Source organism: Schistocerca gregaria, chromosome 7 (assembly GCF_023897955.1).
Source record: "Schistocerca gregaria isolate iqSchGreg1 chromosome 7, iqSchGreg1.2, whole genome shotgun sequence".
Classification (NCBI taxonomy): Eukaryota; Metazoa; Arthropoda; class Insecta; order Orthoptera; family Acrididae; genus Schistocerca; species Schistocerca gregaria.
In genome coordinates, this window is record NC_064926.1 from 440,373,274 (window position 1) to 440,661,631 (window position 288,358).

The 288,358-nt window shown below is 40.5% G+C and overlaps 1 protein-coding gene across 2 annotated transcripts; it reads right to left on the minus strand.

The window, feature by feature from the left end:
• Window positions 1-48,737: 48,737 nt before the first annotated feature.
• On the minus strand, window positions 48,738-176,774 carry LOC126281247 (stromal interaction molecule homolog). 2 transcript variants are annotated; one of them, XM_049980040.1, is made up of 14 exons: window positions 175,621-176,774; window positions 174,529-174,674; window positions 173,806-173,925; window positions 153,627-153,739; window positions 148,007-148,122; window positions 147,758-147,927; window positions 147,522-147,674; window positions 147,267-147,434; window positions 147,083-147,183; window positions 146,826-146,998; window positions 136,232-136,297; window positions 69,639-69,777; window positions 57,946-58,039; window positions 48,738-51,518 (listed from the first exon to the last, which is right to left on the minus strand). In XM_049980040.1, the coding sequence occupies exons 1-14, from the start codon at window positions 175,829-175,831 to the stop codon at window positions 51,171-51,173; spliced, it is 2,118 nt and encodes a 705-aa protein (XP_049835997.1). In that variant the 5' UTR covers window positions 175,832-176,774; the 3' UTR covers window positions 48,738-51,170. The 2 variants fall into 2 exon arrangements, with proteins under 2 accessions (XP_049835997.1, XP_049835998.1); XM_049980041.1 differs by lacking the exons at window positions 48,738-51,518; window positions 57,946-58,039; window positions 69,639-69,777 and adding an exon at window positions 106,589-107,528 and having other exon boundaries at window positions 175,621-176,060.
• Window positions 176,775-288,358: the final 111,584 nt, after the last annotated feature.

Sequence of the window (288,358 nt, forward strand, 5' to 3'; positions counted from 1 at the left end):
TCTCAGTCCGGCACGCAGTTTTAATCTCCCAGGAAGTTTCATATCAAGCCCACACTCCGCTGCAGAGCGAACATTACAATCTGGAAACGTTGCCGCGGCGTCGTGGTTGTGTGGTGGCGGGATTGGACTGCGAAGCGGGAGTTCCGTGTTCAGATCTGCCTTGTATCAAATTTTTCGGTCAGAGGGTTAGCTGCCCTCTGTAACAAACAACTGGGTGAATGGATCAACGAAGAACCTAAACGGGTGTCATCGGACGTCCGCCCCGAACAAATTCAACGAACAGTACAGAACAAAACGAGATAATAAACAGTTGGTAGAGTACTTTCCCGTGAACGGCTAAGGTTCCGAGTTCGAGTCTCGGTCCGGCACAATGTTTTAATCTCTCAGGAAGTTTCATATCAGCGCAAACTCCGCTGCAGAAAGAAAATTTCATTCCGTTATTAGCACAGTGCTTTTGTTGTATAGTTTCTCGACTTTCCCTGTGAACACGCGTGTCATTTAATTGATTGTCCGTATGACAAAACTTCAAGGAAGAGAATGCGATCCATACTAGTATTATAAATACGAAAGTAACAATGGTGAGAACAGCATGAGGCAACGGAATGTTTATTTTTCTCGTCTGAGTGCCGAACCGATTTTGATGAAATTTGGTATTTCGATAGCATGATCGCTGAGGAAGAAGATAGGCTACTTTAGAAAACTTCTTGACTTTTGAACTTTATCATATCTGTGAAAATGCTTTTATTTGTTAGTATGTTCTACATAATACGACGCAGCGTAATGAATGCAATGTTTACACAGTCCCCAATGGGTTTAGTCTCTACTTCCACAGTGATATTATTAAATGCGAAAGAAACAATCTGTTACGTTTGCACGACCAAAACGCCGAACCATATTCGATGAAATCTGGTATGCAGTTAGCTTGAACCCTGAGGAAGAACGCAAACTGCTTTAGAAAGCTAAAAAAATCGACCACTAAGAAGGAACCCCTTGAGTGCGAGGTAGGAAAGCGCCAATGATGTTTATAGAATTCGAAGCCTCACATATTGTCTACTATGCATCCACAATATTTGCTGCTATCAGCTACACGAGGCATGTAGTGGCACATATCGACACGAATGACGCCTGCCGCTTGGGTTCTGATGCCATCCTCGGCTCCTTTTTGCCGCGTGGGATTAGCCGAGCGGTCTTAGGCGCTGCAGTCATGGACTGTGCGGCTGGTCCCGGTGGATGTTCGAGTCCTCCCTCGGGCATGGATGTGTGTGTTTGTCCTTAGGATAATTTAGGTTAAGTAGCATGTAAGCTTAGGGACTGATGACCTTAGCAGTTAAGTCCCATAATATTTCATACGCATTTTAACATTTGTTTGGCTCCTTTTGGAGGCTGGCTGATTTGGTGAAGGCAACTGGCAACGCATGCGGGGTGCAGGCTAAGCTGTCTATTTATAGCATCGTACCCAGGATTGATCGCGGCCCTCTGGTTTGGAGCAGAGTGGAAGGTCTAAACTAGAGGCACTAGAGGCTTAGACGGCACTGCGACGGTATCGGATGCGAATTTCGAGACCTCCGCTATCGGGTGCAGTCCGCCTCCGTTGCGCAGCGGTAGCGTTACTGCCTACCGTGCAAGGGGGCCCGGGTTCGATCCCCTGCAGGGAACCGGGTGTTGTGTGTGCTTCATTATCATTGACACGCAAGTCGCTGAAGTGGCGTCAACTAAAAAGACTTGCAATACGGTGGCCGAACCCCCAAGGGGATATTACGGCCAATAAATGCCATACGATCATTTTATTTCATCGGGTGCAGAATTGTAGGGCTCCTCTTAATAGATCAGGCGTGCACTACACGCAGGAAGCGGCTACTAGGATAGCGGTGTACGTTAGAGGACCCTACCTTGGGAGTAAAGACGATTTGCCTGTTAAATCAGCCACAGAGAACTCAGAGAATCTTGGTCCTCGCAGACCAGAGGTAGAAAAGTTTAAGGTGATTTTAGAACGCTGCAGGAACATTCAAGGAAAGGTCCCAGAATAGTGTCACTTACTGAATGTTATAATGCACTGATAGTATTGGGAACAGAAAGCTAGTTGAATCCAGGCGTTAATGACAACGAAATCCTAAGTTCAGACTGGAATGTTTATCTAAGGATAGGTTAGTCGCCAATGGTAGCGGCGTGTTTGAACGGATTTCAAAAGTGAATTAACCTGGGTGAAACTGAGTATCAAAGAACGGTCAAAAATTGTGATCAGATGCTTCTACAGACCACCCGGGTCAGGATCTGTAGTTGTAGAGCGCCTCAGACAGAACTTGCCGAATATCATTAGTAATCTTCCTGATCATGCCGTTGTAATAGGGGGTGACTTCAACTTGCCAGGTATAGATTAGGAGTGTTATGGGGACAGTGTGGCAATGAACAGAATGTCTTGTCCTAAAATTACTTTGAGCAGATAGTTAGAGAAACAACTCGTGAGGGTAACGTCTTAGACCTCCTGGCAACAAAACGGACCTGAACTTATCGAATCAGTTAACGTAGAGGAACGTATCAGTATCATAAGGCTGCGACAGCATCTATGGCTCTGAGCACTACGCGACTTAACTTCTGAGGTCATCGGTCGCCTGGAACTTAGAACCAATTAAACCTAACTAACCTAAGGACATCACACACATCCATGCCCAAGGCAGGATTCGAACTTGCGACGGTAGCGGTCGCTCGGTTCCAGACTGTAGCGCCTAGAACCGCACGGCCACTCCGGCCGGCGACAGCATCTATGACAACGGGTGCTACAAGGAATGTTAAGAAAGGTAGAAAGATATATTTGCTCAGCAAGGGTGAAAGGTAGGAAGATATATTTGCTCAGCAAGGGTGACAGGATACGTATTTCAAAATATCTTAGCAGTCAGCATAAAATATTTGATGATGAGACAAAGATCTGGAGAACAAATGGAAACAATTCAAAGGCACTGTTCAACATGCCCTAGACAAGTATGTTCCGAGTAAGGTTTTAATGGGTGGGAAAGATTCACAATGGTTTAATAGCCGTGTTAGAAAGGCGCTTCGTAAAGAAAGAGCACTTCATCTCAGATTCAAGAGAGGTAAAACCCTAGCTGACAAACAAAAGCTGAACGAAGTGAAAATGAGCGTAAGGAGAGCAATGAGAGAAGCGTTCAATGATTTTGAAAGTAAGTCTTTGTCAACCGACCTGAGTAAAAACCCTAAGAGATTTTAGTCGTATGTAAAATCAGTAAGTGGGTCAAAATCATCTATTCATTCTCTCAGCGACCACACCCGCACCGAAACGGAAGATAACAGGGAGAAGGCCGAAATACTGAATTCGGTCTTCCGAAGTTGTTCCATCGCGGAAGATCGTAATACTATCCCTTCTTTCCATAGTCGTGCGAACATCAAAATGGCAGATAGTCAGATAACCAATCGCGGAATTGAAAAGCAGCTACAATCGCGTAGTAGTGGAAAGGCTTCAGGACCAGAAGAGATACTTATAAGATTCTATAAAGATTATGCGAAAGAACTTGCTACCCTTCTAGCAGCAATTCATCGTAGATCGCTTGAGCAACGAAAGGTACTTAACAACTGGAAAAAAGCGCAGAAAGGTCGTAGGACAGATCCACACAACCTATATCGTCGACGTCAATCTGTTGTAGAAATATGGAACATGTTTTACGCTCAAGAATTATGACGTTCTTGGAAAATGAACATCTCTTCTATAAAAATCAACATGGATTCCGCAAACAGAGATCCTCCGAAACTCAGCTCGCTCTGTTCCTACATGAGATCCACAGCACAGTGGACAACGACGCTCAGGTTGATATCGTGTTCCTTGACTTCAGTAAGGCATTTGACACCGTCCCCTATTGCCGTTTGATGAAAAAAAAATGCGAGCTTACGGAGTATCGGTGCAGACCTGTGATTGGATTCAATTACTTTCTTGCAGATAGAACTCAATACGTCGCTCTTAACGGAACTAAATCGACAGATGTAAAGGTAATATACGGAGCACCACGGGGAAGTGTAATAGGACCGTTGATGTTTACAGTATATACACTCCTGGAAATTGAAATAAGAACACCGTGAATTCATTGTCCCAGGAAGGGGAAACTTTATTGACACATTCCTGGGGTCAGATACATCACATGATCACACTGACAGAACCACAGGCACATAGACACAGGCAACAGAGCATGCACAATGTCGGCACTAGTGCAGTGTATATCCACCTTTCGCAGCAATGCAGGCTGCTATTCTCCCATGGAGACGATCGTAGAGATGCTGGATGTAGTCCTGTGGAACGGCTTGCCATGCCATTTCCACCTGGCGCCTCAGTTGGACCAGCGTTCGTGCTGGACGTGCAGACCGCGTGAGACGACGCTTCATCCAGTCCCAAACATGCTCAATGGGGGACAGATCCGGAGATCTTGCTGGCCAGGGTAGTTGACTTACACCTTCTAGAGCTCGTTGGGTGGCACGGGATACATGCGGACGTGCATTGTCCTGTTGGAACAGCAAGTTCCCTTGCCGGTCTAGGAATGGTAGAACGATGGGTTCGATGACGGTTTGGATGTACCGTGCACTATTCAGTGTGCCCTCGACGATCACCAGAGGTGTACGGCCACTGTAGGAGATCGCTCCCCACACCATGATGCCGGGTGTTGGCCCTGTGTGCCTTGGTCGTATGCAGTCCTGATTGTGGCGCTCACCTGCACGGCGCCAAACACGCATACGACCATCATTGGCACCAAGGCAGAAGCGACTTTCATCGCTGAAGATGACACGTCTCCATTCGTCCCTCCATTCACGCCTGTCGCGACACCACTGGAGGCGGGCTGCACGATGTTGGGGCGTGAGCGGAAGACGGCCTAACGGTGTGCGGGACCGTAGCCCAGCTTCATGGAGACGGTTGCGAATGGTTCTCGCCGATACCCCAGGAGCACCAGTGTGCCTAATTCCCTGGGAAGTGGCGGTGCGGTCCCCTACGGCACTGCGTAGGCTCCTACGGTCTTGGCGTGCATCCGTGCGTCGCTGCGGTCCGGTCCCAGGTCGACGGGCACGTGCACCTTCCGCCGACCACTGGCGACAACATCGATGTACTGTGGAGACGTCACGCCCCACGTGTTGAGCAATTCGGTGGTACGTCCACCCGGCCTCCCGCATGCACACTATACGCCCTCGCTCAAAGTCCGTCAACTGCACATACGGTTCACGTCCACGCTGTCGCGGCATACTACCAGTGTTAAAGACTGCGATGGCCACGGCAAACTGGCTGATACTGACGGCGGCGGTGCACAAATGCTGCGCAGCTAGCGCCATTCGACGGCCAACACCGCGGTTCCTGGTGTGTCCGCTGTGCCGTGCGTGTGATCATTGCTTGTACAGCCCTCTCGCAGTGTCCGGAGCAAGTATGGTGGGTCTGACACACCGGTGTCAATGTGTTCTTTTTTCCATTTCCAGGAGTGTATAAATGGTTCAAATGGATCTGAGCACTATGGGACTTAACATCGGAGGTCATCAGTCCCCTATAACTTAGAACTACTTAAACCTATCTAACCTAAGGGCATTACACACTTTCATGCCCGAGGCAAGGATCGAACCTGCGACCGTAACGGTCGAGCGGTTTCAGACTGAAGCGCCTAGAACCGCTCGGCCACTCCAGCCGGATAGTATATATAAATGAACTAGTAGAAAGCGTTGGATGCTCTTTAAGGCAATTCGCAGATGATGCAGTTGGTTATACCAAACTAACAACCCCGGAAAATACTAAGAATTTGCAGAACGACCTGCAGAGAATTGGTGAATGATGCAGACTCTGGCAGTTGACCCTGAACGTAAATAAATGTAAAATATTGCGCATACATAGGAAAAGAAACCACTACCATACAGCTATACTATTGATGGCAAACAGCTGGATACAGCGTCTGCCGCAAAATATCCATGCCTAACTATCAAGAGCGACCTTAAGTGAATTATCATGTAAAACAGGTAGTGGGAAAAGCAGACACCAGACTCCGATTCTCCGGAGAACTGTAAGAAAAGGTAACTCATCCACGAAAGAAGTGGCTTATAAGGCGCCTAATCGCCCGATTCTTGAATATTGGTCATTTATATGGGATCCCTATCAGGTAGGACTAATAGAGGAGATAGAGAGGATCCAATGAAGAGAGCCGCGTTTCGTCACGGGATCGTTTAGCTGGCGAGAGAGCATTACGGAGATGCTAAACAAACTCCACTGGCGCATGTTACAAGAAAGACGTGCATAACCGGAAGATTTACTATTGAAATTTCGGGACAGCACTTTTCAGGAGGAGTCAGACAACATATTACTTCCCCCCATACACATCTCACTTATTGACAATGAGGAGAACTTTCGAGAAATTAGAACCAATACAGAGGCTTACCGACAATCATTCTTCCACGCACTATTTACGAGTGAAATAGGGTTAGAGGGATCAGATAGTGGTGCCGAAAGTACCCTTCGCCACACAACATATGGTGGTTCAAATGGCTTTAAGCTCTATGGGATTTGACATCTGAGGCCATCAGTCGCCTAGACGCAGAACTACTTAAACCTAACTAACCTAAGAACATCACACACGTCCATGCCCGAGGCAGGATTCGAATCTGCGACCGTAGCAGCAGCGTGGTTCCGGACTGAAGCGCCTAGAACCGCTCAGCCACAACGGCCGGCCAACATTATGTGGCTTGCGGAGTATGATGTAGACGTAGAGGAGGCACGACTGGAAGTATCCAATCGTGAGAATAGCATGAGACTACGGAGTGTAGTTGAACTGCTTAAACGATGAGTAATTCACAACAGTGAAACAGTACTAGCAGTGCTGATACAAAACAGAGCAATAGCAGCGATAAACTAAGCAAATATTGCATTATATCTACAACAGTTGCCGAATTTGACATTTCGTCAGAAAGGAACTCAAGGAATTGAGTGAGAAAGAAGGGAGGACGGAAGTCTGGGTTTAACGTCCCGTCGACATCGAGGTCATTAGAGACGAAGCACAAGCTCAGCCTGTGTGAAGGATGAGGGAGGAAATCAGCGGTTCCGTTTCAAAAGGAAGCGTTCCAGCATTTGCGTGGAGCGATTTAGGGAAATCACAGAAAACCAAAATTTTGTTGGCCGAACGTGGGTTTGAACCGTCGTCCTCCGCATGCGAGTCCAGTGTGCGAAACACTGCGACTCCTCGCTCGGTGTGAGAAAGTAGTGGCAGATGAAATATTAGCGTTTCTGCAAGATGAGTCAGTGGAATATGTTGTGTCGTATACGCTCGGCTGTACGGACAATGTACTTGAGGAGTACGATGATTACGATGCATGCTTAATTAGTGATAGCGATACTGAAACAGGCGTCGAGACATGTAATTCATCATCCTTATCGGACACGGAGCCACAGATCCCGTCTCCAGTGAAACGTAATAAAGAACAATCGTTGACCAAGAAGCGATTACGAAACATAATTACGTACATGGAAGATCATCAGCAACATAGTAAAAAAAAAAAAAAATAGGAACAGCAACATGACCGTGTAGTATATAAGAGAAACTACTGGCATTCAAGGGAAGACAAGGTGCACTTTTTACATAAACTGGTGTTTGTGTGTTTCAAGGAAGCTCGATACAATTTACAGGATGTGTATGACAGTGACCTACTAAGTAATGTGCATCAAACTGTGCGCGCGACATAGGTTAAAGTGATTTCGAGGGAAGCAGTGGATAGTTGTATAACTTCGAACTGTGCTACAGAATTGGAAGTACTAAGATAACGAAATTTCAAACAAAGCTTGAACTTGACGATGCACAGCAAACTGCGGAATCGGGCAGAAAATTTGTAGATGAGATAAACAAACATGACAGCATTCATTACGGAATTTGTCTTCAACTTCGACCAATCAGGATTTGATGAGGAAAAGTGAATGAAAGGAACTCTGCAAATAAGAGATAGGAAGGAAGTTGTATCAAGATCGACTAACCTTCAATGCCTTAACTCGTTCGTATACAATTATGGCGACTGTTAATCTGGACGGTAACTTGGCTGGAAAGTTATTTATTGTGGTTCGAAAATACGGACGTGCTCTGCCCCCTACAATTCTTTCTCGTTGCGTTATCTTGCAAGGGCAGTAGGGAGTATTTACATCGCAGCAAGCAGGAGTGAGAAAATGGGCGTAAGAGAAGTACAACTGTGGTATGAGCACTCCTTTTGGCCAATAACTGGTCAAAGTGACTTGCTTTTTTATTGATTCCTGGTCTGCATGTAAAAATCGTACTCCTTTAGATCGAACTACCCCCCCCCCCCCCCTGAAAAGTGTGACATTGTAATTCATATCAGTTGGAACCTCTGTACAAATTCAGCTTCTAGATGTTTGTTTTCCGTACCTATGAAACATATTATCGTGCTATCTTCAGATGTGCCCTAAAGGGTAGCCAGATTCTCGATACGCTCCGCGACAGACTCGCATTCGATTGCATGCCACCATATTCCATCAATTCTCATGAACCTGTTACGCCAATATGATTCTACAAGTTTGTGCCTTCTTAAATAGTCCTAGCTGAACGTCCTGGACTGTTTGTAACTCGAAAGGAGTTCGCCTTCGATCTTGATGGTGCCTACTTTCGTGATCAGTGCGGTGCGCCATTTTTCATTTGATGTTCAGGTGCAAGTTAATGCTTTGTTTTGAACATTGACAATGCCAATTTTGTTAAGTGTAAAACGTATATACCATAGAAGGTTGATCTCTACACCTCTCGCACAGTCATTTCTGGCGCACTCCTGATGTAGATTGTGAGCTATTAGCAGCTAATATTTTTCCTGTCATACGAGGGTTGCCCAGAAAGTAATGCACCGATTTTTTTTTCTTAGCCGAAAACAATGCTACGAATGCGAAACGTTACGTACGTATTACTTGAAGTCTCCTTCCGTGAGCGCGCCAAGTTTCCGTCACTTCCGACAGGTAACGTAGCAGTAGGACAATTTCAAAATGACGTCTCTAGGTGATGTACGTTACAAGCAACGTGTCGTCATTGAATTTCTCACTGCAGAGAAAGAAACTGCGGAGAATATTCACAAACGCTTGTGCAAAGTCTGTGGAGCATCTTCTGTCGACAGAAGTGGAGTTAGTCGCTGGGCACGGGGGATGAGGTCATCAGAAGGCGGTTCGGTGGAGGTCGACGATCTGCAGCGGTCGGGAAGACCATCCACGGCTGTCGCACCTGACAGCCCTGACCTAACCCTCTCCGACTTCCATTTGTTTGGGTCATTAAGGGATGCCATTCGTGGAAGACATTTTGAGAACGATGAGGGGGTGATCCACACAGTGCACAAGGACAAGAATCGGTACCGACAGACCATACACGCCCTTGTTTCGCGCTAGAGGAAGGCCATAAAACGGGATGGAGATTAACAGGAAAAATAGAATGTAGATAAAACACCATTCTTTCGTTTGAGTAACTCTCATTATGTTCAAGAAAGAATTGGTGAAGAAAAAAATGCGGTTGATTACTTTCTGGGCAAGGCTCGTAATTGTTAACACACCACTTTGAAATGAGCCTCGCTGAAGACTGAACTTGCGACCTTGCACTCAGGGGTTTCCTTGTGAGATGGTGAAATAGGGAATGGCACATCTGTTTTTACTTCAGTAACCATATACAAACCATGTTAAACAATACCGGTATTAAAATTGTTGCATAATGTACATTTTGTGTGATGTATAGCTACTTCATTAGCACGAGGCATAGATTCCCGCTGTTGCGCACACTACTCTGCACACACCGCTCGGAAGAGACACTGTATGTGCCACACCGCATCGTGGATTGGGGCAATGGGGGTGGGGAGCAGAGACACTCATCACAAGCTATGCTTAAAAAAGGCAGTTTTGTGACTGGTTCCAGTTTTTAAGAAGACTATTTACATACACAACAAGAATGCATTTAATTCATTAGATAACTAATTGTCATTGATATTTTCTGTGATTTGTTAAAGATAGGTAAATTAGAACGTAATGACATTACAGACAATGATACAAAATGTTTCTTCTAACTTAAACATGTACTCCTGAAGCTATTGTACAATGCCCGAAAAGGGTAATTTGTAATAATTTTATCGGTTTTCTATCCTATTCATTTGAATGTAAAATCTACTGTCCGTTTATATCAATAGGACCATAACATCTCTTATCTTACTCTCATGATGCCTATGTGTGGCAGTAGAACTGTCACAGGGTCTTCCTCAAATAGCGATTATGTAAATCTACACAACTTGGATTCATGAGAACAACGCCGCTTTTTTTCGGGGATTCCCATTTAAGTTCCATGGACATCTATGAAACACTTTTCGCATGGGATGTACCAGCTAGAGATCAGAAATGAACTCTGTATACTCTCTTCAACTCAGCAACAGGTTCTATAACCTCCGAAATTGCGATCTCTATATGCATTGACACTCGACTCGCCAGTCTCTGCGTCTGTCCCTTTAAGTGTTGTCGGGTACAAATGGACTGTATCAGTGCAGTAAAGAGAGCGAGTACTCAAGTCACATGTATTATTGAGGACTCGTGGGATTGGCATCACATATGCAACTGCTGGGCAAAGCGATTATTATATACCAATACAATGACTGGACCTTTTGTAGTGAATGTTGTACTGTTTATACATTCATTTACACAGTACGATTGCTTCTGCAGGACTTCGGTGGCTTCCTTCATGGACGCTGCTTGTGTTTCCGGCATTTGTGTAACCCACATGAAACAATACAATAGCAAAAATTACACACCAAAACACACCAGTATGTTACAAAGTATACTAGTCTTTACACTGTATTACAGGCCAACGAGACTGAGAGCAATGATGCCCTTTGTGCCAATCTTTCTTTATGTGCTACATACGCCTGACACTGTCTGCATACATGGCAGCTTGTGTCCAACCAAGTGTGTCCAATATGGGCACCTCATCAGTGCCAAGTAAAACTCTCCACAGTTTTCTCTTAATTGAGATAGGTCTGCAGGATTCTGTAGTTTAAATAATACTTTCAAGTTTCTGTGACACTAGTGGTTCCAAATTATGGCAATAAACAAAACAGGGCTACTCGACATTGGATACCATGGTGTCAAACTGGACCACAGCTGACACCAGATGTAATGCCCGTGGCACTGGACACCGTGTTGGGTGATGGTGATAGGTCAATGTGGGCATGATTTTGATGAACCGCTACCCCTGGGAGCAGGTTAGCAGCAGCTAGATGTGAGATGACCTGTCTGAAGGTGCTAATGAAAAGTTATCAAAGTATACCTTTATTGCTCAAAGATACACAGTTGCCTTTATTCAGAGTCTGATTGTAGTGATGGCTGGGTGGAGATGGCACGTACCATTCCAGAATGCTCTGACACATGAGTTCAGTTATGTCACCAGAAAAGCTATTGGATGGCAGTGCCCACAGCTCTCCATCAGTCTTGACTCGGTTGGCGGCGCTTTGTCCCATGATAGTTATTCCCCTCATGTGTGACTCGTTGCTCGATCAGCGTCTGTAGATGAATAAATGAGCGCAACATCTACCTACATAGGCCCTACTTCCAGACTGAATGGCTGAGGACTGAGTAGACATCAGAAAGACACAGGTCCCTGCTCTGGGCTCGTTGACTGCAGGCTAGCATACTTCCACTACAACAGAAGTAATATTTATACAGGGCTGGCCAGTGTGCTTCGCCATTTTGAGGCGACCATGACATCACATGGCCTGCTTTTCGTGTCTGGTCAGCTGGTCTAGTCGCCCAACTGCAGCTTAAAGGTGTCTCAGCTTCGCATTTTACGAGCAATGGGAGACATATTAAAAGGTCGGGCTGAAGATGCCTACTGTCATCAAGATTATACTGAGAAGGGTGTAGTGAGGAGAATCTGTTTATGCTCAAGAACATTAGTGTCCAATCGCGGCCTGCAGGCCGCATGTGGTCCCAAGTAAATATTTGAAACTTACGCCACAGTATGCTATTCTCTCATTGGTCCATCCTGCGTCCTTTTATCTCTCAGTGGTTATTGTGTGTTAAGTATATTACGTACTGCCAAAAAATATTCGTCTTTCTTCCAATGTGACCCATATAAGTTAAAATGTTGGAAACCCTTATCAAGATTGCCAAGGAAATATTATTCACAGATATACAGTTATCATTCAGAACTACAAAATTGTCTTTCCAGGGCATTGGCAGGTCAGTTACGCCAGTGGTGTGTGGGCCCCATCAGGAGTTCAAATGGCTCAAATGGCTCTGAGCACTATGGGAATTAACTTCTGAGGTCATCAGTCCCCTAAAACTTAAAACTACTTAAACCTAACTAACCTAAGGACATCACACACATCCATGCCCGAGGCAGGGTTCGAACCTGCGACCGTAGCGCTCGCGCGGTTCTAGACTGTAGCGCCTAGAACGGCACAGCCACCCCGACTGACATCAGGAGTAGTAAGTACGCATCTGCCCATAGTACTGCTGCATAGGGGACGGCTGTTACGCCATGGCTGATCTCTGCTTGCAGATGTTATAGCTGGTGTGGCACACAGTGGATGGTAGAGGGCAGCAGGTCTGTGAGCTGATCTCCAAAGCGTTCTCATTGATGTCAAAGAAACAGGAGCCTTTCGCTCCAATCCAGCCTGCAGTACTCGTTCTCATGCAGAAATTTTTTGGAGCCTCCAGTTAGGAGACAGAGACAAACAGCATTGGCTTCAGCTACAGAATGAGGCGACCAGCAACAGTGGCTCCCTTCACGATGGTAGATGGTGAACAGCTTCTTGACCCTGCTAGTCAAGCCTTCAGTTGGTCAGTAGGTTGATGGCAGTCTCTGCATATCATTATTGATGATCCATAACTTGGAGCTGCAGCGTGATACAGCAGAATCTCTTCAGCAAGACTTATGGCTCCATAGATGATTGTACAAGATTGGGCATGCAGAAGGTCGACCGTCATACAAGCCCTCTCCACATGACAGCTACAATTGAGATCAGTGCTTAAGAATGACATAGTATTTATGATGCACTTCCATTGTTTTCTGCTGCGGTTAGGGTAGCAATTACATCGTGTGTACTATATTTCCCGTTTGGTCTGCTCTCTTAGTGGCTTCAGACTTAGGTAATTTGGTCTTCAAGACGCTATTTTCTGCTGCATCAATGGCTGAAAAGTTACTGTTGCGTTTCGTCTGACAGCATGTTTCTGTTACCATGATGACACTGTGTTTCGTTTGCAGACTTTGGTGCTCAGCCAGTCCTGCATCTCACAATCCCTTCTGCGTTCAACTCGACCTGCTCTGCATTTCTCCCTATCTGGCAGTCTGTTAGTCACTGACCCAGGTGTCTTGGCTTCTGGTATTGCCAGTGAAGAAATTCAACAAATTTTTAGATTCGCCTGCAATACTATTCTGTGGTGCAGTAGTATTTTGGAGGTGCAGCATACAGAATGGGTGTTCTTGCATCAGAGTGACGCCTTCCTACTCAAATCTGCATGATCAACACAATGAGGGCATCTTCCTCCTGTCTCTACAGTTTTGTCCTGCTGCACTGGCGCTTACGATACCCAGCTCTTAGGGTGTGTTACTGTTAACTCTGCCTTGCAGCCATATTCCTTGCAACATCAGCGATTCTGTCCAGCTGTCATTCCACCAAATTGTTGCGTACTGACCTGCTTTGCTCATCTCTTGAGTTATCAAGTGAAGACTTCAGAATTTTCGCTCAACTGCATAAAGCCTTTTATTCTGTGGCGCTTCAGAATATGTGTACCTGTATATAAACACTGTCCAATCACATTAATGTGACCACCTGTCAAATGCCTGAATAACCTCATTTTGCAGTAAGAGACGTGTAGGAAGAAGGTCGATGTGGTTCTGGAAGGTACGGACAGGGATGTGCAGTCATGCCAACTCCAGTGCCATGAATGCACTTGGTTTCTCGGTTGAGGATCCCTGACACTCACGGTCTGATCGAGTTGGTCCCACATATTCTCGATTGGGTTTAAATCTGGGGCTTGGTGGCCAGGGGCGTACAGTAAACTCATCCTGGTGCCGTTTGAACCTCACTGCAAGCTGTGTGAGTGGGTGCATTGTCCTGTTGGTAGACGCCATTGTGCCAAGCAAAAATAAACTGTATTTAGGAATGGACATGGGCCCCAAGGACAGATACATACTTGTGTTGATTCATCTTGCCTTCCAGAATGACGAAATCAGCCAGGGAATGCCACGAAAACATTGCCCAGACCATAATGCTCTCTCCTCTAGCCTGGACCCTTCCGACAACTGTTACAGAATGTTTTCTTTCTGATGTTTTACGCCAACTGAACAAAAAAACTGATTCATTTAAAAAGGCCACCTGTCGCTACTCAGTGAACGTCCAGTTGCAGTATTGGCGTGCAATTACCAGCCTTTGTCGCCGATGAAACAGCAGTCAGTACAGGAGTACAGGTGCATGAACCAGGCCCTGCTGTGGAGGCTCATATGGAGTAACATTCGCAGAATGGTCGTTGAGAAGACACTGTTGGAAGCCTCTTGGTTCGTCTGGGCGGTCAGTTGTTCAACAGTTGGCATCTATTCCAATGCACACATCTCCTCAACTGTCCTTACCCTGTCGTCTATGGCCTGTGGCGCACCACAGTTGCCTCAGAGCCGGTTTTGGATAGCGCCATTTTGCCATACATAGTATACTTAAATCACAGGTGCATGTGGACTGTTTACAAATTTAGCTGCTTCGGAAATGCTTCCATCTTTGGCCCAAAAGTCAATGACCATGCCTGTTTAGATGTCAGATAAATTGCCTCATTTCCACATTAAGACAACAACTACCTGTTTTCCACATTCCCCAAGACACTTTATATACCCTCCTTTGCTAGTGCTGCCACCTACTATCTGCACGTGATTATTACACTTTATTGTCAAACATAGGCAGTGGTCACTTAGTGGTACTGCGAGAGGGCTGTACAAGCAATGATCACACGCACGGCACAGCGGACACACCAGGAACCGCGGTGTTGGCCGTCGAATGGCGCTAGCTGCGCAGCATTTGTGCACCGCCGCCGTCAGTGTCAGCCAGTTTGCCGTGGCATACGGAGCTCCATCGCAGTCTTTAACACTGGTAGCATGCCGCGACAGCGTGGACGTGAACCGTATGTGCAGTTAGCGGACTTTGAGTGAGGGCGTATAGTGGGCATGCGGGAGGCCGGGTGGACGTACCGCCGAATTGCTCAACACGTGGGGCGTGAGGTCTCCACAGTACATCGATGTTTTCGCCAGTGGTCGGCGGAAGGTGCACGTGCCCGTCGACCTGGGACCGGACCGCAGCGACGCACGGATGAACGCCAAGACCGTAGGATCCTACGCAGTGCCGTAGGGGACCGCACCGCCACTTCCCAGCAAATTAGGGACACTGTTGCTCCTGGGGTATAGCCGAGGACCATTCGCAACCGTTTCCATGAAGCTGGGCTACGGTCCCGCACACCGTTAGGCCGTCTTCCGCTCACGCCCCAACATCGTGCAGCCCGCCTCCAGTGGTGTCGCGACAGGCGTGAATGGAGGGACGAATGGAGACGTGTCGTCTTCAGCGATGAGAGTCGCTTCTGCCTTGGTGCCAATGATGGTCGTATGCGTGTTTGGCGCCGTGCAGGTGAGCGCCACAATTAAGACTGCATACGACGAGGCACACAGGACCAACACCCGGGATGATGGTGTGGGGAGCGATCTCCTACACTGGCCGTACACCTCAGGTGATAGTCGAGGGGACACTGATAGTGCACTGTACATCCAAACCGTCATCGAACCCATCGTTCTACCATTCCTAGACCGGCAAGGGAACTTGCTGTTCCAGCAAGACAATGCACGTCTGTATGTATCCCGTGCCACCCAACGTGCTCTAGAATGTGTAAGTCAACTACCCTGGCCAGCAAGATCTCCGGATCTGTCCCCCATTGAGCATGTTTGGGACTGGATGAAGCGTCGTCTCACGCGGTCTGCACGTCCAGCACGAACGCTGGTCCAACTGAGGCGCCAGGTGGAAATGGCATGGCAAGCCGTTCCACAGGACTACATCCAGCATCTCTACGATGGGAGAATAGCAGCCTGCATTGCTGCGAAAGGTGGATATACACTGTACTAGTGCCGACATTGTGCATGCTCTGTTGCCTGTGTCTATGTGCCTGTGGTTCTGTCAGTGTGATCATGTGATGTATCTGACCCCAGGAATGTGTCAATAAAGTTTCCCCTTCCTGGGACAATGAATTCACGGTGTTATTATTTCAATTTCCAGGAGTTTATATGCATGTATCTGTGTATGCGCGTGTATACTGCTAGTATGTGTAAACACTCCTGGAAATTGAAATAAGAACACCGTGAATTCATTGTCCCAGGAAGGGGAAACTTTATTGACATATTCCTGGGGTCAGATACATCACATGATCACACTGACAGAACCACAGGCACATAGACACAGGTAACAGAGCATGCACAATTTCGGCACTACTACAGTGTAGATCCACCTTTCGCAGCAATGCACGCTGCTATTTTCCCATGGAGACGATCGTAGAGATGCTGGATGTAGTCCTGTGGAACGGCTTGCCATGCCATTTCCACCTGGCGCCTCAGTTGGACCAGCGTTCGTGCTGGACGTGAAGACCGCGTGAGACGACGCTTCATCCAGTCCCAAACATGCTCAATGGGGGACAGATCCGGAGATCTTGCTGGCCAGAGTAGTTGACTTACACCTTCTAGAGCTCGTTGGGTGGCACAGGATACATACGGACGTGCATTGTCCTGTTGGAACAGCAAGTTCCCCTGCCGGTCTAGGAATGGTAGAACGATGGGTTCGATGACGGTTTGGATGTACCGTGCACTATTCAGTGTCCCCTCGACGATCACCAGAGGTGTACGGCCAGTGTAGGAGATCGCTCCCCACACCATGATGACGGGTGTTGGCCCTGTGTGCCTCGGTCGTATGCAGTCCTGATTCTGGCGCTCACCTGCACGGCGCCAAACACGCATACGAGCATCATTGGCACCAAGGCAGAAGCGACTCTCATCGCTGAAGAGGACACGTCTCCATTCGTCCCTCCATTCACGCCTGTCGCGACACCACTGGAGGCGGGCTGCACGACGTTGGGGCGTGAGCGGAAGACGGCCTAACGGTGTGCGGGACCGTAGCCCAGCTTCATGGAGACGGTTGCGAACGGTCCTCGCCGATACCTCAGGAGCAACAGTGTCCCTAATTTGCTGGGAAGTGGCGGTGCGGTCCCCTACGGCACTGCGTAGGATCCTACGGTCTTGGCGTGCATCCGTGCGTCGCTGCGGTCCGGTCCCAGGTCGACGGGCACGTGCACCTTCCGCCGACCACTGGCGACAACATCGATGTACTGTGGAGACCTCACGCCCCACGTGTTGAGCAATTCGGCGGTACGTCCACCCGGCCTCCCGCATGCCCACTATACGCCCTCGCTCAAAGTCCGCTAACTGCACATACGGTTCACGTCCACGCTGTCGCGGCATGCTACCAGTGTTAAAGACTGCGATGGAGCTCCGTACGCCACGGCAAACTGGCTGACACTGACGGCGGCGGTGCACAAATGCTGGGCAGCTAGCGCCATTCGACGGCCAACACCGCGGTTCCTGGTGTGTCCGCTGTGCCGTGCGTGTGATCATCGCTTGTACAGCCCTCTCGCAGTGTCCGGAGCAAGTATGGTGGGTCTGACACACCGGTGTCAATGTGTTTTTTTTTTTCCATTTCCAGGAGTGTATGTACATGCAAGTAGTCCCTCTTAACAGTTTTCAGGCGTATTTTCCCTGTTATTTCAGCATATATTAGCAATTTCAATATTTTAATGTGTAGCTAGAGTCATCTGTAAACCAGATGCAGCCAACATCAAATCCTTCACTATCAATCATTGTGAGCAACTGATTAGCAAAGGCAACCCTTTGTTGCACAGCTTGTACGGGTATGGCCTGGTGCGTTTGAATTTTGAATGGAAACATGTGTGGGCTCTTTCTCAGTATTTTCTGTCTGCTGGAACGCTTCAAACCAGTCTTAATGCAATTCTACGGACGGATGACATTGGATTTCGCTGAATAATTCCAGAAACTGTGGTGAGATTTTCAGGCTTAACTGCGGTTTGCTTGCGGCCAACATGCCTCACTAGATCATCAGTTATGCTGCCTGTTCGTTGAAATTTTGCGAAGAGCGTACGAATGGTTTTCGCATCGGGTCCTTTTGGAACATTAAATCGTGCTTGAAAACTTCGCCTTGTTGCCGTAGGACTCTCTTTTAACCTGTGGTACTCTAGCACCAGAAAAACGCACTGTTCGCTACGCTAACCTCCTTTCACGTTTCAACAGTGGAACTGATCGCTCTGAGTTTCGGATCACTATTTATACTACGCATTACGTATGGCTATTACAGCGCCATCTGTTAGCAGCTTTTGTAACTATTATTTCAAACTGCTGTATAAACTTCTTACAGCTTTCACAACAAACATACCGTTTACTGCATTCCTCTATCGATCTTTGTTTTCGAGATATTTAATTTTGAAATCAGGGAGTCCTTTTCTGGACACCAGAGAAAATATGCCGGATGACTCTTATGAGAGACGCAGTATATGTAATATATATGTATTTGCACATGTGTGTGTGATTCAAAAGTCAAGTCACTTAGCACAAAATCTATAATGGTGATTCAGTAGTCTTGACCCATGGAACAAAGTTATGTTGAGGAATGTGACAGGAACGACCATTTGAAGCAAAAACTTCTAGTACATCTAGAGCTATGAAACGAATCCCTTCTACTGTAAGCTCTTTGCTTTCCAAATTTTGAGGGGAGATAGTACAGACTAAAATAAGAAAACATTTTCTGGTAAGCATGGACTCCGAAAATGGATACCTTAAGAGTTACGAGAACTTGTTCAGTATAAGAGACATGTTTCACAGTAGCGAAGACGAGCAAGTGCTCATAGGTCGTAGGATATGCACTTTAGAGTCGATGTTTACTGGTCATCATCTTATTTTGGTCCACGTTACCACTTCTCAAAATATGGAAAGCAATGTCAAAAGAGAAAGCCATTTACACTTCCACTCACCAAATTTTACAATCATTAAATAATAAAATAACATAACTTGGTATATTGTGCGACCTATCTAAGTAATTTGACTATGTGAATCACAGTTTTCTTCTATATTAATTGATGTTCTATAGGGTAGATGGTATAGCCAACCAATCGGTAGTATCATATCTAACAAAAAGAATGCAGAATGTTGTACTTAGTAATTCATCCAACATAGTCCAAGGATGTAATTCTGACTGGAGAGAAATCATGTATGGGATTCCCCAAGGCTCAGCCTTAGGTCCACTATTGTTCCTCGTGTATGTAAATGGTCTTACAGATAATACACAATAAGCAGATCTTTTTACAGATGACACAGTGATTATACTTAATCCAAGTAAACATACATAAACAGAAGAAATGGTAAACAATGTTCTTAAAAGTATCATTGACTGGTTTTCTGCGAATGATCTCACCCTCAGTTTTAAAAAGACACAACTGGCGAATTCTGCACACTAGAGCACTACTCCAATGATAAATGTAACATACAGTATGGAAATAATAAATAGGGTGGAAGACGGTCCGTATCAATGAGAATTTGAAATGGAAAAAGCACATTTTGGAACTCCTAAACAACTTAGTTTCAAATCTTGGAGAAATTCAAATCAGTACTTTGAAGTACAGTATTTGCATTCGATCATGTCACACAGAATAATGTTCTGGGATAAGTCATCTTTAAGAAAATAAATCTTCATTCCTCAAAAATGCGCTGTAAGAAAATATGTAGTGCTCACTCACGATCATCTTGTAGATATCTGTTTAAAGAGTTGGGCTTTCTGACTGACGCTTCAGTACGTTTACTCCCTCATAAATATTGTTGTAAATAATCCACTACAGACCAAAAGGAACAATTATGTACATGATTACAAAACCAGAAGGAAAAATAACATTCATTACTCCACACTACTAAAACTTTTTGTATCTTACCCAGTGATATAAAACGTCTAACACACAGCCAAAGTAAACTTCTAAAATAAACTGAAAAAGTTTCTCCTAGACAACTCCTTCTATTCGGTAGAAGAATGTCTGTTATTGTAATATGCGAAAGTTGGTGACTAGGTGTTACTAACCCATATCTGTAATTTTTTTTTTAAATCGCACCATTGTAAGTGTCAGGATATGGCCACATTTGCAAATTAATCTGCGAGGTGAATATAAAGTGACTCCTTCCACATAATTACGGTTCATCATGCAAAACGATCCGTGGAACGTGAAAATAACCAAATAAGAGCTTGCAGCGGGAGAGATATATTACACACTATCGAAGATGAACTGCTCATAGCTCTTCAAGCATGCACTTTACAGCCCATATTTACTAGAATTGTTTTGCTTTGAATGATCATTCTTGTCATATCCCTGAATATATTTGTATGTAACAATATGTATAAGACTTTTTGTGTATTTATTTTAATATTTATCTCTAGGCAGAGAGTGCCTAACAATGAGATTGACGTACACATACTTTCGACACGTTACCGAGTCTATGACGACAGTACAAGAAAACAAGACACGAGGATGAAATATATTCTACAAATAGTGACTAATTATTAAAATAAATTTACAGCAGTCATGAAAAAGTTACAGAAAAGAATGATAAACTACACAACTTGTTATAAGACAAACACAAGTTGCCATGACCAAAAGAACATGCAAATAGCGTGCTTTTCGGTCCAGCAGAGAACGAATCGTGAAATAGGAAGCAACCGTAGAGCCACCGCCCTCAGACTCATCACGCTAGCGGAGCTGTAGCGAGAAGGATGGCAGCTGGAGTAACCGACGTAATAGTGGCGACTTTATTCTTTACCCTGAAGACTGGTTTCGCACCCGCTCCGTTTCTGTCTGTTGTTGATCCTTGCAGCGTTGCACTGAATGATTTTGATATATGTTGTCATTATAGACCATAAGGGCTCCTAATGCTGGAGCAATTTGCTAGAATTTTACAGGTGCATCATACATCCCCAGAGAACTTCCTATTCACCTCCCCTGCCACATTACGTATAGCTTTGTAGTATCATCTGTAAGTGTTTAAACGATGTATCAGGCTCCATACGTCTAAAAATAACCTTTCAATCGGATACTATCACATTCTTTCTCTTTGTCGTGGACATTGTTTTGAATTTATGTGGGTGGTTTGATAACAGCACGAAAATCGGTTTTCTCCATTTTCAATAGGTCGCCACACTGGCCAATTAAGGCGGCTGTCAAGAATGAACTGTATGCTAAACAGTATTGTAATCTTTTATACAATACTTGGAATAATAAAGCTTATAAAACAAGACGGCACAATAAAAATGTCCCATTCTTCCAAGAACATTACCAGACTTATCAAGCAACCATCATATTCACACTTAAAGAGAGCCATCTTGCACCAAGCAAAATTTTCCGCAAGTCGATCTGTATTACCTTAGAACCATCGTCAGCTGTCAGTATAATAGTTGCGTTGAAGCTGCTTGTTAAGTTGGTTGGTTACGGAATGGGCAAAAGCAACAGTATATTATAAATTGCTTACAACATTATTAACATTTAACCAGCGTTCATGACAAAAAAAATATTCATTCCTTGCGATGGCACAATTGTCATGCAGTGCTAAAATTCCACATAAGCACCGCCGTTACCCATAAGTTTCTGTAAATAGGTAGGATATTTGCAATACACTTCTGGATACTCATCAAGAGTTTCTACTTGTGTGCGATTCACTCCCTCTTTTGCTCACCCGCAGAAGAAGAAGCAGCAGCAGTTCTTTTAGTCAGGATTCCTTGCCGGCCATTCGAGAAGGCAATGGCGCCCTAACCAACATCGTAGGAAATAAATTTCGAGCCACGTACGGCCAGGTCCTGCTAAGTGAGCTGGCGCGTAATTACCACATGTGAACACAGTATCATGAACACAGTCTTGAAGCATATCAAAGCACAATTCGGCATTCATTGTGTCCCAAATGAAATACTGACCCCCAACTTTCGTTGATGTCATGCAACATCACAGTGTAAATGTTTGGAAGATATTAGCTTTTTCAACAACCACCCTTGGATCCACTGTTGCCCAACAATAATGACTGTGTCCTTAACAATCCCACCGCTTTCATTTCTTGCCCACAATATTTTTGCTTTCCTTAAAATAAGAATTTATCTCTTATGCAATGCCATTTGTGCGCTTTTACGAGGTTTGTTCAAAAAATTCCGGAAAATTCGTAATTTCGCGGTAATGATGTGTTGGAGCGAAGTGCTGTTGGCATTCCTGCACACCCCTGTGTTTAACATGTGACTGCTGGAAGCTTCATTGTTGTATGTTTGTTAGATATTGTTCACTGCTGTATTGAGTAGAACGTGGTGTCGCACAGTTGGCGAATTTCTAGATGCCAGAGTTAGAGAAATATGCGTCTGCATTAGATTTTGTGTGAAACTCAAGAACACCTTTACAGACACACACCAAATCATGCAGAAAGACTACGGTGATGAGTGCTTAAGTTGTACCTCGGTTCACACGGTTTAAAAATGGCTGGACGGAAGTTAATGATGACCCTATTTCAGGCCACCCTTCGGCGTCTACCGACGATGCTGGTGTCAGGGACATCAACGAAATTGTGCGTGCCAATCGAAGACTGACTGTTCGAGAGATAGCAGAAGAATGCAAAACATTTCAGTTGGATCATTTCGTGATATCCTGACATAGCATATTGTAATGTATAGTGTCACCGCCAAATTCGCCCCACGGGTTATGAGTCAAGACCAGAAAGATCTTCAACTCGCAACCTGAAAGGCGCTTTTGGATCGCGCAAATGAGAACTAGACGTTCCTTAAGAGAATCATAATTGATGATAAGACATGGGTCTACGGTTATAATAACGAAACCAAGGTTCAATCTTCACAATGGGTCGGGAAGGTTCTCCAAGACCAAAACAAGCTCGTCAGGCCAAGTCAAATGTCAAAGCCATGCTGATAGTTTTCTCTGTCTTCGAAGGATTAGTTCATCACGGATTCGGCCACAGGGACAAACTGTTAATCGATGGTAATATCGAGACGTGTTGCGTCGCCTGTGAGAAAATATGAGAAGGAAAATGCCTGAAATGTGGCGAGACAATTCATGGCTCTTGCATCACGACAAGGCACCCGCACATTCATCCCTGTTGGTGCGTGACTATTGCAAAAAAAAAAAAAAAAAAAACCACTGTGCTGCCTCATCCTCCGTTCTCTCCAGACCTGGGCCCTGCAGACTTTTTTTTATTTCCAAAATTGAATATACCGTTGAAAGGAACAAGATTTGCAGCGGTAGACGAAATAAAAGAAAATTCGCAGATGCCGCTTCGCGCGATCCAGCAAGACGCGTACCAAGACTGCTTCCAGAAGCGGAGACGGTGTTGGGAGCGGTGTTTCAATTGAGGAGGGATGTGTTTCGAATGAGACCATGCACAATAGGTAAAAGGTAAGCGCAGAAAAGATTTCTGACAATGGTCTGCTTCAGGAACAAGCTCTTTGAGCCATCTTCTAGTGTCTCTTCTGATGCACTCACGGACTTCGAACGTGGTCAGGTGATTGGGTGCCACTTGTCATAGGTCTGTACGCGAGATTTTCACACTCCTAAACATCCCTAGGTCCACTGTTTCCAATGTGATAGTGAAGTGGGAACGTGAAGGGACGCGTACAGTACAGAGACCGCCGACAGTTGAAGAGGGTCATAACGTGTAATAGACAGACATCTATCCAGACCATCACACAGGAATAACAAAATGCATCATCAGAATCCACTGCAAGTACTATTACATTTCATGGTCGAGCGGCTGCTCATAAGCCACACATCACGCCGGTAAAAGCAAACGACGCCTCGCTTGGAAGAAGCGTAAACACTGGATGATTGAACAGTGGAAAAACGTTGTGTGGAATGGCGAATCACGGTACACAATGTGGTGATCCGGTGGCAGGGTGTGGGTATGGCTAATGCTCGGTGAACATCATCTGTCAGCGTGTGTAGCACCAACTGTAAAATTCGGAGGAGCTGGTGTTGTGGTGTGGTCGCGGTTTTCAGAGAGAGGGCTTGCACCCCTTGTCGTTTTCCATCGCACTATCACAGCACAAGTCGACACTGGTATTTTAAGCACCCTCTTGCTTCCCACTGTTAAAAGAGCAATTCGGGGATGGCGATCGCATCTTTCAACACGATCAAGCACCTGTTCATAATGCACGGCCTGTGGCGGAGTGGTTACAAGACAAAACATCCCTGTAATGGACTGGCTTGCACAGAGTCCTGACCTGAATCCTATAGAACACCTTTGGGATGTTTTGAAATGCCGACTTCGTGCCAGACCTCAACGACCGACATCGATACCTCTCCTCAGTGCAGCGCTCCGTGAAGATGGGCTGCCATTCCCCAAGAAACATTCCAGCAGCTGACTGAAAAGTGTGCCTGCAAGAGCGGAAGCTATCATCAAGGCTAAGGGTGGGCAAACACCATACTGAATTCCAGCATTACCGACGGAGGGCGCCACGATCTTTTAAGCCATTTTCAGCCAGGTGTCCCGATATTTTTTATCACATAGTGTAGTTTCGAGGGAGTTTTTACGACTTTGTTCCTGGTTTTCTGTTTGGGAGGCAGTCACTCTAGTCTGCTTTTTGCTTTGTCTAGTATCGATGCGAGCTGCTTTGGGGTTTCTACAATGATGAAAATCATCGGTGAGAACTTTCCAATTACTTGGCATGAAGTCTACGAGGTAACATACAGCTTATTCCAGAAGTGCATTCTATTATTCGGACACTTACATTGTGATGACTCATGTACAAAACGTGTAATGGCATCCTTCAGTGTGGTGAGATGAAGAGTCATAGTCTGCTCATTTTTCGAGAAATGGAAGCTGATTATAGGATCGAGGAATATTTTTTCAATCCGTCATATTGTAGGTTCCACTCCTACATTATAAATGCTTGCTAGAAGTCGTATACTGAGAACAGGTAATTTTAATACTCTTTTTGAGAAACGTATTATATGCTAGTTACATTGAGGCCCCATGTGGGCATTGTGGATCATCTGCACTGTTTCGAGAACAGTATATGCATTTCATTAGTTCCACCTAAGCCCTTTCGTTTATTAGCTTTCATAGCATAGTTACTTGCTACCATGCCACTATTTTCTTCACGCTGCTTGTAACATCACATGTCTCATTACATCAGTGCTTTCATATGGGACAAACAGTTAACTGAATTATGCATATGCTACCATTACAAACCATTAGCAATAAATACCCATTTCTCTGAGGCATTAAGATTACAGGTAGAAAAGGTAAGTCGTCAGATGCACTGGAAGACTACGCATAGTGTTCTGGTATATTAGTTAGATGTTCTGTGGAACACGTAATAGCGAGGGGAGCTCTATTAGCAATATTATGTGGAATTTTGTACTTAAATCATATACTGATCTACGTGGTTTAATGAAGTGTTTGAGTAAGGATTCTTTTCAAGACTAAATTCAGTGATGACAGACACAAAGATTTATCCTCATAGTACAGCTTTGGCTATAGCCTGAAGGCAAGCAAATTAGATAACTTTTGGATATGTTCTTGATGAGCGCCTACCTGTTATTAATGTTTGAATAACTATGGGGAGCGTTAAACATTTTTTTTTTTTTGGTCTGAAAGCAGGTTGATTTTATTCAGGATTCCAATACACCATGTTATTCTCCATTCTTTGGGCTACAAAATCCTATTTTATTACATAATAGCCGTTCAATGCGACGGCTTTACGCCACTTTACTGGGAGGGTCTCTATGTATTCATGGTACCACTCTACTGATCGACATCCAATTCAACGTCTTGCTTCGTCAATAACCTCCTCATCATCGATGTACTGCTTCCAATGGAATGAGCCCTTCATGCGGCCAAATAGATGGAAGGTGCAAAATATGGGCTGTAGGGTGGATTAGGAACAACGGTCCTCCGAATCGCTTACTACAAGTTCACTGAAATAACATAGCGAACCCCTATAGGTAGAACGCTAGGAAGAACACTACAAGACAACGTTCCAAACCGAATTTCCACGACCGCGAGCATGTAAAGTCCAAAACTTTTTGCTGAACTGCGTCTAGATCCGAAGGACATAATTGATATTCACTTTTCGATCACGGCTAGTGTCGTCAGTATTAAGATGATTAACGAAGAAGCATGTACGAAGGTGGCTACCGGCAAACTTCATTTTAGCCAGATAGGGTGGCCGAGTGGTTCTAGGCGCAACCATCTGGAACCGCGCGACCGCTACAGTCGCAGGTTCGAATCCTGCCTCTGGCATGGACGTGTGTGGTGTCCTTAGGTTAGTTAGGTTTAAGTAGTTCTAAGTTCTAGGGGACTGATGAGCTAAGAAGTTAAGTCCCATAGTGCTCACAGCCATTTGAAACTACAATTCAGGCACTTAGATGGTCATATCGGCACTGTTACCGTTGCGCATGCAGGCCTACGCATGGGTTTGCCTTTCACGGGCAAAGGTCCCGAGTTCGAGTCTCGGTCGGGCGCTCAGTTTTAATCTGCCAGGAAGTTTCATATCAGCGCACACTCCACTGCAGAGTGAAAATCTCATTCTGGAAACATCCCCCAGGCTGTGGATAAGCCATGTCTCCGCTATATCCTTTCTTTCAGGAGTGCTAGTTCTGCAAGGTTCGCAGGAGAGCTTCTGTAAAGTTTGGAAGGTAGGAGATGGATACTGGCAGAAGTAAAGCTGTGAGTACCGGACGAGAGTCGTGCTTCGGTAGCTCAGTTGGTCGAGCACTCGCCCGCGAAAGGCAAAGGTCCCGAGTTCGAGTCTCGGTCGGGCGCTCAGTTTTAATCTGCCAGGAAGTTTCATATCAGCGCACACTCCACTGCAGAGTGAAAATCTCGTTCTGGAAACTGATTGAGTTTAGGATGGTTTTAATACCTACATTGTCTGACGTCCTGAGCATTGAATAGTGTTCTGAGTGCTCTGCTGTGAATGTTGTAGGCAATGCAAGTATTAAATGTGACGGTAGTGAGCAATTTAGTGAATTTTTACTCCATTTGATATGAGTTGTCATCACTGTTGATGGCGGTCAGCAACAAATTCTACATGATCTAGTGAGAGATGTAATTTGCATGATACATACTTTCTTCAAGCACAAAGCATGTGGATACTCATACCACAACTGTTGCTTGGAATCGGCAACACTGCAGTTACCGACCATGCCACAATCTGCATGAGCCACCATCATTTGTGAATCGGACTATAGTGACAAACACATGTAGCTTAATGTGGTAATATACAGTATATACATTTGTCTAGATGTGCAGCACAAATAGCTTCCACACATATGTAGAAAAGTATTGTAAAAAAACACTGATGTTTCTCCTCCAGTGCAAGACAACACATAACCTTCCTGTCACAGCATTGTCTGTGAAGAAGACAACACGTGTCCATACCACAAACAAATTCAGTTATGTAAAAAATAAAAGTGTGCAAGGTAGGGTACCAATAACAGAGGCTAATGATGGAAGACTTTTTTTGCTGAAAATACCTTATTCTTATGTCGTTAAGGTTGGGAAATCCAAATACGATACTTAAAAAGCTTTATCACCCCACCATTTATTCACATTTTACAGTTAAATTTATGAAATTAAGCGATTTTTTAAAGAATTTGACAGCTTTTATATAGTTAAAATAATTTAAAAAAGAAGTGTAATGAATGTAGATGACGTTGGTAGCACTGCTGAAAAACATTTGCTGACTCAAAATGGTCGATTCTATTTTTGTGTTAACAGATGTATTTTCTTTACTGTCAACCTAACCTCACTTTCCCATTTCCTATACATGTGCTCACTACAAAGTCTAATTGTGGTTGTAAAAACTCTGCTGACAGTTCTTGTTACATTTGTGATGAATTAGTGATTAAAAAACACCAAAGAAACATTATAGACCTTGTGAAAAAAGGTTTGTCTATTGTACTTTGGACCTAAACTTGGTGATCAAGATAAATCTTGGGCATCACATAAGGTACGTTATGTGTGTGTCGAAGATCTGAGAAAATGGTCCAAAAAAGAGAAAAAAAAGCCTTTAGATTTGCTGCTCCTATGATAAGGAGGGAGCCAAGAAATCATGCCGATGATTGCTGCTTTTGCAGTGTTGATATTATTGCTCATAAGTCGAAAAGCAAGAAGGTAATAAGCTACTCTAACCTTCCGCCTGCCATCTGACCAGTAAGGTATGGTGTAGATTTGCGGGTTTCTATTCCAACAAAAATATTTTCTGATGTACAATCTTATTTAGATGAACCAGATGGTGATGGATTCTATTGTAATACAGAAAGTCTAGAGTCCAAATTGTTTACTCAGTCCGAGCTCAGGTATCTGGGCTTAATGAACAAAAAAGCTGAATTGCTTGGCTCTAGATTAAAAGAAAAGAACTTATTGGCAGTTGGAACCAGCATATACATGTATAGAAAGAGAGAACAGCAATTTTCCAAGTTTTTTCAACAAGAAGGTGATTTAGTGTACTGCTCAGACATTCCCGGTCTGATGAACGATTTTGGTATTGATTCATCCAAAACTACAGTAGTGATGGAAAAATGCTACCAAGGCCCCCGGAATACCAACATGATGGGGGACTACTGTTGGTAACTTCACCGAGAAGTTCATCACACGACTCATGGCAGAAAAAGTTACACAAGGAGAGTCAAAGAAAAAAAGAGAAAGAAAATACAAACCGATTCCAGCTGACAAGTGAAACCTCTATTAACACATATCAATGTTTTAAGTAGTTTAATGTAAGTACAAACCATGCTTATGTTGTAAAAAAGCATTTCATTAATAACCCCATTTACCATATACCATAGGATTTTTATACTACATGATAAAAAGCATATTGCTTGAAATCTATGAGTGATACAAAAAAAAAACTATGGCTAGATTTGGATTCAGCTCACAAAAATCTACAAAGATCAGCTATCAAAGTAAAAAAACGTTTTTAAAAAAAAAATTCCGTTGGCCTGTGTAATTTTTTTGTCTAATCAGTCACCCCGTAATGGAGAACATATTTATAAAAACGTAATTCTTGGATAAATGGAGAAGGAAAAAATAGCAAAGAATGTAAAGTTTATAGGGCAATTAGTGTCGTTTGCCACAGACCAAAGGCTGTGTGTAGGGTTGTAATAAAAAGTTTGAAATGAACAATTGAGGGAAACTAGAGAGAGGATTAGTTTTAAAATTAAGAAAAGGAAAAGAAAAATGAGGTATGATTAGATGTTTTGGGACAATAGAACATAGAATAATAGAAGTTAATAGGGATATTTAATCTGTTTTGTTGAGTGGCAAAAGACATTTGACAGAGTTGATTGGAGTACCTTCGAGAGGATCTTGAAAGATGTAGACTGGGAGAACAGAACAACAACAAAGTAAATGTTCACAAATAAGTGGTACGAATGAGGAAACAGAAGAGAGAGGCATTGGAAGATACGGTAGACAAGGACACTGTCACAACTTTTCAATATAGATGATTGTAAAGGAACAGATGAAGTATTAGAAAAAATAAGAGAGAAAATAGTTACGAGTGATTCAAGGCACATGTTCAAATACTTTTATATGAGCAAATTCTGCAGTGAATTAATTTAAAAATATTCTGTTTGAACAAAGACCCTCTAAAATCTTACAGTGAATTTGAATCTGGTTTCCTGAATAAATCCTTGAGGGTTGGGATACATGTGACAACTTTATGCACTCACAAAGGTTTGTACTCTCAGTTAGTACTTGCAGTATTGTTTACAATAAATATGAATTACGAGTACTTCCCGCAAGTGTTTGAGAGTCTTGTGAGGGCAGATGTTAGAAATGTTTGTGCACAGCAGGGTCAGGGTTTCTGTGAGAGATCACTTTCTGTGAGATTTTTCTGTTGTTGTTCTGGGCGTGAAGAAAAAGTTTGTAATGGAAGAGCGTGGGGCGGCAGCTGCATTTTTAATATCTTAAGTGCAAGGGACAAATCATTTTTATGTTGGATAAAGTAGATTAGGCAGTGGGAACCTCATTGTAGAGGTTGTGATGGAAAATCAACAATATCAAAATTTCATGAGAGTGACAGTGATGGACATTGAAGAAATTCTCTTCATAATTGGACCCAAAATTGCCAATCTAGACACAATTGTGAGTAAAGTCATTAGCGTTAAGGACAGACTGCTTATAACAGACATTCAAAAGCCGAGTAGGCTGGATACTGACAAATGACGCATTTACAGAATACATCTATTTCAACACATTGACTTGTACAGAACGCCTCTTGAATTCCTGACGGTCTGTTCTTTAACATACAACATAATAATATAATCAATGAATACCATGTAGGTACAGCAATATTATTCTAATTTGAAAAGGCAATTTTCTGAGTTCCAAAACAATTACTTTTGAACTTCTTTTAATTTATTGGCTTCTGGCATACAAACTTTTTAGCCATCATAATTTAAATGTATTGATATTTATATACATAGCACCATAACATTTGTTCTCCTTCATTCATGTGTGTCTTCTGGTTGAGATTGTTGCACTTATATTACGAAGACACAATTGACAGCTAACCACTTAGTTGTTAATTCATTTCTTTAATCAAGTTCAGTGGTCACAATTCTGTTTATTTTTATGTCTTCTTTAGCTATAAATCTGGATATGATGTCATAGGTCCTCCTGGTTGTCTCTCCAAGTACTGGGACCATGCAAAGCAGCTGGCAGTGACCAAAATCAAATGGCTCTGAGCACTATGCGACTTAACTTCTGAGGTCATCAGTCCCCTAGAACTTGGAACTACTTAAACCTAACTAACCTAAGGACATCACACACATCCATGCCCGAGGCAGGATTCGAACCTGCGACCATATCGGTCGCACGGTTCCAGACTGAAGTGCCTAGATCCACTTGGCCACACCAGCCGGCCGGCAGTGATCATGTCAATTACTTTCAAACATAATTTCATTTATTTTTCTATGTTAATTAATCTATGTTATAAAATTACTATGCCTGATTTGTTGCATTGTGGATATTTTGGTAAATGTCTTCTGTTGAGGTGTAAAAAACTTAGGCCATTTCAGCCAATTAACTTTGCTTCTTATCTCAATTCCTGTATAGTCCAGTGACTGTACATTCCATAACACTGGCCTTTCTTCATACAAACTAATGAAATATACAACTTCATCCTGAGCCCACTTCCTGACAGCTTTCTTCATTACTTTTTTCTGCCAATACATTGCTGACAATCACTCGCAGAATGTACCCATCATGACAGTATTTCAGTCCAAACAGTACTGGTATATGTTTACAGCACGAGTCTTTCCACTGTTGATGTGGTGCCATGGTTAATTTGCAAGTCACTTGATCCTATTTTCATATGGGATCATGTCTCTACAGTTAAATCTTTTATTTTTGTTTGTTAATTCTATATAATATGGCAATATGGTTTTATATGTTATTTGATGCGTAGCATAGTTTAAGTCTAGAACTTTCAAAATTGGTTAATTGCTAGTTTAAAGCCAATTCACATTGGCCGTCATGTCAAAACATTCTACAATGCATTTAAAATGGCTGCATCCACACTGTCCATCACATCAAGTAATGTCATGGAATCATATAGGTTCCTCTGGAGGAAATTTTTGACAGCTGACGTCATCCGTCTGTTGCCGATCATGTGACCTACAAGCTCATTTCTTCCCAATACACGGCCATGGGCAGACTCCATATTTCATTTCATCGTGGTTTGTGTGGTTGATAGCAATTATTTATTACTTGCTATAAATTGTTTCATTTTTAATTTATTTTCTTAAAATTTGTAATAACTGATGACAAACTAATTGAGGTAGTGACGCAACACTCTATGTTGTACAACATGAGTGTACTTTATTACTTGCCCTCTAATACATTAATAAAGTAGACTTTTATACATACCAGCAAATTCCAGATTCCTCTTCTTCAAACTCCCTGTATAACGTATGAAATTCTCATTCTGTACCACGTAATGGCTTTTTTCATACCCATGCACTTTCTTTGTGTTGTGTTGCACTCTTTCCTGACTTCTCTAATACACAAGCTATCCCTGCAAGCTGCAAACCATTTGAGTCCAATAAATGTCACTTTCATACAAATGTGGACTCCAACATCCATGGTTCCATGCATATAAGCTAGTGTTGTGTATGTGCACTTCCACGTAAAAACATTTGCAAATCATCTTCCAAACATCGCAGTTTCTGCGAAAAGGACAGTTGAGGACAGCAATGCAAGATGAGATCACGTGATGTGAATTAACTTGATCTGCCATGATGTGACGGACGGTGTGAATACACCTTGACGTGATGATGGCATGATGAGACAGTGCTATGACGGGACAGTGTATTGGCTTTTAGAAAGTAAAATGGGCAATTTCTTTGTTCAGAAACATGCCAAGGCCACGTATGCCCAGAGGCCCCATTTTTTTGCGAAACAAAGAATTTTACTCAAAATTCGAAACTATTTACTTTTAAGCAAAATTGCAAATAATTGATGAAATTTGTGAAATCACATAATTTGAAGTTAACTGGGAAAATTCAGTTTAAGTTATGGCCATGCAATTGAATCTACACAACTTTGATATCTTACGTAGTATCAAGTGTTACCGACTTCCGTTTCCTGTGCGAGAAAGTCAAGTTAGGTTTGCACATGCAACTAATGTGACACTACAGCTTGTGGCTTTCTGTAATGGCATCATGAGTTACTGTTAATATAGGACACCACAAATTCTACATAGTTGCACAGATTTCAATATGGCATCCATTGTAATCATGTGGGCAGGTATGAATGTTATAGTGAGAACAAGAGCACGGAGCACCCCAAAAGCACTACGCACGACAGCGTGCCAGCAGCACCGCCGACTCATCTCAATCCCACACCATGAAAGGATCTTGACACAATGGGAACAACACCAGGGGAAGAAGGCACAAGGAAAGGGGGAAAAAATATCAGAAAAAATGCCTCCAGTTTAATGGCAACCAAACCAACACCAATGCTAACTGAGGGACTCCAATTCCAGAAGGAATTTCAGGTTTAAATCTGGTAAGACAAACAACATTCATGAAGAAAGCTGAGGACAGACATAACCATGTGAGGATTGTCTGCTAACACCCAGAACAAAAAAAAGGTGGGAGTGCCTATTTAATACAAGGGGCCAAAAGGCAGTGGCAGTCCAGCAAAATATGGTCATCTTGAGGGGGGGGGGGTCCCCCGCAACTACAAAGGGGCTGCAGCTCATCACACGGCAAAAAAGCCATGGTTCAGCCTGGTATGGCTGATATGAGGATGGTAGATTTCCACTGGAAGAGGTGGAGGGAAGAGTGCCACATGCTGTGATGCTCTTGTCACATTAAGTTTATCAGACAGGGGATGACACATCCCCTCCAACAGACAGCCCACAACTTGGCAAATATGGTAGTTATGGCAGAGACCAAGGGGCAGTGGAAAAAACACTAGGTGATAGCCTCAAGGGCCCTACTGAGTGCGTACGAACAAAACTCAGATGAGGGAGGACAAATTAATAAAGAAGAGAGGTCAGTAAATGGCCATCAGTTCCGCAATAAACACCACACACTAGCAGGCAAGAGATGGTATTCCTTGCCAACAAAAGGCTTTAAGGCATACTTCACTCATCTGGCAGATTCAGAGACACTGGTGGTGCTGGGGGGGGGGGGGGGGGGGACGACGACGACCTCCTGTAAGGGCAGGTGCAATAAAGAATGGAACACAGCCAGAACAATGGAGGCCTTTGAACCCTAGAAGACATCCATCCAAACCCAGGGCCAAGGAAAAATCCCAGGAGCATTGTTCCAGAAAGAATGTGGGGGAACAGGATGAAGAGGGAAGATGGAAATCATGACAGAGAGAAGTGAGGCAGATCCCAAGCGGTAAACCCATCAGATGGTGTACAGCAGGTGGGCGACTTCCCAAAGCTGCAAAAAGAATACAATACGAGGGAAGAGCACGGAAAGAGTGGATAGCGAAGGCATAGGAAACCAGGATCTAGGACCGCTGAACCAAAAGAATGGGGGAAAGGAGTGATCTCAACATCAACCAGAAGCCTATCAACAGGGCTAGTGCAAAATGAACCATTGGCCAAACTTATACCACGATGTTGGACTGGATCCATAAAGAGCAGTGTGGAAGGGGCCGCTGAGCCATAAACTTGACAACCATAAACCAGATAGAACTAAACTAAGGCCTGATAAAGATACAGAAGAGTCAAACGATCTGCACCCTAACAGGCATGGGTGAGAAAGCGAAAGATAATGAGTTTATGGAAATGGTCAATCTTCCAGAAGGCAGATATTGGGCAAACAAGTAAGCATGTTGTCAGAAAGAAGACCCAAAAAACAAGTGGGGGACCACAGCCAGGCATTGGATGTTCAGGTAGAGCTCTGGACCAGGTTGGACTGTAGTATGGTGACAGAAATGCACCACTAGGATTTTTGGGGTGAGAACCGAAAACTGTGTGAGAGGGTCCATGCAGATGCGCACCTGATGGCACCCTGAAGCTGTCGCTCTGCAGAGGCTACTGAGTGGGAAATAGCACAGATGCAGCATTTGTCCACATACAGAGCAGAGATGACTAACTGTCCGATGGAGGCCACAAGTCCATTAATAGCGATGAGAAAAAGGACACTTTTGTGGACCACAATTCTCCCGTGTCAGTGGAGAGCTGAGAATGTTGCCAACACGTACTCGGAACGACAGTTAGGACAGGAATTGGTGAATAAAAATGGGGAGGGGGCTCCGAAGACCCCACTCATGGAGTGTAAGTAAGATGTGATGGTGCCATGTCATAAGCTTTACAAATGTCAATGAAAACTGCAACAAGATGGCAGCATTGAGAAAAGGAATGCTGATCCGATCAAAGCACGTTATTGATTGGGGACCATACTTCCTGATAGTCACACTGATAAGGAGACGAGATCCCAATATTCCAGGATGCAACTGAGCCACCATCGGTTAAAATAACTTGCAGAGGACATCAGTCAGAGTCATCAGCTGGTAACCACAATACTGTCCCTCCAGTGAGAATCATAAAAAGCACTTTTCACCAAAATAAGTTTAAACACCCAGAAGAGATACTGTCATTGTGGAGGATTGAAGTGTTGAAGCGACTGGTTATGGATGGAATTGGGGCCAGGGGCTTAATTGGGATAAGAGGAGAGGAGAGGGCCAGACAAAACTCCCATTCAGCACAAGATTCATTATATGACTCTGCCTGAAAAGGAGTAAACCCGTGGGTCCTGTGGCCAATTTGTGTCAGACTGGGAAACATCAGATGGAGCAGTTCTGGGAGGGGGCACCATCACTGGCAGATGCTGAAGGGGGGGGGGGGGGGGACACTTCTGCAGCCACGTATGGGGAGCCGTATCCAGAGGGAAAGGTGCGGGAGCTGCAATGATTGGTAGAGGAGAGGGGGGCATGACTGGGGCAAGGAAGTGGGAGGAGGGGGAAAGGTCGTAACAGAGGCAAAGTTAAGACACCATAGACAAGGATGAAGATGGTTGTATTTCTGATGAGCCTCAGTGTAGGGTGAATGATCGGGGGGACCTACTCCTGTATCTTCTTTTCCTCCTTATAAACTGAGTAATTCAACGAGCCTGGGACGTGATGGTCATGAGAATTAACACACACGAACAGTGGAACACAGTGGCTCCCCTCACGGAGTGGGTGTCCACAATCACTGCATAGAGCTTTCACTGTACAGTGTGAAGATATGTGCCTGAAATGTAAACACCAAACACACCTCATGGGTCACAGGGCGTACATCACAAAACCTTAACATCCTCCAGGAGAGTATCCCCTTAAATGCCAGAATAAAGCTACTGGTATCAATGCGATTGTCCTTACAGCCTTTCTGAACATGCAGGACAAAATAAATGCCCTGCCATTCCAGATTGGCCCAGAGTTCCCCATCAGTTTGCAGGATGAACTCCATATGAAAAATTACTCCCTGAAGCATATTCAAATACAGGTGAGGAGTGACGGACATCGAGATGTCACCAAGGTGGTCACAGCCACAAAGGTTAGCAGATTGGGTGGCAGCAATAGTTTTGATCAACTACAAACCCAATCACTTCTCACCCAGAGAGTCTACTATGCCAAACTTGTCTTCAATAGTTCCCTCAAAAATAACAGCTTGGTAGCGGTGAAAGTGCCCCGTCAGTCCTAGTGCAGACAAGTTAGCAAGGAAAGGATTTCACCACAAGCTGGCAAGCCCAGCCCTCCTCCCAGAATGTAGCCAGCGAATGTAATGCTGGTGATAAGAAGCACCATTAAAAGGTCCATTGTCAACTGAAGAAATGGCCAGCTTAAAGCTTAATGCATTTCATACACAAAGCGTCCACCCTGATACCATCCACTCCAATTGAGCTCTCCCTGTGGGTGCACACCCAGTTACAGCAAGCGTCATCTGACACAGCAGTCATTGTTGCAAATTTTGATGCTCCTGAATGACAAGTGACCACACCTAGTAATACACATGGATGTATCAGCTCTCGTATCATAAGTGTGAACACTGTGTTGTCAGGTGTCTCAACCATGAGAGTATGTGATGACCCCCACCACACGGATGGGCTACCATGTTGGCCATCTAGCATTGGACAACAGTGTTGAGGAAGACTTGGAGAGAGCAGTAAGGCCACATGGTGAAGATGCTAAGTAGGGTGTTCTTTCCCAATTGGCTCACACGGAGAGAAAAAGTCAAAAAGGGAAGGCGAAAAGGAAAAGCAAGAGGAACAAAAACCAGGAGGAATAACAGAAACCAGAAGGATAGCTGGGCTGATGTACACGAGGACACTGAAACAGCAGAAGGAGGGGGCAGAGAGGAAGGAGCAAGTGCAGGGAGGGAGGGACACAGGGAAGCAAATGCAGCTCTGGAAGGAAGAAAGGACCGAAGGACCGCAATAGCTCGAACCATTTACGAACTCTCAAAAGATCCGTGAGCCTCGTCGACGGGGAAGGGGGGGGGGGGGGGGGAGGACAGAGAAAGGACACGTGCCTAAAACATATTAATAACAGTTCTTTCCTTAAGAATAACAAGGAGAAGACACAAACAATGACAGGTTCCAATAGATAAGCTACTCTCACACTGTCAGTGAAGCAGTAAAATCGATAAAGAATAATTGGTTTTATCAAAAACACGGGCCAAGACCAATATTCCACTGGAAAAATTTGTTCATCAGGAGATGAGAGTGTGGATCAACAAATGTGTACCGTATTTGTGTAATATTACACATTTCTGGAGGGGAATAAATGTGAGTTTAACTTGTATTGGCACCTGCTTGATTGCAAATCTTTAAAGCAGCAATTTTCCTAGTATTATTGAAAATAGACATCATTTCATGTAATGAAATGTAGCTGGGAGGGAAGATAATTCCTTCAAACCTGCCTAGAATCCACCATCCTGCCTTGAAAACTATTCTTACTTTTATGGCAAGAATGAGACTGAGACCTTCTGAATCAGCAAAACTCAATTTTTCTGTGCTGCCAACTGTTATGTGTGAAGAATTTTAAAATATATAAATAGTGTGACCTACTTAACCTAACCTAACCTAACCAAATGGTCATGCACCAGGATTTTATGATGTTTAAAGAATGAAGTTTGTGATCATGTCCCGATGCTGGCAAACATCTATTTACACTGTGCAAGTTGATCACAATGACATGCACTCATCCTGCACTCATTATGATGGCCATCTGAAGCCTTGCAATGAAATCAATACCCATATTTTTTTCCATAATATCACTTACTACATTTACATGGAAATGGGAACTGATTTGAAAGCGTTTTCTGTACTCAGTACGTGAATTACTATTCTGATATTAATCATGGTAAAATATGAACATTAGTTGGCTGAAACAATTGAACACAAATGAAATCGTAGGAGCAATACATGCACCACAAATGACAAACACCCAAAGGAACATTTCAAATTGTTTTCAGTACCCCTTGGAACATTAGTAACTGTGTGGTTATGCTCTTTTTCTAGTTGAGTGATATTTAGCTTTAGGTAATATATGTTGGATTCCTCATTAATTTCAAAGACACGGAAACAAACAATTTAATTCCTTAAACGATTTTCAATAGTACTCAAATACTAGGTCTATTGACATTTTTAAGGGTGCTGGAGACTTGCCCTTAGCTGGAAGATGGGAAGGTTCAGTATCTTGAATCATCAAAGAGGAGGAAAGGTTAAAAGAAGTCTTGAAAAATGATGGCAATGGTCCAGTTCAGAAGTTGTTTGTTGGGAAAGTGAAAGTTGTTGCAAATGAAAATGCTACAATATTTCACAAGCAATTATGAGAGTAATACAGAAACTTGAAATTCCGTACCAAATGTAGTTTTTCTAACTTTAGATTCAGCTTGTTTGAGGGCAAGTGTATAAATACAATTAGGGTTTTAGTATCAGAAGGGTTCATAGTACACATGCAGTGCTGACCTCATAAATTATATTTGGTAGGCAGTGTGTGGACCATGGAACTTAGTGATCTGAACCACTGTGAAGTGCAGGCAAAATGCATCTTCCTACCCAGACGAGAAAGAATGCATACATTTAATTCTTCAATCAGGAATATGAAGCTGAACTCACAAAAGCTAAACTTTTTCCCACTCCTGTCATCACCAAGTGGAACTTGTGGTTTTTAGTGTCAAGTACCTTGGAAAATACCTGAATGATGTAGTGGAATTAACTGAAACTCTTGAAGATGAGAGTGTTGCTGTAAACTATTTAGAAGTCTTTGTCTCTAATGAAGTGCCTAACTCTTTTTCTTGTTGAGTTTTGCTCAAAATTCTGCAATTTGCTGCTGGCATTGGAGAGCCCAATATACCATTAATTCATGTTCCACAATTTAAGGTTAGTGATCTTTCAGAGAATTTTAAAGTGCTAGACGATGCCGTTTTTTAAAAGACAATCTCAGATTAGCTTCATAAACTGTATAAGCAAATGCAGGTACAATTAACATCTGTATTCCCATATATGGGCAAAGCAAGCCTGACAAAACTGAACCACTTAATGGAGTGCTGTCACAAGAAAGATTGTCCCTTCTACAAGTAAACTGTTTCATCCAAGAAACATAATGAAAGATGATTTAGACAATGTTGAAATCTCTCAGCTAATGAAGCAAATTCCTATTCTACAAGGACTTTGAACATCAGCACGTCTTGAACCATACACACTGTTCAGGGACTTAACTGCTAGCAGCTGTACAGAAGGTAAAGATGTTGATGCAATCGCTTTTCTTCTTTCTGTGAAATCAGAATATGGGCATTTTGTGGAAGCTGCAGTGAAGGCTTTGTGGATCTCAGAAATAATGATAGTGATAGGTCATTTTGAACATACTGTAAGATAATATCTGACAGAACAGCTCTGACTCTGAGCAATGTGGAAGTTGTCGTATCCCTGTCTTTCTCAGACTGATCTGTAGATTATGTGCTTAGGCTGGACCCTGCTTATCAAATTGAAACAATAAATGTTTTCCAAACATTCATGCTTTGACGTAATTATTTTCATCAAATGAATAATTTTCAAGCTTTTTGAATTATGTAAAAATAAGAGATGTTTCACTGTAAATATGCTATCAATGATTTTTGCTTGGCTTTTATTGCTTAAAAGTGGAAGTAAACTTTAGCAAAATTATTGACAAGATGATTTAAAAATAGTGAAAAATATACTTAAAAAGCTTCTTCAAAATTATAAAAACTGGCAAGAAGTTTCACCATCAACAGGTACACCTAATTATCACTCAAAACATGCAGTTTCATAGGTACTTTTATTTAATGTGTGCTTGAGTATGGCAAAATATATTTGTAAGATGTGATAATGAACAAACAGTGAAATACAACACAAATTTGGGACGCAAAATGGCTGCTCAGCTGTCAGCTCTCCAGACAATGCCAGTATAGTCTTTCTTGTCTGTGAGCTATGGTGAGCAGCTCTACAGAGATGGAGGTTGCTGTCTACACGAGAGGTCGAAATTCACAGAGCACAACTATCTGAGATCTTGCCCCACTCTTGAACATTGAGGATGAGCTGACTCTTGGTGTTGTTTACACTGCACTTATTACTTGCAAAAGCTCCCTGACAGTGAAAAACTCTCATGTGTATACCTGGATTATTGGTACCAACTACATTTACACACCAAGACGAAATAATCAAACAATTCACTGAAACCACTGCGAGAATAATGTTGATGTAGATGATGTCATGTAAATAGAGGAAATTAACTGAAATTTTAACACACAAGCTATCTGTTTTGGTGTGGGAGAAGTTAACATTAATGACACGCTGTGATATCTGAGGAAATTTATCTCATACTTCATCTGATTAATCAACTGATGAAAAAGATGATCATTATCCTCCCAAGTGGACAGAGAGGGATTAAGAACCACATTGCACAAATTTTCGTAACCACAGGGAACAAGTACTGCCAAATGGGCAGTATAATGGAGAAGCAGCACTGTGAAGATATGGTGTTATGCGAATGCAGCATGAAGCAATGAAGTTGGGAGGAGATTTTCAATGAGGACAAGGAAGGACAACACTAGACAGGTCACCAGTGCAGCTTAAAAATATCTTTCATTGTGTTTACCTGCAGACAGAATTGCTAGCATGTTTTCAAAAAAAAAAAAAGTTCAAATGGCTCTGAGCACTATGGGACTTAACATCTATGGTCATCAGTCCCCTAGAACTTAGAACTACTTAAACCAAACTAACCTAAGGACATCACACAACACCCAGCCATCACGAAGCAGAGAAAATCCCTGACCCCGCCGGGAATCGAACCCGGGAACTCGGGCGTGGAAGCAAGAACGCTACCACACGACCACGAGATGCGGGCATAGCATGTTTTCATCAAATCCTGTCTGATGGCAGAATTTTCTGGGATAAGACAGCTAAGATCAAAATAGTATTATTTTACAGAAGTGTGTAGTAGGACTCCTAAATAACCTGAGGATTCTTAGACTTATGTGGCAATACATTTACTCCCTAATTGTATTTATGGTCAATTACAAGTGTGGGCGTAGGATGAAATGTGCAATTTACTAGCACTACAGCACAAGCAAAAATTTTTGTCATGCAGGCTATTCATCCCTATCTAGGGTTCATAATGGAGTTTTATATTCTGGCGCAGAAGACTGTAACAGATTGCCAGAAGATATCATGGAGGATATTGAATATCCCTGATATTCAGAAACAAAGTCAATTAATAACTCCTTAACCAATTCTACAATTTATCTGGACTCAGGGATGTGAATTTCACAGAATTATAATATTTGTGTATTAAACATTTTTGACTTTGTCAATGCTTAAGCAGCTGATAGTGCTGTGTGTGAAAGTACACAAATGCTTTGTTTGAATTATTATAAAGAAGATGAGCAGTGGCCACTTTCAAAACAGCGTTTTTTCACCTTATACAAGCACACAAATAAATCTAAGAGGAATAATTGCTCTAACAGTCACTGCCATCATATCAGCACTTGACAGTAGTAGCCAGCAGTGATTGCTTTTGTCTGAGTATGCACCACTTGACTTCTCTCACATTAACCAAGGCTTTCTTTAACAATGGGATTTAGGGAACGTGTGAATGAAGGAATGAATGAATGAATGAATGAATGAATCGAGAAATTGGTTTTGGCTCCAATTTTACTCTGAAAATACTCCTTCATCGACTTAAAGTTGTTTTAGAATCCAGGCATAAAGTTGTTGATTTTCCAAATTATCAACACAACTGCTAATAGAATTGATTACCGAAGACAAGTGCTAACTATTATGACTTTATGGGGTGCAAAATAAACACGTACGCATGTGTAATTGGCCTACAGTTCTTTTGGTAAACTATATTGAGTTTTCAATACAAAGATTCCAATGTGTCAAACTGAAAGTTTATAATCTGTGTGTTTTACCATTTTTGACTTATAGCAATTAAACATGGGCTTTACATAAAGAAACTATTCAAATTTGAGGGGCTAGATAATGAGTAATTAAGGGATAGATTGCAGCAGTTACTTGGAGAGGGAGGAAAATAAAAAAAAAGGATCAAGAAACAGAACAGAGTAGATGATGTAATTATGACTGCAATAAAATTAAATGGAGCTGGGCAGTATAAGTATCCAGACGGAGAAATTGTAGGTGGACCAAGGAAGTTCTTTGCTACATTACAAGAGATAAGAAAAGATTGTGATGGCAATGTAATGGAAAGTGGATATATCATATTAGAACATCTACAGGAGCAAAATGTATGCATATTGTTGAAGACCGTAATGTGAGGAAATGTCTTGAAGAGAGCTTTATCCAGCAGTGGATATCAAGAATACTTTATTTTTTGAGGCAATGGCAACCACTGCACAACTGGTCAACAAGATGTGCTCTAATGTTACAGGAATACCAGTTAGAAATTTATTATATAGCAAGGAAGAATAACGTAAGGCCACATGCTGTCATGTTCACATAAGGATTTAGAAATATTAAATGTTGTAGAACCAATGTTCAAAGAAACACGGAAAATGTCATGAAGAGTTGAGGGGAAAATATGTTTGGGAACTTCATTACAAACATAGAATTTGAACAAGACATACTCAAAAATCTGTTAATTGAGATGTATGCCTCTCAAGTCACATAACAGATGTATTAATTTAAAGAGTATGTTTGAAGTACACAAATTCTGGACTGAAAAATATTTAGGCAAACTGTAAGAAATGGAACTTTGCTAAAATGGCCAGATGAGTGAAGAAGTTTCACATAACAACTGGTCACAGCCAGCAAGCAAAAGTCATTAAAAACACAAAAATTAGATCAAATAGTTTCAACAGATTTGTACAGATCATAATCAACTGTGAGAGCAAAAGGAAATTTTATTCTAATTATGGTCGTAATGGAAGTGCTATCAAAATTTCTCTCTTTGTACACACACACTAAAACAAATGGCAAGAGTATTTCAGCCCACGTTTTAATACAATCTTGAGGCTACCACATAAGGAGTTAAAATGGCACAAGGCAAACATAATTTTTTAAAGAATATGTCTCTTTTCTAACTTTCTTTCTTTAATGGTGTGCAGTAGAACATTTAAAAATGGCACAAGAAATGATTACAAAAAAAGTCAATGAACAGAAGGAAGCAAGACACATTAGTAAAGCCTACTGTATATACTGTGTTGTTGAATGACTCTGGTAAACTGACACAATCCACATGAATCCACTGATTAAAGACAACTGTGCTGTCAGGATTGTTTTCGTCAAAAACTTGTTCCAAGAAAGTTTCCAGTACTAACCTTCCCAGAAAACTTTTGCGCTGGTGGAGCACCTGTGCCTTTGATTCTCGACTACACAAAATTTTTGCAATCACTGTATTGCATTGTGGCATCTTCAAATGGACTAGCTGCTAGCATCAGCTTTACATTTTGGTGGATCATACACACACTCGTACAGAATGAATTTCCGATGAGCTAACTGTCACACACCATTTTGGAAGTAATTCACAAAACTATGAAAAGCCAATTTCAGATCCATTATGCTCACAATATTCAACGAACATCTCCTTCAAATTGCTGAGAAACAAGTATTTATGCTTTTAAACTTTGATTCCATTTATTCAAATTGAAATATATCCTTTCTTTCGAGGACTCATTCAACTGAGTTTTTCACATTCGAAAAATTGTGTAACTATTCTTGTCACCTCTTCAGGAAGTGCTTTGCCTTGCCTTCTCTTAGGAACAGCTAAAATTCCTTTTTTTGCCTTCTAGTTTGTACAACCATGTATTCAGTAACTTTGAGCTGTTCCACTGAATTCTTTATAGACCAACTAGTAGCACCAGTGTTAAGATTCATATTTTTTTCTGGGCAGTTCCCTGTCTGTAGTTTAAGCTCCATACCTTCGAAGAGTTTGTCATGGTCTTTACAGTTTGTGCACTGTTGCTTAGTACTTTGGTTCTATAGGCTTTGACGATCAATATTGTCAGCTGTGTCAATCTGCTCAGCAATGATTTCCTGCACCTGACTAATCTTATGTTTTGTGTAGATGTGCTGATCCCTTGCACTTTTTCCTTGAAACTAATGCTGACAAATTTGTGTTCACACTTCCAGAGACTTCCTGTGCAGAAGCAGGGTCATCAGAATCTATGGAACTGATCTTGTTCAACTGCTTCAGATCAAATTCCTTTCTGCAAGAAGTGCTTAACTCCTGGCCAGGCTTAACACTAACTCTCAGCAGAGCTGTCTTCTCTGCAGCACACTGTAGTTGATGGCACATCTTTTCATTTTGCACATTTTAGCAACTTTTTTTTTTTTAAATTCAAATTTGGTCAATGAAGAAGGTATGTCCACGATCCATCATCTAAGTTTAGTTCACTTCATCTTGATATCAGTTTTTGATCTTCTGCACCATACTCCTTGAAAACCTTGAAGCCTTTTTGGAAGTGTAGGTCTTCAGGTGGCAGTCAGGACAGTTACCTGATGACTACTAAAGCACATGGCAATAGCTCAACAAGATTCTCGTCCATCAATATTCAAATTCAAATCAAATGTAATATAATATAACTACTTCAAATGAATTCTGCAATATGTAAATAGAAATGTATTATGAATATGTAAGTTACTAAATATGAATCTAATGGAGGGAAACATTCCACGAGGAAAAATATATCTAAAAACAAAGATGATGTAACTTATCAAAAAAGCGTTGGTATGTTGATAGAGACACTAACAAACACAAAAGCACACACAAAGTTCAAGTTTTCACAACCCACTGTTGCTTCATCAGGCAAGAGGGAAAGAGAGGGAATGAGGAAAGGATGTGGGTTTTAAGGGAGAGGGTAAGGAGTCATTCCAATCCCAGGAGCGGAAAGACTTACCTTAGGGGGGAAAAAGGACAGGTATACATTCGCGCACACACACATATCCATTCGCACATATACAGACACAAGCAGACATATGTAAAGGCCTTTACATGAAACTTGTGTCTTGGTGAAAGAAAGTTGTAGTCCATTACGTGCCGCTCATACATTAAACTCGCAACTCTCTGCGGCTGTGCCTCATTATACGAAACTTTGAAATCATATTTTTGTGGTAGTAATACACTCTAATGTCATTTCAAAGTAATTAGGCAACAACTTTCAGGAACATTAGTTTGATTCGCTGCCACACGGAATCAAGTCAATGCATACATTACGCACGAGAGCAAATACGAGGGCTGTCCAGAAAGTAAATTCCGATCATTCGCGAAATGGAAACCACTGGGAAAATCCGGTAAAGCTTTGCATAGATATGTTGGACACTGTCTCTAGTATGCCCATCGATCATGTCGGGTCGCTATTTTCAGTTCTGAGTGAACAGTGAGCACGTAAAGATGTGTAGGGAATAGCGTCTCCCACCAAGTATGAGGGCCTGGTTAGAGATTTCACCTGTCTCATGCAGCCCACGTAACACTACTATCGAGCAGTTCCTTCTTCATGCCCTTTCTCGTCCGCACAGTGCAGGGGCAATGAAGACATTCCTGCAGCGTTTCCGATGAGAAGTGTTTGATCAGCCACAATACAATCCGTAATTGGCTCTCCCTGAGTCTCATCTCTACTCACAAGAACTGCTGGCTATGAAGACAAACATTATCAATCTCACACGAACTCTTACTTCATGATACTTGATAAAGTAGCGAAAGCTTGAATTTTGTGTGTGTTTATGCTTGTTAGTGTCTCTATCAACATACCAACGCTTTTGTTTGGTAAGTTACACCATTTTTGTTTTTAGATATAAGTTAGTAAATAAATAGACAAATAGCAAATAAATAAATAGCAATGTCTGACATACTTATCATACATACAATGACACAAAGAAAAACAGTTACGCAAGAAATTGATAAAACAATAATGATATTCATAACGAAAACAAGAGAACTCTGAATTCTCTCATGAAGATTTCTAATCAATGAAAGATGAAATTTTAAAATCCTGTAATATGAATAAACAGCATGACTTGTGAACAGCATCACACTGGCACATATGTAGCACAAGCCACCTGAAACAATGGCTACTCATTGCAAACATGTGAAATCTGAATTTCTCTTACAAACTCTCTCACTAATGAAGTTTCAAATTTTACCCATCAGTCTGAATTACATTTTGCATGAAATCCTTGCCAGTTGATAACAAATCAGGTATGGGATCACAATTCAGTTTTCTTATAGTGCAGAAATCTATGTCATCTCTAGGGTCCTGCAGCCGTTCTAGAAACTAAGAGCCCATTGTAAATAGACATTACTCCTGCACAAAAAAACTTGCCCTTTCTTATTGTGCCAATGAAAACATATATACTGAAGTGGCAAGTGAAAATTTGTCCCAAGGCTGGAAATCAAACCTGGGTCTCCTGTTTACTAGGCAATTGTACTAACCAGTAAGCCACCTTGACAGAGCAGTTCATACAACTGCACAGATTACCCTGGCACTCCTCCCTCCTCAATCCAAATTCTCATTGTCACTCCAGTCTATTGCAAATTTCCCCTTACACATGAACAGAACTCTAATGACAACATTTTCCCAGAAAGCTGGCTAGTTTCACTCTCATAACTGTTTTGGACAAGTTTTGTTTAACATTTCTCTGAATACATTACAGCACTGTCACTTCAGCATAGCCTACTATGATGCTCCCTATATACAGTTGCAAAATATCATGGCGTATAATGATGATGTCTGGTTTGTGGAGCACTCAACTGCGGCGGTTATCAGTGCCCGTACAAAGTCCCAATTGTAACACAGTCCATTTTCTTTGCACAATCCAATTTAACCACTCTCACAAATGATGTTGATGATGATGAAATTATGAGGACAACACAACCACCCAGTACCTGTTCGGAGAAAATCCCCAATGCGGCCAGGAGTCTAATCCATAATCTCATGATCCAGAGGCAGCAACGCTAGCCCCTAGACCACAAGCTGCGGAACTCATGGCATATAAAACTTTTAATGGTGAATGACTGCCCTTAAAGTCGAAAACAAATCTGTTGCGGCAAAATTTGGTGGTACTTTTGGCATGGGTTAACAGCTAGAATGCTAAGCATCCTTGTTTTTAAATTATAATGCTATATTCTACACCAAAAGTTTTCATAATGTACCAAATTTCACTCTTATTTGGCAACTAAAACTGATTTGGGGTCAAAACTGGCTCCTTTTGCAGCACAGCACATAACCACATGACAGTCCATTAACCAAGGGGCTATAACTCTTGAACCAAAGAATACTGAACCCAAAAATTCTGCACAGCTGTGTTTGGGGTCTGGGGATACTTTACTAAAAAAAATTCATGAAATTTGGAGGGGGTCAAGAAGAACCTTATGAGATTTTCGTGATATGCCAAGGAATGACCCCAAGATATCAATTTACATGTGTATCTCAGACAACACATATCTTCTTAATAACCATATGATATCTACATATAATTGTCATTAATGACACCCTTAAATTTTATATTCTGATTAATACATCATCTTTTTCATTAATTATTAAGAGCATTATGTTGTTGTCAGTGTACTTATGAATCAATAAATGTGTAACTATATTTTAGTTACAGTGACAATTTGACTGTTTTACTACTTATGAACTTCTTGATGACTTAATTATGGATACTTTTTTTAATTTTTTTCAAAAATGAGACTGAAAAATATGGAGGGGGAAAAAAGAAGTATATATAAAGCAACCACCAACTGAACATGAAAAGTATAGTTTCAATATAAATAGCTGTAGTCCAATAGTGGACAATGCAGGATGGATAACATGAGCATTTCTGATTTGCATGGTGGGAACTCTCCCAGCAAATATCCTTCATTCCCGTAACCCCTGGCTGCTGCCTTTACTAGTCCCTGTTCTCCACCTGCCTATCCCATTTCTTGCCCCCACTCCAATACTACACGCACCTTCGATCCTGCCAGTGCATTTATACGTCCTTTCCTCTTCTCTACTCCCCCTACCCCATACCTCTTCCCATCCATCGCACCGTCTCCCTAGGCTACACCTGGCAGTCCTATCCTGTCCCCACCATGTCAGCACTACCATCTCCCCACATCCCCACCTTTCTACCCCTTCCCCTTCCCACCCCTTGGAAGAAGTTGTCTGAAAGGTAAAATATTTTAACATTCTTTTTCATTGTGCCTGCCTGAATAGTCAGAAATAGTGCAGCATTATTGCTTAATAGTAACTGGATCACTACAACGATATAGTGAGTGATCTCTAGTGTTGCTGTTAGGGGGGAGCTTGGCTCCATAGTGTTTATGTGCAGTAGTGTTTTGTGTTGTTATAGTTGTAGCTGTGTCATATTAATTGTGTTTGCTAATTTAGCTTCATATACAATGGTTAGGCATAATTCGTGGCAGACAGTCAAATGACTTTATATAAGAACGCCAGCCAGTGAATTACTGGACGAGCTTCTGGGAACAAATGTCTGTCAGCGTTACAGAAGACCACAGTTTGAATTCTTCAAGCAGACTGCTACCATCATTCTATCCCACTGCTGAGTGGAGAATCAATGACAACCTGATGAGAGGTGGGGATCACAGACTGCTAATGAATTTTCATTACTATGATGAAATGTTCATACTCTGTGGTCAACAATGTTATCTTGGTCCAATGATACTCTGATCTAGTTTTCTGGAAGTATTCTGATTTTATTTTTGTAGATATGTTCCAATCAATTGTGATGACAATTTTTTAAACAAGTCACTTACAGACACAGATAAATCCAATTCTATGGGTCCATTCAAATTTCCAATGAGTCTGTAATATCAAATCATACTGCATTCTCTTCAAAAATGAGCATTCACATGAAAGAAATTAACATATACTTTCAATATAAGTACTGATATATACACACGTATGAACTTGGGTGATCATCTATAGGAACATAATATCTTTAAAACACAAATTCAGTTTTTATAAGAGGAACATATGAAAGCACACACACGCTGCTTCTTGGAACTTTCTGCAATCTAGTTGATACAAATTTATCTGAAATTCAGTTACAGAGTCACAAGGTGAGAACTACTACTCTTGCATATCTGAGTTATAAATTATTAATCCAAGTGAAGACTTCAGAATTGTTGTGACACCATATACCAAAAGTTTTGTATTTTATTTTGATGTACAGCAGCTGCATATAAAAATTATTCGTACAATTTTATTTTCAATAGACAGTCATAATGTAACCTACAAACAATTACAATATTTACAAATAAATTTGTACCACAACAAAAAATACTTGCAGTCAGTTTTTATAAAACTTCCTTTATTGATGAGTGGAAGGAAAAAAAAAAGGTCTCACCTATCACGACACATGGAAGACATACCACCTCAAAATCTAAAATACAAGTCACAAAATTTATTTAACACTTAGGGAATGGCAATAAGGAAAAATCTCCAACACAAAGAGATCAACTTCGTACTGGTCTTTACAACATTTGCTATGAAATTAATATGAAAGTACTATCAACTTAGTGACATGGTGCAAGAGATGCATACAGCAAGTATGAATTGTACACACACACACACACACACACACACACACACACACACACAGCGTTACATAAAACTAGAAAACACAAAGTGCAAGAATACATACATTACACTTAGGTGTCCATAGACATGCGCGCGCACGCACACACACACACACACACACACACACACACACACACACACACACACACACACACACAGAGACAGAGACAGAGAGAGAGAGAGAGAGAGAGAGAGAGAGAGAGAGAGAGAGAGAGAGGGGGGAAGGGGGAGACATGGAAGGGGGAATGGGGATGGATGTGAAGGAAAAGTCAATGGCAGACATATTAAAGATTATAAACATTCCTTGTAACAGATCCAGAATAAGAAATGCATTCCTATCTCAATAGTTAAATACCGGAAGCATTTGGTAAACATTTACCAGCACTAACTTCTAAGTAGTTCACAGGAAAGATTTCTTTCCTCCATGAAAGAGTGTTAACAATAAATACATAAATGAGAACTTGTTACACAAAGTGTAACTTACATTCATCTTACATAGTAAAAGTAAAATGGCATACCTGTGAATGAGTAACCGATCAGAAAACTCTGCCCAAAAAATTTGTTTTGTAAAAAAGTAAGTACAAAATGAAAATCTAATACTGTTTCAACAATTATCAGAATTTTTTGGCTTCTTCTGAATATGCTGCCATAGTTTTAAAAGTAAAATAAACTTTCATCAGTATTCATATGTGGCTCATCAAAAACTATTTTCAACAAGAGTTCACATGAATTTTCATTTCATTTACCATATTTACAGACCCCTGTGCTTCAGAGTGCATTCTAAAAAGAAAATAAATAAGAGGTACCTTAAACTGTGCATGAACTAAGAACAAAAATCAATATTTCACTGGCAATAAATATGTGCATATGAGTTCTGATGAATTATCTGATTTAAAATAAATGTCTAAATTAATAAAAATAGCAAACAATATTATTTAAATAAACATAGGTAGAAACACCTGCATTAATATTATTGCTCAGCCACGACCAAAATTATAAAGCCTATATTGCTTTTACTGGTATTTAGAAATATTTATGATAATTGGCTGCTGATATATCAGTGATAGCAAAATTTCAACCTAAGTACTAACTATCATTCCACCTGAGTGATTAAAATCACATAGTTACAACAAAAATGAAAAAGACAGATTAAGAAATGAAAATCTGCAGTTTAACATATCACATATACCTTGTAAGATTACTAAATTATTTGTGCAGCCAGGAGGGAATTTAGGTTTTGTCAGATAGGAAATTAAATAGAATATACCTGAAAAACCAGTTTCCAGTATAAGTGTTATAGGTTCAGCACCATAAATAATTAAAGCACGCATCTTTTACCTCTCATAAACAGCCGGAGCTCAAAAAGTTCAACGCTGGTACAACTGAGAGGATTATGTTCTCCTATATCCTCTAACTCAAGAAACATGGACACAGTTCCCAAATATGAACTGAGTCTGTCTTCCTTTTCATGTTTCTTTATAATTAACAACATAAAATTGTTTTCTTTTTTTTGTTAAATATTTTCAAGTCATTCTGCTCTTCGGCTTACGAGTAGAGAAAAAAAATGGTTTGCGCTTTCTCCGACGACTGTCATCCTCGGGTGTAGAATTTGAGTCTGTAGAGTAGGTTTCATCATCTAAGGATGGCGTCGGCTCTTTTGTATTTTCCCTTGTAGTGTTCTCCCTTGATGTTATCTGGTCTCTATTCACACTTTCTTGTGACGAAACGTCTTTATAACTGTCCTGAGGATTATATTCTCTATTGGATCCAAACTGATCTCTTGACTGCCTCTTTGTTGAAGTAATTATCTTTCTGTGTGCTCCTGATGAGTCAAGGCATGTTTCTGACTGTGAAATGGCACCAATTGAACCCTGCCAGAACATGAAACAGGTTTGTGGAAGAATAGTTATTAAAGGTCACACAAATATTTATTAACAGTAAACAATAAATGAAACATCTGTTGGACATACTGCAGAATGGCAAGATAGCAGAGATAACTTCAAGAATACAAAACAAGGGAAAAATTATAGAATAGAAAATGCACTCTAGACTGTTTCATTTTCGTCTTATCCATAAAATAATGTACCTATGTTCCACATCACAAGGTAAGCGGCTGTAGGAAATTAAAACTTTTACCCTAAAAATAGTTAACAAACTTTTAGCAAAATTAGGTTATGTCACTTCATATCAAACAGAGTGGCAGAGCACCACTATTGAACATCCTTTGCAAGCAATTAGATGCTCATGGATTACTGTCTGAACATCTCAAAACTATAATTTGTACATTTGTGCCTTTCAGAAATTTATCTTCTTCACACAATGCTGCTGTTCCTCTCTGGATTTTCGCTGTCTCTGCATATTCCTTTACATGACAGTTTATTACATAGCACTGTCCCCTGTCAATACAGCTCCTACTTTTCCCAAGGTTTTTTTTTTTTTTTTTTTTTTTTTTTTTTTTTTTTTTTTTTTTTTTTTTAATGAAGCTGCAAAATTACCGCAAGTTAATTGCACATTCTCACATCATTCTATTATGACCATGAATTCACAGTTCTTGTACAACAAATATATTTAATGTAATAATGTAAACAATCAATTTTTGGGAATATAATGTAATTGGATAGATTAAAAATCTATTCAGGAGAGTGTTCTGCTGACACTTGGTGAGTAGATTTTTTTATCTATCCAAAGATATGAGGCATGTTTTTTTAAAGAAGTACCGTTTTGAAATTTAAAAAAAAGAGGTGCTAAGATATCTCAATAATTTTATTTTTACATGAAATCCTGTACCTTAATCTATCCACTGACACCATTAGAGTCTGATTCTTCCTTGTTTATGTTGTGTACTGAGTGTTTAAGATTCCTCCGATAATCGCGAGTCCCGCCGAATGTGAAGTACGGGCTGTTATAAGATTTCTTAGTGCTAAAGGCCTAAAAGCGATTGATATTCATCGTGTGATATGTGCAGTTTATGGAGAAAACATTATGAGTGATGGAATGGAAAGAAAGTGGGTGAGAGCAATTAAAGAAGGCCACACAAATGTGCATGATGAGCAACGGAGTGGGCGTCCTTCGGTCATAAATGAAAGTTTGGTGCCGGAAGTGGACAATAAGGTGAGAGAAAACAGACGCTTTATGATTTCCTCCTTGCGGGATGACTTTCCTTATGTTTCTCGTAGTGTTTTGTATGGCATTGTGACCGAGCACTTGAATTACCGAAAATTGTGCGCATGTTGGGTACCAAAAATGTTGACAGATGTGCACAAAACCAAACGTTTAGACAGTGCATTGACTTTCCTTGAGCAGTATCACGACGACGGTGGTGATTTCTTATGCCAAATTGTTATGGGCGATGAAACATGGGTGGCCTATGTCACACCAGACTCAAAGCAACAGTCCATGGAATTGAGCAAGGGCATTGTTTTGCTGCAAGACGATGCCCGTCTGCATGTGGCGAATCAGACCAAAGATCTCATCAAATCTTTTTGATGGGAAACTCTAGAGCATCCTCCGTACAGTCCAGATCTTGCGGCCAGTGACTACCATCTGTTCTGTTTTTGAAGAAACACCTGAGCGGTCAGCGTCTTCAAGATGACAACGAAGTCAAAACAGTGGTGATGCAGAGGTTAACGAGTCAGGCGGCAGACTCCTATGAGGATGTTATTCACAAACTGGTACAATGTTATGACAAGTGCCTCAATATTGACGAAAATTATGTGGAAATGTAGATTAATGTACAGGCTTTCATGTAAAAATAAAATTATTAAGATATCTTAGCACGTCTTTTTTTTAATTCAAAATGGTACTTACTTTAAAAACACGCCTCGTATTTAATGACTAGATGAACTCCGTATACATGAACAATACCTGAGACTGACTACTGCAGCAGCCCCCGGCCCCTCCCACTCTGCACACAACATTTTCTTTAAAGGAGGGATAACATGTCAAGGGTGCCCATACCATAGTTTGTAGGCAGTAATTTACATCTAGGTGTATGGAGTATTTTTAATATCTGGGAAGACAAAGGGCAACTTCAAGTAGCCATAAAAAGTTCCATTTCTGGCCCTGTTAAGAACCTCTGTAATACTGACTTTTAATTCATTTTCTTGAAAGAAAAACACCTGACTACACTATATTTTCTCCTTTCTTTGAGAGAGGGGAGCAGCTGTGTGCCCCCCACCCCCCACCCCTTGCCACTGGGCACATGAGGTTGACTTTCGTCAGTCAAAACCCTTTCCTAGCCTTCCACAATAACCCTGTCCTGCTCACTGAATATCTGAGAGATGAATTTCAGTATCTAGTTACTGGGCATGTTAAGCCACATAGCAGCAAAGATCTGGTTACTTGTGTCACCATGTACACACTAGTAAGGATCTGATAGTTGTGTCATCATTTGGGTCATTTGAATCTCCCTATTTTGAAGCTTGTGCTTTAAAATCATGAAAATGGAAACTGTCTCTCCAACATATACTTGACTCTCATATATTCAGTCTTAATTATCACAACTGAGTCATTCCAGAAGTGCACCAGTTTTAAAAATTGTCCCAGCTTGGCCATTTCTGAATCACGTAACTTTTTTTGAGTAGGTTCAATAATGTCTTAGATGGATATGTATAAAGTTCCAGTTTGCTGCCTTCTTTGGTTCCATTTCCATAGCCTCCCAAATAGGAGTTATGCATTTGCACAACAGGCGTGCTAAAATGCCCATTTTGGATAAACAGCTTTTTGAGCTAGACAGTAATATATTACTCAGTAGATTTAAAAAAAAATATATATTTAATAGAAAAAAGATCCACTCATCAAGCAGCGACTGAATACATACATAAAAGATGGTTGTAATTGACAATCTTTCGGGGCCAGTGACTCCTTCAGGCACAAGCATTGAAGGGGAAGGAAGAGGAGTGAAGGAAAAGGACTGGAGAGGTCTAGGAAAATGGATAGATTTCGGGAAGGTCACCCAGAACTGTTGGTCGGGAGAGACTTACTGTACGCAATGAGAAGACAGATTGTTGAGGACTGCATCAGACGAGATTCGAAAACCTGAGAGCTTAAAGGTGGAAGTTGGGATAATATGCAGACAGAGATTACTACTTATACATCATGTCATCAGCTAATAAGAAGTTAAGTGCACCGTACATAACAGAGATAGGAGGAGGGCAAATACATCTTATGACAGCTGTACGACTTTGAAAATTGCACTATGTGACTCAGATGGGCCATTTTTAGCCAGCTATAAATTACAATTTTATGGACAGATTCAGCCAGGAATTGGTAATGACAGTCAGCCATGCTGTCATCTTGTGCTTTTTCTATGGTAGCCACTGCCCTCCTCTACAAAAATATATGCAGGAGCAAAATTGATGAAATCATTTTGGTTGCATACTTTTGGGAAACCAGTTCTCAACTGTATGTTTTCTGATATTTTTATCTTATTATATCTTGAAAGAATATTCTTTAAGCTTCAGAAGCTATATGGTTTAATTTTGGATTCAGGAATACTTTTCTGAGTCATCAAGCTTCTGATTGGTTTGACGCGGTATGCCACAAATTCCTCTCCTGTGCTAGCCTTTTCATCTTGGAGTAAGCATTTGCAACCTACATTCTCAATTATTTGCTCGATGTATTCCAGTCTCTGTACTCCTCTACAGTTTTTACCTCTACAGCTCCCTCTAGTACTGTGAAGTAATTCCCTGACGTCTTAACAGATTGCCTATCATCCTGCCCCTTCTTTTCGTCAGTCTTTTCCACATATTCCTTTCCTCATCAATTCTGCAGAGAACCTCCTCATTCCTTAACTTATCATTCCACCTAATTTTCAACATTTTTCAGTAGCACATCATCTCAGACGCTTTGATTCTATTCTGATCCAGTTTTCCCACAAGCCATGTTCACTGCCATACAATGCTGTTCTCCAACATATGTACATTCCCAGAAATTTCTTTGTCTAATTAAGGCCTTCATTTGATACTAGTAGAATTCCCTTGGCCAGGAGTGCCCTTTTTGCCAGTGCTGGACTGCTGGTAGAAGTTGACCTCGGGGAAGATCAGTTTAGATTTCCGAGAAATGTAGGAACATGTGAGGCAATACTGACCCTACAATTTACCTTAGAAGACATTTAAGGAAGGGCAAGGCTTTATTCATAGCACTTTTAGACCTAGAGAAGGCTTTTGATGACATTGACTGGAATACTCTCTTTCAAAATCTAAAGGTAGCAGGGGTAAAACACAGTGCGCAAAACGCTCTTTACAACTTGTGCAGAAACAAGATGGCAGTTGTAAGAGATGAGGGGCGTGAAACGATAGCAGTGGTTGAGAAGGGTGTGAGACACAGTTGTAGCCAGTCCCCGATGTTACTCAATTTGCATATTGAGTGAGCAGTAAAGGAAACCAAAGAAACATTTGGAGTAGGAATTAAAGTTCGGGGAGAAAGAGGAAAAAACTTTGAGATTTGCTGATGCTGTCAGACTACAAAGATCTTGGAACAGCTGTTGAATGGAATGGACAATGCCTTGAAAGGATGATATAAGATAAAAATCAACAAAAAAACAACAAGGATAATGGAATGTAGTTGAATAAATAAGGTGATGCTGAGGGAATTACATTAGGAAATAAGACATTTGAAGTAAAAGATGAATTTTGCTATTTGAGCAACACTTGTATTTTTGTTGATATAAAAGCAGTTTTCGCTGATTTTGCTTTCTGTAAACTCATTAAAAACACATTCTATCATGTATATGTGCATGAAAATTAATATCTTCACGTGATTTTTTTCATCCGTAAGCAGGCATGGGTCTACAATGAAACTACACTATATAGATTCTGAAGTTTAAGGAAGACTATCTAGATACAGCAAGATTAAAAAACATAGATTTGAAATATGGCCCCCTTCCCCTCCTCCCCACTGAATAGTACCCAACCACTGGTGCCCAAAACATTTTCCTCAATTCTGCAGGTACAGATATTTTGATAGAGAAGGACACAGACTGTTGTGCAACATTCACAAGAAGACAGAAGGGCTGTCATATTACCAATTCTTGGATGAATCCACCAATAACCCTATAATTTATAGCTGGTTAAAAATGACTCTTCAAGTCACACAATGTATTTTTGAAGACACAAAGCTGTCACCAAATGTATTTAATAATCTAACCAGCAATATATTTTCAGCAAAAAAAGTTTTTCTATATTTACACAACTTTTTGTGCTGAATACAAATATATGGCTAGGCTTTTACACTGAGTTCCTTTCAAAAAAGTAACAGTGGCACTTTAGCATGGGTGCAGACTTGGGATCCTTATTTATGAGAGGACACGAATGGAACCAAAGGAAATACTGAGCTGAAACTTTGTACATATCCATAAAAGACATTGTGGAACATTTACATGAAATTCCATTAGGTTCTATGATCTTTTTCTGTCTACAATCTGTAAACACACCCAGCCTATCCTCAGCAGCCCATAAGAATTAAGAACACGTGTGACATTTTAAACTCTTGTGTTAATTTCAGTAACTTGACTGAACTCTGTCCATCTTCAAATATAGATTTTTTGTTCCTTTTGGTGTACATCTTACATTTTATTATTATTTCAAACATTCTCCTGCCTTTCAATGAAAGAAAATCTCTTCAGCTAAGAATTTAATTGTGACTTTTAATTTGGGTGTGTTGTCAGCCCAACTCCAACTGCTATTATTTTAGTGGGTAGTAAAGTAGATACTCAACTTATTAACAGTATTTTCTCACACAGTAGCCAAAGAAATTATTTGGATCAACTCTGCATGCAAGCAGCACTTGCAAATACAGAAACAACAAAGGCATAACTTCTCAATCATTGCACAGTAAAGAATGTTTCATGAAGATTTTTGCCTTTCTCCTTATTAAGATCCCTATCACGATAAATGTTGGAGCAGGGCTGGTGGATACAGTCAGAAGGGGGGGGGGGGGGAGGGGAGGGAAGTCAAGGGAGTGGAGGGGAGAGGGAGGGGGAAAGTGTGTGTGTGTGTGTGTGTGTGTGTGTGTGTGAGAGAGAGAGAGAGAGAGAGAGAGAGAGAGAGAGAGAGAGAGGCAAGTGTCATCAGGGTACACAAGTGTGGAAAAATACTTGAACACCAAACTTACAGCAGTCACTTTGTTTATTACTTGTGTGTGCCATTTCAATGCTGACCCTTTTTCCCCCTTGTAAAGTGTAAAAAATAAAGTAGGAAGCACTTTATTTGTATTTGTGTATTGTTCTTTTCTCCCCTTAGTTTCCCCTCCATTCAAACAAGTGTTTAAAGGAAACAAAAATTTCATAAGAAAACATACCTCTCTGTCACCAATGAGCACATTAGTATCCTGGCTGTAAGATCGTATCATTGAGGACCTTGATTTACTTCGACTTGTATGTTCTTCCGGCCAACTGTCAAAATTAACAAATATATTTAAAATACATTTTACATAACTTTAAGTATTTGTCTCTTACCATCAACACACTAGTAAAAGATAACACTATTCTAATATAAGCACTGATGAAAATGGCACACTGGTTGAGCCAATTGACTCACATTCCAAAGGAAGTAAAGAAAATTACAGTTTATATCCTATTTATGATTGTGTTTCATGTCCTGTTACTATTGTGTTCCATCTCTCAATGGAACACAAGCTCAGACTGGGGAAGGAAACTGGTTGTATCTTTTCATAATGAAATCACATTGGCATTTGGCTTAAGTCACTGAGTGAAAAATGAAAACTTACTAGAGGGTGGAATATCAACTGCTCCTGAAAGTGGATCCATAATCCTATCACTGTTCGTAATCCCAATGGAGTGTGGTCAAAATTCTTATTCCATGTTTACATTTGCTGTAATTATACTAAACTGCTTAAAGTGAATAGTAATATGGTTCCTTAAAAAAGACTTGGCCAATTTTCTTCTATGTCTTTGTTCAACCCATGTTTGTCTTCCATATTGCATCATCTTGTTGTCAATAAGATGTTAAACTCTACTCTTCTTTCTTTCCTTTTTTCCATAAAAGTACAGACCATAAACTAGATACTGTGAAGAATTCCACATATCCCATTATTGCAGGGCACAGAAACAGTATCCATAAAGTAATGACCATGAGTGCAAGTTAGTTTAATATTAATGTGAAGTGCAATTTAACTTATTTTTTTGTTTGTTCCATGTCTGACATGCTTTAGGAATTTGGTCAGTGAGCTGTTTTTTAAATGTTCATCATTAACAGCTTTGATTATACACCTTTTATTACCACAAGGAGACTGTGGATCCTGCTCTAGATTTATTAATTAAAATAATCTTTGAACAAAGAGCTTTAGTAATTTAAAGCAGAGATCAAAAGAAACTCTTGTGCACACTCTTGATCATTAATGCGTGTGTGTGTTTTTGACAACGGCCTTATTGCTTATTGGCCGTAATCTTATTGTGTCACAGTCTTTATTGTTGTGTCTATCTGTGACTCAGTATCTCCACTGTATGGTAAGTAGAAACTATCTTTTTCATAACATTTTTGTAAAATTTGTAGGGGTAAGTGGAGATATAGTTATTTGCAGTAAATAAATTTACACTTTTTCATAAATTATTTGTAATATGTTTAAAACTTCACTACTGACTGTGATGAGTGATTATTTTATCAGAAGTACTAAAACTAAGTTTTTTAATACAATTGTAATTTGTAAGTGAAATTATTAAGATTTGATTGTAAATGAAGTCCCATGCTTCTTGACAGAGTGTAGGTGAACAACGCAGGAGACCTGCACCTGCCCGCAATGTCTTAATGGAGGTGGTATGCCGTTGCCTACCTCAGGCCCTAATGGGGATGAATGACTATATGTACAAAGAACAAACTGTGATAGAAATTCCAATTGTTAGTTCCAACAATCATAAATAGCTAACTGCTATTATTGTAACTGCCCAGGCCCTGCTATGCCAGTTCAGGGTCAGGCCATCTGTAGCTGTGAATATGGAGCAGCTATGATTCAGTTGCTTTAAACCTATAAGCTGCATGGTGATATAGTGACAGTTGGATGCTAATGATGATGGTGGTTAATGTGGTGATAAGAGAGTCATTAATATTTTGTAAGGTGTTGATTAGTGAACAAAATTATTATTTACATCATTCCTCATTATTTCAGTAATTTTCTTAGTTTTCTGTGTAGAAGCATTTACAAATTTTAATTGCAGGTGGTATTATACAATGGCTCAGGAAGAAAGATATTGGACATGACAATGTTCCAATGCTTTTAAAAAAATCATTTGTGAAAAAAAAGAGAGTAAGAAATGTGCCTGAATGGACATGTGTTATGTTTCCTAATATCACAAAGATATAAAAAATTGAATAGTTGTACAAAGCGTATTGGTGTACTGAAAAATATTCAAGAAAATAATGATTGTAGAAAATCTTCGCATGTTAACGAAACTAGTTTCACCTTCAGCTGTTCTGGAGACACTAAATACAGCTCTTCAGGAATTAGGAGGGTCCCCTGTACATAGTATAAAACTCCAGACTAAGCAATATTCCACCAAAAAATGAAAAACCACTGAGTTAGTACTTAAGAAAATTGTTTGCTAATGCATAGGAGTCCTCAGAAAAAGAATGTGTCATTGGAAAAGTCTGTAATAGGTAACCTGAAAGCTAGTTTTTGTTCAGGTAGTAGGAAAAAGAAAGTGATGCTACTAAGTTGTTTGCCTGAATCTTGGGAGTACTAGGAAGATAATGCATAAATTCAATGCTCCCCACTACACAGTACACCAGGCAAAAAGGCTTTTGAAGGAAAGAGGAGTATTAATAATATGAGAAGGAAAGTTGCTACTCACCATATAGCGGAGATGCAGAGTCGCAGATAGGCACAACAAAAAGACTCTCACAATTATAGCTCTTGGCCATTAAGGCCTTCGTCAACAACACACACACACACACACACACACACACACACACACACACACACAGAGAGAGAGAGAGAGAGAGAGAGAGAGAGAGAGAGAGAGAGACTGCAGTATTAGGCAACTGAAACCACACTGCACATACTGAGGTATATTACAAAGTCCTGATCAAAAACTGGGAAACACTTTGTCACAAGAAGTTGTGCAAACAGTGCATAATTATTTTTATGAGAATGAAAAAAAAAAAAAAAAAAATAAGCAGAGTACAGCCAGGGAAGAAAGACTACGTAACTGTGAATGGGCGAAGATAGTGATAGAACAATAATATCTAAAATACTTATTTTGTGTATTAAAAACAAAGATTCCAAGACTTACCAAGCGGGAAAGCACCGGTGGATAGGCACAATAAATAAAACACACAAACACACACACAGAATTTCGAGCTTTCGCAACCGGCAGCTGCTTCGTCAGGAAAGAGGGAAGGAAAAGGAAAGATAAAAGGATGTGGGTTTTAAGGGAGAGGGTAAGGAGTCATTCCAATCCCGGGAGTGGAAAGACTTACCTTAGGGGGAAAGAAGTATAGGTATATACTCGCGCGCGCGCACCCACCCGCCCCCCCCCCCCCCCATACACACACACAAGCAGACACACACAAGCAGACATATTTAAAGGCAAATCTTGCCTTGAAATATGCCTGCTTGTGTCCGTGTATGTATGGATGGGTGTGTGTGTGTGTGTGTGTGTGTGTGTGTGTGTGTGTGTGTGTGTGTGTGTGTGTGTGTGTGTGCGCGCGTGCGAGTATATACCTATCCTTTTTTCCCCCTAAGGTAAGTCTTTCCGCTCCCAGGATTGAAATGACTCCTTACCCTCTCCCTTAAAACCCACATCCTTTCATCTTTCCTTTTCCTTCCCTCTTTCCTGACGAAGCAGCCGCCGGTTATGAAAGCTCGAAATTCTGTGTGTGTGTTTTATTTATTGTGCCTATCTACCGGCACTTTCCCGCTTGGTAAGTCTTTGAATCTTTGTTTTTAATATATTTTTCCCATGTGGAAGTTTCTTTCTATTTTATTTACATACTTATTTTATGCAATTTTAAAGCAGCCTATAAAAGTTTCAAAGCTAAATTACCAACAATGAAGACTGGATTTTCTAAATTTGCAGAACTGTGCATAAAACACTGCATTTTAGCTGGTTATAGTGGAACACACACAGTATGTGTTTGCACTACACATCAAAACATCAAACTAATGATAGAAAACACTACACTTGGTATCTTGACCAATGGGGAATTGACCTCTTATAAATACTGGCAAAAATGCTGTGCAACCCAGTATAATTCCACTGCATTATGGGAAATAAGTGACTCAATAAAAAGAACAAAAAAGTGCATTTGATGATAATGTGGTTGAAAATATCACTTTTCAACAGTGGTTCTCAGTAGACAGATGCAACTTAGAAATCATGCAGAACACCTCATCAAAGTTCACTGAAATATTTTCTGAAAAATACCTACAGTAGTATTCCATGATTTTCTACCAAAGCACCAAATCTCTTTTCTACAGGGAATCAAGGAAAACTTGAACAAGGGCAAATGTGTTGTTATATCTGATTTCTCCAAGAATTACACTTTTGTGATATAAGATGAGGCCCAGGGTTATAATTGGTCAAGTGATCGTGCAACATTGCACCCCTTTGTAGAGTATTACAAAGGAGACAAGAAAACAGAGCAACTGAGTTGTCATAATTTTTAACTGTCTAGAGCATAATACTATAGCTACAGTTTTCAAAAAAAGCTAATTCAGTTTTTAAAAACAAAATTTCAGATATGCAGAAGATATACTACTGTTTGGATGGCAGTGCAGCCCAGTACAAGAATTAAAAGAATTTTGCGAACTTATGCTTCCACAAAGAAGATTTTGACATAGAAACAGAATGGCATTTTTTTTACCTCTGATAATGGAAAAGGACCTTGCGATGGTGTTGGTGGGACTGTTAAGAGATAAGCAACGAAAGCAAGTCTGCAGAGGTTACCTGACACGCAAATTTTACTCTGCAACAACTTGTTGATTGGGCAGTTAAAAACATTACACCTGTACATTTTCAGTTTTCAACCCAAGAAGAGCACACTGAAACAGAGACATTTTTGGAAAAGCTCTTTAGTCAATCTGTTTCCATAAAAGGACCACAGAAGTTGCATGCTTTTGTAATGATTGCATCACACAAATAAAAAATACTGGTAAAGACTTTTCCAGACACAACAGAATCTACTGTTGAAACAGTTACAAAACCTCCAGAAAGACCGTCTTTGAACGACATTCATCATTCATGGCCATGTTACTGTTGTCTATGACAAGAAATGGTGGTTAGCTTGTATATTAATAAAAGACAAAGATCTTGGTAAAGTTACTTTCCTTCACCCAGCTGGCCCATCACTGTCTTAGGCATATCCTACAAAACCAGATATCCTGTGGTTATCTACAAATAATATTCTTTGTAAGGTAAACCCAGTAAGACAAATAGGAAGACTTCATCATTTTCCTGAGGATGAAACTGCAAAAACATAAGAAACATTTAAGAAGTTCAATTTTAAAACACAGACTGTTTAAATCAGGTTTTGCTAGTGGCATTTGGAACGTGTCTATTAAAATTAAATTTGAATGTGTACAAAGGTATATTAAGAATGAAATTATTTATATTTCTGCTTAAATCTATAAATTTTATAAAAAAATAATTTTTTAGTGAAATGTGATTTTTGAAATTTTATATATGTGTGAACCCATGACAGTCCAACTTTCATACTTATTTCATACTTAGGGAATTAGTTAACAATAATTAGTTAAAAATAATGTGAAGTATTATACACAATTTTTTGAAAATTTTTGAAGATGCACTTTTACAGAAACAAAATTCATCTTGAACTCATATTGTGTTGTATATTATAGGCAAGTTCATGCAAATGCTGTAAAATGACACCTCTCTCATCATTTTAGCTTAATTAGGGGAGTTGCTACACCGATTTGAAATTATGGCAGTGTAATGTTTTTTGGTGATTTCTGACAATTATTTTCTAAATGGATCAACACATTTTAATAAAATTGGGTATTTTTCTTAATTTAAATGTCTGCTACCTTTCTACCAAGTTTCATTGAAGTCTGAGATGGCGAGTAAAATCACTGTGTTGATTCTACATGGAATTACCCCATGACAAAGGTACCTTTTAATTCTTAGGTCGTACACCTCTCATGTACCGCCTTTATACCATTACTCAAACTTTCGCTTATTTAATACTCAATGAAATCCTGCCTGCTCCATCATGTTACATAACTGTTTAGTACTAAGTGGGACAAATGGCCACAGCACAAAATACTAATGGACACCATATGAGGCAATGCAAAGTCCTTCAAAATAATTACAGTCAATACAAGGGGACGAAGAAGCTGATTCTTGCTTGTGGCACTCCCTGTTTAATATAGAAATCTTTTCCACTTACACTCTGTTCAATAAATGTATTTAATGGGACTGGTGATAATGGAGATGCAACAACAGCCACATTCGGTCTTAGGAGTCACTAGGATTTTGTTTTCCTCCATCCAGCTCTCCTCTTCTCTCTCTTCTTCATTTCTTGGGACAATGGAAATCTGGTATGATTGACAATCAGTACACAAATTTGCTGACATAAGAACATGGCTTAGGGGAGTTATGTGGAATGTAACCTCTAACATCAGTTAGGAAGAAAGAAGAGAATGATGAAGTCAAAACAATTCAACAAGATATGCAAGAAAGCTACAGAAAAGAGAAGGAAGATGAGAGAGAACTGGCTAGCTAACAGGGAGCATAAGCAGAAAAGGGATCATCATCTCAACATCAGACGGTAGATAATGCAAATCCTGAGAACAGGGAAGAGAATATAATTAACCAGTTTATTAGAACATGTTGAGGCAGAGTGCTACAACAAGAATTCAAGGCAACATTTTCAGTGCATCAAAAATCGGAAAGTGTATTTCAGAGCCCAAAGTTTTTCATTAGAGATAAGAATGGCAGCTTGATGAACAACAAGGTAAGAACTGTAGGAAGGAGGAGACAATACTTCTCAGGACTTTTGAATCACCCAGACCAAGATGAGATGCTACCTGCAGACATCATGGAGGAAATAAAAGTGAAGAAAAACAGGAAAGTGACTGAAGAAGATGTGAAGATTGCTATTAAAAGACTCAGAAACAACAAGATCCCATGAGAGAACAGAACAGCAGCAGAATTAATTCAAAAGGGAGGGGAGAGCTTGCACTTAGAGACACATAAACTGATCTAGCTCTTATGGAAGAGTGAAACACTGCCAAAAGAATGGAAATTGGCCACAATACGTCTAATATACATGGAGGAAAGCAATATGGAATGTGGTAACTACGGAGGCATCAGCTTGTCGAATGTAACCAACTATGTACTGTCTATCACTATCTTCAGAAAATTACAACCATTCATAGAGGACAACATGCAGGAATATCAAGCTGGCTTTCAATTAAACTGATTGACAATATCACATTCTTGCCATAAGACAATATATGAAAAACAATGTGAATATGATAAAGATATCTATAGCCTGTTAGTCAATTTTCAATGTGCATATGGAGGCATCTGCAGGAATAGCCTATACAATACACTTTGTGTCTCCAGAATTGCTGAGAACCTAGTGAGAATGGTGCAAACTTGTAAGGATGGGTCAAGGGTAGCATTGTGTTTCTGAGGTCACAATGAAACATTTGAGACTGAGATAGGTCTCAATACGAGGAAGGAAATGCAGTGGAAATGAAATGCATGTAATAGCTCAGGCTCAAAATCAGTATCAGCAAATATTAAGCCGAGAATATGTAACACTGTGATATGCCCAGCAGTCATGTACAATTAAGAAACATTGAGCATGAATGAACAAGAAAAGGAAAAAATATTTATATTTAAAAGAAGAGTAATGCGAATGATATGGGGACCAATCTTTGATAAAGGAGGAGGAATGAGATATCTACCTCTTGATACAACAGCACCCACTATGACAGAAGCTGAAGAGCAGGAGAATCAAGTGGGCAGGCCGTGGAGCCCATACACCAGACAACAGACAGATGAAGAAAGAACCTAAGGGGAAATCACACACTGAATGCCCTACAGGTCAGTCTAGGCAGTACTGGATGAATGATCTGGTGAATAACCTGACAGCCCTCAGACTTCAAGACCCCTGGAAGAAACGAGCACAAAACAGAAAGGAATGGAGGCAGTTTGTGGAAGCAGTGCGTTGTCTGCACTGGGTGTACACGCAGACAAGGAAAAAAAAATTCTCACATTTCCCAGTTAAAAATATACTTCCTCCGTCTTAAGTGACAGTTTTTTATTCCTTGGAACTGTAAAACTTATCAATCCTCTGAATGGTTATGGTTTTATACACTGGTGTAGAATTTCCCAGCACTTTAGAAAATGAAACTCATGGAAAAAAACAGGAAAGATGTCTGATGTGTAGCAACATATACACCTCATATTTTCGTATTATAAAATTATAAATTCGAATTTCACCAAACACCGCATATTACTTTGTGAAGCATTGAAATTAAGGTTGCAATGCGCGTTTGTAAGCCAGTCATAGCTCAAGGCACGTGATCTCGCCAGCCGATGACAGAGGATATTCAGAGCGTAGGACACACGATGTAAGTCAGCCAATAGCAACATCACCGTTAAGTAGTTACAACATACAAATAGGAAAAGGTGCTGGTTTAAATTAATATACATAGTGTTGCTACAAGAAAAGTAAAGCTGTCACATACAATATTGGTCTCGAAGATCAATAAGCTGCAAGAGAAGCTAAGCTTTCACATATAATGTTGATCTTTTTTGTGTGTCTTACACTTTAAGATACATCACACAAATGTGCCATTAAAATTTGTAACAGTGACATAAATGTCCGATCTTGTGGGTTCAAAATTATTCTAAAGGGTCGTCCTCAAAGTGTTGATTTTAAAATTAGAGTCAAATGCTATGCCAGTGAGTGCCATACAACAGGCGTCACTGCACTAACGCAGCTAAGATGACGCAGAAAGCCCTTATGTTCATATGTGTAAAACGTTAAAAGATCTTAAATTATGTCATAAAAGAAACAAGACATTAGAGAATACTCCAAGAGCATCGGAATTTTGTGAACCACACAAAACGCGTAATTCAGATTAAAGTGCACATTCATGTCCAAATTCGGATGTAAATTTTCTTGGTGTACCAGTATTGTATTATCTCATGTTTGGTTCTTTACTAAGGCATAAAGCCATACACGCTAGTAGATGAAAACATGCACTTGAAATGTAGTGAACAGTTGAAAGTAGGCAATGGTGTGAAATTAAACACTTTGTTTCAAATAAATTGACTGCCTCAATGGAAAAGATTAATAAAAGCCAAATTTCTTTAGCAAATCGACAAAAATAACTTCATTGTTCTGCAAGGCGATTAATGCCTGACTATCAAAATCATGGAAATTAAATAAAATCTGAAACTAATAACAAATTTTAGCCTTCTGTAATTACGTGAATGTGTTTTATACTTGGCTGATAACTCGTGAAGATTTCAAAACTGAAAAAGCTGTTAATACAAATAGTAGCCGAAACTGTTGTGGTTGATCGACCTGATTACGTGTATTTTGTAATTGTCTGCTAGACAAAACGAAATAGGCCTGCCTAATATTGCAGCAATTGTAACATACACGAAATAAACTAGGCTGTTTTGGCACAAATGGTGATCTTTATAACAAGACAGAATATAATTCATTAAGTACCAATATCAAATACCTATAAAGCCTACCACAAGCAAAAAGTTTTATGTTAGGAAATAGTTTCACATTTCATTCATATGCTCCAGTTTCTGAAGCGTGAGATCGAAAAGCAGTAGTATGAAATTTTTATAAAAATTTGGAATCATCATATTCTTCCACAATTTGTGTGAGGATTCTTCTCCTTCCTCATTCTAACAAACAATCTTGTCATCAGTAATTCTGTAACAATTCCTGACAGTGTCAAAACTTATTCTCCAGTAACTTCACTAACCCGGACACAGTCACTGGTTTAGTTATCTTGCATTTATTCTCCGGTTAGGCATTATTATGTGTTCGTACAACACATTTTCCGTGCTACTCCCGGAATAGAAATTAAGCAGCTGGTAGCTGGTGCCTGTACAACTGGCTCTTACTAGTGTAGCCGTCTGGTCAAAAATTTTCTCTCAAAATTTCATTTTCTTGGATACATTGAGAATATAATATGTAATCTTTCTTATCTGTTATTCCTGTTAGTCATTTATTTCCACTCTGGTAGTCTGAATCTATGGATTTTGCTAGTAATTGTAACAACGCTGATCATTCACAAATCTAGTCAACCACATAAACAGCGATTCACCCTTTTGGCTTTATTCCAGTCAGCTTGTATAGCCCTGTCCCCTTTTGTCTGCAGGAAAGTTTATTCCTAGATGCAATGGGGATTCCCCTGGCAGAGACATCACGTACACTGTGCACGCATAAAAAGATCAACTTATGATTCATTCAGAAATCAATTTAGAATTTGTTCAAAAACCAGCAGGGGTGCATTTCAAAATCATATGAGTAATCGATAGACCAACATGCGCACGATGCTAGGTGCTTTGTGAAACAAGGTCTTTTTCCTCAAGAGTATGAATCCCCTCCCCGAAATTGCCACCCCAGTTTGATCCCCAACCTTTAGATCCAAGCCTGTTGTGCATGCGTGAATCTGGCGGCTTAGGCGAGCAAGTAAAATTTTTCCAGGTAGCATCTGGCTGCTTGCTACTATTGCTTATACAGCTAACTGCCACACTTCTGTAGCCAGAAGCAGGACAAGGTATTACTCATACATGACTCAGCTGCCACAACTGGGCATGTGCATGAGCTCACTCACAACTGCTCGAACAAATCTAATGTAAACAGTTGCGATGTCATGCTCATCAGAGACAACTTGTTATGAAGCATTGCATAGTCTTCCTAAAGCCTTTGACACTTGTATGAGCAGTGTTTTGTTGTTGTATATGGTGTATTTCCTTTGCACCTTGATTCTCGTTTATTTTCCTCTTGTTCATGTTTTATTGCTGTGGTATTATTTTGCAGTAGTGAGATGTATTAATATCCTTTATTTGAGTACTGGTTTTTACTAGTCAAAATCACAAAAATTGAAAACAAGAACAATGAAAAATTCACGGAATTCTAAAAAAATTCCGGTTTTCTCCCGGATGAAAAAATTCCCAGGTTTTTCCCGAATCTACCTGGTTGTATACACCCTGTCTGCAGATCCTGTGACCGCTGGAAATGTATGTATGTAATATCAGTTAATAGAAACCTCTATTTATCCACTAGGGCCACTAAAGACAAGACAACATAATTAAGTCTTGTTGATAGAACTCAATTGTCTGGCTGGGTCTTGTCTTACCTATCCAATACCCCAGAGAAAGAAAATGCTAAAGCTTTACTCAAGATATAGAATTTTTTTAATTAGTCTCTCACATTATATATCAATACCATTATTAGCCTCCAATGACACTGGCACACAAGAAGAAAGAATATATGATTCTGAACATCACACAAGAGTCAGTAAGTGTTTATTACTTCATAAGGAAGAAATGTCTGGTCCCACCCAAATGCAATGTAACATTTCGTTAATGTTTAGACACTACTGAAGAAGACAAACACAGGCAACACCTCTCTACTGACTTCAATAATTCAACCTAAAGCTAGTTACCTCAAATAAAATTACCATCTTAAATTATAATTAGTAGATGACATGACTTACTAATGAATAGTAAGGTATTTAAAATCAAAGAGATGTCCAAACAAATGTCAACAAATCATACAGATAAAATTGCAAATTTTGTTTGCCTATTCTCATTTTTTGAAAATAAAAAATATTTAATATAGATTCCAAGAAGCAATTATGAATTTCAATAAATGAATATGAAGTAAAAGAAAATAAATTTATGAGAACTCATGAAAGTGCTGTGGATTATCGTTATCATTTTGTTTGAGAATATCATGAGAGAATTTGGTATTATAAAACAGATCAAATATTCAATACTGAAACTACATTTACTGCATCCTGCCTACCTGTCAGTGCCTATGGTAAAATGTACATTGCCAGCTAAACTCCTAGAATCAGCCTGGAAATCATCATCCTGTTCTTGTTTTCCTGCCTCACTGCCAGATGAGTCTCCTGTTTCCTTCCACTGCATATTGTCTGCGATACCTGGAAAAAAAAAAAAGCTGCAATCACAGTCTTTATTTTACAATCTAAAACAGTATAGTGATCAAGACCTGAAGCTAATATCAACTGTGAAGTCATTACATTGGTTATAGTACTATAGTAACCAGGATACTTTAATACTGTTCAGTGCATTTCAGTGCACTCCAGTTCGTTGTTATAAAAATTTAAGCTAATTCATTTGAGAAAACAAATTATATAGAAATAGAACATACTAGGACATACAAACTCAGGGACAATGCATAAAGAAACACTTTAACATACAACCTACTGAAAGCATGACTCAGAAAAGATGAAAAAAAACTATTGAAAATGAGCATGCAGTAAAATAAAGACAATACTATTCCAGTTATCAAGCTGTTAATACACATATTAGAACAAGGGATGCCCTTGCAAAACACCAATATATTTGAAGTAGTACAAATAATGTTTCTGGGATGTGAAAATTCTAAACTAATTTTGAACTGTCAATAAAAACTGTATAGCACTCTGAGCAAGGACATGTAATGGTGGGCACATTTGGTTTTCTGTGAAGTGCTCAGTACTCCAATAATAATAATAACAATAATAATAATAATAATAATAAAACCACATTTAGCACCTTAGTCAGTGAGAGCAATAACAAAAATATAATTGAGCCACTGCTGACAAAACAATGATCCCATTCTTTAAAATCTAATACTATAGTGTGTGTTTTAAAAATAAATTAAAACCTGACATAATCTTAATTTGCAACAACAATACAAAAATACACAGCCCATAAAGTGGAATAAAATAAATATTTGCAAAAATTTTAGCATCCAGAGAACAGTGCAAATGAAATCGAAACTCAGAAGATATGTAGTATGCAACCCTGGCAACAGCTGTTTAAGACTGAAGGGAGATAGCACAATATAGACCTAGAAGTGACCTACCAAACACAACCAGAAAAGTCAGTTTTCCATCCACTACAATCAAGGATATGCCACCAAATTATATGCAAACATAAAAGTAGGTGTCGGTATCCCTTGTCGCCATCAAACAACACAGTAACAGTCAGCTAGTGAGACTGGAGGAACAAAGATTCCAAGACTTACCAGGCGGGAAAGCGCCGGTAGATAGGCACAATAAAAACACACACAAACACACACAAAATTTCCAGCTTTCGCAACCGGCGGTTGTTTCGTCAGGAAAGGGGGAAGGATGTGGCAACCCACAGGTTATTTCCTCCATTCCGAGGTTAGTTTCATGCCTGTGATACAGACTGACAATGAGGACCTTTGCTTGCTGTCATGAAAGTAAGACTCAATCTGGATGCCATAACAATTCACTTTTCCCAGGCAGTGAATCATTACGGTGGGGACAATGGAGAAAAAGTTAATTGGATGCCATTTCCTTGTGATGCTGATTTACTGGTAGATACATGAAAAGTATGAACAGAAAGTTGTAAATATTGACACTGGCAATCAAACAGTAATAACTTAAGATAAACACCAATGAAACAAAACTGTTATTAGGTAAGAGTGGTAAACAATTCATTGAAAGTGTGGCACCTTAACACTACAACTGAATAGGCAAAACAGTTTTGTTGTTTATGGTGTGCTACTCACATGATATTCAACAAATGGGACTCATTAAGCTTATTTATTCATTGCACTGAATTTCAGTATTATGGAGCTTTTTAATGCTCAAATTGCTCAGTGTATGCCTCAAATTTTAGCGAAGTTAATGCAGAGGTTTCAAGAGCCCATATGGGTATATCAATTTTCTGATCATGTTGTGACAAGTTAGAGCTTAAAGATACAACTAAGCTCTGTTTTTGAGATAATGTGGCAAACAACAGTCACAGTGTATCACAATACACTTCTGGAAAGAATGGTCATCGACGGATTATAAACTTCCTCCCACAGCAAGAAAGGGAAAGTGGGTAACACAACAATTTATAGTGACAACACAGAGCACCCTCTCAAATAAAATCTGTGCTCAGTGCCATAGCACATAGCTTTTAAGGAAAAATATACTAGTATTGAGAATGGTTTCTTTAATATTCGGCTGAGTATGTATTGTGTTAATTACATTCCAGTCTCAGCAATAATTCCCCTCTATAGCCTCTCTATCTCAGAGGAGGTAGTGTCCCATGGTGAAGCCTCTACAGCATTTAGGAAGAAATGAGACGTTGACGCTCTGAGTCAGTACAAGAGGCATGCTGGTAAGGCATAATATTTAGCAATCCCACAAAAAAAAAAGGGACTCTGGATTACGACACAAAGTTTTAACTTAACACACGAAAATATCCTGAGTCTGAAGCATCCTCCTTTGAAGGAATTCTCCTTGTTTGTAACTGGGTATACTACTGCTGGTTATCCATAATAACTTAGGTGTCATGCGGTAAAGATAAGCCCTCCTGCATTAAATGAACCTACAACAGATAGGTCTAGTATTCTCTAGTTTAGAATTCTATTGGCATGAAGATTATGAATAATACCATAAACAAAGACAACAAAATTCAATGGATTACTGCTTATGAAACAGCTGAAATGGATAGAAACTGCTCATAGATCATTGACATTTGTATGGCCAGCAGATATGCTGTAGTATTTAATCAATGACACTACTGTTATTTATAATTAACTGTGGACCTAGTCTCCCTGCATCAGCTTTCACATAACCAACAATGGTAGCAGAAAACTATTGGGAACTTGTGTAATATGGCTGCGTGTCCAAAGACATAGTGTAGGTGCATTAAAATACAGACTGATAATATTAAATTAAAATGAAGTATTGATTGTTAAAATAAACTTCTTGGAAGGATTAGAGGTCACAGAAACGAAGTTATAATCAGGTGTAGGTCTGCTGGTAATGACTTGAGGATAACTGGAAGTGTTTGTTAAAAATGTCCTGAGAGTATGAGCAGAGCTCCTCCCACAAATTCGGATTTTCCTCACAAGTCTTGTAATGTTCTGTCCATGGCTTCAACTGATTTTTTACGTGACATTGTGCTTTTATCCCAGAACTTGCTTTAGAAGTTCACCCCATCCAGATGCTCTTGAGATTTTACATGCCTGGAATTGTTCTTTGGCTATATTCAATGGGTGGAATGGGCAGTCCATCCGCCTCCTGTAAGTGTGGCTGCAATGCCAGATGATGCCAGTGCAAGTAGCATGTATTTCTGTCAGAAACAGATTTGTTAGAAACTTTTTCCAGTGTTGCCTGGTGCATCCAAGTGAATAATTAGACCAATGTTGTTGTCGATCTGGTCCATATAAATTTTCTTTTGGTTGTTGTTGTTGTGAGCAATGTACTGAGGTACTTCACCCATGTTGTAGCTTTTTTAATTTTGAAGTTTAGCACACGGTACCATATTTTCATGATGCTTGCATCCCAAGTTGTACTAAGGTCGGGTTGTTTACTGGTAAACATTTATCTTCTAGGTGAATGATTGTTTCATTGAAGACATCATCGATGACAGATGTTCAGTTAAGGAAGAGCTTGTCAGACTTGGTACAGTACATCGCCACTCATACTCTCTTTGAACGAGTCCCAAAGATGTTTTGGAATTGATGGGTTCCATGTTGTTACAATTATGGCAAATAAGTCTATCATTTGTTCAACTGAGGTTGTCAGTGAGGCTTCTTGTAGTTTTAATTCAACAGTGGTTGTCGTTTTCCAGTACAGTGCTTCTCTGTCTATCTTCCAATGAGCTTGAGATCTGTCAACATTCTCCAGATGTACTGCTACATGTTACACAGTTTATGTTTGTGTATGGAAAACTGAAAATGTGTCATGCTGCTTTATTACTGTTGGTGTTTCTTTTTTAGTACATGAGGATCTCGTTGTTTCTGTTTTGCTGTTCGCTGTCTTTGGCTCTTTGAAATACTACCACGTCACTGCCTTTTTTCACATACCTACAGAAATATTTGATGGATTTCAATGAATTGCAGTATTCTACATTTATGTGTGCTTGAAACATTTTTGGAAAGTGGTGTTTTATATGGTACTACTCACTGATTATCAATTTCCAGTTTGTTGGTGCACGTATTCATATTTTTGCTGTGAAGCCATCATTTTTGGGTGATCATCATCTGTGTTTGGGATATCCATCAACTCCAGTTTGTGTGTCATCCAAGTGTGGTTTTGGGCATTTTGTTGTTGTTGTACATTTCCCTCACTCATATATGGCGAATTTGGGTTTAATGGCTCGCATGGTCCATGAATCACATTTTTCATTATTATGTCGTACATGCCGAATCTTCTTCTTGATTGGAAAATTCAGCTTGGACGATTTTGTTGATATCTGGGGGGGTGCATTCTGACGTGTAGTCATATGAGATTGTGTGAGTGAGGCCCCGTTTTTGTCATTTGACTGTGTACATCCAGCATCTAATGGTTCGAAAGATGTGGTATTTTGTTATGACTTCAATAAATCTCATTTGTTTTTGTCGGAAAACTCGGCCTATTATGTCATGTCAATGCATGGGGGCTAGGCTGTATCTTAGGTGGTCTTTGATTTATGGCCATGAATGATGAGCTGCATGTGAATGTTATGAAGAGGTCAGGTCATCTATATTTTTTTATGTACATTAGGCACCTTGAGTGCATTTGCACATGTGTCTCAGACTTCCTACGTATGATGAGAGTAAAACTACCATTGTTCTGAGGTTGTCAATATTTCCATCATTTATGACTGCACCTCTAAGGTGGATGTGTTCTTCCATGTGTAGTTTCTTCTGGTTCAGTCTTACGTAAACCATCCATTCTGCTTCTGTTTTTGCATATATATCTACCACAAATTGTTGGAATAACTGTCAAGTGTTGAGAATGTGACTGTTTGTTTCATTGTCTATTTGATATTCAGAGGTAACCACTGAACTTCTTGGAAGTGACTTTCTTGTTTGTTTCAATGCTTGTTCTCGGGTTAGATTGTTTCGCATCAAAATGATACTCGTTCTTTCCATTCAGAAATATTAATGGATATTGGAGGGCATCAAATGAATGGTATGTCTCTGGCATGTGTTGTTGTCCCCTCCTCTTCATCTTGTACAATTATGTCACAGCCAACATTTTCATGGTCCATAATCACGATTGCGACTTCATCAATCTGAGATGCATTAAATTAATATTCATGTTCTCCAGGTGGTGTTTTGTTGGCTCGAATAATAACTTTATAGTCATCAGACAACATACGGTCTAGTGCTGTTTTGGACATGTGAATTGGTTGATTGTATCTGTGTAAGATCCTCTGTACATCTTCAACTATTACTCATCTCAATCCACTGTTATCTGTGCATCATTAATCAATTTATGTTTTTTCATTTCCGATGAAATATACTCACAGAAATTTATAGTCTTCATTGGGTAGTGGTAGTAATGATCTCATAGTGTGATAGATTTGTCCTTGGATAAATAAAAAAAATCGATGTAATCTCTGTGAGTGTTGATTGAAGTGACACCCAAAGAAGTCATTCAAAAGCAGGCATTGTACACTTTTATATTTTGAAGAAAGTGTTGTTCTGATTCTGGAAGATCCCATCATATAATGCAAAAATTCCACTCCCGATGGTGGAATTGAATTTTTCCAAGAATTTTTCCAATCACGTAAAGGAATACTGATGTTTCTCTACTGAACTATTTTGCATTGAAAAATTGGCAGCTGTTATCCATTTTTACAATTACAATGTGTTTGTGTTTGTTTTCTTTCTTGTCGAGTCATAGTGGAATGTTTCATTTGTTATGTTGTACTGTTTACTTGTCCTCATATGCGTTCTTGTAGGGTGATATTTTCATGGATGGCTGGAGTTTGCAGTCTTTATTATAAGATTGTGTCACAATTCTTGATTCTTCAACTCATCCATTTCATTGTTCTTCAGTTTCTCTGCTTCTCACAGTACTCATTCTCGTTCGTTACGAACTTAAACATGCATCGCACTCTTCGTCTGTTTCAATTCTTTGTTGTTCTTTTTGTTTTCACCGTTTTGCTTCAGAACTGACAAGATCTTCTCCTCTTTTAAATTTGGGCATTGTCTAAAATATAAATCAAATCAACTTTTTATTAACAAATACACTAAGTACACTTTTCACTTTCTACAGTATTTTCTGTTAATGCTGTCACTGTATCACTTTGACTGCTCACACTTCACTGTTAGTTTCTATCCACTCACTGCACTACTTTTTCAGTTCCTCCTTTCATCACTGATAAAAACTCACATCTGTATACATGACGGGTTTTGCTTTATATACTCCTAGCAAGGGGTAGCCCCACCAATGGTGAATTCCAGAACATACCAAAAAGGCTTCGAATGGTCCACCATGTTCCAGGACATTTCACAACATTTGAGAGTGTTCTGGAACCTTCCTAAATATTCCCAACTATTCCCAAACATTCCAGATCATCACAGATCATTATGGAACTTGCTAAAACATTCTGGAATGTTGTGGAATGCTCTTGAATGTTTAAAAATTTCTAGAGGGCGAAACTTCTTAGCTCTCATATCTTCAAAAGCATGTCCTTAAGGTAAGAATGGGAACCTTCTCCATGAATGGAGAGTAGAGGTCTACCAAACCATATAACTCCCTTGATCATACCAGCACTCATTTACGAGTTTTAGCGGCACACACATTGTTTAGGTCTATTAATTTACGAACTTTCACTGATTTGTCCTGATACGCCTGTTTAACACACTGTCAGAGGCAAATGATTTAACTCTGTACTTTAATTTGTACAAAATGTCCAATTTGACTGCCAATGACATTTTGCTTATAAATATAGTTGCAATTTTAATCATCTTAAATTAACAATGTCCTTTGTGATGATGGCATTCTCAAAAGTAATCACAGCATCCAATTTGTTTTCATCATAAAATCTGTGATTGATAATGGAGGTTAGTCATAGATGTGACTCTTTGAGGCGACAAATAACTGTTAGTCAGCAGAAAAATTTAGTATCACTGAAGCAAATGTTTACAGGTGGAGTCGAATAAAAAACAATTTGTAGAATGCCAACTTTGCTTGCAAACATTTAGGGAACTAAGCGGGGAAAGATGGTAGTGGTAATAACATTTTTTGGTTCTTCATGTGACATTTTATATCAAGAAAATTTTTCGCAATTTCGGTTGGCTGGAATCAGTTAAAAATACATAAATTCTCAAGATGCCTGTTTCAAATAAAAAGAGGAAGAGTCCGAGCACAAACTCAGGCTGGCAAAAGGATGCTGACCATGTTCTTTACAGAGGAATCATCCAGTATTTGCTGCAGGCAATTTAGGGAAGCAATGAAAGCTAAATATGGATGTCCAGATGGGGATCTAAACTACTGCCTTCTTCTACACAAGTCCAGTGTCAAAATCAGGGTGCTGTCTGATAGTCAGGTGTGAACAGCACATTCTAGTATAATTTTCCTTATACCTAGTAACTAAAGGTATTTTTGCAATAGCTGTAATGTTTCTTCAACTTTTCCCAACTCTGAATTTCTCAGTTTAGAATATCTGCATATGAATAACTTACTAAATAAATATAACGCCATGAAGAGTACAAATAAAAGTAGTTTTTCTCATGTTTAATGTCATTCAAACTGAAACGAAAAAAAGTGGAATGCTCAGAAGGGGAGGAGAAAATAAAATGAAACTTGATGGACTGAGAGAGTAGGTGATGTTCTTTCAGTGATTACAATATTGAATCAAATTTACAAAGAACTTAGCTGTATGAGCACACTTATGAGAAGTAACACGGGATGATGTAAGACGTCTGTGACATATTATTGTGCTGCTACAATTCCCTCAATCACTACCAGCCTTGACCTGTAGTCGTACCCGACGACTCCCCACACCATGACACCGGAAGTAACATCACTGTGCCTCTCCAAAACATTAAAGAAGGAAACCTCTCAGCATATACCCAGTGCTTGGAGATGATGGTCATCCAGAGTGGTACAGAACTGAGATCGCTGCACACAGTATGCCCTTCATGAGCAGTTCATGCGTCCCTGTCACAGAACTATTCCAAAAGCAGCCATTTCTGTTTGCTAATGGCAGCCTACACATGGGGTGGCAATTCTCTAGTCCGACTGTTGCTAGTGTTTGACCAATGATGCAGGCACTGATATGATGGCAGTTACAATGACACTGGTGGACAATACTATGATCCTACGTCTACATCTATACTCCACAAGCCACCTTACGGTGGTCTATTTACAAGATATACATAGGAGCAAGAACTACATGATCCAGTCACATCAATGTGACAATTGTCTATGTTTAATGGAAAGGACTCAGATTAGATGTAGATTAAAACTGAAGAAACTGCAAAAAGGTGGGAATTTAAGGAGATGGGACCTGGATAAACCGACTAAACCAGCGATTGTACAGAGCTTCAGGTAGAGCGTAAGGGAACAAATGGTAGGAATGGGGGAAAGAAATACAGTAGAAGAAGAATGGGTTGCTTTGAGGGGTGAAGTAATGAAGGCAGCAGAGGATCAAGTAGGTAAAAAGAAGAGGGCTAGTAGAAATCCTTGGTTAACAGAAGAAATATTGAATTTAATCGATGAAAGGAGAAAACATAAAAATGCAGTAAATGAAGCAGGCAAAAAGGAATACCAATGTCTCAAAAATGAGATCGACAGGAGGTGCAAAATGGCTAAGCACGGATGGCTAGAGGATAAATGTAAGGATGTAGAGGCTTATCTCACTAGGGGTAAGATAGATACTGCCTACAGGAAAATTAAAGAGACCTTTGGAGAAAGGAGAACCACTTGTATGAATATCAAGAGCTCAGGTGGAAACCCAGTTCTAAGCAAAGAAGGGAAAGCAGAAAGGTGGAAGGAGTATATAGAGGGTCTATACAGGAGCGATGTTCTTGAGGACAATATTATGGAAATGGAAGAGGATGTACATGAAGATGAAGAGTTTGACATACAGCAGTAACCGGCGGCTTCAAATGCCGACCTCTGGCCTTCACAACAGACCATATACAGGGTTGTCGTACACATCAAAAAGGCAAAGCCAGGTATAGAGGATCTAAATAACCAGATTTCGTATGGGAATGTGTGTGCATTAGTTACATTACAGAGCTAGCATGTACAGCAGTATGAATCACAGGGAACTGGAAAGACATGTAAAGAGAAGTGACATCAGAAATTTATTACTAATATACAAGAGGTGCTCGAAAGAGCAGCCATCTGAAAGACCTGAGTCGAAACAAGGCTCCGGGAGTGGACAACATTCCATTTGAACTACTGATGGCTTGGGAGAGCCAGAGCTGACAAAACTCTACCATCTGGTGAGCAAGATGTACGAGACAGGCGAAATACCCTCAGACTTCAAGAAGAATATAATGATTCCAATGCCAAAGAAAGCAGGCGTTGACAGATGTGAAAATTACCGAACTATCAGTTTTGGAACACGTGAGGCAATACAGACCCTACGACTTGTCTTAGAAGCTAGATTAAGGAAAGGCAAACCTATGTTTCTAGCATTTGTAGACTTAGAGAAAGCTTCTGACAATGTTGACTGGAATGCTCTCTTTGAAATTCTGAAGGTGGCAGGGGTAAAATTTAGGGAGCAAAAGGCTGTTTACAAATTGTATAGAAACCAAATTGCAGTTATAAGAGTTAAGGGGCACGAAAGGGAAGCAGTGGTTGGGAACGGAGTGAGACAGGGTTGTAGCCTCTCCCCAATGTTATTCAATCTCTATATTGAACAAGCAGTAAAAAAAAACAAAAGAAAAATTCGGAGTAGGTATTAAAGTCCATAGAGAAGAAATAAAAATTTTGAGGTTCGCCGATAACATTGTAATTCTGTTAGAGACATCAAAGGACTTGGAAGAGCAATTGAACGGAATGAATAGTGTCTTGAAAGGAGGATATAAGATGAACATCAACAAAAGCAAAACGAGGATAATGGAATGTAGTCGCATTAAGTCGGGTGATGCTGAGGGAATTAGATTAGGAAATGAGACACTTAAAGTAGTAAAGGAGTTTTGCTATTTGGGGAGCAAAATAACTGATGATGGTCGAAGTAGAGAGGATATAAAATGTAGACTGGCAATGGGAAGGAAAGCGTTTTTGAAGAAGATAAATTTGTTAACATCGAGTATGATTTAAGTGTCAGGAAGTCGTTTCTGAAAGTATTTGTATGGAGTGTAGCCATGTATGGAAGTGAAACATGGACGATAAATAGTTTAGACAAGAAGAGAATAAAAGCTTTCGAATTGTGGTGCTACAGTAGAATGCTGAAGATTAGATGGGTAGATCACATAACTAATGAGGAGGTATTGAATAGAATTAGAGAGAAGGGAAGTTTGTGGCACAACTTGCCTAGAAGAAGGGATCGGTTGGTAGGACATGTTCTGCGACATCGAGAGATCACCAATTTAGTACTGGAGGGCAGTGTGGAGGGTAAAAACCGAAGAGGGAGACCAAGAGATGAATACACCAAGCAGATTCAGAAGGATGTAAGTTGTAGTAGGTACTGGGAGATGATGAAGCTTGCACAGGATAGAGTAGCAGGGAGAGCTGCATCAAACCAGTCTCAGGACTGAAGACCACAACAACAACACAACAATGTAAGTGTGCAATAACCGCTCACAGATGGCAGCATTAGCAAAACAGGGTACACAAAAAGATTGTTGCACAGAAAACAGTGCAGTCACTGTCATGAGGTGGAAATGGAGCAATTTATCTGACACCCAAAAGGACACGATCACTGGCCTTCGAGCCAAAGGTGGAAGCATTTCCGAAACAGCTAAGTTCATAGATGTGCAAATGTTGAGGAAATGACTGATGAGCCAAGGGGCTACTAACAGTAACTCTTGAGTGAACATTGCTGCATATGGACCTCTACACCAGATGCCTGGTCCATGCATCCATGCTGACTGCTGTACATCAGCAACAAATACATCTGGATGTCCACTGAGTGCTGACAGGTGTTGTTCTCAGATGATCGCACTTTATGCTACATTAAACAGATGGCTGTTGGTGAGTACAGCGTGAAATGCCTGAAAGCAAACAGCCCGCAACATTCGTCAAAAGGGTTCACGCGGAAGGAGGGAATGTTATGGCCTGGGGAATGTTTTTGTGACGGCCCATGGATGATATTACCATACTGGAAAGTACAATAATCACCATAAGATGCATTTATCCTTGGGGCTGAAGTCTACCCATACACAGAGTTTCTTTTTCCTTGGCAGAATGGGATCTACCTGCAGGTCAAAGCAATGTGTCACACAGATAGCAGTGTACGAGGGTGATTCGAAGAGCACCTGGGTGAGTTTACCATACAAACCTCACCAGGAAATGCCCTGGATTTAAACCCAATTGAGAATCTGTGGGCCCACCTCAATCAGGCTGTAAGTGCCATGGATCATCAACTGAGAAAGCTAGCACAGCTGGCCACAGCACTGAAGTCGGCATGGCTCCACATCCCTATCGGTACTTTCCACAACCTCACTGACACTCTTCCAGCATGTATCACAGCAGTCTGTGGTGCAAAAGGTAGTCGGGCAGACTTCTGACAAGTGGTCACAATAACGTGACTGGACAGCAAATATTGGTTGACTCTTCTGGAAACTTAATCCCTCAGAAATTTAACTGTAAACAACACCACAATGCAGATGTTTCTCTTGCAGCATCTACCAGTGGAGTTAGTTGGTCATTTTTGTGGTGCTTTTGTGCTAACTAAATGAACCCATAACAAAATGCACTGCTCTTCTTTGGATCTTCTCTATTTCCTACATCAATCTTACCTGGTATAGATCCCATACTGATAAGCAATATTCATGTATCGGTTAAATGAGGGTTTTGTAAGCTACCTCCTTGGTGATGGATTAAACTTCCTGAGAATTCTATCAATGAATCTCACTCTGGCACCTGCCATGCCACAGATTAATTTTATGTTGTCATTCCACTTTCAATCACTCTGTACACACACTCCTAGATATGCTGTTTCCATTAATTGTTCTGAAATCGTGCGATCCTCCCTGCTGGAGGTCACACATGGTCGACCAGAGCCTTGATGACGAATATGCCTGGCCTCACGTTTCCATGCTGTCCAATGGGCCACTGTCATATCTGAATTTCCGCCGCCCCCCTGCAAACTCTGCCTATTGAACTATTCGACCAGCCAGCCAAACTGACATCCCGAATGAGATCCCTTTCGACCTCTACCAGTTCCTGGCAATGCTGTCTCTCATGAGAACACAGCATCTGCATGTCATTCACAGAGATCACTCAACATCTGATGATGTTCACACCCCTTACATGCCAGGTAACAAAACTACATGAACAACACTGAAGCACTCTTGTGATAATTCTACTTGCCATAGAGAATTTCAATACTGATCATCCCATACCTGCCAATTGTGTCTACATTTGTGAAGTTATAAGACAGCTGCCCATGTCTTCTAGGTGTTTCATTTCTTTTTTCAGACAATATAGTTATGTGAGATTTTCTCTACCTATTGTGTGAACACGACAATGTACCCATTTGTTTAATCACTACAGATCAATGCAATCCATGTAACCAATAAAAATATATAACAAAGAACACAGTACACAATAACAGTGCTGTTTGGTTTCTGTGATTCTATGAAAGAAGTGGTTAATTTCAGAAATCTTTTAAGGCAGTGACTGTAACGTGTGTCCAAACCTGCAAGGTAGAATTTTCACAGAATTTGTATATGGCCACAGGGTAGTTAACACAAGATATGTTATAATTAATGCTGAATCATATTCAATGGAGATCATATGTTGACTTTCTTACACAAAGTATGGTCTGGAAAGCTCTGGCAGAATGTATATAAATTCTCTCTCTCTCTCTCTCTCTCACACACACACACACACACACACACACACACACACACAGAAAGAGAGGGGGGTTAGAGAGAGGGGGGGGAGAGAGAGAGGGGGGGGAGAGAGAGAGAGAGAGGGGGGGGAGAGAGAGAGAGAGAGGGGGGGGAGAGAGAGGGGGGGGGGGAGAGCATATTCATGCAAAAGCTATTGAAGTTTTGATTCTTTCCTGTGAGCCTGTTGATACACAAAGCTTGTACTACTCTGTGGGCTGTTACTTATAATCCAAAATTATGATGTTGTGATACAGTATTTACAACTGTGCAAAGCACAGTAAAACTCCATGAAACCCTTCAATAACTGTATTTGAGATACAAAATAACATAAATTAACGAAAAAATAAGTACTTTTATTATGGCTGCTGCAAAACAATGACTGATATTGAATTATAAGGGGGGTAAGCTAGTCGGAAAAAAAAGTAATGTATGTTGTAGTAAACTCCTTTTAAAACATCATTTACTTCTCAAATTTTATACCACACAAGTCTTAACTGCATCCTAAATAGAAACTGGATAACAGCCACAAGCTCAACTTATAAATTTATGATCACATTCCTCAACTTATGCATTCCATTTGCACTTACGATATTATCATCCTGGGTTTATTTCTACATCTTTCTTTTATTTCCATCTATTCTACTCTTTATCTTAGATTTATATTGAGCAGGTTCGAAAATAAGCAGCCTTTTCACTCACATCATCATAAAAACCACTGATTTTGAGACCACTATTTAGTTTTTAAACAATCTCTTCATTTGGCACTATATAAAATTAGCTTTTTCATTCCCTGTTAACAGAAAGAGAGGCATTTGCTGGACTGTGATGATATCTAAACATATATTCTATTTCTTCAGTTAAGCAAACAGATCAGAAATATTAAGTCCAGATGACAGACAAAATGAGCATGGGGCTGATTCAAATCATTTCAGCTCCATTAGTAGACACCTATTTTCTGTTCTCTCTCTTCCTCAGGTCTATCTGTTCAGTTACAAAGATTTCTATCCTGTGTATTTCTTTTCTGTATTTCACTGTTTTCCTCTGTGTTTGATCAAGCACCTACATCTTTTTGCAAAATTGCAAATAGTATTTTCAGTGTCACACAGTTTCTCAAATTGTTTCCACAGCTTGTACAATCACTGATAAATATTATAATTGACAACAAAAACAGGAACATGTCCAACATCATTTTAATGCTTCTAATGCCTTCATGGTTACCTATTTTCTTTAAGAATATGTCGGATTTTGAAATGGTGAATGTTATTTTAGATCTTCATTATCAGGCTCTCACCATTTTTAACTTTTGAAGACAAGTGAATTTGAATCTAACTTGATCACCATAGTTATTCTAGTCAATCGTCTTATCTCACATTTTTATGCTTTTTTTGATTGTGAAACCACATCCTTTCCATATACAATGATATGAAAAACTTGTAGCTGATTAATTTCCTTCTTTAAACACTGCAAAATAATTTGAACAATGTGGGGTACTGCAAATTCTATACAAAAGCAGAAAAATTATTTTGATACTATATCATGACAGTAGATGATATGGCCATTTTTCTCACACAGACAAAAATTTTGAACTTCCATGACCATTTAGTTCCGGGTAAGCTCAAACAGTTTTATTTCTACAAACAACAATGTGAAACTATTGTGAAGAGCACTGTCAGTGCGACAAAATAAGACACGTATAGAGAGAAAATATGTACACTGAATAATAACACAACTATTGCAGACAAACTGCTTAAATTTTTTTTTACATATGATTTCCATGTTAGTGAAGGAAGACTTCTGATGAGGACATATCTTTAAAATTGAAATAAAATATACAAACAGAAGGCTTTTTCTGGAACAGCTGGTGCTCTGCTGTAACTTTTGCATACCCTTTTATGTTGGTGTGACTAAAAACTAGCTGCCAAACAGAATGAACAGCTGCCTCCTGGTCTCAATCTCCATTACTGTCAATGCCACACCCCCCTCCACCTCTGCACCCATGGCCCTCTTTACTCATTTTACATCCCCACCCTCCTCTCTGTAGTCTCTTCCTTTCTGAATTTTGTCTACTCTTCCTAATCTGCTCCTCCTGAGTGCCAAATCCAACTCCCCATGTCTGCACCAGAGTGAGCTTATTACTGTCACACTGCTATCCCATTTTCTTATTGCCTCTACCTCCCAGCTGTCACCCACCCTTCCCTCCGATACTGCCACCTTTCTCCATTCACTCATTCAACCTAACACAAAGCTTAAATGCCAGTACAACATAGTCGGCCAGAAGTGAAGAGAGAGTGTTTTATCTGTGCTACTTACTTCTGAAGACAAATATTGTCTGAAAGCTTAGAACACTTTCCGTCATTTAAATGACTGTCGACTACCCAATACCTCAATCATACACGAAGTTGTTAAATTACATGTTCTGTTAATTGGTTCACACTGTAATGATAACGATAGGACATCAGTAAGTATCTCTATCGTATTGCCTTCCAAAACATGGAATGATGGCCACTCCACGCAACTCTTATCGTATGATATGCCGAAAGGGAAGTTTCAATTTATCTGACTTGCTTCAAAAAAATGGTTTTACTTAGATGAACCAAAGCTACATCAATCTCCATACTTATTTTCTTAGTAAGGCTTTAATTTTTTGCACAAGAAATGAAAAGCACTGTTTTGAGATTCGCGTGTAAAACATGTATATATGTTTTCGTTTTTGTCCATAGTTAGTGTGATACTTCAAAGGAAAGTACAGTGCCTTGCATATTGTTTGTGTTGAAAAATGTAAACACTAGCCAGTTTTCATTTGGTGCATTTTACAATTTGTTAGTCCTTCATAAGAAATGTAGCTGACATATCTAAATGGTTCCTAACGTTGGAAGTGAAGTTAACCTCCTTCCAATCTCGAGTAAATACGTGATATATTTTGGCATTTGGCCACAACAAGCTACAACGTCACACTCGATGCTGACTGCACGCTACACTATGTGGAGCTGTCTTTTGTTGCTGCCATATTGTCACAGTGGGAAAACGAGTGTCGCACCAATAAGCGTCACTTCATGCCACCTTTATTACAACTAATCATACTGCATATCATATTGCCGCAGTGTGGACTGCTCCTAGCAAATAGAAATTTGAGAGTCATTATTTTCATTTACACATGGCACAGCATTTTGCAATAAGAATCTGTCAGAGCAATATATGAGCAATCATCAATTTGAAGTGTGATTTGGACAAACCAGTGTGCCTTCTTTTGACTTGTGGACTAGGTACATGTCATGTAGCTTTTTTTATGTAAATTTATAACTTAAACTGATATCTGAACTACAAAGGATTTTAGTCATTTAGAAAACAATGCTTTGCTACAAATGAACATTTTATGAAGGCACCTGCAAAAACCAATGAGACCAGCAGGAGTCTCACAATAATATGCTATTTCAGTTACTAACTAAGCTATACATGAAAGTGACATACAACATAAATTCAAAAACAACACAACATTATTATTTAATAAAAGGAATTCCACCATAGGAAAGCCAATATGTATCCTAAAGGATTTTGCATAAAAATAAATTATTTGTTTTATAATTACATGATCTCTGTTACATTTCCGTCACCATATATTTTGTACTGCCTCTTCCACTAATTTCCTGGAAGAAACTGCAGCTTTGTATGAATTTTTGACTTGTCCTTCATTTATAAGTATTTTGACTAGTGTTTCTACATTCCTCATATTTTATTCCTTGCACATGTTGTAGTTAACTCTAATGCATTTTGTGTTTAGACAGCATATTTTTCTCTTTTAAAACTGCAAACTATTTTGTAGTTGTCATTTACATGTTACAAGATCACTTTTACCTCTGTAAAAACTGGTCTTGGACACCATCTTCCTATTTTCTCTGCTCTTTTCCTATCATCTCACCCACAAAAGTTTTCCTGCAGTTGATCTTACTGCACATATCTGGCAGTTTCCTTTCCTTTCCTTTCCACCTTTTAATATATGTAATGTATCAAATTTCTTTATTGTGATCTTTCTTAAACATAATCCTATATAGATCTACAAACCAAATTCATTTGTGTGGAGTTCTGTATGTTTTAATACTACTTCTAATATAAGGATAAAGAACACAAGCAAGTCTCAGTTTTTCTATGTATGTTTTACACATACCCTTACTCCCTTTCCTTGCAAAAATTAACAGCATGTTACTGCTGTTTCTTCCATTTACTTCTTTCTACTTGAGAAGTTGAGCCTTCTACAGGAAAGTACCACTTTCTATTCATTTGTGACCTAAATTCTTCCTTAGATGTATTATTCCTAAGGTATGAATTTCTTCACCAGTCCACATGTTCCTTGTGCATCCCACTGCTGTCTATCCAAAGTCTTCAATCTCATGACAAATTCTTTTCCTTTGCTCTCAACCGTTTCTTAATTCTTCAGTTAGCTTCATTTTCACTATCCCAAGCACTGGCACACTTATTTCCATTACTTACACATGTAATTTTTTTAGTGGTGTTTCCTGTCACTTGGTTATAAATCTTGTTCTTATTAAAAAGGACATTGGATTTTTTTGTGACATATAAATTTCTCTAAGGGGTTTACTAGGTCTCTGTCTAATATTGAAGATAAAAGCTGGAGCATCAAACACAGCAGCCATCCTTTCACAGCCAATAGCGTTTGTTACCAGGATCTAGGTATTATTTTCCCAACAATCCTAAATAAGTAATTTGGTAATAATCATTCTCACTGGTTCCAATATTGTTATTATGGTGGGTGTGACACCAATACTATGCAGACTGGCTCTGTGCCATGTAAAACAAATTTTGTAGTTAATGCATTGCTTTGCATTTTTATCACTAACTTCTTCCAATTCCTTTTGTCTGTAGTTTACTACAAAGGAGACACAGAACTATGTCACGAGAGATCAGGTTATAAACCATGCTTAATAACTGCAAATCCGTCAGACCTATGCATGGTTGACAACATGCAATTCATGCTAACAAGCAAATTAAAAGATTATGACAGTGTTTCACACATTTGTCAACAGAGAATCAAGAATGTAAAAATCCATACTGTGTACACATATACAGTGTCCTTTTGCAATTTCTTATCTGCACTGATGTTAGAATGAAAGGAAACTGAAAGACTTCAATAATTCATTCAATGTTTTTGTTTCAAACACATTCTTAAACTGGAACTTTCTTTTTCACATCACATGAGTTAGACTCACTTAAGATTTTTATCAATACAGAAAAGTAACTCACATAAAAGTCTTTATTTGACATGAACTCATGCAGTGCAATAGTCTAGTATTACTTACCCACATTATTTTCTCAATAATTTTTAAAAACCCACTGCAGATGGAATATAACACCTTCATTATAATCATACACAGATTTGTTTCTGAGGCTGTCGTGCAGCAGGTAGCCAAATATGAAATTACATACCCGCTCTAGCGTTCCTACAAAACTGTACTATTAATGCTGAACAACATATCTAAAATTTTAAAGAATGTGAATAATCACAAACATTGCATCAAATGAACAAATTAATAACTATGCCTTCAAGAAGAAAAAAACTTACGCAGAAAAAAAAGAGAGATGATTTGACTTCAAGCAGAGTGTACTATATCCATTTAAGAACAGTTTTTGTGGGTTCCAAACACTTCACATCTCATTTATTTTCAGTGAGAATAAGACTAGGATTACTATGTTTATAACAACTCAAAATTCTTCACTAATAATGTAAAAGAGTAGTTGTATAGCATTTTAGATGTTTTCAAATAAACAGGATTACAAAGAAAACTATGTGGCCAACCTACTGCCTCAAACTGTATGCCCAAGCTCCTCAAATACATGGGTATGAAAATTTGTAATGAATTCAAAGGGATCAAGTTAATGCAAATGAATTTACGCCCACTGAAAAGAAAGCTGTACAAGACACTGGCACCTGAGTGCTACCATTCAGTGGATGAATTCATACAGGATGACCTGGTAATTTAAAATTGGGTACAACTTGTTACGTGCGCCTTAAGTATTTATAGCTGTTCATAGAAATATTATTTTAGTTTTGTATTACTTCTTAGTGTAAAAATTATTGCAACTATAAAGTAAATTTCTGACAAGTTACCTGTACACTAGTTGAATGGATTGCAAATCTATGTCATGAGATGAATAAACCACAATTCACACTGTGATGGAACTAAACAATTCTGGCACTGGGGACAACAATCAGGACAGGTTTTTGACAAGTGAAATTACTTCCCTTTACTTTAAATTCTAGTTGCTGTGGCTTACACTTACACAATAAGTACTGCACTATGTTGCACCTACTGTACACTGCAGATTTTTCTATTTGTTCTGAAGTGTGTACAAACAAATACAAAAATTTTCCCCAGAAATTCAACAATGTTTTCTCTTCTTCCAAAAATTGTGCAAACCTTAATACATATTCAATAAATGAACTTTTTCTCTAATACAAATGATTTCTTCTAGTGAAATGCAAGGCAGTACATATTCAAACACATTCTCAAGCAAGTCACTGACACCAAATTGGAACAGTTTGTCAAGATAAAGAGAACACGAACTGAATGTGTATTTAATTTAAAATGTTCACTGGAAACCAATAAGTAAAAAGCCTCAATGAGGTCACAGCTATATGAAGAGCAAGTCTCACATGAAGTTGTTAATTCCCTTCAGTTTTCAGCTTAAGGTGCTATCTGAGAGGTAGCAGCTACTGAAATTTGAAACAGGTACTTAAGACTGGCATACTTGCCTTCAGTTGCTATGTATCACAGTGTAAATACTTTGCTTGTCAGCACTTAATCCCCTCCTTTGAAATGTCCTCCTCAATTGCTGTGAAAAGCCGACAAAAAGGGAAACCAAGCTGAGGCTGGAATTGCAACTCTGAGATAAAGGCACAACGATCATGTGGTTCATGCCTATTCAGACACCTAGATTTTATTGTTCCCACGTTATTTTACTTGCTTCATCACCAGAAGTGCACACATCATACAATATAATTCTGTACAAATATTACAGTTTTGCAGCATTACTGTAACTAGCATTGTATTATAGTGAGTGAAACATGTGTGCAATGAAGAATTCTCTCAAGCTCTCCTCAGTTAACTTCGGTGCAAATGTTCATTCAAATACATGTTAAAGACAGTGAAGATTGGCGAACTGTTGTTGAACACTCGTTTGCTTGTGTTCTCTTCCATTTTATCCAGTATAAAGAAATCTTGAAAAATAAAGAAACATATCCTCAGCATAACAAATGTTTATTTGAAACAGATTTTTTTGGAAGAGAGAGGGGGACTTTTCTTTTATCAGAGGGGAGGATGTGCAGGTAGGTGGAAGGGGCAAAAACTCAAACATTATATGAGGTGTGACACAAAGGAAAGGGGCCGGAGCAAGAGAAGAAGAAGAAGAAGAAGAAGAAGAAGAAGAAGAAGAAGACGAGTCTGCCTAATTTTCAAAGGTATGACAAGCCTGACACAGTAACACACAAACCATAAATGCAATGCAGGAAATATAAATCAGTTTGAAGTTACAGATATCACTGTCATGGAGAAGAAGAAGAAGAACCAATTTTGCACTCAGCACTAACAGTTCATTTAAATATAGATGTTATTACTTTATGTTTGCCTTAAATACAGCTTTCAAATAATTGCATGTTCACTGTTTGAATCAGATTTCTTCATTTCAGCATAAATCTGTTTTAGGCGAGTTCCTCCTCTCACTTCGACATCATTTTAACCCTCATGAACTTTTCCCTGTTTTTAACTAATTTCAAACCAGAATATTTTATCATTTAGGATGCCCCATTGTGTAATGAATGCAAATTTTCTTTATCACTTTTTCTCACATAGCAGGGTTCCATCTTCAAACCGATCTCTTTGTTGCCTCTTATGATTAAGTTCTTTCCTTCTATGATTGCAAACGCCTATAGCTAATTCTACAAAAATTCAGCACAACAACAATGGTTATTAACCCTGCAATGCATATACAGGACCTTTGAGTCCCTTGAAGGTTTTTCTTTTTAAATTTTCTCGTAATTCTTGATTTGATTTCAGACTCCTTTTGAGTATGTTTACCCTTTGGCTTCCCTCGTATCAAGTCTGAGCTGAATTATTTTTCATGTTCTTTTGCACAATTCAAAATATTTGTCGAAACACCAATGTATTTGCAGGGCTTGTTTTCTATTCTATATATACTTCCACATTTGTTTCGGATCAGTTTTTAAATCAATGACTAGGGCAGTGGCAGCATTAGCAGGAGGGGGGGAGGGGGGGGGGGGGGATGGACAACGACGACCACCAGAAATACTTTTATTTGTTAGAGATGTTGGCATACCTTTGAGATTTTTGTAATCATATGCTTTTTTACCACACAGTTTTACTGTTCTGCACTGCTACTGGCACCTACCATTGCTAGTTTACTTTGCCTGTTGCCACAAGACAGCTGGAAGATTACAGTTCTTCATATAGTAGTATTTCAGCAGAGTCTAAATGTGAAGCTCCACATCAACAGTTCAAAGATGCCAGCACATAAATTAGAAATTAGAGCCTCCTGCAACTTCTGCTATACCTGTACACAATATCATAAACAAGGCACCCAGTCCAACATGTGGATTGAAAGCATGTAAACCTAAGTATGCCTGGGGCTATTTCATCCCCAAGGAAATACGGGACAAAGTCATCAACTGCACAAGTATAGAGGGAAAAGACTGGCAGCCTCATGTAGTAAAACATGAACAAATGTTTCATTTGTTGGAATAGCAGGTTTTCTTGTTATTTTACTGTTTTCTGGTGCTGGTAAAGAATAGGAATGTCCCTGTGAGAGAATTATTCTTGGATGAATAGGCAAATCCTACATATAAGGCCACAATGTCAGTAAATAGATTTTATGACAGGCACACACATGAAGCCCAATCTGTATATGACAAACTTGCACCATGCATGGGAATTGTTTCTTGACAAGTGTACAAACAGAGTGATTTATAATGATTCACTCACTCACAGTTACTGCCATTCCGTGGAAGGTACAGCTTTATCCATTACAAGCCCTTTGACCTGGCAAATACGGCATAAAGATATAATGCTATATACGCACTGACAGAATTGTGTACAGGGGAATGAAGCCACATGAACCTATTAAAAAAAAAATCTTGGATTGAATGTGGTGAAAGGTCTTGCTGAAAGCTTAGAAGGTTCATCCAGAAATATTACTGTTGACAACTTACTCACTAGCATTCAACAGCAGAAGACATGCTTCAGAAGCAAATTACAGAGGCTGGGACAATCAAAACAAAATAAATCACAAATCCCCAATGAGATGAAGCAGTCTGCCTCACGAGCAATCCATTCCACATTATTTGGCTTTAGAGGTGAAATCACAATGATGAGCTATGTTCCCAAAAAGAAAAAAAGTTTGTAGTACTTATTAGTACACCACATCCTAACAAAATATCTATCAAACTAATGCAAGAAATAAATCAGATATAATAAAGTTCTATAGCTCTACAAACGGTGGAGAAGGTATGTCCCCACATTCCCATATCCAAGGGTGGACCAGAATATTCAATACACCCCTATTACATATGCAAGATACAAACAAGGAGATGTCACACACAATTTGGATGAATATGGGGACACAGCAATAAACAGTGAAGTTTTCTTTTCTGCCAAACATTTGGCATGTCATAGCAGAAGACATGACAGGTTTTTGTTACTAGGAGATTTAGTAGAGAAAATATAAGGTCACTAATGGAGCTTTGAATTCAGATCCCTGATCTCATTGCCGAACCAATTCGCTGTATCAGGAAAGAGAAAAAGGTGCAAATATTGTCCATATAACAAACATACATGATATGATATGGTATGGTATGTACGAAGCGTAAAAACAATATCTGTATAGAGAATACAGTGGCATTCTCTGTGCTTCTTGTTTGTCAAATGTAGTAAACTAAGGAGGATACAATATTTTGTACAGTCTCAGACTGTACAATAATTTTTTGTCAGAATACAGTTTATAATTCCTATTATTGTGAACAATGTTGTGTTGTTGTGGTCTTCAGGCCTGAGACTGGTTTGGTGCAGCTCTCCATGCTACTCTATCCTGTGCAAGCTTCTTCATCTCCCAGTACCTACTGCAACCTACATCCTTCTGAATTTGCTTAGTGTATTCATCTCTTGGTCTCCCTCTACAATTTTTACCCTCCACACTGCACTCCAATACTAAATTGGCGATCCCTTGATGCCTCAACACGTGTCCTACCAACCGATCCCTTCTTCTAGTCAAGTTGTGCCACAAACTTCTCTTCTCCCCAATCTCATTCAATACTCCTTCATTAGTTATGTGATCTACCCATCTAATCTTCAGCATTCTTCTGTCGCACCACATTTCAAAAGCTTCTATTCTCTTCTTGTCCAAACTATTTATCGTCCATGTTTCACTTCCATACATGGCTACACTCCATACAAATACTTTCAGAAATGACTTCCTGACACTTAAATCTATACTCGATGTTAACAAATTTCTCTTCTTCAGCGCTTTCCTTGCCTTTGCCATTGCCAGTCTACATTTTATATCCTCTCTGCTTCGACCATCATCAGTTATTTTGCTCCCCAAATAGCAAAACTCCTTCACTACTTTAAGTGTCTCATTTCCTAATCTAATACACTCAGCATCACCCGACTTCATTCGACTACATTCCATTATCCTCATTTTGCTTTTGTTGATGTTCATTTTATACCCTCCTTTCAAGACACTATCCATTCCATTTAACTGCTCTTCCAAGTCCTTTGCTGCCTCTGACAGAATTACAATATCATCGGCGAACCTCAAAGTTTTTATTTCTTCTCCATGGACTTTTATACCTACTCCGAATTTTTCTTTTGTTTCCTTCATGGCTTGCTCATTATACCGATTGAATAACATCGGGGAGAGACTACAACCCCGTCTCACTCCCTTCCCAACCACTGCTTCCCTGTCACGTCCCTCGACTCTTATAACTGCCATGAGGTTTCTGTACAAATTGTAAATAGCCTTTCGCTCCTTGTATTTTACCCCAGCCACCTTCAGAATTTGAAAGAGCGTATTCTGGTCAACATTGTCGAAAGCTTTCTCTAAGTCTACAAATGCTAGAAACGTAGGTTTGCCTTTTCTTAATCTAGCTTCTAAGATAAGTCGTAGGGTGAACAATAAGGTGGTTGTAATTTGAGGAACGGAAGTTAATAACTCTTATAACATTTACAATTATGACTTGTAAGTGCTTTAATATTACTAGGACCACTAGATTATTTTATTAAAACTTGAGAACATTTCAATATATTAATAAATTTGAAACAAATAAATTCAACTCCAAAAAATAAAGTAAGGACTGGGCCTCGCAAGCCCTGCATATACACTCATGTATGTTTTTAACACGATGCATCCTAGGGTTAACAAATATAAAGTCATGAGTTATCTGTGACTGTAACATCTAGTTTAGGGATATTTCATTAATAATATTCCATCAACAATCACAATATTTTTTATTTTCTAATTACAGTGCAATGCATTTTGGAGTCCATTCTGAAAGACTGTATAAGACATAATGGACACGACATATTCTACAGTTTTTTTATTAAACATTAACAGAATGATGTAGTTGTTAGGTTTAATGATGAAACTATCTCCAGCTGGATTAATGAGAGAAATACAAGAGAAACAAGACAAATGAATTATTATAACAAACAAGCTGTGCCTAAAAAGTTTCATGAATGATGTCAGAAAGAAAAGGAAATAAGAGTTATAAACAAAATACCTTTACTGGTCTTCAAAGTGATCACCATTAGCTTCAACATTTACTTTGGATGTAAAGCTGGTGGAACCTGTTGGTAGACACTTCTTGTGGAACTGCTCGAAGCATCTTGGCTACTTGTTGTTGGGTATCTGTTTCTTTACAGGAGATAAAATCTAGTGCTCCAATGTGACTGAGTGACAGCCAATGGCATGGTGTTCATTATTTTTCCCACATCCCTTGGGCAGAAATTCATGATGAACCAAGCCCCTGACATCAAAACATGTGATCAACATTGTCTTAACCTCGGATTTTGTCAGCCGCCTTTTTCTTGGGAGGCAGGGAAGATCAATGAACACCACAGCATTGGCTGATCCTTGGTCTCTGGATTGTACTGGTACCACCATGTTTCATTGCTTGCAATGGTGCAGATATCCGACAACACGTGACCATGGTGCTTCAACTGATTTCATAAAAAATGTCTGCTCACAGTTTCCACAACAGCTTTGCAAACAAAATGTGAAGTGTGTTGTAGTTAATGGTGGCCGCTTTCAAAGCAGTAAAGGTATTTTGTCTGTGACTCTTCAATGTTTCTTTTATTTTTGAGACCATTCACTGAACTTCGAGACACACCCTGTATTACTTGCATTTGACCACATAACTTTATCATCTGCACTGGTGAAAAACTTCCACATTTGCACTTACATTCTGAACAATTTAACATGTTTATGCCATTACTACATTACTCATATGATGCATATTTAATTGTTACAGTGATGCGATGGAGTGACATTGACAAAATGAAATAAAATAAAATAATAATAAATAAAAATTACTTGCAGGAGTGACAGTTAACACACAACAACATTTATAAAAGTATTGTAAACTGACAATTAAAACTAGTACAGTGTACTAGGTCCACAAGTTACACTTTTCCTATTTTACCCAGAAGCACACATTATGATCTATAGGAGAAGGAACATAGTTGTCACACGAGTAATAAAAGCTAAGATAAAGGTAATATATAGTTACAAGATATGCTGTTGAAGACGAAAAGCTAAATTACGCCAAATTATCTCTATGGTATCATCATTCCAAGAGCTTCTGAGTACCATGAAAGCTTCTGAGTGTTCTTATGGAGAAGTTGATGAACAGTATATGTATGAGACTGAGGTCTGGAAACGGGTATCCACTTTTCTTCCTTTGCAGCTTCTTTTTCAATCTACACTGTTTTCTGTACTCCTGATTGGCCAGTAATTATGCACTGCTGTCAGAGACGATGTCAGTGTCTGCACTGGTGGCACCAGCACTCCCATATTAGCTCAAATATTGGAAAAAATATCTCTGCCTCTTCTCTGCGTCAAGAGCTTGCTTCCATCCACTGTTAAGATTACATTTGGTGTCACAGTTGTAGGCCACAACAGCAGCGGTTTACAGTCAGTTGCTCTTGACAAATATGAAGGTAACTGTTGAAAACTCAAGATTTCGCAGCACTTTACTGTCCCCCACACCGCCTCCTTATCCCCACCACCCAGATTGCTTCTCCCATCTTGTGCTGCTGCTCTTATATACCACTGGTATAAATAGCATTTTATTCAGCTACAATTCTGTTCTTTGTGTTCTGGTCCATCATCATCTTACACTGAGCACTCAGCTCCATATTTTTAACAGCCATCATGAATCCTACTTTCTTTGAGATTTCCAAACCAATCTTCCTATTTTAACGTCTGATGTCTATGATAGTTGTGTATTCTGATCTTAATATCCTAGTACTAATACTAATTACAGTAATCTGCAAACTTCACACTCTTTCCCTTCTTTTCTCATTATATGTCTGACGTATTTTATATTTATCACCACTAGTGACTGATTTCAGCAAGCAAGATTCATTTTTCATGATGCTCTTCATCTTTTATTGCCCATGTCCAGGACTTTGAAAATAAATATACAATTTTTTGGGTAAAACTGTCAATTAAATGAAACATTCACACTGCACAAAAGAGATATTCAACTTGTGTTCCACAATTCTTCACAGGTGCTGTGCAAGACACTGCTCAAAAAGTTCTTCATATTAATGACTGCTTCACAGCCTGTGCTCTCTGGATCCTTCCTACCAGCACCAGCTTTTCTGAATAGTGCAAGTGGAAACTCTTCTTGCAGGATATCCTACATTCTTGTAACCCTCCTCGCCTCAACCTTTGTTATAACTGCGTAATAATTTGTTTATGATTTAATTTATTCATAATTTTTAGAGGTGTAATACAGATACTCATTCTACATGCACACAATATCCTGAGGAATGTGGCACATTTGAGAGGAGTGGGAGTCAAATCTCTTCATTGGACAATAGACGTTTATTTTCTTTGGGTTTCCTAAGACGATTAAAGCAAATAATGAGATAATTCCATTACCAAGAAGAAGCTAATTTTATACATAATTCTTGTCCAATTCAAGTTGATTTTCATTCTTTTTTATATACTGTATACATTTCAGAAATATGCTTGACAAGTACTCCACTACTGTGCAAAATGCTCAAAGGGCAAATAAATAATTAGACACCAGATCAGAATATAAAAATTAGTACTACAATCACCAATTGCACATTTTCTCTAAAAACACAGTATGTCCATTTTCGCAAGATTAGAAAAAAATTTACACTCCTTGCCCCACCCTTTTCATACACACACACAAAACCAGACGATTAATAAAATCTAACAAGAGAAGACGGCAAAAGGTGAAGAGGCAAAATAGTGATCTAGTGGAGAAAGAATAGCGAGATAGCATACAAAGTAACAAAGAAAAGTGAAGTATCAAAATTGCTGAAAACAGATATTGGCCAAATAGAAAAGGTTAGAAATTTAAAAGTCTTGGGATGATAGTCCCAGAAAATGGTTTGGAAAAAGCTGCTATAGCGGAAAGGATACATAAAATGGGAATAGCAATGGTATAATCTTTATTTAAGATACAAAACAAAGGCATTACTACACAGCAGCGAAGACAGAATGTTTACGTGCAAGGGAATGTGTATCATTAAACTATAACTCTGAAAACTTAGAAACATCTGAAAGGTGAATTGTTTGGGAAATATTGTGCCCAGGAAAAACTTTGAAGGTTGGAAGTTATGAAATAATGACAAATCTTATCGAAAAATAGGAAACATATCAGAAATAACAAGAAAAGAAGACTTTTTTTGACATCTGTATTGATTGGAAGACAGTAGATTAACTAAAAAGATCTTAAAATACGTGGGATAAAAAGCCAACAAGCTAGGAAAAAAAGTTGAAGAAACATACTGACAGAAGTGTTTAGTGAAAAGTATCAAACGGAAGGATTTCAAAGTAAGAGAGAGAAAAAAAGGAAAATGACAATATTATGAAAAGGATAGATTACTACCCATCATGTAGCAGAGCAACTGAGTCACAGATAGGTATGACAAAAAGACTGTCAAACAAAGCTTTTCGCCATAAAGACGTTCACTGCAATCAGACAGCGACACCCGCCCCCCTCCCCCCACACACAGTCTCCAGCTGCTGAGGCCAGAATGTGAGTAGCAGCACGATATGGGAGAAGCAATCTGGGTGGTGGGGATAAGGAGGCGACAGTATAGTGCTGTGTAAACCGCTGCTGCCGTGGCCTACAACTGTGACCCTGAGTGTAATCTTAACAGTGGATGGAAGCAAGCTCTTGATGCAGTGAAGAGGCAGAGATATACGTCCCAATGTTTAGGCTAATATGGGAGTGCTGGTGCCACCAGTGCAGACACTGACATCATCTGTGACAGCGGTGCATAATTACTGACCAATCAAAAACCATCTACAGGCTATATAAAGCCACCACTTCAGCCGTTTAGATAGTCAGTCGCACCTGACAAAGATGACTGAGGTAATTGACGAAAGCTCAAGATTTTACCCTGAATGGATGTGGCAAGAAGGCCGAGAATATAATTTATTGTATTATAACTTCAGAACTTGATTCCTACTATGAAAAATATCTTATGGGCATCACATTTATATAGCTACTTACAGAAAACAACAGGAAATAGCTGCTTCAATGGTATTAATTTCCTAATTAACATAAATCCAGCAATAAACATCCACATATCTTTTTGTTGTGGTCTTCAGTCTGAAGATTGGTACAATGCAGATCTCTACTCAAACCTGTGCAAGCCTCTTCATTTCCACACAACTTCTGCAAACCTACATCCACTTGAAACTGCTAACTGTAGGCAAGTAATTTGCCATCTCTGACAGAATTATAATGACATAAAGTAACTGTATTTCCTCTCCGTGTACTTTTTTCCTTTTTGAATTTCTCCTTAATTTCCTTTCCTGCTAACTCAATGTACAGGGCTTACATTGCAACCATATCTCACTTGCTCCTTAACCCTTTCAGACCTGGTGGACACAATTGTATACATAAAGTTTGTTCACTAATATTTCGCTGGCAAGAAATGTCAGGTGCATCAAAACTCATTGTGCACATTTGTATAGGTTTAGTTTAGCCGTGCTCCAGCAGCTGCTGCTCTCTTGTGAGTAGTCTGTGAACTACATAGTAAAATATACTCTCTGGTGTTGTCTTTCTGTGGTAAGTCATTACTCGTTGACTTTATTGCGGTAATAGTCACATTGTGGGTTTTGTTAATGAATGTTTTGTTTGGTTTCCTTCTTTTGGAAACGTTATACATTCTTTCAGTGGAATTTTCAGCAATTTCATTCAGTTCATATTTGTTTTATGTATCAGGTAAATTTAATGTACACATTTGTGTACAACAGGTCTTTAATGGTGCAAAATAGAAAACGTAACCTAAAATTTGTCTCAGATGTGTTTGTATGGTGATGGTAGTTATGTCTGGTATTTTTTCAGTAATTTCTGTACCAGCAGCAAGGAGAAGAGTAACTGACCAGTACACAGGATTTTATTTTAGATTTCTGGCTTTTTACTTACAAATATGGATAAGGAATTTCTTTCTGTGGAGAAAGATTGGGACTTGATTATGGACATAATTGAAAATGGTGATGTTCCTGACATTAGCTTGAGTGGAGATGAGGATGACAGTATACCACTTATTGAAAGGCAAGCTCCACAGATAGTGAAACATGTTGGAGCAGATAAAGTGGGCGTGAATGATGTGTGTAGAAACACCATATCTGAAGATAAAGATGACGGAGACGTGATGGATGCTGAAATGAACTTTTTATGCAATGAAAACAACCCAGAATTGAATAACCTGTGTGACAACATAATGGTGACACCTAAAGAATCCATAAAATGGAAACACAAGCCTCTAAGTACCATGGCAGCAACATACAAAGCTCCCAAATTTTGAAGAATCGGTCTTGTGTTCTCCAATACAATACTTCAAAAGATATATACCAGATGATTTGTTCACTAGCATGGCAGCACATACTAATATTTATGCATTACAACAAGGCAAATCCTCATTCAAGCAGACAACTCAAGAACTAGGGGTGCTATTTGGTTTGCATATACTGACTGGCGCTTTGAAATTTCCCAGGTTACGAATGTATTGGGATACAAGCCTGAAGGTAAATGTGTTTTGGGAAAACATGTCACGAGACAGATTTTTAGAATTACGAACAAATTTACACTTGGTGAACAACCTGGAGAAGCCACCTGAAAATAAAGATAAATTTTACAAAGGCAGGCCAGTTTACACAGCCATTCGAAAACACTGCAGTGAACTTCCTATAGAAGAGAATGTTTGTGTGGACGAAGGAATCATTCCTTTCACTGGGAAGTTTTCTGCAAAGCAGTATGTCAAAGGGAAACCAAGTCCATGGGGAATCAAAGTCTTCATGTTGTGTGGAAAGAGTGGAATAGTGCACGATTTCCTTTTGTATCAAGGTGCTACAACTGAACTAAATACCACTTGCTGCAAAAAATTTGGATTAGGTCCTGCTGTTGTTTTGGGATTTTCTGTTCCACTCTCAAAAGGTAAAGGTGAAACTATACTTTGACAACTTCTTTTCATCTTATCATATGTTTCAAGTTCTGAAATCTCAAGGCATCAATGCAGCAGGTACTGTCCATCAAAACAGGTTTATCATTAGTGCTGATGACATTACCGTGTGTAAGTGGTTAGACAATAGACCAGTTGTATTGTGTTCTAACTTTGTTGGTAAAGGCTCAGTGGATGAAGTCGAGTGTTGGGACAAAAAGCACCATAAATATGTGAAAGTAGAGAGACCTGAAACAGTGAGAAGATATTATCATGCAATGGGTGGTGTGGATCTATTTGATCAATTGATAAGCTACTACAGAGTTTTCATCAGATCTCGAAAATGGCCTTTGCGTATGATTTTTCACGCTGTTGACTTTGCCATTGTGCAAAGTTGGTTGGAATACAGACGAGATGCAGACAACCTATCTATCCCAAAGAAGAAGCAAATGGACCTCCTTTCCTTTCGTATCAGGGTAGCAGATGGATTGATACTGTGCCAAAAGAAAGTGACAGGAAAGAAGAGGGGGCGTCCATATGATGGACTGGTTTCAGACATGAGAGTCATACCAAGAAAAAGAGGAGAATTACGGCCAGCTACAGAGATACAGTATGATTCCATTGACCATTTGCCTTTGCATGATGTAGAAGCTCTAAGTTGCTGCAAATTTCCAAAATGTACAGGGTGTTCAAGAATTCAGTGCAGAAAATGTAAAGTACATTTGTGTCTCCAAAAGGACAGAAATTGTTTTTTGCTGTTTCATACTAAACCTAAAACGCAGGTGTTCACCATTGTTGTTTAAACAAGAATGTAATATGGAATTATTTTTATTGTTTCCTCTGTTTTAAAGTGAAATAAAGAGTGGCATAATTGATCCATACTGTTAACCTCCTTAATGTATGGTATGACATGAAGCTCGAGACCTGATGGACACATTTGTGTACATTAAATATCTAGAAAATTAGAGATCATACGAAATTTTTTCTTAGAAAAATGTTATCAGGAGACTCACCTGGATGCAAAAATGAGGCCAGACATATTTTTTTACAAGTAAATAAAAATATCAGGTCTGAAAGGGTTAATTACTGCCTCCCTTTCATCTCCTTTGACTATCACAGTTTGGTTGCTTTACAAACTGTATACAATATTTCACTACCTGTATTTTATCAATGATATTAGAATTCCAAGGAATGTTTGCCAAAATTGTCGAAACGTTTTTCGATATCAGTGGGTTTGTTACAGATGTCTATGCTTTATAATTTCATCAAACTGATCACACACACTCACTGTCAGCAAATACGAAGCAATAAACATTTGCAAACATATAATAAAATAAAGTTGTAAAGCATATACTAGCCACTTTAACCATAAAAATCATTCAAACACAATAATAATTATCTGCTCCATAAAGTATCAGGAAATACTTCAGCGCTCTTAGGAAAGACAGGATCCCAGAAAGGATGAAATATCTGTTAAAATTCTTAAAAATATCTGAGCATAATGAGTAAAGAAATACAATGGTATGGGTAACTACAATGGTACAACACAGTTGAGCGCATTTGTTGTCAGGGCTTGAAGTGCCTTCTAGACAGGATTATGCATCTAGCAGCATCCATATTATCATAACATTACTTTCTTAAAATAAAGTTCAATAGCCTCAGAGTACCATTCCCACTTAGACTTTATATTATTACATTTGTGCAGTTGGTTAATTGCAACAGTTAAGTAATATCGAGGCATAAGTCTGGGGAAAACTGCTACAGTTATATAAATGATTTGCCCCTTAGTTAAGTATCTGTGAATGAGGCAATTGTAACACTTGTGTGTATTATTAAATCCTACGGACTTGCCTAACACCCAACTGTTAAAAGACAAAAAATCATTCTAGTTGACACATCTATTTTTTATTGATTGAATGAAATCAATTTATGCCTCAAGCATTTTATTACTGTACCCATCCTACCACTAAATTTCAAACACTGCCATCACTGTTGCTTACTTCATGTGTCTGTGCAACCACCTTATGAGCCAACTATAACTTCTGTAAGTAACCAAAAATGAGCTCATGCTATCTTCAGTTGGTAAGTGATAATAAATATCTGAACGTTTTTGTAGTATTATGTTCTCTGAGCTGATATTTAGTTGCTTGCAGGAATCACTATTGGCTGCCAAAATAGTTTTCACATTTTGGGTTGTGAATAGAGATGTTATGCATGATATGTATATGACATTAACAGAAATAAAAAAGACTTTAAAATGATTTAATGGTTGAAATTAAGTGATAGGAAGAATACAACAAATCATAAATTGATTTAATTAAATCAATGGAAAATAACACTAGAGTGATCTCTCACTGGTCATATCTTTGTGTTTAGGCAGAGGTGTGAGAGGCAAGTCTAGAGACTGTAATAATATAAGAGTTATGCTCACTCCATTCGTATGCACATCCGGTCATTAATGGGCATATCTTCTGTATAACTGGAGTATTGTTATAAAACCTTCCTATCTATTGTCGGACCTACAGTCAACTTTGGTTCATTCTTTAACACAATGCAGGAGCACAATGAACCCACTTCCTGAACACTTTTCTTCAGCAGACAGGAAATAACTCTTAATGGAATGGTCTGTGGTATCTGCTGACATGAACTCTCCTCACACTATGGATAACAACAGGACCACCACTGAGGAGGGGGACTCAAGCAGAAATACTTTGATGACACTGACAACATGCCATTGAGAATATAAACATGTTACAATGCACATGGGGGAGTAACAAAGTACCGAATGTTATTCATCAGCACATTTTGATATGCACTTTCAAATGGGTTGCCTTTATTTTAGTTGCTGCTTTGCTTCTATTTCACAGTAAAGTTACTTTTTTTATTTTCTGGTAAGGGCTATTCTTTCATTCCCTGTTTCCCTCAAACCGAAGCCCACACATGTGTAGATATGTATGTGGTGTAAAACTTGTGAGCAGTTTATAACCAATAACTATAAATTTACTTTGAATCATTCAGTGAAGTACAGATTGTTTTTAACTGGAGAGTAGTTGTTCTAAAATAATCTTCTTAGCTTGGATGATAATATCCAAGACTTGTTTGACAATAATAATACAAATTATTATGTCTACATTGGCTTTGGTCTTCATGAGAAATGGAGAAAATCCCACTGCTCCCATTCAAGATGCATCTCTATTAATCCCCAGCAGCATACAGAATGTTTTGAATGGAAATGTGGTATTGCATTACACTAAATGGTTTTTCATATTTTGACCAACCCCGGTACAAACTAATAACCACATAGCAAATCATTGTGCAACAGGTAGTTCCAGAACAACTTATTGTCATAGAATGCAAGTTTTCACAGGTGGCACTTGTTTTATGGGCATAAGGATGTGGTCCAAGGCAAAAGTCTCTGCCTCATGTTTTGTCTTCCATTCCTACAGACATCATCAGAGGCAAATAGGGACTCTGAAAGTAGATTTAAAGTTCCACAAGCTCAGCAAGCTGAACTGTTTACATGTATCCACATAATAGTCAGACTGTATCATCATCAGGACGCTGCCAAAGACCGTGGAGTCACACCAATGTGTGTTATGGAGCTTGTAGGGGGGACTGCCACTGTTTGCTTTATTTAGCACTAGGAACCACAACTTAGCTCATTTCAGTCCTTTTATCCGTTAAAGTTGTTTTTGAGTTTTTGAATTTCTACTGACTCTGTGCTTCCTAGTATAACAATAATTGGACCTTAATAAAAACCATACTATCAGACAAATGAATTTGTTGCTTCCCTGGTCCCAATGCATGATCCACTACTGCTGATTCATCCTTCTTGCCCAGGTGACAATTGCCTTGTGTTCCTTAAGGCAGGTGTTAATGCTTCTTTTTGTAGTTACCTTGTACACTTGGTAGAGTCTGTATCTGCTTTCTCAGACATTAAAGCTTCTCACGATGTCTCTAGAATTGGAAGATTAAATTTTAGGCATGAATTATGCCTTGGACTATGACCTTATTGTTCATAAAACAGACATCAGCAATAAAGTTACTGTAACTCCATGGACATGCATCTCTTACTCTTCATAGTTAAATTTAATAAACATGAAATAGCCTTATCTTTTAAAGCTTCCTATTCCAGCAACTTCTTTTAAGAACACAATAATACTATAATCAGTTGAATTATCTAAAACTTCATTAGCAGCTATAGCTCACTATTAGTTAGTATCACTGTAAACTATTGTGAACTTAAAAAAAAAACAACAACAAAACCACACAGTAGTGAATATAAGAGCTGCTGTCATGACAGACATTGTGTGCTCGTATCATGAGCTTCGAGGATGCACTCGTTAGGTTTTGTAATTCTGCTAAAAAGTAAGTGTGTTGAGTGAGCAAGAAATTTTGGAAGCCCAAAATGAAAAATTCAGTGATTTTTGATTGTAAGGAAAAAATTTCTGAGTGGTAACAGCATTTTAAAATGTTTCATTGTTGATATTATTTATGCAGATACTGATGCTATAATTATGATTTAGTTCTGTTTCGTGTGTTTTAATCTCCTCTTTTATAGAGATAAATCTCATGACAAAGCCGCTTCCACCACAGGCTTTCAAGATTTGATTGAAGAATTTCAGACAATTTACAGGCAAAACAATCAAGAAAGAAACAAGTTGATATTGCCCTGCCCGCAGTGTACCCACTGAATGCCAGAATACTACAGACTTTAACATAAAAAAGGCCTTTACATGTTGTATTCTCAAGAATTCACTTCACACTTCTTTTAAGGCTCATTATGTTTTCTGCAATCACTTTTGAGAAATTTGTAGTTTATCAAAGAACTAAAGGAAAAATGAAAAATAAACCTGGAAGCTTGGCCCTTTTTTTTGCGAGTATTACTCTCTAAGGTATATCATATACAGATGTGTCACTAACATTTAAAATAATAGCATAAATGGCTGGTCCTCTGAGTAAGAAATTTTTCTGAGTGGCTGAACCTCGAAGCATTAACAAATTATTCGTCTCTCACAACTACAGTGGGGAAATTTGTGTAAATAGTAACCTGTTGTTGAAAACTCTATACAACACTATTATTTATCACACAATGTTTTTTGTAGAAGCATCTGACATTTCTACATCTGAGGTGCCAGTTCACTGACATCATCAAGATTTCGTAAGGTCAGACAAGCCATTTATTCGAATTAAATGTTGTTTTTATGATTTGGGTTTAACATCATCTCAATAGCATGTCATCAGAAATTAATGTACTGGCAACTGTTATTTAGAGCAAACATAAAATTTCATAAACATTGCCCCTGTTGTCCACAACAGTATTATAAATTTGTCTAACATTATGGTTAGGGTTTATTTAACTTAACTGGTGAGTGTCATTTGGATATATTATAACAATTCAGGTATTACAAAATAGTTAGTAAAGAATGGATTGAAATTTTTAATCATTAAAGTTCATTAAATCAAGGAATTCTCAGATTTTTAAGTTTGTTGTAGCATTTTTTTTTCCTTTTTGAACTGGCACTTAATTACTTATGCTTGGTTTTCGGGTCTGTGGAACTTCACAGGTGGAACTGCAGGTAAACAGTATGGAAGCTAACATCTGTCTGAATCACGTTGTTCTTAGGTGAAGGTTAATGTGCTACCACTATCAACTGTAACACTATAGCATTCAAACAAATCTTTTGAATAAAAATTGCTTAAACACTTTTTGATATATGTACACCTCAAAAACATTACTATTGTTTTAAATTCCCCAATTATATGGAAGTCCCCCAGCATTCATTCTTGGTAGAAGGAAGGAAGACTGGAATTTAACACCCTGTTGACAGTGAAACTATTAGGGACAGAGCACAACTTTGGATCACCAAAGGACTGAGAAGGAAACTGGCTGTGCCCTTTTCAAAGGAATCATCGTAGCATTTGCCTGGAGCAATTTAGCGAAATCACAGAAAACCTAAATCTGGATGGCCGAATGGGGATTTGAACTGTAACTCCCCGAAATACGAGTCCAGTGTGCTAATCAATGTTCCACATTAAAATTTTAAGCAAATCAAAAATACAAATTTGAAAGGCCAGTTCATAAAATGAAATTTGACAAATTTTAAATGCATACATTAAAAACCCTTTTAATCTGATTCCTTTGAGATTTGTCCAGAATATTGTGAAGAGGAAGGGTGTTACACTATCCATACACTGTTTCATCATAATGAATTCACAGGCTATCCAAAAAAAAGTACAAAATACAGTAGATACTTTTAGAGCATTTTATTTTTATATTTATATACAGAGCTTTGAGAACATATATGCAGATATGTTCACACATATTCATCATGAATATGTAATACATTTAGAGAATCTGGGAAAAGTTTGTATAAAGAGGCTTTGTTGAAGTCTCCTTCCTGCTTTCTCGGACACATCACTGGAGTGTCCTGAACATCATCCTGCACAAGTCTTGGAGGTCTCTTACACTTTGGGAATTCCAGCCCAAGACCAAGAATGTTTTCTGTAAATGACCGATCTTTACACTTGAGAGATTACAACAATGTTCATGAGCTGCTCAATGATGAATATTGCCATACAGGCACCACACTTGTTGTATTTACACATTGCTATTTGTTTTGATAGTCTAACTGAACTTTATCATACATTAGAAAATGTAGCACTGTGTCTGTGATGAAAACATCTGATGAGAAGTACCAACATAAGTAATATTTTTGTGGCCTGGTGCCAGGTTCTGTCATTATCCTGTTAATGGCTTGTGGTGATGTGCATTGACTGTCTCACCTCTGGTGTCTAGTGTTTTTCCATCAACAATCACAATGCACTCTTCCACAATATGTGAAGAGTGCCTAAGGCAACAGCCACTGACAGATTCTTCTTGCAGTCTGTTTGTACGTCTGTTTCAGTATTCAGCGTGTACACAACTTCCAGTAAGCTAATCTTTCTGTAAACATTTTGTGAAATCAATTCTACCAGTTTTCCACATTTCACTTGTTTAGAACACGAACACCTTGGAAGAATACATACTGTTGAAACTCAGCAGCAGATTTCCATTTGAATCCAGAAAGGTTGCAGCACAAACACTTGACTTGGTGGGGTATGAAAATGTTAAAGGTTATTCAAATTCTTACTGTAGAGCACAATGCTGTAGCTACTGATGTCTCCTGAATTGCATCTCTTCATGAAGATCCTAGGAAAAATTGAAGTGTTGCCAACAATGAAAAAGCCTCTTCATCTTTTTCAAACAATGGAAAGTCCAGGATGGAATACCAACAAAGTGGAAAGGCCACATTGCTACTCACCAATGGAGGTGATATTAAGTCACTTGCAGACACAGTGAATAAGAATGCTAAAATATTAAGCTTTCACATAAAGTCCTTCCTATTTCAGAAGAAGTATTTTGCCTGAAAGCTTAATAGTTCAGTAGTATTTTCCATTGAGCCTGCTGTGACTCAACACCTTTATGTTGTGAATTAGCAATCTATCCTTTCCATAATATTGTTATTCCTCTTCATACCTTTATTAGAATGCTAGTTTTATTTTATGGATGGTTTCATACATCTGTGACTAGTGTCCAGTGAAGTGGTAAGAATGCAGCAGAATATGTCATACATATTTCAAAAATATATAATCATACTAACATCCAAATAGAGCTTTGAGTCAACTAATCCGAGCTTTAAGTAGTGGTTTGAAACTAGCAATAGCTCAGAAGAGTTGTGCTTTGACAGCATTGCATGACACATACTGAGGTATAAATTGATAGCAAGTTGCTGGAAAAGAAATGTCACTGGCACCAGACATTCTACAAATGCCTACAACATCAGCCTCCCAATTTCAGATTCTCTTAACAGAACTAATTTATTGGATGTTCTGCCAACAGTCTCTGAAGAATAGTGTAAGAGAGACACATTTAGGGCCTGTAACTATTGTAGTTTTGGTGATTCATTCTTTATTCTCTCACTGGAAAATTTAACTACACGAAGATACAAAAACCTGAAAGAGCAAGGTTCATGGCAAAGACTTTACTGCTATTATAAAGTATTCCTCCAAAGACTACAATCTAGTGGACATACAACTGTTCGCTGATATGAACTTTAAACTTACACTGTAACCAAAGGGACTATGAGCTACAAATTACGGAAAAAGAGGAAACATCTCTTCTTGGTAAAGGCAATATAGACAGTATTTGGAACATCAGATAAGTGATATAATGGATGAAATCTGTTATATTAATATGAATCCTACATCCATATGGACATGTTTGTAACTCAAAAGGGCACTAAGTAATGTTATATAGAACAGAAAGAAATGAGATACAGAATACTGAACACTTTGATGTTATTGTAGTGCACGATCCATTTTCAGGAACTTCTGAGAGAAGAGAAGGTCCACTACAAGCAGCATAATATATATTCAATTTAAAGCTGCCAAATCATGAACTACTAGCTTCCAAAATATTTTTAACATCCCTCCTTCATGATTAAGTAATGGGACATGTAATATTTTAAAATTTGCACTTCCGTTCACCCTCCACTAGTTATCCTTCAGCAGTTCCAAGCAGATGCTTCTTTGTCACAAATATTGGCTTTCTTTTTGTATTGCTTTTAGATTGTACCATTTCTCTCTTACTACTTGAGTATTACAGCTTTGTTAGTATCCTCACCACAAACCAATATTAACATGACCCTCATCAATAAACCCATTCTTCTTTCAACTATCGTAATACCACGTCCATAAATATGGTGTACTCTTGCTGCAAGATCAAATGCATTTCTATTAGAGACCCCCCCCCCCCCCCCCTCTGAAAGAGTAACTCTCCATTGACAGATTTAAGAACTCTTAGGTAGATCTTTGATTTTTCAGAATGTTTATATTCTTTAGTTATTAATTTAATTTAATTATATACAAAAGTAGAAATAACTTAACTGAAGGCGTTACAACAGGAAATCCAACAAAAACTGTATTTTATTTTGTAAATGTCTTAAAGCAACGATTTTTTTATTTACTGTTATTATCTTACTTTATAAAATTCCACAAACAATGATTAACTTAGTTTTGGCAAAATTAAAAGGAACTGGCCCTTTGTTTGTACGAGTAATAAACAAAAGTTAGGGAAGACTACCACTAACTGGCAATTGGTGAAAAGAAAACCCACAAGACAATACCCCCCCCCCCCCCCCCCCCACACACACACACACACACACACACACACACACACACACACACACACACAGAGAGAGAGAGAGAGAGAGAGAGAGAGAGAGAGAGACCCCACTGTAATAAACGACTTACATGCTTCAACTGTATTGTTATGTTACTATACTGTATAGTATCCTTATTTCTGTTCTCAATAAATTTCATAATCGTTACAAGGACTAAACACTTTGAATCTGATCATTTCCTTTCTTTACTGAAATTATTTCCAGCCTAACTGCACAATGTCATTCACATTTTACTTTTTCAACGCAAAATATCGATTTTCCATTGTGATACACATTATTGCACATCAGTACACTGGTTTACTGTTTCAGTACAGTCTGGTACACATATACCCAAGGAAACGAAATTGTCAAGGCACTGAACAAAATGTGTAGGCCTATTAAATGATATCCAGGACTACACACATGGGCTAACAGTGCTGGAAATCTTAAGTAACACCGAACAACAATTTCACATCATGAAATTAACAAAATGCAACATAGCAACATGTGGTAACTACAACATGATACATTATTGCATGTATTACAAGAAACTTGTATTACCAGCACTGAAGATGCTTCACAAATGAAAGAAGTGAAACACATATGGCAATAACCAAACTGCCTTCAATTAGTTGCATAGACGGAACAAATCTCCACGAATTTTGAAGCAACTAAGGAACGCCGGAAAAACAGAAAAAAATGATGACATCTCATCTATTTAACAAGTTCTCATAGCTCTTATGGTATGCACTGTAGAGTCCAAGTTTGGTAGACTTGTTTTGGCATAAGGAACCTGTCCCCCACGTATTTTCTGAAACATCCTGTACATGTTATTTTATGTTCCACTGGATACCATTATGCCATTGGCAGGGCAAAACACTGCGGTCTGTCAGTACCAAAGGGCCCACCGGTGCCTGTGGATGGAATCTACATTTTTTTTACTTCAAGTTCCTGCTTGTCTGGGCTTCTCTGCAGAAATTATGGTTCAAGCTTTCATCACTAAATAGCGCAGCTGTAAAACATGTATATATGGTGTTTCAAAATTTTAATGCCTAAACTGACAGATATTATGAGTAGCCAGGTCATTGGGTGCAATTAAAAATAACACTGTTAAATGTGTTTCAGTCCTACACTGTTCTTATTAATGTTACAATAAATGTTTCAAATGAGCATCCTTAACCTCAGCAAAGAGCGGTAGGGGGTGGGGGGGTGGGGGACCAAACTATGAGGTCATCGGCCCCTTGTTCCTAATAAAACAACGTCACAAGTGTGAGAATAAGACAGACGAGACATATGCCACAAAACGGAAAGAAAGGGAAAGTCCAAGAATGAAGGAAAGGCAACGAACACTAAAAGGAACTAAAGAGGACTAGAAAACAACAGAGACACACTAGAAACAGAAGAGAGTAAAACAAGAAAGCAGATTACAGTGGCTGGATGACCACAAGAATAAAAAGAAAAAACAAGCCAGCCACTCGGCAACACATTAAAACGTCCACCCTAAAAACAAAATGGTGGAGAACGCAGAGGGATCAAGGACATGTGCTACAACTTAGATCCAATGATAAAACCCACTCTCACGAATAAAATGTAAAACTAAATCAGCCAATGAGGCATTTCAGATAAAATGAGCTGCAATGAGTCTGGTAACCCAAGACTTCGTCACTGGGCTGTCAAAGTGGGACAGTGCACCAGAATATGGGCCACTGTCAACCGGGTGCTGCACCAACACTGAGGCGGGTCTTCACGACGCAAGAGGTAATCGTAGGTCACCCAAGTGTGGCCAATGCATCACTGAAGAGTGGCCAATGCAGAGCTGGCAAAGGACAACTGATTCCCTGCGAGAGGCCCACATGGAAGACTTCCACACATTCAGAGTCTCCTCAATGACACACAGTTTTTTGTGCATACTGTTATGCCATTCTGTTGCCCAAAGCCAAAAAATCCTGCGGCATAATTCAGAATGCAGGTCAGGTTCAGAGATGCCCATCTCCAGAAGCGGTTTCCGCGTAGCCTGTTTGGACAGCCTGTCGGCAAGTTAATTGCCTGGGATGCCGACGTGACCTGGCATCCACACAAACACCTGTGAATGATGGGACTGGTCCAGGGCATAAAAGGACACCTGGATGGATGCTACTGACGGATGGCAAGGGTAACACTGGTCGATAGCTTGTAGGCTGCTCAAGCAATCAGTACACAGAAGAAACTTTTCCTCGGGGCATGAACGGATATACTGAAGTGCACGAGATATTGCCACCTGCTCTGCAGTGAAGACACTGCAGCCATCTGGCAAGGAATGCTGTTCAATATGGTCTCTGTGGACAAAGACGAAACCAACATTACCATCAGCCATCGAGCCGTCAGTGTAAACCACTTCAGAGTCCCGGAACACTTGAAGAATCGAGAGGCAGAGAGCTGCAGGATTGACAGAGTCCTTAGGACCACGTCAAAGGTCCAGGTAAAGCTTCGACCTACAGCTACACCACAGATGTGTACGGGAATAGATCTCAAGGAGAGGTGGTGAAGGGAAGGACTCCAGTTCAGACAAGACGCGGTTGTACGCAAACCGCAATTGTTAGCCGTGACCTGGGCCGCCTATGCAGGAGGTGAAGTGCCGTGGTTGGGAAAAGGAGATGGTAATTAGGATGTTCAGGAGAGCTATGAATGAAGGCAACCTAACTGGCGAGTAGTTGTGCACACCTAATCTTCAATGGAGTGACTCCAGCCTCCACCAGTACACTTGTCACCAGATTTGTCCCAAAAGCTCGTTGCTAGCTGAACGCTGCGATGGGTCAAGCAAACAATGCTGAGGGCCTGCCAAACCATAAATCACACTCCCATTGTCAAGGCGGGATTGAACAAGGGCTCTGTAGAGCTGCACTATCATAGAGAGATTTGCATCCCAGTTGGTGTTGTCAGGCAGAGGAGGGCATTGAGGTACCGCCAACACTTCTGTTTAAGCTGACGGAGATGAGAAAGCCAAGTCAAACAAGCATCGAAAACCAGACCTAAGAATCGATATGTCTCCACTACAGTGAGTGGATCGTCATTAAGGTACAGTGCTGGATCTGGATGAACGGTAAAACACCGACAGAAATGCACAACACACGTCTTCAAGGCGGAAAACTGGAAGCCATGGGCCCACCAGTACTGGAGCAGCAGTATGAAATGCAGAAATTCAAATGGCTCTAAGCACTATGGGACTTAACATCTGAGGTCATCAGTCCAAGGTTATCAGTCCCCTAGACTTAGAACTACTTAACCTAACCAACCTAAGGACATCACACACATCCATGCCCAAGGCAGGTTTTGAACCCGCGACCATAGCAGCAGTGCGGTTCCGGACTGAAGCACATAGAAATGCTCGGCCACAGCAACCGGACAAAATGCAGAAGTCCTCTGCATAAAGAGAAGGGAGATGGAGGACCCTACAGCTGCTGCTAGACTGTTAACGGTCATTAAAAATAGAGTCACACCCAATACAGAGCCATGCAGGACTCCATTCTCCTGGATATGGATGGAGCTATGGGAGGCTCCAACTGGGACACAGGAAGTACGGAGCGACAGGAAGTTTTGGATAAAAATTGCAAGGGGGTCACGGAGACTCCACTCATACAATGTGACAAGGACATGATGTCGCCAGATCCTGTCATATGTTTTACGTAAGTCAAAAAGGGCAGCAACCAGGTGTTGGCATCTGGAAAAGGCTGTTCGGATGGCAGACTCTAGGGACACAATATTATCAGTGGTAGAGCAACCCTGGAGGAAGCCGCCCTGACATGGAACCACGTCAGGTGACTCGCCAACACACCATACGTTCCAGCAGCTTACAAAGGACGTTGGTGAGGCTGATGGGCTGATAGCTATCCACATCAAGCAGGTTTTCACCAGGTTTGAGCAGGTTTTCACCAGGAAAGACACAATCACACCAGATTCGGTTGAAAATGACGAGGAAATGTCACTTGTAGTCAGATGAGAGACGTTTAACCAGCTGGCTGTGGATCCGATCAGGCCCAGGAGCTGTGTCGGTGCAATGTGCAAGGGGATTGAGGGGCTCCCACTCTGTAAATGGGGCATTACAGGACTCATTGTGGCATGTAGTGAATGAGAGGACTTTCCCTTCCAGCCGCCGTTTGAGATTGCAAAAGGTTGGGTGGTAATTCTCCGATGCAGAGGCTTGAGCAAAGTGCTCGGCAATCGCATTTGTGTCAGTATGTAACACATCATTTATGGTAACACCAGAAACACCTGTTGGGGTCTGGTACCCGAAAAGACGTTTGATCTTTGCCTGGACTTGGGAATGTGACTTATGGCATCCAATGGTCAAGGCGTAACTCTCCCAACACTCTGCTTCCATCATTTGATAAGTTGGTGAACGCGGGCACAGAGCTGTTTAAAGGCTATGAGGTGTTCCATTGAAGGACGCCGCTTATGCTGCTGTAGAGCTAGCCAACGGTCCTTAATTGCCTCAGCGACTTCTGGCGACCAACAAGGGACTGCTTTACGCCGGGGACACCTAAAGAGCAAGAGATCGTGTTTTCTGTTGCAGAAACAATTGTTGTAGTCACCTGCTCAACCATCACATTGATATTAACATGTGGGGGAGATTCAGTGATGAAAGCAGAGGTGAAAGTTTCCCAGTCTGCCTTGCTTAAAGCCCATCTGGGTGGGTGTCTGTTGGCCTCGTGCCAGGGCAGGCAGTGACAGGAAGATGGGGAAGTGGTCACTACTACACAGGTCATCATGTGCTCTCCAGTGGACGGATGGGAGAAGTCCTGGGCTGCAAATTGATAAATCAATGGCCAAGTAACTACCATGAGCCACACTGAAATGTGTGGCATCCCCAGAATTTAAGAGGCAGATGTCGAACTGAAACAGTAAAGTTTCGACATATCTGCCTCGGCCAGTAAGCAAGGTGCTTACACTAGCTTGTCACAAGCTATTAACGTCCATGACTGGGCAGAGGATGCTGTTTTGAACAAGACTGACCCAGATCTCATTTTGGAGAAGCCCTTCACCTCCCCAAACTTGTCCTCTAAATGCTGAACAAAAAACCGAGGCTTCATCGTCATGAAATATTCCCATCAGCTCTCGAACATACAAGGTACCAGTGCGAGTAAGATCCGCTGCCATCCTTAGCCTGACGTTCCTCCCATGGTGTGGCCAGGGAGGGGAACGACTTGAGGTCGTACTTCTGTGCATTGAATTAAGCTCTTGAATGCTTAGAGGCTGCTGGTGTTTCACTACCAGCAAGACATGATAGACTATGCTTCATTGTGTGTCATCTGCGCTGATGCCACCCACTCTGACCAGGGACCCTCGCCACAGGCACCACACCGCCACAGCAAACGCCACCTGGCAGGATGGGCACTCCCGGGAGTCCTGATGCCCCAGGGGGATGGGCATCTACCCCTTGGCATATGTTGGGAGTTAATGGCGCAGGCATCAGCAGAGCGAATCCTGTGTGGTCAGGGGAGCTTCAACCAACAGAGTACACGGCAGCCTCACCACAATGGACTGGCTGCTGTGCTAGATATCAGGTGCAAAGAAGTCCATGGCCACGGTCGACGCATAAAGCGACACTGCATAGTGCAAGGTGGTAAACGCACCCAGGAAGGTGACCTTGACCAAGAGATGGAGAATAAGTGGGACTGAAATGCAACGATGAAAAAATGGGCTAAAGATGCACGATGGACGCTATGCATCATGTCAGGCGCTCTTCCCCAATTAGCTTGTTCTTTAGGAACGGAGGTCAAACCCTACAGGAGACCATCACATGAAGGCCGAAAAGTGAGAGACTCCTCTTAGTCACCTCTTACAACAGGCAGGAATACCTAGAGCCTATTCAAACCACCGGACCCACTGGGGGTTGTGAATGGGGTTGCTGCAAGAATTCTAGCAACTAATTCCTTCTGTGTGTCCTCATTCCTCATGTTTTCATTCAGTGTCAGAGACTGAAGTCTAACGGGGAAGGAGACCGCAGATCTTGCAGGCCATATGCTGTGATATGTGTCACGTACTGACCACAACAGTTATTACAAACTGTCTGCAGGCTCCATGCGAATGTCAGGGTATCATAACATTGAGTATCTTAAATCTACTCTTGTATATTCATGTTTGAAGAAGGTACCTTTTTGTTTATCTCCTTTGCTACAGGCATCCTTATATATGTTCTTAGTGTGTACTCAGTATGCATTTCCGACACTTCTTTGTTTAAAAAAATATATTTGTTGTTATCTGTGTCAACATATCTGTCAGTCTGGACATTTTACTTTTATTAGTTTGCAGTGCGCTGATTCCACATAGACAGGGAATCATCAACAAAAAATTAATGTTTCTGTAGGAATTTCTTCCCGTTATATGTTTAGGTAGGGCACTAAATTTTGTTGGCAAGATTAATTTTTCCCTGCAAAACCTTTTATTTACCTGTGGAGCCATTGTTTTGAAGACTATTTTGTCGAGCATGTACATGCATAAGATTTGATCAGTTTCAAGATAAGAAATAAAAAAAATAAATTTATAATAATTGCTTTATGGTTTGTATATCAGTTTAAAGAGCATAACTTTTTTTGGTATATTTTTAGAAGAAAACACTTCAATCATGATACATACAAAAACATTTATATAACCTAACCCAAAATGTGAAATGTGAGTTACCAAATGCCTTTTAAGATTTTCACAAAATATAAGGGGCAGTCAAATGAAACTCAGTCACTAGAGCGAAGTAGCAGTAACGATTTTATTAACTCAATAATTTAATTATACACAGTACACATACTCCAAAGACAGTCACCAAAACTGTTGGTATATTTATTCCATTGCAACACTAGCCAGTCGATTCCATCCTTGAAGAAGCTAGTAGGTTGCTGTCGAATCCAGGCCTGGACTGTCACATACTTTGTCGTTTATTGCGAATCAATGTCTGTGAATAGCTCGTTTTAGAGATTTAAATGCATGAAAGTCACGCGGAGAAAGTTCGGGACTGTATGGTGGATGTTCTTGCATTTCCCACTGAAACTGCAACAATGTCGCATTCATCACATTGGCCACATGTGGATGGGCATTATCATGCAGGAGGATAACACCACTGGACAACACGCCTCAGCATTTTGACTTGATGGCTCATCTAAGGTTCTGTAAAGTGGTTTGATAATGCTGGGCATTGATGGTGGTTCTCCACTGCAGGAACTCAACAAGCAGTGGGCCCTTGTGGACAAAAAAGAACATGACCTTACCAGAACTGGTGTGCATGCCCTTGGATTCCTTTTGAGGTGGTGAAGCCATATGTATCCACTGCTTGCTCTGATGCTTGCTTTCCAGTTCAAAATGGTGACACCATGTTTTGTCACCTGTGACAATACGCAACAGAAAGCCATATTCCTCCTAATGATAATGCAAATGACTCAAACACAGCAACATTCAAGTATTGTGCTGTTCAGCAGTCAGTTGGTGGGTAACCCACTGCACACAGATTTTTCAAAAGTTCAAATGTTGATGCATTATGGTGTGCAACTTAACTCCTGATAAAAAGAGAAAGCTCAAACAAGCGAACTTTAATAGAAATGGTGTCCTAATATGAGACAGTTAATATTGATCAAAACAAGGATCGGTAAACCAAAACAAAAAAAATCCTCTTGTCGTTACTGTCTCTCCAACCTTTTCTGCAGTTCTTGAGCAATAAGAAGTGCAGTCAGGGCTTATAAATGCTCTTTTTCAAGTTAACATTCTTCGGGAGCCCAAGGAAAGCATTCCATGCACTGTGCTCATTTCTTTACAGTACTCTTCAGAGAAATGAACCACTGCAGAATATGCATCCAGTGTAGTCTTCTTCAGTTTACACACATGAAGCATTGTTCTCAAATTTCTATCAGACTACGAACGACTGGAAGATTGATTTCTGCATCTTTGTCCTTTTTCCTTTACGAGAACAGTACTTTCAGTTCTGTCTCACTTGATTCTACTACAGTTTTCATCTCTGAATTATTTCAAATGTTCTCTGTATGGAGACAATGTTAAGTAGTTAACAGATTCTGGAAAAGATGATTTTACTAGATCAGATGGGTCTTGCTATGAGACTATGATTTGGAGGGCTGGCCAGATACCAAATGGACACCCATTTACTCTGTTCTTTGCATCTTGAATGTCAAACTCTCGGTGTATCGTAAAGTCATTGTATATGACTGTTACCAGGAGACGGTCCCATTTTCCAGAAGCCATTTATAGGATTTTCCATCATAACTGCTCTTCAAGAAACCTAGTCTCATAGTAACGCTGCTCTGTTTGAAAGACAATTCATTAAAGCAAATTAAAGAGTAGTTCGTGAATACTGTTGCAACAGCTACTGAATTTTTCATATTAAAGCTTTACAAGTACATAAGACTCAAAACACTTTAAATTCAAATCAGAGATTCCTGACAACATCCAGCTCTGTAATGGTCTTATTGTCATCGCTCATATTCCTCACACACTGTGACAACTAAGTTCTGGCACATGAAATGTATTCACAAGTATGTATGTGGACAACCATCAGTTGCATAATGGAATGCTGACAATGAAAATCTGTGCCAGACCGGGACTCTTAAATGGATTTCCCACTTATTGTGAATGGTCATCTTACTATCATGCTACCTGAGTATGCTCTACGACCAGATTCAAACTTCTGTATCTTGTTACAAGTTGCACTTGTACATTTATTATACAAATTCCCATACAGGGGAGACATTATAATTTAAAGTCGCTTGCCCAGGACATGCGTGCTTGCAGGTCCAAAGGAACATTGCATTGTTATTCTGAGCAACACAAGCACTGCAACATTATATAAGTTCTCATATCTCCTAACATAGATGAGCACTTTCCTGTAGTCAGAATCTAGCTTGCTCACTTTTGCTACAATAAGGTGCCTTTTCTCTACACCCAAAACCATTTTAGGTGAATTAAAAACAACGTGAAATCACAACATAGTCATTGTCTCAAATTAAATTCTGACTGCAGTGAGACACAGAGTAATGCATTCGGTCATCTGATGTCTGTAATTTAATATCCACAGACCATTGACATTCTGTAGTCATATTTTCCTTGCAAATTATGGAGAAATGAATTACTTTTCCATTGGAAAATCATAATCCACACTTGCCCTGTCACCTGGAATGTTGTGCAGTTTTGCACCTTCATCTCTTTCGGATCATTATACATGTTAATAAATATTGTCCGACAGAATTCAAACATCTCACTTAGACCTATTACTTTGAATTTTTCTCAGGATATTTGTAACTTGATAATCTTTGTAAACATATTGGAAACAGCAGTGATAACAGTGAACTAGTAATAAAATATTACATAGAATGGTCTTTATCAACACTTTTATTCATAAGCCAATCAATGGAAACTCCAAGCAGGAATATCAACAATATAGCAAATGATAAGATTGCTACTTACTTTAAACAGGACGTGTTAAGTTGCAGACAGACACAATTAAGACACAGACACAATTAAGACACCTCCTCAAAGCTTTTGGCAACAGCCTTCATCAGCAAAAGAGAAACCAGACACACCATTTGTACGCACAAGCAAGCACACTCATGCACACACAATCATCAACTTTGGCAGCTCGGGCCAGAATGCCCAACTGAGCTACTGGAGTTGGTGGTTGTGCGTACATGAGGGTGCTTGCGTGTGTGTGTGTGTGTGTGTGTGTGTGTGTGTGTGTGTGTGTGTGTGTGTGTGTGTTGCAGATGAAGGACGTGGCCGAAAGCTTTGTGCAAGTGTCTTAATTGTACCTGTCTGTAACTTAACACTTCTTCTTTACAGTAAGTAGCAATTTATCTTTCCCTACATTATTGTTTTATTCGTAACTGGAGTCCAGTTTCAAAACAATATGGATAATCTTCTTTCCATACTCCAGTGATTATATGTGGAGACGACGGCATGGAATCGGCCACTGTTCCTGCACTGTGCCATCGTCTCCACAAGTCATCACTGATGGATGGTTCGAAGGTGGTCTACATTGAATCAAAACCTACGACGACGTTTGTTAAAGTGTTTTTGTGTTATCAAGACTGTCCTATATAATATTTTGTATTGTCTGTAATTTAACTTTGAGACCAACATTTATAACCTGATGTAAGAGAAATTCAGACCTCAGACGCAATCGAGCATTGAAATAAATTTGACGGTGACAAGTGAAAATTTGTGCTGGTACAGGACTTGAACCAAGATTTCCCACTTTACACAAGCGGACACCTTAACCACATATGCTATTCTAGCACACACACACTGTCCAAACTAAATTACTCACTTGTCACATACTACACATGTACCATCCACTGTGCATTACCTTCACTGCTTGCAATTTCATCCAATTCCAACATGAATTAGGAAGTAGTGTGTATCCGCACTGAAGCCACCATCATTCACTGAAGGTGCATATATATTATTTATATGTGTGGTGTGTGTTCTTTCAGGCATGTCTAAAACAGCAAAATTTATGAGCTCATTGTTAAACATTTATTATCTCTTGCTCAATTTTATCTTCATGATTTTTTTTCTGCTACATTTATTTTCCCATTCTGTCTACATCTACATCTATATTCTGCAGAATACTGTGAGGTGCATGCCAGGCAGTACATCCCATTGGGCCATTACCTGTTCCATTTACATATGGAGTACAGGAAGAATGACTGACTGAATGCATCTGTGCGTGCAGAAATTATTTTAATCTTATGCTCATGATTCCTATGTGAGTGACACATAGAGGGTTGCAGTATATTCCTAAAGTAATCATTTAGAGTTGGTTCCTGAAACTTTATTAAAAGACTTCCTTGGGAAGTTTATGTCTATCTCCAAGAGTCTTCTAGTTCAGTTCCTTCAGTAACTCTGTGACAATCTCCCGTGAGTAAACAAACCTGTAACCATTCGTGCTTCTCTATATATGTTTGATATCCCCTGTTACTGTTATCTGGTATGGGTCCCACACACTTGAGTAATATTCTGGAACCAGTTCCACAAGTGATTTGTAGGCAATCTCCTTCGTATCTTGATTGTAATTCCACAGTATTCAACAAGTCTGCAACCTGCTTTACCCATGACTGAACCTATGTGATCATTGCATTTCATATTCCTACAAAGTGTTCCACCCAGGTGTTTGTATGAGTTGGCTGATTCCAACAGTGACTCATTGATATTATAATCACAGGACACCACCCTTTTTTTCCTTTTTTGTGAAGCGAACAATTTTTTTACATTTCTCAATATTTAGAGCAAGTTTCCAATCTCTGCACAATGTTAAAATCTTATCAAGATCTGACTGAATATTTATCCAGCTTCTGCCATATGGTACTCCATTGCAGAAAACTGCATCATCTGCAAAAAGCATTATTTTACTATTAATGTTGCCTGTATGGTCATTAATATACAGCATGAACACTTCCCTGGGCCACACCTCGAGTTACTTCTGCATCTGAAAATGACTCCCCATCCAAGATAACATGTTATTCCCTACCAAAAAGTCCTCAATCCAGTCACAAATTGCACTTGATACCCCATATGATCGTCTACTACTTCTGTGATCAGTTTTATGCATGTAGACAAGACTTTGTTTGGGAATTTAATCTGGATCTGACTAGGGGAAAAAAATTGCTGTCGAGCTTGGTGCTTACATTAGAATGTGTAATTTGAGAAAAAGTATATCATTACAATTGTGCCCACGAACTGAATAATTATTTGATTAGTTATTTTTTCCCCCTTCCCCTCCTACATCTGATATACAAGCTTCATAAAAGATAATTTTCTTCTAGAAGTTTGATGGATTTAAAATCGCATACTCCTCAACAAGATGACAATCTCTCATTTCTATAAAATGAAGGCCCTTAATATAGCTAGGATGAATTTTGTTTAAATTTTTTCATACTTTTCCCCCTCATACTACAATAGTTCTACTAAAGAGTACAAATAATACTTCCAAAAACATTTTGGGGAAAAGTGATCAGTTTCACAATTGTACTTAGAAAAACAGTCAAGAATCACATAAATCACATTTATTGGTGACCAGTTTCAGTGCAAAGGTAGGCCCTCCAGTGTTTGTGCGCAGACACAGATCCATGGAGCAGAAACTAGAGAAGTCTCCAGATGCTGTCAACAGAGCAGTTGACAGTATCTGGAGACTACTGCGGTTCTGTAGCAGGTCCCCTTTAATCATTCAGCTTGACTTCTCAATGAAAATAAACAATTCTAATTATTCCATCTGGCTTGTACTGTCATTGCAGTGCATTTTATTTTTGATGTAATATTCCATATTGAGTGGAAGCATAGCAACAGCCAGTGGTGCACATAGTGAACTGCTTACTCAGTGGAGCATCGATCTGATACACTGACTCAATGATGGTGACGAGACACCATTATGAGGTCCTCTACAAGGTGTTTGGCCAAGGTCTATCTGCGGATGAACGGCAGGAGAGCTTGGGAGGGAGGCTAGCAGATTGTTGGATACCTAAACTGGGAAGACCGGTGGTGGTTGTTGGTTTGCTACCCAGCGGTGACAGAGTTACAGCTAATACTATCAGAACGGCCATCACTTACTACTTAACTGGCCAAACGATGAGCTGGCTTGACTGAAGTTAAATAATGCTTCCTCCTGCTGATTCCATGGTAACAGTAGCGTTTCTGTACCATGTAGAAACATCTAGAGTGATATGCCGTAGAGAAGGTGTGGCGTAATTGACAGTAGCTGGGCCAAGCTGCATCGATTATGTGACACTGTGCTGTGGGCTTGCTCTGGTGCTCATGATGTGCTAACACAGGAGTTGATCAAGCAGTTCAATGACATGCATCTATTGTCTGACTGTGGGCTCGTTAGAGTTCTGAGCTCCAACTTCTGCTCCAAGTTCTCCTAGAGTTTTATCCCGTTACAGTATAGTACCTCTCACTCGTACAATATGTTGTCATTATAACACAACACTGGCATTGAGAAGGTGGTGTAAATGTGGTCACAAACTGTGACACTGCTGTACACGGCGATAATGCTTGATGAGAACTTAGCCATTTTCTGTGGTAATAGTTTTGTTGACTGTGCATGCAATAATTGGAAGCCACAGTTTTATACACTCACCTTGGAAACTAAGAACTGTCGAAGCCTACAATCAAAACAAGTTGGGTGTATATTTCTCTGACCAGTGGCTGTTGGGCATTTGATCTCCAAACAACAGATTGTTGGAGTAAGTTGTCTTTCCATACAATTGTAATGGTTCAGGTCACCTCAAAGAACATTTAATTTTCCAGTATAGGGCAAGAATCTGAGGAGATCTAACGAAAAGCAGATATAATCATGTCAAATGGTGATTCTTATTTGAGAGTTTTGTGTAAGTTTTTCTTGAAAAGCTTTCTATATGTTTTCGAATGTGCTGAATCTAAATTTCCCACCAAAATTTTGGCCCAGAAGTGGGTCAAAAATGAAAAAAAAAACAGACACTGGAAACTGGTCTTTTTCAATTACAACTTAGAAACAACACAATTTTCAGCAAAGCTGATTACTTGTGAAAATAAAGAGCAAACAACCTCCCATATATTGTTTCAATGTTTTCTTTTTTCATCGGACCAACTGTATACTATGCAGTGCACATTGAAGTTAGCACAATTCCAGGAACCACCGTCAAAACCATATTCTTCATCTCTCAATATGCTATGATGTTCATGATTCATCACGCCTGCATTTGGTATCAATAATAATAATCATAATAATTATTATTTATACAATAACTTTAAAAAATTTCTAAGTAGTTTCATCCTCTTCACAAATCATGCACCACTACTGCCCCCATCCTTTATTTAATTAGCAATATGAGAATATATCTGGCTATGTTGCAGCTAAGAAAGATGACTAATTTCAATTCACACCAGACAGCAAGTAAATAAATGAAGTTGAAACCAATGTACAGTGTTTGTTACTATAACGTCTCATGAGATTTCACAATGGGAAATTATAATACCAATTACGTGAAATTGATGAGACACACAGAATTCAATTTCAGAAACTGGAAGGTAAAAGACAAAACTTTTATTGAGTCTTACAATACAAAGCAAAATGTAAAGATAAATGGACACACAAAGAATGAACAAAAGGGGCTATGCCCACGAAACATCTACATAAATGCAAATTTGGCACTATCAATGTCCACGGGGGGGAGTTTTTAAATGCAATAATAATAATAATAATAATAATTTCAACACTCCCACTGTTTAGCATCTTCAAATCCATTTCTGACTACGTTCAAACTTATTTGTAATATCGCAAACTTTTTCTTACGCTAGGGTTTGGTTAAAATGTCTGCATACTGTTTTTCACTTGGAACATATTGGATAATGATCACTGCCTTTCCACATTTCTCTCTTATGAAATGATATCCAATAGCAACGTGTGACTATACAAAGATTTCTGTTGCTCCAGTATACTGATTTCCGAAATGACTGAAGTGTGCACAGCCACCTTATGTATTTTACAGCGACGCAGGCTACCACATATTCCACTTCTGTGGTGCTTAAAGACACCATTCTGACAGTACACATTATTTTGTCCATTCACTAACAGACGAACAAAACAGAAGTAGATCATCGTGTTTATACATATCCTGCAAAATCCGTGTTGCTCTATGTGAACAGAATCTTTTTGTCTTTACTCTTTCTGTATAAGATACTGAAGTCTTTTTGTGTCCTGTAAGGAATTGAAAATTTGTATTGACAATGACTCCTTATAACTGTTCAAGTATTTGCTCGCTGCATTCTCTGTGAAAGTCAGATCTGGTTGACTAACAGTTACACGAAATGAAAGTGAACCAACTGCTTCCCTGAATGGAAATTTCACTATAAATGATGCATTTTCATCTACTAAGTACAATTTCACATTTGGATCCACCTGAACAAATACAGGATAACAAGAATTTTCCATTAAAATGCTTCAAGATTTCCATTACATAACCATTTGGTGCACAAACAAATTTTTTCCCCCTATTTCACTCAATTTCCATTTTGCAAAAGACGCTCACTTTGGAAATTGTTATTACAAACATTTTTGCCATTTCGTCTATAATGACTGGCGGATTCTTTGCTTTATCCAATCAAGAGCCCACTGTCTACATACAACGCCAAGAAAACCAGTTCATTTCCCAGTGAAAATACACTTAGCTACATCACTCTCTTTGAATTACAATTTCAAGAATTGACAAAATATTTGATCCCTACAATAAGAGGCCCGATTTAAATTGTACACTGACTTTTTAAACCTGCATACATATTTGTTCACGTTCAACATTACACATTGTGGTACCAAAATACAAATTTTCTCGTTAAGTTTTCCACATAAAAAGGCAGTGTTCACATCAAATTGCAACATTTCAAAATCTTCTTTGGCTAAAACCTCAAGCAAACTGCACAGTGAATCATATCTCACTACTGGCAAGAAGGTTTCATTGTAGTCCAGCCCAGGATATTTAGTATATCCATAAGTGACATGTTGAGCTTTGTAGCGGAGACAATTTTTAGTTTTCGGTGCTTGAATTTAAAACTCACTTTGAATCTGGTGTCCTTTGTGTGTCTTTTGGGAGTACCACCCAAGTTCCATTCACTTGATCCACTTTGAGTTCCCCTTCAATCACTTGTTTCCATTATTCACTGCCTTAAAACAAGATTGGCTCTTTAAAACCATCTGCAGGGTTCACATCATATCTTGCTGGGGGTTAAATCTAGCTCCTGTCACATAATCTTAGGGCTGCTGTTGGTCTTTGGGTGGTTGTTGATTATCTCTATATCATATTCTCCATCTTCACTTACAGATTATTCGGGATTGAAGTCCAAAATAGGGAACAAATGACTTTAATTAACACAATCTTGCTTCAAAATGGATTTATGGATGGTCAGGGTTTGCTCACTGAAACCCACATCAAAGGATTTGATGATTTTCTTCTGTTCCAGATCAAACAGCCTGCAACGGCAAGATTCTCAATGATATTCTACCACGATCATTTTCTTAACCATTGGTTCCAGCTTTTTGCAGAGCAATTTAGGAACATGGATGAATGCTGCTTCTCCGAAAGTTCTCCTATGTATGATTTTATTTTTTTGCCTGTCCACAATTTGTATGGTGTCGCTTTTCTTCCCTTTCTGGGTGAAATCTCATTCAGTTATAAAAATGGTGTTAACTGCTTGCGCCCAGAATTTTTGGAACATTTGCCGCAATGAGCATAGACCTCATGGACTCGATAATGGTTCTGTTTTTTCATTCTGCCTTTCCATTCTGCTGAGGAGGATATGGTGCTATTGTCTTGAATGCTATCCCATGTCCGATGAGCTAGCTTGTACTGTTCTTGCTCATCTATTCCGACTTTCGATCAATCCTAAGGATCTTCATAGTTTTGCACAGCATAGTTCAATACAAACTTCTCAAATGTCTTGAAACAATCAGTGAATGTTATAAAATACTTTGCATCACCAAGTGATTCGACCTGCATTGCTCCACATACATTGCTGTGCATGAAGTCGCAAATTTCCAATTTTGATTTTCTTGTTACATGACAAACAATGAGATTTTCCATATTGACACATGTGCAGCAATTAATTTTTCATTGATTTGCTTTCTTCTACGTGGTACATGAATTTTGCATTTTGAAGGAGCAACTATCCCATCCATCCTATTCTTATTGTTTGAAGGACATTCTTCACTTTTCTCCCATCCTCCAGTACACCATCACATAACACATGACCCCCTTTAATTCATCATGTATGACTATTTTACATCCTTAAACTGAAATTATTTTGGCAATCATATGTTCTAAGCAACCATCTCAGGATGAACTCGTAAACAATTGCCAGTGAAGGAGATCAACACACAGGACTGACCTTTCCCCCACAAGGAGGAGGAGGAGGAGACATTTACATCTCACAAACATCTCCACAACAGCAAGTATCAACTACCAACCACTCCAATAACAACATGGTACAACTGGAGGGCAGAATTCAGCAATCTATGAGCAACAAAGGAAGGTAAGCACATGGTTAATAGGTCCTGAGATGGTCCATCTCCTCAGCTTTGAAACTGCGCTAACTTCAACACCCACTAAACACCATACAGTAAAGTCACTTGACCTATTTTGTGGGAAATTTTGTCCTCTGTTTTCATAAATTGTTAACTTTGCCAAACATTGTGTTGTTTCAGAGTCATAAGTGAAAAATCCAAAAACTCACATTTCAAGATTTTTTCCTTATCTTACCTATTTCTGAGACAAAATTTTGGTGGGATTGAAAGTTTGGATTCAGCACCCTTTAAAACATATAGCAAGCTTGGCATTTTTAAGCATCATTTAAATGGATTAACATCTCAAACCATGCCCTGGTACATCACATCCCTCCTGACAACTGATCAAAAATAATTTCCTTCCAAATAAACCTTCAGACTACCATGAGGAAACACAAACTATGTGTACGGTCTACCAGAAGGAAGAAGCTGACAGGAAAAGTGAAGTGCAAAAAATTAAGCTATCAGTGTAGTGAATGTGAATTATAGTGGTTCAAAATATGTAACAGGAAGCAGAAAATTGTATCCTAAGACATCCCCCAAACAAATTTTTTATACATATGACAACATGTAAACTTACTTATTACTTATTTAATATGCTTGTGTAAATGAATTTAGCACATGTGGTCTTCATCAACATCAATGCACACAGTTTTCAACTAGAAGGTATGATTTGTTCACTTTAGTCAGATTAAAATTCCTCGATCACTGACACTTCATGTGCTGTACGTGGTTTCCTCCGATCAAAGTGTTCTGATGATGCCCGAACCATTTGCCATTGCCGGATTGCCATAACAATTAAGTCATTCCCAATTTCTTGTCTGGCTTAGTTTTTTTATGTGTTTGGATTCCGAATTCTGGGCTTTGTCCTATTATTTTGTATTTCATCACACACAATAACTGTCCCCCCTCCCCTCACTTCCCACATGATGCTAATGAAACATGAACCATGCAAGTTTCTTACACAGCTCTAATCAAATACTGCTCGATCCTTCCGCACAAGATGGATTCAGTGTCATTTACACAGTTGGTATAATCTCAGAGACTAGCTTACATTAGATAAGCTCTGCAGGACATTGTATGAGGCTGAATTTTTTAAAGCTGTCAATTATTGCAACAGGCACATCAGAGTCATAAATACAGGAGTATTATGCAGTGCAATAGCACAGCGTAGTGGTAAGCGTATAAACCTTACATGAAGAAAGTCGAAGGTTCGAATTTTGTTAAATGCAGCAAAATTTTTTATTCCTCTAAATCTAATCAATAGACTTAGATTATAATTTTATTCACTTTACTAGTTTAAATGTAGTTTTTTAAATTTCTATCACTTCTCTGCATCGTTTACATCATCATATTGACTATTTGCTCTTATATTTCTTTCCTCTTTTGTTTTTAAGTCAGCTTGTGTCACCTACAATCTGCAACCAAGTGCCAACCAGTGCTGCTCATCAGTTGGTGACTTGTCATCCCATGTAGCCTGCGTGAGGATAGTTTCAGGTAACCAATGACAGACAAAGTTTGCTTTTATCACTAAAACTGAAATTCTGATGTGTAAGATGGCTATGCAGATAAACATATTATGGAATTTTTCTGTTTCGAGTTTGCTTGTAGACATTAGTCTTAAATGTTGTGAACAAAGGTATTGCGACTTTAGTTCTAGTGCAGATAGTGGATCATCATTTTCTCAGATAGCCTGCGCATCGTGAGGTTGTGTTTAGGTTAGGCCATGATTTTACATGTATGGGTACAAAACCCGTCGTCTGCCACAGTTCAGTCACTGGTCACTTAAAATCAGCTGTTAACAGAGCATTTCCCATGTCAGCCATACCTCCTGGTAGCCGCTTCTAACACTGCCCTGTGTTACACTCTTAACAGTGTTTGTGAAGTAAACCACTGGGTTTGTGTGTTACCTATAAACGAGCAGTAGTAGCTGGCAGCAAATGTGGCAACAATGTAGTGGCAAGTGATAACTATCAAGGAAGTTTAACCAGACTATAATGTTAACATGACTACTATTATCAGAAACGTTCTAAAAGCTGCACAGTTTGAACTGTGGAGAATGTCAGTTTTTCAGAATAGGTTCAAGTTTTATGGGTGAAGACGTACTTATGTTCACAAGTAAATGGAACACCCAACACAACTGTGTTCTGCATATCAACAACAACAACAAAAACACAGCAGTAGCAGCAGTTCCACCAAAATGTAACAATATGTTAACACTTTTTGAAGTGATGCAATGTGACTGGTAACCCTCCCACTAAACTTAAGAAATGCAAAATAACATGAAAACAGAACCATTTGTAGCTACATATATGTTACAGCTTAAAGCATGAAACTGCATTTAGAAAAAAAACTGATTTGAAGAGCTCTGTATTATAAGCAGACTTCAATCCCAGAGGGGGTACACAGGATGCTTCCACAGAACAATAACAACTAATCAAAGCGGACTGTTACACCTGTGGTGTAACAAAAAACATATAATTAAACTTTGACAGACATACTATTGTTCACTCCAAGATTTAACTGAAACAGCAGACACATGAACACAACAAGAAATATCTCAGATGTTTTCAACCACCTTCCTTTATAATCTTGCAATCATATTAGTCGTCACTTTCAAGTATCATTCAACAAGGATTCTCATAAATGTCAAGAATATATTTCTTTTGAAAGTTCTTTGCATCGTATAATTGTTGGAGCATTTAACCACACTGTTTAACAATGATTTAGATGTCATCAAATTTTATGCATTCCCCTCAGCATCTCAAAAATAAGTGCCATCACCTGTCCCTGCGTGCATCTGATAATATGAACACAGTTCAAGAATCGTTTTCTTATTCAGCGCTAATTCAAAAGCTCGTATGAGAAATCAGTCATATCTTTACATGTTACGTCTAGCAGCAAAATAGGATACTCACAAAAGAACAGCATTTGCTGCTTTATACATTCTTCAGTAAACTGTAGATTGAATTCATAGGTGACTATAACCCCCCCCCCCCCCCAAAAAAAAAAAAAAAAAATCCCAATTTAACAAATTCTGTGAAACCACAGAAGGAAAGCTGGGAAGGGATGTCAAAAAATCTACAAAAGAACTATTTTACTTGCCAACTGTGAACAAAAGTAAATCAAAACAAGAGAAAGAAATATGAATGGCAAGGTTAGAAAAAGATGAATATTTTCCACAGTGTGAACTACCGTTGTTCACAAATAACAAAAACAGCATAAAAATGAATGTGAGCTGTTGGGGAATAATGCAGTCATACAATACTGTCACTGCTCAAAGCAAAACCAATACAACTGGCATGATTGACTAAATATAAAATTTTAACTTTTCAATCATTTGTCTGAGGAATAGAATGATAAGATACATGAAGAAACTGTAGTACACCATGCAAGTCAAGTCCAAAATGTATTTTGAGAAGTTACAAACTGCATCTCACCTTTCACTAGTATTCATTCAATATATAGGAAATCTTTGTAATAAAGTTTGCCATTCTCATGCCAAAAGAACAACCAGTAACATTAATTATATCTATTCAAAATAACAATTAGCTGAAACATGAATTCAAAACTTGATCTACATTGACAATAACTACAATCAAATTGCTATTTTATCAAAAATTTTTTGTTTATCAACAAAGTATTTATTGCAACTTAATTATTCTTCTAATCCTCTCTTTATACCGCACAAATTACAGTAGTGAACAGTGCAGTATCATTATCAGGTTACCTTCAATAAAATAGAAATTAATGTGTCACACCACTGTAATACATGCCATGACACTTTTGTTATGAGTTTGACCAAATTTTCAATAGATGTGTTTTGTATAACAGCCATTTAAACAGAATTATGACATGTATTGTAAGATATTGCCAACATAATTTTTACATGCCATGCATTATAAAGTACTGCCAAAACACTTGCTTTGATGAACTTTCAATATGGAATATACTGAAAATATTTTCCACTTCAACTTCAGTGCTAGACTTCAATCAGTAAGTATGAATCCATTTCAACTAAAAGTATAATTTTTCTAATACTTAACTATAACAGCCTGCATAGTGGCATTCTTACAAAGTTATGTGACAAATTTCAATACAGTATGATGTCATAATACATAAACTGAGAGTAGGAGTGGAAAAAAAAATTGTTGTCAATTTTAAAAGGGAACTTTATACTGAAAAACAGAAAAAAAACAAGTAGATAAGCTAGCTAATTCCATTCTAGAAGAATCTCTGTGGCATTGTTCATATCCACTCTTTCTCCTCCTCCACAATATTGTCATCCAACGATAACTTTATTTCAAACAAGTATTCTTTTATTAACCCAAAAATATGAAAATCACCTGAAGCAAAATCACATCTTTTGAAAGCAATCATCACCACTTTCTTTCATTTTGGGTTTCAGATCTCCCAGTAGTCGACATTATTTGCTGTTTGAACTGAAGGAGTGAATGGATCAGCAGTAGGGTATTCATATCCCAAAACACTCAACTAATCAGTAGAAATTTAGCTTTTGAACTTTTTTGCTGGAGGCAAATGTGGATGTTTCTGTGCCAAGCTCTGCCATTAATTCTGTGGTTCATAGTGGTCTTCAATAGTGACTGGATGTCATCACCATCACCTTCAAAATGCCTTACATGGAATGTGATTCTTCATGTTCTCATGGCATATTAATCGACCCATAAAATTATGGGAATTCACCATAAGCATACTTTGTCTGCTGCTAATATTTCAGCTGTGAACTGTCCAGAAAGCCTGGGGGCATGTCTGACAGACTGCCAGTAAAGGACTGGTTGGTAGGAGTGCTTTACCCTCAGTCTACTTGACTTGCTCTAAAGATGGTGAGAGATGTATGTATCCCTCAGCTGTCCCAGTTCCATGTCAACTCATTGAATGATGTACCTGTGTGTGCGGGTTTTCTCAATTATATATTGTGTAACTTCCTGGCAGATTAAAACTGTGTGCCCGACCGAGACCCGAACTCGGGACCCTTGCCTTTCGCGGGCAAGTGCTCCACCAACTGAGCCACCGAAGCACGACTCACGTCCGGCACTCACAGCTTTACTTCTGCCAGTATCCGTCTCCTACCTTCCAAACTTTATTGTGTGTGGATGTGAGAGAGTATCACAATGCAGCACTCAAACAATAAAAAGGCAAATCTCCATTATTTGGCGGGATACAATGAGTTCCTCAGCAATTGTGGAGAAAAGACTTAAGTGGATTGCGAGTTTCTTCACCAATCTTATGCTGCCTGGCAACCTTACAAAAGCCTTCAAAAGAACAAAAATCATATCTATAGTGGACTCTGCTCACACAGCAAATCAAGCTGTTAGCTACCATCCAATCGCCCTCTTCAGCTGCTGCTGCAAGCTTTTGGAGAGACTTGTTCCTAATAGAAACAGTCTAAAGATGTATGAAGTTATTCCCACTGAACAAGCAGAATACATATATAACAGGAGCTGTACAGACCCTGTACTTAGGATTACCAAAGACACAGAAGCTGGTTTCCATTGAGACAAAGTAAAACATCAATGGCTTTTGTCAATCTTAAAGCTGCTTATGACACAGTGTGGAAACAAGGACTCTTGTACAAATACTATGCGTCATATGCTGCCAAACCATAATTAGGCTCATAACGATGTTATCTGAGAGATATTCGCAAGTGGTCCTTGGCAACTGACTGAGCAGACAGAAGAAATCTAATAATGGCCTTCCCCAGGGTTCAGTGTTGACCAATTTATATACATCTAATCTGCCTGAAACAGAGTTGAGGAAATTCATTTATGTGGATGATATGGGCCCTCAACAGAGAATTCTTGAACATGGTGAAGAGAGATCTCTGCAGATGTAAGTGCAATGCATGTGACTACTTCAAAAACTGGAGATTAATAGCAAATCCAATGAAGATTGAAGTTAGCTGATTTCATCTTAACAACAGAATGGCCGATGTAAGGCTAAAAGTCACTACCCTTTTGTCGTCATCCACCACCAACGCTTCCCAAAATATTTAGGAGTAATTGTTGATAGGTCCTTGTCCTACAAGAAACACACAGGAAACATTGCAGCAAAGCTGAAATCACACAATACTGTCATACAGAGGCTGAAAGATACCTCATGGGAGCCACACTATAAGTAGTTTATTTCAATATGAGCAGGAAGCGGTCAGGAACGTAGAACAGCATTGCACATGAGACCTCATGGGACCTGGTTCAAGACTAGCTGCCATGGAATTACCACACTGTCTTTGGAAAACTATTAACAAGTTTCATACAGGCCATAGCATCTGTACAGAAAGCCTCCACTGTTGGAAAATTCATCTCTATGTAATTGTGGCAATCATCATCAGACCATCAAACATGTTGTAATAAACCTGTTCATTTTTTAAGCAGATAGCCTACTTCAATACATTTCATCATAGATATACTTCTACCTTTAAAGAAAGTTATCCACTTGTGAATTTTTCATTCACTAAAACAGCTAACACTACATTGCAGCTGCAGTCTGAATAATATCCACAAACTTAGTTCCTTCGAAGTACAGAAAATGAATCACTTCCCTCATTGCTTCCTTGGTGCATACCAAAAAAGGAGATCCATAATATGAGGGTTGGCTGAAAAGTAATGCCCTCACCTTCGTAACTCTTGAACAGTTGGCAGCATCGGTATGCAGCAGGTACTGGCTTGTCCCAAAGCCTATTCTCTACAGCTCCAGTTGGCGGGAAGCCTTAGTAGGAAGGCTTACACTGTTACAGCGTCAAGTATAGACAACTACGCAGATGGTCAGTCAATGCGATTTAAGCAACATGCAGTCATTGAATTCTTGACAGCAGAATGTGTCACACCAAAGGAGATGCATCAGAGAATCAAAGCAGTTTATGGTGATCGTATTGATGCGAGTACTGTGCGTCGTTGGGAGAGTACATTTAAAGATGTTTAAGTGTGAACATCTGAGCTGCATGACAAACAATGAGTTGGACATGCTGTGACAGCAACCACCGAGTTTCACAAGCAAAATGTTGACAGACTGATTCAGGGCTATTGTCGCATAACTCAGAGAGAAACTGCAACCACAACCGGAATTTCATAAGAATGTGTGGGTCACATTACTGCTTTGCTTGGCTATCAGAAGATCTGTGCACCACAGCAGAACTTCAGAGACTGAATCTCACCACCGTACAGCATCCTCCGTACAGTCCAGATTTAGAGCACCATCTAACTTCCATCTGTTCCCGATAATGAAAGTTGATCTGTGTGGACATCATTATGCTTCCAATGAAAACATTGAGACAACTGTGAGACTGTGGTTGCGGAAACAGTGTGTCGACTTCTGCCGTGACGGCTTCATAAAACTTGTTAATCGTTGGCAGAAATGTACCAAATTGGCTGGTTATTATGTGGAAAAGTGAATACTGGTAATTAAAGATCACATTCTAAGGATTATTTCTGTGTTTGATTTATTAAACTATTCGCATATAAACCCAATTAACAAAGGTGGAGGCATTACTTTTCATTCAACCATTGCAAAATGCACAGAAATCACTTAAGAATAGAGCTATTCCACTAACCCTACCTAGCTAACACACAAGAACAGCCAAGTTAAAGCATGCCAATACTGAGGAAGTGCTATCAACCTACTGATCAGAGACAGAGAAGCCTACCCCTACTGACTTATCGTAGCATGAGGGGGGCTACAAAAAGTAAGTTACATTTGGCGATCCACCCTATGACCACTGTGCAACAAAAGTGGCACTTTGTGAGAAGTGAGTACATGTTCTGGGATCCTGCAGACATCCAGCTGTGATAGTAACATATGCATCACTGTGTGTAAGTGAAATGGCACAGCAATTACAAATGTAATCCTAAGTTGAAGTATGGGGGACTGTACTGTTCTTGTGGACAATACATCTAAATTGCACAGGGATTCCCAATGAAATTCTGGCAGTATAAGCATGAAATGCAATGTCATGTCATGTCATGTCATGTCATCATCTCATGTCATGTCATGTCCAATTGTGAACTGGTGCCAGAAATATGAAGAAGCTGCACAGACATTGGTGATGCTGATCGGGAAGGAAGGCCACCGACATCTAACACAGATGACTATGTCCAGACAGTTGAGGAAATGATTCACAGCAACCACAGATATTCCAAAGATGACAGTCACACAAACGTTCTTAAAAGGCTCCTTTACCAAGAAGCAGATTTCTATCTTCAAGGAATTCAATATTTGGTAAACCATTCTACCCAAAAAGATTTTATTTATTCCAACCGATATTTACAGCGGCTTTATGACTACATTGAAGAATAGGGTCATGTAGCTGGGGCACTTTAAAATATAGTGAAACTTTAAGTAAAAGTTACTTGGCCTGCTAGAATAATGCTTATCTTACCTTGTGAAGTTCCTTCATGTAATAAAATTATATCCAATTAACAGGATATTCATAATGAGATTCGCCAGTTTTTAGGAATGTATTATCATAGTTCCCACGAGATGATATACACAATATGTGGGACAATATAGCAGCCATACTATTATTTCCCTGAAGAGTTTGTACTTCAAGGTGAAAACAAATATGAAAACACCTTTGTTTTGACAGTCTCATTACTACTATGTATTGTATTATACTGAGTGGACAAAAGTCATACAAACAACATGGGTGCAACATTCATCATCAGATGCTGAAGCCTTTGCATTGCAACTGTCTCTGTACAGTCCAGGTAGAAATGGGTTGCTGAATCACTGTATTCACACAAGTGGCAATCTGGAGGTTCTGTGGAGGTGATGTGCCACATATTTGTGTGATCTCTTGTGCAGAGGTTTATGTGTGGGTCATAATAGCTTTGCAATAATGAAGATGCACGAAAGACACCTGACTGTGGAAACTCAATTTTTGTGTTATCTCTGATATGTTATAACAGATGCACCTTGCATTAATTATTATCCCATACTCTAAGTTGGTTAATTAATAATGTTCTGATATGTTCACTACATGTACGTCTGTAACAGACTGCTTAGATATTGTGTATTAACTTGCACCAAACACAGTATCTAGCCCCAATATTTGGGAATTTTACATAGCCCACCTTCCTTCAAAATGTGACAACATTTCTCACGATTTTTGGCCACTTGGTTTACTTGTTGTGACCTTTGAAATTATTGAAACAAATTTTGAACAATATCAAAGTCTCCAAGCAACTTCTTCCTATTTGTAACTTGTGTGGCTATTATGTAACTTTTGAAATACGATGGTATAGTTGTCCAAGATCACACAATTATTATGTGCAAAAACAAATAGCTCATACAGCTGTTTAAGATACAGTGTTTTCATACTTACCAGCTAGAAATGGAATCTTTCAGTTTTTCATAATTGAGTACAATCACCACCACCACCACTACCACCACCACCACCACCACTACAGGTGAAACACACTTTTGTGTGTAGTAATGGTCACTATCAAAAGGCAGGTTAACACAATCAAATTAAGTGGCTTAGCTTATCAACTGAAGAATTTGTCAAACTGAAGCTTTTTTTTTGTCCGGCTTATAACAGCTCTATATGTATGCTTATGACAAACATTTAAATGACCAATAATGACGAACTGTCCAGTAATTCTCCTTTGTAAATGTACTTACCCGCAGATGGAGAGTACAAGGAACTAGAGTCATCATCCAAATCATCGTGGCTGCTACCCATGCGACCTGAAATTTAATAGAACTTGCAGATCAAGGAACAAACCTTTAGAAAAGTCATGTTAAAAATTCATTTACATTTTAATTAATGTTCATTTCACGAGACAATGCCTAATGTAGCAGAGAAGATAAAAGTATGCACTGAAACAACAGTCATAGTTTCCACAAATTGAATGTTGCTGAAATAGTTTCACTAGAAATTATTCATGATGAAAAATAAAGTAGAATTAAAATACAGAAGCTTTCCCTCTACTCCGCTGCTATCAGATAAAATTTTTGGATTGTCAGAATACAAATGCGAGCACCTTAATATGACACATAAGCTCCAATTGCTATCTTTACTAAGTGCATGACTTAAATAGTTGGATGGATCATTACTGCACATTTCTAATACGAAATATTTACTGCTTATAAAAAGTTATGGCTTTATGCTTAACAGATCTAGAGAAATAGATTGAGCTTTACTGGAGACATATAAGAAAGTGCCGATTTCATGGTAGGATAGAGCCCTGTGTAATGGACGAGTATTCTTACATGTAATATTTCTGTTTGATATTATTTATTTTAGCGTATTTTATTCTTTCATTTGAAGTATGGCTGGTTACCAATGGAAGACGCAGGTTAATATCTAGATTTTCAAAGGTTAATAAAATTACATCACCGACTACCAACAAAGAGGTATAGAGTAACAGTATTAACTGAACGCATTCATTGTGAGCAGTGAGGCAATGAAAAAAAATATTATAATGATTTGATTAATATTCTAGCCCAGCACTAGAGAAATGGATTGCGAAATGAAGTTGCCTGTCCGCACTGGGAATGGTAATGAAATCTGGAATAATTTGAGTGTGAAAGTTTTTATAGTACTTTGTGAGGCACATTGTATCGTGTATTTTATTAATCTTGGCTGGGTGCTTGACAACAAATGAACAAATAAAATACCATTCTTGAATAGTTATGAAGCAACTGTGGATGTGACAAGAAGCAGTATGGAGAGGAATACTACTCCTGCTGCTGCTGCTGCTGCTACTGCTACTGCTACTGCTACTGCTACTACTACTACTACTACTACTACTACTACTACTACTACTATTACTGCAAGTGCACAAAAGAGAAGACTAATAGTCATGTGTGTTTATGACAGAACACAGCCTGCAACTGTCTTTAGAGAAGCAGTTCCACCACAACACAAAATTCGCACTAAGTACGAGGGTAATCCCAAAAGTAAGGTCACATATTTTTTATAAGTACATAGACATGTTTATTTCTACAATGGTTTGCATCAGTTTACAGCTTTAACATTTAGCTATTTTTTGACATTATCACCATTTCTGTTGATGCATTTTTGTAGACGCTGTGGCAGTTTTTGTATGCTCATGTCATACCATCTCGCCGCCATGCTGTTGAGAAAGTCTTTCACATTGTCATTGGAGCTGAATCGCTTTATGGCCAAATGTTCTTTTAACCTGGGGAACAGGTGATAGTCACTGGGTGCCAAGTCAGGACTATAGGGTGGGTGGGTGGGTGGGTGATTATGCTCCCCTGAAACTGTTGCAGGAGAGCAACTGTTTGCTGAGCAATGTGGGGGCGAGCGTTGTCATGGAGAATGTGTACGTCCTTGCTCAACATTCCTCTTCTCCAGTTCTGAATTGCCCATTTAAGTTTTTTCAGAGTCTCACAGTACCTGTCAGTGTTAATTGTGGTCCCAGCGATTCACCTCCGATGACGAGGTGGAAGAAGAGGTTCATAACTTTCTGAATAACAATGCGGCGAGCTAGTATGATATGGACAGACAAAAACTACCACAGCGTCTACAAAAATGCATCGACAGAATTGGCGATACGACTAAAAATAGCTAAATGTTCAAGCTGTAAACTGATGCAAACCATTACAGAAATAAACCAGTCTCTGACCTTTTTAATAATAATAATAATAACAATAATAATAATAATAATAATAATAATAATAATAACAACAATAATAACAATAATAATAAAAAAAAGAGAGAGAGAGAGAGACCTCACTTTTGGGATTACCCTCGCATATTTCAAAATTCTCAATGCTGCTATGTAATCCAATGGAATGACACTGCATGAAGTGGATTATAAGGATGAATTCTAATAATTACAAACGAAGGTACATTGGTTTATCATTTGCAGTGTGAAGTAAAATGGAATCTGCACACAAACTAGTGGCTTCATGTTCTTAGTCTTAAAAACAGAAATGATATCCCAGATAAGAAACACAAAGCACTTATATGACATGTCAGCAATGTCTGTAGCTGAGGATGGAGTTAGTAATGCAGCGAAATGAGGAGAGAATGACCATGAACAAAATGTGTGAATTGTGACTGTTTCAATAATTATTTTAGGCAATTTCATTTTGACACACAAACACTTAAATCTTTTCAATGAAAGAACATTCACGACTTAAAATTATTAATTTTCTGTTCAAATATGATAATGGTACAACCTTGGTGAAATATAAACAATGGAAGAAGGAAAGGTAACAACTGGCTTGTTTAGCTATTACAGTTGACTTCACTGTGACAGCAATGAAGCTTGATTGGTGGTGAAAGGCTGCGTCTGGTGAAGTGGCCCAGGAGGTAAGGTGACGTGAGGTATGGAATAGAGGGCTGGGAAAGGGTGGGCAACAGCTGCAAGGGAGAGGAAGCAGGCGCATGGGATAGTAATGCGACGTCAGTGAGCTTGTTCTCGCTGCAGACAGAGATAGTTGTTGTCAAGCATCTGCTACAGTCCATATGGCTGTAACTGGTAGTAAAAGTGCAGAAAAAGTCCAGCTGTGACCACAAAAGTAATTTTCAGGGTGTTATTTGACAGTAGTGTATATGGCGCACATCATACCTCATCATCAGGCGTTTTTGAATGATTTTTGTTCCACGATGATTTGTGCTTTTCAGTCCACGTGTGCTATCAATTTACAGTGTTATAGTGTATTTTCACAGTACGTATATTGCTCATCCATCAATCCGATGGGAAACATGCTGAAGTTAGTGGGTGAGTGATGCATTCATTCTGCGAGTCCATCAGAAAGTGGGTTGTGGAACTTGGGGTTAAAAGGAACACAATGCAATTTCACATGAAAATGGACTTCGGCCTGCAAGCATTCCGCCAACGGCCATCAATGAACTAACAGAATATGACATCTTGCTGACAGGCAACATACAGGGACAATGGTGGTTGACATGTGGATTTTAAGGACAAGTAGCTGAAAGTGCTATTAAAGTTACACTGAAGTAATTGCACATGTAAAGGGACTTTCTGGACATCCTTTATGTAGCAACACAACAACCCTTTAAACAAATGTTTTGATATTTTATCTCAAGCGCATTTCAATAAAGTTTAATAATATTGAGTCTCTCTCTGTCTAACATTGAGATCCTGGAATATGCTACTCAACACTGGAACTGTCAGTGGAAAAAACTAACAAACAATTAGTTCAAACACACAGAGGGTGGCAATTTTAAGACTTGCTGTTCACAAAACTGAAATTCAACTGTCATTCTCCTTATCTTCTCTCTCTGATGTGAAAATGTTGCAGCTCATATTGCTAGATGTTACACTGCCCTAGTTAAATCTTTGATGCAAGTTAAAATGAACTCATTTCTAAAAATACCAAAGCTAGCACAGCTGTAGTGTTGGGACAGAACTTTCCAAATAACTTTGATATCAGTGAAAATAACACATTATGCAAGTAAAAACCTGCACAGGATTTTTACTCATTTTCTTACAGATTTCAACTTAGTAAAAAAATAAATAAAAAAATACAAAATTCCATCACATCAATCTTTTTGTTTTCTTATTTAGCATAATATTCCTAATTAACTAAAATTTTGTATTCTTTTTAATTTAAAAATGGTCTTAAAATTAAGACTTCTCACATTAATTCTATCAATTAAAGCTAAACTGGGAAATAAATGGAAAAAAAAAGTTTTGGTGACTGAGGAGAGTAGTGGTAGGGGGAGGTGCATAAAGTATCCAGAATGAGATTTTCACTCTGCAGCGGAGTGTGCGTTAATATGAAACTTCCTGGCAGATTAAAACTGTGTGCCCGACCGAGACTCGAACTCAGGACCTTTGCCTTTCGCAGGCAAGTGCTCTACCAACTGAGCTACCGAAGCACGACACACACCGGGCGTGAGTCGTGCTTCGGTAGCTCAGTTGGTAGAGCACTTGCCGGCGAAAGGCAAAGATCCCGAGTTCGAGTCTCGGTCGGGTACAAAGCTTTAATCTGCCAGGAAGTTTCGTGCATAAAGTAGTTTGTGTGTTAAGAGGAAGGCCACATGATCATGCGAAAATAGGTTATATTAGTTTATAGTAAAGAATATTGGTGAGATTGAGCATGGTTCACCATTTCATCTGAAGTACTATGAAGAAAGATAAACAATCTGCTGGTGGATTAGATCATGTTTCAACAAGCTAACATGTCCAGGCTCTCTCTGGACATCTCACAACACACAGTTTATATCCAGCATTCAAATGTTGCTGTACTTGTGTTATTACTTCTGGAATACACTTCTGTTATAGCTATGGTGAATACACAGCCAAAATTCAACAAAGAGACATTAGTGAATTTATGAAGAACGTGAAAGTATTTCAAAATGAAACACTCTGATCAAGACAAAGCACGGACTCTTCATAAAGTGTGCAGAAGGTACAAGGAAGATCTTTGTTTGTGGTTTCAGGGTACGAAAAATACATTTCGTTTTAGCATTCCTATGCTATGCTGTGAATAGTACTGAACACTACTTCTGTTCTGTTATCCGAAAGGCTTTGAAACAAAAAATAACATCTTAGCATAACCTCGACTCAGCTATTCGTCCAGTGTCTCATGGTTCTGAACCACCAGTTCGACGGCCACCTTCTACTTTGGATGACATCCTTGGTGAAGCAGGGCACTTACACACATTAGCTTCCCAGAATGGATCCTGTTCAGATTTTCTGTTGATGAGAAAGCTCAACTTTTTCTCAAAGTCAGCTCAACAATCTAGTAAGATACCTCGGTCTTTCAAAAGATCCAGCGTAATTGCTAGGATCAAGACTGAAAAACAAAAATCTGATTTTATCTGGGACCTCATTTTCATTGTACAGGCATCAAGAGAGAGAATTTACTCTTGTATTTCTCTAAAGAGGAAAATCTGGTTAGTTGTAATGCTGTTCATGTGCTCATGAAGTGTTTTGAAATACAATTTGATTCACCAGAATGGAACATTTTCAACAATTTTTTCAGAGTCTCAAAGCAGTCTTGCTGCATAATGGAATTATATTTGCATCTCTTCCTATAGGACACACTGTTTGTACGCAAGAGAACTATAATGACTTGGCTACTATTGTTTAGAAAATCAAATGTCAAGTGCATCATATGGATGGTTTGTGGAGATTTGTATATACTAAGCATGTTGTTGGGTCAGCAGGGAGGTCATACAAAATATCCTTGCTTTCTTTGTTTATGGGTTAGTAGAGCCAAAAACTGACTGGACACTATGAGAGAGTCTATTATCTGGTGAGAAAAATTTCATCAATATGACCTTGGTTCCACCAGAAATTAAATTGGGGTTTATTAAGCACGTTGTCAAATCACTGCCAACAAATGGGGACAGCTTCAGATGCCTGTTACAAGTTCCCAAAACTTGTCTGGAGCCAAGTTAACCCTCTTGCAGTCAGCCAATTTGGAGTGGTGTGTGCTAAAAATGTCATACGTACTTATAATGTTATGCTGCGTTTTATTTAAATTGCCATATATCACACAGTATTCACTTTAAAAATATAAAAAAAATTACCACTTATCCATAAAAGTATGTAGAATACTATGGCTTACATAGATTATCATAATGTTTCGAATGAATTTGATTGTGACAGTCCAAATAAAATATTTAAAAAAAATATATAAATTTGACTGATTCCATATATCAAACACTGTGCTTCAATTTAAGAAGGCTAACTACAGTCCATAGAATCTACACACATTTCTGAGTAAAATGACATGAGGGATATGAGATTTGTGTTAGAAAGATAATTATTTATTTGAAGAGAACTTTACAGACTTTCCATGTCTACAGTACGACTTATCATTTGTGTTCAGGAAAACATTCACCATGCAACCCCTTATTACATCTATTACAAACAGTTCTTGACCTCCTTTTCCTTCCCTCACTAGTATACACACAGCATCTTGACTCTCTCTTCTCTGGAAGTTTTTTCAAACCCGGAGAACCACGAGGATCATCAGTTGCATTTTTTCTTGCAGCCATTCATCTGACGAGGCTTCAATCATCATTACAGTATATACATATCTGGAAACAACTTTCCTTCCTTTATTATGCTCTTTGTATAATATGTAAGGGTTCAGCATTATTCTTGACATTATGTTAAAAGCTACCTTCTTCCACTAATGAAGAGTTCGCCTCTCATCCAAATACGCATACAGCATCATTTCGGATGTGTGTATTCCACCCATATACTGGTTGTACTGGTGTATTATTTCTGGCTGTTTTACTGTTTTATTTTTATTTTGGACTTCAATGTTAGCAGCACCAACTTCACTTGACAATAAGAGAATGGGGGTATGCTGTCACATTCTTCCATTTCTTATACGGTTTGGACAATGTAGCATGTTTATTTATAAACTGTTTAGATGAGTGATTTGTTTCAGTTAAAGTAAGATGCAGCAATGTTGTAGTAAAGAATAGATTGAAATATTCTATCACAGGAGATCCTGATGGCAGCATATGTTTTGGTCCTGGCAGCTCTTGAAATGGGTGTGGTAATGGCTGTAGCATTTAAGATCTTCCATTTCGTCTACACTTTCGTTCACAATATCGTCAAGTACATCACTGTCACTTTCTGAACTGTTGCTACTTTCACTAAAACACACTTTTTCACCAGTACATTCTAAAAGTTCACAAATTTCTTCATCGGTAAGTCCTCTGCTGTGGCCTGGTGCAGGTTACATTTTTCACAAAAAACTAATATCGTGGAGAAAAACACACAGAAACAATGATAAATAATAGTACTGCACAAAAACAAGGACGTAGAATGCATGTGAACATGTACTGCAAAACACAACATCAATAAACAAATGATGCAAAAGCGGAATAATCTAACGCTAATATTTCACCGAAACGATGCTCAATTGTCGATAGCTATCGACCTATACATAGCTCGAGGCAGAGAGCATGTGTAAACAGCACGCCAACACCATCTAGCGCCTGATTCTGTAAGCTAAACAAGACGAAGCAGAGTACCGACAAATCGGCACCCTGACAGTATTTAGTGGCAGTATGGGGTAACGATAGATCGTTACCTTTACATACAAAGGGTTAAAAGAGGAAGTTTACACGTCATCAACTTTTGCAGCTCATGTGTGACATGCACATTAAACAGCAATGCAAAATAAAAGTTATAAAAAATTTTCAGTGAAATACGTGGGTTTTCCATTTGAAATCCAAGGAGGTCGTAGGGTAGTGGGCTATTGTTAAGCATGATAATTCCTACCTAGGGCACAGCAATAACTTCCAAAAGCTAGTAATGGTAAAAGAAATGTTGCACAACTAACACTCTACATTCCATGGCCTGAGTTTTAAGGGAAATTTTGAAGAGGAAATAAATAGAATGTTGCGGGTCTCAGTCTAATGACATTCCCTCCCCCCCCCCCCCCCCCAAAAAAAAAAAAAAAAAATATGCATCTTCTGTCAGTGGAGCTGAATTCAGGAGTTAAAACAAATGTATGAATCTTCAGCTAGTCATTTCTGAAGAACTTTTTACACAGACTTTTCAACCATGCATTCGAATGTTGTGCCTTCAAAAATCAGGAAACACTATTGTTAATAGTAGTGCCCACTTAAAGCATTGGGTAGTTATTTTGATTCATAATTGTTCAACTGCCATTTCCATTTAACAGAGATTGGTTGGAGATGGGCTCAGACATGCAATGCTTGATACTTCCACAGATGTACTGAACAGCACTGACGTCTAGTGACCTGGTGACATTTTCCCATGCTTCAAGTGTTCACTGTAATGAGTTACTTAAGGTATCATGCTACTCTGTTTCTGCAACTTGCATAAAGCAATGGTGTATACCACGATGCTGAGATAGCTTTTGGCAACCTGTGGTGAAGTGGTCATGGCTGTTCACCACAACCAGCACTGGACACGCAAGTTATTTGCTGCATTACCACTCATGTATCTGGTGCTAGCATTTGCAACAGTTACTGATGAACTCTTATCAACAAGTTGTTGCTTATAATCAAGTTTTATTCCAAATCTATGTATTCAGGCCACACTCTTAATACAGTGACACATGAAAACTTCTAACCTCATTTCAGAAAATGAACCCAGTTCACAATTTTTCTGTGTTGAACAACAACTTAAGTGTTGATCTGAATTAGCATGACACACACTTGCTAATGCCAATACATTAGCCATTACATTATTATAACGCTTTCACCATAGATATTATTTGTACTTCACTACACAGTGTTATTATGGAAGCTTTTGTGTTGTAAAGATAGAGGAAAATAAGTGGACAAATTTCTCCAGGGCAACAAACATAGAAATAGAAATCCGCAAAGTGACTGCAAGAAAACCATATAATTTTCAGCTTGAATACAGAACACTACCCATCGCAGTGGCTCAGAATTCTATGAAAATAAGTCATACATTTAGATGTCGTGGCTTCAAAACTTAGTGTTACCACAATTATCCTGAAGACAAGTACTGCCGAGAATGCAACGTTTAACTGCTGATAATTCAGAGCCACCAGCATTGGTCATTAGGTGCCATATCTGATCTGAGCGAGAACAAACTGTTGTTGACTGTGTCATCATGCTGCAACAGGCCTAAGTACGCTGCAAACATACATTTTATGGATCAATGGCCGTGGATTTACGTAACTTTCTGAGGGGACAGAAATTTCAATAGCTCACAAGTTTTTAAAACCATTGTTTGAAACAAAAAACGATGATCGTACGGTGTTACTGAGCAGGAGACTTCATGTGAGGTTGTTTGGCCGCCTAGAGCAAGCCTCTATTTGATACCATTTAGCCAACTTGTGTGTCGCTGATGATGAGAACACAACACCCAACTCCCACGTGGATAAAAATCTGAGACCCAGCTGGGAACTGAACCATGGGCACCATGATCTAGAGGCAGCAACACTAACAACATGGTCATGAGCTGCAGCCATAGCCAATTACTCAATAACGAAAAAATTAGAAATGGAGGGTATGGCAAAGGTATACATTTGCACTGACTGTTTAAGCATACGTCTTATCAAAGTGAAGGTTGGCTTGAACCCGATTTATTGTGCATGTTCCTTTCGGAGGTGTTATGCCTTTAGTTTCCCCTAATATTTGAACTGACTTACCCACCCAGATACACGGATCAACAGTTCAACATGGACTCTGGTCCATTGTGCAGCTTGGTATTTTCCCTACTGGAAACACTGCCAGAGGTGAAAAAGATGATAAGTGACGTTTAAAAAACCTAATTCTGACCTGGGACCAAACATAGACTTTAAAGGTCCACATTGAGGCATGTAACCAGTGGTACAACATGATTCACTTCATGGGCAATAGACATAAACTTGCCGATTGACCTACAGGTGCTTACTATTTCTGTACATGCCTGTAAGCTGTCACAGCAATTTCAGCACATTTCCTCATTCGGTACTTATAATTTTCTGTTTTGTTTCCACTGACTCGTCAAGTATTTGGTAGTAATTGTTATTCAAGGCTAGAAAGCATTTTTGTAAGAGATATTCAATCATTGTTATCTGCTGTCAAACAGTGTATACTTAACTGTTCAGTGCAAACAGCCCCAATTCTGTTTTCTTATTCTGCTGAAACTTTTTTCCATTAAGAAAGAGTCACCTACAGTAATTATTAGCTGCAATTGTTATTCATGCCACTGGAATTTTTCTCAACCCAACAGATCAAAACAATTATTTTGAATTTCAGCAGAGTGGGGAGGTCAACGATGATTTCTTTAATATTTATTTCTTTTGATGCTCTATTTGCACAAAATTAAACCCACTAAAACAATTCTTTTCTAGTCTTAATAAGTTGTGATCTGCGAATTACAATTACCCTCAACTTTATCCACAACATTCTGCTAGTCCAAGTTGAGTTTTGTTCACTCTGAAATCTATACTATGTGGACATTAAAGTCCATATTGTTTCAAATCCATTTTTGTGTTAATCTAAGAACAACTGACTTATACAATTTGCTTTAAGTACTGTGAACTGTGATCCATTATAGTTTCTTCATGGGTACAAATGTAAAAGTTAAGCTATGACTTTGTATAACAAAATTTTCCAGAGCTCAAGTCTGTACATGGCAATCAGATCACACAATTAATGCAGGCACTGAGGTGAATTTTTTTTTTCACAAGTTCAAAGGATAACTGCAAACTCAAATGCTAACAGATAAGTTAGTAATAACTATACTGCACTGTGTAGCTGAGAAAGACAAGACATGGGGCATATACTTATGTAATTTTTGTTTGAGCTAAAACTCACCTCGTAGCCCACCACTGGATCCTCCTTTTCCATTTGCTGTTCCTCTATATAAAACATTTTCCAGGTACTGGAGACCACTATTATTGATAATATTAAAACCACATAGCAGCTCAATTTGCTTCCAACGGTGGACACGTTCTTTCAGCTCCTGTGTAACTTCATTTAAGGCAGTCCTGCACACAAGCGAGATAGAACAAATTTGCTAAGTGCCTTCTGTGAATAAATGTTTCATGATAAGACACACAAAGTTACTTCACCTTGCTTCCACAATGCTTCTATCAACATCATCTATAGATTTCCCATGAGTTGATACAAAAGCTCCCACCAAACTTGACCTTTTCTTTCTAAGCTTCTCACACTGCACAGAAAATTGAGACAGAAAATTATCATCAGTTCCTTCTTCACATTACAATAAACAATGGTTAAAATTTTTGAACTTACTGCTTCTCTTGCTTGCTGAAGTTGCTTCTCTGCTGAAAGCTTTTTCTTAATATAAGCCTTATTTTCTATTTCATGAGTAAGTTGTAACCACTGCTGTAATCCTACTGGAGGTGACCAACAACGATCTTCTAATTCACCTTCTGCTCTCTGAAGCTCTCTGCGCAACATCTGGACAGGTAAAATATTTCATTTTTGTGACATTTTCAACCGGACACAAGGCTTCAGAAATGTCAGAGAAAAATCCCAACTACTGACCTCAATTTCAGCTTTCAGTTGTGAAACCTCAAGATCAGAATAAGATGTCCGCATCTCAGGATTATCGCAACCTTGTTCTAGTAGTTGTTTTTCCAGATTCTGCTTCTCTGTCGTCACACAAGCCCGTTCAAACCTAGCTTGCTCAAGCTCTTTCTAAATAGTTAAGAGTTCAAAATTAAAACTTTGTTAATATGTCACCATACTCAAGACTTTAAAATTAGGGAATAAAAACATACCTGCAATTTATCCAATGCAAGTTCTGCCTTATGGAGACTCTCCATGTCTTTCATCATGCGTCTTAGATGTTTCTTAGAGTTTTTATTTTGGTGATAGGCATAATAACATCCAATTAGTGCTCCAAGTAAAAGAGTTATGAGGATGATGTCCTTTGTTCCATGGCTGTAATCTAGAAACAGATAGATATATTAAGTTATATGATTAGTACTACAAAGGGCTCTGTATTTACAGAACAAAAAAGTAAATACCTTTCGGTGGGCCAAACAGTACAACATCCATAGCTTTTAGTGCAATTTTCTGTTTGTGAATGGGATCTTTAATTCCCAGAACATTGCTTAAGTAATGCATGTTATTAGCTGCTAGTCTGCAAAACAGAAATTTGATGACTGTAATTTTGAGACTCAAATGGTAACAGTTTCAATACTATAGAAAGATTTCAACCCTACATGTGTTTCCTCTGCATTGTTGTGTCACTGATGTAAAGAATGAGCTTACTGAACAGTTGAGTGACATGCTTTAAAAATAAATTAAATGATGAATATATTCATACTGCTGTCCACTTTACTGAACATCAAATTTAATTAACAGAAAATAAGAAAAGTCTTACTCTCTGTGGCATATTTAGAAATGTTCTTCCAAATTCTAGTCAACAACACAATGTAGTGAATTGGAGCCACTTAAATTAAAGTGCTGTGTAAAAGAGTAAAATGAGGACAAAGCAAAACACTCTACACAAATTGCAAATATGATGAAACTGATTAATTTGTGACGCAATGTAACTGCATAAACAAGATTTTGTACAGACAAACTATGTAATGGTTTCTATAGCATCTGAATTGGTTTGAAATTAGTTGACTCATTAACAAAATTAGTGCCACTAAAACCAATAGTCATGCCGAATAAAGCGGAAGAACTGAGTAAGCAAAACAGAAATCTTTTTGTTCAAGCTATGTAACAAAAGATCAATAATAGCTGCATTATAAAAGTTATATATGCAAGAAAACATACCTTTTAAGATAAAAAACCTTGAATGCAGAAAACAAAGATCTATTATGAGATTATGACATTTGACAGGTATCAGGACTAAACTAACTGAATGGCTCTAAGGCACTGAGAAACAGCAATTTTAATTTTAAATGTGTGAAAACGCATCAGTAATTATTCTTCTGGTAAAAGTACATTTGACTCTTTACATCTGGTACACTGTAGATTTTCTGATGTGATTTCTACTATTATGTAGAACAATTTGCAGTGACTGATGTTTGCAAGCATCCAATTTAATTATTATATTGCTTCATTATGAGCACTTTATCAGTAGATAAAGCTGTTACTCTGATGCATATCAACGGTCCTGAATTCATAAGTTTCGAGTGTTGCCACTGACTGCACAACAAAAGCACACACAAGGTACAGTAACACTCCTAATGCCATTAGCAAATTCTTAAATTATCAAATTCGTGCAAAAGGCATTTTATTCGAACCAATAGGAGAGAGCGTTTACTGTTGCCATTTAAGGGGGGGGGGGGCAGCGGCAGAGGGAGGGGTGGGGGGGGCGGGCCCAACGGACCGACTTTAAGCAGGAGAGGCATCACAGGACATTTTAATTTCCACTGTCTACACTTTTACAAGAAAATTCATAATACTTTGTCAGCATAACCAGGAAGGATTCAGAATTCACACTCATAGAAGTGAAATTCTAAAACATAACGAAATAATTTTTTTTACATGTGAAATTTCATCATTTTTTCCCCACTTACTAATGGCAGTATTTGTTGCTATAGGTACACTTTTCTTCATAAGTAAGAGAGATTCTTCGATGAATTGTGCACAGCATACAAACCATACTTAAATGTGTATGAAACTCTAGAATTTTCTAAATCTATTAAAAACTGTGGTAAAAATTGAGGTAATTAACTATAAACAGCCACAAGTCATCAATACTTAATAATACTCAACTTTTTGAAGAAGTCCACGAGATTAAAGCTTCACATTAAATTTGGAATCAATAAACAAACTGAAGTCTTACCAAGTAAACTAAGCAGTTATAATGTGGACCACACACGTTATTAGGATTATTATGGAGGGTAATAAAACATTTTTGCAACAAGATGCAAATTGCAGAGTGAGTAGCCAACACCAAATATCCAGTGCTGGAGATAAAGATGGGGAGCACAAATGGGTAAAATTCAAGGCATTGCTCAGTACACCTTAGACAAGTATGATATGTGCAAGGTTCTGGGATGTGAAAGAGTCATCATGGATCTCACCATGTCAACAAAAATAGCGTCACAGATTTAAGAGAAGTCAACACGTAGTGGGGAAAAAAATTGGACAAATCGAAAATGAGCACAAGGAAGAGCAGGAAGAGAAATTTTCAATGTCAGAAAATAAAATATTGCCAAACAACCTGACTAAAAACACTATGAAGATTTAGTCTCATGTTAAAAAAAAAAACAACCAAGCTGTTCAAATCCATCTATTTCAGTCAATCACTGACCATAATGACCAGAGAAATGGATGATGATGACAGACAGTGGGCCGAAATATTGAATCTGGTCATCCAAAACAGTTCCAGCAGTTTAATATGCTCCCTTCTTTCAATCATTGCACGAACACCAAAGTGGCAAATATTGGGAGAAGTGATTACTGAACAGAAAAGCAATCACAACTTCATAGTAGTGGTAAGGTTCCTGGATCAGACGAGATACCCGTGTGATTCTACCTAGATTATGTGAAAGAGCAATTTATTGCAGGGTACGGACGTAACAAAGCGTACCTATGTATTGGGGAAAAGCGCAGGTCATACACATTTTCAGGAAGTGCAGAGGAGTACAGATGCTTATTTCACTGATGTCTATCAGTTTTAGAATTAAAGATGTTTTGTTGTTGTTGTTGTTGTGGTCTTCAGTCCAAAGACTGGTTTGATGCAGCTCTTCATGCTACTTTATCCTGTGCAAGTTTCTTCATCTCCCAGTACCTACTGCAATCTACATCCTTCTGAACCTGCTTAGTGTATTCATCTCTTGGTCTCCCTCTACAATTTTTACCCTCCACACTGCCCTCTAATAACAAATTGGTGATCCCTTGATGCCTCAGAACATGTCCTACCAACCAATCCCTTCTAGTCAAGTTGTGCCACAAACTTCTCTTCTCCCCAATCTTATTCAATACTCCTTCATTAGTTATGTGATCTACCCATCTAATCTTCAGCATTCTTCTGTAGCACCACATTTCGAAAGCTTCTATTCTCTTCTTGTCTAAACTATTTATCGTCCACGCTTCATACAAATACTTTCATAAACGACTTCCTGACACTTAAATCTATACTCGACGTTAACAAATTTCCCTTCTTGAGAAGTGCTTGCCACTGCCAGTCTACATTTTATATCCTCTCTACTTTGACTATCATCAGTTATCTTGCTCCACAAATAGGAAAACTCTACTACTACTTTAAGTCTCTCATTTCCTAATCTAATTCCCGCAACATCAACCGATTTAATTCAACTACATTCCATTATCCTCATTTTGCTTTTGTTGACGTTCATCTTATATCCTCCTTTCAAGACACTGTCCATTCCATTAAACAGCTCTTCTAGGCCCTTTGCTGTCTCTGACAGAATTACAATGTCATCGGCGAACCTCAATTTTTATTTCTTCTCCATGGATTTTAATTCCTACTCCAAATTTTTCTTTTGTTTCCTTTACTGCTTGCTCAATATACAGATTGAATAACATCGGGGATAGGCTACAACCCTGTCTCACTCCTTTCCCAACCACTGTTTACCTTTCATGTCCCTCGACTCTTCTAACTGCCATCTGCTTTCTGTACAAATTGTAAACAGCCTTTTGTTCCCTGTATTTGACTCTTGCCACCTTCAGAATTTGAAAGAGAGTATTCCAATCAACATTGTCAAAAGCTTTCTCTAAGTCTACAAATGCTAGAAACATAGGTTTGCCTTTCCTTAATCTTTCTTCTAAGATAAGTCGTAAGGTCAGTATTGCCTCACGTGTTCCAGTATTTCTACGGAATCCAAACTGATCTTCCCCGAGGTCGGCTTCTACCAATTTTTCCATTCGTCTATAAAGAATTCACTTTAGTATTTTGCAGCCCTGACTTATTAAACTAATAGTTCGGTAATTTTCACATCTGTCAACACATGCTTTCTTTGGGATTGGAATTATTATATTATTCTTGAAGTCTGAGGGTATTTCACCTGGCTCATCCATCTTGCTAAGATGTTTTATGCTCATGTACTATGATATATTTGTAGAACAAAAATCTCCTTTATAAAAATCAATCCACATAAACAAAAAGAGATCTTGCAAAACTCTGCTAGCTATGCTCCTCCATGTGATTTACAGCATTGCAGACATCGGCACTATTACAGGGAGAGTCAAAAAGGAGCATTGGAATGACATAGAAACTTAAAGAGAACTTATAGAATTGGAAGGTGTCATTTTGCAGCAAACAACCTCAAGTTTCACATAAAAGTGTCAAGTGTCATTTTGGTTTGATCTGACCACCATTTGTACTGCAGCAAACATACCACCAGTATCAATTTCTTCCCACACTCGTTGCAGTTTGACTATATTGTTTGCTACAGAAGGAACACATACACGGTCTTTAATAAACCCCAAATAAAGAAATCCATTGGCATTTAGTCTGGGGTGCCATGTGGCCAAGCAACTGGCCCTTCGTGGCCAGTCCACATAGAAAACCACCCCATTTCCGTAATTTTCATCAATCTGTTGTTGCAGAGTTCATTTCATGACATCAAAACACACAACAAGCACACTTTGAACCTGTGAAAGCAGCCATTTTAAATATGCACAATGCTGGCACTCCTGGTGGCGGAATCATGAACGGATTCACTATGCGAATCAAACCTGAAGCTGTGTGCTACAAAATGACCCATCTACTGATTCTGTAAGTTATCTCAATAAATTTCTGTATCATTCCAAAGCTGTACAGTCGCTTCCGACTCTTCCTGTATTTTCCCGCACTTACATATCAGAAAATGATCACAATGAGAAACTTGAAGGAACTATAGCCAATATGGAGGTTTAATGACTATTGTCATTTCCACGTACCATTTGCAAATCGAACAGAGATGGTGTGATCAAATAGTGGTCTATCTACAAGCTGGAGAGTGAGCAGCACTTGTGGTGGGAAAGTGGCCTTCCCCAGAAGACACTACAACTGCCATACAGGAACACTAAAAATCAGTCTCCTGTGTAACAGGATACTGCAGTGGGGTGGTGATTTACGGAAATTCTATTAGTTTCCATTTCTTGCAATAGTTACTAACTTTCTTTTCTTTCCAAATGGCATTAACATTTTGTGAAAAATGCACACAGCACTGCTGCTAATTTAAAAGACATGCTATGGGAGTTTTGGTATAAAATAATGAAACAGCCTTTATGTGCTCCTAATGCCAATTACTTTGAATCCATCATTACTTATGTTTGTTACTCATACCTCTGATATTGAAACTGCAGAGAGAAGTTTGTTAGATACACATACTGCATGGTCAACAGAATCTTGTTACTAAGTATTCCAGAAACTGACAGCTATCTACTTTTTATACCTATATGTTTACAAAATTAGAATTTTATAGAACAGGTAAGCTATCTGATGCGAATTTTTATATGACCACTTTCAACACAGGAAACAAATTTTTAAACTTTACTGAATCAAAGATCTAAAAAACGCGCACGCACGCACGCACGCACCCACGCACGCACGCACGCACGCACGCACGCACGCACAGAGACACACACACACACAGAGACAGAGAGAGAGATATTTAGCTTGAATAATGCATTTAAAATTTGCAGCTTTAATAAGTAAGTCTCATTTCAGCCTACCTTGGCAGAGTTGCTCCTGTAACTCTGTTCACAATAAATGTCGGAATGTACTGTGGTAACTCAACATTTGTTGCTAACCACTCAGCAGTTTGCTCTGCAGTCCAGTTATGAACCTAAAGGGAATGTTACCACTCACATTAGAGTTGCACAACTTGTGAGAAAATGAACTGGCATGACAAATGAAACTGCATTTTCTCAAGGTCAAAACACCATTCTTCCTACATTCAGTGTATTTTCATTGTTTCAAACTCAAAGCTCTTAGGTCAACTTGTATTTAAGAATGAGAACAACATTACAACACAAAACATTACAGGAATTCATAGCTGTTATTAGGATTTTAATAATTAAATGAATGATTGGATTCAGTACTTTAGTTTGAACTGGCACAAGGCATAAAATGATTAACACAATTTAAAATGACTCATTCTTGTATTTTGAAATTAAAAAAATAAAAGCACCATTAATAACCACCACGGATCATACAGTTTTTCACAGTAAACATGTTGAGAGTGTATGTTGTGTGACAACTAAATATATATAAAATTAACCTTCTTAGTGCCAGTATATACAAACATATATCAGAATCCTGTTATAAACATCAATATCATCAATTATCCACACATCTGAGTACACAGACAACAAAAAAACAAGAACAGAGTTTGTAACCGTATATGTTAATTTCTCTGTATTTTTTTGTATTAGACACGAATATAAATTCTACAGCTGTATTAATAGAAATAATGAAATTCTTAGGAAATAGCAGCAATGTTACAATTCTTTCTTACACTTAAATGCTAACCTTACATAAATGAAACTGAAAACAATCAAACTAGTACAATGGAATAATAGTGAATTTTGAAACCAAACAGTAACTGGTTGATGAAATCCATTTGGTAGTAGTAACGCCTAACATCTCATTTTGCTCTGAAAGTTATTACTGAAAAAACTGACAGAGAAACTATTCAAAAATCCCCAAAAATGGAACTACAGAAGCATGTTTTGGTGGGACATCACTTTAAGGTGTGTATATATATATTCCCAAGTGGAAGTTTCTTTCTATTGGCAGATCAGAGCAATCTGCCCAGGAATGAGAAGAAAAGCACTCTCAAATATGAGAGAAGTCAACTGCTTAGGCAACAACTTGTTTGTGCATGTTCTGTCAGTTCCAATACCAGTAGGATCTCCAAATCTTTATCCTGTCACCAACACTTTAGATGCAGGGATGGGATGAGGGGTTAGGGGGTTTGGGAGGGGAGGGGAGGGGAGGGGGGGGGACCAGGCATCTTGCTGAACATAATTAAAGTCTGAAATTTGCAACATCTTCTCAAAGGACAGTAATAGCAGTTATAATCAAGTTCATAATACTGTTATTAACTAAATGTAGCATCATCTCACAGAGATGTGTGTTGTCTTTCATCAACATCCACATTTTGTGGGGAGCAATTACCACATTTTAAGCCTCTTTTCACATTGCTGCTTTCAGAGGCAGTTACGTAAGACACTGATTGTTGTGAAAAAGAATGGCTTTTACATCACTAAATTTATGACTGCAAACTATGTAAGTATAATTTTCTTATAGTGTAAAATGCCATAATTCATTCCACCGTCTCTTAATAGAGATTTTATGATTCAGCTTCATCAGAAAAGATCAAGCATTATAAATTATTTGACTTTATGACAATTAAAAATTCTTGGGTGGATTGCAAATACTGAAATAGATTGAGCTACAGTGTTTTGACTGTGTTTACGACTCCATATGGCGTTCAACACATTAAGCAGGTTTTCTTTGGTTTTTCTTTAGCTGTGGATCCTTAAAACAGTATTCAACGTACCATTTTCCACATTTGTTTATCTAATATGAATCCTTAAAACAGTCTCATTCTGTATTTATTCTCTGATGACATTTGTACACAATTCATTCCAATATGCCTCAGTTATGTAACAACCAAATCTGCAAACAACCAGAAATGTTCAATGTCTCTCTCATCCTAATCTTCACCAATTTCTGGTGAACTGTTTTTATATGGAGACAACCTTGTAGATAGGGCAACCACAGTTATGAGTAAGTAATCATCTTGGATATTAATAAACTGTTTCATCTGTATTTAGTCATTTATTTTTAGATCACTACCGGTTTCATGCCACTAGAAGTCACATGTTGAGGTGAACATCTACATAACAATAAATCAAAAAGGAATAACAACTCTAAGGCATCAACTTATATCATACTTTTCTACATATATTTTATGTTTTTTTAGAACTTTTTAAAAACTTTTAAAAGCTTTTACATAAGAATGTTACACTATTTGCATTTGGGTACCTAAATCAATTGAGCTGAAAAGCTTGGAACTTTGTGCCCAATATTTGTTGTCTGTCCAAATAAAACACCACTAGAAGGTGGTAAGTCATAAAATAGAACAGTTGGATGCATGGATTCTAATCCAATATGGTGGATGGAGCATAAACAAATTATATTTTAGTGATCCACTGCTAAGCCGAAATTATTATGAATAACTATTAAGACCTAATATGCAGTGAGCTTGTGAAAAACCAAGAAGCAGTTGCAGCACAACAGAGAGAGATTCTAAGTAACCTGACCAAAATGTGTCATGTAAATAGCTTATGGACAGAAAAATAGAACATGAAAAAAACATAACTGCTCCAGTCTACAGGCAGTCACGGAACAGGGGACATCACTGTATGCTGTCTCTTGCTTATGGCATGAAAGTTAACATGCTAGCCTGTAGACAGCTTGCGCATGTGCTGGTGATCTTAAACCATGGGTGTTCATGACTTAAAACATGCATCTATTATGCTGAAGGAACAGATCTGCTGACAATGTCCCCAAAAAATTTTAAATTCTAAAATCATTGTTCTGTAAAACCATTTTTACAATTTTTTTTTTTTAGAAGGCTGGGTTTGAGAGTGGGGAGGGGGGTGGGTGGGAGGGACAGGAGAGGAGGGAATGTGAAGACCCTGGAGGAAAGAAAGGGACTAGGTAAAAGAACAGGTCAGTATTACATCAACTAACTTCCATAAGGCTATGGTGCCCCATTTGTTCATTTAGGGTTTGGTGTTGAAAACAACTAATAGATTGCAAATTTTGACCCCTTTTATGATATTTAAAGAATGAGCCTTGCTTTCCCTATGGAAAAGAAAAATCATTGACAGAATGCTTCTGACCACAAAAATGGGTACTCAAGGCACATGCAAGCATACCAAGTTAGGCAGGAAGGACATTCTTTAGGTTTTTAAATAACAGCAAAACCTTAGTTAAAATTGAAATTTCAGTTCACAATTAAAATTTCAATTCACAATTAAAATTTCAATTCACAATTAAAATTTCAATTCACAATTAAAATTTCAATTCACAATTAAAATTTCAATTCACAATTAAAATTTCAATTCACAATTAAAATTTCAATTCACAATTAAAATTTCAATTCACAATTAAAATTTCAATTCACAATTAAAATTTCAATTCACAATTAAAATTTCAATTCACAATTAAAATTTCAATTCACAATTAAAATTTCAATTCACAATTAAAATTTCAATTCACAATTAAAATTTCAATTCACAATTAAAATTGCAATTCACAATTAAAATTTCAATTCAGTAAGAAACTTCTTGAAAGTGGTTGAATCCCTTATATATATTATTCTGACAGATACTAACTATGCCTGAGCAGTATGTTTGTGAAGTTCAGACATTGTGGCAGATGTGAAATATGATGTCTGTATGCACAGAATGATCACATAAATGCAGGTGTATTTAACCCAATTGGTGTTTTCCAGGTTAGTAAGCAGGCAGCAACACAATTGGACCTGTAAGTACACTGAAGATTTTGTGTGGAACAGTTCATGTTAGGTGTAACCAATCAACAGATCAATTCATTGATCTTTCAAACTGTCCCCAACTTTATGGTGCCAACTTAACCATGACTGACTGAAATGAAGTAGCTGTTGGCATCAATAAGATAATTGACAGATGTCTTACAGATTACAATGGTTGTGGATTAGTCAAGGAACAACTTTAGAGTGGCAAGGCTGTTTTGGATAATCAACAAAAAACTCTTATGAACATAAAAGTGCTAATTGTCCAGTCAGACAACAGAAAAACAGCCATTGATTTAAGTGACGATCAGTATGTCGATAAAGAGCAATCCTCCTTTTCAGGTGAAAGAACTTAAGTCTAATGTATATCCTGCCAATAGATACCTGGCGAGCTTACACTCTTAATACAACCAATACACTCCCAAAACCTCCAAGATGAAACCAGAAATTCATAACAACATAGTATACTACAAAAGATATACTAATGACTCAGCTGTGCTTTACAAAGGGAGCAATGGAACATGAAGTGGACGGAAAGATTAACTTTTTAGATCTGACCATACACAAGAAAAATAATAGACATGCATTTTAGACACACAGAAAACTGATATGACATGGCTGTCATTATTAACATCCACTCCAAGCAGAATAATACAGCTTCCCTATGCCCAGCAGAAAAGAAGAAGGAATTATACAAATTACGGAAGGTCGCTGCAGCAAACTAATATGACCTGGACTTTGTTTACACAATATACAACAAAATTAAGGAGAATATAAAGAAGAGAAATAAATGGCATGCAAAGGTGGCATCTGATAAGGTCAAGTACACCACCTTGAAAGACACTGTATAACTTCAGATAGAATTGAGCACGTATTCCGAAGAACGGGAGTTCAAATTGTGTTCAGGACTGAAGATAACATAAAAACATAAGTGCGTCATAATGTGCCACATAGGAGTAATAAATACAGGGAAATCTGAGGACTTCTACCATGCTGTGATTGAGATAAAGGTATACTGGTCAGATTAACAGCTCTTATGACGTAAGATTAAACAAGAACGTCGATGCCAGCAATAAAATTGTTAGTTTTACACATGCAAAAGGAGGGGCATGATATTGATAGCACTGACCACCAACTAAAAATTTTATGTATCATCTATAAAAGTAGATGGTTAGACATTTTAGAAGAAATGCAAATAAGCACATAAACTTCTCAATTAGCAAAATGAGTTTGCAACTAATGCATATTTTACTATTTACAATGATTTACTTAGCTGGGGGTCCAACTGTGGGCTAGGGGTAGCATCTTTGATGAGTAATAAAAATGTCCTCAGTCCCAAGTTCGGACCCCACCACCACTTAAATTTTGAACAAAAATCATTAGCAGTGGCGGCCGACTCTGGCATAAATAGTCACCTCTTATTCAGCCAACGGCCTTCTCAAAGAGTGTGGAGGAGTGGACAGAGGTTCAGGGAACACTCTTTCCCTTGCGGTGGTGGGAAACAGCCCCTAAAGGGAGGAGAATTAGCATTGATCAATGGCATGAGGATGCAGAGGGCCATGGAAACCACAGCACTGGAGGCACAGGACATGTGGACTTTAATTGAAAAGTGTCATGATGATCTCTCCACTGGCAAAACATTCCGGACCAGTGCCCATTCAGTTCTCCATGAGGGAACTACCAGGGGGGGGGGGGGGGGGGGGTGACCATGAGAACAACACTGAATAACCTATGAATGGATAATGTTCTAAGTGTCGGAGTGTGGAATGTCAGAAGTCTGAACATGCTAAGAAAGCAAGAAAAAAAGGGAAATGCTAAGGCTCAATCTAGATATAGTGGGGGTTAGTGAAGTGAAATGGAAAGAAGAAAGATTTCTGCTCAGGTGAAACAGGGTAATACAACAGCAGCAGAAAATGGTACAATGGGAGTATGATTCATTACGAATAGGAAGGCACGACTGAGAGACCGTTACTGTAAACAGTTCAGTGACTGCGCAGTTTTTGCTGGAATCAGCTGCAGACCAACATCAACAACAATAGTTCAGGTGTACAAGCCGATGTTGGAAGCCGAAGATGAGGACATAAAGGAAGTATATGATGATATTGAACGGGTAATACAGTAAGTAAAGGGAGGTGAAATTCTTAATAGACACGAGGATTGGAATGCAGGTGGAGGGGAAGGAATAGAAGAGTTACAGGAGAATATGGGCTTGGTACTAGGAATAAGAGAGAAGAAAGACTGAGTTCTGCAATAAATTTCAGCTAGTAATAGAGAATACTCTGTTCAAGAATCACAAGAGGAGGCAGAATACTTGGAAAAGGTCAGGAGTTACAGGCAGATTTCAAGTCAAGCACATCACGGTCAGGAAGAGATTAAGAAATCAGACACTGGATTGTAAGATGTACCCACGAGCAGATACAGACTCAGATCACAATTTAGTAGTGACGAAGAGTAAGCTAAAGTTTAAGAGATTAGTCATGAATAATCAATACTCAAAGTAGGATACGGAAGTAGTAAAGAATGAAGAGGTACACTTTAAGTTAACTGAGGCTATAGAGACAGCAATAAGGAATAGCTCAATATGCAGTTCAGTTGAAGAGGAATGGGAATCTCTAAAAAGATGGAAAGTACATCTGTACAAGGAAGGTAACTGTGGAGAAATTATGGGTAACAGAAGATATACTACAGTTGATCAATGAAAAAAGGAGGTAAAAAATGTTCAAGGAAATTCAGGCAAACAGAAACGCAAGTCACTCAAGAGTGAAATAAATAGGAGCTGCAAGGAAGCTAAAGTGAAAAGGCTGCATGAAAAATGTGAAGACATTGAATACGAAATGATTGTCAGAAGGAATGACACAATTTATAGGAAACACAAAACAACATTAACTGAAATTAAAAGCAAAGGGCGGTAACATCAAGAGTGCAATGGGAATTTCACAGTTAAATGCACAGCTGAGTGTGGACAGATGGAAAGAATACGCTGAAGGTCTCTATGAGATGGTGGGCTTGCCTGACGACATGACAGAAGAAGAAACGAGGCAGTATAGAGGAGTATTAGAATCAGAATTTAAAGGAGCCCTGGAAGACTTAAAAATCAAATAAGGCAGAAGATATAGATAAAATTCCCTCAGAATTTCTAGACACATTTGGGGAAGTGGGAAAAAAATGATTATTCGTGTTGGTGTGTAGAACTTACAAGTCTGGCAATATACCACTCGACTTTTGGAAAAACCCATTCACACAACTCCGAAGATTGCAAGGACTGCCAAGTGTGAGACTTGCTGCAAAATCAGCTTAACAACTCATGCATCTGTTGCTGACAACAATATACAGAAGAATGGAAAAGAGAATAGAGGATGTGTTAGATAATCAGTTTGGCTTTAGAAAAGGGAAAGGCATCAGAGAGGCAATTCTGACATTGTGGTTGACAATGGAAGCAAGACTAAAGAAAAATACAGACACATTCATATGATTTTGCTGACCTAGGGGGGAAAAAAAAATAAAAAAAAAAAAAAAAAAAAAAATTCGACAATGTAAATTGGTGCAAGATGTTTGAAATTCTGAGAAAAATAGGGTAAGCTATAGAGAAAGAGTGGTAATATATAATATAAGCAAGAACTGAGAGGGAATAGTAAGAGTGGAAGATCAAGTACGAAGTGCTCAGATTAAAAAGGATTTAAGACAGGGATGTAGTCTTTCATCCCTACTGCTGTGTGTGTGTGTGTGTGTGTGTGTGTGTGTGTGTGTGTGTGTTTTGAGGTTTTCTGGCGCCAAACAGCGTGGTCATCAGCGCCCAAACGCATAGAAACAGGAACACATGCTGTGAAGGGACGAAGACGGACAGTGAACAAGGAGAACTGCTAAAAGAGACAGACCTTATGCAGTTCCAAATCCTCACATACAGGGGCAAAACAAGAGGAGAAGAAACACACTAAAAAAGGAATGGAAACACAATCTATACAGCGAAGCAGCGATGATGGAACAAAAGAAAGTCCAGGAGTGGATTAAAATTCAAGGTGAAAGGATATCAATGATACGACATTGCTATCCTTAAAGAAAGTGAAGATTTACATGATCTGCTGAATGAATGAACTGTCTAATGAATACAGAATGTGGAGTGAAAGTAAGTCCATAAAAGACAAAAATAATGGGACATAGCAGAAATGAGAAAGGTGAGGAACTAAACATCAAGCTTGGTGATCGTGAAATAGATGAAGTTAAGGAATTCTGCTACGTATGCAGAAAAATAGCCCACGACAGGCGGGGCAAGGAGGACATCGAAAGTAGACTAGCACTGGCAAAAAGGACATTCCTGGCTAAGACAAGTCCAATAGTATGAAATACGGACCTTAATTTGATGAAGAAATTTCTGAGAATGTATGTTTACAGCACAGAACTGTAAGTTGGTGAAACAAGGACTGTGGGAAAACCAGAACAGAAGAGAATTGAAGCATTTGAGATGTGGTACTGCAGGAGAATATTGAAAATTAGGTGGACTGGTAAGGTAAGGAATGAGGTGGCTCTCTGCAGGATCGGTAAGGAAAGTTAATATATGGAAAACACTGTCAAGCAGAAGTGGCAGGATGGTAGGGCATGAATTAAGACACAGGAAATAATTTCCATGGTACTACATTTCATCATAAGAATAAACCTGATTAAACAAACATGAATGTGATGATTGGTCAGAAACCATAACACACATACACTGGTGTTAGGCTCTTAGAAGTAGTGCCTAATTATGTAACAGATATCTTACTACTTAAATGAAATGAAGATATTCTACTTTATTAAAAGCCATCAATGTTTTTCTTAATCACGCATTCGCTATATAGTTTTTATTTCAAAAAATCATGTACAGTCACTGTCTCTGTACTGATGTGCCCTGTCACACTGTTAATATCCGGCATGAAAATGGCTGAGGCAGCTTCCTGCTCCGTAGTGAAAAGTGTGTGGAAAACTGTTCAAAAGTGCTGAGAAATATGTGGTTGTTCATGTTTTTCATAAATTTAGAGAAAAAAATCAACTTGAAGTTTTACGAGGGACTGTATTTAGTACAGCTGAAATACAAGTACATACTGCATGTATACTGAATTGTTAGTGTAGTAGACTGATGATCTGGTGTAGTTCATGGATTGATGGTTCAAGTTTTGCCTTGTTCATCTCTTCTTTTTTCCCTATTCAATGTGAAATACATATCTCTCGTAACTGTTCAATCCATCATCATTTTTTAATGAATAATGCACATCATGTTTCTAATTACATACTGCACACCAAATTCTTGTTTTCAGTTAAAATATAAATTCTTAATTTTGATATTTATGAAAGACTGCTAAAAAAGGTTGCCGAAATTAACAAAACATAATTTAATTTTTAAGACAAAAATTAAAAACCAAATACTCTTTATTTAGACTATGTCTATAGTTTTATACCACAGATGTCATCCTATACAAGTGATACATGTCATAGAAATACAAAAACAATTTTCACAGCATCGAGCATATGATAAAAATGTTGCATTTTTACATTTGCTACTGTACCATTACAATATCAAGCCAAGAGAACTTGTCCGGAGTCAAGTTAAAGGATTTGTCGCAAGAAATAAAAAGACTGTTAAGCTGCCAGATGTACTGGAACTAAAACACGCAGTGTTTTCATGTCACCGAATGCTGGCAGGATATAGAGCGACATGTCGTAAAAGAAGAGGAGAAAAGGCAGCGCCTGAGTGGCTTCGTCGATTCTACTGTCGATCGACTCATTATCAGTGCAGCAGATGACAGTCCCAAAATTGAAACGTGTTTCTCAGATGACTAACTGTAATTAATACCTTCAGTGGCTTCGGTATTGAATGGTGAAATCCCTGCAAATGCTTTTGCATAACACACAGCTTGCCCAGAAAAATATCCTGTATTTAAGTTAGGAATTTTCATCATTCTTGTTCATAATTACAATGCTATGTTAGCTGAGTAAGAGAGTGTTTTATGCTTTCGGTCTGGTCACCTCAGAAACATGCAGTAGTACTGGAGTTTTGCTAGATATTATTTTGTTCTCTCTAAAAAATTAAATGACATTCAAAGCTGTATTGTTTTCTGCTAGTCTCTTTTTTACATCTGAACTGCAACTGCTCACACCATTACAGGTTAATCAGACCAGCTAGCTGGCCGGTGCTGTCCAAGTTTAATGTACCAGGAAAGCTGTTGTTCCACATTATCGCGCAGCCTATGTGCTTGTAACAAGCATAAAATGTATCCTTATGATTATACTTGACTGTATTGTACCCAGCTTGACTTCCGGTTCATTAGAAACAAAATCCAATGGGTTTCAAGTAAACTGGGAAGAATACATGGTGCAATGTTTATCTTATGATGAACAGAGTATAGAGAGAGCCACAGAGGGGGAAAAATTTAGAAGAAGACAGAGATTGGAATAGATCAAGCAAATAATTGAGGATGTAGGTTGCAAGTGCTATTCCAAGATGGTGAAGTTGGGACAGGAGATGAATTTGTGGCGGGCATCAAACCAGTCAGTTGGTAGTAGTTGTTTCCTGAATACACACCATGGCTTATCATGGGTTGCTTTTTGAAAGAGTGCTGCACATCCTAAAATCTACCCGGCTAATATAAACACCTTGCGAGTGGAAGAAGAGTGCCAGTGACCTGCAACAAGAAACTACCCTGGACATCCATTCTATGCTGTCTCTCCTCAGCCTACGTGCAGTGGTGTAAACATCTAACAGCCTGAACTGCAGCACCACTGGAAAGTGAAAAATATCATGTAAGGATTGGTACTCTAGCTCATTTTTTGTTAGGCCTCCCTTTGTTCTAAATAGATTTTATTGTTTTTGTATTTACTTTCTTATTTGATGAGTAACTAACTGAAATAGTATAACTATAATATTTTATGGCTTTTACAACTGAGGATTGCCTTACAGAGGATGCATTTACGTAGCACAAAGAGTAGGGAAACAAGTGTGTGTGTGTATCTGATTTTATGTTTAGTTGACAAAACATGAACAGTTGTTCAGCAAATGCTGTACTAAGGTATGAACCACATGCATGTTAATAGAACCTTACTAGCAGATCTGGTGAAAATAATAGCACTTGCTCCAAATCTTAATTAAAGCTTTTCTGTTTTGCACTGTAGCAGCTGAAAGTGGCTTTTGAAGGCTGAAACTGGTTATGACTGTATCATAAAAAGCAACAGAGTCAAAAAAATTACCGTTTAAGAACACTGTTCTTATGAACTTAGCAGCATTGGGACTCTAGGCTCTGTTTAAGTTACATACAGTCGATTTACTAATTCGTCCAACATTTAACCACCATAGTGGGGATTTGTTTACAATACTGAAAAGTTGCTCACAAAGTCCTCTAACAGCATTACTGTGACCCAATTTGCTTAACATTTCCAGTAAGGGACAGTTAATTGAGTAACTTTCAAACGTAACATTCCCCCAGAAACTCTTCAGGTTTCCTAGGATGTTGAGAGCATTTATACCAATAGTTCAGCTGATTAGACGCAGGACATTGTAGTCCATAATTTAAGGGTGTACAATGTATGACCTAGCAAAGGAATCAATGATGTAATTGAGCTGCTGGAACTGGTTCTTAGGTTAAATTGCTTTAGATTTGGGGTGATGTCTTTTTACAAAAACAAGCTCTTGCAATGAGGTCCTCCTTGTGGTATTGTCTTGGCAACATTATTTATGAAAGATTGAGTCGGATGGTATGAGTCAGTTTCCAAAATACTCTTAACAAGATCATAGCTCTGTATAGGTATGTAGATGATGATCTCCTCCTTTTTGATGGGACACGTGAAGGATGTTATCAGTTTGCGGATGACTTGAATCACTCACATGGTGAGATTAAATTTACTACTCAGCACAATTTGCACGGCGGAGGGGGGCATTGCATTTCCTTATCTGGATCTTAATATTACCTTATGTGGTACTTAAACCAGATTTGATCTTTTCTGAAAGACAACTACCACACATACAGTGATCCGCATCTCCTCCAACCACCTTATCAAGTACAAGATGCCAGCCTGCAAGTTGCTTCTATACAGGCTTCATAGTGTCCCTTTGTTAAAAGAAGCCTTCCATAGGAAGTTCCAAATTAGACAGTACACAGCCTGCAATAATGGTTATGACAGTGAGTTTATCAATGGTATTAAATATGGTATCCTCAGAAAGATAACCCAATGGCTAGCACCCGTATCTATCCCAATAGTCAGAAGGCCACTGGTAGCAATGTATAATAAAATTCCATATTTTGGCAATATTTGAGAAAAGATTGGGAGACAATTACATTCCAAAAAATATTGAGTCAGCTTTCTTCATTCCTGGTAACACTGACACAAAGTATAGACCAAGAGAACACACCACTTGTTTAATATATAATGCAACTGGGGGATATTGTTTCATTTGCAATGACTGCCCCATGCAGTATGTCAGAGGAACTGGCAAGAGCCTCAGTACCATGTTTAAAGATCATCTCAGAGTTTCTCAATCAAAATCTACTTTGAGTACACATTTTCATGAACAGAGGCAGTCTGCCCCCCAGTAATTTAAAAAAAGTTACATTGCAAAAACAAGGGCCACACTTTAAACATCATGAAAGAGGTAGAAATCATGTGATATTTTAGTTGTTTTCCACACCAAACCCTAAATGGAGCACTGTAGCGTTTTGACAAATTTCGACTCCCTAAGTTAGTTGACATAACACTCTGTTCTTTCACTTAGTCTCCCTTTTCCCCTCCTGGGTCTTTCAATCTCCTAAACCCCCTCCATCAACAACCTCCTATGTTCCCTCATTATCTCAGGTTTCTTGTACATCTTCCTTTCAAGTTTATTTTTTTTTAAATTCTCAATTTTTAACAGCACATGAAGTATCAAAATTTACTACAGTCTTGTATTCTTTTAATTGTATGAAGTTTTTCAAAAACTACAAACAACAATTTCAGAATATTAATGTTTTTACAGCTTTTTCAGGGGCACGGTCTGCAATTCTGTTCCTTTGCTGTAATATATACATCCGGTGGTCCTCTAAGTCCTTAAATGCCCTTGGTTTGAGACTTTCCTCTAGAGAAGCATAACTTACAAATGAAAATAAATTTCAGCTGTTACTAATATAATACGTAATGTGATGTTTTTTCTTTATTTTCATTTACCATTCATTCATTTCCCCAAAAGACTACCAATCATTCAGTTGTGACTGTGCGTCATCAGCCCACCTGAGTCGTCTATAGCTTAGCTGCTTACTTCCACGCTATACGTAAGAGGGAACACATGGTCAAGTCCTCGTTCGGGAGCAGCGGTAAGTATGTTTTTCATGTTCTATTTATCCATCAGTTACCTGTTTACTTGATGCATTTTGTCCAGGTTACTTAAAATATGCCCCCGTTTTGCTGTAACCACTCCCCGGATTTTTCAAGCTCACTGGATATTATGTCTTTATAGTTTTTCATAACATTTTCACGTTAGCAGTGGATCACTACAGTATAATTTGTTTAAGTCCCATCCACCATATTGGATCGGAATCCATGCATCCAGCTGTTTTATTCAACGACATACCGCCTTTTAGTGGTGTTTCATTTTGACAGACAATGAATGTCTGGTGCAAAGTTTCAAGCTTTTTAGTTTTACTGATTTTGTTGTGCGAGTACAAATATTACACTATCTTGTGTAAGAGCATGTAAAAGTTTTTAAAAAGCACTAGAAAATTATAAACATTTTTAGAAAATTATATCAGTTGATGCCTTAGGGTTGTTATTCATTCTTGATTTATTGTTATGTAGATGATCACCTCAAGATGTGACTCTTAGTGCCATGAAACCGGTAGTGATCTAAAAATAAAAAAATAAAACTAAATTCATGACAACTATGAACCCAACTTCAAAGAAAAACCCAATAAAATTTGTAATCTGCAGTTGTGTGCATGGAAATAAAGACAGACTGCATCCAAAATATGAAAAGCTTCAAGGACCATGATGGAAGCACAATAATTTGAGGATACACTTCTATAATTAAGTAAGCAGACGATAAATCAGCTGAATTGGAGGAATTCAGTTTGGTGACAGAAAATGGAAAATATGAAAAAGAAAATCTATGGATAGAAAGAGATTTTGAAACACAAAAGGTCAGCTGAAAATATAAAAAAACATCCTATACCATCAAGAAATATTTGCCATTAGTTTTATTTGGATTGTAATATGTAGCAGTGAATAAAGAGAATTTTTGTTGTTGATAGTTTTGAAACGTAGCCATGGAGAAAAAAAGCTTTAAGTGGACCTGGGCATTGTAGTTTTCACCAGATTTTGAAATTTAATAACTCAAAAACTTCTATTGGAATGAAACTTTAAGCAAGCAATTAGTATCAGGTTACCTTCCATTCGGAAAGCGGATGCACTCAACGACTGATACGTGGCTTATAAATTATAGAGTGCAGCAATCAGATATACTTTTATAGATTTTACTACGCAAATCCAGGTTTTGGCTAGCCATTCACAATGCACTATTTTCTATTCTCAATGCGTGTGTCCCTGTTGTTCGGGTGTCAGTCACAGACAACAAATAAAATCTAAAAAAGGACGACTGATTTCTGCACTCCATAATTAATAAGTAATTAGTATATTGTGATCTCCAAGTGAAAAAAATTACAAACTGTGGAATTCATAGTGGAGTGAATATTTATCATCATTTTACATACTGAATTACATGTAAATTTTATTTTAGGTCACTGTACTTCCACACTATTCAAAATAAAGAGTCAGAGTAAATTCTTTTAATTATTAACTTGTTGAAACAGTGAAACGGAAATATTTACCAATTTGTTGTTTTGTGTATTTAAAAAAAAATTGTTTAGAAGTCAATTTTTTCTCTTAGTAATTTGAGAATGTATGACACGCTCCAGCTTAAAATATTTAACACATTGTTGAACATGTGGTTCAATGTGTAGGCAAGCACTATATTATTAGTCAAGCAAAATTTTGTTTTTGCAGCTTTAAGATGGGATGAGAGAATGATACAGAAGTATGCAAAAATGTTGGTTACTGAAAATTAAAGATTTGCATGTCTTTTCTTAATAACATGCCAAAACATTCCAGTTCCATTCTCTTGTGATTCCGAGAGTCCTTTCCATCTGCTTTAACTTACTTTCTTTTCTTTGTTACTCTGGTCTCCTTTGTCATACTTTCAGTGGTGTTTTCAGCTTCAGCAACACATTACCTCTCGACCTGTAGCAGCCCACTTTCATGTTGTCCCCAGTTTGGCATCTAGGCTGCTCACAGTTTTTAATCTGCCTGTCACTCAATCATTGAAACTTACTGTGGCATCCATAACACCAATCTGAAAAGCTGAAAGGCCAACAGAAACTTTTTGGAAAGCATTCCCAAACTTTCATTCGGAATATGTTTTCCATGTAAGCATTTTTCCAGGAGTTTAGAATCTGAAAGATACTGGCTTTAGTTCTACCATAACAGTTTCTGGTATGGGGTGTGAATGTGTATGTTTCTGTCCACTTGCTTCACACCTATTATACTTGCACCATTAAGTGTTTCCTTTTGGGCAGAGTCCATTCTTTGGATCCTCAATGGTGGATATTCTGTGGAAATAAATTGCCCAGATAGCTTTCCTCATGTCACTGATGTTCTCACAGTTTCTCCTGATGGATAGACCATAACATTGTGTAAGATTTTCTACTTCTGATGTACTGAATGTGTTGTCCACCTTTGCTATCAGAGTTTCTTCATGCCACATCCCTGCAGACTTTAAGACTTACCCTCTTTCTCTTCTGCACATGTTCTATATATCCCATTTTTTAATTTCAGATTCACCATACAGCTTAGCAGCCACAGCACTTTTGATGCTCTTATGGTCACCATCACCAAGGGTAGCAATTAATCTACAAAAAGCAGACTGCCCCTAGCTTTCCATACCACCACTGAAACCTTTCAGTTTTTGGCACATCTATGTTCATTTTCCATAGTTTTACAATCTTGACAATGTTCTGTGAGACATTCATAGTATAGTGCATTGCCTGTATCTACGGAGGTAACTGCGGCAACTCTATTCAGCGATTTACAGCCACTTTTGCCAGGATGTATCCTTGCAGCAACAATATCAGTAGACTGACAAATACCTACAATTACTTTCACTGGCCTCTGCATATATGATTCACTGACTTCTGTTAGGCCATTATGCAATAGTTAATACTACCTCTCAAATTTGATGACAGATGGCAATGGCAACTCCTTTATAATACAGAATATCTCGGCTGCCTTTCTTTACCTTTCCAATACAGTTCGCGGCATTACCAAGGCAAATATATGCTTCACTATATTTTGTGCATCTTACAGGTTGTGTCATTGTAAGTTCCATTACTTTACACATTTGACTTCCCAATACAATTTTGCCAGATTAGACCTCTTCTCTAACTTCTGTCCTTACTAAAACAAAGGGATTTTTCATTCCCACAGTATTTTTATATTTAGCAACAGACAAAAGCAATTCTGAAAGCCCGCACTTACTAATTAAAATGTAAGATGCTTCAAACTGCATTTTGAAGCACTGCTTTATGATTTTTTGGAGTAACCTCATTTCACTGCAGCATAACAGTTTATTTTTTATTTTTACGATAGCCAACTACACGTTTGTGTTGATTAATGTAAAATTTACAACTACAATTATACTTTACTGTTCTGGTTTTTTATGATGTAAAATGGTTGACACATGCAGTCACAACAATAAGTTTAAAACACATATGCACACGAAAAACACAAGTAAACTCGAGTGATTTACTTGTACCAAAAGGAAGACTGCTTGCAATAAATCCCTGCTCATAGTACACTCCAAATTTTCAAGGTGGTTGTTGTGGTCTTCAGTCCTGAGACTGGTTTGATGCAGCTCTCCATGCTACTCTATCCTGTGCAAGCTTCTTCATCTCCCAGTACCTACTGCAACCTACATCCTTCTGAATCTGCTTAGTGTATTCATCTCTTGGTCTCCCTCTACGATTTTTTCCCTCCACACTGCCCTCCAATATCAAATTGGTGATCCCTTGATGCCTCAGAACATGTCCTACCAACCGATCCCTTCTTCTGGTCAAGTTGTGCCACAAACTTCTCTCCTCTCCAATCCTATTCAATACTTCCTCATTAGTTATGTGATCTACCCATCTAATCTTCAGCATTCTTCTGTAGCACCACATTTCGAAAGCTTCTATTCTCTTCTCGTCCAAACTATTTATCGTCCATGTTTCACTTCCATACATGGCTACACTCCATACAAATACTTTCAGAAATGTCTTCCTGACAAATCTACACTCGATGTTAACAAATTTCTCTTCTTCAGAAACGCTTTCCTTGCCATTGCCAATCTACATTTTCTATCCTCTCTACTTCGACCATCATCAGTTATTTTACTCCCAAAATAGCAAAACTCCTTTACTACTTTAAGTGTCTCGTTTCCTAATCTAATTCCCTCAGCATCAGCCGACTTAATTCGACTACATTCCATTATCCTCATTTTGCTTTTGTTGATGTTCATCTTATATCTTCCTTTCAAGACACTGTCCATTCTATTCAACTGCTCTTCCAAGTCCTTTGCTGTCTCTGACAGAATAACAATGTCATCGGCAAACTTCAAAGTTTTTACTTCTTCTCCGTGGATTTTAATACCTACTCCGAATTTTTCTTTTGTTTTCTTTACTGCTTGCTCAATATACAGATTGAATAACATTTTCAAGGATATTATGCAAATAAGTTGCTATGTAAACGGCAGAGCCAAAATGAAATAATGAGAAATGTAGGCAAGGGATTGTGTTTGACAGCAGTGTGACAGCCATGTGTTCAAGTGCCGCATCTGCTTTAGGAAGGCAGGTAAACACGAAAATGATGAGGTACTATACATGAAATACATGTTTTTAGATTCAGGAAGAATCACAGAATTTTATTAAATAAAACATTTTCCCCTTTTTTACCCACATGATGTCCAGATCCCCTTAAGTAGAATGGCTAGTAGAATGATGAAGTAATAAAAATAGCTGGAGAAAGAAAACCAGTGGGAATGTTAAAGATCAAATTGTGCGCAACCAAAGGTAATTGAAAAAAAAAATATAGCAAGAAGACAGGGAGAAAATTTACTATGCTGGATGTCATTAAAAACAGGAGGAGTTATTAGCAGGTTAAGAAGGTGGCATGGGACAGCAGCAAATAGGTAGCGTGATCGATGCCAGTTGTAAGACACTTCTGGTACTACTATCCAATATTTTAAGGGTTATTAACTGCTTTTCACAAAACAAATGGCCTTGATCACACTATTTAAAACTATGCAATCATTTTCTTTTGTGTGTCAAGGCCACTGAGTTTTCAGATGGGTCATAACTTTCTTACTTGATAAATACTTAATTTGGTATGTGGAGATAGAATATTAGCTACATAAATTGCATTTGCAATAGAAAGACCATGGCATACAATGTGATTTTCATATCCACAAAATCAGTATAGGTAGGATTTTCTAAATAAATCCTTGCCTCATTGGAAGAATGTTAGAAAGTAAGAAGGCAGTTGCTCTGCACACAAGAAAGCTTAAAATGACTGTATAGTTCGTAAACATTTGAAAAGATATATGGTACATATCTGTGCCCAAGCACAATGTCCAACACACAGCATTAAGTACATAGTTTGAAAGCTACCCAAAATGTGAACTGTAACTGCAAAATAAACAACTTAACAGTTAACTACAAAAATATCTACAACAAAAGGTAATTCTGTGGCTGCTGAAATGAAAAGATCTCAAAACATGTAAAAGAGTGACCAAAACCTTAAAAGTTCAATCAGGAAATAATGGTTTGGCAAATGTATGTAATACTATAAACATGACCAATGAAAAATGTATTTCAATCGGAGGGGTTGTAAGTAGTGCTCAGGTAGCTCAGTTGGTCAGCACTTGTGCAAAAAAGGCAAAGGTCTCAAGTCCACGTCTCTGCCCGGCACATCTATCCGGAAGGTTCCATTCGACGCACACTCCACCGCAGAGTGAAAATTCATTCTAGAGAGAACATATTTGCTTGTTTACAAGTTACAACAAGCACTTTTCGGACAACTACATTACCAACTCAAGATAAGATGACAATAAAAAATAGGCGTAGCTACCAAGCTACTGAATTTGTTCTTCCTACTTGGTAAACACTGTATGAAATGACACTTAAAATATATTAGCAGCTCTAAGCATATAACAGACACCACACAGCAAGCTTTCCAAGTGTACACCTTCATGTCATTTGTAAGTGGATATTTTCCTTGAATTGCCAGTTGGTTTTTTTAAAACAAAAAACAAACAGGAGGCAGCCTTCTGAATGGTAACAGGTTCACCTGCCCACTTCATGAAATTGCATCTACCACAGAAACAATATAATAGAAGACACTTAGCCACAGCTAATTAAAATGAAACATTCACTATTTACTGATTAACCACTGAAGTAAACCTTCCTGTTTAAAATTGTACAAAAGTTCGGACCATGGATACTTATACTTTCTTCAGATTTAAATAATGGCTTATGCCTGTTAACACCATATATTTTCCAACATAACTGTTTTGTTACTATCTGAACTGTACAGTTTCTGATGTATGTTTTTGGCACTTTAAATCAACACATCATATTTTTAATTATATAACCAAATCTCTAAAAAGTAACTTCTACACACTTTAGCACTAAGCTCCACATATCTAGTATCCAATTTTTTTATGCTCACTGTTAATACAACATACAAAATATCTGGTTTCATCATCACTTTGATTTTACAGTACGGCCAAGATTTTTACTGGAGGGTTTGCAGAACAACACAATTTTGAAGGTATAGTTAACTGCTTCTATAGCTCAAAACCAAAGCTTAACTTGTATTATGATCTTAAAGAATTAATTTAAATCAAAATCTAACAATAGGGGCCCCATCTTGTCGGCAGGCACAAAATATCCTACTACGTAGGCAGGCAATTCCTCAATAATACTGAAAATCTACTGTTTCTGCTGCATGCTGAAAGGTTTCATTAGCAGACTAGCAACAAAGAATAAAACTTATATCTATTGTTCAAATATGACTAGAAACATGAATGTTTGGAATATGTAGTCTAGATATGAAGAAAAATGAAAACTATTGTGTGTAACAATTTTCTAGTGAGAAAACTTTGTATTGGGAAACTTCTGAAAACTAATGTAACACACACACTTTCAGTGAAATAAATGATACTGTTACCCATGCTCAGATCCAGCATCAATGAAAGGTAACAATTATGCTGAAAGCTTTGACACTTTAAAAATCAGCAAAATGTACTAATAAATGAGGGAACACACTTCAGAGCGAATCCAGGCTTCCCATAATTCCTTCACGGAGATATGCTTGTCATTATTGCGATGGAATGCTTGTTGCCTCCGTTCATGACCCTCTGCATAGTTCAATTCTTCTCTCAAAAACTGTAAAAAAAATTAAAGTTTTTCTTTCCATGAAATCTTATTGTGGCACAATTTAAATGAATATAGCTTTACATTACCACTCAAAAATTCTAGTGATCACATAGTATGCAACAATCATCAGGACTTACAACAGGCCCTACATAACTGATCACTCAAAAATTAATAATATGAGCACATTAAGCGGTTAAATGATGATTACGGGTTTATGAAATTCACTATTATACATGAAAGTATACAGAGTAATAAAATCTACAGTACCTTGCCACACTATTTCCAGAAAAAGAAGTGACTACGCGGCCTACATGGAAAATGAAGGGAAGAAGAAAAGAGCCTAATCATTGTAGAAATACTGTAGGCCTAACCACTGGCAACAACAAAGTCCAAACATTAGATCCCACGTTAGAAAATACAATTACTGTGCTAAAGGTAAAAACAGTTTGAGAAAAATGAGTTGTGCATATCAAAGTTAAAACATGGAACAAATGTCATCAACACTCTAGACTTAATTTATAAACAAACACACCAACACAATGTCAAGAGTGCTACAGGTGCACACATCTTTGAACATCTTATATGAACCTATACATTAAAGTAGAGGTATACCTCATCTGATTCAGAGAGATCTACATTCCCATTTGCATCATCATCCAACTGCCTATGCAAAGAACGTATGGCCTCTAGACCCACACGATCCTCTGAGGCCTGTGTCAGACAAGCAGCATCATCATCACTGCAGCTTTCACCAATAGCTGTGGTATAAAGACACTAGCATTAAATACTTCTTATTGACAACTCTGTTTCAATCTATATTAAGGTTATATTAACACCACACATACCGAATCTAGTTATGCTGGTAATGTTTGTTACCTCTGTCTGTGGGCAATAGATCATTAATCACGAATTACATGCATACACACAAAATTTACATTAGGCATGAATTTGAAAGCATGTTAGAACACTGGCAGTAAGGCAGGAAAGGTGACAAATTCTTTAACTATCGTTGAAGATCACAGACATCGCCTTCTGAACCATTCTGAGATATTTACCATACACTGTAAATAGCAAGCGTCCGAGACAGAAAATTCTATTAAATGAAAACAAAATTTAACAAGGTCGCCAATACAGCAATAATTCGGGTAAAAGCAAAACAAAACGCACATGATATGAACGTTAATGACATTACAACTTCCTCTTATGAAACACGCGAATATAATGTTGAGTTACTGTATAGCGTTAATTGCAATTGACTGAGAAAAGTAATGCTGAATCGTAAACACAAGGCCGCAAATCATAATACCAACTGACCGGATAGGTCGCAAACTAAAAAACAACGTTCAGTATAATATAAATATGCTGAACTATTAGCCTTGATGTATGTAATTTTCCACCGACAAAGCCTTATTAAAGTACGAAAGTCCTATTAGCCTACATGAAGTTGGCAAAGAACCACGTGCAACAGCAACGGAGAATAGGCACACTTTTAACATTTTTCACGAATTGTATCCACAGTCTCTTAAACAACTGTGTCAACTTGCAGTGGTATATAAAACTAAACACTCTTGATTCAAAATATTTCTCTTTGTAGTCATTAGTGCTAAAGTTAATAAGAGCAACACAGACAAACTGACAGACAAATTACTCTGCTTAATGTTTACATCGAAGTAGTTCACGTTCATTACCAAATTAGTATGTTACCTGCTTCTAGTCCAGCTGTGTAAGAGTCTGAATCACTGAAGACAGAATGGGAACTAGATCTGCTTAACAAGTTTCCAGAGGAATGCGAAGATTTGAAGGTTCTTTCCTGTCGTACATCTTCATGTGATTTACTTTCACTGTTTTCTCCATAACAGAAGGGCACAAGGAGGAGGCACAGAACTGACACAGTTTTGGAAACGGCTATGTGCATTGTATCAGTTGAAACACACTTTTATTGATTCAAATTAATGCAAAACCGAGTAGTACTTCACCTCGCACACTCATTCCTCTTGCACTAAAATCTCACAGCATACGCTACTGCACACGCACAGCAAAATACTTATTACAAACAAATACTGCTACACACAGCTACACACTTCAAGGTTGACGGTCTTCTTGCTCTTACCCGAGGTCAAGGAATAAAAGAGGCAAAGAGTCACATAGTGCTGGCAATTTCCGATGGCAGAAAATGCATAGATGTATTAACTTCTCTGGTGACGAAGGTTAGACTTCAGAACTGCACCAAGGAGCAAAAAAAAAAAAAAAAAAAAAACCAAAAAAGGACAAACTCATGTAGAATAAAACTAAGTGATTAATAGATTAAGTATTCATTAAAAGAATTATTTATAAGTTCCGTTATTATTCGATCCCCAATAAATTATTTTTACTAATTATGCTCCGCCAGTCACTAACTGAATTAGTGTGTTCCGTAATACTGTCATGAATAAAACTGATTAGGTGTGGGACATGAGCCAAAGTATTTGTGAACAGACAGAAGTAGCTGTTATAGACTGCATTAACTATAAATTGTCATTAAACTGCTACAAACTACTTGTTGTTAATGAGCTGAAGTTAACACAGTGTAGTCGTATTGCTAGAATCGTCGTTGACCGTGTCTTCGTGTAGCCAGCAGGTGTGTTAAATGACATTATTGTATATGCGAACTGTCTCTTTATTGCGTTCGCCTACAGAGTAGAATTCTCTATAAAGAAATAGCTAGCTCGTGACTTGACGATACACAACGATCGTACGAATAAAATGTTTCTGAACAAGAAACTGTTCTTGTCGCTAAGATAAGAACAACACACGAACACATATAAAAGTCATAACACTCTCTGACAGCTCGGAATAATTCACCTTCGATGACAGCGCCCCTGGCGGCTGACGCGGAAACCCGATTGACAGCTGCGCAATATCGATATTTATACATTAGTGCGCAACTCGACACTACACTTCATTGCGAGAGAAACTTAAACTCGGCCGCCACCACGACATCCACTGGCCCCGGGGGAAGGACAGTGCCGTCCAGTTGGTGCACCAGAAAGTGTACCCGCCGCCTAGAGCTCGTTGTAAAACGGCGGTCCGCGACAGGTAGTGGCTATCACAATTTGTCGTCATGTGCAGTGGATAGTCAAAGCAAAGGTGGATGCCAATGTTTCTGCAGACTTCTTATCCAGTGGAGCTGCTTCCAGCCAGCGTCTAAGGCGATCGATTGTGGTAAGAATATGTTGTCGTCTCTTGGAAGAAGGTAGCGGAACCATGAAGACGACGTGGTCGGGTACAAATCGCGCGTTAGTAATCTGAATGTTCGCAACTGGTGCACATACATGATGGCTGATCTTGTTCTGTTGGCGTTTGACACACATCTATGGCAGTATTTTCGCATTCTTTGCCACACCAAACGGTAGGATACTAGGCAAATTGTTGACCTGACGTCAGGATGACTTAAGTTGTACAGGCTGTCGAAGGTGGGCTCGTGTAACGCGTGCAGCAAGATACTGACTTGATTTTCCAATCGAGAGGTCACAGTATATTTTGGTGTCGGCACTAATCACATCGATTAAGCTCAATTCAAGCACTGTCGATGGATTGTTGAGGTAGTTTTGAAGCTCTTGGTCAGATTTCGTTTCTCAGCAAGCTGGACGAAATTCACTGCGCTTGAGTCGTTCGAAACGCCATAAATATAAGACAGGAAATTGTCCACCATGTAGTCAGTACCGAATATGTACTTGGTATCTATGCTGAATTGCGCTATGAAAACGAGTTATCAGGGCTGGTGAGGTAAGCGGTTATTGTCATTCTGCAGAAATGTGTATGTCACTGGCTAGTGTTCTGTAAAAATTGTGAATCCCCTTCCAATTGTGGGCAGAAGTATTTTATTGCCTTATATACTGCGAGGAGATCGTAAATGCTCCACTTCTATTGGGATGATGACAGCTTATGGGAGTAGAGGGCCACACATTCTCATGAAACTGTTGTAGGGTTGTGGGAATCTCAAGTTGATTCCGTATTTCTAGATTTCTGGAAAGCTTTTGGCACCGTTCCTCACAAGCGACTTCTAATCAAGCTGTGGGCCTATGGGGTATCGTCTCAGTTGTGCGGCTGGATTCGTGATTTCCTGTCAGGAAGGTCGCAGTTCGTAGTAATAGATGGCAAATCATCGAGTAAAACTGAAGTGATATCAGGTGTTCCCCAGGGAAGCGTCCTGGGACCTCTGCTGTTCCTGATCTATATAAATGACCTGGGTGACAATCTGAGCAGTTCTCTTAGGTTGATCGCAGATGATGCTGTAATTTACCGTCTAGTAAGATCATCTGAAGACCAGTATCAGTTGCAAAGCGATTTAGAAAAGATTGCTGTATGGTGTGGCAGGTGGCAGTTGACGCTAAATAACGAAAAGTGTGAGGTGATCCACATGAGTTCCAAAAGAAATCCGTTGGAATTCGATTACTCGATAAATAGTACAATTCTCAAGGCTGTCAATTCAACTAAGTACCTGGATGTTAAAATTACGAACAACTTCAGTTGGAAAGACCACATAGATAATATTGTGGGGAAGGCGAGCCAAAGGTTGCGTTTCATTGGCAGGACACTTAGAAGATGCAACAAGTCCACTAAAGAGACAGCTTACACTACACTCGTTCGTCCTCTGTTAGAATATTGCTGCGCGTTGTGCTTTCCTTACCAGGTGGGATTGACAGAGGACATCGAATGGGTGCAAAAAAGGGCAGCTCGTTTTGTATTATCACGTAATAGGGGAGAGAGTGTGGCAGATATGATACGCGAACTGGGATGGAAGTCATTACAGCAAAGACGTTTTTCGTCGCGGCGAGATCTTTTTACGAAATTTCAGTCACCAACTTTCTCTTCCGAATGCGAAAATATTTTGTTGAGCTCAACCTATATAGGTAGGAATGACCATCAAAATAAAATAAGAGAAATCAGAGCTCGAGCAGAAAGGTTTAGGTGTTCGTTTTTCCCGCGCGCTGTTAGGGAGTGGAATAGTAGAGAGATAGTATGATTGTGGTTCGATGAACCCTCTGCCAAGCACTTAAATGTGAATTGCAGAGTAGTCATGTAGATGTAGGTGTAGGGTGGCCCTGACATCTATTTGGTTTATGTCAACTACTAGTGTGGGAGTGCTTCTAATTATGGATGAGCGAGAAGTGCTGCATCTGCTATGCTATGCTTCGCTACTTCGAAGGCCAGATACATGGCTTTAGTCCACTGGATTGGCGAAGTCTCCTTGATTTTCGGACCAACACGTGCTATGGTAAGAGGTTCTTGTAATGCTACTGAGCGTGGCAGATGTCTGCAATATATGTTCAGCATTCCAATAAACCACTGTCAGTCCCGAGCAGTACTTGAGTTTCTGATGTGCAAAATGATTTCCACCTTTTCAGGCAGAGGGAGTGAGACCTTGGAAGAAATTCAGAACCTTAAAAAAATCTATCTGTGGCTGCCCAAAAACACACTTGGCTGTGTTCAGTGCCATGTCATATTTTTCCATGTCATATTTATTTAGCCATTCCAAGACATATATTAGGTGTTGCTCATGTTGTCCCATGATTGATGAGAAGATGAGAATGTCTTCATATTATGCTAAACTGAAGGGTAGTATTTTTAGCCCTAGATCATCAAACCAATGACATGCATGTGTGGCATTTCCAAACCTATATGTCATATACATACTCTTGAACAATCCAAACAAGGTAATGATTGTTGTTCTTGGAATATCTTCTTCCACTATGGGTATCTGTGTATATGGATTAGCACAATCTACTACACCGAAAATCGTCACACTAAGTAATGCATAGTTGTAATCCCACGGTAGAGGAAAAGAATATCGATTTTTCACTGACTGGCATTGAAGGTATGGTAATCCCCACACAGATGCCACACACTGTCTTTCCTTGGCACCAGATGAAAGGGGGAGGACCATGGATTACTGGAGGGCTGTATAATCCCCTCACTCTGCTTGGTCTTAAATTCTGCATTTGAGATCACTAACCAATCTGGTCCCCCATGAACCACGGACCTTGCCGTTGGTAGGGAGGCTTGTGTGCCTCAGCGATACAGATGGTCATACCGTAGGTGCAACCACAATGGACTGGTATCTGTTGAGAGGCCAGACAAACGTGTGGTCCCTGAAGAGGGGCAGCAGCCTTTTCAGTAGTTGCAGGGGCAACAGTCTGGATGATTGACTGATCTGGCCATGCAACACTAATCAAAACGGCCTTGCTGTGCTGGTACTGTGAACGGCTGAAAGCAAGGGGAAACTACAGCCGTAATTTTTCCCACGGGCATGCAGCTTTACTGTATGGTTAAATGATGATGGTGTCCTCTTGGGCAAAATATTCTGGAGGTAAAAAAGTCCCCATTCGGATCTCTGGGCGGGAACTACTCAAGAGGACGTCATTATCAAGAGAAAGAAAACTGGCATTCTACGGATCGGAACATGAAATGTCAGATCCCTTAATCGGGCAGGTAGATTGTTGTTGTTGTCTTCAGTCCTGAGACTGGTTTGATGCAGCTCTCCATGATACTCTATCCTGTGCAAGCTGCTTCATCTCCCAGTACCTACTACAACCTACATCCTTCTGAATCTGCTTAGTGTACTCATCTCTCGGTCTCCCTCTACGATTTTTACCCTCCACACTGCCCTCCAATGCTAAATTTGTGATGCCTTGATGCCTCAAAAAATGTCCTACCAACCGATCCCTTCTTCTAGTCAAGTTGTGCCACAAGCTCCTCTTCTCCCCAATCCTATTCAATACCTCCTCATTAGTTACGTGATCTATCCACCTTATCTTCAGTATTCTTCTGTAGCACCACATTTCGAAAGCTTCTATTCTCTTCTTGTCCAAACTAGTTATCGTCCATGTTTCACTTCCATACATGGCTACACTCCAAAGAAATATTTTCAGAAATGACTTCCTGACACTTAAATCTATATTCGATGTTAACAAATTTCTCTTCTTCAGAAACGCTTTCCTTGCCATTGCCAGTCTACATTTTATATCCTCTCTACTTCGACCATCATCAGTTATTTTACTTCCTAAATAGCAAAACTCCTTTACTACTTTAAGTGTCTCATTTCCTAATCTAATTCCCTCAGCATCACCCGATTTAATTTGACTGCATTCCATTATCCTCGTTTTGCTTTTGTTGATGTTCATCTTATATCCTCCTTTCAAGACACTGTCCATTCCGTTCAACTGCTCTTCCAAGTCCTTTGCCGTCTCTGACAGAATTACAATGTCATTGGCGAACCTCAAAGTTTTTACTTCGTCTCCATGAATTTTAATACCTACTCCAAATTTTTCTTTTGTTTCCTTTACTGCTTGCTCAATATACAGATTGAATAACATCGGGGAGAGGCTACAACCCTGTCTCACTCCTTTCCCAACCACTGCTTCCCTTTCATGCCCCTCGACTCTTATGACTGCCATCTGGTTTCTGTACAAATTGTAAATAGCCTTTCGCTCCCTGTATTTTACCCCAGCCACCTTTAGAATTTGAAAAAGAGTACTCCAGTCAACATTGTCAAAAGCTTTCTCTAAGTCTACAAATGCTAGAAACGTAGGTTTGCCTTTTCTTAATCTTTCTTCTAAGATAAGTCGTAAGGTCAGTATTGCCTCACGTGTTCCAACATTTCGACGGAATCCAAACTGATCCTCCCCGAGGTCTGCATCTACCAGTTTTTCCATTCGTCTGTAAAGAATTCGCGTTAGTATTTTGAAGCTGTGACTTATTAAACTGATAGTTCGGTAATTTTCTCATCTGTCAACACCTGCTTTCTTTGGGATTGGAATTATCAAATTCTTCTTGAAGTCTGACGGTATTTCGCCTGTCTCATACATCTTGCTCACCAGATGGTAGAGTTTTGTCATGACTGGCTCTCCCAAGGCCGCCAGTAGTTCTAATGTAATGTTGTCTACTCCGGGGGCCTTGTTTTGACTCAGGTCTTTCAGTGCTCTGTCAAACTCTTCACGCAGTATCGTATCTCCCATTTCGTCTTCATCTACATCCTCTTCCATTTCCATAATATTGTCCTCAAGTACATCACCCTTGTATAAACCTTCTATATACTCCTTCCACCTTCCTGCCTTCCCTTCTTTGCTTAGAACTGGGTTGCCATCTGAGCTCTTGATATTCATACACGTGGTTCTCTTCTCTCCAAAGGTCTCTTTAATTTTCCTGTAGGCAGTATCTATCTTACCCCTAGTGAGATAAGCTTCTACATCCTTACATTTGTCCTCTAGCCATCCCTGTTTAGCCATTTTGCACTTCCTGGCGATCTCATTTTTGAGACGTTTGTATTCCTTTTTGCCTGCTTCATTTACTGCATTTTTATATTTTCTCCTTTCATCAATTAAATTCAATATTTCTTCTGTTACCCAAGGATTTCTAGCAGCCCTCGTCTTTTTACCTACTTTATCCTCTGCTGCCTTCACTACTTCATCCCTCAGAGCTACCCATTCTTCTTCTACTCTATTTCTTTCCCCTATTCCTGTCAATTGTTCCCTTATGCTCTCCCTGAAACTCTGTACAACCTCTGGGTCTTTCAGTTTATCCAGGTCCCATCTCCTTAATTTCCCATATTTTTGCAGTTTCTTCAGTTTTAATCTACAGGTCATAACCAATAGATTGTGGTCAGAGTCCACATCTGCCCCTGGAAATGTCTTACAACTTAAAACCTGGTTCCTAAATCTCTGTCTTACCATTATATAATCTATCTGATACCTTTTAGTATCTCCAGGGTTCTTCCACGTATACAACCTTCTTTCATGATTCTTAAACCAAGTGTTAGATTAGAAAATTTAAAAAGGGAAATGGATAGGTTGAAGTTAGATATAGTGAGAATTGGTGAAGTTCGGTGGCAGGAGGAACAAGACTTTTGGTCAGGTGAATAAAGGGTTATAAATACAAAATCAAATAGGGGTAATGCTGGAGTAGGTTTAATAATGAATAAGAAAATAGGAGTACGGGTAAGCTACTACAAACAGCATAGTGAACGCATTATTGTGGCCAAGATAGACATGAAGCCCATGCCTACTACAGTAGTACAAGTTTATATGCCAACTAGCTCTGCAGATGATGAAGAAATTGATGAAATGTGTGATGAGATAAAAGAAATTATTCAAGTAGTGAAGGGAGACGAAAATTTAATAGACATTGGTGACTGGAATTCAAGAGTAGGAAAAGGGAGAGTAGGAAACATAGTGGGTGAATATGGATTGGGGGACAGAAATGAAAGAGGAAGCCGTCTGGTAGAATTTTGCATAGAGCATAACTTAATCATAGCTAACACTTGGTTCAAGTATCATAAAAGAAGGTTGTATACATGGAAGAATCCTGGAGATACTAGAAGGTATCAGACAGATTATATAATGGTAAGGCAGAGATTTAGGAACCAAGTTTTAAACTGTAAGACATTTCCAGGGGCAGATGTGGACTCTGACCACAATCTATTGGTTATTACCCGTAGATTAAAACTGAAGAAACTGCAGAGAGGTGAGAATTTAAGGAAATGGGACCCGGATAAAGTGAAAGAACCAGAGGTTGTACAGAGCTTCAGGGAGAGGATAAGGGAACAATTGACAGGAATGGGGGAAAGAAATACAGTAGAAGAAGAATGGGTAGCTCTCAGGGATAAAATAGTGGAGGCAGCAGAGGATCAAGTAGGTAAAAAGACGAGGGCTAGTAGAAATCCTTGGGTAACAGAAGAAATATTGAATTTAATTGATGAAAGGAGAAAATGTAAAAACGTAGTAATTGAAGCAAGCAAAAAGGAATACAAACGTCTCAAAAATGAGATCGACAGGAAGTGCAAAATGGCTAAGCAGGGATGGCTAGAAGACAAATGTAAGGATGTAGAGGCTTATCTCACTAGGGGTAAGATAGATACTGCTTACAGGAAAATTAAAGAGACCTTTGGAGAAAAGAGAGCCACTTGTATGAATATCAAGAGCTCAGATTGAAACCCAGTTCTAAGCAAAGAAGGGAAAGCAGAAAGGCGGAAGGAGTACATAGAGGGTCTATACAAGGGCGATGTAATTGAGGATAATATCATGGAAATGGAAGAGGATGTAGATGAAGATGAAATGGGAGATACGATACTGCGTGGAGAGTTTGACAGAGCACTGAAAGATCTGAGTCGAAACAAGGTCCCCGCAGTAGACAACATTCCATTGGAACTATTGATGGACTTGGGAGAGCCAGTCCTGACAAAACTCTACCATCTGGTGAGCAAGATGTATGAGACAGGCGAAATACCGTCAGACTTCAAGAAGAATTTGATAATTCCAATCCCAAAGAAAGCAGGTGTTGACAGATGAGAAAATTACCGAACTATCAGTTTAATAAGTCACAGCTTCAAAATACTAACGCGAATTCTTTACAGACGAATGGAAAAACTAATAGAAGCCGACCTCGGGGAAGATCAGTTTGGATTCCACAGAAATGTTGGAACACGTGAAGTAATACTGACTCTACGACTTATCTTAGAAAATAGATTAAGGAAAGGCAAACCTACATTTCTAGCATTTGCAGACTTAGAGAAAGCTTTTTCAAATTCTAAAGGTGGCAGGGGTAAAATATAGGGGCGAAAGGCTATTTACAATTTGTACAGAAACCAGATGGCAGTTATAAGAGTCGAGGGATATGAAAGGGAAGCAGTGGTTGGGAAGGGAGTGAGACAGGGTTGTAGCCTGTCCCCGATGTTATTCAATCTGTATATTGAGCAAGCCGTAAAGGAAACAAAAGAAAAATTTGGAGTAGGTATTAAAGTGCATGGAGAAGAAATAAAAATGTTGAGTTTCGCCGATGACATTGCAATTCTTCAGAGACGGCAAAGGACTTGGAAGAGCTGTTGAACGGAATGGACAGTGTCTTGAAATTAGGATATAAGATGAACATCAAAAAAAGCAAAACGAGGTTAATGGAATGTAGTCGAATTAAGTCGGGTGATGCTGAGGGAATTAGATTAGGAAATGAGACACTTAAAGTAGTAAAGGAGTTTTGCTATTTAGGAAGTAAAATAACTGATGATGGTCGAAGTAGAGAGGATATAAAATGTAGACTGGCAATGGCAAGGAAAGCGTTTCTGAAGAAGAGAAATTTGTTAACATCGAATATAGATTTAAGTGTCAGGAAGTCATTTCTGAAAATATTTCTTTGGAGTTAGCCATGTATGGAAGTGAAACATGGACGATAACTAGTTTGGACAAGAAGAGAATAGAAGCTTTCGAAATGTGGTGCTACAGAAGAATACTGAAGATAAGGTGGATAGATCACGTAACTAATGAGGAGGTATTGAATAGGATTGGGGAGAAGAGGAGCTTGTGGCACAACTTGACTAGAAGAAGGGATCGGTTGGTAGGACATGTTTTGAGGCATCAAGGCATCACAAATTTAGCATTGGATGGCAGCGTGGAGGGTATAAGTCGTAGAGGGAGACCAAGAGATGAATACACTAAGCAGATTCAGAAGGATGTAGTTTGCAGTAAGTATGGGGAGATGATGAAGCTTGCACAGGATAGAGTAGCATGGAGAGATGCATCAAACCAGTCTCAGGACTGAAGACAACAACAACAACAACAACAACAACAACAACAACCAATCTGGGGCCAGATGTCATGATTGACAGGTAACTAGAGGGTTGTCTATGGTCTTGATATGAGGCACAGTATCATGACATACGTCTTTCAGTGCTGCTGGGAGTCGCATCATATCCGTGTCGTATGTCGTGAGACCATGTGAGGAGCGCGCATTAATTACACCCCTGTATGATAGTCCAGTCCTGTTGGGCAACTTCCTAAGTTCTGGATTTACACTTTTGACAGAACTTTTCATTCTTGGATTGCTGTTTCGCTCATAGTGCGACAAAATCCAGACATATCTGCGAGGAACATTCCAGTGATGTTCCTGGTGTTATTTTCAGTGGTGAAGTTGAGATTACTGCATAAGCTGTTCACAGTGCCATAATGCAGTGCAAGGTCTTCTTTGACAAGACCTTGATCTTTCCGCAGGTGGCGTCAATGAGCAGTGAAACTGACTTAAAGATACAATTTTTCCGGTAATTTCCTACTCAAGGAGTTTTGTACAACTTGGATATTCTCCTCCAAAGACTACTTCCTTACAGAAAACCCTCTTTTTTAAATTATTTTTAACCTTTGAAATCTGGTCCAGTAGAAATACTGATTGCACATTTGTAAACATTTACTGGCCTTCAAAGGTAATGTTAGTAGGATGTGTGATGTGTGTACAAGTTTTCAGGACCTGTGGAAACCCATGTTTAAAGCTGGTGAACGCCCTAAAATGGAATGATGACGTATACAACTAGTTGGAGGAAAAGCAGATTTCAGACTGAGATTCACTGAACGAAATACAGCTACAAAGAAACTGCTTACAAAACATTCTAGCGATTCTGGAATATTACTCATCAATAATCGACTTTATCAGGTTTGATTAATTCGCAAATGGAGCAACGAGTGGAGAAATGAGCAATTTTTGAGTATTGCTCAACAATATTGGACTTTATCAGTTTGGATTCGTTCGCCAGTGGAACAACGTAGAGGGAAATGAACTACTCTTGAGTATATCTCATCAATATTGGACCGTATAAGGTTGGATTCATTTGCGAATGCAACAACGAAGGGGGAAATGACAGTGGTACTAGAAGCAGCCTTCGCCACAAGCCATAAGGTGACTTGCATAGTATAGAAATAGAATTACACTGAGGTGACGAATGTCATGTGATACCTCCTTATATCGTTGAGACGTGGAGCTCAGCTCCTTTCGAATTACCGCTTCCGCAGCGAGGCCAGCGGCGCCACAAGAAAAGAACATCTCAGAAGCGGACAAACAAAGGATAAACATCTTTGTTCTTTTCTGGTGGATGCGCTGGCCGCGCTGCGGAAGCTCGATTTCAGCGACGATGACTTATCTGCATTCCCAAAAGAATGAGCCAGAGGGCACGATCTGTAGTACGGAGTGACGCATGCAAGGCAGTAGGATGGAGCGGCTCTGGTCGGACGGAAGAGGCTGCGGGAGTTGTCACACGACTGCCAGAACGGATAGGAGGAGGCCCCAACGGTTTTCAGAACGAGGCGCCTACAGGTGTTTGCGTTCGGTTGAAGGGGATCATCGTCCACTCTGGTCGTTTTCCACTATTTGATGATCTTCTTTAACCTCTGGCATTCCGTGTAGTGGCTGTAATGTTGTAATCCTGGACACGAATTTTGATCATAGTTACAAAATTCTGACTGATGACTTATCTGGATTCCCAAAAGAATGAGCGTGGATAGTGTCGCCTTGGTGGCAGTTGTTTCATGTTTATTCAGTCAATCTGAAGACCCTCCCGAGGTTCCTGTCGAGTACTTCCTGGTATCATTGAGGTAATGGGTGTGTATCCTTAAACTCAGCCCTTGACCTGTGGAAGCTGCTGTCATCTCTAGAGTTGACCTAAGTTGTACAGCTGTTTGATTTAACCTTTGCGTCAGGCTGCCACCTCTTCTGGGTCTCCATATTGTCTCTCCTGCATTTTGGTTCGATACGACCGCATGGGGATTGCGAACCTTGGTTTCTGTGCACTGCCTTTTGAGCCCCTGGTAGTTCGGTGCTTTCATATTGACTGTGGTTTCACAAAGGCTCTGTGCTGTTTCGCACCGAACTTATATTCCCCTACTGCATGTCTTAATTAAAACTACTTTTGGACAAGTGGTACGGAACAGACCGTTAACACACGCTGCAGTGTGTTCTAGTTTTGCCTGTGTGAGTGTCACGCCTTGCAGAAGACGACGCTGCACTGATGGGGTGGAAGGACACTTGGGCGTTTGACAACCGATGCACGACGTCTCCGCAAACAGCTTACCGAATCGGGAGCCACGTAAACCAATTTACACGTATTTGCAAAATTATCTCTCAAAGGGTTGTTTTTTAAATGGTTAAACCTTATGAATTTTCCTGCATTTTTCATTTATAAAGATTTTATTGAGTGTGGTGGAATCATTGGGATTCTAATATTTAAAATAATGAAACATAATTCGAAGCTTGCCTTGAAAACACATTGTGGGTGTCCCTTAAATGGCTGTTTTTCTTAAATGGTTGATACCTTGTTTTAAAAAAAGAAAGAAATTACTGTTGCTTGCTAATCGCTAAACATTCTGGACTCATTGGGAGTTTTAAAGGATTTGAAAACACATTTTTAGGAGGTCTATTAAATTGTTTTTTCTCTTAAGTTGTTAAAACCTCCTTCACGAAAGCGGCAATTGTAAAGCTTTCTCAAACACTTGAGTCACCCCTGTAGTTACGCTTCGTGTTTTGTATTTAAATTCTTTAAACCCTGCTATCATATTTATTAAAACACTGGAAATGCTTTCTTATTAAAAAAAACGTTGGGTGTTGTTTGAATAAATTTTGTAAATAAAGGTGAAAGATGTTCTTATGAACCTCGCCTAGCCGCTTCACGTTCCCTTGACCTTGTTACTAAAATTGTTATTACGTTTTCATAGGTCATGTCAGCGGTATTAGATTTCATTTTCCCCAGCATATTGCAGAATCTCACCGTAGCATGGACTCAACAAGAAGTTGTAAGTCGCCTGCAGAAATATTAAGAAGTCATGGTGCATCTGTAGCCGTCCACAGTTGCTGAAGTCTTGCAGTTGCAGGATTTTATGCACGAACTGACATTTACGTCCCACAAATGTTCGATGGGATTCATGTCGGGCGATCTGGATGGCCAATCATTGGCTCGAATTGTCCACAATGTTCTTCAAATCAGTTTCGAACAATTGTGGCCCATGTGCCATCTCCATGACGTTATTGTGAAAATTTACGAAACTAGTACGACGATATAGAAACAATCGTAATAACGAAATTATTGATAAAAGCCATTATTGCAATGAAATACTGTAAAATAATATAGAAAAAGAACAATGAAAATTATTATTAATACGGAAACTATGCATTTCAAGGATAATCTGTGAACAAAGATAAAAATGAATTGACAGTTCTCTAACGAGGAAGAAAGAGACAAAACTAACTACTCTTCGTTTTGTTCTTGATTGTAAAAGGACGCCATGACGATTCGTGATGAGAATGATATATCCAGAATGAGATTTTCACTCTGCAGCGGAGTGTGATCTGATATGAAACTTCCTGGCGGATTCAAACTGTGTGCCGGACCGAGACTCGAACTCGGGACCTTTGCCTTTCACGGGCAAGTACTCCACCAAGTGAGCTACCCGTAAACGACTCACGACCCGTCCTCACAGCTTCATTTCCGCCAGTACCTTGTCTCCTACCTTCCAAACTTCACAGAAGCTCTTCTGCAAACCTTGCAGAACTAGCATTCCTGGAAGAACGGATATTGCGGAGACATGGCTTAGTCACAGCCTGGGGGATGTTTCCAGAATGATATTTTCACTCTGCAATGGAGTGTGCGCTGATATGAAACTTGCTGGCGGATTAAAACTGTGTGCCGGACCGGGACACTAACTCGGGACCTTTGCTTTTCGCGGTAGCTCAGTTGGTAGAGCACCAGACGCACGCAAACATCGCAGTACCCACATCCTGCGACACATCACTTTAGTGAGTACTAACCCTTATGCAGAGATGGCAGTAGACCTATTGTGTTGGGCATCATGCCTGTGTGGGAGTGGAGGGGCTCCACCTCTTGTTAGGTCCCGAGTTCGAGTCTCGGTCCGGCACACAGTTTTAATCAGCCAGGAAGTTTCAGAATGAAATATGTTTGTTACTAATGTTGTAAGAAAAAGCATTCTTATGATAATAATAATTAATCCTCTACATGTGTAAAGTTGTGATTTCCTTTCAATAGTGTAGGGAAAGGCATCCCATAGTTATTACTAAATAATTTGCAGTTTTCATATACTGAGCTGATTTTGTTTCAAAGACGCCATTACGGGCGAGAACATAATTTTAAGTTTTTTATTACGACACATGGCTTAAAAATGGGAACACACTAGCTGATAATTATCTGCTTAAGTGTTTCACTTCAAAGTGAATTAATATTTCATTGCAGAAACAGTGTTTGTGTTAACCTGGACCAGTCAGCACGGATCAGGCCCCACACGATTCACTACATAAAAAATAATTGCAATTCGGATGTAAATAGAAAATAGCTTTCAAAGAATTTTAATCAGTGCTATAACGAGATTTCATTGCGAATCTTACAGTAAGCCCAGTCTCTTCTCATTAACAGAACAATGAAGCTGGTCGGATTTTAATGTGCGCGACATTTAGCTTTGCTACATTTCATGTCTAATACGTTAAAGACAAACGTGCTAGACTGCTTAAACTCGCAGTTGAAAAGAAATTAACATTACTCGCACAACAATCAAAGCCTTTCACGTAACCGTCAAGTTTTTGGTGCACTGTAACTCAGCAGTTCAGCTTCGTGTTGCTGCGCGTCTGCGAACGACGAAAGGCACGTGAAACATAACATTCTAATACCGACAGGCCCTCAGAAAACTTAAGTGTCTGGGGCCAAGGCGCACAAGAAATGTACATGACTTTTTATTGAAAATCGCAAAGCTCCATTAAGGTGGCTTTAATTGTGTTGCACTTTCTAATTTGCAAAATTGAATATCAGAGAACGTAATCACATGTTAGTAGAATTGAGCATCCTGCATTTACAACTGGAATTACCATTGTTACTGAGAATAAGTCATCTTAATTATTTCTTGTGCTACACGAACATTGACAATAACATCGTTCAGTTCGGATAGTAGTACACCCAGTTCAGATGGTTCAAATGGCTCTGAGCACTTTAGGACTTAACATCTGAGGTCATCAGTCCCCTAGAACTTAGAACTTCTTAAACCTAACCAACCTAAGGACATCACACACATCCATGCCCGAAGCAGGATTCGAGCCTGCGACAGTAGCGGTCGCACGGTTCCAGACTGAAGCGCCTAGAACCGCTCGGCCACAGCGGCCGGCTAGTACACCCAGTGACAAGGCGCATAGTCATCCATAAAAATTCCATCGTTGAATAGATGCAAATAACCATTTCCAGTGAATGATCGGTTCAGTTGGACCAGAGGATCCGGTGAATTCCATGAAAACACAGCCTACACTATTATGGTTTCAGCACCAGTATGCACTGGGCCATACTGACAACCTGGATCCATGGCTTTCGGGAGTCTCCGGCACACTCGAACCCTGCCGTCAACTCTTACCAACTCAAATCAGTACTTATCTGACCAGGCCACAATCCAGCCGATATGGACACGTCTCCAGGAAAGGCGCCGTAGGGGATGTCGTAGCTAAGACACTGGCGTCGGTCGTCTGCTGCCATAGCCATTAACGCCTAATTTCGCCGTTATGACCTAACGAATACGTTAGTCGTAGTCCAACAAAGATTTCTGCAATTATTTTACGCAATGCTGCTTGTGTGTTAGCACAGACAACTCTACGCAAAAGCCACTACTCTCGGTCAAGTGAAGGCTGTCGGCCACTGTGTTATGTGTGGTGAGAGGTAATGCCTGAAATTTGCTATTCTCGGCACAGTCTTGGCACTTTGGATCGCGGCGTATCGAATTCCCTAACGATTTTGGAATCGGGATGTCCCATGCGTCTAGCTCCAACTACCATTCCGCGTTCAAAATTTGATAACTGCCGTCATGTGACCATAATCACATCGGAAACCTTTTCACAGATGACGGTTCAACCCATGCACTGTCCATTCACACCTAGTGTGCGCTGTACTACCGCCATCTGCATACGTGCATATTGGTATTCCATGACATTTGCTGCCTCATTGCAGATCGCCATCTCATAGTTACATGCACTGAAACACTGCAGTAACAGTCCACCTGCCAATGTTCCGTATGTCTTAATGTTGTTGATGTTGTGGTCTTCAGTCCTGAGACTGATTTGATGCAGCTCTCCATGCTACTCTATCCTGTGCCAGCTTCTTCATCTCCCAGTACCTACAGCAGCCCACATCCTTCTATATCTGTTTAATGTATCCATCTCTTGGTTTCCCTCTACGATTTTTACCCTCCACGCTGCCCTCCAGTACTAAATTAGTGATGACTTAATGCCTCAGAACATGTCCTACCAACCGATCCCTTCTTCTAGTCAAGTTGTGCAACAAACTTCTCTTCTACCCAATCCTATTCAATACCTCTACATTAGTTATATGATCTACCCATCTAATCTTCAGCATTCTTCTGTAGCACCACATTTCGAAAGCTTCTATTCTCTTCTTGTCCAAACTAGTTATCGTCCACGTTTCGCTTCCATACATGTCTACACTCCATACAAATACTTTCAGAAACGACTTACTGACACTTAAACCTATACTCGATGTTAACAAATTTCTCTTCTTTAGAAATGTTTTCCTTGCCATTGACAGTCTACATTTTATATCCTCTCTACTTCTGCCATCATCAGTTATTTTGCTTCCCAAAATACAAAACTCCTTTACTACTTTAAGTGTCTCATTTCCTAACCTAATTCCCTCAGCATCACCCGACTTAATTCGACTACATTCCACTATCCTCGTTTTGCTTTTGTTGATGTTCATTTTATATCCTTCTTTCAAGACACTGTCCATTCCGTTCAACTGCTCTTCCAAGTCCTTTGCTGCCTCTGACAGAATTACAATGTCATCGGCGAATCTCAATGTTTTTATTTCTTCTCCATGGACTTTAATGCCTACTCCAAATTTTTCTTTTGTTTCCTTTATTGCTTGCTCAATATACAGATTGAATAACATCGGGGAGAGGCTACAACCCTGTCTCACTGCCTTACCAACCACTGCTTCCCTTTCATGTCCCTCGACTCTTATAACTGCCATCTGGTTTCTGTACAAATTGTAAATAGCCTTTCGCTCCCTCACAAGAGAAATACTGAAGGTAAAATCTTCTGGGTTCAGTCAGCTGTTGGCACCACAAGATTGCGAAGAAGATCCCAGCAGAGATCAGGAGCAAGGATTTTAAATGCAGTGTGTTTCGGAAGGATATTATCTGCGTAAGAATCTAAGTATGGCACAAAAAAGATGTATTTTATGGAAATAAATCGACTGTAATGTGCTTTATCAATACGTCTGCAGATGGCACATATAATCCTTTTGTTTGTCATTAATTTCAAATGCCACATTCAAGCACGACCATTTTAATTAATAAATAAAATAAACAACTCCGCCACTGCCGGTCCCAAGCCCGGGGCCTCATCTCGCAAGTGATGAGGAAGGAGGAGGGGGAGGAGTAACACCTCGTTAAAAAAAACCTGGGTCCATCTGGCTCCGGATGGTAGCACCCTGTGAGGGCCCCTGCATAGGGTTACATGCGAAGCCCCAAAATCCAGACACGTCTGCGTGGCAGCCACCGGTACTCTGGTCAGCGTCTGTTGGCTCTGTGAGCTCGGCTGTGAGTTAATCTTCTGGAACTCAAAACTCCAGTCGAAATTATGTGAGGTCCTTCGTGATTTCACCACCAATTCTTCAACACAAACCAATAATCATGACAGAACAACGGGAAAGAATCCACTACCCTGGGCCCCAGTCAGTAAGACTGGGTAATAGACCTGATCATTGGATTCCAGGGGATCAGGCATGTCATGAAGAGAAGAATCGGAGCCTCTCAAAAACCCTCAAGATGAAGAAAGTATTTTACATGGGAACACTCAACACCAACACACTACTGAGGCCAGGTAAACTGAAACAATTAACAAACGCCATGGATAAATACAACATCAAAGTTATGGCAATACAGGAAACACGATTTGCAGATGAGAACCACTTTGATTCCGAAAATTACAGAATATATAAGGGGAAACCAGCCATAACCAACCCAGGAAGAAATCTCAAACTCTTCGGAACTGGTTTTGTAGTACATAAATCGATACTGGACTCCGTAATAGATTTCACATCAAAATCAGAAAAAAATGTCGACACTCACGATAAGATCTGGAAACAAAGCCTATACATTAATCAATGGACATGCTCCCACAAACAATTATAACAAGAAGAACCCAGAGATGATAGAGGAATTCTGGGAAGATCTGGAAGAAACTACCAGCAAAATCCCCAAGAATCACATAAAAGTTTTACTAGGAGACTTCAATGCCCAGTTAGGCAAGGAAAGAAAATTCCGAGATACGACAGGAAAACACACGGCCCACATGAGAACAAACAAAAATGGAGAGAACTTGATAAACTTCTGCAGAAATTTTGATCTGAAAATCATGTCAACGCAGTTCCAGAAACCACACAGAAAACTTGCAAGTTGGAAATCCCCCAACCATGCTCTAGGAGAATTTCAGATAGACCACGTAGCAATATCCACAAAAAGCACCAGAGAAATAATGAACGTAAGAACAAGGAAAGGAGTTTTCGAATCTGATCATCACCTTCTCCAAATTAAAGTAAAATTTATACCCAATAGACAAATCAAGAGAACCAACAGACCTTTCACAATAGATCCAGAGTACCTACAAATAAACAAGAAAGAAATAATAGAAGAAGTTACGAAAATCAATAGCAACAACTGGACAGAACTGTCAGAAAAAATAAAAGAACTGATAAAATTGGGGCAGCCACCGAGAAAAAGGAAACACCGATGGTGGAACATGACATGCGACAGGGCCATAGAAGAGAGAATACAAGCCTGGAAGAAATTTAACAGCCATAAAACACAAGAAAAATGGGAGGACTTCAACAGGATACAAAAAAACACTTCAAAAATAATACGAAGAGAAAAAAAGAGGTTACGAAAACAGCAGGTTGAAGGAGATAGAAGAAGACTTCACCGGAAACAACACACGAAATTTTTACAGAGTATTCCGAGAAAATATGACAGGATATCAGCCACCAAGCTTATGCTTCAAACGACAAGATGGAACACTGGAGACAAATCCGAAGAAAAACTGTGAAATATTAGCCAGATACTTTGAAACATTACTTAACTGTGATAAACCAAAACAGAGATTACAGTTTACAAAACTAGAACCCAACCGGGACTCCGAACCCCCAACATATGGAGAAATCGTGAAAATAATAAAATCATTGAAAAATAACAGAGCACCAGGTGAGGATGGACTGATTGCAGAAATCTGGAAATTAGACCATGAAAACATTACACCCAAAATTCATAGTATAATCAAAAACATCTGGGAAACAGAAAAGATACCAGAAGAATGGAAGTCAGCCCTAATACACCCCCTCCACAAGAAAGGAGACAAAACAGACCCTAATAACTACAGAGGAATTTCGTTACTGCCGGTGGCATACAAAATTCTATCAAAAGCCCTGTTAAATCGCCTAGAACCTCAGATAGATCCACAGATCGGAGAATACCAAGGAGGGTTCAGGAAGGGAAGATCATGCAGTGAGCAGATCTGGTGTCTGAGAACATTATTAACAACGAGAAAGTCCAGAAACACCACAGTAACATTTGTTGATTTCAAGAAGGCTTACGATTCCATAGACAGAGAAACACTTTTTAATACACTAGAAGAAATGAAGGTAGACAATAAGACCAGAAAACTAATTCAGGAAACATTAACAAATACAAAGTCAAAAGTGAAGTTCATGGGCGAGATCTCAGAATCTTTCGAAATCAAGACAGGAGTGAGACAGGGAGATGGCCTGTCACCCATTTTATTTAACGCTGTTTTAGAGAAAATAATCAGGACGTGGGACAAAGGAGTCAATGGGGTAAAAATGGGGAGAGAGAAAAATAGAACCGTCAACATAAAATGTCTGGCCTTTGCCGACGATATAGCCATCATTACAAATGACAGAAAAGAAGCCAGAGAAGCCCTAGAGATATTGCATGAAATCGCAGCCAGAACAGGACTACAAATATCATATGAAAAAACACAGTACGTGGACACAAAATCTGCAGACAGAAGCCCATTGATAACAAAGTACGGAAAAATAACACAAGTAGAAAGTTTCAAATACCTGGGAGAGATTATACAGAAAACAGGACTGAATTCAACAGCCAATGAAGAAAGGGCTACAAAACTACAAAAAGCATTCAGACTTACATGGAACCATTACAATAAAAGAAATATTTCCATCAATGCCAAATTAAGACATTACAAAACAGTAGTCTTACCTGAGGCCTTGTATGCCTCAGAAACAACAGTAATCAGAGGAAGAACTAAAATCAAGGAAATGGAAAAGCAAGAGAGGAAAATTCTGAGAAAGATCTATGGGCCAGTTCAGAGACAGGGGATCTGGATAAAGAGACCAAGAAAGGAATTGTACAAACAGGCAGAGACAATTACAGACAATATCAGAAAAAGAAGGGCAAAATTCTATGGGCACATTCATAGGATGAATGAAAATAGGCTGACCAAGAAGATTTTTAACATAGTGGTGACGAATAAGGTGAAAACTAACTGGGTAAAGAAAACCATGGAAGACCTTAAAAATCTTAACATCTCTACAGAAGAAATATCAAACAGAGGAAAATACAGAGAAAAAATCAACAAACAGAAATTCGATGAACCACCAAAAGAGGAGAAAGCAGGAAGGAAGTGGACAGAAGAGAGGAAGAAGAAGCACAGTGAATTTATGAGAGGTTTTTGGGAAGAGAAAAGAAAGCACTTTTGAAAGAGAAGCGTGTCTCTGATACGGATTTGATGGTCAGTTTTGACGTGAAATCTTTGTTCTCGAATGTACCCGTGACGGACACCATGAACATCTTAGAGGAACGCATGGCACCTGACATCAGCGAGCTAGTGCGCCACTGTTTGACGACCACCTATTTTAGGTGGAAAGGGGATTTTTACGAGCAGACGGACGGAGTTGCTATGGGTTCCCCTCTTTCGCCTGCTGCAGCAGACATTTTTATGCAAGCATTCGAAGAAACAGCACTCCTGTCCGCGCCATTACGCCCGGAATGCTGGCTACGATACGTGGATGACACCTTTGTTATCTGACCACACGGAGAAGAAGAGCTTCAGAACTTCCACGAACATCTTAACCAGCAGCACAGCAAAATTCATTTTACCATGGAGATTGAAAAGAACGGGGTATTGCCTTTTCTCGACGTAGAAGTTTACCGTAAGCCAGACGGGAAGCTTGGACACAGAGTTTACAGGAAGCCCACCAACACGGACAGGTACCTGCATGCATCCTCCCACCACCATCCTATGCAAAAGAATTCGGCCCTGCGAACTTTAACTAAGAGAGCCTACAGGATCAGCGATGAATACAACCTGCAAGCTGAACTGCAGAACCTCAGGACCATTTTTGGAGCTAATGGCTACGACATGAGGCTGATAGGCAAAACCATGGCGCCGAAGGAGGAGGGCAACAGGGAAATACAGAACGAAGCACAGAACACCGCCGTGCTACCGTATGTACAAGGGGTTACTGAACGTCTGGGCAAAATTCTCCGTCGGGCAGGTATTAAGCCGATTTTTCGTAGCAACAACAAAATAAAAGACATTCTGGGCTCGACAAAAGATACAATTGACAAGTTTCATGCCACCGGAGTTTATGAAATCGAGTGTGAATGTGGACTGGTGTATGTAGGTGAGACTGGACGTCCAATAAGCACGAGGCTAACTGAACATGAGAGATATATCCGCCTCAAACAATATAGCAAATCAGCGGTGTCAGAACATCATGAGCAGTGCAGGATGAACATCGAATTTCGAGAGGCCCGAGTACTGGCGAAACAGCCGTTTAGTTTGAGGAGGAAGATTAGAGAGGCTATAGAAATAGCCAAGCGACCCGATAATATGAACAGAGAAGACGGGTACAGACTTCCAGCGTCTTGGCTGCCTGCTGTGACAGCTTTGCGGAAGGACAGCTCGCGCAAAGCAACAGGCGTGCGGTAGGCCACAGCGGAGGATGGTACACAGAGCGCTGACGCGGCCTAGTCGATACTAGGCAGTTAGTAAACAACGCTACGCTGCAGTCGCCGCTAAGTCTCCTATTCGCCGATTTCCACCAATGGTAGGCAGTAAAGGAAACTCCAATGGAAAACGCCTATTTCCGCCAATAACAAGACGCAATGCAAACGCCAATAAAATGAACTCCTAGTACCCTTCCTCCTCATCCTCACATCCAATCACAACAGTCTTCCATAGTATATATGTACCCACACTTGCGCTCATTCAGCAGTTAGCAACACACCCTGAGGAAGGCGTCTTGCAACAGACGCCGAAACGTTGGAATTTTATAAATGACAATGCGGTCTCTAACCCAGAAGAATTTTATTGACAATTTTGGAATCTAGTTTGCGATTAGTGTAGGATATGCGAAGGTGTTGGATGTGGGTGAGAAGGAGTGGGACTGGCACACCTACTTCTTCACTTATGTACTGGAATTACAGAAGACACACGAATACAGAATTTTAAAATAAAAACAGACACCAAGCAGTCGTATAAATAGAATCACGCGGCTCTTTTTAACATAAGGGTTCTACCAGTGTCAAATACTGAATTGAAAACAGGAAAATGTTCCTAAAATTGTATATGTGGTATTCAGCTTTGTGTAGGCATGAAACGTGGACTATAGAGTTGTGTCCAGTGTTAAATGCAGCTGTGCCTACAGAAGGTGCCCTACGCCAGACAGTCTCTAGCGTGGCGCCACATTAGTATTATTTATTTATTTTATTTATTGTCAAATTATAGACCTGTTACCTGCTGTTTAAAACAGGTCGTGCATCTTACAATTTTCGTTGTTCATCTTTTTACAGTTTTCTTTTCTTTTGCTTTATCTACAACATTTACAAAGAATAATACTTTTCAAAATAACAATAATTTAAGGTTGAAATGTAAATAAAATTTTGTTGTTTTTTAAGAAGAATATAAAAAGAAGATAGGATAGATGAGAGATTTGTTAGTACCATCACCAAATGTGACTGACGGTGAATACCTCGGAATGGTTTCCTCGAGCCGTTGACCGCCAGTCACACACACACACACACACACACACAAATGGTTATTAGTAGAGAAATAATGTTGCTCATCCTATTTGTTACTCATCCTATGTATTAACTACTTTAGGTCCCCATCCATGTACAGCATTTGGTGTTTTCTTGGCTAGATTTACAGCAATTTGCTTATTTACTGTCACATCTCAGCTTCCTCCTCCTGTTCCTCCTCACTGTCACTATTTTCGCTGTCATTGTGGGTATCGCTATCCATCCTCTGGAGATTGCTGTTACGCTGCACATAGGCATGTCTATGAAGTCGTGTCCGCATATACTCTTCACGTGTTGTTTTTGAAATACTGTTTGTCAGTGCGTTTAATTGTGCCCATTGTTCTTCATCTCTTATTGCTGTGTATATATCTATGTCTGTATCTGTGTAGTCTAAGTATAGTGTATGTCTACTGTTCGCGTATTACCCACAGCAAAAGACAGTGTGTTCTGGGGAACCTTCTTCCCCGCATGTCATGTAGGTGTCTGCCTCAGACTCAAGCGGTTTAAGTGCGTGGGATAAGGTCTGTGTCCGGTTAAGAAATGTACCATACCGCGGCTGGGATCGATATGCCTCATTCTCAACCGCTCCCTTATGTTAGGGAGGAAGTCGTCCAGTCTACATCCCTTATCACTTACATCCCACTCACCTTGTCATGTATCCAAACGCCAACTTTTAAGGTGACGTATCGTCTCTATGGGCACACCGGTTATTGTGTGTGCCTTATCTAGTCTCCCCACCTTTAACCAGTACCTTGCAGCTCTGTATTTGATTGTGATATCTATGGGGCATATTCCGAGCACCACACACAGTGCATCCGCTGAGGTGGTACCTAAGGCTCCAGATAGCCTAAGTAGGACACTTCTCTGCCCTCGTCTGACAGATGATTGGTTGGTCACCACGTTCAGTCTATGTGCCCACGTGCTAGCTGCGAAGCTGAGTACTGATTCGAAGAGAGCACAGTGGTATGTACCTATAACTGGTAGAGGTAATCTGTACTGTTTTGAATTAAGCCTCACCAGTTTGTGTAGTATTTTTTCTGCTTTGTCTGTTGTTAGCCTTATGTGTTCGTGGAAATTCAATTTTTCATCTATGTGTACCCCAAGATAGCGTGTAATGTGTGTTCGTTTGATGTTTGTGTCCCCAATTTTAACCGAAGGATTCCTTTGGAGTAAAGTGTATGTTGTTTTGTTTTCGGCTATCCCGAGTTTGTTGTTGTGACACCACTGAGTAATTGTTTGTAGTATTCCACTGGCTTTCCCTTCTAACTGGGCTCTGTTGTTTGCAGTGACTACAACTAATAGGTCATCTGCGTAGGCGACAATTCCGTCTGTCCTGTCATCCCCGTCCAGAAGTTGTAGGAGAGGTTCGATTGTTATGTCACAGAAGATGGGGCCGCAGATCGACCCTTGAGGACAGCCTTTGGTAATTCTTTTAATTACTTTCCGGCTGTCCATCTGCCATTCGACTACTCGGTCTTTACAGTAGTCTAGAAAACTGCTGTACAGTGATTGCGGTACCTCCAGATGTCTTAGCCTCTGAAACAGTGCGGGCCACCAAAGATTATCAAATGCTTCGGCAATGTCAATCATTATTGCAATGACGTATTTCTGTTTTATGGTGTGAACTATGTGCAGGGCCTGGTTGATGGCATCATTGATCTGCCAGATCTGAAGCCGAACTGGTGTTGGCGCATACCCCTGAGAGCTCTGTGTGTTTGCATGAGCTTACACAGTAGCTTCTCCTGAATCTTTGCTAGGGTGTTTATGAGGCATATTGGCCTGTAAGTCTTTGGATCTGAAGGATCCCTGTCCGCTGATTTCTTAATAATGACTGCTTTGGAGGTTTTCCATACTCTAGGTACCCTGCCCAGCCGTAAGGCATCGTTCGGTAACGTTGTTAAGAATGGGGTGATCTGCGGTGCTAGTTTTTTCAGTGTTTACGAGTGGATACCATCTGGTCCAGGTGCATTTTGGTTTTTGAGCTCTGAGATTGCTAGCGCAACCTGTTCTTGAGCAAAAGGACAGGTGACAGTTGCAGTGTTGTATGGTGTGTGTGGGTTTTCTCTTAGTGTTGCATGATATTGTGTGTCTGTATCGATAATGTCGTCAGGGAGCAGTTTATACAGCAGAAACTCCGCTGTAATCCTCCATCCCCTCGTCATCGTGCCGTCATCCTGCCTTAGCGTTCCCAGAACTAGTGGGGTTTTTATCTTCTCTGTCAGTATTTTGTATGGTTCCCCCCATATATTTTGCTCTGTTTGTGTTATTACAAATAGCTCCCATTGTTTTCTACGCGTGTTGTATAGGGTCTGTCTACATAAGTCTTGTGCATGCCTATATGCTTCAAGTCTTATTCGTTTGTCCCTATCTGCTATCGCCTTTTGGTACAATTCTCGTTTGCGTCTTGCGTCTTGATTCTCGTGACTTCGTTGGTCCATGGTACTGGTGAGCAATTTGTGTTCTTTGCTGTCGGTATTGAAGTGTTTTGTGCATGTTGTATTACCTGTGTTGACTTGTTTGCTCTATAATCGATACTTTCATTGATGTTTTCTAGATCGTGTCGTTGGATAATTTTCGTTAATTTGTTCCAGTCTGCTTTGTGCAACAGCAAGTGTCTGGTGTGTGATTTGGTCATTGTGTTCTGAATGTGAGTTAGTGTGTGTGTTATGACATTATGATCACTACTGGTTATGTTGTCGTGTACAGTCCAGTTTGTTACGTACGCCATTGCTGCATTATTTGCTACCGTGAAGTCGACATTACTGCTCGTATCATAGAACCCTGCATATGTTGGTATAGGTCCATCCGTTTTCATTACATGTAATTGTGTTTCTTGTATTAGATCGGTGATTATGCGTCCTCTGTCATCTGTTATGACTGAGTTCCAGAGGGTCCATCTGGAATTAATGTCAGCACTTATCAGTAATTTTTTGCCTCTAGCATACATTACTGGGTCTCTGATGTAGTCTGCGTACGGCTGTATTTGATGGCTGTATTGAACATAGGTGGATGCAATAACCCATGTGACGTTCCCGTTAGTTATATCTATGGTAACCTAGTGTTGAATGCATAACTGTGTTACCTTAATTATGTTACAGGTTCTATTTAGAATTACTTTTGCAGCCTTACAGTCATTGCTGCCTGTTATTGTGGTAGCATGTTAACATGCCACATTAGTATGGTCAATTGCCACATAGCTAGGTGTTCATAACATCTTCATCCGCCAAATAGATTGAAGTTGAAGACTATTCCACCATTCAGGGATAAAAGGGGCCGCACGTCTTCGGTTGTCGTATAACGTCAATAGCTGCAGTTATTCGGCAGCATCTATCAATTAGTGATCATCAGACAGTCAACACTGAGTGTCGAAGTGTTTATCTTTAACTGAGCCTTATTCAAAATAATCTCTCCAACATCAGTCCGAACTGAACAACTAGTAGATTACTCAACCAGTGACACTGGAGTCGTTCGCGGTGGCATGCTTCAATAAAATCTTTTCGGTTTACTATCTGAGCCGAACAAAATACTCGAGCTTCTCACAGCTCTCTTCGCCATCGCCAGCAGAAGTTAGAATCACTGACTACAGGGCCTGGCAAGGTATTGTACTTACACACATAAAAATAGTTTTGCATCACCTCGGTTCAAAGAGTTGACTGTGGATATTGTTTCACAGACACAGTCCCTTTGACTGTCACTAAACCCTCCCAAAGATGTAAACAACCATGCACGAGCAGCGCCTATCAGACGGAGGGGGTCCGACAGCCGATCAGTTCCAGCACTCCACCAGGACGGAGGTACACGGTTCGTGTTGTCTGTAGTTCAACAATGCATAGACAGTCAATACTGCGGTCCGCTCGCGTCCGCATTGTTACTTTGTGCCAGGAAGGGCTCTCAACAAGGGAAGTGTCCAGGCGTCTCGGAGTGAACCAAATCGATGTTGTTCGGACATCGAGAACATACAGAGAGACAGGAACTGTCGTTGACAAGCCTCGCTCAGGCTGCCCAAGGGCTACTACTGTAGCGGATGATCGCTACCTACGGAGTTGGCTCGGAGGAACCCTAACAGCAACGCCACCATGTTGAATAAGCTTTTCGTGCAGCCAGAGGACGTCGTGTTTCGACTCAAACTGTGCGCAATAGGCTGCATGATGCGTAGCTTTACTCCCGATGTCCATGGCGAGGTCCATTCTTGCTACCACGACACCGTTCAGCGCAGTACAGATGGGCCCAACAACATGGACCCCTCAGTATTGGCATCCCGTTCTTTTCACCGATGAGTGTCGCATATACCTTCAACCAGACAATCGTCGGAGACGTTTTTGGAGGCAACCCGGCCAGGCTGAACGCCTTAGACACACTGCACTGCGAGTGCAGCAAGAAGGAGGTTCCCTGATGTTTGGGGTGGCATTATGTGGGGCCGACGTACGCCCCTGGTGGTCCTGGAAGGCTCTGTAACAGCTGTACGATACGTAAACGCCATCCTCCAACAGACAGTGCAACTATATCGGCAGCATATGGGCGAGGCATTCGTCTTCATGGACGAAAATTCGCACCCATTGTACAAATCTTGTGAATGACAGGATAACGACAGCCCTCGACTAGAGTGGCCAGCATGTTCTCCAGACATGAATCCTATCGAACATGCCTGTGATAGATTGAAAAGGGCTGTATATGGACGAGGTGGCCCACCAAATACTCTAAGGGATCTATGCCGAATCGCCGTTGAGGAGTGGGACAATCTGGACCAACAGTGCCTTGATGAACTTGTGGATAGAATACCACGACGAATACAGGCATGCATCAGTGCAAGAGGAGGTGCTACTGGGTATTAGAGGTACCGGCAGTTCGGAAATGATGTTTATGTTGTTCTCTATTCCAATTTTCTGTACAGATTCCGGAACTCTTGGCATCGAGATGATGCAAAACTTTTTTTGATGTGTGTATATAGATGCAAAGGCAGCGTTTAGAACCTTTCTGGGAGGCCGAAGTCGCACATGCACGGAAGGCATGTTGGGCAGTTCATAGCACCTCCGTTATAAAAGAAGCGGTCGAAATGAGTATAAACAGAAACTATTTTAACAGAGCAGGGGTACTCATTGGCACCACATTTGAAACTACTACTGCCGCCCCTCTGCAAGCGTTGACCCTCCGTCTTTGATTGTGCTCGATGTTCAAAGCTCGTCCCCAATCCATGCTTAGTGTGTATCCCTCTTTTAGTAGTCGACCAGTGACACTGGAGTCTTTCCCGGTGGTATGCTTCAATAAAAGTGAAGTCATTCAGCACACTGGAAATCTACGCAGACTTACTGGTGCTTAAACGTCAACAGTTTCCACCAACATGCACATAAGAAACTTCCTGGCAGATTAAAACAGTGTGCCGGATCGAGACTCGAACTTGGGACCTTTGCCTTTCGCAGGCAAGTGCTCTACCACCTGAGCTACCCAAGCACGTCTCAGGTCCCGTCCTCACAGCTTCAATTCTGCCAGTACCTCGTCTCTTACACACAATAAGGCGGTCCTGAACACATTAGTTCAAAGGGGGAAGATTATTTCTGACGACGGCCATCTAAAGACTCAATTTCAGCATCTGATGTGCATGTTCAGGGGAAATGGTTACAGGAAGCGAGAAACAGCAAAAACTTTCAGGTGACATCGACGAAAGACGCCTCGTGAATCGGCGTCTGTATTCCTCCCATACTGTGGTGCAACGACCAGCAAAACAGGGCACGTGCAATATATATAAACAATATAATCTGTGATAGTCAAAATGATATATATTCATAACTGTTGGACATATCACTGTTCCTTTATAAGCCTAATATTCTACCTCGAGTTTGGTGATCGTTATTGGTGTTCAGGGTACAATAGTGACTGCCTGACTTGTAGTTGGGTTCGCAGTTTCTTGTAGCTTAAATCCAAAGCCAATGCAACATGTATCAACACTGTTTGTGCGGACCAATGTAGCAAAGTCATTATCAATTCCCCTAAGTGGAATTAGTTTGTTACCCATTTGTAATTATTCACCCTTGCGTTTAACAATAATTTGATAATTTTGAATTTTAGTCTGTCGTAGTTCAGTCCATCCGTTGGCCTGTGTCATCTCTCCAGTTAACGGGCGAGAGCATTGTCCAGGTTTTTTCCGCTGCCCTGGTCGGCCACGGGTCTGCCGCCACTCTCTTAGCGACCGACCTTCCGACGTACCGGTGTTAGAAAAGGCCGAGTCCTTTCTTGTCGGTCTGCTGTAAAACAATAGTAACTTATTGTATGTACCTTACTTTCTTAAACACGTCTGGCTTTATTCTGATGATTGTTAACATTTAAATTCGGGGCTCACTTCGCACTGACCTGTTGGTATCAAATTAATCATTTGTTGAGCGTAGTGGCGCGTTTTGATCTTAAATATCCTGTAACATAAACTGCTATCAGTTAAAGACTTAGTGAGCGTGTTGGTGCATGTTTCTTAATTATACTTGTTAATTGGATGGTTATTAACAGAGTTTGGTAAGCACAAGACGCGCATTTTTCTAATTTTGCACACATTATTCAAATTGTTTGCAAAAGATAAATTGCTATTGACAGATGGTTCATTAAGTACCAGGTGCGCATTTTCTAAAATTGCAGAGTTCATTTAGATTGCCTTGAAAAAAAGATAAACTGTTATTGGCGGATAGTTTAGTAAGCGCTAGGCATCGTAGATAGAACCGGCTGTGGGCCTTTGGTGCAGAGCAGGGTGGAGGGTCTGAATCAGAGGCTCAGGCGGTTCTGTGACTGTGTAGGCTGCAGATTCCTTGACTAGCTCCATTGGGTGGTAGGTTTTCGGGTCCCGCTTAATAAGTCAGGAGTCCACTACACACAGAAGGCGGCTACACGGGTAGCTGTGGCTGCGTGGAAGGGACTGGTTTAGTTTCGAGGGTCTCAGGGAACCACAGATAGGGTGTCGTCTAAAAGGGGGCAGTAAAATACAAAAAGATAGTTATAGAAACGATCGGAATTGTATTTGTAAATTGTCGTAGGTGTGTTGGGAAAGAACCAGAGCTCCAAGCCCAAACAGAAAGCACCGAAGCTCAAATAGTTGCAGGTACAGAAAGCTGGCTTAAGCCGGAAATAAGTTCAGTAGAAATTCTTTCAACATATTTAACAGTGTTCAGAAAGGAAAGATTAAATACAGTTGGTGGTGGAGTATTTATTGCTGTCAGAGGTAGTTTGCCCTTTAGTGAAATTAAAGTAGATAGTTCCTGCGAAATAGTATGGGTAGAGGTTATACCTGACAATCGGACTAAACTGTTAATTGGAGCCGTCCGGAGTGGCCGAGCGGTTCTAGGCGCTACAGTCTGGAACCGCGTGACCGCTACGGTCGCAGGTTCGAATCCTGCCACGGATGTGTGTGATGTCCTTAGGTTAGTTACGTTTACGTTGTTATAAGTTATAGGGGACTGATGACCTCAGAAATTAAGTCCCATAGTGCTCAGAACCATTTGTTTTTGGTTAATTGGATCGTTTTACCGACTCCCAACTCAGAAGACACAGTTGCTGAACAGTTCAAAGAAAACTTGAGTCTCATTTCAAATAGTTACCCCACTCATACAATCATAGCCGATGGTGACTTCAATCTACCCTTGATATGCTGGAAAAATTATACGTTTAAAGCCGGCGGCAGGAATAAAACGACATGCAAAATTGTACTGAATGCTTTCTCAGAAAATTATTTTGAACAATTGGTTCATGAGCCCGCTCGATGCTTAAATGGTTGTGAAATCATACTTGACCTCTCAGCAACAAATAATCGTGAGCAAATAGTGAGTATCGTGACGAATACAGGGATTAGTGACCACAATGCAGTTGCTGCTAGGCTGAAGACCGAAACACTTAACAACCATCAAAAATAAGCGCAAAGTATAGCTATTTAAAAAAAGCTGATAAAAATGTTTTTAAGATACAGTCTTCACTCCTCCCGATTTGATCATGTAAGCGTAGAAAAGTTGTGGAAATTGAGAGATATATACCACATAAATTAACAAGAGATGGTACTGATCCCTCATGATACACAAAACCGGTCAGATCTCTGTTGCACACGCAGTGGAAAAAGCATGCCAAATTTAAAAGAACGCAAAACCCCAAGACTGGCAAAGTGTTGCAGAAGTTCGAAATATAGCGGGTACTTCAATGCGAGATGCTTTTAATAATTTCCACAACGAAATTCTGTCTCGAAATCTAACAGAAACCCCAAAGAGATTCTGATCATACATAAAGCACACCAGTGGCAAGACGATATCAGTACCTTCACTGCGCGATAATAGTGGTTCAAAATGGTTCAAATAGCTGTGAGCACTATGGGACTTAACATCTCAGGTCATCAGTACCCTAGAACTTAGAACTACTTAAACCTAACTAACCTAAGGACACGACACAAATCCATGCCCGAGGCAGGATTCGAACCTGCGACCGTAGCGGTCGTGCAGTTCCAGACTGAAGCGCCTAGAACCGCTCGGCCACTTCAGCCGGCGATAACAATGATGAAGTCACTGATGAGAGTGCCACTAAAGTAGAGTTATTAAACACGCTTTTCCGCAACTCCTCCACCAAAGAAGGCGAAGTAAATATTCCCGAATTCCAATCAAGAGCAACTGCCAAGATGAGAAACATAAAAGTAGATATCCTGGGTATAACAAAGCAGCTTAAAGCACGTAATAAAGCCAAGGCCTCCGGTCCAGATCGTATACCAATCAGGTTCCTCTCAGAGTATGCTGGTACAATAGCTCCATATTTAGCAATCATATACAATCGCTTGCTCACAGAAAGATTCGTACCTAAAGATTGGAAAATTGCTCAAGTCACACCATTACCCAAAAAGGGAAATAGGAGAAATCCGTTGATATACTGGCCCATATCACTAACGTCTATTTGCAGTAGGGTTTTGAAACATGTGCTGTATACGAACATTATGAAGTACTTCGAAGAAAACGATTTATTGACAAATAGTCAGCACGGATTCAGAAAATATCGTTCTTGCGAAACACAACTAATTCTTTATACTCATGAAGTAATGATTCCATATTTTTAGATTTCCATAAGGCCTTCGACACCGTTCCTCACAAGCGTCATCTAACCAAACTGCGTGCCTATGGAATATCGCCTAGTTGTGCGACTGGATTCGTGATTCCCCGTCAGGGTCACAGTTCGTAATAATAGACGGAAAATCGTCAGTAAAACATAAGTAATATCCCTCGCTCCCCAAGGAAGTGTTATACGCCCTATATTGTTCCTGATCTGTATTAATGACATAGGAGACAATCTGAGTAGCCGTCTTAAATTGTTTGCAGGTGATGCTGTCATTTATCGCTTTGTAAAGTCAGCGGATGACCGAAACGAATTGCAAAATGATTTAGATAAGATATCTGTATGGTGCGAAAAGTGGCAATTGACCCTGAATGAAGAAAAGTGTGAAGTTATTCACATGAGTACTAAAAGAAATCAGCTAAATTTCGATTACGCGATAAGTCACCCAACTCTGAAGGCTGTAAATTCAACTAAATACTTAGGGATTACAATTACAAATAACCTAAATTGGAACGATCACGTAGATAATGTTGTGGGCAGAGCAAACAAAAGACCGCGATTCATTGGCAGAACACTTAGAAAGGGCAACAGGTCTACTAAAGAGACTGTTTGCACCACGCTTGTCCGCCCTATTCTGGAGTATTACTGTGGGGCGTGGGATACGCATCAGGTGGGACTGATGGACGACATCGAAAAAGTACAAAGAAGAGCAGCCCGTTTTGTATTTTGTATTATCGCGAAATAGGGGAGATAATGCCACAGATATGAAACGCAAATTGGAGTGGGAATCGCTAAAACAAAGGCGTTTCTCGTTGCGGCGGGATCTTCTCATGAAATTTTAATCTCCAATTTTCTCTTTCGATTGCGAAAACATTCTGTTGGCACCCACCTACATAGGGAGAAATGATCATCACGATTAAATATGAGAAATCAGGGCTCGCACAGAAAAATTTAAGTGCTCGTTTCTCCCGCGCACCGTTCGATAGTGGAACGGCGGAGAGACAGCTTGAAGGTGGTTCATTGAACCCTTTTCCAGGCGCTTCATTGTGAATAACCGAGTAATAACGTAGATGTACATATTTTCTTCAATCTAAAATTTATTGAAATTCTTACGAACACCTGCTTTAGTGAGTGTTGTGACGTATTTTTCATAACTACAAATTATTTACTCTGCAATCAGCATTTCATTCGAGTGTTACAGGAAGAAATTTGCTTAATTGTGTCCATGAACTCACTGGTTAAACTTGTACAAATAAATAGTCATTACTCAAACTGTGAATGATGTTGCTGTTGCTGGACTAGTCCTCCCACTCCAGAGCCTCGTGTGTTGACCCTTGTGACCTGTTCCTATGACCGTCATTCCAAGGAGGTTGCTTGAAGAAGGCCACTGTCAGCCGACGCCGTACTCCGTCAGCAATATTGGCGGCAACAAGATCCGAGGGAACAAAAAATTCCTCGGCCTAGTCGCAGCCATCCTGTAAAGTGCTGCGGCAATACGCATTAATAAAGAGGACTAAGTGTTTGCAGACTGCTTCTCTGGCGACACCGCCCACGCCGGACGGGTCTCGGCGGATGAGTCAGAGAATGTCTCTCTCACAACGCCCTTGCTTCCTTTATGCAATCATGATTCCTACCCCATTATTTCAGAGATATGGACTTTGTCAATACGGACATAAAATCCGTAACTCCAAAGCAAATCCTGAAATTGTCATTTCCGTTACGCGTGTGTACGATGCAACTAGAAATAAGCGACAAAAGCCTACAGCCCACATGACTCCACACGTCGCGTGTTTTCACTCCTGTGGAACCAGTCAGCAACGCCGAGTGAGTGGCATGAGTAGTGGGCAAGCTTGCCGGCACCTAAAACAACGCTTCCCAGGAGCAGTAGCGTCCATGGAGAATACATTACGCCCAGCTGCAATCATGTGGAATTAACACAGTTTACCGGTTATAAGTCCGCACAAACGGCGGTTGTGGGGGCGGCAGGGGTTGCTACCGACAGTGGGAAAGCCCGTCGTAGGTCCACCGGACAGTCACCACCCACTCCAAGCTGTGAGGCGTCTAGTCGCCTGTCCTGGCGTCAACTGTCCCGCTTAGGTGTACGCAACATCAGCCTCGCTCTGTGTTTTGGAAGATGGGCACAGGGCTTCCCAAAAACCTGTGGAAGCTCTTATGGTCCCCACAAATTATCTACCTGGAATGAGCCAGGCTTAACGGTCGTGTAACAGCCTTGCAGGAAACCATGTTACCAGATGAGGGTTCTATTTGGGCGGCAAATTATACATTTTTCTGGAAAGGACTTTGCCAGTCCCAGACAACATGTTGGCTTTTCCACTCACAACGATCGGTCACTCACCACTGAAAGCCAGATCTGGATCTCAGAACACAAGAGGGTAAGTCAATTATTATCCGCGAAGTAGTTATAAAATTTTATTGTAATCAAATAGCAAACTTACAAGAACATCATTTTTCGAAATAGTCTCCTTGCGTTTGAACGCACTTGGTCCATCGTTGTACAAGCTTCCTGATGATAAAAGAAGGTTCTCGGTTGAGCTGCGAGCTGCGAGTCTAGGCACAAGGTTCCCTGAATGCACCACCGTTCCAAACATTAGCACCAGCTAGATGTTATTGTAATTGAGATGATCTCCGCTATTTTTTCTACACGCCCTCCTTCCATAGATAGTACGGATTGCGACACTAATCGTACACTTAATTTAGTGTCGTGCCTATGCCTAAAAAGATTCACCCTGTGGACCCTATAACAGTAGAAATATTTGGTGTCAGAGTTCTGAAAGAAGTTGGGACCTGGAACGCAAACAAACCCATTGCTGAAGACTGGCTGAAAATCATGATACTTCTTACCATTAAGGCCTGCGCTAAATTTGGCACTGTGAAAGCGAAATCCCTGAGGACTGCCCCACTTACGGAGATCGATGGAACAGTCATCACTGAGTGCAGTTGACAGTTGCAAGATGGGTGCAACAATATTCCAATCTCTACTCACATAGCATCAACGTCAGCACAAAAGCAGTATGAGGAATTTCTCAGAGAGCTGTCGTGTGGCTTAAGCGGAGGAAATGGCACACTGAACTTATCAAAGTGACACCGTTCCTCCGAGTGCTCTACAAACTTTTGTTGAAATGTTGGGCTGAGGATACTGTGGCGCAGGATATGTGGAATGTCACATGATCCATGATCTTCATACTCCGACAGATTCAGGAAAAAGGCCCGAGCAGAAGACCGCATTGGCATTGCTTATGTCGACGAAGATACGGTGTCCTCCAAAACTCCTGAAGATGATCAAGGCTTTTCACGATACGATATGAAAAGAGCTGTGATATTTGTAGGAGACACATCATCTTATTTTTGTGCTGAAAGGAGTTCGACAAGGCTGTGTACTTGGCCCTACCTTGTTTGGTGTTTCTTCTCGTTACTTCTCAAAGTTTCTTTCGGAGGAACATACCTGGGCATCCATCTACATTCCAGGGCTGACGGAAAAAATTAACATATCGTTACTCAGGTCCAAGCTCTGTCGTCAGGACCTATATGTAAGTACTGGCTGATGATGCTGCATTCATAGCATATACCCAAGACGACCATCAAAGGTTTGTGAACAGATCTGCTGCTTCTTCATATCTGTGAATGTAAAGAACACTGTGATTACGGCACAAGCATACACAGACATAAATTCTGCTACCTCGGTTCACTAGTGTCAAACGATTTTTTCCTAGACAACGAAGTAAACGCAAGAACTGGCAAAGCGGCGAACATTTTTGGGAAGCTCCGCACAAGAGTATAGGAGAATAAATACCTTACGGTGACCACAAAAATACTCGTCTATCCACCACGCCTACTGAGCACCCTCTTACTTGGTGCTGAAAACTGGATGCCATACGTCAAACGAGAACATAAGCTCAACATCTTTTAACTTCAGTGCTTACGAAGCATTCTAGGCATAACGTGGAGGGACCATGCGACAAATGAGATGGTCTTCAATGCTGTGAATCTATCGAGAATCAGGGCCACCCTCAAGGAACGTCGCCTGCGATGGCTAGGACACTTCTGTCGTATGGAGCCTTCCCATCTTCCGTGATGTACACTGCTTAGTTAGTTAGCATCTGCCATGGGACCTGCTTTTTGATTTAAAGGTTGCGTCGAGCGTGATTTCATTGCATTTAATATTAACTGCAACAAATGTGAGGAGCTCGCCAAAGACCGCAGCAGATGGAGCAAGTTCCACGATAGCGCTTGGCTCAACAATTTAGTTGCAAAACGAGCGTACAGACAAGCGCCTCCGACGAACCACTCTTTTGGTGTGTTACACAGGGTGATAATAATGAAAGTTAACTTTAAAACCTCTGTAGAAATAACACCACTGGTAAGAATGACGTCAAATTGCAACGGAATAGCCGGCCGGGGTGGCCAAGCGGTTCTAGGCACTACAGTCTGGAACCGCGCGACCGCTACGGTCGCAGCTTCGAATCCAGCCTCGGGCATGGATGTGTGTGATGTCCTTAGGTTAATTAGGTTTAAGTAGTTCTAAGTTCTAGGGGAGTGATGACCTTAGAAGCTAAGTCCCGTAGTGCTCAGAGCCATTTGAACCATTTGCAACGGAATATTATTGGAGAAGGGGGAAAACGTACGGCAAAATAAAAATAAGTAGTTACAAAACGTAGCAACAGATGGTGCTGTAAACATCATAATATAATGGTGGTCGACGACAAATGACAAATGAATCATACAACAACGCCTAAGGTGTACGTTTGACGCTAAACAAACTATACTACTCAGTGTGCATGGGTGTACAGGTGTGATACTGTTAGTTACGCAAGCCCACCTCCCCGGAAAGGTCACGTCAAATCGGATGGGAAAAATCGGTTTTAAGTTGTCCTGAGGCCAAAAATCGCATAAAAAGCATCAATCACATCGATGTTTAATTGTCCTGAGGCCAAGAACCGCATAAAAAGCATCACTCACATCGGTTTTTAATTGCACTGAGGCTAAAAACCTCATAAAAATCATCAATCAAATTCAAATCAGATTATTAATTTCCGTGTGACAGGCGCAAAACATGTTCAATATACTGTCCATCGTTTTCTGCAACAAGTTGAAATCGAGAAACAGCATGTCCACAACTGATCGAAGTGTTTCCAGGGTCACGTTCAGAATGTGTTGCGCAGTGCGTGCCTTCAATGCAGCTAAGTTTGCAATCGGAACACTGAACACAACATCTTTCAGTTAGCCCCACAGCCAGAAGTCACACAGGTTAAGATCACGTGATCGGGATGGCCAGGCTATAGGAAAATGGCGGTTGATAATTCTAGCATTTCCGAAATGGAGCTTCAGCAGCTGCTTAACTGGTTTTGCAATGTGTGGAGGTGCGCCATATTGTATTATAATGATGCCATTCACACATCCACGCTGTTGGATAGCTGGAATGACTGGTTGCGCAAAAGACACTCATAGCGCTTCCCAGTGACGGTACAGGTAACAGAACTGGAAGCACCTGTCACTTCGAAAAAATATGGCTCTATGATATATGATGCTGTAAATCCGCACCACACAGTGAACTTTTCAGGATGAAGTGGTACCGGTTGATTTGCGTGTGGATTTTACGTTGCCCATGTTCGACAATTCTGTGTATTGACATATCCTGTCCGATGGAAGTGGGCTTCGCTTGTCCATAAAATCCTCCACGGCCAATCATTATCCACTTCCTTGCGAGCAAGAAATTCTGAAGCAAAGGTCTCTCTTGCTGGCTGGTCAACAGGAAGCAACTCGTGCACATCGGTAATTTTGAATGAATAGGAAAGAAGGATGTTTCGTAGGGCTTTACGCGCTGTTCCCACGGGTATGCCCAATGTTCGGGCAGTTCTCCGTGCACTACACGTTTGCACGCCACAACTCGTCTCCTCTTGCACTGCTGTGGCCACTGCTACCACTGACGTCAAATCAATTCGTTTCCTCCCTCGACCATGCTGTACACCAAAGAAACCCGTCTATTAGAATTTTCGTATCATTTTCCCCAGGCCCACGGCAGTCATCGGACCAACGCTTTTTTTCAAACCCTTCTGTGCCCGGAACTTCTGCAGAGCGACGTCTGTACCTTTATCTACATCTACATCTACATCCATACTCCGCAAGCCACCTGACGGTGTGTGGCGGAGGGTACCTTGAGTACCTCTATCGGTTCTCCCTTCTATTCCAGTCTCGTATTGTTAGTGGAAAGAAGGATTGCCGGTATGCCTCTGTGTGGGCTCAAATCTCTCTGATTTTGTCCTCATGGTCTCTTAGCGAGATATACGTAGGAGGGAGCAATATACTGCTTGACCCCTAGGTGAAAGTATGTTCTCGAAACTTCAAGAAAAGCCAATACCGAGCTACTGAGCGTCTCTGTTGCAGAGTCTTCCACTGGAGTTTATCTATCATCTCCGTAACGCTTTCGTGATTACTAAATGATCCTATAACGAAGCGCGCTGCTCTCCGTTGGACCTTCTCTATCTCTCCTATCAACCCTATCTGGTACGGACCTCGCACTGCTGAGCAGTATTCAAGCAGTGGGCGAACAAGCGTACTGTAACCTACTCTCCTTGTTTTCGGATTCCATTTACTTAGGATTCTTCCAATGAATCTCAGTCTGGCATCTACTTTACCGACGATCAGCTTTATATGATCATTCCGTTTTAAATCACTCCTAATGCGTACTCCCAGATAATTTATGGAATTGACTGCTTCCAGTTGCTGACCTGCTATATTGTAGCTAAATGATAAGGGATCTTTATTTCTATGTATTCGCAGTGCATTACACTTGTCTACATTGAGATTCAATTGCCATTCCCTGCACCATGCGTCAATTCGCTGCAGATCCTCCTGCATTTCAGTACAATTTTCCATTGTTACAACCTCTCGATATACCACAGCATCATCCGCAAAAAGCCTCAGTGAACGTCCGATGTCATTCACAAGGTCATTTATGTATATTGTGAATAGCAATGGTCTACTCCCCTGCGGCACACCTGAAATCACTCTTACTTCAGAAGACTTCTCTCCATTGGGAATGTCATGCTGCCTTCTGTTATCTAGGAACTCTTCAATCCAATCATACAATTGGTCTGATAGTCCATATGCTCTTACTTTGTTCATTAAACGACTGTGGGGAACTGTATCGAACGCCTTGCGGAAGTCAAGAAACACGGCATCTACCTGGGAACCCGTGTCTATGGCCCTCTGAGTCTCGTGGACGAATAGCGCGAGCTGGGTTTCACACGATCGTCTTTTTCGAAACCCGTGCTGATTCCTACAGAGTACATTTCTAGTCTCCAGAAAAGTCATTATACTCGAACATAATACGTGTTCCAAAATTCTACAACTGATCGACGTTAGAGATGTAGGTCTATAGTTCTGCACATCTGTTCGACGTCCCTTGTAATACAGCTTTACAAGCAGAGCGCGGTCCTTCATTGATACAGTCATGGCGAACGTGGCAGACGCGGAAGGAGGAAAAACCGTGAACCCGGCGTGTTTATACCAATTTCAATGGGTCGTGCGCATGACAGGTGTTTCTTTTACGTATTCTATTGATCAATTTTCACACTATTTTTTTTCTTTTGCCATACGTTTTCCCCCATCTCCGATAATATTCCGTTGCAATTCGACGTCGTTCTGACCGGTGGTGTTATTTCTACAGCGTTTTAAAAGTTTAACTTTAATTAAAATCACCCTGTACACTTGTCTCACCTGTGGGCACCAAGCCGGCTCTCGCACTCAACTCTTTGTCACCAAAGAAAGTGCCTGCGTCATGCTGCTTGAATCTTCCGTTAGAATGTATAGGGCCCTGATATCTCAGGCGTTGCCTGGCGTTCGCCCAACAAATGATTTGTTAAAAAAATGTTACTTCTCATCGCTAAAAACTTCAGAGCCGCCACCCAACTTCAAACTCCGGGCAGTGCAGTAGCCGGGCGACAGGTGAAAGCGGTGGGGATGTGGAACAATCAAGTAATAAGGGGCCATCAGACCTCTAAGTCATTGATTATGAAGATTACTGGGTAATTTGTAGAGTGGCCTTTTCTGTGTACCTGGCTAGCGGCTTTTCGTGCTACGGTTCCTATCTTCCGAGAAAATCGATGTTGCTGTTCTATGCGCATCCCCTGTATTCGTAACGTGAAATGTGTTTTGGCTGAGGGAACATTGTGCTGGCAGTATGTGTTAAAATCCTGCCCGTATACCTAGCTTTGGTTTTCAATTTCATCATACATAATATCATCAAATAGCATAAATCAAGCAAAATTATTCAAGAACAGTCACATACAACATAGTGATTTCCTTAATAAATCAATCATTACAGCAAAATTCCTTCCAATGTATTTTTCGTTTGTTACAGAAAGGATCACAGAAAAGTCTTACTCGCTATCGCTTGTATCCGTTGTTGTGGTAGAACACAATATTCCGGATTGTAAGCAAAAAGACAAATTCGTAGAGCACCACGCATGTTTAATGTAAGCAATCTCCGTGCAGGTACACAGATTTTTCAGAAGCGATACCGAAAAACGCAGTTCACTTGGATTTGAAAAGACTGTTATTTCTTCGATCAACTTCGATCCGAACAACACGTGTTTGATCGTTCTCGTGAAAGCAAGTGCATAAAATTGATGCAGAATTAAAGAATGTACGAGTATTTGTATGTAATCTACACTCAAAGCTATTTCTATGTTCGTCTTTAACAAGTCGGACGATTTTGAATTTTTTCGCAAAAATTGTAACCTGTCTGTAAAAATAACCACCTTAAGGTTGGCAAAATTGAGTAAATTTGGGTAGAATAATTTTTACGGTGAAGGAGGATGCTTGTTTTTCATCTAAAAAGATTGGCTCGTAATGTGTCCGAACAATCTGTACTCCCTACGAATCAATAACGTAAAGGAGTTTTTCTTATCCCAAGTACGGAAGAATGACCAATTTTTCTTCGTGCGGCACTTTCGTGAACTTCTCTGATTTCTTGCAGTTCACAATTATATGTTTTAACTTATGAGTCAACTAGTCAACTCCTTTTTGAACACTCCGACCAAATTTTCCAGAGTGGTTTCAGCGTTTATAAGAAAACATGACGAATATCTTTCCTGACGCAGTTACAGTATATTGTGCTGTGAATGGATTACTGATCTAGGTCACATCGGTTTTAGCTCCTTATACCGCAAGGGATCTATTGTACGTTGATTTGTACTGGCAACCACCTTGGTTCAAATGGCTCTAAGAACTATGCAACTTAACATGTGAGGTCATCAGTCCCCTAGACTTAGAGCTACTTAAACCTAACTAACCTAAGGACATCTCACACATCCATGCCCGAGGCAGGATTCGAACTTGCGACCGTTGCAGCAGCGCGGTTCGGGACAGAAGCGCCTGCAACCACTCGGCCACAGCGACCGGCCAACCGGCTTGATAGGTATTAATTACATAATCGATATCAAAACTGGAGACGATTACTTTCATCTGTATGTGGAAATCTTTGGAGCAGTCCAAATATCTGGAATTTTAACAACGAACCACAAACGGAATACACATTTGTACCCGTAGATGGTATATTGTAATAACTGATTTATTAATGTACGAGGGCTATCCACAAAGTACATTACGTTTTGGAATTAAAAATAAGTAAAGTATTGCACTGTTTTATTAGATACAGATGAAAGCCACACTTAAATACTACTTTTCTACATAGTTGCCATTTAAATTAAGGCACTTATCGTAGCGATGGACGAGCTTGGAAATTCCTTCGTCGTAAAATTCGGCCGCCTGCGCCTTCAACCACGTGGTTACCTCTTCTTGAAGCTGTGTCATCAAAACGCTGCATAGCCAACCACTTCTTCATTGCTGGGAATAAGTGGAAGTCGCTCGGTGCCAGGTTGGGGCTGTACGGCGGATGAAGAAACAACTCCCACTTAAAAGATTCGAGAACTTCACGAGTGGCATTTGCCGTTTGGGCCCGGGCGTTGTCGTGAATCAGCAAGATCTTTGAGCCCAACTTTCCCCTGCGCTTGTTTTGTATTGCACTTCTGAAGTTGTGCAGAGTTTGGCAATACCTTTGAGAGTTTATTGTAGTGCCTCTTTTCAGGAAATCCACAAAAATCACACCTTTTCTGTCCCAAAAGAAGAGGTAACCACCTGGTTGAAGGCACAGGCGGCCGAATTTTACGACGAAGGAATTTCCAAGCTCGTCCATCGCTACGATAAGTGCCTTAATTTAAATGACAGTTATGTAGAAAAGTAGTATTTAAGTGTGGCTTTCATCTGTATATAATAAAAAATTCCAATACTTTATTTATTTTTAATTCCAAAATGTTATGTACTTTGTGGATAGACCTCGTAATTACTGCGGCAAAGTGGCTATCTTTGAATAATTTTGCATGACATTTAATGGCAGTGAAAAGAAAAATACGGCAAGGGTTCGATCCCATATCACCAGCTTGGTAGTCGCAAATGTTAATTCGTGCACAAAGCTCGCTCAATTGAAGCGTGGTTAACGTTACGGATGTAGGAGGTTTTCTCAGAATCTAGGAGTCGTTTCATGAAAAGCCACTATCCGGGTACACAGGACAGGTCACTCTACAACATTCCCAACACTCATCAATGATTAACAGGTCCGATGGACCCTTTGTAAGAGACACAGCATATACAACCCGGCATTATCACGAAGCGCCGCAGACAGATTCAGTTATGAATTCGTCAGTCTTTGTTATGTATCCGTTTTGGACTGACGTGGTTATCTTCGCGCCAAGCTAGGGCTGTTGAAGTTAAGTGATCCGTGATTTGAAAGACAGAAAGTTTAATTTTTTTAGCCGCAGTGTCTATAATATTCTTTATAGAATGTATGACATTTTGTTTTCAGTAGTCGATCCATTTCTTTAGCGAGCTGACCAAATTGAAAATTTTGTTTCCAGTAATAGAGGGTAGAACGCAGTTTTTTAATTAATTACTGAGTGGAAGCGGGACAGAGTTTTAGTATTCTTTGGGAAATTAGCCATTTCTTTTATTTATTTATTTGTTAAGAAGTGCTGACGGCTTCGGTGGCTGGGTTTTCTGAATGGATTGTATTTGATTTCCCTTCCATTTTTCAGCTTTAGCAGACCTTTGGGCTCACGGCTGTTTAGGCCTACTGGGGTCTCCATAGTATTGTCGTCATATTGAGTTCTCTGTTATTGCTCGAGGCTCCCTGACTGCATGCCGCGGTACCGGAGTATTCGAGGTGTCTAGTTGTTGGACTTAGTCTGTCTTTTTTATCTGGGTTGGGCCTTAGCCTTTGAGGATGTGGTAAATGACAATCAGTTTTTCTTAGGAAAGGTAAAGGCACCAGAGAGACAGATCTGACATTGCGGTTGATAATGGAAGCGGGAATAAAGAAAAATCAAGACATTTTCATAGAATTTGTCGACATTGAAAAAGCATTCGACAATGTACAACGGCGAAGATGTTATAAATTATAAAAAAAAAGCTATAGGGAAAGGTGGGTTATATACAGTACGTACAAGAACCAAGAAGGAACAATAAGGCTGGAAGACAATGAACGAAGTGCTCGTATTAAGAAGGGTGTAAGACAGGAATGTAGTCTTTTACCCCTACTGTTCAATCTAAACGTCGAAGAAGCAATGGTGTAATTAAAAGAAAGGCTGAAGACTGGAGTTTAAATTCAAGGTGAATTGATATTAATTATAAGATTCGCTGATGACATTTCTATCCCCAGAGAAATTGAAGAAGAATTACAGGATCTGTTGAATGGAATCAACAGTCTAATGAGCACAGAATATGGATTGAGAGTGAATCGAATAAATAGCGAGTAATGAGAAGTAGTAGTAAAAAAGAGAACAGCGAGAAACTTAACATCAGGGTTGGTGATCACGAAGTAGATGAAGTTAATTCTGGTCCCTTGGCAGCAAAATAACCCAAGACGGACGGAGCAAGGAGGACATAAAAAGCACACTAGCACTGGTAAAAAGGTCATTCCTGACTAAGAGGAGTCTACTGCTGTCGAATATAAACCTTGGTTTGACGAAGAAATTCCTAAGAATGTACGTTTGGATCACAGTACTGTATGGCAGTGAAACATGGACTGTGGGAAAACCTGAACAGAAGAGAATATAAGCATTTGAAATGTGCAGCTACAGAAGAACGTAGAAAATTAGATGCACTGATAAGGTAAGAAATGAGGAGGTTTTCCGCAGAATAGGTGAGGAAAGGAATATATGGAAAACACTGACAAGAATAAGGGACAGGATGGTAGATCATCAGTTAAAACATCATAGAATGGCTTCCACGGTACTATAGCGACCCATAGAGGATAAAAATCGTAGAGGAAGATAGAATTGGAATACATCCAGCAAATAATTGAGGACATAGGCTGCAAGCGCTACTCTGAAATGAAGGGGTTGGTACAGGAGAGGAATTCGTGGAGGGGTGCATCAAACCAGTGAGAAGAGTTTTGCTTTTTTTTAAAAAAAAAACGAAAAAATCTTTTCTCTTATATAATCCTAGGTGAATTGTAATTCCTACTGCAAATACCTTGTTCCTGACAACGAGATACTTTCAATATGACCTGGAGACATCGATTTTGTATTGTTTGGAGCAGTTTCATACTATATAGATGGATATATTGTTCCCCACGTTGAGCATTCGTGAAATACTGCCGGAGGAAGCGTGCCTTATTGAACCGCAGCTCTGCCCTGGTGGTCATATCTGTACTTGCGAGGAAGGGGTACAGCCTGTGTATTAGTATGATCATTTTTACCCGTTTATCCAGTATGTGTGTTTTGTTTATTACCTTTTTGTCAATTGTTATTTAGAGACACTTAACCTGGTCAGCCCAGCTGATGTCTCTGTTGTTGATTCGAAGTGTATCTCTGAGTTATGGTCGCTTTCGTGGGAACTTATCAGCCTTCGCCTTATCTTCTTTCATTGTTACGTGATTTTCAGTCGCCCATTGTTCCATGAGTGCCAATTGTCATTACATTCTGTGGGCCACCACATTACCTCCGCTGGGGCTACATCATCCGCGAATTGGGCAAGAAGAATCAGAGGTAGAACAGAAAGCTCGTTGACGAGCAGATTAAATGAAGCCAATGATGGCACAGACCCTTGTGTAATTCCCGCTTGTAGGAGTGTAGTGCTTGACTTTTAGCCATCCACTTTAACAAAAAGACTTCTATCTTTCTGGAAGTTGTCAGTTTCTGGTAACAATCATGCCGTATAGTTTAGTCGGTAGCAGATTTTTTCTCACTTCGTCAATCGCTTTTTGGATGTCCAAGAACGCTACCGCTCTGAATTCGCCCTTTGCATATTATATGCTACAATTTCCGATATCCGTAACGATTGTAGTTCTGCTGATAACTTTGTTTGAAATGAAAGATGGTTTAGGCGTATTACATCGTGTTCAGCGAGAGGTGGCCGTATTCTGGGAAGGGCGATTCTCTCGAATACTTTGGACGCTCTAGTGGTAACCAGATATACTTGTAGGATTTTGCCGTTTAGTATTCTTTGGAGCTTAGCACTGCCCGGAACAGCGGTACATCGTTATGAGTAGTGCTGTGCTTGAGCATGAGTGCAATTGTTCAAGCAGTCCACACGTTACAGCTCAAGGAACCTTAGACTTTGCTCGCACTTTCGATCACTGTACCACCTAGTAACTTCTTTTGGCAGTATCTTCGTGGCGTGTCATAATGTTATAAATATATTATGCACTTTAATCGCAAAACTAAGCAAATGATCCATTCTCTTCACAAAGGGGTAATAAGATCGACGTCGACAGCTACCAGAGGCATATCACTAATAGAGCCATGCTAACTAGACTCATCAATCATCTTGACTTCCAACTATATGAATATCAGACTGACTTTCAAGCTAGTAGATCTTGCACAGAGCAAACACAAAACCTCTAGCCCATCCTTACATACTGGCGTGGCAGTGGACACCCCTGTGTAGCCATCCTAGAGGACTTTCTGGAGGAACATGGTTTGGCAGTCAGAGAGACCCTGATCTCCACCTTACCATAATTGGGCGTAGAAGAGAAGACCAATAGACTACTCCAGGTCACTCTGAAGAACACCACCTCCAAAATCAATCTTAGAAGTGCGCTCTCTGAGAGTTTCACCATTCAAACGGAAATCATCTATAGACAAGGTGATGACCTCTCGTGCATACTCTTCTAACTGTGTACTGGAGAACATTATCAGTCAATGGACTTGCACACTACTATCGGGAACTGCAATGGATACAAGAAAGACAACGTCAGTGAATAGCTATTGCTAATCGCACGTGACAAGTGAGGTGGCGCGCCATCATGCTGAAACCATATTTCCTGACATTCAAACGTACAACTTCCAAGAACAGGTTCTATACATTTTGTAGGAAGATAAAGTATGCAGGACCGACTAGCTGTAGTGGAAGAAAGTATGGCCCAATAACATGACATCCCACAGGTTAATACCAAACCGACGCTGAAATCCCTGAACATGCGTGACACAAGGATTTTCATCTGTCCAGACATAGCTGTTTAGCGAATTCAGAACATAGTCCCTAGTGAACTCACATTCATCTATGAACAGAACTCGAGTGGAAACAGGGGTGTGTCGATTTAGCGGTGCAAGAACCTGCAGTAGTCTACGCGTTATGGAGAATGGGCTGGACCCATAACGTCTACGCTTTGTATGTGGTACGGAAACTGTTGCTCATGCAGAACGTCCCAGACGATACTGTGACCAACTCCTACTGCCCGCGCAGTTGTTCAAGTACTCGTTGACGGGTTCTGCTCAGCCCTATACAGTACATCTTCTTTTAATTCGGACCTGCGGCGTTGCTGTGGAGCAACTAGTCCTGCCTCATCACGGTGGAGTTACGTGTTTCTCTTAGCAGCTGCGTAATTTGGGCAAAAATTTCGTGCGTTTGGGTGGTACGTTACGGAAAACGTTCGTGATATAGCCGACTAGCAGCTCTTCCGTCACTTCGTGCTTCGCCATACACAAGGAGCATGTCTATGTATTCAGAAAACGTGTAAGGAACCATGTTTACTGAATCGCAGACGCATAGCCGTTGGATATGTCTCGCAGCAAGGCAGACATTAAGTGACATCAGGTGACCGTCTGACGCAGTATATGTCATCCTGTCTAATCATTGCATACCAGGACAGGCAACTTTTGCAACATTTCTCTTTCCATCAGGAGACGTGGGCGCGTTACACATCTGTAATGAAACCATTGTAGAACGGAAACTTTACGTTTCCGTACCTGGCTTCCTGTTCAGAAGTCCTAGAAGTTTGTGACGGGAATTTCCGAACACCCTGTGTAGCGTGCGCACTTGTGATCTACTCGTCATGTAGAATTCTTACATGCAGACTAAAACACTCTCTTTAAGAAAGAGTGGAGTAATGACTATTACTATTCCCGACAAGGGGTTGTGACTCTCATGGTCCGTAGCTGCGAAGATTGAGCGGCAAGGGAGCCGACAACTGTAGAGCTGGGGGCTCCTTTCTACGCGACCACTTCACGGTAGCGGAAGGACATTTGCACAACAAAAAGCTTGCGAAAAATTCATATATCATATAATTTGTAAGATGCAGCTAGCAAGTCAGCAAAAGATCGTTTTAAATAGTTATATTTGTACAATGCGGGGAGGGTGGTCAGAAACAGTTTCAAAAGCTTGTAAGGATGTAGTAGGGTAGAGTGTGATGAAAAATAATTGTTAAAAGAGTTAATCAGCACTGAATTTAGCCAATCAGGCCGTTGTGCATTCGAATTCATGAGGTCTACCGGATACAATTGGTGTCAGTTTTTCTCATAGCATACATGATAGCATCCGTGACTGCTCAGCCTTTGGCTCGATCCTTACTATCACCCCATGTCAAATTTCCGTATCGCTCTCTTGTTCGGTTTTAGGAAACCAAACGAGGAACACTTTTGGTATCAACGTCTCTGGTGGGCTGCTTGAATTTGCGTATGCTACAGCCTGATTGGCTAACTTCAGTGCTAATTAACTAAGAAACGGCGCAAAGTATCGAAATTTTTTCTTGACAGTTATTTCTCAGCACAACCTACCCTGAAACATCCTTACAAGCTTTTCAGACAGTTTCTGACCACGCTGTACAAATGTTCATAGACAATAGTTTTCCCTTGAGAAGCAAAATAGCAGTAGTCTGATAAATAAAGAATCAACCGAAAGCCAAAAAAGTCCGATTACTTGCTGCCAAAAGGGTTCTCATAACGCACGTAAGACACGAAACAGGTAGAAACGTTGTGTAGTGGGCATCATCACTTACTACAATAATGACAATGCAAAATTATAATGAATGTGTGTCACGCGGAAATTATGCGTCAGTCCCCTGACAATCTGTTCGGCAACATTACATAAAAATAAAATTTTTTTCCTCTTCTTCCATGTCTTTTCAAAAGCCTTGGGAAGTATTTGTAGCTACGTTATCTCTCTCCTTCATTCTCTCTATTGAACGACTGGAATCGCTAGCTGCTTCTGCAACCCTCTTAGACTCAATTTTCAATGAGACTTTTGCCTCCTCGGTTGCTTCTTCGAACAAAAATTTAATGGAATACCTAACAGTCATATGTGCCTCATTATAAAGAACTTCCTCTGCGCCTATGGTGCACGGAGACTGCTGTGCCTTGCTTGGTAGTAGACAGCAACGAGAACGCTCCGAGAGCACAGGTCGGTAGGCAGCCAGCAAACGAGGAGGCCTCCCGTTTAGAACGATGGACTGGACTCGCTCAGCCACCATGATGACAATGCGAGTCTGTGCAGGGGCCATCTTATTTTCGGGCATTTCTGCCCCTGTCTCTTTCTTAGCGTTTAGTCCGCCATACTGTGTTCACTTTATCCTGATTTTGCAACTTTTAAAATTAAATGGTCAGATGCTTTTCCCATCACAGTCGTCAGTTAACTGAGGCCTGTTTCACTTGCAATGGTTTCCACTGTGCAGCAAATCACCGACTTTTTGATAGCACACAGCGTTAAATGCGAATTTTAAAAGGACTACGGCAAGTGGCCAGAACACATGTATGACTCTCTGACCAGTGCCACCTCACGGCACAGTTGCTGTGTCTGCCTGTAGTGGTGTAAGTGAGGCAGGTTTGGCGGTCAGATTTCAAACAATGTGAAGAAAACTGGACTGCCGACCAGTTGTCGAACAACACACTGCACCACTGCTTGCGTTCTTCATTGTATGCACGGTTGTTCTGTGGGGAAATGGAGGATGAAATCGACACAGAGGAATTACGGAGTCCAGTCACATCAATGCGACCATGTGACCATCGCTTATGTTCGACGTCAACGTGCATTAATCTCTCACAGACGGTAGATAGCAGCACTAACAACGGAGCGGATATGAATAGTGCCGGCAAGACGCGGAGAAAACAGTACAGCCGTTGCCACTTAGTGAAACGGTGCGGTTTATCTGACATGTAAAAAGCGCATGTTTATTGGCCTTCGGATCAAGGGTGGAAACATTTCCGATATGGCTAAGTTTGTAAACCGTTCGCGTGCCGCTGTAGTTAAAGCATACAGTGCATGGCAAAATAGTGTTGACGGTACAAGCTGTGTAGGCTGTTGTTTGGCCATTAGAACTTGTGTGTACTTAATGCGACAGAACCAGACCACAAAAACTCCCTGAAACAATTAACGTTATCTTTATTTATCGCAGCCCCAGGAGATGTCGAAAAATACACTGCTTGTTCGGTCGTTCCGAACTAGCAATTAAAAATAACTTAACATGCAGGAACAAACATCAGAGTTACCTTGTAATAAGCCACGAACTCACTTCGTGCATTGATGTTACAAAACTATAAAAAAGCTGGTACGTGGTTCCCAATTCGTACCTCACTTACCCATCATATCTTAGATACCATAAAAGACGAAGCGGGATGGTATCATGGTTGGTAGTCACAATTTATAATTCAGACACTTTATTGATATTACTCCTTTTAAGGAATTTTACAAGTACAAATTGTGGACGAGCCACTAGATAAAGCTTTGCAAATACAGTTAGAAAACCAACGTACTCAGTGCTCAGATAGTCAGTCCCTTAAGAGAAAGTTTTAAAAAACTTAATGTGCCAGGCATTTATAGAAATCTTAAGCATAGCAATTATCAATTACTTCACATAGCCGCTTCATCAAACTCCTTAAAATCAGTTATTACATTAAGATGGCCACATTTAACGTTCTTCACTAAAATATCCTTATAAACTTACTATTTCAATCCGTTAAAGAAGCCCTTGTTAAAAGGTTAATTACAACTTAACGTTGCCAGCACTAACGCCCCTCGATTTATTTTCCCTTATTAAGAAAACAGAATTACTGGCAAACTTCAGAAATTCAAACTCCCATATAGGATTTCCCTCAAAATACATATAATGAAAACAATTACCAATAAAGGATGACTTAATGACACTTCAACACTAGTGCCAAGCTAAGATCCAATTACATAACATGATAGAACCACTTACATAAAAACCTTCTGCAGAAACACTGATCTTTAAAAATGAATGTTCACGTGCTCAGACGTGTTAATAAACTACTACTAGAAAGAGCTGGGCAAGAAACTCAGCAGATCCTATGCAATTTAAGGTTTAGCCAGTTGCCAGTCGCTAATATTTAAGGAAACAGGTTCGTATAAGAACAGGTTACATACAATATATATTTATATACCTACCAGCTTAACCCGCCTTGGCTGAAGGAAGATAAATACTAAACTTCGGAAGGCGGTATGTGAACAGCTCCTGGTAGTCCTGGCAGAGGCCAGGTTCTTAAACACTGCCAGGCCTAGATCTCGGATGACATTTCACTGACCGCCAAGGCGCTGGCGCAATCGAAGGTTTTTGCACGAATCACAAAGACTTTCCTATAACTCTGAAACATAGAAACACTCGGCAGAACCTTTCACTCGATGTATGGGTAAGCATGTAAAGGAACACGTTACACTACTGACAAATTCGCAACCTTGACCTTAAACATTTTACACATGGACAACTGTATTAATAGAGTGCAGGCTTTGAAAACGCCAACATAAAATCATTTGATTAGAAGAAACACAGAGCACTAGTAAAACTTCTGAGAAAACTTTCAAATAACGGCCACCATTTAACTAGGCCAACTGAACTCTTCCACACCATCTTAAAGTTTTATTATGAAAGTCTCACTGTAACAATAAAATTTAAATGCCTCTGAGTGCGTCGGTTAACAACACACAATTACGACCGCTTACTTCATATCACGTACACAATACGAAGGAGCGGGTTACACAGCTTCACCGCTTCACTTCAAATTTTGTTCCCAGCGAAGTCAGAGAACTTGTTTCTCCAAACTGCCCATGTCGCCAAAACGCCCGACTAATTCACACCACAACCTATAACGGTCATCACTCTCGTTCGGCAGCCGTTGAGACTCATCTCCCAGCGAATGTCACAAGATCTCGAGGGTTACCCTTCGAAGGCTCACAACCCCAATCCCTTCGCCCGTTAACCCGGAAGATAAGACACGCGAAAAGCAAAGAAAGCTTAGCTGAACCACAATCGATCTCAACGATACATGAACAAAATAACTCTGGTTCCAGCTCGCCACGGCTCAAAAGCATAATCAAGTAATAATTTTTCTTAAACATATACAAATAAAACACAGCGCCTCTGGTGCCTGGCGCGAAGTGTTTGACGGTGTGGTGTTGGTAATCATACGCATACAGCACACAACATCTCGATGATGCGAGGAGTTATTCCAAATAGCGGGCGACTTGATCTTGAGGTACGTGTTGGCGGGTCCTCTGATGTAATCTGCGCTGGTGGCTGTGAATGTGGTGATGAAGCGTTTGTTGGGTGAGGCCGCGGTCTTGGAAGTTCTGGTATTGTTGCTAGCTGGAAGACGTAAGCCGGTTTAACCCTGTAACAGAAACAGTGGTCGCCGTTCCGTTTGTTGAAATGCAGCTTGCGACTACACGGTAGGGTCCTGAGTATGGCGGCTGCTATGACGATTTGATGCCTGCAGTGTGTAACATGACGTGTGTACAGATTTTCAAGTCTTGTTGCACAAAGGCGATAGGTGTACCGTGTCTGTGAGCCTGGGGTGAGCGGATTCGGACCACGTGCTGCTCTCGCAGCTGGCTTACGAATTCGGTTTCATCATTGTTTTTTGTGATAGATCGTGTGTTTCCACAAATTTTCCTGAGAGCCTCATCATCTTGCCGTACACAGGTTCCACCGAGGGAACGTCTAGATCTGATTTGAAAGCGTTCCTGAGACCGAATAGGACCATGGGGAGGGCCTTGGTCCACTGAATGTCCGGCACAGTAGTGCTGCCTTAAGTGAGCGGTGCCATCTCTCGATTATCCCGTTACTGGCTGGGAGATAGCTCAATTTGTTATGAGCTGTGTGTCAATACATCGCTAATTGTCTGAAGAGGTCAGATTCAAATTTCAGTACTCTGTCTGTCGTGACTAATGTGTAACGGACAGCCAAAACGTGGCACCCAATATGACACGAAAACGAAAGCCAGAGTTTCTGCTGTAACTTTGTCCACTGGCGCAGCTTTCGACCAGCGGGTGTAGCGGTCTATCATTGGTAAGTAGTAACGTTGGCCGTCGGACGATGGTTATGGACCAACGACTTCGATGTGGACGTGATTGAAACGGGCCTTTGTGATCGGAAAGTTCCCTATTGGTGCTTGCATGTGGCGGTGTATCTTGCTGCGTTGGCATTTAAGACAACACCTCGCCCGTTCACGGTAGTCTTTCTGTAGTCCTGGTCACTCGTAACGATTCGTCACTAAGTGGGCCGTCGATCGATTACCAGGTTGACACAAATCGTGCAACATATTGAAGACGTGCCTTCGGAAGGCAACAGGTAGGAACGGCCGCAGTTTTGAAGTGGTCAATTTACAATACAGCTTGGCATCACTCCTTGGAATCTGAATAAGTTGGATATGCAACGCTGATGTTGGTGACACTCGCCGGATCGATTCTGCTTTGAGCCGGTCGTAGCAGTTAGTTTCTGGTGGCGAGGTGAATACACTTTGCACTTTCGTGGCTTACTGTTGATCTAATTGGCTTACTACCAGCGCAAACTCGATAGCATCTGCCAAAATTACAGAATAGAAAAAAAAATGCCTCCACCCGCGCCAACCACAGAACTGGATTGTATGTCGAGAAAGGTGGCGGTCTAACAGCCAGTCGTGACATGGTGGGATTGAAGTCAGTCATTTTGCAAATCTCTTTCGTAAGATCTCGTTAATGCAATGGTAGTACGCAGGTGAATCAAGTCGGGGTCAACACTTCGACGGTGCGAGCTGTGCAGTCTGTCGTTCATCAGTTGGTACCTGTTTATACTTACCACAGCCACAGGACACGAAGAAAAACACACGGCTCATTCGATCGTTCCGGGATTGCAATTCGTAATAACTTAACATGCACGGGCAAACATCAGAGTTATCTCGGAACTGTGAACGAACTCCTACATGCATAGAAGATGCAAAAATATGAAAAGCATAATCAAGGAAAAACAAAACTAAAACACATGTACATACCAGGTGATCAAAAATGCCAGTATAAATTTGAAAACTGAATAAATCACGGAATAATGTAGATAGAGAGGTACAAATTAACACACATGCTTAGGATGACATGGGGTTTTATTAGAACAAAAAAAAAAAAAAATTACAAACGTTCAAAAAATGTCCGACAGATGGCGCTTCATCTGATCAGAATAGCAATAATTAGCATAACAAAGTAAGACAAAGCAAAGATGATGTTCTTTACAGGAAATGCTCAATATGTCCACCATCATTCCTCAACAATAGCTGTAGTCGAGGAATAATGTTGTGAACAGCACTGTAAAGCATGTCCGGAGTTATGGTGAGGCATTGGCGTCGGATGTTGTCTTTCAGCATCCCTAGAGAAGTCGGTCGATCACGATACACTTGCGACTTCAAGTAACCCCAAAGCAAATAATCGCACGAACTGAGGTCTGGGGACCTGGGAGGCCAAGCATAACGAAAGTGGTGGCTGAGCACACGATCATCGCCAAACGACACGCGAAAGAGATCTTTCACGTCTGTAGCAATACTTTTTTTTGGTTCTAATAAAACCCCATGTAATTCCAAGCATGTGTGTCAAATTTTACCTCTCTATCTACATTATTCCGTGATTTATTAAGTGTTCAAATTTATACTGACTTTTTGACCACCCGGTATAAAACACAGTGCCTCTGGTATCTGGCACACGAAATGTTTGACGGCGCAGTGTTTGTAAAATGTGCACCCAGCACGCGTGACACATGACTACATAACTTCGCGGTGTTGCAACTGCACTGTCGGAAACCGGAGCAGGGGCAACTATGGTGCACCATGGGCCATCGATGACAGGGATGGACGACGGTTGCGGATTTGTGCGCGGACGAATAGACATGCAACTGTTGAGAAACTGACCACCCAGATGAATCAAGGGGCTACCAAAAATGACTTCTCAATGACCGTTCAGCTGCTGCATACGGGCTTCTGCAGAAGACCTCAGCCTGGCTGACGGTTGTTCGTCCTCGACGAAGGCTGGAACGTCTAAAGGCAAGCAGCCTGTAATCAGGAGGGAGCGTTGTGGTCTGAGGAATGTTTTCATGGCATTCCTTGGATGATCTCGTCATTCTGGAAGTCGCAATGGATCACCACAAGTATGCATCTATCCTTGGGGACCATGTCCACCTCTACAAGCAGTTTGTTTTTCCTCGGCACGATGGCATCTACGAGCAGGACAATATAAGATGCTACATAGCTCGCAGAGTACGTGTGTGTTTCGATGAGCACCAGGATGAGTTTACCTTACTCGCTGGCCACTAAACTCTCCCGGACTTATACCCAATCGAGAATCTGTGGAACATCTCGTTCGGGCTATTGGCGCCATGGATCCTCAGCCGACACCTTGCGCAGTAGTTGGCCATAGCACTGCACTCGGCCTGGCTCCAAATCCCCTTCGGTACCTTCCAGGGCCTCATCGACTCTCTCCCTGCGCGTCTCGCTCTGCAAAATGTGGTTATGTGGTTTTTGACAGATGCACAAATCAATGTGACTGTTCCTAAAGACTGGAAAGTGCACAGGTCACACCAATATTCAAGAAAGGAAATAGGAGTAGCCCAATGAATTACAGACCCATATCACTGACCTCAATTTGCGGTAGGTATTTGGAGTATACAGGGTGTTACAAGAAGGTACGGCCAAACTTTCAGGAAACATTCCTCACACACAAATAAAGAAAAGATGTTATGTGGACATGTGTCCGTAAGCGCTTAATTTCCATGCTAGAGCTCATTTTGGTTTCGTCCACCTACGCTCAATGGAGCACGTTATCAGGATTTCATACGGGATACTCTACCTGTGCTACTAGATCATGTTCCTTTACAAGTACGACACAACATGTGGTTCATGCACGATGGAGCTCCTGCACATTTCAGTCGAAGTGTTCGTACGCTTCTCAATAACAGATCCGGTGACCGATGGATTGGTAGAGGCGGACCAATTCCATGGCCTCCACGCTCTCCTGGCCTCAACCGACTTGACTTTCATTTATGGGGGCATTGGAAAGCTCTTGTCTACGCAACCCCGGTACCAAATGTAGAGACTCTTCGTGCTCGTATTGTGGACGGCTGTGATACAATACGCCATTCTCCAGGGCTGCATCAGCGGGTCAGGTATTCCATGCGACGGAGGGTGGATGCATGTATCCTCACTAACGGAGGACTTTTTGAACATTTCCTGTAACAAAGTGTTTGAAGTCACGCTGGTACGTTCTGTTGCTGTGTCTTTCCATTCCATGATTAATGTGATTTGAAGAGAAGTAATAAAATGAGCTCTAACATGGAAAGTAGGCCTAAGCTTTTCCGGACACATGTCCACATAACATATTTTCTTTCTTTGTGTGTGAGGAATGTTTCCTGAAAGTTTGGCAGTATCTTTTTGTAACACCTATATACTGTACTCGAACATTATGACTCACCTTGAAGAAAATGACTTATTGATGCATAGCCAACACGCATTCAGAAAATATCGTTCTTGTGCAACGCAGCTAGCTCTTTATTCCCATGAAGTAATGAGTGCTGTCGACAAGGGATCTCAGATCGATTCCATATTCCTACATTTCCAGAAGGCTTTTGATACCGTTCCTGCCGTGTGGGATTAGCCGAGCGGTCTAAGGCGGTGCACTCATGGACTGTGCGGCTGGTCCCGGCAGAGGTTCGAGTCCTCCCTCGGGCATGGGTGTGTGTATTTGTCCTTAGGATAATTTAGGTTAATTAGTGTGTAAGCTTAGGGACTGATGATCTTAGCAGTAAAGTCCCATAAGATTTCACACACACACATACCGTCCCTCACAAACGACTATTAATCAGATTGTGTGCATATGGAGTGTCGTCTCAATTGTGTGACTGGATTCGTGATATCCTCTCAGAGAGGTCACAGTTCGTAGTGATAGACGGTAAATCATCGTATAGAACAGAAGTGATGTCTGGCGTTCCGCAAGGTAGTGTCATAGGCCCTTTGCTGTTGCTGATTTACATAAATGATCTAGGTGATAATATGAACAGCCCCCTTAGATTGTTTTGCAGATGACTTCGTAATTTACCGTCTAATAAAATCATCAGACGATTAATTCCAATTACAAAATGGTCAAAAAATGGCTCTGAGCGCTATGGGACTTAACATCTATGGTCATCAGTCCCCTAGAACTTAGAACTCCTGAAACCTAATTAACCTAAGGACATCACACAACACCCAGCCATCACGAGGCAGAGAAAATCCCTGACCCCGCCTAGAATCGAACCCGGGAACCCGGGCGTGGGAAGCGAGAACGCTACGGCACGACCACGAGATGCGGGCACAAAATGATCTAGAGGGGATTTTTGTATGGTGCGAAAAGTGGCAATTGGCACTAAACAAAGAAAAGTGCGAGGTCAGCTACATGGGTAATAAAAGAAATCCGATAAATTTTGGGTATACGATAAATCGCACAAATCTAAGGGCTGTCAATTCGACAAAATACCTAGGAATTTCAATTCCGAGCAACTTAAATTGGAAATATCACATAGATAATATTGTGAGGAATGCGAAACAAAGACTGCGCCTTGTTGGCAGAACATTTAGAAGATGCGACAAACCCACTAAAAAGACCGCCTACATTACACTTGTCCGTCCTCTGCTGCAATATTGCTGCGCGGCGTGGGATCCTCACCAGGTAGGATTGGCGGAGGACATCGAAAAAGTTCAAAGAAGGGCAGCTCGTTTCGTATTATCGCGCAATGGGGATGAGAGTGTCATTGATATGATACGCGAGTTGGGGTGGCAGTCACTGAAACAATGGTGGTTTTCCTTGCGGCGAGATCTATTTAAGAAATTTCAATCACCAACTTTCTCTTCCGAATGCGAAAATATTTTGTTGACACCCGCCTACGTAGGGAGAAATGATCTTCATAATAAAATAAGAGAAATCAGAGCTCGAACGGAAAGATTTAGGTGTTCCTTTTTCCCACGTGTTATTCGAGAGTGGAATGGTAGAGAAGTAGAATTAAATAGTTTAAATGGCTCTAAGCACTATGGGACTTAACATCTGAGGTCCTCAGTTCCCTAGAGTTAGAACTACTTAAGCCTAACTAACCTGAGGACAACACACGCATCCATGCCCGAGGCAGGATTCGAACCTGCGACTGTAGCAGTCGCGCGGTTCCGGACTGAAGGGCCTAGAACGGTTCGGCCACCGCGGCCGGCGAACATGAAGTGGCCACTGATCCAATCAACCTATCCACATCAACACTAGTCTCTGCATTGGTTTCTTCTGCGTCAGTTTACAGTAGTTTTGTCATGCCGCAAACGTTCAATCTTCCCTTGAAAGTGATCATCCTTTCAGTACTGTAACAACTTTTTCGATATTATCTTGTACCTTGTTGTAGTGGCCAATATTTCAATAGCCTAAATACAGTTCATCATCTTGAAATTTTGCAGTTTTAGACATTTCTTCTATCGATAGCGTATTTATCGAAACTCGCAACGTACATCTGATTGAAATTTAAAAGCTTGTTCTTGTTGCTGGTTAGCTAATTCAGACGGGAGATTAGGAGCACGGAACGACTTTTTTTTTCATTAATCGGATGAGCCCAATAGAATCTGTGGCACTGTCGTCGACAAAGAAAGCACAAAGCGACTAAACGCTCGCGATTAATCTTCGTTGGAAACTCAGCTAGGGCGGGCGCAGCAGACAAATGGCTGCGCAGAGCAGAAGCCAACAGCTGCGCCGCAGCTGGCGCTATATTGCGACAGTGCGCGGTGCCAGAACTTTTACTTACATCACATCCCCTTGCTCATGCACGGAGATACATTTCAGCGTGATTTCAAGACTAAAATCTTTTTAGAATTTTCATCTATATTTCGTACGGGATCAGTTATGGCCTAAAACATAGCTAAAGTTAATTTCGAGGAGCGTTCGATAAGTAATGCAGCACTTTTTTTTTTCTCGGCCACTTTCGCTTGGAAAAATGTGAAATTTGTTGTGGGTCGTCGTGGAATATTCCCGCCTCAGCCCCTATAGCTTCATGAAGTTCCAACAGCTGGCGCCGCTATACTTGGCCTTCAAATTGGCGTCTGTAACGGGTATGCGTTTCAAGAAAAGATCTGTCATTGAGTTTCTTTTATCGGTAAACTAGAGCATCGCAGATGTTCGTAGGCGTTTGTAGAATGTCTGTGGAGACCTAAAAGTGAACAAAAGCGCGGTGCGTCGTCAAGCGATGCGTCTGTCATCACCGCAACAAGGTCGCGTAAACCTTGCGATCTTTCGCGTGTCGGCCCGCCGCACACTGCTGTGAATCCTGCAACGCTGAAATGTGCGGAAACTCTTTCGAGGCGATCGACGGATCAAAATCAAACACCTCGCTGCACAACTGGACATCCCTATTGATAGTGCTGACACACTCGTCCACCACCTGGAGTATTCAGAGGTGCCCAGATCGCTCGCTCTCTAAACTCTGGCATCTCTCTCTCCACATCAACCACTGCTGGCAGCTCACCTCCAACTGCCCAACGCTACGCGCTGTTCACATCCAACTGCCCAACACTACAATAGCAAATATTTCAACAGTGATAACCAGCCAGACTGCACACGGCGCAGTCAGCGATTTTCATGCACAGCACTACGTGGCATTACCAACATAAAAACCTAAACAGCCTCCTTACACATAAAGAGCAATAAACGACGTTAAGAGGTTGATCGTGCCAATGTGTTGTCGAATGTCGTCAAAGGCGAACCACAAAAGAAAACCACAGTGTGTGGGGTGGCGCCACAACGCTGCCCCTGCGAAGAAAAAGTTCGAAGCCGCACCCTCAGCCGGTAACGTCATGGCGACGGCTTTGTGGGGCTCCGAAGGGGTTATTCTGTTTGATGTCCTCCCTCATGGTGCAACGATCAACTCTAATACGTATCGTGTCTCAGGAAATTGAAGAAACGACTTCAGCATGTTTGTCGCCACAAAAATGCAAACGAATTTCTCGTTCCCCATGACAACGCAAGGCCTCACACAAGTCTGCGCATCCAAAAGGAGCTCACAAAACTTCATTGGACTGTTCTTCCTCGTCCACCCGCATCTCGCACCTTCCGACTTCCATCTGTTTGACCCAATAAAGGGTGTACTTCGCGTGTCGCAGTTAGTGGATGACGGGGAGGTTACTCTCGCAAAGATCCTGGGTGCCTGTTGTACACCGGAACGGGCAGCGGGTGATGAACTGGGTAGACTCTCTACCACCAAGCAGACATACTGTACATAGCTTGGCTCGTAGTACATGTCATGCAACTGTAGCGTAGCAAACTATTACGATTTGTCATCTTGCATTGAAAGCGTAACTTGCCTTGCCATGGAGCCGGGAGGAGTGCTGATTTCGTTTCTCACGCTGGCACAGCTGACGCTGGCTGCTGAGCCGAACGAGCCGTGTATTTACCTAATGCTACGTGCAATACGTCACACATACTTTCTATGAATCTGAAGAAGTACTATTAAATATTAATCGATCTTCTTCATACATAGTATACCAAATTCTTTGTGTAAGACGACCCTATTGTTAAAATTTTAAATCAGTAACTTCGATACTTTCGGAGATACAAATTTTTACCTAAAACACACAAAAACCAAACTGATATTGTGAAACTGAGTCAGGGGTTCTAACGTATTCATCTATAGTATCAATTGAAACTACAGCCAAGAGGATAGGTGCACATAATGTAATTTTCTGGAATTTTCTTTAGTTTCATTAACAGACTTCTCACCTTATTAAAAGTACTTTGAATAATTATTATTTCAAATGGCTCAAATGGTTCAAATGGCTCTGAGCACTAAAAAGTGCTTTGAATAATTATTATTTCAAATGGCTCAAATGGCTCTGAGCACTATGCGACTTAACTTCTGAGGTCATCAGTCGCCTAGGACTTAGAACTAATTAAACCTAACTAACCTAAGGACATCACACACATCCATGCCAGGGGCAGGATTCGAAACTGCGACCGTAGCGGTCGCTCGGTTCCAGACTGTAGCGCCTAGAACCGCACGGCCACTCAGACCGGCAATTATTATTTCATCGTGCTTTGGTTGTGTGGGTGTTTTGGAGAGACTGAGAGAGTGAATGAAAGACATATGTAAAGAGAGAATGTGATATTATGTTAAAACTATAGCTGTGAGAAGGTTGTTGTGACGTAGGGGAATTTGTGACTTATGTCCGAGTGAGTTTGATTTTGTAAAACACAGCCAGAACGGGCGTTGAGAGTTAAATTCATTAGTCATTTATTTTGTGGAAGGAATCGTATTTTGTTTTCATTAAATTGTATCTAGGTTCGAAATTACGAGATTTCTAGTCTTCATTACTTATGGTAATCTGATTGGCTGACACTACAAATGCCGTGTGTATAGAAGTACTCGATATAATCTGATAAGCTCCTTAGCACACTAGCCAATAGGAATTCAGCATTTTCCGTGGGTGTAGGGCTTTGTGTCTCAGACCTATGAGTCGAGAGAGTCGCTCGGGAGCCGACTTCTGGTAAACAGCTAAGTTAAACCTCGCTTATCAAATTTGTGCCTAAATGAAGATTTCGCGAGTTCTCGTGTCGTTGACGAAAATCTATTACAGTATTACGACGGTTGCCCACAAAGTAATGCACCGCATTTTTTCTTCACCAATTCTTAATTAACATGATGAGTATTACTTACACACACGAAACAATGTTGTTTTATAAGAAATGTTTAAAATGGTCTGAGCACTATGGGACTTAACTTCTAAGGTCATCAGTCCCCTAGAACTTAGAACTTCTTAAACCTAACTAACCTAAGGACGTCACGCACATCCATGCCCGAGGCAGAATTCGAACCTGCGACCGTAGCGGTCGCGCAGTTCCAGACTGTAGCGCCTAGAACCGCTGGGCCACCCCGACCGGCTGTTTAATAACACATCCTACTTTTCCACGTAATCTCGATGCCGTTTTATGGCCTTCCACCAGCGAGAAACAAGGGCGTGTACGGTCTGTTGGTACCAATCCTTGTCTTGGCGCAGAGCCAGTGCTTCCTCAAAATGTCTTCCACGAATGGCATCCTTTAATGACCCAAACAAGCGGACGTCCGAGGACTCTCTGCAACATGTCAGGTGTGACAGCCGTGGATTGTCTCCCTGTGGAGCTCCTCCGAACCGCCTTCTGATGACCTCGCCCTCCGTGCCCAGAGACTCACTGTACTTCTGTCGACAGCACATGCCCCATAGCCTTTGCACAAGCGTTTATGAATATTCCCCACAGTTTCTTTCTCTGCAGTGAGAAATTCAATGACGGCACGTTGCTTGCAACTTACATCACCTGCAGACCCCATTTTGAAACTGCCCTGGAGCTACGCTATCTGTCGAAAGCGACGGAAACTTGGCGTGCTCACTCAGGAGACTTCAAATAATACATACGAACGTTTCGCATTCGTAGCACTGTTTTAGGCTGACGAACAAAATGCGGTGCACTGCTTTCTGGGCAACTCTCGTAAGTATTTTGAGAAAGTTTGAATTTCGTGAGTGGTTTATTTTAGGAGATATTCGCCTGTGATCATTTCTAGTGGTACATAAACTCCGCATCGCGTGTTTCGTGCAGATTACCAGACATTATGGCGAGCACTTCTTTTCAGATAGCTTTCTGAACGACTGAATGTGTTAACTCGCAGTTAGTCGTGTACAACGACAGTTTAGGTCGTTCAAAATATCGGATTGGATGAAATACCATCTGGTTGCTTTCGGGTGTGAAGTTGTACCATTAACATTGCAAAATTGATGTCGTGATATTAAATATGTACTTGATAGCTATTTGCCGTGTTTTAAAGACAATAAACCAACTTAAAGGAAATTTTAGACATATTTTCAAACGAGTCATGCAAGAATCCCGAACGTTCGATGGTTTAACTAACTTTCAGTTACTGTCCATGGACTGGAGTTACGTGACCTTGAAACGTCCCCTTTGTAAAATTTATACACGACTGTGCTTAAACTGACACACAATAGTTTTTAGCGCAACGCAATCTGACTTTCAATAATCCCTACAAGAGAATGGCCCTGACTAACATTAACCTATATGTTTCACAAATCACTTACCTCACAAAAATCTTCGTTACTCGAACTACTGCAATACAGGGAGCGCCACTACTGCCAGCTAACTAAAAGATTCACTAACTACTGACAGGCACAGTTAGCAAATGTAAGATTTTAATAGAGAACAAACAATGTATTTACCTTTATAGTCATAGTATGTATATCAGTTCATGACACCAATTCTTACAAATTTCAAAACTCCGCCATCTCTCTCCCCACGTCCACCACTGCTGGCGGCTCACCTCCAACTGCGCAACGCTACGCGCTGTTAGCATCCAGCTGCCGCTGCTCAACACTACAATGGCAGACAACAATGCAAACTAAACACAGACTGCGCACGGCACAGCCAGTGATTTTTCATACAGAGCGCTATGTGGCGTTACCAATAAGAAAACCTAAACAGCCTACTTACATAGCCCCCATGCTACCCACAAAAAAATTTTTACAAATTGTTTTGGGCAGTGGCCAATAATGATTTTTATAAAATTTTTCATAATTACTATAACAAAGATTTCAAACGCACACACTTATTGATACAATGTTGGTCAAAAGCTAAAATTTTCTCACAGTCCATATAGACAGTCCTGATCATTCATCACAGTAAAATAGTAGTGTTTTTCTCAAAGACTGAGCAATAAAAGAAAATGCACATGGAAGTAGTGGATTTCCATGCAGTCTTGAAGAAGTAGTGTTGTCCTTCCAACGGAAAGACAGTGCTGACTCTTGACATGCAGACAGGTATTGGGCCACAACAGAGTCAGTCGACGTTGAAGACTATCGGTAGATAGGTCATCACAGAGCAGACCCACTGTAGTCCTGGTAGAGATTACTATTGGTCGGCCACCAGAAGTGCAGACCCATTGCAGTCCTTGTAGAAATAATGGTATTGGTGGGTCATCAAATTTGTAGACCCACTGTAGTCCTTGTAGAGATGGCCAGCAGCAATCTGTTTGACTGTGCAGGCACACAATCACCATTGAAGAGTCTTGCAGATAACATAACAAGTCCATAACCACCACTTGTGCACTCAGAAAAATTGTTTTTGAAATGTCCTTAGAACCAGCAATGCTGTTATCCAGTCCCTTACTGAGTTATTAACACACGTGCAAACACTATCAGTCCCTACTTCTCACATATTGTCCATATACTATGACCAACAGAAACGTGTGCAGTGAAATGTAATTTACAAGTTACTGAATTTGATGAACTGGTGTCAATTACAATTTTATAACATAAGAATGCAATAACAAAGGTACAAAATACATCTTTAAAGAACATAACAATACAGATAACATTTGCAGTAGTACAGGCTTTACAAAAGAATCGAAATAGCAAATACATCAGTGTTACAAAAATTACGACATAAGTACATACATAAAAGATCAGAATAACTTTTGAAACATCAACTTCACACATGAGCATTAAAACAAAACACAATAAATAATGTCTGAACATATTTACAAAGAAAATAACATAGTATTTGAAAAATACTACAACATAAACCTTATTAGCTAAACACATAAAGACAGGAAAAAGACAAATACACAAGGGTACATAAACACATAGAGGGATAATACGAAAGGAAAGGACAGAGTTTGTTTTACTGCAGTATTTCGCATAGAGATCTCCCTTAGTTCATCATTATTCCCAAAAAAGTCCTATCTAAACCTGCTTTCTGTATTCTGTTCACATCCTCTTTCAAAAATAGTTTTTCTCCACTGTACACTACTTGTTTGGCCAAACCATTTTCTTATAGCTTCTCAATGCTTTTCTTCCAATTCATCATAGTTAGTTTCTTATATAGTCTACCCCCTCTTAAGCTAACTTAAACCTACTGAGCTCAGATGCTAAACTAAAGGACGAGGCAATGCAGCAGCACAAAACAATTAACACAAAAAGTAATGACAAAAAAATGCAAGTAAGCAAAGGAAGCAGCAATAAATGTAATAACTTATACCTAAATATGACAAACCCACAAGCAGAAAAAATAGTATGCTAAAGACAACAATGCAGATAAGGGAAAGTTATAATCACATCTTAATGGCTATGTAATTAAAGTGGTGCACCACAAAAACTAGTGCTACAACAAATTACCAAGTACTTGAAAAGAAAAATTATATATACAGTTACTGTTATTAGTCGCTTCTTATTGCTCTTTCCATTCCAAGAGCTCCTTTTTCGAAGAAAGTCGATCATAAAATAATTATTTAATAGATCTGTTGACAGAAAGTGTTTACATTAGCAAATGCATTTAATTTTATTTTATAAAACCAATGCTGCAACACAGCTGGAAAACAGATATCAAATGAAATAAGCAACTATGTACAAAGCATAAAAATATCATTCAATAGTCATGCGACATTTCATAAGTTAGTAGAATTCTCTCAACTCTCGTAGAAAGACGTTTGTTATAGTCAGGTGTCAGATGTAAGTATCTTTCCAAGTAATGGGCGTATCGTATTTGCGATGCTTTCTACAAAGGAATGTCAATAGCGAGGATAATGCCCTTTTTTTTCACCTAATGGCTTTCTGTTGTCAGACGACTACCTCTCAGCCGGGCGCCCAAAACGCATTACGTCAAGGTCACTTACCAGAATGCACCTAATATGAAAAACGTATGTTTTTTTGGGGTGTCCGGATACTTTTGATCACATTTCTGTAGTCAATACTAAGCGATGATTGAGGAGGTGTAAAGATCGTCGCCGCTGGATAGTGGGTGACTGGAAACGAATGATTTGTGGTGATGAATGACGCTATACTCTGCTGCAGTCCGATGGAAGGGGTTGATTGGGTTTCACCAATGCCCGGATTACGTTACTTGTCATCAAGTGTAATGCCAACAGTGAAGTTCAGAGGAGATGTTACGGTATGGGGGTATTCTTCGTGGTTAGGATGTGGTTCTCTTATTGCACATACAAAAATACGCTAAACACGGAAGGATATGAACTCATTTTACAGAGCTGTGTAGTGCTTACAGTAGAGGTATAGTTCGGAGACTGTAACTGTATGAGCATGACAACGTACTCTGTATAAAGTACCATATGTGAGGTAATGGATTATGGACAGCAACATTCTTGAAATGGACTGGCTGCCCATAGTCCTGACCTGAACCCAATAGCACACCACCGGGATGAGCTGGAACGTCGACGTCGCTCCACACCCGTGTCCAACATCACCACCTTCTCTGGTTTCGGCTCTTGAGGAAGAATGGGCTGCCATTCCTCCACAGACATTCAGAAATCTCAATGAAAGTGTCTGGAATCCACGCTGTCATAAAGGCGAAGGTGTGAGCACCCCGTGTTAATACCCAGTAACTGGTTCAAATGGCTGTAAGCACTATAGGACTTAACATGCAGTGCGGAGTGGCCGCTCGGTTAGAGGCGTCATGTCACGGACTGCGCGGCCCCTTCCCGCCGGAGGTTCAAGTCCTCCCTCGGGCGTGGGTGTGTGTGTTGTTCTTAGCATAGATTAGCTTAAGTTAGTTTAAGTAGTGTGTAAGTCTAGGAACCGATGACCTCTGCAGTTTGGTCGCTTAAGAACTCACACACACTGGAACATTTTGTGTCCCTAGACTTAGAACTACTTAAACCTAACTAACCTAAGGACATCACACACATCCATGCCCGAGGCAGGATTTGAACCTGCGACCGTAGCAGCACCGCGGTACCGGACTGAAGAGCCTAGAACCTCTCGGCCACAACGGCCGGCTCCCAATAACAGGCTTTTGGATGCTGTTGACTAGATAATGTAGGTGTCTAATTCAGTCGATCGTTTTAGAAATGTTTGAAACGGATTATGATTTGCTAAGAAACAATTTTAAATCCTATTCAGCGACGTGAGTAAGAGATTTTAAATAGCATTCAAGGCTTTTATCTGAATTACCAGTGACTGGAGATTTTTCATTTGAAAGATCATCTTGCACCTGCGGTACCTGCTATCAGGTGCACCAGATAAGAAGCTGTGCGGATATGGAGCTTGAAGTGGGCTATGCATCGACGCGTGTGAGTAAAAACTGCACCCACACGGTGGCTTTTAACTTTTCGTCTTTCCTCGTCAAGATTACCATCACCATGATTCTCAGCCCTGCGACATGCACTGCGGGATAACGGTCTCTTAAAGGCTGTTACATGCATTCCTGCATTCAGTTTGCAACAACACAACCTAGTGCCTCACGTATTTTTGGCTACTTGATTTCTCGAATTAATAAACATTTTTTGTAAAAATACGCATTAAGTATTTATGAAAATATAACGTATGCTGATAAGATAAGTAAGAATTATTTATGTCAAATCATTGTAGTAAACACGCTGACTGTATCAGGGAAGTTTTTACTGTATAACGAAGCATATCTTTCGTGTAACAAAAACAATGTTGGTAAGTGTAGGTTCAGTCGTAGAGATGGAGGCAGAAAAGTTGTTACGAAGCATCTGTGTTGGCGTGCAAACAGCAGAAAGTTTTGCGTCGGAATTGTTGTAAGATGTGACCAGGAAAAATTATTAGTGGGCGAGCAAGTATATGGGCACAGTGTATGGTCACAAGAAATTTTTTTAAGTATTGGCGACCACTGTACGACCCAAATTTATTTAACCTGTTCGCTAATCAGGAAGGGCCTGTTGCCAATATGGGTCTCATAATAAGCACTACTTCACACCACAAGTAACGCATCGCAAAGTAAGATCCATCCAGTATTTTGTATCTGCGTAATAGGCATAGCAGCATCTTAATAACTCTTTCGGAACATTATAGTTTGTTTGCTCAAAGAACAAACTCGTTGAGAGAAAATTTCATTGACCCGAGACGTTGATCACTGTCAGGGTTCTTTCACCATAAATTTCGAGAAAGTCACAAGTGAAAGAAATAGCCGAGACAAATCTAATTAAATTTACAGTTCGTTTTCAGTCGAATGATTATCGTAATAAAAAGTAGTAGCAACTATAATGGTTCAGGTACTATCGCATTACTACAGTAGACAATCTGATTAAATTAAAAGTGATTTAATCGAAATTCATTTTCTGTGACAAAAATATGCTGGTTTACTTGTAGTCAAAGTGGTTTTAGAATTGTATATTCTATTTTGTAAATGATACTACGTATGTACGACTACACAACATTAGTGCTGAAAAATCGTTGTTTGAGTGTTTTGGAAAGTTATTACTGCATTTAATTGAAAAGCAATAAGTTGCACAGTAATAAGCAAGGAATAATTATCAGGTTTTATCACAATAAGCTTATTTTCAAACAGACAGCATTATCGTGACTTACGAAAGATAGTACTGTTTCCATAAAGTGTTGCTAGTCACTGCTTGTTGCTGGTCATCATTAACGAAGTTAACATAATAGAAATCCAAATTAACGTCTTTTGTGTTCATGTCATCTACATCTACATCTACATCCATACTCCGCAAGCCACCTGACGGTGTGTGTCGGAGGGTACCCTGAGTACCTCTATCGGTTCTCCCTTCTATTCCAGTCTCGTATTGTACGTGGAAAGAAGGATTGTCGGTATGCTTCTGTGTGGGCTCTAATCTCTCTGATTTTATCCTCATGGTCTCTTCGCGAGATATACGTAGGAGGGAGCAATATACTGCTTGACTCTTCGGTGAAGGTATGTTCTCGAAACTTTAACAAAAGCCCGTACCGAGCTACTGAGCGTCTCTCCTGCAGAGTCTTCCACTGGAGTTTATCTATCATCTCCGTAACGCTTTCGCAATTACTAAATGATCCTGTAACGAAGCGCGCTGCTCTCCGTTGGATCTTCTCTATCTCTTCTATCAACCCTACCTGGTGCGGATCCCACACTGCTGAGCAGTATTCAAGCATTGGGCGAACAAGCGTACTGTAACCTACTTCCTTTGTTGTCGGATTGCATTTCCTTAAGATTCTTCCAATGAATCTCAGTCTGGCATCTGCTTTACCGACGATCAACTTTATATGATCATTCCATTTTAAATCACTCCTAATGAGTACTCCCAGATAATTTATGGAATTAACTACTTCCAGTTGCTGACCTGCTATTTTGTAGCTAAATGATAAGGGACCTATCTTTCTATGTATTCGCATCACATTACACTTGTCTACATTGAGATTCAATTGCCATTCCGTGCACCATGCGTCAATTCGCTGCAGATCCTCCTGCATTTCAGTACAATTTTCCATTGTTGCAACCTCTCGATACACCACAGCATCATCTGCAAAAAGCCTCAGTGAACTTCCGATGTCATCCACCAGGTCATTTATGTATATTGTGAATAGCAACGGTCCTATGACACTCCCCTGGGGCACACCTGAAATCACTCTTACTTCGGAAGACTTCTCTCCATTGAGAATGACATGCTGCGTTCTGTTATCTAGGAACTCCTCAATCCAATCACACAATTGATCTGATAGTCCGTATGCTCTTACTTTGTTCATTAAACGACTGTGGGGAACTGTGTCAAACGCCTTGCGGAAGTCAAGAAACACGGCATCTACCTGTGAACCCGTGTCTAAGGCCCTCTGAGTCTCGTGGACGAATAGCGAGAGCTGGGTTTCACACGACCGTCTTTTTCGAAACCCATGCTGATTCCTACAGAGTAGATTTCTAGTCTCCAGAAAAGACATTATACTCGAACATAATACGTGTTCCAAAATTCTACAACTGATCGACGTTAGAGATATAGGTCTATAGTTCTGCACATCTGTTTGACGTCCCTTCTTGAAAACGGGGATGACCTGTGCCCTTTTCCAATCCTTTGGAACGCTTCGCTCTTCTAGAGACCTACGGTACACCGCTGCAAGAAGGGGGGCAAGTTCCTTCGCGTACTCTGTGTAAAATCGAACTGGTATTCCATCAGGACCAGCGGCCTTTCCTCTTTTGAGCGATTTTAATTGTTTCTCTATCCCTCTGTCGTCTATTTCGATATCTACCATTTTGTCAACTGTGCGACAATCTAGAGAAGGAACTACAGTGCAGTCTTCCTCTGTGAAACAGCTTTGGAAGAAGACATTTAGTAATTCGGCCTTTAGTCTGTCATCCTCTGTTTCAGTACCATTTTGGTCACAGAGTGTCTGGACATTTTGTTTTGATCCACCTACCGCTTTGACATAGGACCAAAATTTCTTAGGATTTTCTGCCAAGTCAGTACATAGAACTTTACTTTCGAATTCATTGAAAGCCTCTCGCATAGCCCTCCTCACACTGCATTTCGCTTCGCGTAATTTTTGTTTGTCTGCAAGGCTTTGGCTATGTTTATGTTTGCTGTGAAGTTCCCTTTGCTTCCGCAGCAGTTTTCTAACTCGGTTGTTGTACCACGGTGGCTCTTTCCCATCTCTTACGATCCTGCTTGGCACATACTCATCTAACGCATATTGTACCATGGTTTTGAACTTTGTCCACTGATCCTCAACACTGTCTGTACTTGAGACAAAACTTTTGTGTTGAGCCACCAAGTACTCTGAAATCTGCTTTTTGTCACTTTTGCTAAACAGAAAAATCTTCCTACCTTTTTTAATATTTCTATTTACGGCTGAAATCATCGATGCAGTAACCGCTTTATGATCGCTGATTCCCTGTTCTGCATTAACTGATTGAAATAGTTCGGGTCTGTTTGTCACCAGAAGGTCTAATATGTTATCGCCACGAGTCGGTTTTCTATTTAACTGCTCAAGGTAGTTTTCAGATAAAGCACTTAAAAATATTTCACTAGATTCTTTGTCCCTGCCACCCTTTATGAACGTCTGAGTCTCCCAGTCTATATCCGGCAAATTAAAATCTCCACCCAGAACTATAACATGGTGGGGAAATCTACTCGAAATATTTTCCAAATTATTCTTCAGGTGCTGAGCCACAACAGCTGCTGAGCCCGGGGGCCTATAGAGACATCCAATTACCATGTCTGAGCCTGCTTTAACCGTGACCTTCACCCAAATCATTTCACAATTCGAATCTCCGTCAATTTCCTTCGATACTATTGCACTTCTTATCGCTATAAACACGCCTCCCCCTTCACTGTCCAGCCTATCTCTGCGGTATACATTCCAATCCGAGTTTAGCATTTCATTACTGTTTACGTCTGGTTTCAGCCAACTTTCTGTTCCTAGTACTATATGGGCGTTGTGACCGTTTATTAATGAGAGCAGTTCTGGGACCTTTCTATAGACGCTCCTGCAGTTTACTATAAGCACATTAATATTGTTATTCCTTGTTGCATTTTGCCTACCGCCTTGCCGCGTCTCAGGAGGCGTCTTGTCGGGCCTAGGGAGGGAATTCTCTAACCTAAAAAAACCCCATGTGCACTCCACACGTACTCCGCTACCCTCGTAGCCGCTTCCGGCGTGTAGTGCACGCCTGACCTATTCAGGGGGACCCTACATTTCTCCACCCGATAGCGGAGGTCGAGAAATTTGCACCCCAGCTCTCCGCAGAATCGTCTGAGCCTCTGGTTTAAGCCTTCCACTCGGCTCCAAACCAGAGGACCGCGATCGGTTCTGGGAACGATACTACAAATAGTTAGCTCTGATTCCACCCCGCGAGCGAGGCTTTCCGCCTTCACCAACTCCGCCAGCCGCCTGTACGAACTGAGGATGACCTCTGAACCCAGACGGCAGGAGTCATTGGTGCCGACATGAGCAACAATTTGCAGTCGTGTGCACCCAGTGCTCTCTATCGCCGCCGGTAGGGCCTCCTCCACATCTCGGATGAGACCCCCCGGCAAGCAGACAGAGTGAACACTGGCCTTCTTCCCCGACCTTTCCGCTATTTCCCTAAGGGGCTCCATCACCCGCCTAACGTTGGAGCTCCCAATAACTAATAAACCCCTCCCCCCATGTGCCTGCTCGGACCTTGCTGAAGGAGCTGCCACATGTCCACTCACAGGCAGAGCGGGCGATGCCACACGGCCAGCCTCCACATTGACCCTCCGCCTCGTGCGCCGCGAACGCCGCTGAACCCGCCACTCCCCTTGGGGAGAGGGTGGCCCAACCGCGCCCGGTACCCGCGAAGATGTCTCGACAGCAGGGACAGTGGGTGAAGCATGTAACACCTGGGGTGTACCTTGCGACGCACCAGACTCCCCACTGCCGCTACACTCCGAGGCAGCAGCCTGAAGACGGCTGACCGCGGCCATCAACACGCTCAGCTGTTCGCGAATAGTGGCCAGCTCCTCCTGCGTCCGTACACAGCAGCCACACATCCTATCCATCCTAAGAAGTCAATTTACTATAGAGTGTGAATAAACTTTTAAATAGACTGCTAATTCACTAAAGGCGGTTGATTATTGACTAAAGTGTGATTGCTAACCACTCCTTGTAGAAAACAAGGAAAATAGCACTACCTGTCTCTGGACTGTATTCAAAACAAACACTAGCACTACTAGCACTATGGCTGACTAAAGGGACTCTCTGACTGTATTCAAAACAAACACGAAATCTATGGAACACTTAATAGCACTCGACTATTAAAGCTTCCTAAAAGCAAAAACACGCAGAAGAAGAAGTGACAAGTAAGAAAAATACAGTTAATACTTAAATTAAGGTAGCTCGCTGCACAGCAGACGTGAAGCAGACGGCGGTTAGGGCGACGTGTCTTTTACACGTAAGCTAGCACGTTTGCATTTTATCCAGTTGCTGTTTTGTCTTTTCACGAGATATGTGCTTGATTACACATTTATCAAAATTAATTTTTGCTCGTTTTTGGAGTTGGGCACAGCTTTATTCCGCAATCTAAATTCATTAAAACAATTACTGGTAGCTGGCCAGCTCGAACTCCCATTTTGCGCTCAAAGTCTTTTAATTCGCGTCAGAGCCGGCCTGTGTGGCCGGGCGGTTCTAGGCGCTTCAGTCTGGAACGCGCGACCGCTAGGGTCGCAGGTTCGAATCCTGCCTCGGGCTTGGATGTGTGTGATGTCCTTAGCTTAAATAGGTTTAAGTAGTTCTAACTTCTAGGGGACTGATGGCCTCAGATGTTAAGTCCCATAGTGCTCAGAGCCATTTGAACCATTCTCCGGCATTCAAAATTACAGCTGAGTGCAGTGAAAGTTTAATTTATCATTTATTACATTTATTTCGTTGTGGTGCACGGTTATAAACACTTGTGCGATAGCGATCAAGTTGTAGCTATATCCGTTTTATAGATAAGAATTTATCTTCGAATTCAGTGCCTTGTTTACACAAACGGCGGACGTCAGGTAAACGTGTCACAATAAAACATTACATACACCGTAGAGTGTGTAAGTTGTGCGCATCAGTGTTGCTCTTGTGTGAGTCTTCGACTATGTAGCCTTCTAAGTTTGTTCACATCTCTTGCAAATACGGCGGAAGACTCAATCTGTCCATCTGTCTTTCACTCACCAGGCTAAATGTCATGAGTACTTCCATTTCGCCGGCCAGAGTGGTCGAGCGGTTCTAGGCGGTTCAGTCTGGAACCGCGCGACCGCTACGGTCGCAGGTTCGAATCCTGCCTCGGGCATGGATGTGTGTGATGTCCTTAGGTTAGTTAGGTTTAAGTAGTTCTAAGTTCTTGGGGACTAATGACCTCAGAAGTTAAGTCCCATAGTGCCCAGAGCCATTTGAACCATTTGAACCCAAGTAGGTGTTTTAGCTGCTGTCGCGGCTAATCCGCACATCAATAGCAGACAAATTGCGTGAGAATCGAGAATCTCAAAAACGTCGGTGTTGAGAATGCTACATCAACACCTATTGCACCAGTACCATATTTCCATGCACCAGGAATTGCATGGCGACGACTCTGAACGTCGGGCACAGTTCTGCCACTGGGCACAAGAGAAATTACGGGACGATGACAGATTTTTTGCACGCGTTCTTTTTAGCGACGAAGCGTCAGTCACCAACAGCGTAACGTAAACCAGCATAATATGCACTACTGGGCAACGGAAAATCCACGATGGCTGCGACAAGTGGAACATCAGCGACCTTGGCGGATTAACGTATGTCTCCGGCATTATGTGAGGAAGGATAACTGGCCCCCATTTTATCGATGGCAATCTAAACGGTGCAATGTATGCTGATTTCCTACGTAATGTTCTACCGATTTTACTGCAAGATGTTTCACTGCATGACAGAATGGCGATGTACTTCCAACATGATGGATATCCGGCACATAGCTCGCGTGCGGTTTAAGCGGTATTGAATAGCATATTTCATGACAGGTGGATTGGTCGTCGAAGCACCATACCATGGCCCGCACGTTCATCGGGTATGTCGTCCCCGGATTTCTTTCTGTGGGGAAAATTGAAGGATATTTGCTATCGTGATCCACCGACGACGCCTGACATCTGAGAGAGCGTTTACAGGCGCCGGCTAGAGTGGCCGTGTGGTTCTAGGCGCTACAGTCTGGAACCGAGCGACCGCTACGGTCGCTGGTTCGAATCCTGCCTCCTGTGTGTGATGTTCTTAGGTTAGTTAGGTTTAATTAGTTCTAAGTTCTAGGCGACTGATGACCTCAGCAGTTAAGTCGCATAGTGCTCAGAGCCATTTGAACCATTTGACGCCTGACAACATGAGTAAGCGCATTGTCAATGCATGTGCGAACATTACGGAAGGGGAACCATTCGCTGTTGAGAGGAATGTCGTTACACGTATTGCCAAATGCATTGAGGCTGACGACGTCATTTTGAGCATTTATTGCATTAATGTGGTATTTACAGATAATCACGCTGTAACAGCATGCATTCTCAGAAATGATAAGTTCAAAAAGGTACATGCATCACATTGGAACAACTGAAATAAAATGTTCAAACGTACCTACGTTCTGAATCTTAATTTAAAAATCCTACATGTTACCAACTGTTGGTCGAAAATTGTGAGTCGTACGTTTGTGACTACTACAGCGCCATCTATCACAAAGCGAAGAAAGTGGTCCAACTAAAACATTCATGTTTCTTTACGTACTGTACTACACGAATATGTAATAAAAAATGGGGGTTCCTATTTTAAAAAACGCAGTTGATATACGTTTGACCTATGGCAGCGCCATCTAGCGGGCCAACCATAGCGCCATCTGGCCTCTTCAAGCTAGACAAGTTTCGTTCTTTGCAGTTTTCTCGTTTGACCCTTATTTCGTGAGATATTTGGTCCGGTCACGATCAAATGACCACCCTGTATTAGCACCACCAATAATTTGACAAATATACGAGAGATGATCAACAAAGATTCTGATTTTTTCCCTGTAGTTTCCGTGGTAGTTTCCTTTATGTACTATGAACAATTGAAAAGAGCAGGCCTTTATGTATAACGTCCATAGGTGACAACACAGTCGTATCGGTAGGTTGGCAGTAATGCTCTATTTTATAGACGCTCTTTGCATTTCGTATACCAAACAGCGGTACGGCGCAATATAATTCTGTGTTCTTTCTAAACGATAGAGCCACTGAAACTTACGAAAAGCCGCAGAAATCGTTCGGTGAAAGAGCATTACCTCGTAGAACATTGTTTAGGCTTCTGCTGTTACTGAGGACAACATCAACACACCTGCTGTGATTATCCGTTCGCATTGACTGATAATACTACGTAACCTCAGTAAAGTGGTGAGAATTTCATTTGGCAGTGTCTTTACGATTATGCCTGATCATCTCTACATGACTATGTTTGTACCCTGGTGATGAGGTATGGCTGCATCATCATAATCCTGAAGGAAAACGGACTAGCACATTGTGGAAACCGCCAGGTTCTCTAACACCAAAAAAAGGCGAAAGTTGTCCCATCTGAGGCGAAAGTCATAGTGATCATAGTTCTTGACTGTCGTGGAACGATTTACCAGAATGAAGTTTCCCGTCACACTGTTGTTACAGCAGCATGCTACACGTCAGTATTGGCTAAAATGAGGATGCACATCGAAAGGAAACAACGAGAGCTTCATCAGACTGTGTGGTGACTTCCTCATGACAATGCACCGGCCGCGCTGAGTTGTCGCGCGGTTTGAGACGCTGCGTCAAGGAGTCCGCGGCCCCTCCCGCCGGAGGTTCGAGCCCTCCCTCCGGCACGGGTGCGTGTGTTGTTCTTACCATAAGTTAATTTAAATAGTGTGTAAGTCTAGGGTCCGATGGCCTCAGCAGTTTGGTCCTTTAGGAATTCACACCCACCCACCCACCCACCCACCCACACAGACACACACACACACACACACGCACACACAGACACGCAACGCACGGCCCCGTGTCGCAAATTAAGTCATGCAGTTTTTGGCTCACTTGTCAGTTCAATATTACATGTGCACCGCATACGCCTTATAGCCCCGATCTCGTAGCTGTAATTATTTTTTATTTTCCATCACTAAATGCAAACCTTTGAGCCATTCTACTTGTGGGAGCGCTGAAGAAAAATGAGGCGACTCTCAAGGAACTGACAAAGAATGTCCTGCACCATGTGTTCGGGTAAAGGCAGTGTCACTTTAAAAAATGGATTCACGCAGAGGGGGAGTACTTTGAAAAAGATCGTGTTGAAAGTTTGCTTCAAAGATTCTGAAACAGAATTTGTTGAAAGTTTGCTTTAAATATTTTGTTTATTATTTTTGAGCTCTTTCTGGTTTGGTCGGTTGGTTGTAACTTTGCTATTGTTTACTGTTGGGTGACTTTGTCCATTTCCAACTGCGAGAGGAACCAAATACATCTGCCTGCGAGAATACAACATGAATGTGGCCCTGTTTTATAATATTTCTAACAAAATGTGCAAACTGATTAAATCTTGAACTTTACTATTAATCTCTTTAGTTAAATAAAGTGGCCCCTGTACGTTAATGATCTGTCTAAGAGTACTGTTTATGAAATGGTCCATGAACGTTGATAATTTTCGAATGAAACTGATCCTGAAATGATAATATCTTACCTCGTAATGTAACTGCACGGGGACGCGGTTATTGCTGTTCTCTGTGCGTGCGCCAGCTGCAATTTAGTAAATACAGTTGCTGTGAGTTTTAGTGCATTGCACCAGACGATAAGTAAACTGTTTTATACAAATCATCGAGTGAAATACTCCTTTAAATAAAAATGACTTGGATCGAGGATGTGGACAGTGCTCTTAGGTGAAATATTCCTTTAACAAATAGTTTTTAAGCTATCTGATATGTTATTACTTGCGCGCAATTCAATTACAACACTCATTAACTTTGACAAAGGGCAACATTGATACCAAACTCTCACGCTCACAAATGTTACATAAATCATTAATAAACATGAAAAATACCTTACAGTGAAAATTACTCAATATTTTACAGAAATTCTAAACTTCCCTGATATGGGTGCCTCATTCAACAATGATTCTAACTACTCGCGACTGCAGTGCCAATAAATAAAAATATTACCTTCAGTCCCCTTGATACACTTTTCACTCTAAATCACTAACCAAATTCTTCTCCTCTGTTTCACATAACACTCGTTAACACTGACAAAGGACAACATTGATACCAAACTCTTACTCTCACAAATGTTAGATAAATCATTAGTAAACAAGAAAAATACCTTACACTGAAAATTACTCAACCTTTAATGAAAATTCCAAACTTCCCTGATATGGATGTCTCATTCAGAAATGATTCTAACTACTAACGACTGCAGTGCCAATAAATAAAAATATTATCTTCATTCCTCTTCGTATTCTTTTCATTCTAAATCACCAGTCAAATCTTTCTCCTCTGTTTCACAGTTTTCAAACACAAATCATTTTAGTTAGAGACCGATGCACTTATCTTTTCGTCTACATGGTCACTAATCCTGCGTCTGCCTCACTACTACTCCAACGATAGAACTCCCGCACTCCTCGCTACCAAGCTGCGGTGACAAAAACGGTACAACGTCCAGAAACACAGCTACTCTAGTCACATACTGCGCGCGTATAATAAGCGATTCAAAATTGCCGACTAGCGTTTGAGGCATCCATAATATGTACTGATTCCAGAAATGCAAATAACAAATTTCCAGTAGACCGGTTTCAGAGTGAACATGGAAATGAAGTAATAAACTTCTGTGAAAGACAATCAGTCTCAGTTTGTGTTGCTCAGCCCTCGTAGTTGTTCAAAAGTTCCCACTAGAGTACCGAAAAAGAAAAAGTCGTCTAAACAAAGCAAAACAGGCCGATCATGTGCCGCTCATTAAACAAAAGGGGGTAAAAAAAAAACAGCGGACAATGATGCTTAATGTGACACTGACAATGTAGAACAAAGAACGTACGAGTATACCACGGGGAAATTATATGTTGGTCCGTTGACAACTTGTCCATCAGTATAACCCAAGAACAAAAATGTCTTCTCCTTCTGCCACATACTGAAACCTTGGGAAGTTCTTGTATCTATGCCCCCCCCTCCCCCCCATCATTCTTTATTCTCTTTATTGTGCGTTTGGAAAATCTGCACTCCTAAAATCTATTAAAATGCTGAGGCTTGTTGTTGTTGTTGTCTTCAGTCCTGAGACTGGTTTGATGCAGCTCTCCATGCTACTCTATCTAGTGCAAGCTGCTTCATCTCCCAGTACCTACTGCAACCTACATCCTTCTGAATCTGCTTAGTGTATTCATCTCTTGGTCTCCCTCTACAATTTTTTCCCTTCACGCTGCCCTCCAATACGAAACTGGTGATTCCTTGATGCCTCAGAACATGTCCTACCAACCAATCCCTTCTTCCAGTCAAGTTGTGCCACAAATTACTCTTCTACCCAATTCTATTCAATACCTCCTCATTAGTTATGTGATCTACCCATCTAATCTTCAGCATTCTTCTGTAGTACCACATTTCGAAAGCTTCTATTCTCTTCTTGTCCAAACTATTTATCGTCCACGTTTCACTTCCATACATGGCTACACTCCATACAATTACTTTCGGAAACGACTTCCTGACACGTGAATCTATACTCAATGTTAACAAATTTCTCTTCTTCGGAAACGCTTTCCTTGCCATTTCCAGTCTACATTTTATATGTTGTGGCTTAAAAGTGTTATATTCTGATGAATTTCAGAATTACAACTGCACATTTTAAAAAATAACAGCTGAAAGACTTTAGGACTGTATTTAAAATTGTGACACGCTCATTTTTCTCATGACGTCATTGGACGCGGTACTTTTTTTTTTAATTCACTTGATTTCTACTGATTGTCTCTCATCTGCTGTTATAAAAAACGAGAATATCTATATGCTATCATAATATGTATTAACATATAGCGTTTCAGATGTTCTTGCTAATGGTCTGATATATAAGCCGAAACCGGTCGTGTGAAATATTAATACGGCGCATTAAAATTCTGTGTTCTTCCTAATCCTAGAGCCTCTGAAACTTACTAAAAGCTGCAGCAAACGTACGACGAAGAAGCACAGCGACAATTTCCCGACAGAAATTGATATGTGTACCAAATTTGGTTGAAATTGGTCCAGTGGTTTAGGAGGAGGCGTGGAACATACATACACGCATACACTGTTCAAAAGAATTAGGAGAAAACGTTTATCACCGTCTGGTACGTCGAATCTATTTTGATGTAGGTAGTACGTGTGGTCTTATTCCATGGCATGAGATGTTCGCTTTCAGTGTGGGCAACAAGAAAAATCATTCGATGTCTATTGGCTGTGTTATGCATTACAGCGTTGTATTCAATCACGCACATGGAATGCAACATCGTAATGTAGTGAAAGTTACAAGGGGTCGTTTGATTAAAAAACGATGGACTTTCGCTAGAATTGCTGAGATGTCAGTGGCTTTTCATGTGTTATCCATAGATTGTCGACACGCTACAGGGAGACAGTTCTGCACAGAAGACGAGTTTGACAAGGTTGCCGACTCCTTACAACCCCACGCTAAGACCGATATCTGGGCACCTCCGCATTGCGGCGTCGTACGAATACCACCAGAGCAGTACAAGACGATCCCAGAACGACCACTGGAGCCGCTGCGTCCCATCAGATTGTAATGAACGGGTTATGAGAAAGGACATTGCTACCCAGACATGAAACTTCCTGCTAGATTAAAACTGTTCCGAACCGAGACTCGATCTCGGGACCTTTGCCTTACGCGGGCAAGTTCGCAGGAGAGCTTCTGTGAAGTTTGGAAGGTAGGAGACGAGGTACTGGCGGAATTAAAGCTGTGAGGACGGAGAGTGAATCGTGCTTGGGTAGCTCAGATGGTGGCGCCGGCATGGTAGCGCAGTGTGTTCAACCAGAGCTGGTTGGCCTCTGTAATAAAAAGAAACAGAGTGAAGGGATCAACAACGACGTCAAGTGACGTCCGCAAAGACCAAACACAACGATCAACAACGGAAAAAAAGATGATAGAGCACTTGCCCGCGACAGGCAAAGGTCCCGAGTTCGAGTTTCGGTCCGGCACACAGTTTTAAACTGCCAGGAAGTTTCATATCAGCGCACACTCATCTATAGAGTGATAATTTCATTCTACTGCCCAGACATGTCGTTCGAGCTCCCCGCTTGACGCGACATCTTACAGCTCGCTTTCAGTATTGCCGTTCTCTTGTCAACTGGCAACTTCGCTACTGGCGAAACGTGTTATTCACAGATGAGTCCAGATATCCTCTGATCCAAGTGATGGCCGTATTCGTATGCGGAGACCAGTGGTGAGCAGTATTTGCAAAACGTTCTCCAAGGTTCTGTGATATCGTGGGGCTGCTTCAGTGTCGACAGCCATACTGAGCTTGCAGTTGCTGGTCGTCTTATCGCCAGGCAGTACATCGAACAGTTCCTGTTGGACTATGTGGAGGCTGCTGCAAACGATTGTAACGCAGTGACTTCGTGAAGCATATAAGGCACGTGGCGGGCCATATCGTCTGTCCAGACCAGTCGTTACCACAAGGGAAGAGAGGTTAGTAAAATTAATACTTAAATTATGATCACAGATTCGAACTACCACGAAAATTCCGAGTAAACTCATACCAAACAGAGATCGGTTGGTCAATTAATTAACAAGTCGTCAACCTTAATTACACTACAGGCCATTAAAATTGCTACACCAAGAAGAAATGCGGATGATAAACGGGTATTCATTGGACAAATAAATCATACTAGAACTGACATGTGATTACATTTTCACGCAATTTGGGTGCATAGATCCTGAGAAATCAGTACCCAGAACATCCACCTCTGGCCGTAATAACGACCTTGATACGCCTGGGCATTGAGTAAAACAGAGCTTGGATGGCGTGTACAAGTACAGCTGCCCATGCACCTTCAACACGATACCACAGTTCATCAAGAGTAGTGACTGGCGTATTGTGACGAGCCAGTTGCTCGGCCACCACTGACCAGACGTTTTCAATTGGTGAGAGATCTGGAGAATGTGCTGGCCAGGGCAGCAGTCGAACATTTTGTTTATACAGAAAGGCTCGTACAGGACCTGCAACATACGGTCGTGCATTATCCTGCTGAAATGTAGGGCTTCGCAGGGATCGAATGAAGGGTAGAGCCACGGGTCGTAACACATCTGAAATGTAACGTCCACTGTTCAAAGTGCCGTCAATGCGAACAAGAGGTGACCGAGACGTGCAACCAATGGCACCCCATACCATCACGCCGGGTGATACGCCAGTATGGCGATGACGAATACAGGCTTCCAATTTGCGTTCACCGCGATGTCGCCAAACACGGATGCGACCATCAGGAAGCTGTAAACAGAACCTGGATTCATCCGAAAAAATGACGTTTTGCCATATGTGCACCCAGGTTCGTCGCTGAGTACACCATCGCAGGCACTCTTGTCTGTGATGCAGCGTCCTGTTCGTGCAGATGGTTGTTGTCTTGCAAACGTTCCCATCTGTTGACTCAGGGATCGAGACGTGGCTGCACGATCCGTTAGAGCCATGCGGATAAGATGCCTGTCATCTCGACTGCTAGTGATGCGAGGCCGTTGGGATCCAGCACGGCGTTCCGTATTACCCTCCTGAACCCATCGATTCCATATTCTGATAACAGTCATTGGATCTCGACCAACACGAGCAACAATGTCGCGATACGATAAACCACAATCGCGATAGGCTACAATCCGACCTTTATCAAAGTCGGAAACGTGATGGTACGCATTTCTCCTCCTTACACGAGGCATCACAACAACGTTTCACCAGGTAACGCCGGTCAACTACTGTTTGTGTATGAGAAATAGGTTGGAAACTTTCCTCATGTCTGCACGTTGTAGGTGTCGCCACCGGCGCCAACCTTGTGCGAATGCTCTGAAAAGCTAATCATTTGCAGATCACAGCATCTTCCTCCTGTCGGTTAAATTTCGCGTCTGTGGCACGTCATCTTCGTGGTGTACCAATTTTAATGGCCAGTAGTGTAATAAATTGAGGAATAGCGGTTGGAGGGGGCAGAATAATTTTTTTTTATTTATTACAGGAAATGCTCAAGATGGCAAAGTCTAGTTTGGTTCCCTGGGCGTTATTTCGAATCGTCATTGAAGCCACTTCTATTGGTTGGCCACAACGACCTTTCGGTGTACCGCGGAGGTGGCACTGTAGTTCGTAGACAGAGTCTTGAAATATTCCGGAGGGCAGCTCTCCACCCCACTCCGTTGCAGTTACTAAAGGCGTCAACATTAGGAGGTTCATCATACAGCAACTACCGCCATTTTATAGCAAGTGCTGTTTTTCCGTTACTTTGGAAGCAGCTTGCGTTAACCGTTCGCGAGCTGCTCGTGATGTTCAGTATCACGAAGGACGCTGCAACTAGAGTGGTTGCGTCTGTGCTGTCGTTTTATTACCACCGCAAGATACAGGCGCCGCAAACAAACACGCAGCGTTGTAGGCTCTGTTGTTCGAGCCCTGTTTTTGCAACCGCATTCTTGTCCTATGGATAGCTTCTTTGCTATAGTGGTCCGCATTGATTCATTCTGCGCTCTCTCTAGGGACTGATCTTTATGCTGAAGACAGTATTGTTTATGTGAACTTTTGTTCTTTTGACTTGTCCTACAACAAGTCCACTGCTCATCAGTTGCTGCTATTGTGAGTGGTACGTTAGGTAACTTGTGAAGGGTTACTTCTAATTCCTGTGTCCGTTTTTGAACTGATTCTTTGTTAGAGGATACTGACTTTTATTGGTATGTAGCTTCCCTGCTGTCCATTTCATCAATTCTTTGCTAAGCGACGCAATACTGGGTGGTTATAATTAAACTTTCCCTAGTTAACACATTATAACATGGAAACTAATTACAGTACGAGTACCAAACCTGGTAGTACTAATGTCTGGAGTATGGGGTGCCACCGTCCAGTTCCAACTATGGCCACCAGGTGCCGCGATCAGTCATCGTGATTCGTAATCTCACACACCTGACCAGTCGCAGTGCACTTGTTGACTCGTCAACATGAGCTTGGACAAAAGGAGCAGGGCATTATTGGTGAAACTCTATTATCAAAACAACAGTAATGCTGCAGCTGCACTTCGAGAATATTGCCGGCCGAAAGGATCACGGGAGGGTCTTCTTTCTCCACCTGCTACGCGGAGTATGATGAAGAAGTTCGAATCAACTGGAGAAATGGGCTTCGCTTCGGGAAGAGGTGTAAGACGGTTGCACAGCAAGTGGTTGATGAAATCGCTGTTGCTATCGCAGACAACGCTGCGCGCAAGCCCGATCGTCGGGCAATGCGCGTGCTGTGTCACAACAGTTAAACATCTCGTGGTCCACTGTACGGAAGGTGCATCGAACTATTCTCGAATGGTATCCATACAAGATCCGTATCGTACAGTAGTTTGCATCACAGGACGCACAACGACGTGTTGACTTCGGTCTCCACTTTTTGATGTTGAGAAGGGTTGGCTCTGGACCATTCTATGGACAGAGGAAACACTTTTCCTCTTACTGGTTTGTTTGAATTGTCGAATGTGGAGATCTTGACCTCCAGTCACTGTGGATGAAGTTAATCTGTATGGTGATCATGTCACGGTATGGTGTGGCTTCACGGCTACGTTCATCATTGGCCCATTAATTTTTGAACAAAATGGCGCTCAAGGACCAAACACGTGCAGTGTGATTGGCCAGCGTTACTGCGATATGCTTCGCCAGCATGTCATACCCGCACTACAGGAGAGAGACGCATTGAACTCATCAGTATTCATGTAAGACGGGACCCCACAACACATCGCTCGTTAAGTTCAAGTGCTTCTCCGAAACACATTTGGTAACGATCGAATTATCAGCCGATCGTTCCAAAATTCTTGGACAGCACGAGCACCTGATCCACTTCGCTGTGATTTCTGGTTGTGGGGCTACCTGAAGGACAGGGTTTGCCAGAGGAACATTCACACATGTGCTGACCTGAAGTGCAGCATATCAAGATAGGTAGCCGGCATACTTACGGACATGCTTCTTTTTTCTGTGCAGAATGCAATCTTGCGCTTTCAGACTCTTCTGAACATTTATGGGCGCCACACTGAGCCCCTTTTGTAGCAGTCATAGTATCTGTATGTAATGGTATGATTAATCGTAACAGCACATTAAAAGTGTTTCAGCTGAATTAATTCCGCTTTATTTTTCTTCCCCATATCTCTATATTTTGACGTCGAAGGAGTACATAGAAGGTCTATACAAGGGCAATGTACTTGAGGACAATATTATGGAAATGGAAGAAGATGTAGATGAAGAAGGAATGGGAGATACGATACTGCGTGAAGAGTTTGACAGTGCACTGAGAGACCTGAGTCGAAACAAGGCCCCGGGAGTAGACAACATTCCATAAGAACTACTGACGGCCTTGGGAGAGCCAGTCCTAACAAAAATCTACCATCTGGTGAGCAAGATGTATGAGACAGGCGAAATACCCTCAGACTTCAAGAAGAATATAATCATACCAATCCCAAAGAAAGCAGGTGCTAACAGATGTGAAAATTACCGAACTATCAGTTTAATAAGTCACGGATGCAAAATACTAACGAGAATTCTTTACAGACGAATGGAAAAAACTGGTAGAAGCCGACTTCGGGGAAGATCAGTTTGGATTCCGTAGGAATATTGGAACACATTAGGCAATACTGACCCTACGACTTATCTTAGAAGCTAGATTAAGGAAAGACAAACCTACGTTTCTAGCACTTGTAGACTTAGAGAAAGCTTTTGACAATGTTGACTGGAATACTCTCTTTCAAATTCTGAAGGCGGGAGGCGTAAAATACAGGGAGCGAAAGACTATTTACAATTTGTATAGAAAGCAGATGGCTGTTGTAAGAGTCGAGGGGCATGAAAGGGAAGCAGTGGTTGGAAAGGGAGTGAGACAGGGCTGTAGCCTATCCCCGATGTTATTCAATCTGTATATTGAGCAAGCAGTGAAGGAAACATAAGAAAAATTCGGAGTAGGTATTAAAATACATGGAGAAGAAATAAAAACTTTGAGGTGCAAAAAATGGCTCTGAGCACTATGGGACTTAACATACCAGGTCATCAGTCCCCTACAACTTAGAACTACTTAAACCTAACTAACCTAAGGACATCACACACATCCATGCCCGATGGAGGATTCGAATCTGCGACAGTAGCGGTCGCGCGGTTCCAGAGTGCAGCGCCCAGAACCGCTCGGCCACCAGCGGCCGGCTTTGTGGTTCGCCGATGACATTGTAATTCTGTCAGAGACAGCAAAAGACTTGGAAGTGCAGTTGAACGGAATGGACGAGCTCATGAAAGGAGGGTATAAGATGAACATCAACAAAAGCAAAACAAGGATAATGGAATGTAGTCAAATTAAGTCGGGTGATGCTGAGGGAATTAGATTAGGAGATAAGACACTTAAAGTAGTAAAGGAGTTTTGCCATTTGGGGAGCAAAATAACTGATGATGGTCGAAGTAGAGAGGATATAAAATGTAGACTGGCAATGGCAAGGAAAGCGTTTCTGAAGAAGAGAAATTTGTTAACATCGAGTATAGACTTAAGTGTCAGGAAGTCGTTTCTGAAAGTATTTGTATGGAGCGTAGTCACGTATGGAAGTGAAACATGGACGGTAAGTAGGTTGGACAAGAAGAGAATAGAAGCTTTCGAAATGTGATGCTACAGAAGAATGCTGAAGATTAGATGGGTAGATCATATAACTAATGAGGTGGTATTGAATAGGATTGGGGAGAAGAGAGGTTTGTGGCACAACTTGACTAGAAGAAGGGATCGGTTGGAAGGACATGTTCTGAGGCATCAAGGGATCACCAATTTAGTATTGGAGGGGAGCGTGGAGGGTAAAAATAGGGAGACCAAGGGATGAATACACTAAGCAGATTCAGAAGGATGTAGGTTGTAGTAGGTACTGGGAGATGAAGTAGCTTGCACAGGATAGGGTATCTTGGAGAGCTGCATCAAACCAGTCTCAGGACTGAAGATCACAACAACAACAACATCTTTGACATTAATGCTAACAACTTTGGTCCTCGTGCGGTGATTGGTTTCTGTGTTATAACGTGTTAAACAGCGACATTTTAATTATAACCATTGGGTAACTGCTGTAAAAAACGAAGTCCGACGCCTGAGACAGATGATCAGCAGTTGAGTGATCTGTTAGGGAACGATAATAGTTGCTCTCAAGACGAAAGGCTCTTAAGACGAAAGATGACACAAACCCCAGCTATAGCTACAGCTATTCACTCAATCAACCAAAACACATGCTATGCTATGGTGGCCCTGAGTTCCTTCTAAGCGGCGGTCGTCAGCAGGAATGTCTTGCGAAGCCTGGACAATGAAGTAATGTAATGGAATTCGGTAACATACCTCGTTCTCAATTATTGTGCAGTGGAGTATGGCAGACGCCCAGAATAATGTTCCCCTAATTCTTTTGTGCAGTGTATCTACGGACATCCATTTTTGAAATATATATGGAGTTCGCTGACGTCAATCTGTTGCATAATTATGGAACATGTTTTGTGCCCCCGTATTATTACATTTTTGGAGAACGAAAATCTCCTGTTTGAAAACCAAAATAGATTGCGCAAACAGAAATCTTGCAAACTCAGCTCGCTCTATTGCTCCATTAGATACATCGCGCTGTAGACAACGGCGCTCAATTTGGTGACACGTTTCTTGACCATGGAAGGCATCAGACACGGTCCGGCACCGCCATTTAGTGAAAAAATTACGAGCTTACCGAGTATCGGGCTAGATTCCTTCAGACTTCCTTTTAGACAGAGTTTAGCAAGTCGCTCCTAATAGAATAAAATCGACAGATGTAAAGGTAATATCAAGAATACCTCAAGGAATGCGATACGACAGTTACTATTTACAATGTATATAAGTGACCTAGTAGAAAGTGTCGGAATCTCTTTATGACTATTCGCAGATGATGCAGTTTGCAAAATGACGTGCAGGGGATTAATGAATGGTGCAGGGACTGCCATTGATCCTGAACGTAAATAAATGCAAGATGTTGGGCGTACGTAGGAGGAGACATCCACTGCTGTACAATTACACTGTCGGTTATAAGGATTCGGAAACAATAAAAACTGTCAAATGTCTAGGAGTAACCATACGAATAGAACTTAAAAGGAATGACCTTATACAAAAAATGTTAGGAAAAGCATATGTCAGACAGAAATTTACAGGAAGAATCTCAGAAAAATGTAATTCATCCACAAACGTGGTAGCTTACAAAACATTTGTCACACCAATTCTTGAGTATTGCTCGTCAGGCTAGGATTCTTACCAAGTTGTATTAGTAGAAGAGATAGACAAGATCCAACGAAGAACGCGTCACATCGTCAGGTAGCTTGCGGATTCTAGACACACACACACACACACACACACACACACACACACACACACACACACTCACATATTTATACCCTCACACGCACGCACGTACGAACATTTACATAACGTATTTTACACAGAATTTAATGTGCACTGACTGTCGATCGTAGGATTGCTTCCTGATCTACTGCTCTAAAGACAGAATGTAGAATTTCGATCTTTATTTTATCATCTTCCGTTTCAGTGCAATCAACGCATATTTGAACAAACAACTTTACTGCATTGACTGAATTTGAGAAGCAAAACCTTTTAACCACTCAGCGCATATGATCTTGCTTTTGAAATCGCCTAACACTTCTTGCGTAGCTGTTTGTAAGCATCAGTCCTGCTCCACAACGCATTTCAGACCTTTCAGTTTAACTGTAAAATATTACACGCAAAGTGCTTTCGTGTTGCTTCCGAGAAAACTCACTTCTACTGACTTAAAATATTTACACTGCCGCCGAAAATGTAATGCGCTTAAAACGCTGAGGTTTTTGGTGCTCGCTGCCTCTTTGTCGTCTGTCAGATTCACTCGCAAATCTCTTGATCTCAAAGGAATCAGTGGCCCTGAGATTTCCTTTATCCCGAAGCCCAGAATCGAGAGCTTCTCTCGTCATAAGCAGCTGAAGAATACGAAAACTTCCACGGAATAAGGAAAAGATGAAAACTTTCTTCTTTCTCTGTGTGGGGAACTGGGGAACGAGGACGAGAAAGGCGGGGAGGTGGGCTAAAGGCAATTTGATGTGTTTCGCTCGTTCGGCGGGGTTCTGGAATACTCCGCTGCCAGTATGGGAGGAATTTCAACTATTGGCAGCGAATGTAAAGGGCTGTGGTTTTCTGCCCTCCAGGAATAGTTAGCATTCCTCTACATAATTAGCATGTACAGATGCATACTGTATTTCGGTCGAGAGGTATGTGTGCTCGACATTTTCAACATATATGAACTATGTAAAGAAGTTATAGTATTTGCAAAGCCTCTAGCGTCGCGTATTTTATGATGTTCAAGTACTTTCATAACAGTATAGCTCTCTCAATTACAGTTACCTTAAATGTGAGTTCTGAGTGTACAGTATTACCCAATGGCGCTGAGCAAGAGGGAGTGTTCGAACAACTCGCCAAATGTGATTTCGATTCCTGTGTCGGTACGATGAAAATACCAAGTGCACAGCACTTTTATCCCGTTTATCACACAAGAAACGTAATTAAATTAGCTAATGATTGTTTTAAACGACGAAAAATGACAGCATTGAAATATGTGAGCCAGTAGTTCTAGTTTTCTGGCTACTCGAACGTTTACTAATTTGTCAGAATTACACTTCTGTAAAATCACGGAGCTACAATTTTCTGATTTATTTCTGGGGATCAAATGCTTGTACTTCTAGTCTGAACAGCCTTTCAGGTTTCCCAAACAACGATGCCAATGCGATTATTTATTTTTCTTCTACAGTACATGATACGGACGTAAGTAATGTGTGCTGCTTATGTCATAATGCATGTCGGATTCCGATGTAAACAAAATCATGTAGTACTGCCATAGTTTTTATGTAAAAACGTCGCTTTTGGACATGAGAATAATGGGACTTTGCCCGAAGATGATTGGTAGGAGACTCACCGAAATATCGCGATGTTGTTGTTGTTGTTGTGGTCTTCAGTCCTGAGACTGGTTTGATGCAGCTCTCCATGCTACTCTATCCTGTGCAAGCTTCTTCATCTCCCAGTACCTACTGCAACCTACATCCTTCTGAATGTGCTTAGTGTACTCATCTCTCGGTCTCCCTCTACGATTTTTACCCTCCACACTGCCCTCCAATGCTAAATTTGTGATCCCTTGATGCCTCAAAACATGTCCTACCAACCGATCCCTTCTTCTAGTCAAGTTGTGCCACAAACTTCTCTTCTCCCCAATCCTATTCAATACCTCCTCATTAGTTACGTGATCTATCCACCTTATCTTCAGTATTCTTCTGTAGCACCACATTTCGAAAGCTTCTATTCTCTTCTTGTCCAAACTAGTTATCGTCCATGTTTCACTTCCATACATGGCTACACTCCAAACAAATATTTTCAGAAATGACTTCCTGACACTTAAATCTATATTCGATGTTAACAAATTTCTCTTCTTCAGAAACGCTTTCCTTGCCATTGCCAGTCTACATTTTATATCCTCTCTACTTCGACCATCATCAGTTATTTTACTTCCTAAATAACAAAACTCCTTTACTACTTTAAGTGTCTCATTTCCTAATCTAATTCCCTCAGCATCACCCGATTTAATTGGACTACATTCCAGAAGAAAATGCTATTAGGCAGGAAAAACAAGAGCGTTCCATCGTGAAAACAGTTGCTTTCATAAGGTCTCAGATGAAAAGTATAACACCGCAGATGCGCCACCGCAGCACTAAACAATAACCTTCTCCCTCGTCGATGTATGGCTACACCATACTATGCTAGTAGCTACAGTTTGTCAGCCGTTTTCTAAACGTGTTCAAGATGTGGAGGTAGTGCATGTTTTGACGGTATTGTGATTCATCACTGAACGAACTGAGTTTACTGTGCCATACGATTCAACTCTTAGCGTAATCCATCTATAATACTAAAAATCTATCCCGGAACACGGTACCAATTGCAGCGTAGGTTGCTGCATGTGGCAACAAAAAATAGATTTTAACGATATTGCGTAATTACTGGCAGAATTTAAAAATTTAAAATGCTGTCATAATCTACTTATTAAGAGGTATTATCTCAAGTGAAAAGCTTAACACAGTAAGACAAGTTTTGAAGTTAGAAATTGCGTGTTTGCCTTAAGGTAGCGTAATGAACGGTGCGCAAAACACAGATTTCATTCATCCAGTATTTGAGAATGAGCGCATATAGCGACTTACAACAAAATGATAAAAGAAGAAAGTGTATCATTTACTACATTTTCGCCGTTCATGCAGTGAAACTACGGCATACGACATGACGTTTTAATTTATTGTTTCTTTACTACAAAATCTGTTCGAAACACACTTTGCAGACGGTATCAAAATATATCACTGAATATACCTGCAAAATTATGTCATTTTACGACTCATAGTTCAGGGGATGTGATATTATAAACGTTGAGATGAGTGAAAAAGAAGCCTTTGTTGAGAATGGAGCATAAATTACGGTACTCAGTTTATATCCATCCATTGTTCCATAACGAGAGCACTTAGCAACTTCCAACGAACTTTAAGCATAATATCAAGCGTTTGCTAAACTTAAACGAAAGTCATACTTTTTCAATGACAGTCGATTTTAAACTAGAGAGGATTTGATGCTGTGAATGAAAGCAGGTATTTCTCAGCTTCGTAGCAAACACTACGAATGGAACTGCATGCAGTGGACATTCGGATCAGGGTGCCGCATAACAGCCAATTGCTCATAGCGGCATATAAAGGTGCACGTCTTCAGTGCGAATAGCAACACAGGCAGTAGCTCTCTGCAGGCGTGAAGTGAGGTCCGATAAGTACATTATGATCCAAATTGTTAAGGTAAATAACCTCCTAACAAAAGCATATCATACTCTGTGGAAGACCTGTAATGTCATCTCTGTTGAGTAATTGTAGTAACGTCTTTGTTTTGTTTATGTAAAATGTTTCCGATGTTTAAAAGTGTACAAGAAGTTGTGTGTGAGGTTTAGTGTGTGTGAGATTCTGCACAAATTAACCATAAGGGAACTGTAAGTACAAATTGCTCTAGATTTCGCCACTAACTTCACAAAAAAAGATCGACAACCAACTAAAAATCGCATGTTTGTTTATATACTGCAGTAAACTCAACGAAATGAAGCAGACTCACACATCAACCATATCACATAGAAATGGCATAGCACGCACAAAAAAAAAAAAGCACTTGAAATTGGGACTCATTTCCCGAAACGCGTCGTGCGAAAAATAAAATAAAGAAAATCGTCACTGGTAGCAGATGAGTTATTGATAAACAAATCTAGAGTGGTTATTGTTATTCTTTAAATCGTTGCTTTGAAAGCTCTTTAAGTTTCATACGAAGTCCATGTAGTCTGAATTGTGCAACACTGTTAAGAGAATGATGTTCATTTCAGTTAACAATACACGTAGTTAGAGTCGAATGTCTCACCATAATGATTATGTGGTTAGTTTCGTAAGACAGTGACGACGACTAAATTCAAACAGCAGATTTATTAGGAGAAGATGAGCTGTCTTATTTTCAGGATAAATGTAGTTTCTGCATGTACAGCTGCCGATGACATAGAAAACATTTACAGCTTGCTGAAAATAGTAAAAGAAAATGAGCTGCGTCGCTGTTTAACATTCGCGGCTGGCTGCGTCCTGGTGTAACTGAAAAAATTTAAAATTCGGACCATATGTGCTTGTATTGCCTTCTCATTTTGCTTCTCTTGATTAATGAAACCAGTTTTTAGCAAGTATGTGGGGCCACGCCCAGCTTTGGGTGAATTTAGAGAATTTCGCAGCAATGGCTGCCAACAATTAACGTGCATCTGCTACGACTGAAAATGGCAATAACTCGGATGAAAGGGGCTTTTCACACATATGAACATTAAATAAAATGTTATTTTATATTAAACAACAATAATTGTATTGTGGTATAACTAACGGAAGTTATTATATCACAGACCTTTCCATCCACGTAATAAAATGTTAGCGTTCAAGGCGACAGTACAGTGAGATGCCGATAGTTGTCGTGCAGCATCCGGCAGACCCGATGGAGCACTCCCGCTGAGCCCCATCTCTAGCAGCTCAGTACCACAAGCGCCCTCTGCTGCCTATATGGGTGGCTGGCGGCAGTGAGTCAGCCCACTTGCGCTCACAAAGGAAACTCCCCATCGCACCCCCCTCAGATTCAGTGGCAAGAGAGTCCAGTGGACAGCCTGTTAAAAACTGAACATGGATCAAGCATGAAAACAGGAAGAAGGTGTACCGGACTGTGGAAAATAAAAAGCAAAATGGAAACAGTGAAGGTTCCAAAAATTACAAGTGCAATGTAGAGCAGCTGAGATTAGAAATGGCGTCGTGGTTAAGTGGTTAGGTCTTGGACTGCGAAGAGGAGAAGCTGTGTTCAAACTTTCCTCATGCCAATTTTTCTTTTTCCTCTATTGGCTTTATTCAAATATGTGTCTGTGTCGTGGTGTAATTTCCGTTTGCAACAGCGAGGTGTAATGTAGGGACCTATAATAACAGTTGATCCTGTACAGCTAATATGTAGCAGCCAAAAGGGAGTGACTTTCGACTTGGAACCGTAAACTTTTGATGACAAGGCGACGAGTCGACCGAATCTCCCACCGGAAAACACGTCTGGTGTGTCATACATGACATTAGTGACAATACATGTGTCATATGACAGGAATCTCTTATTTACCCACCTAATTTGTATGACTAATAAGTGATGAGGTCTGGCTCCTTGCCTGATAAAGGTTTTTATATGAATGTGGACGTGATCACTCCCAAGGAAATGATGAAAACATAGTAGTTTGTCACTTAAGCTGAAACAAATGAATGCAACAGTTTCACAATAACACAGTTTCACTGTGATCTGCAAAAATATATGGTTTTAACATTTTTGAAGTTGTGTCCAGTTTTGAAAGTCTTGACTCTTGAATTCCTTTGTTGTAACGTAGTTCACACCCCTCTATTAGTTGTTTTTATTTTTGTGAGACGTCTATGTGGTACATCGCCTGCTCTCACTGTTCATCACATTTACTTGCGACGGTAAAGTATTCTTACCACATGACTCATATTCTTTAGCCAGTGCCAAGACTAAAGAAAGAGAACAAACATTTCAGTGGCCGAACGGACAACTCATAATGTTGTACAGAAAAAAATGACATGAGAGAGTTCTGAACATGGCTCGCTCACTTGGCAGTCTTAAATCATAACCACTTACCCCACGATGTCCCTGCTGATTTAGCCTGTTTTTTATTGCACTTGCTGTTCTTGGTCCATTCACTGTTTCTATTTTCCTTTTCTTTTCATAGTTCAGCATATATTCTTCCTGTTTTCATGTTTAATCTGTGTTCAGTTTTCGACCAGCTATCCACTGCGGCCGGGCGGAGTGGCCGAGCGGTTGTAGGCGCTACAGTCTGGAACCGCGCGACCGCTATGGTCGCAGGTTCAAATCCTGCCTCGGGCATGGATGTGTGTGATGTCCTTAGGTTAGTTAGGTTTAAGTAGTTGTAAGTTCTAGGGGACTGATGATCTCAGATGTTAAGTCCGATAGTGCTCAGAGCCATTTTTATCCACTATGCCATCTTACCACTACTTACTGGGGCGTTTCCTTTGTCAGTGTCACTTCGCCATGTGATGCAACGTACACGTCGCCTAGTTGCGGCAGCGACACCAATGTTCATGTTAGCAGTACAGAGAGCTCTTCTTTGCGAATGTTGATGACCTGGACTCTGTTTCCTGCTACATCATCTGCACTAAGTCTTCGTACGTTTGGAGAAATAGAAGTTAAGTAAACCTTTGCCCTGCCGTCTATCTGCGCGGTCTAACGCGCTGCTTCCCGAGCGGGAAGGCGTGCCAGTCCCCGGCGCGAGTCCGCTCGGCGGTCCGGTCTGTCGGCCAGTCTGTGGATGGTTCTTTAGGGGGCTTTGCATCTGCCTCGGCGAATGCGGGCTGGTTCCCTTTATTCTGCCTCGGTTACACTATGTTGGCGACTACTGCGCAAACACTGTCTCCACATACACGTACACCATAATTACTCTACCACGCAAATATTTGGGGTTACACTCGTCTGATATGAGACGTTCCCAGGGGGAGGGGTGGGGGGGTGGGGGGGGGGGTCGACTGGGGGCCGAAACGCACCATAGCTCTGGGTTCGGTGTGGGCCGGCGGTGGAGTGGCCAGTTGTGGGGTTGTGAACTACTGAAGGCTACTGCGAGACGAAGCCTCTCCATTGTTTCTCGGTGCCCGGTCTAATACACAGTAATAAGAAAATCTTTCGTTGTTCGCTAATCATTTCTCCTCATGTCCAGCTTCCCTATGACGACAGTTGCTGCATCACCCCTAGTCAGCCTTTCCCTAGCGTTGTGTACAAAGTCGTAAACAACACTTAATCCTACAGAAAATGCCTGGTACTGTTTGTAACAGCAGGTGAAACGGAGCAGTCAGCATCCTCGCAGTTTGGTAGCTCTTTGGGATCCAATGATGAATGAGTGGCTTCAGCTGGACAAGGCATACCTGAAGGAAATTGTACACTCCTGGAAATTGAAATAAGAACACCGTGAATTCATTGTCCCAGGAAGGGGAAACTTTATTGACACATTCCTGGGGTCAGATACATCACATGATCACACTGACAGAACCACAGTCACATAGACACAGGCAACAGAGCATGCACAATGTCGGCACTAGTACAGTGTGTATCCACCTTTCGCAGCAATGCAGGCTGCTATTCTCCCATGGAGACGATCGTAGAGATGCTGGATGTAGTCCTGTGGAACGGTTTGCCATGCCATTTCCACCTGGCACCTCAGTTGGACCAGCGTTCGTGCTGGACGTGCAGACCGCGTGAGACGACGCTTCATCCGGTCCCAAACATGCTCAATGGGGGACAGATCCGGAGATCTTGCTGGCCAGGGTAGTTGACTTACACCTTCTAGAGCACGTTGGGTGGCACGGGATACATGCGGACGTGCATTGTCCTGTTGGAACAGCAAGTTCCCTTGCCGGTCTAGGAATGGTAGAACGATGGGTTCGATGACGGTTTGGATGTACCGTGCACTATTGAGTGTCCGCTCGACGATCACCAGAGGTGTACGGCCAGTGTAGGAGATCGCTCCCCACACCATGATGCCGGGTGTTGGCCCTGTGTGCCTCGGTCGTATGCAGTCCTGATTGTGGCGCTCACCTGCACGGCGCCAAACACGCATACGACCATCATTGGCACCAAAGCAGAAGTGATTCTCATCGCTGAAGACGACACGTCTCCATTCGTCCCTCCATTCACGCCTGTCGCGACACCACTGGAGGCGGGCTGCACGATGTTGGGGCGTGAGCGGAAGACGGCCTAACGGTGTGCGGGACCGTAGCCCAGCTTCATGGAGACGGTTGCGAATGGTCCTCGCCGATGCCCCAGGAGCAACAGTGTCGCTAATTTGCTGGGAAGTGGCGGTGCGGTCCCCTACGGCACTGTGTAGGAGCCTACGTTCTTGGCGTGCATCCGTGCGTCGCTGCGGTCTGGTCCCAGGTCGACGGGCACGTGCACCTTCCGCCGACCACTGGCGACAACATCGATGTACTGTTGAGACCTCACGCCCCACGTGTTGAGCAATTCGGCGGTACGTCCACCCGGCCTCCCGCATGCCCACTATACGCCCTCGTTCAATGTTCGCCATTCGACGGCCAACACCGCGGTTCCTGGTGTGTCCGCTGTGCCGTGCGTGTGATCATTGCTTGTACAGCCCTCTCGCAGTGTCCGGAGCAAGTATGGTGGGACTGACACACCGGTGTCAATGTGTTCTTTTTTCCATTTCCAGGAGTGTAGACGGGCTCCCTATCTGACACCATTATCGAGGTTAGAGGCGGTATTTGGGATTATAAGTCCGACATCTGCTGAGGGTCATCCTCCAGTGTGCTTATGTGGTCAGACTCTTTACTTTGGGGATGTGGATTTATTTTTTCGCATTCCAGTTTCATCATGTAGTGGGAAATTATTAACCAAGAAAATGTAAATGCCGACGACTGCTAAACTGGTGAGATCACATTGTTTAACCTCGAGTGAAGAGAGCTGTCTCCAAGAAGTGACGTATTTTGGTGTTTTGGCGTTTCCTTACGATTATATATACCACCATATCAGCAGTGTCTCAGGTAGCGTCGGCGTGGAAATCAAATACTGGCTATCTGAAAGCCGAGAGAAAGAAATTAGTAGCATCTGAATTTGACACTACAGAACAGAAAAGGCGAAGAAATTAAAATTCTTCTCTAGTTCACAGTGGCACAGCCACAGGCGACACTAGGCAGAAAAGGTGACATAGCTATGCAGCAGAAAGAAGCAATCACTACTTTAAGTTGCGACAATACACAGGGTGATGTTGCTCACGATCGTGGAAGATTCTAAGTTTTGACACATTTGCGCTGTTGTTTCTCGTTGCAACATGGCGACTACAGCACGAGAGAAATCACTTTGTGTGTTGGAATTTGCGCGCATTCAGTCAGTTGTTCAAGTGTAACGTACATTCCGCCGTCGGTTCAGCAAGAAGCCGCTTCCGCACAAACGGATTCTTGGAAGTCGGTTACATGTGCGAAAGGAAGAGCATTGGTCCGCCACGTGCATCTGATGAAAATGTCGAGCATATCCGAGACGCGTTCACACGAAGCCCTCGTAAGTCCACAAGACGATCAGGCCAGGAACTTCAGCTTCCTCAAAATAACGGTGTGGCGCTTTCCGGAACGAAGCCTGCATATGAAGCCTTAGGAGTTGCAGTTAATGTAGCAATTGGGTTCCAATGACCAGAACAGAAGGTAAGAATTTTGCATTTCACTTCTCAAGGATATGGCAGAGAACACTTTTTTCGAACAACTCATCTTTTCGGACGAATCGACTTTTCATATATGGGGTAAAGAAAACCGATACAGTGTGAGAATTTGGCTGTCACAAAATCCTGACGTCGTCGTCGAACATGAAAAAGACTCACCGAAACTGAATGTGTTTTGGCCGGCTCTACTCACAAAGTTTTTTGACCTATCTTTTTTTTTTTGCAAAAAACAGTGACAGGAATGTCATATGTGACATGCTGCAAAATTGGTTGTTTCCTCAATTTCATGAAGATTCCGATGATTTCATTTTTATGCATGACAGCGCCCCGCCTCACTTTCACCTTGAGGAGCGGCGTTATCTTAATAATACCATCTCACAACGTTGGCTTGGAAGAGATGGACAACAAGATATTGTTCATTGTTTTTAGCCTCACAGGTCACCAGATCTCACACTTTGCGATTTTTTCTGTGGGGGTACATAGAACACATAGTCTCTATCTCTCCTATGGCAGCTACTCTTCAAAATCTGAGAAGTCGAATTGTAGAAGCTGTCAATTTTATAAATATGGACCTAATGATTCGTGTGTGGATTGAAATGGACTACCTTTTCGATGTTTCTCAAGCAACGCATGGTGCTCATGTTGAGTATATGGTATGTGCGAACGTAAAACTTGGGACCTTACTATATTCAGTGACATGTGCAATGTGTTTCGATCTATCACCGTTTGTCTGTAATAAGCAACTGAAATGTGTTCTTTCTTTTTGATTCACCCTGTTCATGCTTAGATATGCAAATGATTAAGCGTTTCATTGCAACGGCACAAAGTAGATAAGAGAAGTGTCACCCATATTCTATATGTAAAAAAAAAAAAAAAAAAAAAAAAAAAAAAAAAAAAAACGTTACGCATCTAGTTTCTATATTTGCGTCATCTACGTGACTACTCTATAAATCACACTCAAGTTTCACAAACTGCGACATAGTCGCGTATACAAACAGTGATCCAATATTGTCAAATGTTTTTTATTCCAGTCTTTGATCACAATATCAATTCTTTAGACGATGACCGGTTTCAGTCCGTAACGACCATCCTCAGATCTTTTTTACACCATGCCCTAAAGTGATAAAGCCATAATGGCATCGTCAAAACATATACATATAATCAACAAAGCAGATCTGTATGACGATGCTGTCAGGTTATATTTATATGTTTTGACGATGCCATTATGGCCTTAACACTTTAGGGCATGGTGTAAAAAAGACCTGAGGATGGTCATTACGGCTGAAACCGGTCATCGTCTAAGGAATTGGTATTGTGATCAAAGACTGGAATAAAAAACATTTCACACTTAGGTGCCTGGAAGAGGGTTCATTGAACCACACTATTTCTCTGCTGTTCCACTCTGTAACAGCAAGCGAAAAATGGAACCTTTTTCTTTATGTGTGAGGTCTGATTTCTCTTATTTTATTACAATGATCATTTCTCCCTATGTATGTGAATGACAACAAAATATTTTTAGATTCAGAGAATGTTGGAGATGCAAATTTCTGAAAAGATCTATATTTAAAAATATCTCATTGAGAAATTTGATTACATACATAAATGGGACACATTCAATCTTTGGTTATAATTATCGCATACAATATATACATTTTTGGAGATGGTATGACATTATACTTCTGTGAGGAAGATACTGACATCTGCTAAACTAAGCTTCAGAAGATGACAGGCTAATCTGTCGAAGCCAAAAATTCAAAATAAAAATAGCTGTGCATCTGACGAGTGAGTCTTATTCTGAAATATATACCACAGTGCAGCTGCTGAGAAAATGACAGCTATGAATAAAATCATAAATCGCGTTATGCGTTGTGTAAGGAAACGAAAGCGAGACGACCATGGCCTATCGAGACTGTGGTCTGTTGTTCCACAATATTACTGTTTCCATTGGCTGAGATAACACGACAGTCATGCGAATCTGGAATCGATGGACTCTGGAGATCTACGCTGAGCGTCATTGGATATCAGTGTCTCACGCGAATGACGTCCGAGAGGATCTTCAGGATTGCACAGCATCGTCACGTACCTAGAGACAGAAAACTGGCTTGTTCGTAGCATCCACAAGAACGGTACAGAGCTGCAGGCACTTTCAGCACGACGACAGTTGTTGCAAGTTTCCTTGACGCAGCAGCAGAGCGAGAGGCGTACCAAGTGTGGTGTGGCTATCACGCTAAACGTATCCACATGTCGTGGGTTCGAAGGAAGTAACTTGTGGGATTGCACTCGTCATCTTCATATAAGCCCAGCACGTGGTGTGATGGTGCGATGTGTCGCTGGGTACACAGTGCGATTACGTCTGTTTCATATACCCAGTAATTCGAACAGGAGCTTTTATACAGCGTCCTCATAAAACAACTTCGCATTTCCAATAAATCATGCCCAAATTGAAGGTAAACTAACCTAGTTTTTCTTACAAATGTTCAGTATGCGCACCCACAGTCATACGGTACACATTCGACTTAAAATCCAATTTTCCCCACCCTCTGGTTAACAAGTGCGGAGTAATCGAAGCAATAGCTTCTTCAATTCTCTCTGAACTCTGGCAAATCATTAGGTAGTGGCGGGGCATAGACTCGAACTTTTACAAAAACGCAAACGAAAAAAATCGCATGGCATTAGGTTAGATGAAGGTGGAGGCCAGCGGAAAAGAGCTCTGTCATATTGACCTTTAAGACCAATCGAACAGTCAAGGACTCCGATTCCTCATCGATAACGCGGGGCTACATCTTCGGCGGTCGCTAAGCAACCTTCTTCCTTGGGTTTCGCAATGACTCAACACCGAGCTGCTTTGGCTCCGGAGCAATTCCGTCTTGCCGTTAGCCTGAACAGCCACAAGTGGGCGCTCTGTGGCACTGTAAACCGACAAGTATTTCTCTTGTGAGCGAGTCTTCGGTTGCTAAGTTCACTTGTCTGAGAACCACGATGCTCGAGTTCCAACACGGCCTTGGTTCGCCTTTGCTGTTTGGTACTCGAGTATACGGAGAGAGTGGAGCAGCGGACGTATGTGGGTCTGCCGGGTGAGCATCTTTCTTGATCCTGTGGCGTACTTGTGCTCAGTGGTTAAGCCTGTCCACTTCCAAGGGAGGTATGCTGGTAATGGCGTTATTGGGTTCTTTTGCCGACGTGCAGCGACAGCACTTGCTTTTTGGCGTGTATGTGTTCAACAAGTGTCTACTACATGTATATAGTTGTAAGTAGGCTGTTTAAGTTTTTTTATTGGTAACGCCGCCGCCACGTAGCGCTCTGTATGAAAATCACTGGCTGTGCCGTGTGCAGTCTGTGGCTGGTTGGCATTGTTGTAAAACTCGCCATTGTAGTGTTGGGCAGCGGCAACTGGATGCTAACAGCGCGTAGCGTTGCGCAGTTGGAGGTGAGCCGCCAGCAGTGGTGGACGTGGGGAGAGAGATGGCGGAGTTTTGTAATTTGTAAGACTGGATGTCATGACCTATCATATATATTTTGACTATTAAGGTAAATACACTGTTTATTCTCTATTAAAATCTTTCATTTGCTAACTATACCTATCAGTAGTTAGTGCCTTCCGTAGTTAGAATCTTTTATTTAGCTGGCAGTAGTGGTGCTCGCTGTATTTCAGTAGTTCGAGTAACGAAGATTTTTTGTGAGGTAAGTGATTTGTGAAAGGTATAGGTTAATGTTAGTCAGGGCCATTCTTTTGTAGGGATTATTGAAAGTCAGATTGCGTTGCGCTAAAAATATTGTGTGTCAGTTTAAGCACAGAGTCGTGTATAATTTTTCACAGGGGACGTTTCACAGTGCATGCGAAAGCTCAAGTTTCCTAGCGTGTTTTTTGTATTTTTTATTTTTAAGCTCGCTGTACTGGTCTGTGTTGGCCATACTTAAGTGTGTGGACGAGTGGAAGTGGTTTTGTTAAGCATGAGTGAGTTGAGTCTTTCGAGCTCTAATTCATTGGTACCATTTTAATCTTTTTTTGTTTGTTTAAATATTCATTAAATTGAAAATCGAATTTTGAGTGTAAATTTTATTTGGTCAGTAATACCATTTTTAAATTTTTGGTATAATGTGGCCACTCGTTTGAAGTTTACCATCACTGAAAATATATTCTTGAATGTGAATTGTGAGCTTTGTTTTAAGTTTAGTACTTTTGAGCAAAGTTATTCATGCGATTGCTGGGACCCATTTCATTAATCGTACTTGTAAGCTGTATTATACCCACTTGTTCCTATACTCATTGGTTATGACGGCCCACTGGCTGATTTGGGCCGATTCTTAAACTTACTTGAATGTTGCTTCTCATCGATATGTCTGATGAAATTTTTTTCTTTGTTTAAGTATTGTTTGTCTGATACAGGTTGAACTAGGAGGAGCGAAGACTACAACTAATTAAATTTCATCTTTATGTACCTCCTGTAATTACGTTACTGATATCTCAGCGTTTTTAAATCGTTACTCATGTACTTGAATACCGTTTTAATAGAGAAGAGCTTTTTTGCTAAATTATTATTATTCACTAGCTAGCGTTCTCAATCTACCATTTTTTAAAAATTCTTTGAGCTCTCAGAGTCATTCATTCTGATGCCATAAGAAAGCGTTTTGTAATAAAGAAACAAGATGAAATATCTGAAACTTTGGGGTAATTGACTGTAACTAATGTTTTCAAATAAAGATCTTGTCTGGGGCAAATGTCGTGTTTCACTTCGCAGTAGCTTATCGCTCGCACCTCCACGCTAGCTGCCTCATTACAGTTCTAACCCCTAGATACGAACGTTATGGGTATTTACCTTTCCAGTTAGATGAAATGTTATCTTATCACTGAACAAAACCATGTCAAGAAATTCATCTTCCCACTGAAGCACTTCACTTGCAACATTATAACATACACCATAATCATCTGGCTTTAAAGGGTGCACCAACTGTAAACAGTATGTTTTCTTAAGACTTTCATACTGTTGTGTTTGACAACTCAAGTTGAAGACTTGCTTCCAGAACAGAGTTCTTAGGAGTAGGCCTACTAAGGTAAGATGCTCTGACATGGTCAACATCCTCTTCAGCCAACAGGTCGTCCCGTTCACTTACCTCTGCACATAGATCCAGTCGTTCCAATCTGACTGTACCATCAGCATATGTATTTGCCACACGGGGGTTCAGAAACTTCAAACGAAATGCACGTTGAACTGATATTACAGATTAACTGTCAGCAAACGCAGAAGGCAAAATGCTTTGCGCAGAGGAGTCGCCATTTTTCTTATATGGCATATGTGGTCTGCAAGCAGGAAAACAACAAAGAAGTACTTGTGCATGCGCTTATCTATAACTATTCGAGTTACTCTTTAATTGTGAACTCCAGTCAGAGCTATGCTACACATACAGTTGATGCTGTTAAAATTTACATCTGGGACATTATTTTATAGACACCCCGTATATCTGACGTGCTGAGGCTGGTGGCTGTGCCCTATCGTCGAGGTATCTGTGAATTTCTTTTTCAACAATTTGACAGAAAGGCGCATGCTGCCCATTCTGCTAGGACCAACCTTGTTGTAGAGGGTGTTCGACTACTGGCTGGCCAGCTGAAAATGGATTGCACCAATCTCCAATCTCTACGGCTGTTAACTCTGGCGCATGGCTGAAACAGCATGGGATAACGTACCCGTAATTGTCGTCCATGTTCAACTCGATGCCGATCCGCGCTAGAGCCATAGTTTCCGTCAAAGGTGGTAGCTTTCTGTTCTAAATTTTGGTCCCCTTGTACTTCCAAATCATCTATCTATCTAATCATGTATTCTTACTAACACGGGGCAGTGAAACAGGCGATTTGGCAGCTCTGGAAATATCATGTTATGTTGTTGTTTTTGTGGTCTTCAGTCCTGAGACTGGTTTGATGCAGATCTCCATGCTACCCTATCCTGTGCAAGCTTCTTCATCTCCCAGTACTTACTGCAACCTACATCCTTCTGAATCTGCTTAGTGTATTCATCTCTTGGTCTCCCTCTACGATTTTTTTTACCCTCCACGCTGCCCTCCAATGCTAAATTTGTGATCCCTTGATGTCTCATAACATGTCCTACCAACCGGCCCCTTCTTGTCAAGTTGTGCCACAAACTCCTCTTCTCACCAATTCTATTCAATACCTCCTCATTACTTATGTGATCTACCCATCTAATATTCAGCATTCTTCTGTAGCACCACATTTCGAAAGCTTCTATTCTCTTCTTGTCCAAACTATTTATCGTCCATGTTTCACTTCCATACGTGGATACACTCCATACAAATACTTTCAGAAACGACTTCCTGGCACTTAAATCTATACTCGATGTTAACAAATTTCTCTTCTTCGGAAACGCTTTCCTTGCCATTGCCAGTCTACATTTTATATCCTCTCTACTTCGACCATCATTAGTTATTTTGCTCCCCAAATAGCAAAAATCCTTTACTACTTTAAGTGTCTCATCTCCTCATCTACTTCCCTCTGCATCATCCGAATTAATTCGAATACATTCCATTATCCTCGTTTTGCTTTTGTTGATGTTCATCTTACATCCTCCTTTCAAGACACTGTCCATTCCGTTCAATTGCTCTTCTAGGCCCTTTACTGTCTCTGACATACTTACAATGTAATCGGCGAACCTCAAAGTTTTTATTTCTTCTCCCTGGATTTTAATAACTACTCCAAATTTTTCTTTTGTTTCCTTTACTGCTTGCTCAATATACAGATTGAATAACATCGGGGGGACGCTACAATCCTGTCTCACTCCCTTCCTAACCACTGCTTCCCTTTCACTCCCCTCGACTCTTATAACAGCCATCTGGTTTCCGTACAAATTGTAAATAGCCTTTCGCTCCCTGTGTTTTACCCCTGCCACCCTTAGAATTTGAAAGAAGTATCACAGTCAACATTGTCAAAAGCTTTCTCTAAGTCTACAAATGCTAGAAACGTAGGTTTGCCTTTCCTTAATCTTTCTTCTAAGGTGAGTCGTAAGGTCAGTATTGCCTCACGTGTTCCAATATTTCTACGGAATCCAAACTGATCCTCCCCGAGGTCGGCTTCTACCAGTTTTTCCATTCCTCTGTAAAAAATTCGTGTTAGTATTTTGCATGTTATGTTAGGAATCTGAAATAGAGTTTAGCGCTGTCTATACAACACATCTTTGCCATTGACGTCGACATTGATTTTCAGTCGAGATGGCGTCCTGGACAAGTGAGCAACGCGCTATTGCCGTGAAGACGTCTTACAAAAACGATGTCAGCAACATGGCTGAGCAGCGTGTTTTCGTGCTCATGACAATGTCGCATGTCATGCCTCAGTACCGTCGGCACATGGTATCAAAATGAGGGTACAGATGTTAGAGGAAATGTGTGGTGAGGGTTGAAGCACAGGTGGAAGTGCAAATGCGTGTGCACGCCAGAGAATGTTGAAAGAGGGGAAGAAGCCTTCCGCCGATATCTCAGGCGTTCTGCTCACAAGCACGTGCTGCAAGCATGGATGGCGAATGTTTCACAAAGGATTGCAATACGATACATACAAAATTCAGATAGTGCAGAAACTGAATGCGGACGACCTCCCAAAAGAAACTACCATTTTGGCAAGGATTCTTGAAACTTACGAACGTCAGCCCAGGCATATGCGACAATCGCATGGTGAGTGACAAGGCCAATTTTTGTGTGTCACCCTTTGCTAACAAGCAAAATTTTAGATACGGGTCACGTGAAAATCCTAAAATGCTTCATGAAACACCACTTCACAGTCAGTAAGTGGTAATGTGTGGTGCGGTGCAACAGCATTCGGAATCACAGGGCCTTGATTTTAGAAAGACGATCGCTGCAGAGCTGTTGCTGTGAAAACAGAACGTTATGTTCACATGTTGAAACATTTGCTAGTGCGACAGCTTGCTGATCTTCCTGTAAGTGGAAACACTTTCCTACAACGAGATGGGGCCACATGCCACAACTCGCATCATTCCATTAACGCTCTACAGAAGATCTTTCCAGGCCAACGCACCTTCGAGAATGGGGACATTCCCTGACCTCCAAATTCCCCTGATCTTTCAGCATCTTATTTCTTCCTTTGGGATAATTTGAAATCTCCTATCTTCCGATGTGATCCACTACACATCATCCAGGACCCGATGGATCAAATTCTGGAGGAAGTTAATCGAAATCCAATGCCATTCCTGCAAGAAATGATGTCAAAGACTTGAAATGCGTGTGAAGGAAATTGGCAGCCATCTATGTGATGTCATTTTTGAGTAGTGGGCATTTTAAATTGGAAGCATTGTAATATAAATGTATTTCTTTTAGATCGCTGTGAACAAATTTGTATCGTTTGTGAGGATTTGAAAACCGCCTGTTTCACTGCCACAGAGTTACAACATTATACAGGCTGTAAAGGACAACCGTCTACAATGTACCAGTGTTGTGTTGGAGACGTCAAGTCAAACATTTTGATGCAGAACACTTTCCGAGAAACAACCTTCAATTGCCTTACGAAAGCCACCTAATGTAAGAATGCAGAATCTCTGAGCTCTGAAATTGAATACAAAGTTCTCGAGATTCCAGCGTTGTCAAGTGATTAAAATTACACGAGGTTCCGTCCAAGCATTCCTTGGCCATTGTCAAATGTTATGACTGCCCGTGGGCCGTTGGTACGCCCTTACATACACTAGCTGTCGGCTGTGACGTCAATGGTGCTCGCGGCGTTGCCGAATATGGGCATTCGTTGACTCTGCATTCTATGTGTCCACTTTATCTTCGCGATCGCTAAATCTCACGATGCGCTGAGCTGCAGGCCTCCGTCTATGTTTGTGGTCTTATCGGTGATTTTTATTTTAATGACTACTTTAATTACACAGTCCCAGAAGCCGTTAGTGCGAGCTACGGCAGAGGTTAGCCCAAATTTTACCCGGTATCCATTTTCTAAGGCATGCCCAGCCAAAGCAGACGTCTCGGAAGAGCGTAGGCTGTAAACCCCCCCATTCCCCTTCCTGCGTTGTTCCACGGTGCTTACTGTTTGTCCGACGTAAGACTGGTCACAGTCGCAAGGTATCCTGCAAATCCCATGTGTTCGGAGACCAGCTGCGTCTTTGATTGGCCTCAGTAACTGATGGAGTTTTGTAGGAGGCCTGAACATCATGTTATGTCTTTTCAAAAGGCGGCTTATCTTTCCCGTCACGCAGCTACAGAATGGCTGGAAAGCAAGTTTCTTTTTCTGCTCCTCGTTGAAATAACTTGTTATTTTACGAACGTTGTAGCCATTGTTCCTGAAGACCTGCTCGTGGGCCAGGTTGTCAGCGTCTGATATTATTCTTGCGCGATGCACCAATATTGTAACACAGTGCCCTTCTCTGCCGGGTGATGATGGCTGATGATGTGCAAGTACAGATCGGTGTGGGTAGGTTTTCTATAGACGCTGTGGCTAAAGCATCCATTCCCATATCTGCATATACATAGATACTCCGCATGCCACCGTACTGTGCATGCCGGAGGGTACCATGTACCACTATTACTCATTCCCACCTTCCCCCTCGCCCGCTATTCCACTCGCAAACAGAGCAAGGGAAAAACGACTGTTTATACGCCTCCGTGTGAGCTCTAAGTTCTCGTATCTTCGCTATCCTTACGCGCAATGTCTGTTGGCGGCAGTAGAATCGTTTGGCAGTCAGCTTCAAATACCGGTTCTCCAAATTTTCTCAATAGTGTTCCTCGAAAAGAACGTCGCCTTCCCTCCATGGATTTCCGAAGCATCTCCGTAGTACTTACGTGCTGCTCTAGCCTACCGGTAACAAATCTAGCAGCCCACCTATGAATTGCTTCGATGCCTTTTTCAATCCGATCTGGTACAGATCCCAAACACTCGAGAAGTACTCAAGAATAGGTCACACCAGCATCTTATTTGTGCTATGCTTTACATATGAGCCACACTTTCCTAAAATTCTCCCAATAAACCGATGTCGACCCTTCGCCTTCCCTACTACAGTTCTCACATGTTCGTTCCATTTCATATCGCTTTGCAACGTTACGCCCAGATATTTAAACAATTTGACTGTGTCAAGCAGGAGAGGACTAATATTGTATCCGAACATTACAGGTTTGTTCCCCCTACCCATCCGCATTAACCTACATTTAGCCACATTCAGAGCCAGCTGCCATTCATCATACCAACTAGAAATTTTGTCTAAGTCGTCTTTTACCCTCATACAGTCACTTAACTTCGACACCTTACCGTACACCAGCGCATCATCAGCAAGAAACCGCAGACTGCTGCCCACCCTGTCAATCCATTTCGTTTGCGGCGGACGACGATGACGACGAAGGGAATTCATTGTCTTCTTCTACCTCCACGGTGAACTTAATGTTTCTGTTAATTTCGTTGAGTGTTCCAGGATCTCATCAAGCCAGTATTGCGATCAGACGGACGACAATGGGTAAGCCGTTTGCTCCAGCCGTTGGAAACCTCTCCATGGAGAACGTTGGGAATATTTACGTAGACACGGCGCCATTTAAGGCTTATTTGTTTCTTTCACTACGTTGACGACACATCACCGACGGGAGAAGCTTGACATCACCGTCTTAAACGTGCACTTACAAATCGTAAAACTGACGTTTGTGTAAATTTTACCTCATAATTCTGTGAATATTAACAGCGTAAATTTAACAATTACCATGCGTAAAATGTGCTTGTAAGGTTTAAAATTAGATGGAATTGTAAACGTAATTAGGTTTTGCATAACTTCTTCAAAAGTCATTTCCTTCATTACTCTCACAGGAAAGATTAACTTAGTAATGGTAACGAAAGCCAGCGGCAAATGAGGGCAAGACGATATTAAAAACCTCTCGCGGCGCGCTTGAGCATTTGGCCAGGTGGCTTCTGTGGGTCAGTTTGAGTTTGTTTCCCGACTTGATACTTATAAGTGCCCCCTATCAAGTTTTTCATCTCGACTTTCCCTGCACTACTGTGGTACACTGGGAAACAGTTACAGTTGACACCTTATATATAAGTATAGTTTCGTTATTTAGTTTCCGTGTTGCAAATTTAATAGCCAGAAGTCGTATACTTTTATTCCTGTTTTCACTTCGTTGATAAGGAATTAGCATCCCACGGGAAGCACTTTCGAATGGTGCAACATCGTCAATTATATTCTAGAAGCGAATATTTTGAGCTTCAACAGTTTCCGCTTGTTTTTCTTGAAGTGAAAATATATCACGCGCAGACGGTCAGTGAAAAATGAGTTTATAATATTGGTAGAATGAACTCGGCTTCCATTCATCACTGAATAATACACAATGACACGCAAATAAATGCGAGTGAAACATCTGCGAAAGACGCGAAATTTAATTGCGTCTGGGTATAGCAGCGTAACATTATTCATTTTCGAATGTTCTGCCTGATAAACGGTCTTTCATTAAGGGCTGTCTTTTACACAAAATTTCGTATAATCGACGTTTTCTTGTATGACTACCGACCTTATAGACAGGTGCGCTTCTTAAATATATACAATATATCTTGTTATCGCTGCTTTTTTTATCTTTGTGTTTTTGTAGACATCTAGGCGTAATGGAATCCTTAATTAGTCCGGAACCGCGGGACTGCTACGGCCGTAGGTTCGAATCCTGCCTCGGGCATGGATATGGGTGATGTTCTTAGGTTAGTTACGTTTAAGTAGTTCTAAGTTCTACGGTACTGATGACCTAAGATGTTAAGTCCCGTTGTGCTCAGAGCCATTTGAACCAGCCAATCCTTAATTTCTTAGAAAATCTAAACCACTAGTTTAGTTGAAAGTAAATTTTTCTATACGAATTTGATTGTACGTCTGTTTCACATTTCTTTTTATTTTTCCTTTGATGAGTATCAAATTGAGAGGTAAAACATATCTTCTTTTAGTTCTCGTTGTTCAGTTCTGTAGATTCAGTTTGATTCCTAAGTCGTAGGTATTATTATTTAACTCACGCTCAGATCAGTTAACTACCCGTTTATTCAAAAACGAAATCTTTAAGAAATAATGTCTCATTTCATCTATCTGCGTTATTTTCATTCAAGATTGGAGATGTAAGGTTGGAGATATAAGATCATAGAAAATGATTCTCATAGTGACTGAATAATCTCCATGAGAGTTTTAAGGTTTAACATATCCATCATTATCATCCATGGACCAATTTACGGTTCGTATTGTATTTATTTCTCTCTGCAACTTCTAGCCCCGGAATTCCTTCAAGTTTGTGATACAGTCTTTGGTGAAGGATGGATGTTAATGTTGGCGAAGTTTTCAGAGGGATGCACATATTAACTTTTACAGCATGGAATGTCCAAATTTAATGAACGAATGAGTAGCAACTAAAAAGATTCTTCAAAACCAGTCTTAGTAATAAACAGGAACACGGAGAGAAATGAAAGAAATCAAATCCTCATAACACTAAGTTATTCAGTAAAATAGTGGAGAAGATAAGAGAGACAAACTGCGGAGTTACTGTATCACTAAATGAAGTATGCGCCGTCATATAAGAAATTGTATCAATTCCATTGTTGAACTGATAGCAGTTTTATTACAATATTAGACACATACGTACAACACGAAGTAGGAAGTAGGAAGAAACTTTGAAATATAGCAACGAACAATGACCCGTAAATACCTACCTAAAGTCAGTAGCACAGATTTCTTCCTTATAAGTGGGCAATCTTAACGAAAACATTGTCAGAACCAGTGAAATATTAATAGATATTTATGGAAAAAACAATATTAACGAAAATAAGCAGAACTGAAGAAAATTTACAGTCATTAATTAAATATAGCAAAAAAGGACATTTATCCAGTCACTGCAATGGTCTTGAAGAACGCTCTCATTTAGTACGTGATGGCTAAGGAAAAGTTACAGGTAAGGAAAGCAGACACACAACTACACAGAGAATAAGTTAAAGGACTTAACAGTAGTCTTGTAGTTCGACAATCCGGTATTAGCAGGACGGAGAAATGAAAACTGTAAAGCAAAAGGAGAGAGGAGATGGCGATCTTGGGTGAAGCACCGCTACTGCATGAAGTAGCATGTTGGGGAGTGTCTTATCCACTGCTTACGGATGGTTTCACTGAATTTTTTAGGTGTAGCGTGAAACCTCCTGAAAGATTAATGGAGTATATGATTTCCGACTTGAGTTACTGAGCGAGGTGGCTCAGTGGTAAGATGCTTGGCTCATATTCGGTAGGACGGCGGTTCAGATTCTCGTCCTGAAGCAACGTTTCGGCTTCCCGTGTTTCCCCTAATCCCTTAAGGCGAATACTAGGATAAAAAGGCTCGTTAGATATCCCCACCTTTCCAAATATGTGCATCGTCGACAGGTCAAAAACCAAAATCTTCCTAGAATTTGAGAAAACAGTGGCCGAAATTGGCATTAGTGGCGCAAACACCGCCAAGCAGACTCTCGTGCTGCGCTGTGACAGAATGTCATCACATTTGCCTGTTTACTTGTCGGTACTGCGGGCCGCTCATTTCTGCTTTCACATTCTTTGTGTGCAAAATATACACCAATGAGGAGAAGTTGGATATGCTACTTTTATATTGTGAATGTAAATGGAATGCCGTAAAAAAAGAACAGCGATATAGGGCTATCTATCCGGATCACCAGTGTGCTGGTCGTAGGATATGTTCCAAAAATCAACAGCATAGATATAGAAGTGATGACACTTTCTGCAGGACCTGACCATTTTGCAGGACAATGATCAAGCACGTACAGTGCAAGCTGTTACTGATTTGTATGACTGATGGGGCTATTAAGTGATATACCACTTACCGCACTCCCCTGACTTAAGCCCTCGTGTGTTCAACTCGATTTCTAAACTGAAGGAAATACTTCCGGCATTCGCTTCAGAACTGATACAAATTTGTCGAGCAACAGACCGAGCCGCTCGAACTGTAAACACAACTGGCACTGCTAAGAATATCCAACGACTTCCACATCACTGGCAACGGGTTATACAGAATGCTGGTGTCTACTTTGAAGGTCGGTAAAACTTTGAAACACGTATATATTTTTTACGAGCTGAAAATAAATAGTTTCCACTATTAAAGTTCCAGCTTTCGTATATACACTCCTGGAAATTGAAATAAGAACACCGTGAATTCATTGTCCCAGGAAGGGGAAACTTTATTGACACATTCCTGGGGTCAGATACATCACATGATCACACTGACAGAACCACAGTCACATAGACACAGGCAACAGAGCATGCACAATGTCGGCACTAGTACAGTGTATATCCACCTTTCGCAGCAATGAAGGCTGCTATTCTCCCATGGAGACGATCGTAGAGATGCTGGATGTAGTCCTGTGGAACGGCTTGCCATGCCATTTCCACCTGGCGCCTCAGTTGCACCAGCGTTCGTGCTGGACGTGCAGACCGCGTGAGACGACACTTCATCCAGTCCCAAACATGCTCAATGGGGGACAGATCCGGAGATCTTGCTGGCCAGGGTAGTTGACTTACACCTTCTAGAGATCGTTGGGTGGCACGGGATACCTGCGGACGTGCATTGTCCTGTTGGAACAGCAAGTTCCCTTGCCGGTCTAGGAATGGTAGAACGATGGGTTCGATGACGGTTTGGATGTACCGTGCACTATTCAGTGTCCCCTCGACGATCACCAGAGGTATACGGCCAGTGTAGGAGATCGCTCCCCACACCATGATGCCGGGTGTTGGCCCTGTGTGCCTCGGTCGTATGCAGTCCTGAGTGTGGCGCTCACCTGCACGGCGCCAAACACGCATACGACCATCATTGGCACCAAGGCAGAAGCGACTCTCATCGCTGAAGACGACACGTCTCCATTCGTCCCTCCATTCACGCGTGTCGCGACACCACTGGAGACGGGCTGCACGATGTTGGGGCGTGAGCGGAAGACGGCCTAACGGTGTGCGGGACCGTAGCCCAGCTTCATGGAGACGGGCGGTTGCGAATGGTCTTCGCCGATACCCCAGGAGTAACAGTGTCCCTAATTTGCTGGGAAGTGGCGGTGAGGTCCCCTACGGCACTGCGTAGGATCCTACGGTCTTGGCGTGCATCCGTGCGTCGCTGCGGTCCGGACCCAGGTCGACGTGCACGTGCACCTTCCGCCGACCACTGGCGACAACATCGATGTACTGTGGAGACCTCACGCCCCACGTGTTGAGCAATCCACCCGGCCTCCCACATGCCCACTATACGCCCTCGCTCAAAGTCCGTCAACTGCACATACGGTTCACGTTCACGCTGTCGCGGCATGCTACCAGTGTTAAAGACTGCGATGGAGCTCCGTATGCCACGGCAAACTGGCTGACACTGACGGCGGCGGTGCACAAATGCTGCGCAGCTAGCGCCATTCGACGGCCAACACCGTGGTTCCTGGTGTGTCCGCTGTGCCGTGCGTGTGATCATTGCTTGTACAGCCCTCTCGCAGTGCCCGGAACAAGTATGGTGGGTCTGACACACCGGTGTCAATGTGTTCTTTTTTCCATTTCCAGGAGTGTATATATGTTGGGTGGTCAAAAACAGCCTGAAAAACTTGTAATGACGCCGTGGGAAAGATTGTGCTGAGAAATAATTATTAAGAAAAAAATTCCATCGGTCGCGCGTTTTCCGTGTTAATTAGCACTGAAGTTAGCCAACTAAGC

What these genes read in the sequence shown, in the direction of transcription:
- LOC126281247 (XM_049980040.1), bottom strand. Translation starts at nt 175,831, where the DNA reads ATGCACATAGCCGTTTCCAAAACTGTGTCAGTTCTGTGCCTCCTCCTT. An exon ending in TTGCATTGGATAAATTGCAG is followed by an intron (nt 147,675 to 147,757) that starts GTATGTTTTTAT and finishes TTAACTATTTAG; the next exon opens with AAAGAGCTTGAGCAAGCTAG. An exon ending in AGAAGCATTGTGGAAGCAAG is followed by an intron (nt 146,999 to 147,082) that starts GTGAAGTAACTT and finishes GCTTGTGTGCAG; the next exon opens with GACTGCCTTAAATGAAGTTA.